The sequence below is a fragment of the Mirounga angustirostris genome, unplaced genomic scaffold (genome assembly GCF_029215605.1).
Source record: "Mirounga angustirostris isolate CCGP_5_RB_7025 unplaced genomic scaffold, mMirAng1.0.hap1 SCAF_10, whole genome shotgun sequence".
Taxonomy (NCBI): domain Eukaryota; kingdom Metazoa; phylum Chordata; class Mammalia; order Carnivora; family Phocidae; genus Mirounga; species Mirounga angustirostris.
In genome coordinates, this window is record NW_026991718.1 from 120,091,769 (window position 1) to 120,380,126 (window position 288,358).

The 288,358-nt window shown below is 44.2% G+C and overlaps 1 protein-coding gene and 1 long non-coding RNA gene across 8 annotated transcripts; both read right to left on the reverse strand.

Moving 5' to 3' along the window:
* Positions 1-27,141: 27,141 nt before the first annotated feature.
* CHD6 (chromodomain helicase DNA binding protein 6) lies at positions 27,142-223,687 on the reverse strand. Of its 5 annotated transcripts, none has more exons than XM_064573191.1 (37): positions 223,564-223,687; positions 171,295-171,350; positions 158,460-158,980; positions 142,986-143,133; positions 141,011-141,160; positions 128,716-128,778; positions 127,804-127,862; positions 127,058-127,175; positions 122,716-122,802; positions 122,388-122,522; positions 118,433-118,554; positions 116,794-117,037; positions 114,981-115,157; positions 114,255-114,398; positions 110,613-110,868; positions 109,616-109,826; positions 99,484-99,679; positions 84,669-84,833; positions 83,175-83,354; positions 82,044-82,154; positions 79,822-80,024; positions 78,949-79,148; positions 78,084-78,243; positions 73,221-73,310; positions 70,784-70,887; positions 65,421-65,550; positions 63,432-63,492; positions 50,072-50,132; positions 49,141-49,357; positions 47,553-47,761; positions 44,907-46,460; positions 41,732-41,895; positions 41,158-41,364; positions 39,538-39,990; positions 37,508-37,699; positions 36,159-36,278; positions 27,142-29,557 (listed from the first exon to the last, which is right to left on the reverse strand). In XM_064573191.1, the coding sequence occupies exons 2-37, from the start codon at positions 171,325-171,327 to the stop codon at positions 28,661-28,663; spliced, it is 8,142 nt and encodes a 2,713-aa protein (XP_064429261.1). In that variant the 5' UTR covers positions 171,328-171,350; positions 223,564-223,687; the 3' UTR covers positions 27,142-28,660. The 5 variants fall into 5 exon arrangements, with proteins under 5 accessions (XP_064429261.1, XP_064429263.1, XP_064429260.1 ...); XM_064573193.1 differs by lacking the exon at positions 223,564-223,687 and adding an exon at positions 183,796-184,014; XM_064573190.1 differs by lacking the exons at positions 171,295-171,350; positions 223,564-223,687 and adding exons at positions 165,418-165,597; positions 166,380-171,251.
* A 31,065-nt stretch (positions 223,688-254,752) lies between these two features.
* On the reverse strand, positions 254,753-284,461 carry LOC123850623 (uncharacterized). Of its 3 annotated transcripts, XR_010405853.1 has the most exons (5): positions 284,381-284,461; positions 283,127-283,691; positions 282,095-282,322; positions 281,183-281,328; positions 276,777-280,097 (listed from the first exon to the last, which is right to left on the reverse strand). It is a non-coding gene; the product is annotated as an uncharacterized LOC123850623 (long non-coding RNA). The 3 variants fall into 3 exon arrangements; XR_006792384.2 differs by lacking the exons at positions 276,777-280,097; positions 283,127-283,691; positions 284,381-284,461 and adding exons at positions 254,753-257,495; positions 258,862-259,127 and having other exon boundaries at positions 282,095-282,481; XR_006792383.3 differs by lacking the exons at positions 283,127-283,691; positions 284,381-284,461 and having other exon boundaries at positions 282,095-282,481.
* Positions 284,462-288,358: the final 3,897 nt, after the last annotated feature.

The window sequence follows — 288,358 nt, forward strand, 5'->3', positions numbered from 1 at the left end:
GCATTTAGGGTCCCCCAGGGAATGGCCCAGTGGGTGAACAGGAGTGGGGACCTCTGCCAGACACTATAGCCTCCCTCCTGCCTCTGTGGGCTTTCTGGGACAGAGGGGGAGAACTGGTGTCTGGGGGTAGAGAAGATGGGAGAGTGGGTCGCTGGCAGCCGCAGAGATGCGGGCTTTCCTGGTGGTAAGGCCCCACGGGACTCTGGTGCTTGGCATCCCGCCCACCTGGAACAACCCTTCCCTACCTCCGTGCATTTCTCTGAGGCCACGGAGTTTCCTCTCCCCTCTCCAGGCTCCTTCTACCCCACCCAGGATGTTCTCCCTACTTTATCCAGGCCCACCACATGAGATCACTGAGAGCCTCACCACGCTTTATGGAATGTAGTTCCCCTGAAAGAGACAGGAATAGAAAGCACTGGAACGACCCATTTTCTGGCACAAGCCCTTCTCACCACAGATGAGCCTCCTGCGACTGGGAGAGGCACGCCCCACCCCCCAGGCAACTGGTGGGGGCACCAGCCCTAGGATACGGGCTCCTGACTCCATCAGTCCTTTGTCTCTGCCCACCACCACACCCCATCTCCTTTCTTCTGAGTGTGCACAGCCTCCCTATAAGGGGCCACCTTTGGAAGTTCTGTGTAGCAAGGATCTTTCCCTGGGGCTCACTCTCTCCCCAACATAAACATCAGCATGCTCAAAGCCCAGTTGGTGTTTTGATTACACCCACACCATCAAAAACAGTTACTGTCAAGCCCATACGTGTTTCTGGGGCAGGGGTTTGGAGTGACCCCTTCCAGCAAGGCAGAAGCAGGGCTTCTCCAGGCCCCCGGGGGGTGGGTAGATGTGAGTCCTCCAGGTGAGGGCCTGGGAGAGACACCAGAGATCATGGAAATTGGACTCTACAAAGCCCGGATGGACTTCTTCTGAGTGAGAGTTGTTTAGAAGCAACTTAAAAATTGTACTAATGGGGCCTCAATGTGGACACATGCAAACCAGATGCAATCGTTATGCAAATTATATGCAAAATACATGCATGGGCCTCCCAACTATTGCAAAGACCAGATGCAGCCCCCCGGGGACCGTGACTTTAGCTGAGCCCTGTTGTGGGGCACATAGATGGCCCTGGATGTGCCAGTCTCTTATGGTGGGCAGGAAGGGCTTAGCTCCAAGGCGGTTCACACACGGGGAAGGAACCAGGCAGGGAGTCGCTCAGATCTGGGTTTCAATCCCAGCTCCTCCGCTCACGAGTTGCTTGACCTTCGTGGAGTCACTTTACCCCTTTGAGCCTCTGTCTTCCCACCTGTAAAATGGTAACTCTGAGGACTAAATGGGAATATTGGTTAAAGCTCCCATCTGTAAGGTCAGGCATCTATGGGACCCTTAGTGAGGGGGTAGGACTCAGAGTCCCTCCCTGGGTAGAGGGTGGGTGTCTGGACTTCTTTCCACTCACTGAAATTGAGACTGCCATGGGCAGGACCGCCTCCAAGGGCAGCAGGGCAGCTGTGGGCTTAGGGTAGGTCAGTGCAGGATGGGCCAAGAACCACATAGTTTACATCTGTCAGAGGTCCCACTTGACTAGGGGGTATGGCAGATGCTGTTGGTACCCTGCCAGACCTCCTTTACCCAGCCTGTGCATCCATCATCTTCCCACTGTGGGAGTGACAACTGCGAATGCTCATGGCCACCCCTCCTGCAAATTGCCCCTGGCTGAGGACAGCCATCTCCCTGGAAAGTTACACACCCTACCCCCTCAGAGCCAATGATGGGCTGTTATAAGGATACAAAAGGCTCATCTCCTCAGGGGGGACAGCTCAGCAGTGCAGTCAGGTTCCAGAGCCCCCTGGATCAGGCCACATCCAGATGCCCCCTGAGATCCCATTCTTGCTTTGCTCCTCCCCTCCCCTTCCCCCCCAGCCCCCCTGCCCCGCCCCACATATGTCTCCTGAGAACCCTCCCTGGTAAATTGCATGGTCCTGAATCCGTCTCCAGTTCTGCTGCTGTGGAACCTGACTCAAGACAGGAGACAGACCTGCAAACAGAGAAGGATGATGCATGTGATACTGTTATGGTCCAGGAGCCTCAGGAGGCATGGGGTCTTGAGGCCCAGGGAGATGTGTCTGGGGTGGGGAGAAAGGGTCAGAGATGTCTCCCCAGTCAAGCAACACTGCAGCTCACCTGTGGGGAGAAAGCATCCCAAGCGGTAGGCATGGCCTGCATGGGGCATCGAGGCAGGGGACAGCCTGGCGTGCTTGGGGAATACCACGAGCTCTGGGCCGGGGGTGGGGTGCAGGCCCCACGAAAGGTTAGCAGGGGCCAGACAAGAGGAGCCTTGGATACTCCAGTGAAGGCTCTGGACTTCACACCAAGGTAACAGCGCACAACGAATGGTCTTGAAAAATGTCCCCTAGCTGCTGCCGCACAGAGCGGGCCCCGGAGGCCGGGTGCCAGGGAGGCCGCGGCTGCGTCAGCCACAAGGCTGACAAGGATCCGAGGCGGGTGGCAGGGGTGGATTCCAGAAGCTTTCAGGACAGAAGCTGACAGGCCCTGATGGCTGATCTGGGGGCTATGTGTATGGGAAGGGTTTAGAAGGTGCCAGGCAGAGGGGAGACCGGACATCAGGCCTGGGGCAGGGGTGACCGTGTGTGGGCAAGTGTGGGGAGAGGGGGCTTAGCGAGCTGTCCAGGACAGGGGTCTGCATCCCCTGTGCCTGCTCCAAGGCAGCCAGTCAGGCGGAGCCTTGACGGGGAGGCCTCCGTGATGGCGGGTGCTAACATGCGTGGCGGCACAGCCGGGGGATTCCAGGGGAGGCTGGGAGCTGCTCCCTGCAAGGGTTGGGGGCCCACAGGGCTGGGAAGGGCTCACCCTGCTGTCCTCTGGCTCTTCTATTCATAAGCACAGGAGTAAAAACCACACAGGATTACCAGCTGGTAACGGAGGAGGCAGGCATGCGATGGGCCCGGGGAAGGGGGTTACCCTGCATCCGGGCGGGGGCCAGGGGTGGGGAGGCAGGTCGTTGCCATGGCAAACTCATGCTTGGATGGGCAGAACCTGACCTCCACCCAGACAATGCCCTTATCTCAGACCTGCTCTGCCTTCATTCCTTAATTCTCTGGGACATTTGCAGGTTACCACTTGGCGCTAGAAGGTGGGTCCCAGGCTGTGCTCAAGGCACCCGAGACCGGGGTGGGGGGTGGGGGTGGGGACACAGAAGTGGCTGCAAGTTGGTAGAAGTCCCGGGAGGGGGTCAGGACAGGGGCCTGGGGAGGGGAGGGGGGCAAGGAGACTGAGGCGTGTTTGTGGGGTGGGGAGGGCCAGGGTGTAGGCTGACTGGGGAGGTGTGCACAGAGATGCTTGGACTTCAGCCCCCGTGAGTCTGCTCATCCGCCAGTTCCTACACGGCCCTGTCACTGTCTCTGAGTAGAGCCCCCCTTCCGACTGACAGTCGCTGATGTAGGGGACGCCTCCTGTCTGTGTTTGCTGAATGGTGAACTGTAGGTTTTAGTCACTCTAGAGCCATGAGGAGGATACACTGGGGAGGCTGGTGCAGGAAGCAAGGCAAGAGATGCTGGTGAGGAGAGAGGGCATGCATTTTGGAAGAAGGGCTGCCAGGCTTTCATGGGCTGGCTGGAAAGATGGGTCAGGGCCAAGGTTACAGTGTGGACTCACATCCCGGCAGGGTCCCACGCCTGTCTCCCTGCCCATCTCACACTTGGTGCAAGGCCATATATTTGGCATCTATTCAGAGGGCTCCCTGCCATAGCCTGACTACTCTGATTCCCCAGAGCAGCCCACCCACTTGCTCTTGCCACCCACCAGGGGACCCAGGGGGGGTCTTCCCCAGCTGAGCCTCTGCAGCCAGGGACTCCCACATTCCTGGCTACACTGGCGTTGGCCTCAGTTCCTTTGGCAAAGGGCAGGCAGGAAGCTCCCATGGTGGGACTTTATCCCTCTTTCCCTCCCCACCAACCCCCCGGGGCTGTGCTGGGAGGAGGGCAACCTCCACCCCCACTGTGCCATCCCAGCGCCTATCACCGTCCACTGAATGCATCTGCAATCCCAGCTCCTCTTCCCCTCACACCTCCTCCTCCTGTGTCTCTGTCTGGTCAAGAGCCCCATTGTTCCTTCAGCTACCTCGTGGAGTGCCTGGGTGGATGATGGGGAGCGTGGGGGCCAAGGAAAGGGGCCTTAGTTCCGGTTAGGAGGCTGAGCTGGTGCCTGGGGTGCAGGTGGGGACTGATGCCATGGAGGTGAAGACGGAAGGGAGTGGAAAGCGTCCAGAAACATTAGGAGAACGGGGAAACCCTGCTGGCTTTCGAGGGGCTACAGGATGCCTCTAGGTTTCCAGTGTGGGGGAGTCCTTTTTGCAGAGACAAGGAAAGAGGGGAGGCATAAGTTTGGAGGGAAGCCACGCTGAATTGGAGGTGCCTGCAGATACCCTGGAGGAGATGGATTGTCCATGATATGCATGTATTTGGGGTGTCCCATTTGTCCGCAGCCCCTTCTAGCTTGGGGAGCTGGGACGTGCTCGGTGGGCCCTCGAGTGCAAGGTCAGGAGGTCTGCCCCACACATACCACTCCACTGGGGTCTAAGGGTTCCTACCAGAGCCACGGGGAAGGGGCCAACTCTTTCCTCCCAGAGGCCCAGGTTCTGTCTGGGTAGTTGGTGGAGGCCCTGAGTGCCCCTGCTGCCCCTTGTCCCCCCACCTGGCACCTCCCAGGCAGCCGCTCCACCACCAACCGCCCTTTCAGCTGTGGGTCCCTGGTGCGTCCTCATCCTTCCTCCTCTTTCCCTGGTCTCTCCAGGCTTCCTGCCCAGGTGCCCCCCTCCTCTCCTCCCCCAAACCTCCTCCTTCTCCTTTTCCTATAATTAGGAAGAGCCTCAATAGGGCCTACTGTATCTGGGACTCAAGTTGGCAGCAAAAGTCATTTTCCCCACCTTGAGAGCTCGACTTTAGACATTCCAGGGCCAGGCACATGGCACTCCCAGGAAGAGGTGGGAGATGTCTACCTTCTGCCCTGGGGGGCGGGTCACCCTCCCCAGAATGGACTGAATGACTCTTAATCTAGGGGGGCAATAAAGACCAAAAAAGAAGTTTTTGTGCCAAAAACAAATGGGAGTTTCAAAACCTGCCCTGTCTGGTTTATCTGAATTTAGAGAGAAGTTAATTCATTGGCCAAAGCTAAGGCCATGGGAACGAAGAGGTATCCCAAGGAGTTTGTGTGGTGTAAAAAGGAAGCTGGGGACATTTAAGGTGAGAACCAAGGAAGAAGAGGCAGTGAAGGAGAGCAGAAAGATGTGCTCAGAAGAGCAGCAGGGCTGGGTGGAGGGGGGCAGGGGGTGGGGGAGGGGAAGAGAGAGACACCAGCCAAGACAAGGGAGAGGAAGTCTCCAGGAGACTCAGGGAAGCCATAGGGGAGGCCTTGTCTTTCCTGACCCAGAGAGAAGGCAGGACACCCTTTACTGGAGCCAACCAAGCTGGGCTGAAACAGGGGGAGCAGGGAGCAGGGGGCGGTGATGGTGGTGGGGAGGGCGGGGAGGAAACAAAGGCAGATGAAGGAGTGAGTTCCAAGGAGGGCTAGGGGTCTGGAACCTAGGCCCAAGGGAGGAGGGGTGGGAGGAGGGGGATGGCCCGGAAGGCCCCGGAAGCTGAGCACCTGCAGGTGTGGCAGGGGGCAGGGTGGTGGCAGGAAGCAGAAAGGGCTCCCACCTGCTGGTCTGGGCCTCTGGTGCCACATGGCAGGTGAGGCGGAGAGGTGGGGTGGGGATGGAAGGATACTTAGAGGAGGCCAAGGAGAAATGCTGAGGCTCGACCACGGTGTCTGTGGGAGAGACACCGTAGTCTGAAGGTGGGGGAAAAACCATGGCTCACGGGGCTTATCCAGGGCTTGTAAGGGCAGATCGCGGGAGGGAGGAGAGGGCCGCGCGGAGTAGGGATGGGGTGCTCCTGGACCCAGGTTCCTGCACGAAAAGAAATTTAGGATCAGCAGAAGCATGACAGTGCCTTCCAAAATTACCTCACCTGGTTATGTATATTATAAAGCATGGCTCTCCTGTCTTGCGGCAATGTAAAAAAAAAAAAAAAAAAAAATCACCCATTTTCAATGAGAAAGAAAAGAAACAACGGAGGAAAACATAAATGTTTGGGAACAACCCGACTGGCGTTTCCCTGTGCCCTTCCCACCTAGCCCCTGTCACCAGCCGGCCCACCTGCCCGGTTTGCTTCTCAACATATTGGCAAACATCTCCTACTCTTCGGTTTCCAACGTCTTGACCCAAGTTGGCTGTGGGTTCTTTCTTAGTAGTTGTGATTATTTAAATACAGCCTGTTGTCATTCCCCCCCCACCCCCCCAGGAATCTCGAGGCTGCCCAGCTGATTAAGTGATGGTATGTGCTTTTCCAGAATCACTAACACCTGGCACCCAAGTCCGAGTGCGGGAGGGCGTGCTACCATTCTGAGCCAGGGGCTGCTTCCTGAGTGAATGCTGGCTGATGTAACCCATCAAAAAACACAAGTTCTGTGCAAATGATAGGATTTTTCAGAGTCTTGGTAATGAGAGAGATTTCGCATTTTGTGACTTTTGCCAGTTTGTTGACCATAAAAAAAAACGAGTGGTGGGAAAGCTGAAAAGTTTACCAGGAAGAGAGCATGCCTCGTCAGTCTTTTTGTGAAGGCATCATTCAGGGGTTGCCGGAGATCGGAAGAGCTCAGGGAGAAGAAGCCTTTTCATGAGTAAGGACGAGTGCTGAGATCTACAAAAGTGTGCCAATTCTAAGTAAATTGCTAGGAAAAATAAAAACTTAAAGGTCACAGAGTTTTGAGACAATCAAGGTTTTCCTGGCTTTTTTGGGGGAAAAAAATGAGTAACGAACATTAGCTTTGGGTCCACAGAGATTCCTTGCGTTGTTCCCTCTTTTGTAGTGTGTGTTTAGAAGTTTCTGTAATAAAAGTTTTTTTTAATTAAAAAAAAGGAAAGAAATGATTGGAACAAGTGACAATAGATGCTGGTCATTCTTCTTTTCCCTTCCCATTTTGGAAGCTCCACTCTAGGTCGACCTCCACTTGTGCTGACCTTCCCTTTTTCTGGCTTTTCTGGGATTTCAGAAAGTTCTATTTAGCACTTTTAGCTGCAAGCTACCAGTCGGTATTATTACATCTCTCTTCTTTTTTTTTTTTTTTTTAATTTTTTAAAGCTTATTTGATGCTTATACTGCAAACTCCATCTCATCTCCCCTTACCCATTTGGAGCTAACTACACATGAATTGGTAGGCTCTTGGCTCACTATTGAGTGACGGCCTCCTCTTCTTCATCTCCCTTGTCTGCAGTCGGATTCGATTATTGCCCGATTAGGTTCCTTTCTCTGGTGTTTCCCCCTGTCCAGGGAGCCTCCCTGGAGCCGGGCATCTTTTGTGTCCCCATGAGGCGAAGGGCACCTTGGCCAGCATAGGTTGCTTTTCTCTTTTCTCGCTTTGCTGAGGAGATGTGTGGTTTCCGTTTGATTCTCTTTTCCTCCCATGTAATGCGTTCCCTCCCTCGAGAAGCTTGTAAGAGTTTTCCCTTTAATCATGGAATTCAGGACTCTTCCCAGGCCATGCCTAGATGTCTGCTTTTTTTCCATCACTCCTGCCTGGAACACAACGAGCCCTTGCAAACCAGAGTCTTTCTTTGAACCACGGAAAATTTTCTTTCTTGTTTTAAAGTTATTGCTTCTCCTCGGTTTCCTGGGTTTTCTCTCCCCTTGTAGGCTTTTTAGGCTTCACATATCATGTCTCCTGGGTCTCTGTCCTCCTAGGCTCTGGTTTTCCTCCACACGAGTTCTGTCTTCTTCCATTTTTGCCTCGGGTTTTGCATGATCTCTTTCACCTGCTCCCAGCTCCCCATCGTCTCCTCTAGTTCATGTTAAATTTAAAATCGTGCTTCCCTGTTCAGGAAAGCATTTTCTTTTGCATCTGATTTTTTTTTTTTTTAAATGCCCTTATTGTTTTCTTCGTGCCATTGTGTGAGGCTGTGATCTGTCTCCTCCCGAGGCTCTGACGGGATTGCGGGCTTTCTCCTGACTGCTGGTTCCCTCCGGTGCTCCCTCTCTTCTCTTTGCCCTTTTTCCCTCCAGAATGTCCATATACATCTTATTAAGTTCCATGTTCCCCAGCCTTATTGAGGTATAATTGACAGATAAGAATGGTACAAATTTAAGTGCACGAGGTGACATTCTGGTCATGACGGGGTGATCGCTGCAATCAGGCTGATGAACACGTCCCTCTCTTCACAGTTGTTTGTGGGTTTTTTGTGTGAGAACACTCAGGATCGACCTTCTCAGCCAATGTCAAGTATACAATACGGTACTGTTAACAAGGGCCACCGCGCTGGACATCAGGTCTGCAGGGCTTATCCGTGCTGTATAACGGAAACTTTGTACCCTGTGACCAGCCTCACACCCTGCCCCCCAGCCCCTGGCAAGTGCCGCTCTACTCTGGGCTTTGAGGAGTTCAACTTTTTTTAGATTCCACGTATACACGAAGTCGTATTGTATTACGGCTTATTTCCCTTAGCACGATGCTCTCCGAGCTCATCCATGTTGTTGCAAATAGCAGGATTTCCTCCTTTCTCGTGGCTGAGTGATACTCCATTGTATATACATATACCGCGTTTTCTTTATCCATTCATCTGAAAACATTCCAAGTATCTTTTCCAAGCACAGTGGAATGGAGCTAGAAATCAGTAACAGTAAGGAAATGAGAAAACTCACAAATATGTGGAGACTAGCTAGTACGCTCATGAACAACCACTGGGTCAAACAGGAAATCAGAAGGGAATTTGAAGAACATCCTGAGACAAACGAAAACAAAAACACAATGTACCGAAACTTAGGGGTCGCAGCCAAAGCTGTGCTGAGAGGGAAGTCTGTCCCTATGCATTCTTGCAGCTCCAACCGCCCCGAGCCTCAGGTCCAACGGACAGGCTGGCTGTGCCTGCAGGTGCCTCAGAAGGGACAGGGAAGGATTCTGCAGGTCCTCCCAGGCCACCCACGGCTGCTGGCCCCAGCTCTGTGGCTGCTCCCTGCACCAAGCTCTCCCCTGGAACTGGGCAGATCCGAGTCTCACCCAAGACGATCTCTGCTGCCGGCCCCTCCCGTCTGGCTGGAGGGACCAGCGCCCTCAGTCTAGGGCCCTGCCCACCCTGCATGGAGCCTTGCCGTAGGAGCGTACCTGGAGTTGGGAAGCAGGGAGGGCAGCTCTCCTCCAGGAGGTTTAATTAAAAAGAGGTTCTTGGGCCTCATGGATTTTGATGAGCTGACTGGGATTGATGGTCTTGTGCAGGGTTGTAAAAATACACCTGCAAAAAAAAAAAAAAAAAAAAAAAAGACAGCAAAGTGGGATTGAGTTGAATGTGCAAATGTCTTTATCCACGTCTATGACAATGCATCTGGAAGGTACGGCGCACTGAGCGGGGAGGACTGAGAGTTGGGCACATCTTTTGGTTCTGGTAATAATGAAGTTGCGTAAGGAAAGGAAAGACCTCAAATGGCCTCTATTATGTTCTTGGCATGACACAGTATACCTCCTGAAGGAATTTCCCAGGGCTTTGGAAGTGGGGTGCAGATGAAGTGTGCAGGAGGTGAGGTGACTTCTCTAGAATACCCGTGGCTGGGAGGAACAACGTTCCGAGGCTGGGAGGCCACGGCCCCATTGTAAATGGCCCTCCTTGTCCTGCGGTTCTCAGTGGGTCCAAAGGATGGCCCTGTTCCCGAATTTGAACTTATCTTGTGTTTTAAATTTCTTTACCACATGGTAAGTGTCCTAGGAATTTTTTTCTGAAGAGCTTCAAAGTGAAACTATAGATGCTTTCTTTGTCTTTAAAATCCAAAAAAGACCATCATCTGAGAGAAATTAGGAACATTTCAAAGCCGCTTGGGACAGAGAGGATAAATTATGCCAAAAAACAATTCCTAAGGACTTCAAAGTTGAAAAGTACTTCTTTCAGAAGGAAGGAACTCTGAAAGAAAGTGAGTGGTGGTGATTCGGATTGGGCATTTCTTCAGCTTCCTTAGAGGAAAAGTATTAAATTAGTAACTATTATAAAGGAGGGGTTCCTAGATTATGAGATTGAAATGTAGCCTTTCCTAGAAGTGATCGCGACAAAGTGCACTTCCCCATTCAGATGGAACAAAATAACAAACAGAAATGGTCAAACATGCAGGACTTGTGTAGCCTGGTAGCCCTTTGGATCCCTCAATTCAGAGCGTGTTTTATGAACCCCCCAACACCCCTTCTGTTGGGATCGCATTGTACTAACTGATCTCGGCTGCCCCGCTCCTTGGTCTCTGCTATCATGCCAGGCAGGGCAGAAAGCTCATTTTCTACTCTCTGTGGCCTAGAAGTCCACTTTTGCTGTCCTATCACGAGAGAGGCTCTGGCGTTTGTTGGCTGCTGAGTGGGACAAATCATAGCAGCGAATGCTTCCTGAGTCCTCACTTTTTCCAGCTGCTGGGAACACGCTGAGCTCAGGAGTTCATTCAGTCTTCAAGCAACCCTTAGGGAAGGGATTGTTAGTCTCACTTCCTGGGTGAAGAAAATGAGGCTCAGAGAGTCTTAGTGACTTGCCCAAGATCACACAGGAAGTGAGACTCAGATCCAGAGCCCCTGACACCAAAGCCAGGGTAATCACTATGTTATTTGTAACCAAAGCCGCGGATGAGATCCCTCTGACATCATGGATTTGCCTGCATCCGCCGAGATAAAAATAATGTGCTACTACTTTAATCTGATGTTTAAGAACTCATTTCAGGAAGTATAATGTATCTTATATACATTTTAGGATGATTAGACATTCGAGTATAGTTCTGAACCTGCCTGCTGAGTAGCGCTGGCTGTCTGCTCTGTCACTGGGGTGACACAAAAGACATACATTAGAGGGAAATGTGCTGAAACAATTCTCCCGTTAAAAAATAAATTGCGGGAGCGCCTGGGTGGCTCACTCGTTAAGCGTCTGCCTTCGGCTCAGGTCATGATCCCAGGGTCCTGGGATCGAGCCCCGCATCGGGCTCCCTGCTCAGCGGGAGGCCTGCTTCTCCCTCTCCCACTCCCCCTGCTTGTGTTCCCTCTGTGGCTGTGTCTCTCTCTGTCAAATAAATAAAATCTTTAAAAAAATAAATAAACTGCATTGGCTAAACTGTGGGATATTTATATCACCGAATAGTACTCGGCTATGAAAAAGGAGCACAGAACTGATGCACATAGCAACACAGATGAATCCCAAAGGCCTCATGCTGGGCAAATTCAGCCAGACACAAAAGAATACCTAGTGTACGATTTTATTTATCTGACATTCTGGAAAAGGTAAACCTGGCCTATTAGTTTGCTACAGCGACCACAGACACGAAGCAGCTTGAACAACAGAAACTTACTTTCTCACAGCTCTGGAGGCCAGAAGTCTGGGCTTGAGGGGTCAGCAGACTTGTAGAAGGCTGTCTTCTCCCTGTGTTTTCACATGGTCTTTCCTCCCATGTGTGTGCATATCTGTGTCCCAATCTCTTCTTTTTTTTTTTTTTTAAGATTTTATTTATTTATTTGAGAGAGAAAATGAGAGACAGAGAGCATGAGAGGGGGGAGGGTCAGAGGGAGAAGCAGACTCCCTGCCGAGCAGGGAGCCCAATGCGGGACTCGATCCCGGGACTCCAGGATCATGACCTGAGCCGAAGGCAGTCGCTTAACCAACTGAGCCACCCAGGCGCCCCGTCCCAATCTCTTCTTATGAGGACACCAGTCATACTAGATTAGGGCCCACCCATATGACCTCATTTTAACTTACTTACCTCTTTAAGGAAAACTGTCTTCAAATACAGTCACATTCTGTGGCCCTGGGAACGTATGAATTTTGGGAGAACACTATTCATCCCATACCACCTAGTGTATGGTGAAAATAGCCAGAATTTGTGGTTGGCTCTGGGAGGAGTTGGGAGGGGTGGGGGGGCTGACTAGGAAGGAGCATGGTGAACTTTCTGGGGTTGATAGTAAATTGTACCCGGTGATGGAGGTAGGGGTCATGGAGGTATCAGACTTCCTGGAATAATACACTTAAAACTTATAAGTTTCATTGTATGTCAATTTCACCTGAAAGAAAATCAGAAACAAATATTGAACTCTAGTTAATGCTTTGCATGCACAGTGTTTAGGGGCGAAATATAGTGATGTCTGCAAATTGCTTTTGAACTGATTGATGGGTGAATAGATGGATAGATACAACAGCATGTTGACAACTGCAGAATCTAGGTGGTGGGTTTATATGGGTGTTCACTGTACAGTTCTTTCAACTTTTCCGTATGCTTGAAATTTTTCATTATAAAATGTTGGGGGGAAATATATATATATGTATATATATATATATATTTTAAATTTCCATTTCAAAATGTTAGCCAGATATTTCTCATAAAGCCTCTTTGGTGCTAGATCAAGGTCCATAGAAGCACCACGACCTCATGCCAAAGTCATTGGTAGCTCAGTGACCTCTGGTGTTTTTAGCCCCCATATGCCTGTGTCTGGGAGGAAGGGTAGGGAGACAATTCAGAGAGAGGTCTGAGGATCCTAGGGAGTTCCAGAAACTGGCTAAGGTGTCAGAGGAAACTGAGGTGCAGAGTTGTTCAAGCTTTGTTGTTTAGAATCCAGGACAGACCGAGCTCTGTTTTCTCAAGCTACGATGGAGTAATTAAGCCATGATGGGTTGGGGGTGGGCATACGAATGGTAAGAAGTTGGCAGCACACAGTAGGTGCACAGGTACTAAATAAATATTTGAATGACCTTGGAAAGGGGCCTTCTAAGCACGTGACCCTCAGGAGACAGTGAGGTCTCCAGTCCGCTTAGGGAGTCTGTCCCTGCCTCTGCCCTGGCCCACCTCGCCCTGGCCCGAGTCACCTCGACAAATGGGCCCAGGAGAGCTGGCCTGGTCTCTGGGTTCCTGGACAGCCAGAGTGAGGGCGCTTTGCCACATTCTTAGGAGAGAGCACATCCAAAACAATTTCTTTTTCTAAAAACTCAGTGCTAACGGGTTCCAGATGTCCATTTGTTATATAATGGGGTTTGTTTTAATAGCGTCAACTTCCAGATGTGCAGCCTGGAATCAAGAAGCCCATTGGCCCCCTGAGGACACCACGAGCCAAGCCGAGAGCTGCCCGGGGGGGAGAGGCAGACGTACGTGCAGAACCAGGCATGGATGAGGAGCTGGCCGTGCCTTCCCGCCACCTACTGGGCCCTTCACCTACCTAGTGGCTGCGCCCTCACCAAAGAGTGGAGAGAGTGGCCCATCCAGCTGCTGGTGGGCCAGCCCCATCCCTGAACAGGGGCTCCCAGGGGACAATCACAGAAACGCAGCCTGAGGGGTGTGGTGCCTTGGAATCTGAGGTGCACTGGAGCTTCTGTGTGACCCTGGTTGGGTCCCTTGGCTTCGCTGAGCTTCACCGTCCTCCGAGGTAAAGCGGGTCAACACCATTCCACCCTCAGGGTCACGGGGGAGGGCGAGGGGAGGGGAAAGGGCACAGAGGAGATACCGGGAAGACTTGGGCCTTTTCCCTTGGTCACAGGGCAAGGACCAGGCCCTTGGAACCCAGCACTCCCCCACTTTCCCACTAAGCCAGGGAACTCCTGGCCAGCACCAGCGACACGTTCCCCCGGGGAACACTGGAAAAGTACCACGAGTAGGGCTCTCTCACCACCTCCGCTGGAGGCTTGGTTCGTGGCCTGCAGCTATTCTTCCCGAGGTGTGAGTTCGGCTCTCTGGCGCCTTGCTGAGCACCTCACTCCCTCGTGTACCTGATGGCCCTTGGGTGCCGGAAGACAGGGCCTCAGACCCCCAACCCCTCTCCTCTCGGGTGGCTGCAGCTATAACAAGAGACGGACTCCGGTTTAGATGTCCTGAGGAGGGGTGGCCAAGATCCCGGACAAGAAAACTCACACAACCTGGAGGACACACTCGCACACATCTTTATCCACAAGAGAAAAACTCACTACCGTGTAGAAGATAATCATCCCCAAGTTAACCCATAAAAATAATGTGAGTCCAACAAAATTCCAATCAAACTGGGGGGGGTACAATATAAGTGGAAATTATTGAAAATGAAACAAAAAATTGAATTATTGAAATTGCAAATTATTGAAAATGAAAAACTGAGATGGAAAATAAGTACAGTTAATAAGTGCTATGGACTGAATGTGTGCCCCCAAATTCATATGCTGCAATCCTAACCCCCAAAGGGATGGTTATTAAGAGGTGAGCCCTTTGGGAGGTGATGAGGTCAGAGGGCAGAGCCTGCAGGCACGGGACTCAAGCCCTCGTGGAAGGGACCCAGAGCGCTCTGGCCCCTCTTCTGTCCCGTGAGGACACAGCGGGCAGCCCGCAGTCCGCCACCTGGAGGAGGACCCTGTCCAGAGCCCAACCGTGCTGGCACCCTGATCTCAGACTTCCAGCCTCCAGAGCCGTGAGAAACACACTTCTTGTGTTTTTGCACCACCCCGTCTGCGGTACTTTGTCCCAGGGGCCTGAACAGAGACAGACCATCATGGCCTCTCGGCAAATGAAGCACAGTGATGTAGGACTGCCCCCAGCAAGCGGCTACGACACAGGGTCAAACTCTAACACTTCCCGCAGGACCGGCTCCCGTACTGACCGGACCAGCCCCAGCACAGCAGACAGAGAAAGGGCACAGCAAACTGGAAATCCAGAAACCGGCCCATCTACAGCCCTGGATATGGAATGTGGTAAAGAAATGCATTTCAGATCGAAGTCGGTGGGAAGTGACAACCAGTTCCCTTTGGGGACAAGGACTTGCCAGTGAGGGAGGAGGGCTTGGTTTTCATGTTTTCTCTTTCAGGACTGCTCACTTTTCCGACACTGGATATGTATTACTTTTTTTTTTTTTTCATTGTCAACATATTTTTATGTCAATGATGTGTTCTCTAGAGATCTTGATTCCTTTTAGGTTTTCCCCCTTTGTACATCTCTGTATTTAAGAGAAACCTAATAAATGTCATAACACTAACAATACAAGGTTATAGAACAAGCTGCTGGTGGCTGTTATCTCAGGGAAGTGGGCCTGGGACAATTGGATTACCACCTCTCTTCCTCCTTGTCCTGATCCTGCTTCTGCTTCTCTTTCTTCTTCTTCCTCTCCTTCTCTCTCTCTCTTTTGTTTAGGTTGCAGGTATGACTTTAAAAATCAAAAAGATGAGGAATGAGTTTTGAACAAAATAAACAAACCAGTGCAGAGATGATGGATTACTCACTGAACGGGGACTGGACAGCTGGCTAACAATTTGGAAAAAATAAAGTTAGATTCCTGCCTCACACCAAAATAAACCTAAGATGGCTTAAAGATTTACATGTTAGAAGTTAAACCGTAAAGAATCCTAATGCCTGTACAATTTTACGATGAGCAACAATTTTCTAAGGAAACATCAAATGCACAGATGGATAGAATCGGACAACAAAAATGTATAAGGCTCCTTTCCATCAAAACAAAATAAAACTAAGGTCAAACTGCAGAGAGAGAGAGAGGAGAAAGACAAGATAGCTTGTAACAAAGAATCAAGAATTTCTATATATAAAGAGCTCTTACAAAAATTACTGCCCACAATTTTGTTTTTCGAAGCCAAGGATAGAGGGGAATGTGAGCACAATGAAAGCCGAGTTTCCTAGGGCAGGCTGCAGGTGGGGCGGGCAGGGCTGAGCCAGAGGGTTCAGAATGGGAGCGGACAGCCCAGTGGGGCAGCCCCAGGGCTGGGTGCCCTCCATGTGGCAGGGGTTCCCCAGTCTCCCTGGCACCCACAGTCCCATCCGGTGCCAGTTTCTCCAGCCCAGCCTGACACACACCCCGCCCTGACACATCTAACATTTCCCATTCCTTCACACACATCAGACACTTCCCATTCCCATGACTTTTCTAAATGCCAGTCCCTCTGCCTGGCTCACCCTCTCTCATCTCCACCAGAAAAAAAAAAAAATCAGTTGCTCTTTGAAAGCTCAGCTCAAATGTCCCTTGTTGCGCAAAACCTTCTTTGAGCCGCCTCTGCCCCAAGGAACTCCTCTCAGGCTCCCACAGTGCCTGCCCAGTCTTCTAGCCACCGAACCACACTTTTCTGCTTACCTGTTGTGGTCCCCTGCTGGACTCTTCTTCTGGATCTCTCCAGACAGGGCTCTCCGCCCCCCCCCCCGCCACCGCTCCAGGTCTGGCAGGGACCAGGCGTGCAAGCAATACGACAGGCACAAATGAACCCTACGGTGAATGACAGAGCCGAGCACTTGAACTGACACCCCCCACCCTTGCTTGGTGGAGCCTCAGGGTCAAAGTATTTCCTAAAATAGTACAGTTTTATTAACAGTAAGGATACGAATTATTGGACTGTTTTGCAATTATGAGAAATACATGAAAAGAGAAGCGCCAAATTGCAGTAAGAGCAAAAGAAAGAAACCCACCGAGGGGCAGCAATGGCTGAATGCACTTGAATTTCTGAGAGCAACTGCTGGGTCTGGCAGTCATGGCCTCATACCAGGAGCTGTACCAGACATGCCCTGCCCTTGAGAGATACCCAAGGGGGAGGGGAGAAAGAGCAACAAGAGCTGCTTTGTGGTGACCCCATAAGGGAAGTGATGCCCGTGCTTGCAGGATGCGGATGCCGAGAACCACGTCTAAGGATGTGTGAGACCCCCCAACAGCGTGTGGTGTGGCAACGCGGACTGGAGCCCACACGGGCAGAGGTTCTGGTCTACTGGTTCCCTGCTGAATGTCCAGCAACTGGAATCGTGTCTAATGCACAGCAGGCCTTCGGTAAATGTGTTGACTGAATGACTGGAAACGGTCCTGGAGCTGTCTGGGGATGGTGCAGAAGTCACCTCGGGAGGGTCTCCCTGGACTGAATCCTCTTGAGCTAGAAAACGGAACTGTTCTCGGCGGTTTGGCCAGCAGAAGTCGGGGCTCTGAAGGAGCCAAGGGTGGGCCAGGCCTGGTGCGGGGGAGGGGCTGGGGGGGGCCCCCGGCACCAGGCACCAGGGCAAGGACCTCGAGGGAGGAAAGGGACCAAAGGGAGGAGGGGAGTTGCAGAGGTGGCAGATGGATGGGGTCTCGGCTCCCCCCTCCTCCCTGTGGCCCAGCAAGAGATAGTGGGGCGTGCGACCAGCGCGACCAGGCCTGGGGACAGCCCGGCTCAGAGAGGAGGCCACTGTGGGCTCAGTAGAGTGTGCCTCCATCCAGGCTTTCAGCGCTGTCACGGGGGCTCGAATGAACACAGGGCTCAGAAAGGCCAGGTGTGGTCTCAAAGTCACCCAGCTAGCGACAGAGCCAGATTCAGTGTCACGTCTTTCTAATTCCAGAGACTGACCTTTTTTCACTCGCTAAAAAAAGCGAGGCTGCTGGCCAAAGGCATGCGTGGAGCCCCGGGTCACCCTGGGGACAGGGCCAGGCCACAGGGCCGGGCACAACTGTGCAGTCCGCAGAAGACAGTGTCCGGGGGTCACAGCAGGGCCTGCCGGAGCCCCCGGCGCCCTCACCCCCCAGCCCCGGCCCCACCTGACCTTCCTATCCAGAAGCCAGGAACCGGCCTGGCCCCCGTCCTGGAGGGGGCTGCAGCCCCGGGCCCAGCAGATAAAGGTGCTTTCTTTCCCAGCACGAGTTCTGGATTGTGCGCTGCCCGGGATCCAGAAGTTCCTATGAAGTAAGTGGTTCCCTCCCAGGGTGTGTGTGTGTGTATGTGTGCGTGTGTGTGTGTGCGCGCGTCCATGCGCACGGGTGGACGGGTGTGTGGGTCCGAGGGAGCTGGGTTGTGAGGGTGGTCAAGCCCCCTCTCGGCCTCCCGGCTCTGGCTTGGTTTTCTCTCCCCGGGTCCTTTGTGTGCATCTTCAGCTGTGCGTTCCCCGTGCAGACGTGCCGGGGGGGTCTGTGCGTGTGAGCGTGTCTCCACAGCTCTGCGTGGGCCTGTCTGGGATACGGACCTGCGTGGATCTCTGTATACACCAGCAGGCTTCTGTACACGTCTCCAGGCCTACGTGTCTGTGTAACCGAGTCCGTACCCAAGTGCTTTCGGGGGGTGTGTAGGTCTCGTGTGTGAGTCTCCAGGAGACACCTGGTCCCGGACCCCCCACCCCTGCTGCCTCTGGCTGTGGATCTGCAGTGTGCAAGGCCTCCTAAAGTAGCCCCCTTCCTTCTCCCCTCCCCTCCACCCCCACCTCTGAATTTGTCTGGGAACAACCTGGCCCCTTTCAACTCTGGGAGGAAGACAGGTTTGTACAGCTTGGGTTGGCCCATGCACTTTCCCAAAGTTCCCTGGCTCCCAGCCGACTCTTTATAAAAAGGCTTGTGGGGAACAGCCCAACAGGAAGGTGGGGACCTCACGAGGGGGCTCAGGACCCCCGTTCCTACCCCACGATGAAATGGGAGCATCAGTCTGCTGAGCTTCAACTAGAGAGGGGGCCCTAGGTCCTGACATTGAGCTTGGTCTGAAGACACCCCACTCTCAAGGAAGGGACATAGCAACTCAGGGTCTCATGCCCAGGCTGGCAGAGGGGGCTGAGCACAGGGAAGGTAAGGCCCAGAGACGTGCCCCAGACTGTTCAGGGAGCGGAGCCCCTTCCAGGCATCCTGTTGCCAGGTCCGTGGCAAGCCTTCTGTGGGTAACCCTGGGTTCGTCCACCTTCAGCGAGGTGGGTGCTGCCGTCAGTCTCTCATAGCCTGAGAGGGAAGCTCCGAGGCCTGGCTGCCCCTAGCTCGTGGCCTGCCGGGCTTCCAGACCCCAAATCAGAAAGTCAGCGTCTGCACCGTGCTGATATCTTGGGGTGGGTTTTACCCAGCACCCATTTGGCTTGGGCTGGTTTCTCCCAGCCCCACCGAAGCACAGGGATGGGAGCTTCTGCCCCACTCTCCCCACACTGATATGGGGGGCACCACCCTCTAATGGCACAGGGGTCCCAGGGGCCCTGGGACGTTGGAAGGAGGGTTGTCTAATGGGGTAAGATCTGATCCCGAGTGAAGTTCAGAGCACTGAGGGCAGCCACTCTCCATGGCTGCCCATGGGGGACACATGAGCTCATGCTGAAGGAGGTACCACAGCCTAGGGGAAGGGCAGGCCGGCGCCACCCAGAAGAGGGGCCCAGAAGCGTTCCCAGATGTCAGTGGTGTGAATTCGGCTCCAGGAGGCTCCTGAGTCCTAGAATCGGACAGAACATGCTTGAGGATGCTGGTTCCTTTGTCCAGTCCCCACTGCCCCTCAGTCCCAGCGCCCACTCTCCTCTTGCTTTCAGGAATCTTCCTCTAGAATGGGGGGAGGCGGGGGCAGTACTGGGAAGCTTTGCTCTTACCTGTCATGTGTCCAGGCCAGGGACTACGTTTGGAACTCAGAAGCCAGGCAGAGTCTTTATTCTCGTTGCCCGTTGCCACATCTCATCTCTGAGAAATGAGCACAGACGGGCCAGCTTAGCGCCGGGGGTGGGGTGGGGCGGTGGGTGGTGACACTAAGGAGACAGGGGTAACTGAAAACTAAAAACAACAAGGTCATTGTGCATCCCCAGTTGACTGCAGAGAAAGTACCACTTCGGATGGATGTTTTATGTCTTTCCAGTCCCACTGCGGGGACAGGGGGCTGGGTCAGTGGGGTCCAGGCAGTAGAACATGGCCCCTGTGCCCTGGGCTTGTTTTGGGGTGCTGGGTTGTGCACTGAGAGTACCCTCTCTGTCCCCTTCCTCCATGGGATGCTAATTATCTCCAACTTGTCTGGGGGAGGGGAGGAAGTGGCTGCAGGGACTTAGTCAGCAAGACTACCTGCTGCTAGGCCACTGTCCTCCACCCCTCTCTCCGGCTGTCCCTGTCTCAGATGCACACCAACACTCGGACTCCAGAGTCGAGGCCCTCTTCCTTATACACATATATCCTGCTTCCTGATGGGGACATTTGACAAGGGACTGAGTCAGAGGAGGAGGATCCTCCAACCTGGGGGCCCCAGGGGCCCCAGGAGCTGGGGTTGGGGCCTTCCTCAGGGCCCTGTGATCCACCCAATAGGGCTGCACGTGTGCCTCCCCAAAGGCATTCACCCGGGCCTTGGCAGTCCCTCTGGCTCTTTGCTGGCCTGGAAAGCTTGGGATCTGTGAATGGAAAAGCCTGGATCAGAGCTGGAGTGGGGATGGGGGTGAGGGGGGTTGGGTGGGAGCGGTGTCTAGAGTTTTCCTGGTCTGGCCTCCTCCTGGTCAGAGCCAGGAACGAGGCTTAACACCTCAGCAGTCCTGAGTCACTGCCTGCCCTACTCAGCCCGGACCACCCTCACCCCCTGCCTCCCTCTACTCACACCCGCAGGGTGGCCCTAGGTGCTGTCACCCACTCTTCGGAAGTCCCTGAGGACCCTTGGTGAGCCCAAATGCACTGGGGATAGAGAAGGGGGAGGCCCAAGCGTCATCCTGAGGGGGGCGGGGCTACAACAGGCACACATACCCAGTAAAACCATAGAGTCAAGGGGCCTGATGATGAGCCTGAAGAGGTTTTACAAGGCTGCTTCAGTCGGGCCTCCTACCTGCTGTTGGCAAGGGCCCAGCGTCTCCCCCGTGGGGACGTCCCCGGGTGGAGAGCTCTCCCCTCTGGGGGCCGCTGGCCGCGGGCACTGCCCTGACCTCGACTCCAGAGCCTTCGCTGGCGTCCTGCTCTGAGTGCTGGCCGGACGTCACCTCCTCAGACGCCTCCCCATCTGTATCCCGCAGGTCAGCGCTGGTCGTACGGGGAGCCCCCCGGTGCCCGTGAGGAGCCTGCAAGTCCTCACATAGCGAACGTGTGCTCTGGGCACTGGATCCAACCTGCACACAGGTCTTCGTCTGTCTGGGGGCTTCTGTTTTCTGAAAATCGAACTGACTGCATACATTTAAAAATCAGGGGTTTTTAAATATCTGAATTTCCGTCCTCTGTTGAAAAAAACAAACAAACCAGTCAGGGTATCGGGGAACACACAGCCACCTTCCCGCATGACATCGTTGGGCTATTGCCCAACTAGAGGTTTCTAGTTTCCAGAATCCCCACCCCTTCCTATTGCCTGCATTCTGGCCCATGTCCCTTACGTATGTCATCTGCCTCGCCCGGTAGGTGTGGGAGCCTACAAACACGGCCATATTTTCAGAAATGGGCCCACAAGCCAGGGACGCCTCCTCAGATGGACACAGTTCTCTTTGGGCACGGCCCTGTTCAGGCAGGGACAAAGAGGCCCACAGCTCTGCATTTTGCCCATCACTGTGAAAACCACCTAAAGGGGATGGAGAGGAGTGTGGCCTGACTTGTTCTTGATGAACCCCTGGCACATCTTTAAAAACCCCTTCTACAATGGTGCCCCCTCGGGTTGATGTCAAACATACTAGGCTGGAGGGGCGCCTGGGTGGCTCAGTCGTTAAGCGTCTGCCTTCGGCTCAGGTCATGATCCCAGGGTCCTGGGATCGAGCCCCACATCGGGCTCCCTGCTCCACGGGAAGCCTGCTTCTCCCTCTCCCACTCCCCCTGCTTGTGTTCCCTCTCTCTCGCTGTGCCTCTCTGTCAAATAAATAAAATCTTAAAAACAAAAAACAAAAAACAAAAAAAAACATACTAGGCTGGAGTTAGTCGGATTGCCCACCTTCCTTTCCTGAAAATGTCGGCCCTTCCTCCCTCTTGTCTCCCACACCTCTGCCACCACCCACGACTGCTGGGACACAGCAACGGCCGGCCCATCCCAGCTCCTTCCGGCTCCCTGTGCGTGAGCCCACTGGCTGCCGGGAGACTGCGATGTCTAGCAGATGTGGTGGTTCCTTGGGTCAGTGCTGTCCTCCCAACCAGACTCTGAGGTCCCCAACCGCCCAACGCTGTCTGATCTGTCTCCCCAAGCCCCGCTTCCCTTGGTGCACGGCGGAAGAGGCTGGGGGTCCCCGGGCAGTGTTCAGGACCCATCAGCTGTCGATCAAATGAAGGTCGAGCCGGCCAAGGGCTGGGGCCCGACGAGGTGTGTCTGCTGCCCTGTTAGTCACAGGTGTGGGAGGGGGAGAGATGGGAACTCCCTCGTCCCTGCACAGACTTGGTCCCAGCGCTCTTACTCCCGTGTTCCTCTCACCTCTGCTTCCAAGACGTTGCTGCAAGTCAGCCTGGGCTAGAGGAGCCCCTGCCCCTTGCACTCCGCGCTCCCACGCCCGGCCTTCCTGTTGCCTGTCCTCCCCAGGCCTGTCTACCCGGGAGGCCTCCCCTCTGAACACTCTGCAGGTAGACGGCTCACAGCCACCGGCTGAGGCCTGTGTTACTGGCCCCTTCCCAAGGCACGGGCGGTGTTGCCTCGTGGTCCTGAGACCCATGTCACGCGTCTCAGTCGGGCCGTGTCCTCCTGACTCTGCCCCTCCCGCCCTTTCTGGGTCCTCTCTCTAAAACCCGCCTAACATCTAATCTGTCCTCTGGTGCTCTCGAGGGGGAGGCGGCCCCTCAGGAGGCATGCCCTCAGTCCAGGGCTACTTTGAAGTCTGTTTTATCTTGAAAGCAGATGTCACAAAAATAAATACATACATACATCCATAAATAAATAATAAAAAAAGAAGTAGATGTCACTGGAATGCCTGGGTGGCTCAGTTGTTAAGCGTCTGCCTTCAGCTCAGGTCATGATCCCGGGGTCCTGGGATCGAGCCCCGCATCGGGCTCCCTGCTCTGTGGGAAGCCTGCTTCTCCCTCTCCCACTCCCCCTGCTTGTGTTCCCTCTCTTGCTGTGTCTCTCTCCGTCAAGTAAATAAATAAAAATCTTAAAAAAAAAAGGTAGATGTCACTCTTACAAACTACTGTATGAGTCATATTTATGCAAAACCATGTTCAAATAAACATAATATTCTGAACGACTCTGTTTTCGCACTGAATCTACGAATAAAACTGACCCTCTAGGACACGGGTCCGCCAACGATTTCTGTGCAGGGCCAGACAGTACATACTTTGGCTTTGCAGGCCAGGTGGTTCCGTGACGACTCTCAACAAGCCGCCACAGATGGGACAGAAAGGAGTGGGTGTGGCTGTGCTCCCAGCTCTGAAATTGGAATTTGGTATGATTTTCACGTGTCATGAAATAGCCTTCATCTTTTGATTTCTCCATTATTGAACAGCGTCAAGTGCACTCTCGGCCCGTGGGCTACGCAGAAACAGACGACAGCTGAGCTCTGTGGACTCCACGCTGGGCCAGCGTCGGGTCTGTGCTCCTGCCGTCAGACCCACCTCTGAATTCCAGCTGAAGGCAGGTGACAGCCTGCCTGAGCCTTGTCCTCATGTGGAGGACACGCTGTGGGATGAGCTCCCGCAGGTCAAGGCCAAGCACAGTGGGCAGAACTGATTGGGCAGCCAGGAGGCAGGCTGCCCTGGGCGGAGGGTCACAGCCGGGGCCCGGCAGGCAGGGCGCTGTGTCACCTCCCCCTTCCCAGGCGGGTCCTGCTGCACCCAGGGCAGTGGTGGTGGGCAATCCATGGACACCCTGAGGCGAGGGGTGAGCAGACTACACACCAACAAGCTGGATCAAAGCTCTCCCAGCGGGGATTTCTGGTCCTGCTTACGCAAACCTTGCAGCAGACATTCGGCCCCAGCCTTTAGAGATGGGTTGCTGTCATTGGCGAGTTGCCCCTCCTCTCAGCCCCGGACTACCCTCTGGCCCTTCCAGTTGAGAAGTTACACACCCCCTGCCCCTTCTTTCTAAGACTGGATGCTGCTTCTCATGTGGCCCCTCTCACCTGGGCAGGTGAGTCGGAGCCAAGAATGAGACTCCAAGAACACCCCTAGGTTAGCGCAGCCGGATGGGAAGGAGACCCCTTCCCCCGGGGTAACTGGCTCAGCGTGGCTGGCACCAGAATGGCCCCTTCCCCTGCTCATCATTCCTTTCATCCTATTTCCCAAAACTGCCTTAGAGGGGTGGCTTGCTCCAAGCCTCAGACTAGATCCCGATCCCCTGCTCAGCTAATGGCTCTGAAATCTTCCTGGGTCCCCAAATCTCAGCTCTGCCAGGTACCGGCTGGGTGACTGGAATATTTCACCTCTCTGGGCCTCAGTGCTCTCATATGTAAATTGGGGATTTTTGAATTATTGAAGGGGTTGAGAATATGGCCACAAAGCTCTTAGAATAAGCCCCAAGTCAAGGAAGTGCCTAGTAAATGTGCACTATTACATTGAGGGAGGTTATCGGAGAAAATACAGGATGGCTGGTTAAATTCAAACTCCAGATAAAAGTTTTTAGTAAGTACATACCAAATACTGCATGGGATATACTTATACCAAGAAAATCAGTGTATCAAATTAAAATTAACTGGGCGTCTTTTTTTCCCCCTCCATCTGGCAACTCTATACTCAAGGAGGCTCCACAGATCCAGGAGGATCTGGGGGCTTGGAGCAAGACCTTCCTTATCCTTGATTTCCCCCACTACATCCTTGATTTGATTACCCTTTTTCCAGGGGACTGGTGCTCCTCCCCTCACCAGCTACTCAAAATCAGCAAAGACACACGACTCAGGTACAAGCCTAGTTTTCAGCACTGGATGTTGGTCATTGTCATCAACCCCATCAACAACCCTTTAGGTGCGAGTTAGACTTCTTCCTGCTCTACAGATGAGGAAACAGGCTTGGAGAAGGTAGGGACGTGGTCTCTGTCCACATCTCTCTCCCCTTTGCCTCCTCTCTCCATTTTGGGGGTCCCTTCATCTTCCGGCAAGGGCTGAGCCAGAACTGACAACAGGACAGTCTCCAGAGGGCCCACCTTCAGTCACGTCCAAACCGATCGCCCAGAACACCTCCCTCGCGGGGGCTGTACTTAGTTCACCCCTTTCCCTTTACTTCCCAGCTCACCCCACAGACCCCGCCGAATCTGCACTAGGAGCAGCATAAGCCCGAGTTCTGAGCAGCCATGGTCTGGAACCAAGCTGCTCGTCACTGGGCTCAGTGAACCCCACTCTGACCCAAGAAAGAGATCCTCCTCTGGTTTCCAGACCAGGCGAATGAACAGTAATTCTTGCAAGAAACCATTTTAAGGAATTTTCTATAAATGAATCAAGCATAAAGTTTTCCAGAGGGTGTGGCAAAACTGTTCCGTTTTCCCCGGTGCCCATTTTTCCGAGTGTCACTCAGTCACATCTGGTCTCCGAGGTTGAGGGGGTCCCAGATGGGCATCACAAAGGCTGGCCTGTTCAACCTCAGGCTGGTGGGACCAAGGGCTCTAGCCCCAGCTCTGTCCTCTGTGATTGATGAGACAGCCTTGAGCCTTCTGTTGGCTTTCATTTGGCAGCCTGGATGCCAGCGTCCCTCTACTCAGCAACCAAGACGCTCTGAAGACGAATGAGGTCACTTACGGCAAATACACACAAAACACCGCAACACCAGCCCGACGTACTAAACTAACTGCATTCCTCTGCCCTCGCAGAGGCAGAATCTACTGGGGCAGGCTCCGGGGTCAAGAGTGAAACCAAGCCTCTTTACTGCTCATTCTGCATAAATTATTACTCTGCCCGGAATGAGGGCTCCGCACATCTGGACTGGAGGTCTAGAAAGGCTGTAGTACATCCTTACTTGAAACACCGCAGCAGAGGACTCTGAGGTCTTAGCGAACAACGCCTCAGGGATCCTCTGCGCCATTCAGCTGCCATCTAGGGACCCGACAAGGGCGAAACTGGTGGGTCTCCTGCCAGCCTCACTGATAACTTCACAGTCCTTCTGGGGCTCCAGAAGTCACGCTTCCCAAAGCTAAGGACCACCAAATCCTTAACAAGCCTTAAGGACTCCAGTTACCGAGGCATTCCTGTTTTTTCGAGGCTGTTCCGATCCCACGGAGGTCCCCGCCCCCCCCCCCCCCCCCGCCACTGCGAAGTCCCAGGTGTGATTTGAGGCAGGGGGGGCTTCTAGAAAAGGGTTTAATAAAGTGGCGCAGTTGAGGCATCAGCTGTGAGCATTCAGGCCCCAAGGCTGGGAAGCAGGTACTTGGCTGTGCTCCCTTCTGTGGCATGTGTCTTAACCGGGTGTTCTGGTAGGTCAAGAGATCAGGTCAATCCATCCCCATGAATGAGTATTTAACAAGCCCCCAACAGTGTGTCCAGAACAAACTGGGCACCTCGGAAAGATCGTGGACTGCTGTGTGCATAGGATATATTCATACAAGGCCCAGGCAGCAAGAGACATCCAAGTGCCACTGAATTTGACTTTTAAAATTGTTTTTTTTTTTTAAATCCAGGATCAAGACCACAGACAATTTATTATGTGAGACACGGGGTGAAGAATGACCAAGGAAAGTTATGGCTGTGAGTGACATGGAATTTAGATGAAAAGGCTCAAGTTTGCTGAAGAGAGTTTAAATTTGGCTTTTGCTCTTGGAAACGTCAAAATAATCATAAGAAGCACTTATGCCTTACAGAGCAAATAATCCACAGAGTGTCATTTTCATTTTGCAAACAGGGACACAATAGCAGTCAAATATAAGCCTAAACACCCAGAGAGTTAACATACAGGTTCGGTAAGATATAACAAGGGATTTAGCATGCTGGTGGGTTTTTAAATCAAATCCATATTGAACCCTGTGACCTACTGGAGGTTCTAAGTGGAACCTGGGGAAAGCAGCTTTTCCATACAAAACAACAACGACGACAACAAAGGGAAACCCAGACTCTGCTGGATGTCTATAATACTCATTTGCAGTAAGGCTTTCAAGATACATGAATTTTTATAGCATTTGTATTTTAAGGATTTAGGGCAAATACATTTTTTTTCTACTTGATAAAAAGAAAATTAGTACTTAAAAGGTTCAAAAATATATCGATTGAGTGATTTTTTTTTACATAAATAAATTATATTGATTTTTAGGATTTAACAGCTGAAAAAACCCTTTCTGCTTCCACTGGAGGCAAAACTGAACAAAATGTTAGTTAAATAGAGAGCAGCATTTCTAAGAAATCTGTTGTCAGCATTATAGACCATCTATGCTACAAAGATGTCATTAAATAGGATTTGCTCAATCACTGGATTCTTTCTTCATACTAATGCGATCAGTTACAGAATTTCTGATTTTTATCTCTGATTCATAACGCCAGGACTCCACTGTTTGAAAATACATCTGGACTGATTTTTTTTTTTTTTTTTCTGGTCACAATTTAACAGACTTCCTTGAGATGCTCATTTTAACATTTACATAATTTATAATCCCAAATGTATAAAAGACAATGACAAAAGCATCATAAATAAATAATGCAAACTGAAACAGTTATGTCAAACTTTTGGACCTTCTGATAAATTAGCAAAACGGTAACAGAAAAAGTAAAAAATACAGTAAATTGTGACAATACAAAGTGAAACTGGTACTAGTAACACTTCCAACATTTCCAACGGTCCTGCACAGCCCTGTGCCCCCAGAGTCCTGAACCATGAGCTTAATTCAAGTCTCAGAGTGTGAACTGTCGATAAAGAGTAAGACCCTCCGGAGGGATGGAACACAAGTGGGAAGGGACAGAAAGTGGGATGAGGGCCCCTCAGGCAGGGGCTTCCCGAGTGAGGAAGAAGGGAAAATGATGTTAACTTGCAACCGTCTCGGCTAACGTGATTTGGAATCTGGGTCCAACTGCAAAATGGAAACCGAAGAGAGAAAAAAACAGAGAGGAGAAACAAACGTTCACAGTCGTTTTATAAAAGGTGGCGCACACATGTTCTGACAACCTCAAATAATTCTGACGAAGGGACTAGCAAGGTGTAAAAGTGTTGAGTGACGAGACTCTCCCAGGCTCCAGAAAGAGCCTTATTCTTGGTGAAGGGAAGCACAAGGTAAAAACCCGCTAGGGCCCTGGTAGCGGCCGGAGAGATTCTTGAGAACGAGGTGAGCAGATGGCAGCCGTGTGCTTATGAGCAGCGTGCGGCCCCACGGAGGGCGAGCCCCTCGCCCGCCCCCACTGCCGGCAGGAAATCCGGGTGTGTAAAGCTTTTTCAAACTGAGAGTGATCCTTTAACTTGGGGGAGAGAGCACACACATGTATAAAATAATGCCTAGTCAGTATTTCTTCTTGCTGCACGTGTCTGAAAAACCATGAGGGGGGATGTCCTGTTACTACCAGTAAGGTTTTGTTTTATAAAGAAATGAATATATATGCATTTTCAACCATTAGTTATATACTTCTGTCTATACTATTCATTTAGTCATCATGATAAAATAGGGAAATATTTGAACTAAAAAATATGCACCAGCACTTCCTTTTTCTGTGCTTTTTGGTTTCCCCATTACATGCTTCCCATTCAACACAGCTCATGGAAAGAAAGAGCTCCTCACGGTCTCTGTTCTTCGGCCCTTTAATGGTAAATCCCTAGACAGCTTTCTTTTGCCATTGTCCCTCCTCAAATAAGGGGGAAACTTGGAGAAGTGGGGGCGGGGCATGTCACCAAGTGCTGTATCAGCTACGGCTGCTGGAATGAACCACTGGGTAACAGAATGAGCATTTGGTGCCTCCTACACTGGGTCGACGACACTCAGCTAACGAAGTGGCAAGACCCTGCGACTATTAACATCTGTGACCACAGTTCTCAGAAAATTAGGTAGGTAATATTACTTATGGAAACACAGGTTCTTATGAAGGTGAAGTGAGGAAGTAACAAACCTTTATGGGATAAGAAACTTACAAGTCACAATCATTTCTTAAATGAAAAAGTTCTAATTGGTGTCACTGTTAGAGTCTTTGAGGCCCCCTTCCCTGGCCTGGGCTGCATGTTCTCTGTCTGGGGGCCCGGGGGTCCTGGATTCGGGGCAGTTCTGATCGCTGCCTGGCTCCTTTTCGGACCTGGGAGTGGGCTCGGGGTTGGGGTTCAGGCTGTCCCCTTTTGTTTTCTTCTTCTTCCTCTTCTGGCTCTCCAGACCTGTAACTTCCGAGTGTCTGGCCTGCTGCACTGCGGGCAGAGCCATGCCCATGCCAGGGGAGAGAAACATGGATGGGTAAATCAGTCCAGGAGACACTCCTGGGATGAGAAATGGGTTAAAAGCCACAGGACTACTGGTGGTTATTGCATGTTCGGACTGATCAGAAAATGGACCAGGACCAGGCTTGTCTTCAGCCAATGTGTCCGACTTTACATCATGGCTACTTGGCTTGTCCTCTACAGTCTTTTCGGGCACCGGTGGACCACTTTTTGTTGTGCTTGACAGAGGCGCTGGAGCGGTGGAGGTGCAGGCGGTCGCCATGGGCGCGTTGAGGAGGCCCCCGAGGCCAAACATCTGGGGCACCGCAGCCATTCCTGGCAGCACCATGGGCAGCATGCTCAGGGTGCTTCTGGACTCTTCCCCTGCGGGCATGGCAGCAAAGCCCGCCGGCAGCCCCACCAGGCCCGTGAGGGGGATGCCTGGCATGTTTCTCATGTTCTGGAGCCCTACCAGGTCCATCCCAGCGATCAGTCCGTTCATGAACAATGGCCCCATCCCCGAGGGAGAGTCCGCCGTGAGGGCAGGAGCCTTCAGGAGCTCGCTCCGAGGCCGCCGCCCCCTTCTGCGGGGGCCCGCATCTCGAAGAACAGGCTCAGCCAGGGTGTGATTGAACTTGTTTTCTGGGAGAAAGCCCTGAAAAAGGACAAAGAAACAGAAAAGGCTGAAGGTTACTGGATGGCGGGTGATGGGCTGGGGAGGAAGACCAGGCTTCTGCACTGGCCTATCCTGTCCCAGCCACATGAAGGTCCCGAGTGGGGACCCCCTGCCTACCTGCCTTGCCGGCTCTCACCTGACCGTCTGAAGTCACTCTCTCAGAGGCCGAGAGCCACCAACCACCACATGCAGGCGGCATCGTTCTGGAGAAACTTGTCAGAGCGCTGGGAGCTAGAGCCCCGCTAAGGACACCCACGTCTTAGTTGACACTTGTGGCTGTGCACCCTTGACCAAACCTCAAGGCACGGGAAGGTTTTCAACAGAAGCTGGGAGACAGGGCTTTGCAGCAGTGGGACCTGAATCTTGGTCCTGACCCCATAACTAGCTATGGGACTTGGGCCCCATCAGTTGGCCTCTCAGAGCTCTGGTTGGAAAGGACAGGACACCTATCTGGCAGTTACCGAAAACGAAGTGTGCAAGACCTTACCCGGTCCACGGGAAGAAGTGCTCGCCAAAGGGAGGTTGGTAACTGTGCGCACCCCACTCCCTCTGGGTCCTAAGCTCCTGGAGGACAACCACTCAGACACCGAACAGGGTGTCTACTGCGCGCCGAGGGCACAAGGGCACTCCTGAATGGTGCCGGGGAAATGCATCACAGTAAGTGACGTGCTGGGTTCCCTTAAGGGAGATCACCTAGTTTTGCTCTCATCAGAGGGCTGTGTTGGGCCCGTTTTCCCGCCCGTCCCTTTCCCAGGGACGGGCCCCTGCACAGAAGCAGGAGGTGGGAGGGCCCAACAGGGCTAAGACCTCCAGGGCTAAGCGCCACGCGGCCTGAACTGTGACCGCGCCTGGGGCGCACGGCCGGGCTGGCACGCGGGTCACCGGCACTGCGCATGCGCACACTGCACCCCCGCCTCCTTGGACGGCTCGCTAGAGTCCGGGAGCCTGCCGCTTCCCCGGCATCAGTGAGCCGCAGGCCGCGGGGCGGAGGGAGTGCGCCAGCCTGGCAGTGGGCTTGCTGCAGCCTACTCGCTCCTTCCCTGGTGCCTGTGGCTCAGGAGCCCTGCGGGGCCACGAGGATGCACCAGCACAAGCTGGAGAGCCTGCTCCGCCAGAGCTTACCGCCTGCTTGCGGGGAGAGAACGAAACCACCGCTGCAATCACAATGTCTCTAACTCTGAATCTGCTTCCAAAATGGCATGAATAATCTATCAAATGTTTTCCCCAGAGAAAGGGCGTGACTTCTCTCGGGACCGTGCCCGAAAGCCCCGCCCCCTCTCCTTTCCGCGGCCTCCACTCCGCCCTGCTGTCATTCGGCTCATCAAGGAGGTGTGTGTCCACGGCGTCCGAGGCGCGCTATCCTAACACTGCTGTTGTGCACTCTCGGTCTTCTTTGTACAGAGGACCATAAAGAAAAAGCCCTTCCCTGTGGACCCCTGAAGTCCTCTCTCCTCCTCCTCCTCCCTGTTCCTGTTACAAAGCTGCTGTTAATTCTACCACCTTCCCTTTGATCACAGCAATGGTGAGGCCCAAGATGTTCAGAGTGGCCATGGGGGATCCATAACCCTGGGTTTGCACTGGGGATGCACATCCCCATTGGGCTGGAATGTGGAAACGGGGACGGGCCCCTGCACAGAAGCAGGAGCTGGGAGGGCCCAGCAGTGAGGCTGCCGGCGCTGCTGACGCTGGAGCCCATGCTTCCCTACAGCTGCGTCTGCTGCCTTTTCAGGATTCTCCGCCGTTTGTATCAACGCCTTCCCTCCCTGCAAGTCTGGAGCAGGGAGCGGGGATGTGGCAAGACACAGCTGAGACTCCACCAGCTTACTCGGAGGCTCAGACGCAGGGACCCAGCTGCAGTCCTTAACGGAGCATACTTGGAGCCAGAAGGCAGGTGCAGGTCACACCAAGAGACTGCCGAAGGGCCAGAAAAACACTTTTATTAGGGCCGGAGTGCTAAAGGAGACAGGAAGTCAGGGAGTCCACAGATACTTAAGGGCTGAGACTGGCAGCCAAGCCTGAGAACAGGTAAGAGTTGGCTCTTCACACCCTTCCTAAGTACTCCCACTTTGGACTTTAATCCAGGAGCTCTGGCATCTCCATTCAGCTCACGGCCTCTCTTCTTCCTGTTAAAGAAGTCTAATCCCTAGAATCCAACACATCTCTGCTCAAAGGGGCAGCGGTAGGATGGGGCTGGTGGGTAACATGGGTTCAGGCTCTCTGTGAGCACACGTGGGGTGGCAGCTGGGAAGGGAAGCATGGGGCCCACGCTCGTGGCAGCCTGGGCAGTATGGGAAACTGGCGACCGGTGGCCATCACAGAGCGGGGGTGGGGAAAGGAACAGCAGCGGCAGCAACGACAGCACCACTCAATGTGCTTTTACCCTGGGTCAGGCAGATGCCAAGGGCTCCATCTGCATTATCTCAATTAGCGATCCCACCAACCCCATGGAGTCAGTACAACCATCACAGCCATTTTATAAAGAATTTAAAGATTTGTAGACACGTGAAAAACGAGTATCTGAATGTTCCCAAGTCCCCAAGAATTATGTCATTTTTGAAGCTCTCTGTCCTTCAATGTTCTAAAGAATATTCAAGAAAAACCAGATCAGGGGCGTCTGGGTGGCTCAGTCGTTAAGCGTCTGCCTTCGGCTCAGGTCATGATCCCAGGGTCCTGGGATCGAGCCCCGCATCAGGCTCTCTGCTCCGCGGGAAGCCTGCTTCTCCCTCTCCCACTCCCCCTGCTTGTTTCCTCTCTCGCTGTGTCTCTCTGTCAAATAAATAAATAAAATCTTAAAAAAAAAAAAAAGAAAAGAAAAACCAGATCATGGGCAAAAAGCTTTATGATGGTCGACTCTAAGAAAACTCTTCTCAAAAAGCCTTGGTTTAGAATAGCAGACTGGGGAGACATGTGATTCTGTCATGTTTTGTGCCCATTCTTTCTCACAAAGTGAGAGGAGGAGGGATCTGCCCCGGGGCACAGCTGCGCAGGGAAGAGCAGACACTGTCGCACCACACCACATGGGATGGCGCCTGCTCTTCGCGGGACAGCCGCTCACTCTGGCTCTGGGGATGATCACTTCGGGAGAACTTCCTGCCTGGTTCCTATTTCTGAAGAGAGAGTAGGGCTTGACGGACTGGGGCCAGATTAAAAGCAGAACTTCTGATGTGCACCACCTCAGCCCAGGGCCCCAGCCAGGGGAGCCCCAACAGGACCACTGGGCTTTTCCAACACCTCTTCCCTGTAGCCCACCCACAGCCAAGAGCCAGGGAAAGGTGCCGAGGTGTGTCTTTTTCCTTTATACCCACAAAGTTCCTTCATAACTCTCTAGTGGGGAGGGTGTGTTTAGAAGTCTTTCTGTTGGGAAGCAAACCCAGGGCTTGATGAACAATGCCTCTATCTTCTTTTCAAACATCTTGCTATAAATCAGATGTTCTTTAAAATACTTTGAGTTCATCAGGGCATCTAGGGCTAAATTGCTCATCAAGACCAGCCTGCATCCCGCAGGAATCTTTGACATATTCCTCAGGTATCAGGACGTCCAGAAGCATCCCTTTCCTGCCCTTATTGTGAGCCTCTGATGTAGAGTGCTGAGCCCTCTCAGAACCGGGAACCTGCCAAGGAGGCATTCAGATTGGAAGAGCAGCAGCAGAAAGGTCTCGGGGGTAAAGGGAACAGCTCCTCATCTACAGCAACACCAAGAGGGGTGCTGGCAGAGGAAGTTGGATCTTACCACTTCCTGTGGGAGCAAGAGTCCCTCTAGCCGCTCAGCTGCTGCCCACCCCATCAGGTGCCCCTCCCAGCAGCTCAGCGACCACACACAGTGGCCAAGTTGGGATTTGGCAGCTCTCCCTCCTGGTAATTATACCCTGAGAGCAAACCTGCTTCCTCTTCCAGGGGAAGCCTGGGGAGAGGGCAAGGAGAGCAAGGAAAAGGAGAGTCAGATGTTAAGCAACACTGGAGGCAAATCTGCTTTTCCAGATGATTACATGGGCATTCCAACTCAAGAAGACATCTTCACCAACACAGGGTAGCATTTATTCCAAAGCCTATGGATTCCAGCTCTCAAACTTAACTCCTGGACAGAGGTAGAGAAGAAGGTGCTGACCAAAACTTCCCTACTCCTCCCAGGAAGGCTAGGAGATTTAGCCAACAAACATTCACTGAGTGAAGAGAGACCTAACAACCAAAGGAGGAGGTGTGTGTGGTAATGAAGTCAAAATTCCTAAACACAAAATAAAACAAAAACTAGCTTTTCTAAAAGACATTTTTTCGGGGGTGCCTGAGTGGCTCAGTCCGTTGAGCATCTGCCTTTGGCTTGGGTCATGATCCTGGAGTCCCAGGATTGAGCCCCATGTCAGGCTTGGAGCTGCTTCTCCCTCTGCTCCTCCCCTCTTCTCAAGCTCTCTCTGTCACTCGCTCACTCTCTCAAATAAATGAATAAAATCTTAAAAAAAAAAGACATTTTTGGGACAACTGGGGAAATCTGAATGTGGACTAAATATTAAATATTGTTAATATTCCCATGTGTGATAATGGTAATAGTTACGTAGGAAAATATTCTTAGGAGGCACACACTGAAGTATTTAGGGGTGACGGGTCATCTCTGCAAGTTACTGTCCAATGGCTCAACAAGAAACAAACAAAAAACCTACACACACATCTATGAAACAAATGTAACTTCCATCCACATGTGCACGTGCCCACACACATCTCACGAGCGACCACTATGTACTGGCCGTCCTGGAAGCTGAGTCCCACAGCCTCACTCTAGCCCGTGGAGCTCACCCAGCTGAGCCACAGCACATGCAGCAGAAGGGGCTGAGGGAAGGAAGAGGTTTCTTGATCTGAATCTGTTTCCAGAAGCGGGGTGGGGGGGTGGGGGGGGTGTCTCCGTGGGAGAACGAGCGGAGCATACCCGAGAGGGCTCCTGTCCCAGCAGGAGCTGTGGGAGACGGGTCCTCCTGGAATCAAGCAGAGTGTTGCGGTCTGGGCCGTGCTGGCTCTTCCCCACTGGGGAGGCCGGGCAGCCCTGAGGACCAGGTGGACAAGGGCTTCCTCATCTTGCCTTACTGCAGGACGAGGGCCTCCGAGGCAGGGACTGTGTTTATTTAACAAAGGAGGGAAAGTGCATCTCTGGTAAAAGGCTGGCTTGCAAGAACAGCTTAGAAATGGGTTTTCTGGCAAGGGATCAGCGTCTATAGGAAAGTGAACATTAATTTCCAGAGAACATGAGGGAAATTGTTAGACATGTAGAAAGGAGGAGGAAACCATGTGGTTTTTCTGACATGTCTCTACAGCAAGAGCTCAGAGGCTACAACAAAGCAAGGACCGGAGTCTCTCCTGGATGACTTTTACGTGACAGCGTGTGCGGAAACGCGGGGAGAAGGTGGGGAGGCGGCCTGAGGGCTGGAGAAAGTGAGTCGGGCTAAGGATGACAGCTGCATCAGTGTGCACAACATAAGCAGGTCTAGGAAAAGGGGTGGCAGAGACACTCTCTGACAACAAAGCCAGAGAGGGGCAAAAGGGCAGCTTTTCCAGTGTGATGAGCTTCCTAACAAGCAGCCAACCTTGGGACGGGGTCCCAGCCCCATTCCTGGAGTGGCCGTGGTGGGGGGTGGGGATGAGGGAGAGCAGTTTTGTCTGCAGAGCCGCTAGAACAATCCACTAGGCGACAACATCAGTCACAGACTCCTTGAAAACATTAACTTTCTTCTGCAAAAGGAGCAAATGACTAGGGTGGGTGGTCTTCTGGAGCTGAAAAAGAAATCACATCCAGGCAGTCCCACCAAGAGGGGGATTCACACCCAAGGAAATCTGCAGCTGGCAGAGCCTCGAAGAGAAGGCATTCAGGAAAGCCTGTGCATTTAGGGGGGCAACCCGAGAAGAACAGATGCCCACGAGGCTCTTCAGAGGCTCCCTGTTTGGGGAGGACGCACTTTTAGGAGGTTAAAAGCACATTTACGTATAATTTGCCCAAGCCTGACACATTTTCAGGTTGAAATGTTATTACTGCCCCCTAGAGGTTATGACTTTTCTATTCCAAATCTGTCCTCCTCTGTGAACTATAATTAACTCAGATGCGTTGGACTACAACTATTTCACAGATGTCTTTTGAAGTCTCTTCCAGGCTCAGGATTCTATATGAGGAGAAGGGCGGTGCTTGGTGTCAGCTGTTTTTCATTGCCAGTGAGGATGGGACTAGGAGGAAATGTCTTAAATGGAAATTTCCAATAATGACATTTGTTAACTCTAGAAACAGACTCCTGATAGGGGTTCAGGTATATTTCCCTGAACTCTCTACACTGCAATGGGATGGGGGGTGGGCGGCGGATATCAGGTTTTGGAAATGGTTTAAGTACAAATTTAAACCAAAAGTTTTGGTGGTAAAGGTTGAAAACAAATGACTACGGGAAGTCCTACTGCTGCTCAAGAGGCCCCAGTACCAGTTAATGCTCCTTATCAACTTCCCGTGCTGGCCTCTGTCATCTGAGAAGACATAGTCTGGCTCCCCACTTCCCAGCTGGAGCTTTCCCTGAGTCTGCAAGGCTTGGCTTCACTGGGACACGTCCCTCTTCCTTACCCTTAGTCCTGGCTCCTTGGGGACAGCGGGAACCCTCTCTTCCCCACTCAGGGAGTTGACGTCTAATTTTCCAGGTTCCTTACAGCGTGGCCTCCTCTGCTTTGGTTTGTCTGAAAAATTCTAGGAGGCAAATGGAAACCAACATTACAAAACATCCTGTCACAGATTCTTCTGATGAGGGTGGTGCTTTTCAGCTAGTTTTGCTCTTCTCTCATTTTTTTTTTTTTAAGATTTTATTTATTTATTTATTTATTTATTTGAGAGAGAGAGAATGAGAGAGAGCAAGTACATGAGAGGGGGGAGGGTCAGAGGGAGAAGCAGACTCCCTGCCGAGCAGGGAGCCCGATGCGGGACTCGATCCAAGGACTCCAGGATCATGACCTGAGCCGAAGGCAGTCGCTTAACCAACTGAGCCACCCAGGCACCCTTGCTCTTCTCTCATTAATGGCCCTCCGTACAGGACCCCGTCAGGTTAGGTTGACGAAGGACAGTGCTACTGGGCCCTGACCTAGGTTTTCTTTAAACAATGGCATTCCTGCAGCAAGCTAGAGAACAGGTTGTGTGGGCCCCTTGGGTCAGACTGGAGCTGGCCCAGCGGTCTCTCAGTGTACTGCTTACTCCCTGGCCTTCTTCTCCTCCTCATTCCCCAGATTCTCTCTCTGCTGCTACCTATCTGGCGGGCTTTGTCTCTCTTTGGAGGGTATGCATCTGTGAATGCGTTCTCCTCCTCCTCTTCTGAGCTCTCTACCTCCACATCTTATTAGTTAGATGTACCCAGGACAAAGATGGTGGTGGGGTAGGTGAGCACATGAGAAAAGAAACACCAAGAAGAGACATCAGTGCTGAGAGCCCTCTTCTACAGATTTCTAATCTGAAGGATCTCGGGCAAAGGCAGTAAGAGGACTTGAAGGAAGAGTTGCAAAGGTGTAACTCAAACTAAGAACAGACACCCTTCCCTACAAAGTGGTAATGTATTAACTTGGAAAGAATACACAGAACACATGCCCGAAGTGGTAGTGTTTATGCAAACTAAAGATTTCTCTGTGCACTTAGGACCTTGTGTGGTAATTCGGGGGGGGGGGGTAAGGGGGCTGAGCTTAGGAAAGTCCTGCCCTCATAAGATTTTACACAACTTGGCACTGCATTCTGACATGGCTGTGATTTCTGTTACTAGAAAACTTCATCACAATTTAAACTTAAAGACAAAAACCCAAACTTGAAAATGATGTTCTCCATTGATGCAGATCTCTGTCAAATTTCCTGGCCTCCCCGAGCACGCTCCTTAGCAAACACAGCGGCAAGTCAGCAGGAAGGAAATGGCAGTGGCAGGCAGCACGGACAATACTTACTGCTCCCAAACCGGGAACCTCTAAGGAGTAGTCGGCCTGCTGCCTCAGCCAGTCAAGCAGACTCTTGCTGGGAATGGCTTTCTCCGCCTGGCTGCCGGCTGCTGGGGCTGGCTCGGGGGCCGAAGTGGCAGCCACTGGCCCTTCAGGGTGTGAGGTGTTCGGGGGGGCCTGCCCTGGGTCTTCATGGACTTCCTGGACGAAAGAGAAACAAGTATGTGCAGTTAAGCATGACAGAATGAAAACCAGTTTCTGAAAGGAAAACATATTCTCTGTATCTTCCCATCCGTTTCCACCTGAGTATTACTATGCTGGGGTACTTGAGTAAGAATCCTTCACACTAGGGGCGCCTGGGTATCTCAGTCGTTGGGTGTCTGCCTTCGGCTCAGGTCGTGATCCCAGGGTCCTGGGATCGAGCCCCGCATCGGGCTCCCTGCTCCGCGGGAAGCCTGCTTCTCCCTCTCCCACTCCCCCTGCTTGTGTTCCCTCTCTCGCTTTGTTTCTGTCAAATAAATAAATAAAATCTTTAAAAAATAAAGAATCCTTCACACTACTGACCCACACATGGGCTCCTGCATGTGTTGGCGTTCCCTCTACCTGATGCTCCTCTCCCCTTCTTGTCTACTTGGTGACCTTTAATTCCATCTTGTCTGCTCAAGTTGTGTTACCTCCTTTGTCACCATCACGGACAGTTCCAGGCCACTCCACTCCCTGCACACCGCACCCCCCCCGCCCCGTTCACAGATTTTCCAACACCAGGAAATGCCACACTGCAATATACTTACCTGTTGCTCCCTCTATAGGTGGAATGCCTGTCTTACTCATCTCTGTATTCCCAATGCCTATGACAGGGTCTACAAAGTACAATGTGGTGCTAAATAAATGTCTGCATAATACATTTTTAAAAATACTCTATGATCACTATGGAGAAACTATGGCTTTGCACTTCTAAAAAACGAGACAACTGTCTTAAAAGCTTGCAGGATTGGGAAGGGAAAGAACCTGTCACTTCAGCCTCCCAAATTATATAGGAAGTCTAAGAGGAAGACAAAACTTTTAAAATATACCAAACAACAGAGCTTAATAATAAAGCTCTTAGGTGCCAGCGAACAAAGTCTTTGGTTTGGTTCCCTGACCTGCCACTTTACTGGATAATCTTGGGCAAATTATTCAATGCTTATTAGCCTCAGTTTCCTCATCTATAAAATTGGAGTCATAACAACACCTTCACAGAGTTGTGAAGATCAAATAGGACAGTCACACTAAAACCTGAACACAGTGCCTGGCACATGTCAAGCACTCAATGAATACTGGTTATTATTATTCCTTTTAAAATAAGAAAACATGAAATGTGATTCCTGTTTTGGAGCTTGAAATTCAATAAATGAGAAAAAACAAAACACAAAGGGAAGTCAGCTGTCTTTGACACATGAAGCAAAGTCTAAGGGGATCTCTCTTGGCCAGGCATACAGCTTCTAACCTTGTCTGTTGTTTACAATGATCTCCTCTGGGTTGAGGGCGTCTTGGCGTGATGCTGGTGAAGCCCTCTGGGGGAGATGCTACAGGCCCACTTCATAGGGGAGCACAGTGAGGCACGGTGGCATGCCCCATGTAGCCCAGAAGGTCAAGTCGTAGAGCCAGGATCAACATTCAGGATCCTGACCCCTGTTCCTTCTCCTGAACCCCAGCTCCCGGAAAACCCACTAACCCCGAGTACCATTGCCACAAACCCAACCTGCTGCTTTGCTTTACTCAATCACCAGCAGCTCTTCCGAAACACTGGAGGGTCTGGGCTGTTTGTATTTGGCAAGACCCCTGGCTCATATCTTCAGGTTGCATGCAGGTGAAGGGCCTGTAATGGATTAAACTTGTTTCTAGAAAAGACTGAGGGCAACTTATAACAAGAGAAACTAAGTAGGACATTTGAAATAGGGATAAAAGAGCCACAGATTAAAATTTCGTGTGTCTGAGGAAAGGTTTATTACTCAGAGTGGAAAGGGCAGGGTTTTTACCTAATGGTCTCATATACCCACCAAGATTCCTGCCTGAAGTGTCTGCTCCTTCAAAAAGATGAGGTCCATTCCTCCTTCAACATGTTTCCGTCTCCCCCTCCGCCTCCTTGTGGCAGCGTCATCTCTTCTGAGGCTTCCATTGACAATCTGTCCCGTCACTGGATGGATCAGGCCAGCTTGCAGAATCCCAGACAAGTCCATGCCAAGAGCTCCTTGAAGTGAACCGATAGCCCCGATCTTAGGGGTGCTGGCGCTCACTGGGAAAGGAGACGTGACTCCCGGGGACCCCTCTGATGTGCAGGAGAGATCTATTGCGGATTCCCCGTGCCAGCCATTGAGGACGATGGGGGGGTGCCCGTGGGTAGCAGAGAACTGTTCCAGGCTCCGGGCCTTTGCATCCCTCTCCACCTCAAACTCGTAGGGACGTCTGTGCTTCTGGTCATCCTTTGTGAATACTGGAGCCAGGAAGGTCTCCTGCAAACACACACATGGAGGTTTGAATGCCACTTTTGTGGCTGAACGGCAGCTCCTTCTCCAGCCCGGACTTCCTCGGGCCTGGCAGGATTCCTAATCAATTCTTAGACGTTTTTCCACTCAAGCCTTCTCAAACTTTAGCACCAAATAACCTGGATAGTTTGTTTTTTAAAAGATTTTATTTATTTGAGAGAGGGGAAGAGCATGAGTGATGGGCAGGCAGAGGTAGAGGGAGAAGCAGGCTCCTCGCTGAGTGGGGAGCCCGATATGGGGCTCCATCCCGGGACCCTGGGATCATGACCTGAGCCGAAGGCAGATGCTTAACCGACTGAGCCACCCAGGTGCCCTCACCTGGATAGCTTCTTAAAATGTCAATCCCACTTCAGTGGGCCTGAGACTCTGTGTGCCTAACAGGTTTCCAGGTGCTGCTAATGCTGCTGGTCCAGGAAGTACCCCTGGAGTTGCAAGACCGTAATCCAGGGAATCAACCTCAGATGTACATCAGAATCCACTGGAAAAATTAAAAAAAGGCAGTGTGCTAACAATGTACCTCAAATTAAACTTGAGTTATAAGCCTGAGTTTATAAAACCCATTCCCTGATTTCCCTAATTTCTATCAGCTGCCATCATTCTCACGGTCTTCCAAGTACGGAACACACTGATCCATTCACGCCTCCCTCTCCTAGTATGTTTATTAGTCATCAGGTCATGCCTGCCAACATCTGCCCCTTTCCCTTTGTTTGTACCCACTCTGGCACTAACCTGGTCTAGGACCTCATCTCTTCATCAGATCCCCACTTGGCCTCCCAGCCTCTGGCCCTCTTCTTTCTCGACCCTCCTCTCCCAAGAACCTGCCCACCAGCCCAGCCGAGCTGTAAAACCCTGCTTTCATCATGCACTTCCCTGCTCCAAAATTTTAGTAGCTCCCTGCTGCCTACGGGATAAAATCTAAGTTCTTCAATTAATACCAGTGACTTTACAGAAAGAAAAGAAAAGAAAAGAAAAGAAAAGAAAAAAACCAAAGAGAAAAACCAAAAGCCCAAAGAGAGAAAAAAGGAAAAAACCCTATCCATTCAATAAGTATTTGCTGAATGAAATGACTCAACTGCGAAGTGCAAAGCATCGTTCATTGCTCGTGTCACAGTGACGCAGCGCTCGGGGCCTCACCTTCTGGATCGGGGCCACCAATGCTGCACCCCCGCTGAAGCCGAGTTCGGTCGCTTCTGGCTCCGAGAGGCTCCCCCGAGAACAAGTACTGCTGCTTAACGCCGGCGGGGGCAGGGTGCCCGAGGGCTCGTACCGCGGGCCGGACGGCCACTTCCCCTTTAACACCACGTGGCAGATATTATCCAGGCGGTTGATTATCACGCGATCCTACAAAAAAGACCAAACGCTCAGAGGAGTAAGCACCGAGCTACCCAAATTCTCAAAGTCCCTAGAGACCAAATGTCACGTTTTCTAACCAGAAGGAGTTGATTAGAAAAAAAAGCACTCAGATGTACTCACTTTACAAGTCTTAAAATAAGTTCTGTGCTCTGGACAATGAAAACTAAAATTAAAGCCACGGTGCTTTAAATACGAAGACAGTTTTATCTTATGGTCGAGTGTGTATTTCTTTAATGTTCATATGTGACATTACTAACACCTTTTCAAGATATTAGACATTTCTCTGAGCTTATACTCAGAAATACTCTACAAGCTGAGAATGCTTTGGGTAGAGAATGCATGCTCTGGGGAGTACCTTTGGCCACTCGGAGAAGGAAAAGAGGGTCTTCTCCTGGAGCAGCTGAGCAATGGTGGGAGCCCGAGCCTCCTGCAGGTCATCCCCAAGGTCTCCTGCAATGCCTGATGTCGAGCTTTTGGTCTCCTCTTCAGAATATTTCCCTGGGTAATCTGTAAAGAAGGCTTTAAAAAATTAATCCGGTACTTGGGAGACAGTAATGATCTGAATGATTAAGACACCTGATCTGTCTTTTCAAAAAATTAGCCCATTCTGTGCTAACTTATTTGAAATTGAACATTAATTAGCATGCTATTTCCAGAAGAACCCTATCAGTTAAGCCATAAATGCAGATCCTTTCTCTAGGGCTATCCATGCAAGTCATGTGATAATTCAGCATCCACACACCAACAAAAACAACAAAAGAAAAGAGGAGATTGTCCTGTGTATCCAAGATTGAGAGCAGAATGAGCACCGAGAGGCTTGTAAATGTGGCGTAGCTGACAAGAGGAAATTGAACATTATAATACTAATACATCTGAAGGCAGTCTTTGAAACGTAACACAGCAAGATGCTGATGTTAATGACGATGGATGAGAAGTCCTGAAACTTACAACAAAGGTAAAATAGACCTGCTTCATGTCAAAAATGATGCAAAGAAACCTAGAACATTTAGATTACTTCATTAATGGAAAGAAATGGAAATGCAACTCATTCTTTTATGTTTCACTGGTGAAAGTTTATTATCAATGTGAAACGGATCTTTAAAGACCCACTTACCGGTAAGGGAGGGAATGACAGGGAATGAACACAGGGTAGCAAAACGTCCAGTGCAGGAAAAGTGGTGAGCCTCTTTTCTTGTGAAATGACAAGGAATGTCGATCCTTTGAAATGTGGAGATTTCACTTGTGAGTGTGCACCAAGTCTAGGAGCTGCAGGGACCTCTCACCATGAACAGGACCTTGCTAGGTCAGTGGATTCAAGGATATACAAGACAGATGTGGCCCTGACCCTCAGACTCTTAACGGTTTCATGGGGGAAAGACAGTCAAGAAAACAGTAATAATAAATGAATATAACTAGAGGGGCGCCTGGGTGGCTCAGTCATTAAGCGTCTGCCTTCGGCTCAGGTCATGATCCCAGGGTCCTGGGATCGAGCCCCGCATCGGGCTCCCTGCTCTGCGGGAAGCCAGCTTCTCCCTCTCCCACTCCCCCTGCTTGTGTTCCCTCTCTCACTGTCTCTCTCTGTCAAAAAATAAATAAAATCTTAAAAAAAATAAATAAATTACAACTATAAACAGTGGCAAGTGCTATAAAAAGAAACAAGCTGCCATGATAGGGAGTAAGAGCTGGTGGAAGGGAGGGCTTCTCGAAGGAGAGAACACCAAGAAGAGGAGGACGATGGTTACTCTGGACGTGCTGAGGAACTAAAGAGACACTTCCAGGGGGAAAGTACAAAGATGAGGGTATAGGGTAGAATCATTTAGGTAATGCTGAATTCTGTAGGTCATGATAGAAAATTCGAATTTTACTCTATATCCGGTGGGGAGCATCACTGAAAGGTTTCAAGCAGAGAGGCTGGATTTGAGTTTTAAGAAAAAGTAATGATGTGTGAGAGAAAACCCCGGACAAAGAGCCAGGAGATCTGGGGGCCTGCCCTGACAGCTGTACCAATTACTGCTCCTTGACGGCAGACTTCCAGGTGCAGAAACAGACCAACCCCTCTGCCCCACCTGTTCCATGTCTCCTGTGTGTGGAGGACCCCCTCTGAGGTCTGCAAAAGCATTCTGAAAAGCGCTGGCACAAGGGGCCCGCCCATGAGTGCGTGCGCCACTCACCGAAGCTCAGCAAGCTGACACTGCGCAGGGCATTGATGGACAGATGTTCCTCCTCTAAGCCATATTCTTCTACACTCTGCACTCATTTCACTGCCTGGACTTCCACAGACTATTTGGTGATTTTCCCCACAACAAGGCTCAAAAAACAACGTGGGTTTCATAATCTAACACACGGCAATGATCCTTTGTGGCCTAGGCTGAGGATGGACAAGGTCAGAGATGGGCTCGCCCTGGGTCAGCTGGGGCTACAAGTCGATTAAACTACTTTCAGTAGCCTCTCTGTCACTATCCTAGCTAGTGTGTAAATTTTAACTTGAGTTTGGAACCCGTCTCAAGGGAGTCACTAATCACAATGACTGAAAACAAAGGTGAGGGAGCTTACAATAAAAGGGAAGCTAGATCATGCAGGGAAGCTTAGCTAAGCTCCCCTCCCTCTTTCCCTCTGTGATATAAAAGTCACTGTTGCAGAAGGAGAAGGCTGTGTCTGTCTACATCCCTGAGTACCTCACCCAGCATTAGGCCAGACACAAACAGGGATTTTGTCTTTTGTGGGGTTTTTGAGACAATAACAAGGATAAATAGAATGATTTTTGTTCATTCTAAAATGCCCTCTTGGGTCTGAAGAAGTAAACACAACAGTAAAAAAGTTAAAAACCATTTCTTGTTGCTCAGAATCTCCAATCAAGGTATTTATATCCCTTCAAGGGGATATATGAGTCATTTAGACTCTTAACATTTAAAAAGTCCTCCTAACTTAAAGTCTTATCTAAGACTTCCCTTTTTAAAAAGCTCAAATGTATTTGTATTTTTGAGTTACCTGTAATTTTGTTATTTTTATTCCTGTTATTAAAATGAATCTAAACCAAATGCACCAACATTGAATCACAAGGTTTGGACAATGACAAGAATAAATAGCACTATCTTTTCTCACCTTAATAAAGATCACATTTATTTGTATTTTTGTGGAGTTCCTGAAAAATTAACTCCCCCCCTATAGAAAACTGCAGGTTCTTGACATTCCCAGGCTTTTCTACTTTAACCGGTTTGAAGGGCTTCGCCTAGCGGAAGAACAAGTTCCTTCCCCTCGACACCACATCTAGCATCTACCGTAGAGAAAGCAGCACAGAAGCCCTGCCCAAATCACACGGCTAATGCAGCAACAGTGCTACAATTGTTTATAACATCCTCGATGTTCTAGAATGATCAGAGTTAAGCTCTTATCTCACTTTCAGACAAGGCCTGTGACCTCTGGTCTTAAACCACAGGGAATGTGGGCAGGTGTGACTCAGAAGCCGCGCGCCCCTCCCCACTCTGTGAGGACTGGCTCATCCAAAATACCACAGACCCCACAGACTGTACCTTGAGCATGGCCGTTCCCGTCTCGGTCATAATCATCTTTACTCTCAAAATCCATGTCTTCGGACTTGAGCTCACTGGCCTCCGGATACACAGCGAAAGCTTTTTTCCCCTCAGCACTGTCCTTCCAAGGCTCTTTTAACAGCTCGTGCTTCCCCTGACACGGCTCTGCCGGAGGAGCAGGGGGCTCAGGCTCCACTGTGACACTATTGGTCTTGTTTCTGTACATGTCTGGGTTATAACCCTTGGGTTTCTCCACTTCCAGCTCCTCGCTCTCGAGGCCACGCGTCCACCCCTCTGGGTGCTTGCAGTGACACAGACAGGCTGCTGGAGGAAATGCCCCCTGCAGTCCAGGGCTCTGGCTCATGGCCTCCTCCACATGGAAGCCTCGGCTCTTTTCCCTCAGGATATCAGCAGTGGGCTCGGCTAGATGCACAACCTCGGGCCTTTGCCTCAGGCCTGCGGCCACGCCTACATTCTCCTCTTCATTCTCCTCTTCCTCCTCCTCATCGCTGTGGTTCTGACTCAAAACCAATTTACTTTCTAAACTTTTGTTTTCTAATAAATCAATTAATTGCTGATCTGATGACAGGCTTCTTCTGGAGTCACAGACACTAAGATTGCACATATCTACAAACCCACTTTCATTTCCTTGATCCAAGGAAGGGGAAGCTAAGCATTTGGCTTCTAGCTGCCCAATGCTTTCAGGTCTCTGCCCCGTGTCACTGCAGAGCTCCCCTTCCCTCGAAAGAGACAGCAACAGATGTTTTCCATTTTTGATGTTCATCTGAGCTACTCCTGCTTCTAAGCTGTCCATAAAAGAGGGGCCTGCAGATGTTTCTGCCTCGCGGCCACCAGGCTGCCAATTCCCATCCTCGCTGGCCGAGACGGCCAGAGCATCCCTTCTGGGTTCTGTCCTGGTAGTGCGGCTCTCCTGAAAAGAGCCCGGCTTCCGACTCAGGGCCTTCTTACCATACATCATGCCCTCCAAGGACTCAGGCAGCAGACGTTCATCGTGGGGGATGGAAATGACATCCTGAACTTTAGAAATAAAGTTTTCACAAGTCATGTCGGATAAACTGCCCGCAGGTGCAGCCAGATGATCATCTCTACCTTCTATTTTCACTAGATTCTCAGGCTCATTTTCAAGGGGCTCTGAAGTCCTGCTCATCTGAGTGTATGTGAGAGATTCGTATAGTTTGGAGTTGGTCTGGTAAAGGCAACAGAGACTTTCTGGTGCCTGGGTGTCCGTTCTCTTATGTTGGGCATAGTTTCTGTAGGCGTCCAGGAAGGACAGCTGGGGGTCGGTCATGATGTAATAGTCAGTGCGGTTCAGCCCATGTTTGGCGGTGCCGACGAGCAGGTCTCGATCGTGCTTCCCACACTCCCACCAGACCGGGAGGTAGAGGCTGGGCCTGCAGAGCTGGAGGCGCTCGTGCAGCTGCGGACACCTCAGCACTTGCTCTCGGACCTTCCGCAGCAGTTCGATGCGGTACAGAGTTCTCGCGGCCCGTTCCTCAGTGATGGGTTCCACGTAGATGCTGGGATCTGGGGGACCTGGAAAGGCCAACACAGAGCCTATCACTGAAGGCAGCCCCAGGACACCTGCCACCCACCTGAGCCCCTGTGTCTCTGGTCTAACAGCTTAGCTCCCTGGTTCCCCAGCACACAGTCTGAGGCGCGCGGGCCCGACACCACGAAAAGCTACGAGAATGCAAGGTTTCTGTGAAACAAGGCCAGACCCAGTGAGGGTGAAAGAGGAGCACGAAAACTTCGGTTCTACAAGGTAAGCGTTCATTCAGTAAGCATGTACTGTGCCCTCTACCTGAAGTACCGTACACATGTCACTGAGTTCTCACAATGCTAGGCTGTAGCATCATTATCCCTGTTTAAAGGATGAAGAAGGAGGCTCAGATATGCTAACTTGCTCAAGGTGGCAGAACCAGGATTGGAGGCCAGGTCTCATCAGTGGGACTGCAAGGCCCAGCTCCTTACAATCTATCCAGCTCCCTGGTTTTAATGAAAACACCCTAACCATGTCACACGGGGGCATGCTGCTGTCAGCCCAGGACCCACACTGGGTGGACTCCATGTTTGTTTTAGCTTTTGTACAATATAGTCAGATGAGCCACATCTAGTTTATCTACAAAGTGTGAGGCGGGAGAGGGACGAGGAGGAAGCTGCAGCATCTCAACCAGGAAGCAATTTCTCAGAAGGGGTCTCTACTGGATCAGGGCATGTTTAAAAGACAGCCACTTACTTTCTATAGTTACAAGTCAATACACAGGGAAATAGTTAAAAGTTCCTAAGATATAATCTAAGGAGGGAGCAAAGTTCACCACAGAATAAATCTCTGAGACTTAACAATACGTTGGAGAAGGTAATTAACAGTAGCCTCTCCTCTGTGAGGTGTTAATCTGAATTTCAATTTTTGTTGACATTGCATCGTTTTGGGAGAGACATTTCATTTTATGAGGGTGGACCCAATGAGCAGTTCATGAATTTGTAAAAACCCACTTGTCTTTACCTGAATTCTTCAGGTAGACTCTACTCTTATAATCAAGATTACCTGAAGTGATTCTGTACCTTGAAAATAAACATGCCCCTTCCCTGTGTCACTGGGGACATACGGACAAAGAGCTTTCTCACCGCCATCCTTCCATGTGGGCAGACGACAGACGTTCCGGCACATGGCCACAAAACTATAGAAGTAGTGCTCCAGGCTCTCATCCGACTTCTTGTCCAAACGGGAAATGATGCGGAACTGTGTCCAGTCAAAAGTTTTCTTTTCTTGATCATAAACAACCCCAAAGGAGGACACTGCTCTGTAGAAGTCGGCTTGCTCTCTCCTAGTCCACCTTGGGATTTAATCAGAAAGGGAGAGTGAGCTGTTTTCCCTTAAGAGAAAAAAAAAAAGCCAACAACTACTTACTGAGCACCTACTAGGAGAGTCCATGGAGTCAAGAAAGCAGGTGGGCCTGGTTTGCCTATTTAATTACTTTTATTTAAGTTAAATTGGGCTGAGAGGCTTATAATGAGAACAGCCTATTATCCTACCACCACTTTCAAATCTCTCAACTTTTTCTTCCGGTATTTATCTATTTCTAAGTCATGTGTGCAGACCTGCTGTCTCCTGATTCATTAATTTTAGAGATTACCTCGTTTGTTTCCGCTGATGGGAGATGAGGATCTTAAAATACTCTGTGTGCTTAAATATTTTTCCTGATTTTGCCCCCTGTATGACAACCAGAATCAGAATCCTGGAGGGACCTGAAATTCACCCCCTTTCTTTTCCTGATGAGGAGATTGGTCCAGAGAAGGGAAGTGACTCCCCCAGCCACACAACTCCCCTGACCCCTATTTCACATTGACTTTCTTCCAGGTTTTATTTAGGCAGGTAGCCCATATCTAGGACACTAAGGTTCTCCAGCCTCTACATCCTGTAGGGTTAAGATAATGATGGAAGGTGGTTGGATTATTATACCCTGCCCATAGTCTTTATGGCCTCAATATGAGGACAGCCTCATAAAGGAGTTAGGCCAGGAGTAGGGTGAAGGGCTCAGTGGAGGAGTGAGAAGCAGGGAAAAAGGGCTCGAGTTCTTCTCTTTGGAGTTGTGAAAGATGGGAGACCTATTTTCCCAAATTTCATAAAGTCAGAAGGTGTACACAGAAGTGGATTTGCTATTTTTTCTATTTGGTATTCTTTTACTTCACTGGCTGTTACATCAGAAGGGTGAATAGAAAGATTCAAAGAACTACAGCTTTGTTGATTTTTTCTGGTGGCATCATTCCTAGCCTGTGCTGGCCTTCTGTAGCCATTTTTGGTGTAACTCTCAGATGGGCAAGTAACTCCTGATAATTTATCCCCCTCCCTCTGGGCTGGCATTTTATAGTACTTCCTGTTCTCAAAGGCTTGATAAGGACTGGTAGAAGAACATGGTCTGATATATGCTAATTTTAAATCACATTTCCAGGGATTGGGGTCCAACTTAAGGAAGAGGGTCAAGTTGGAAAATCACAGAAGTCTGGGAATTGTGAACAAAAGGGTTTCCTAGATCTCGTCAACTCCCCAGCCAGCACGACAATACCATCCCTGGAGGCTGGACTGAATTAATTCTGGAGACCACCTAACTTCACAATGAGAACATTAAATGCACTTGGTCTCTAGCTATCAGCATTCCCTTGTCACCTTTACTCGTCGGCAGCTCCATATGCCCTTTGGGTCACTGACTTTTACCTCTTTTGAGCTTCCTTGTTGATGAGATCCATTTCTGAGGTTCTCCTGAACATCTCTTCCTGGACCCAGTATCCTTGGTTACCTGGTCCCAGGATTTCTGGTCGGCAGAGTTCTTTGCGGTTACAGCGCTGGTACACAGTGACCAGACGTCTGAGGCGAGCCGTGAGTGCAGATGAAACTGGCCAGGGTGATTTGTCTGGGTCGGAGCCATCCTGGGCTTCAAACATCAGTGAGGATATTAGTATTTACAAACAGAATCAAAACAAAGGTGGCTATTTTTGTTGTTTTGTTTAAATAAGAACACAGCTGACTCAAGGACCTGATCAGTCGGCTCAGGAGCTAGGCAGAGCCGGAAGGGTTGCAATTCTGCTTTAGAAACAGCTTTCGGTTGTGGTTGGCTCTGTCATCTCTCACATACAAATATGTCTGTCCACGGTGGCAGAACAGATTCAGGGACCTTGCTCTAAGGCATGGGAATGAGCAGGCCCTCTGTGGCCTTCTCCATATACAACTATGGGCTTCTGTGTAGCTGGGTCTTCCAACTGCCAAAGACTTTGTTAAGTTCAAATTCAGAAAAAACTAAGCAAAAAAAAAAAACAAACCACATCAAACCAACCCTCCCTAACGTTTCTCCCACCAAATGAATTAAATAAATAATAAATCAATGAAACCACAATTCCTTTTCCTCTCCCTGACTCCATCCTGACCTCAGATATCACTAATCTCACTTCTGAATTCCAACGACAGGTGGCGGAAGCTTGCCAGAGCCCCATTCAAGCTCCATGTGTGACTCCAAGAGAGCCTGATGAAGGTCAACCGAGCTTTCTAAAAGAGCCTCCTTAAAAAAGTGCATTTTTATTACATGTGAACTCCAGGATAGCTACAAACTGGGACCTTACTTTTCTTTGCCTTCAGAAGGACACAGTCTCACCTGCCTGGCTGTCATCCTTCTTTTCGCCAAAAATGCCATCACCTCCATCACGGGAACTCTCCTAGGGAGAAAGGAAGCCACGCCATCAGTAAAGCTGCAGCCCAAGACAAACCAGCTCAGACGGCCCCCATACAGCAGGAGATCTCTCCTGCCCATGGACACCTCAAAGACCTAATCGTCCCCGGTCAATAAAGCTTACTTGTGCAGTTTTAAAAGAACCAGAAAGCAGTTTATTTAAAATAAGCATTTTTAACTAGGACTGTACGAATGATTCTGTCTGCAGAGAATTAGCTGAAAGAACGATGAGCTGGCATGCTCTCCCTGGCAATTACATTTTACAAGCACTATTTTAGTTGTGAATTTAAATATTTGCGTTACCATCATCTCTTGCAATTTAATACTGTCATTTCACAAAGGTTGTGCCTGCATTTTGGTTTCTTTCTTTTTTGCTGTGGAATAAGTATGATGTTCATGTTCATTACAGTTAGCTTACTTCACAGCAACAGATGCTCTTGTCCTAAAATGTGACTGCTCCAGACATGAGACCTGATGGCGCAAAACCCCCAGGAATTTAAAATTAAAATCACAACTGAGTCTCCAAGTGAATCTGGAGTAATTTCACAGGCACAGAGCTTATCCAAGTTGGAGCGTTTGTCAAACTGGCTCTAATGGATTCCTTTACAAACCCTTTCTTGGTCTCAGAAGGGAACTCTGGAAGTTCTTTATATATGGTGTGTGGGAGAGTTTGGGGGTGGGAGAAGAGAGAGTGCTATTTTTCAACTGGACCCCATTTTTAACATGAAAACTTACTGTCTTTTTGATTAGCATCTTTTGACCTCAATGACAGAAGAGAATAACCCCAGGACTGGAGACTTTGGCCATGTTAGGGAGGGTCAGCAATCTGTGGTCTGCAGACTGTTTTTGTGTGGCCCTCAAGCTAAGAAGAGTTTTTACACCTTTGAAGGGAAGAAGAAAAAGAAGAGGAAGGGGAAGAAGAAAAGGGGAAATGGGAGAGGGAGAAGAATATGCAACAGATTCACTATCTGGTCCTTTACAGGAAACGTTTGCTGCCTCCTGGAAGAGTGCACACAGCACAGACCAGCAGACCAGGGATCTAGATTCAGTAGGAACGGAGTGACACCTATGATTGGCAATAGTCAAAATTCTAACCATTCTCTTAGGTCCCTAATACAATGGAAGAGGCTGAAAAAGAAAACCGTGAAAAGGCAGAGAGCAGGGGCACATTTTCTCTCTTAAAAATAGTGATAATAGCTAACATCACAGAGGACCCTGTGAAACCCTTTACGTGGCTAATCTCCTTTAGTTCTCAGAACTGCTTCATGAGGTAAAACGATCACTCTCCTCATTTTACAGATGCAGAAAACAAGCCCTGGAGAGGTTCTGTAACTTGCTCAAGGTCACACAGCTGGGTTTCAAACACCGTAGTCTGATGACAGCCTACACTTTCAACCACGCCAACCATCCAAAAAAGGGCAAAACGGGAGTCTGGGTTGAAGCTTTGTTTTGGAGAGTGAAACATATTTAGAATTGGAGAACACCAGTTCAATCTCTCTTCCTTGGCCCAAACGGTTTCTTGCCATCTAAGTGAAGAGACGGCAACCTCAGGCTCATCTACTGTGCCATTTTGGAGTGGGACTTAAATATGCCACCTCATCCTCCCCCACTACTTGGGTGGTTACAAAATAAGCAAAAAACTACCAACCATGCCCTGTATCCTTTCCTGTCCCCAAGAATATTTTTGAGTATCCTCACAGTATCCACAAAGATCCTTTGAATGCAGAAACTTGTAATTACAGACACTTCCAGGCTGAGAAACATCCTAGAGCCTACAAAACGTAGGAGTCAGGTGCCAGAGCTACCATGCTCATTACGCTGATGGGTGGCTAACTCGGGCGTCCGTCCCACACCCCAGATCCACACGGTGACTCCCAGCTTCGTGGGAGGCAGACATGCATGACCTGCAGGTTTCCCTTCTGGGGAAGTTTCTGTTGCTGCATAGTTAGTAACAACACGAGTACGGCAAGATTCTGGTATCGGCAAGTGCCTTTCTGTATATCCTGCCCTCTCTCGGAGGCACCTCCTCTCTCTGGAAATGACAGAATGGAGAGGACTCGGCTCATCAACAGCCCAAGTGGAAAAGATGTCATAACCTTAGCTAATAACTGATGCAAAGTGCACGTGTTATGTGCGGCTGCCGCGGCAGGCTGGGGTCACAGGAAGCACACGGAAAGCCCTGCGGCTGAAGTACACAGTTTAGCGTTTAGTATTTCAACATCTGCTCTCTCAGACTGTGAATCGGTATGAAAGAAGTATTCATCTTAGAGGAGGTGTGAATCTGTCATTTCAGCGTGAAGGGTCCAGAGAGTGCTGACCACAAGAACCGCAAAACAAAGGAAACTGAAAACACAACAACAACAACAAACAACACAAAGGAAACTGGTTATACTGTGCGATTTCCCCATCTGGAGCGTGCAGTGGTTTGCAGTCTGACGGGTCCGCGGCTCTTTGGCCGTGGGCAAGTTGTTTCATCTCTCAAGCTCATTTCTTCATTTGCAAAACGGAGGTAATAATACTTTATAGGGTGACTGTGGGGCACAAATGAGTCAATTATGTCGAGTGCTTAACCAAATGCTGGCCTGAAGCAAACACCTCATAAATGGTGGCGGGGACTACGGGAATGCTAATGAAACAGTCCCAACTACCACGTAGCCCCTCCCTGGTCCCATCTTCCACCTGCGTGGCGTAGGTGGAAGGCAGGCTTTAGGACGCAGGGGACAGCAACAGCAACCACAAAGGTCTCCTGGGAGCTGGGTCAGCGAGCCACCAGATACTACACCAAGTGCTTTCGATGCTGTTTCCACTTACTCATCATTTATTCATTATTCCGTTTTGACAGGAGGAAACTGGAATGGGGAGGATGATCACCTCACCTAAGATCATACATAGTTATTAAGTGGTGAAGGTGGAATTAACACCTAGAAGATCTGAGGGTTCTAGAGGGGAGGGGGGTGAGGGGATGGGTTAGCCCGGTGACGGGTATTAAGGAGGGCACGTCCTGCATGGAGCCCTGGGTGTTATACGCAAACAATGAATCATGGAACACTACATCAAAATAAATAAATTAAAAAAACAAAACAAAACACAAACCCAGAAGATCTGACTTCAGAGGAGGAGCTCTCACCACTGGGCAGCACTGCCTCCGGCAGGTGGAAGACACAGGACGCCGAATCCAGAGCAGTGTTCACTAACTAAGTCCAAACACGTCACTTCTCCACTGGGGTAGTGGCATGCACAGACTCCTAGGTACTGAAAACAGAAGGTGCAGGCTCCCTTGTTTGTGGCCGGCCCCCTCGGACCTGGCTGCCTGCCCGATTTGGTCTTGATGAAGTGGTGGAAGCCGCGGCACAGACCCAGCGGGACCTGCAGACCCAAGGAATTTCTTCTGTGCTCCAACGAAACCCTAGGATCAACCCAACAGGCAAGGAGCTGTCCTCTTATATTGAGCAAACAAGTACGCCCTGAGTGCCAGGAAAAAATGGAACCTTGTCTTTCCAGAGCCCAGTCTGGTGGTCATGAGAGACAGGCTGAAAAGTACTGGCCGTGCTGTGTGATTACTGCTCCTAAACACAGTGGGAAAATAAGACAGAGTCACCAACTCTGCCAGACCCAAATCAAAGAGGGGGAAAGACATCCACGAGGTGACTTTTGAGCTTCCTACTGAAGGACACAAAGAGGAGTTGGCCAGGAGAAGTTAAGAGCTCTCTGTGAGAGGTAACAGGATGTACAGAGGCAGATTTAAAAAGATCCCACTGTGGCTTTCATTTTGCAGGAAAAAACCCAAGCATTCTACTCTCGCATAAACTTCATGTAGAAAGTAGGTACACATCAAATGTCATTAACGTAACTCAAGGATTTTATTAGGGAAAGACAGCAGGGTGTAGAAAAAGATTGAGTAGGGGAGACACAGCTCTTGTGTCCTCTAGCCAGTAGGACTTTTTTTTGAAGCTGATGAAAACTAATTCAGCTTCCCCTCTCTAGAATGGGGTAAGAGTAACACCTAACTGGAGGGGAAACATGCTTTGTTAGCTTGGAAGTACTCCACATTCAAATATTACTATTGGAGTTTAGAGAACCCTCAAACTCTGAACTTGTAAATAGAGTAATTGTTCACTTCCTAACTGAATTTTTCTTACAACGGGATTTGGACCATTTTAGGCATTAAGTTTCTCGCGAGAGCTTTCCCAAGCTCACTCTGGCTATGACTTCATCCTCCGTGTACAGACCTTCTGTTTCAGAGAGCACCTGTAGCAGGCCCAGCTGCAGAGCAAGGACAGGACACGCTGATTAGAAGACGTGACTGTATTAGTGGGCCACCACTTACCACTATCTCAGTTACAAGAGCTGTTACTCTCCCTATATCATATGAGGTGTGATGCAGAGAGATTCTGTTTACAATTCGAGGTTCCAGACCATTCCAAACACAAGTAAACTATCTGACTAACTGCTGTAGGAAGTCTCTGCATATTCACTGACTCCAGCTGCATGTGAAATCTGTAACTGTTCACCAATCAAAGTTCTATTGGTATTAAAACAGAGAGAGTGTGGGGGAAGGGAGTAAACTAGATCATCTAAAATGTCCCCTCTAACTCTGACATTCTGATTCTCCGACCCACACATTTTAAGAGGACAATAGCTACAGTGTGCTCTGGAAGGCACCAGAACAGCGAGGGTCTGGAGACGATGCAATATAAAGAAAGGCAGAGGAACTAGGGGCCCTTCACCTGAAGAGACATTTAAAGACATGAAGGTAGCTAGCTGGCCTCAAGAATTTAAAATCCTATCAGGGAAGAGAGAAAGAACAGTTTTGTTCTTTGCAGCACCAGAAGAAAACTAAACAGAATCCAGGGAACCAACCAGGAGTCAGATTTCTGGGACAGTATAAGGAGTTTCCTTGGAAGCCAGCACATTTTTTTTTTTCTTCTTCCCACGGACTCCCGGAATTACCTAAACCTACCTGGAATGACCCCTGATGGCAAGACTGCAGAGGGGATAGAACATTCAGAGACCACTCAGACATGTGTCAGGGCTCCTTGCAATACTGGGATTGTGCCAATCTAACAGACTAACCGTCCCCTGTCTGTGCCCAAGTGTGTTTAATTCAGAGGAAGTCCTAGTTACAGACGATACAGGCTGTCTGGGCATCTTTAGCCCTGCTGTTGATCTGCCTGTGAACAGAACTGGGAGAAGGAAATACCCAACCAGTGTCTTTGGGGTTGGGGCAGGAGGTATGGGATGGGAGGGAAGCAGGGGTGGGACAGCAGACTGGGTTCAGATGTTGGCTGTTCCTCTACATCTGTTATTTTAGCACATGGACCAGATGTCAAGCTTAATCTATTTATAATTTGTCCACCTCAAAATCTGGGAGAAGCCACGCCCCATTCTATCTGCTTTTGATTATATTCTACAGCCCAGGTTTTAGGGATTTCAAAAGCAAAATAAATAATACAGGCATTAATTTCATAAGTGAATAAAATGTAGTTCCAGAGGAGTTTAACCCTACTGTATGGAAACTTCAGTTATTTTACAATTCTGCCACAACCCCTTCGGTGCCCAGATCTCTCCAAGATCAAAGACGGATCAGCTAAGTGTATAAACCTGACGGCGAACAGCTTTCAGAGCCGGGCCGGCTGTGGCCGCCTTTCCATAGAAGCAGCACACGTGTACAGCTAAAATCCTTTCTACTTTACAGGCTGTGAAAACAACACTTGATTAGAGAACATAATACAAGAATATCTAGAAAATATCTAGTCTGAACTCTATCCTGGTAGCAGTGCGAATGGGGCCAAGTCCTTTAAAGCTCCCGGGCCTAAGGGTCCGCAGCCCTCCAATGAGGGCAGGAACATCAGAAGTGCTTACTGTACTCAGCGGAGGTGAGGATTGATGGCAACAAATGGAAAAAGTGCTTTGGAAAAAGTAAAGTTCCATTAAGTATAAGGTATGACTTGCATTTCTCTGGTACTTGAACTGCTTCTATGGAATGACACATCTCAAATTCCAGACAAAAGGAGTAACAGGATAAGCTAGGGACCAGAATGGCAGAACCTAGACTTCAACTGTTGACATCAGAACCCAACTTCCTTTAGGTCAGGGTCAGAGGTTTCATGCTGATCTGCTTCAATCCACTGCTTCTCAAACCGTGGGGAGATATGGAAACATATCTTTGATTATTATTTCCTACTTTGGGGAAGTGATGTCATTGTTGCTGTTATAGGAATCAGAGCTGATGGGAGCCAAAGTAAATACCACACATTCTCCCAACTAGAACCAAAAGAAAAGAACTGATAACTTTTGGGTGGTGATGAAGAGAAGATGAGAGAATATTCTGACAATGGATTCAGTTGGGGACAACTGTACAGTAACCTCTGGGATTCAGAATCCATGAAATCCTACCAGATTCATTTGCTCTATAACTCAAAGCCAGAGAACATGTGTGGTCAAATGGTGCTGGGGCCCTGGTAAGGTTTCGGTCTGCTTATGCAAAGCCCCAGAAACTCATCTGTAAAATGCAATGCAGACTTCTGCTTCTGGGAAAATGCATGTTTCCCTATTCCTCACTCTAAGCACTATTAAAACCCCTGGACATTATATATGAAACAAACATAAGAAAACTCTGAAAGGTGAGAGAAGGCAAACCAACTAGGGACTTTGGGACCCAAGGAATGTCAGTGGTGAGTTCCACGGTTTTCTTTTTGACCTTGTATATTTGGAGGGAAAGAAGCTGGCTACCTGGATATGCCAAAGGGTACAGACAAAAAAAAAAAAAAAAAAAAAGGCCCCAAGAAAAGCCTGCTCTCTTCAGCAAAGGACCAGGAAAAAAGCAGGTTAGGAATATACAAAATGTTAAGACAATACCCACTATCCTCCAGCCCAAGAACACAAAAAACTGGCTCAACACATCCATGCCAGCAAAGGCCAGGAGGAGAATCTTGGCTTCCACCTTCACCAGGTGGTAATAGGGCACCTCCTGCCCGTCCTGGGGTGATGTCAAAAAGCCAAGTAGGGAGCTGGGATTTTCATCTGTGAGAAGGAATAATGAGGTCCCCATCCCCACCCACCCATGGTATTAGCAAAGACCATGGGCAGAGCTGGACTTCCACTCCTGTCCAGCAATAGTAAGAAACATCCCCCTCAGGTTTCATTGGGGGTTGGCTGGGAACGCGAACTTCTATTCCATCCTGGTAGCAACAAGGTCGTATCCGTCCCCTATGCCGCTCCCCTCAAGAGAGGAGTCAGAGGTAGTCAGCTACAACAGAACTTTTAAATAAGATCCCGAGTCTTACAATACAATACCAAAATGTCCAGATTACAGTGAAAAATCTTATCATATCATACCAAGAAACAGGAAGATCTCAAACTGAATGAGAAAGAATAAATGCTACCACCGAGATGACAGAAATCTTAGAATTTGACATAAGAATTTAAAGCAGTCATCAAATGAGCGATTCTGAACATGCTCGCCACAAATGAAAAAACAAAATCCCTGCAAAGAAACAAAGATCCAAAGAAGAACCAAAAAGAAATTTTAGATTTGAAAAATACACAAAAAAGAACCCTAAAAAGCAAAACAAAACAAACAACAACTCAATCTCAATGGACAGTCTCAATAGCAGAATGCAGGAGAAAAAGAAAAAAAGCAGGGAACTCAAAGACACAAAAATATAAAGTACCCGATGTGAAAAACAGAAAAATAGATTAAAAAAAAAAAAGGGGGCATTAGGGACCTGTGGGACTGTATCAAAAGTTCTTCTTCTTCTTTTTTTAAAAAGATTTATTTATTTATTTATTAGAGAGAGAGAGAGAGAGAGAGAGAAAGTGAGCACACAGAGGGAGAGGGAGAAGCAGGCTTCCTGCTGAGCAGGGAGCCTGATGTAGGGCTCGATCCCAGGACCCCAGGAGCATGACCTGAGCTGAAGGCAGATGTTTAACTGACCGAGCCATCCAGGTGTCCCTGTAACAGAAGTCCTAATGTTCATATCATCAGAGGAAGGGAGAACAGAAATGGCTTGAAGAAACGATAGCTGAAAACTCTCCAAATTTGGCAAAAGACGTTTTAAACCTACAGATTCAAGAAGTGGAGAAAATCCCAAAAAGGATGAAGTCAAAGAAATCCATACACAAAAAATCATGGCTATACTTCTGAAAACTAAAGACAAAGAAAAAAATCCTGAAAGCAGCAAGAGAGAAATGATGCCTTACCTATAGGGGAAAAACAACTTGAATGACAGCAACTTTCTCATCAGAAACCACAGAGGCCAGAAGAAAGTGGCACATTTTTCAAGAGCTGAAAGAAAAGAACTGTCATCCCAGAGTCCTATATCCAGTGCAAATATTCTTCAGGAATGAAGGGGATATTAAGACATTCTCAAAGAAAAGCTAAGAGAAATGTCAACTGGACCTACCCTAGAAGAATGGCTAAAGGAATTCTCATTCGCAAAGAAAAGCTAAGAGAAATGTCAACTGGACCTACCCTAAAAGAATGGCTAAAGGAATTTCTCTAAACGGAAAGAAGAAACCTTGGAACACCATAAAGAAGAAGGAATCCAGTAAACAAAATACAACTAAATACCACAGACTCTTCTCCTCTTCAATTTTCTAAATCATACTGACAGTTGCAGCACAAGTTGTAACATTGTCTGATATGGTTCTAAATGTATGTGGAAGAAATACTTAAGGTCACTGTATTGAAAATGGGGGGAGGGTAAAGAAACAAAACTAGTAGTAAGGTTGAACTGGTGAATGATCATACCAGCAGCTGTGATACTTTGTGTATATATAATAAAATCTCTAAAAGGGCTATCAAAAAGCTGTTAAAAAAACAATATAGATAACAGATAACAGAGATAAATAAAAAAGCAATCATAAAAGTGTTCAAGTAACCCAGAGAAAGGCAGAAAAAAGAAAACAGAGAATCAAAAATAGGAGAAAATAATAAAATAAAATATTGGACTGAAGTCTTACTGTCTGAATAATTACATTAAGTATTAAGGGCTGAATATACCAACACAATGACAGAGATTGGAATAATGCATTAAAAAGTATGACCCAACTCTATGTTGTCTATAGGAAACTCACTTCAAGTATAACAATAAAAGTAGGCTGAAAGTAAAAGAATGGAAAAAGTTGTAAGATGCAAACATTAATCAAAGGAAATCAGGAGTAGCTATATTAATGTCAGATAAAATACACTTCAGAGCAGAGCCAACTATCAGAGGTAGAGATGGACGTTACATAATAATAGCAGAGTCAATCTACCTAAGAAGACAAGCCAAAATATGTACGCACCAAACAAGAGGGCTGCAAAATATGTGAAGCAAAAACTGATACAAATGAAAGGAGAAACAGACAAATTGATAATTATATTGGAGACTTCAATACTCCTCTCTCAGCAACTAATGAAACAACCAGACAGAAAATCAGCAAGGATACAGAAGAACTCAACACTATCAATCAACATGATCTAACTGACATTTACGCAATTATGTCAACATAAGTGCACCCAACAACAGCATAATACACATTGTTTTCCAAGTGCCCATGGAACATACACCAAGACAGACCATGTCCTGGGCCATAAAACAAACCTTAACAAATTTAAAACAACTGAAATAATAGTTTGTTCTCTGAACACAATAGAATCAAACTAGAAGTAGAAAAGAGAAAATAGGAAAATCTCCAAACACTTGGAAACTAAATAATACAGGTCTAATGATCCATTGATCAAAGAGGAAGTCTCAAGAGTAATTTTTTAAAAATACATTAAATTGAATGAAAACGAAAATACAACATAGCAAAATTTGTGGGACATAGTTAAAGTAATGCTGAGAGGGAAATTTATAGCACTGAATGCATACATTAAACAAGCAGGAAAGTCTCAAAATGGTAATTTAAGCTCCACTCCAAAAATCTAGAAAAAGAAAAGGAACATAAAACCAGGGCAAGCAGAAGGAAGGGAGTAATAAAGAAGACAAATCAATGAAATTTATTTATTTTTTTAAGATTTTATTTATTTGAGAGAGAGAGCACGAGAAGAGCATGAGCATGGGGGAGGGGCAGAGGGAGAGGGAGAAGCAGGCTCCCTGCTGAGCAGGGAGCCTGACATGGGGCTCTATCCCAGGACTCTGGGGTCATGACCCAAGCTGAAGGCAGATGATCAACCAACTGTCACCAGGTGCCCCAAAATCAATGAAATTTAAAAGAGAAGACAAAGAGCTGAAACAAAAAGCTGATTATTTAAGAAGATAAAATAGACAAATCTCTAGTAAGACAGATAAAGAAAAAGAGAAAACACAAATTACCAGTATCAGGAATGAAAGAGGGAACAGCACTACAATTCAAAAGGATAAGGAAATACAATGAACAACACACAAATTTGACAACCTAGATGAAATAGACCAAATTCCTTAAAAAACACTAACTGTTACAAGTTATTCAATATAAAATAGACAGTTGGATTCATAATTTTAAAACTCCCTCAAAAAGGAATCTCCAGGATGGTTTCATGGGAGAATTCTACAAAACATTAAAAAAAATTAATACCAATTATAGATAACCTCTATTAGAAAACAGTTGGAGATAACATCCAATTCACTTATAAAGCTAACATTACCCTGATATCAAAAGCAGATAAAGATAGTACTGAAAGACAACCATAGACCAGTATCTCTCATGAATATAGATGCAAAAATCCTTAACAAAATATTAGCAAGTAGAATTTAACAATAAGAATCATATGCACCATGACTGAGCGGCATTTATCCCAGTTTATCCAGGGATGCAAGGCTGATTCAATATTTGAAAATCAATCAATGTAATCTACCATATTAAGAGCTAAATAAGAAAAATCACATGATCATATTAATCAGTGCAAAAAATGCATTTCACAAAATTCAACATCTATTCATGATAAAAATTCTCAGAAAACTAGGGATACAGGGGAATGCCTCATATTCAATAAAGATCACCTCCAAAAAACCTAGACCTAGCATTATACTTAACAATGAAAGACTAAATGTCTTCCTCCTAGTATCAGGAACAAGGCAAGAATGTCTGCTCTCAGCATTCATTCAACACAGTCCCAGAAGTTTCAGACAGTGTAATATGGCAAGAAAGAGAAATACAAGGCATACAGATCAGAAAAGAAAAAATAACACTACCCCCATTCGCAGATGACAGGATTGTTGACATAGAAAATCACAAAACACCTTAAATTGAAACTGTGTTGACCAAGTTTGCAGGATACAAGATAAACATAAATATCCCATTTACAATCACACCAAAGGAAATGAAGTATCTCGATGTAAATCTACAAACATGTACAGAAACTGTTCTCTGAAAAACTGTAAGATAGTGATGAAAGAAATCAGAGATCGAAATCAATGGAGAGATATATAGTAAGATTCAATATAGTAAAAGGTCATTTCTCCTCAAAGTGATACATGGGTTTAATGCAATTCCTAGCAAGATCCCAGCAAGAACTTTTGTAGATATAGATAAGAGTATTCTAAAATTTATACGGAAAGGCAAAGGAACGAGAAAAGCTGAAACAATTTTGAAAAAGAAGTGGGAGAAATCAGTCTATCCAATTTTAAGATTTATGATATAGCTACAATAATTGATACTACATGCTATTGGCAGAGAAGTAGACAAATAGAACAATGGAACAGAATCGAGAACCCAGAAATAGATCCACACAAATACGCTCAACTGATATTTTGACAAAGATGCAAAAGCAATGCAATGTAGAAAAGATAGCTCTTTAAAACAAATGGTTCTAGAGCAATTGGACAGCAACAGGTTAAAAAAAGAACCTGAATCTAATTCTGTTTATACGAAAACTAACTTAACATGGACCACAGATTTACTTGTTAAACTAAGAAACTTTTAGTAGAAAATATAGAAGAAAACCTTTGAGATCCACAGATAGGCAGAATTCTTACACTTAAAACCAAAAGCACGACCCATAAAAAGAAAAATTGGTAAGCGAACTTCCTCAAAATTAAAAACTGTTATTCTGTGAAAGACAATGTGAATAGGATAAAAAGACCAACTATGGGTGGGAGAAAATACCTGCCAACCACATATCTGACAAAAGACTGGTATCTGGAATATATAAAGAACTCTCAAATACCAATAGGAAAACAAAGAAACAAACAATGCAATTAGAAAATGGGCAAAAGACATGAAACGTTTCACTGAAAAGGCTTACATACGGCAATTAAACCTACAAAAAGATGTTAAACATCATTAGCTATTAGGGAAATGTAAATTAAAACTACAACTAGATATCACTATACACCTATCAGAATGGTTCAATTACAGTGGTGACAACACCAAAAGCTAACAAAAGATGAGGAGAAAGTGGACCGCTCCTACGGGGCTGGCGGCAATGTGAAGGGGTATGGCCACACTGCAAACAGCTTGGCAGTTTAAAAAAAAAAAAAACTAAACATGTAGTAACCTTATCACCCAGCAACTGTACTTATGGACATTTATGCCACAGAAACAGGAATGTATAGTCACGCAAAATCTGTACGCAAATGTTTATAGAGGTATTTGTAATAGTCAAAAACTGGAGACAACGCACGTATCCTGCACGTGGATGAATGGTAAAACAAACCCGGACATCCACACCAAGGACTGCTACACAGCAACGAAAAGGACGGCATTACTTTTACAAAAAACAACCTGCAGCAGTCTATAGGGAATTACACTGAGCAACAAAAGCTAATCCCCAAGGGCCCCTTATTGTTATGATTCCATTTAATAATATATATATTCTTAAATTCTTAGTTCGTATCTTAAGAGATAATCTTAAAATAACAAATTACAGACATGGAGAATAGGTTAGTGGCTGCCACCAATTACAAAGGAGGTAAACGCAGGAGGGAAAGGGCTATGGCTATAAAGGGCAACACGATGGATCTCTGTGGTCACAGAAACGTCCTGTATCTTGACTAACAATGTCAGCATCCTGGTTGTGATACTGTACTACAGTTTTGCAAGATGTTCCCATGGGGGGAAACTGGATAAAAGGTACACGGGATCACTCTGTATTGTATCTTATAATGCATCTAAAATCTACAGTTATATTAAAATTAAAACTTTCATTAGAATAAAAGTGCAATGCAGTCTGTATGTTGATAAACTTTACACTAAAATGCTGGGCAAAATGCAATGCAATTGCAGGACTGCAATCAAGCGCCCCGAGCTCACTGCCAAGATGGGGAGTTTCTCAACACTGAAGATCGTGTGGATTACCAACATAGCACCTGTGACTCACCATTTGCTTCTGCAGGCCATCTAACTTGTCTTCAGTGTTGTCTTCTTTATCCATGTTGCCTCTGAATAAAAGTAAAATAAAAAGCATCACGCACCACCTAGGAGCTATTTTGCAACTGGAATGCTTGCAAGAAAACCCCCTAAATCACTGACCGAAAGGAAAATTAGCGGATCCCTTGCCCACAGGCCTCAAAATCCTGGTTTCTACCAGTGTCATAACTTCTATGGGCAAGGACCTGCACTCAACTGAGACTTCAGCAGGAGGTGATCTACTCAGACAAGTTCAGAGGCCAGCTATTCGACAGTGATACTTCACAAGCAAGGTCATTACTGCCCACCGAGAGTTACCTGAACATGGGCCTTTAATAAAAGAACAGACTCGAGACTTGAGGCCGTGCAAATCTAGGGAGTCCCGAAGTGCCCCAGGCCCCCTTTCCCCCACAGTGGGGTGAAGCTTCAGGCAGAATCCTTTATTTGGTGGCAGTCACTTCCTCAGGAGGGAGCGGGGCTGCTACTGCTAGGAAGGAAGGACACTGTGCCCTCTTCATCAATAGACACCTACCTCGAGCTCAGCTGCCTAAAGTCTTCTGTCTTGTCAGCTTAACTATTGCTGATGCCGATCTTTTTTTTTTTTTTTTTTTTTTTTATAGATTTTATTTATTTATTTGAGAGAGAGAGAATGAGAGACAGAGAGCATGAGAGGGAGGAGGGTCAGAGGGAGAAGCAGACCCCCTGCCGAGCAGGGAGCCCGATGCGGGACTCGATCCAGGGACTCCAGGATCATGACCTGAGCCGAAGGCAGTCGCTTAACCAACTGAGCCACCCAGGCGCCCGATGCCGATCTTTTTCATGATTTGTCTTACATTGACTTTGGAATGTTCCTGTCTCAAATATTCTCATCGATGCTGCTCAGGTTCTGGAGGCAGTGGACTCTCTCCTACCTTAACTACCTCTCACTGCTTAACCACAGAAAGAACAGACGCCCGACAAAAATGTAAGCTTTCCACCACATTTGGGTACCTTACCCACGCAGCATGTCCCCCCACATCTACCATTAGCATCCCCACTCACTTGGGCTTCTGTTAACATCTCTCCAAATGAGTCTCCACAGAGGAAATTTCTCTCTGGAGCACAGAGTGTTATGGTAGCTAAAGTGTTCATCACGGGTTAAGGACAGATGGAAAATGCATTTCAACCTTTTCTTGGCCTTAGCAGGTGGTTAGGAGCTCCTGGCAGTGCAGGCCCTCCTGGCGAGGTCTGGCCACAGCCCTAGGCAATGCAAAGCAGTATCTGCTACTTTTGGGAAGAAGATCAGTTCAAAGCTTACCAAACCCAAGCTAAGAGATACATACAATGTTTCCCAAGTGTGTGTGTGTGTGTGTGTGTGTGTGTGTGTGTTGGAGCACCAGAGTTCACAGTTCCTGGATGTTTATTTAGCTTTCTAATTAATTTACACATTTGGGGGTTATGCCAACAGTAAGTAAAACTCAGCCAGAGGAGATGCTTCTATACTTTTTTGTACACAACCCATAAACAAGGCCTCGATGCCACAGCCATCATGCAGTGGCTCCTAAATTCACCTTATGCATGGATAATGCATTCTTAAATAATGCCAGAATTTCATCTGAGGCATTTCAGGTCACGAAGCCCGTAGTTGCAGTGCCTCTTAGCTTTCCACCAGGTATGAGAGGTCTGAATTCTTCCTCAAGAATCCTCTGACCAGACAAGAGATGAGGAGGGTAGGATGGTGGGCAGCTCGAGGAACCCATGAAGTACAGGAACTGGTGTTTGGTTCAAAGTGCTTAGAAGTCAAGGAAAAGGCCTGAGGCGTAACAGGATGTAACTAATGCAGCGACTTTGGAGAACGGTTCCAGCATGTCAAGACTGAAGGGAGATGCTGGGCTGTGAGGGAGAGACTGTGAGAATGCTGGGTATCCACAGAGGGGGTCAGAGATTCATGGCGTAACATGTCATATCACAGATGGCTCACCTGTCAGGAATGTCTGGGGTCCCATCCGTAACACCCTGTTCTGCAGAAAGGGACTTCTCATCTGGCATCCCGACTTTCTCCAGGAAGCAAAGTGCCGGGTCTGCTCGCATGGCATTGTACCTCTCATACCCTGCTCAGGGATAATGAGAAATGTCAGAGGCATGTTAGAACTCACAAAATCTACCCTGGGCCCTGCACAGTCATTTTGTTTTCCTTGTTAAGTGAAAAATAAAGCAATCAAAAACACTATTTAAGATTAATCGAATCCTGTAAGATTTCCTATCCGAGGAAGATCCTTGAGCTAAAGTAGATGCCCAATGAGTAAGTGTTTGACCAAAAATAAAAGCTGACGTAAATATTCTGTGTCTGTGAAGAGACACGAGGTATAGACGCAATAATGCTCACTTGTTTACTTCTCTTGGACAGCAAAGGGAATCATGCAAGTTGCTTTTGCAACTTCTTCCTCTCAACCCCCAACTCTGGACATCTTGTTACCTCCGGGATGGGCTTTGTTTTCTGATAGTCTGATTCTATCCCTTGTCTTAGAAACAGAAATTGAACCAAGTGATGGATGCAGGGGATAAAATACAAGGAGGACTACTGTGCTTGTTAATCAGATTAAAAATGATTTATTGCGCCCATATTCACCAACTCAGTATGAAATACTAATCCACTGGCCAGGGCTTTGGAATTACCCCTCACCACATCCCCAAAGCCAAACAGAGAATGAGCATATTCGACTCAGAGGAGACCCTTGAAAGGGAGCCAAAACAATGAAATAATATCACTTTCACTTTGATAATCCCAGGCATGAGAATTTATTATTTTTTTTTATTGAGTCGAATGTAATTTGATAATGAGACAGGATTTGGTCACAGAAAAGATCCAAATCTATCGTTATAGCAAACTTTCTTGGGGTAAATGCTTTCAAGATGGTCAAAACCCTTCCCACGTTGCTCCCAGGAACAAGGTCCATTCCCAGCTCTGTTGTAGGCACAGAGAGGGCCTGTCATAGGATGGGGGACCAGCATGGGTGCTAACAACAAACTGGATTTTACTTTGTTGGATATTTTGCTTCCTTGGTTTTTGTTCCATCAGCGCTGTGGGTGTAGTTCTGTCCTCCACCCTGTAGGCAGCAGCTGGTACTCTGTCTCTGAGGAGCTGCAGGTACTTTCACCTTTTAATCCAAAGGAACTCTTCTGCTATCTCATTGACAGGCGCTGCCCACCTGAGGCATACGGCAGGAGACTGTGATGCCTTATGCTCTTTATTCACTATTCCTTAGGGCGATTATTTGATTATGGTCAGTCTCTCTCATGAGATGGTGGGCTCCTTAGGAAAAGTTTTTTCTCATCATTACACATTCAGTATCTAGTGTGGGGCCTAACACCATACACGCACAACAAAAGATTGGATGAGTCAGTTTTGTCCAGATTCTCTTCCAATAATCATTGTAGAAATAGAAAGAGCCATTCGCACCTTCTCCCCGTGTTCTACCCCAGTTCTCTGCAAAACAGAAACATCCTCAATGTTCCTGCTGCCTTGAGGAAATTCCTGCTATCTCCACGTTCTGCTCCCCATGAAAAGAGGGGTGCTTCACCTAATAGGTGAGAGGCTGAAAGCTTTCCCCACCAGCCCTTTCCTCCTGAGGGAGGCTCACTGTCCATGTGTCCTGCCCTCATGTGCTCTGTGCTTGACAAGGTTCTTCTGGCAGCCTACTACCTGGCTACGCTTCTACTCTGCAGACTTTCTCTTGTCTTGTGGAGGTCTGAAGTCTAGAGAGATTCTGCATTCCTATTTCTCACTGAGCTATGAAGCTGGAGGCAAGGAAGAGTGACTGATTCAGTCCCCTAGAAAACCCCAACAACTGCCCTTTGAGTTGTAGGCACTCTAAGAGCAATGCCAATAAACACATAGTAGATGACAGCCTTTGAGGGGCGGGGGCTGCTTGCCTCTTCAGTCTAGAAGCCCCTTTCTAAGAAGGTCAACAAAAATACGATACTTCCTATCTTAATAAAAACTGCATAAATCCAGGCTGCCTTAGGGGGCCATAGTCAGTTAATGCAACAGAGAGCTATCGAGAGCATCATTCGGAATGCGTTTGCTATGGGCCCTTCTTGCTGCAAACCACCAAAGGTGCAGGCAATTCTCCCACGGGGTCAGCTCAGAGATGGAACCATGGCTCTACCCTTCTGATCTAAGTAGGGCTGTGGCAGGGTATGTCTGGGGTGGCCTGCAGGAGCCACAGAACTTCAGACAATGGGTGGCTGTGTTTCTTCACAAAGAAAATGGTGGAAGCAGCACAGCTCATACTTAGGCCTCCACAGGATGGAGGCAAGGCAGAGGGCTTCCTGACACGACTTCCTGAAACGTGAACACCAGATAGCCTGGCTTTCTGAAAACGTCATATCTCTACCAGCTGCTGGGTATCTGGGAGCCTGACTATCACCTGGTAAGACCTGTTGTGTGGGCTAAGTTACACAGGTGTGGTCAGGTGTGTTACCTAGATGAGGACGGGTCTAAGCCTATGCTCATGGGATGTCTGATGGGCAGCATCCAGTCAGGGGGAGGATCTGATCTGTATTCTGGAAGACTCCAAGGAGGATGAGTCCATGAAGCCAGCCACAGGCGTCTGTCCAATGCAGTCTGGGTAGATCCAATGTTAACATCCAACTAAACAGGGCTGGTTCTGTGCAAGAGTGAGCTGGGTGTGCATGTGTGGTTTAGGTCCAGTCCCCTAGCACTGGGTATACTTTACAGTGTGTCTGAAGTCATCATATGCCACAGTCAGCCACTTCAGGCATCAGGCACATGCCCTCAGCCCTGACTCTGACTATTGAGTTCACCTCAACTGGCAATCTGGGGAAATCTGAATGGAATGGGTGATGCATCATCTTAAGACCTCATGGGTGTACTCAGGAAAACTTAGGAAAGATCAACTCATACCCTCCCAAAATGCTTTGTAGAGTAGAGGAGTTTTAGATATGGAAGTGACCTTAGACACCATCTGGTTGACCCTTGAACATTCCTAATATAAGACTAAGAGAGATCAATTGCTTAATCCTACTACCCTAAACCTTGCTCAGGGATGAAAAAGCTAATAGGTTTGGTGCCAGTGTTAACTTGCCTTTCTTAGGAGAGAAGGGGTCTTGAGCTCCCTGAGAGTTCTGTCCTCTGACGTATTCTGAGGCCACACTGTTAGCCACATTTTCCTGATGAATTACACCCATCATCACCGTGTAAAGACCCTCTTTATCCCAAACTATCCTTCTTTCCTTAAAGACCTTTTGTAGGATACGGACTTTGCCATATGGTCTTATGGGTCATATGTGTTTTGCTTCTGGTTTGTTGTTAGTACTTGCCTGGCACATCCTGCTTTACATGGCAACCGCCTTCTCTCTTCCACCTCATCTCTTTCATGTCTCCATCTATCTCTCAGGAGTATGTTCTTCTATCTCCGCTTCCCTGGGCCAAAGAGCCTTCTCTTGCCCTCCTTTCCTGGAGGGGCTTGTTTCCATTTTCTGTGTGGGCATTAAAAACCCAGTCTCTTTGGCTTGCTGTCCTATCAGTGAGCTTTCAGCTCTGGCTTTAAGTGACCTCTTCATTCGGGGATTTTCCTTTATTTGTTTCATATGCAGCTAGGTAGTTTCACATTATCGTCCTAACCCACCCAGGCTTTCTGTATGTCTGTGGTGTGTGTGTGCTGGGTCGGAAGAGGGTCAGAGGGGAAGCATGTAGATTCTGTCTGCCATACTGCCGGGACTTCATGTTGTATTCCCTTTCCACATCACGTTCTCTCCACCAAGGTATGGCTATGTGCCCTAAAACTACCACTGAAATGAGACACAGGGCCAATGGACTTTCTTCCACAACAAGTTCAGATGCTCTGAATTTGGCTGCTTCTAGCAACTTGTCTCTGGGTTCTTTCCCAAATTAGATTAAACCAAGTTTTGGTTGCACTGTGGTTCCTTGTGCTTAACAAAGAGGTCATGTGTTTCTTCTTACCACTTCAGAGCTGAGTTCCAGCCCTGCACTGTCCAAAAGAGGAACCACATGTGATTATTTAAATTTCAGTTCCTTAAAATTACATATAATTAGAAATATAGTTGCTTGGATGTACCAATCATATCTCGGAAGTATTCAACAGTCACATGTGGCTGGTGGATTCCATAGTGGACAGTGCAGAGATAGATAGGACATTTCCTCCGTCATCACAGGTAGCTCTAATGGATAGCACTGCTCATCCTAACCCCAGCAGTTTGACAAAGGGCTCTGGGGAGCACTGGATCTCCCACTGTAACACCAGAATCCAAGCGTTGAGGGGATTCCTTGTTAAAGTAAGTATAGGCATAGTTGTTAAGTAAACGTGATTGGTTGGCCTCCAAATGTTGAATTCTACTGATTAGGCATATCTGAGAAAGTTAACTTTCCAAAGGGAGAGCAGTAAGTAACAGCAAAACAGCACTAAACATCTCCTCCGCTTCTATCTACTGCCTAGCCCTGCCCTAGGCAGTCTACATACATGGTCTCATTGAATCTTCAAACAACACTCCAGGTAGGCTGTTTCGATACTCTCCCCATGGTACAGGCGAGGAAACTGGTCAGAGAATTTATGATTTGCTCAAGGTCTTAAATTTACTAAGTGGCAGAGCTGACAGTGAAAGTCTGGTATGACCAACTCTTTCCACTTTGAATCCTGCTCTCCAGTTTAAGATTTCAGTTAATTTACCAGGTAGGGAAGGTATCCACCAGGTACATGACAATGACTATCATGTGGCGCTTCCATCATTCACCTTGACTGCTGGCTGAGGGCAAGGGCAGGTGCTCAGGACAGTGCCAGAAGTGAAGAAAGGCGGTACTTATTTCAGTTTTCCCAAGCTATTCAAAACCTCTCTCAGTCCCCTGGACTCTTAGTTACCACATTTTAAAAAAAATGTTCATACCATTTTGTATTCTTAAATTTTTATACCAATGGGGCAAAAAGATACACACTAGGAATGTGTAGATTGTCTAGAATGATCTTAGAATTCTACATACACACGAAATGCTAAAACCTAACATTTTCCCTATTTATTCCTTCACTCAAGAAATGCTACGTGTCTACTGTGGCCAGGAACTAGGCCAGGCACTGGGACTCTAAGAGTGAAGAAGAGTGAGGCAGTCCAAGGCCCGACAGCGTGGACAGGCTCTTTGTAACCATAGCAGCCCTTGTGAAGCTCCTCACCGATATTATGAACACTCACCATATTTTCATGACTCACACATTCATCTGAGAGGACAGAGGTGAGGCTACTTTCTACCAGAGATGTGCAGCAGGTTATGGAGTTTCTCAGGAAAGACAGAGCATTCACTGAAATACACACCATGTTTGAACACGCCTATCAGAAGGGACTTATCGGCCTCAGCGTCCCACCAATCCACTGGGATCTCCACGTAGTCAATGTCAGGCAGAGGCACTTCTAGTTCCCTGTGGAAGGAAGGGCGTAGACTCAGAGTTCCTTCAACACAGACACAAAACAATGCAAGAACTACTGGCTGAGCCCTGGTATTAAGCCACATCCCTAGTGGCATGCTAAGAGGCTGAAGTTACAAGGACTTAGGAGGCTGTGGGCCACGGTTTCCTAACCAGGACTTTCCATCACCCTCCTCCAGTGAATTATTTCCACATATGTACTTGATTTCCAGGCTTTACCTCAGACTGACTGAAACAGAACCCGGAAGCACCTCTTGGAGAACCCATCAGTAAGTCTGGGTGGGGCTTTGGGGTCCACATGTAAAATGTAGATATCCATCTTCAGTTGAGAACCACAGCAAAAGCCATCAATCTATTGGTCAACTGAAGGTAGAACATCTTCCACATGGTCAAATTCATACAGAATCAAATGCTGTAAAGTCCCCAAATCATCTTGGTTCAACATGTAGAGATCTCAAGCAGTGTTTGAGAATAAGACAGTCAGCACCGGTACATGCTGGGGTATGAAGACAGCCTTTCAGAGGAGAGGTCCCACAGTAGGTGGCAGCGGTCTACTGGGTCAAAACTCATCACCAACTGCACTGCTCCTGGCCAAAGGGACGGACATAACTTGCCCTAAGGGGGAGGCCTATAGGACTAGCAGGCCTGTACCATCAGCCCCTCACTGAACTCTGTCCATGTTCTGAAAGCTCACACGGACCCTTAGCTCACTGTCTTCATTTGTCTGAGCGCAGTCCTTACTCTTTAAGGCTTTGGGTCTGGGGAGAAAAATCCACCTGATGGCTCCTCTCTCCCACCTCCCAGCTGTCTGGGATGGCTCCTCTGTAGCATCTGAAGTTTCTTCTTCCATCAGGCTATTCTTCTTGTGACACACGGCTAACTGCCCCTCCCCAGGCCCAGCTCCCTCTGTGGGAATAGTGGTCCATGGCCCTACCATTCCAGCCAGTGCTCCCTTTCTGGCTCCACTATTGGGCCCACTGCTCTGCCAGGGTGCTGCCAGGAGCTAAATGACTTTTCTGGGATGAAATGCTATTCATTCCTCATGCACTGACAGCCAAGATTGAGGAGGGCAGAGGAAAGGAAGGAAGGGCGTGGGTAATGGACTCTCCGTGTTCTATCTAGCTCCTTCCATCTACATGTTCTAAGAAAGCAGAGCGGGATGAGAAAGTTCAGATAGATTATTTCTGCCAGATCAGGTTGAATTCTGCTGCATTTTTATGATTCATAAATTGAATCTCCTTACCAAAAGACTCAACCTCCCTATACCCATTAGAAATTGACTATAGCAACTACAGAAAATATTATCAAGTTTGTAATGGTTGCTCCTGATTACAAATTTTCCTTTACCTCTCTCCTTCTTTAATGCCCCGCCCCGCCCCCATCACCGCTAAAGCCATTGGCACTGTCCAATGGAAAGAAAGAGGAAAGGGGCGCCTGGGTGGCTCAGTCATTAAGTGTCTACCTTAGGCTCAGGTCATGATCTCAGAGTCCTGGGATCGAGCCCTGCGTCGGCTCCCTGCTCAGCAGGGAGTTTGCTCCTCCCTCTCCCTCTCCCCCTGCTTTGTTCCCTCTCTCACTATGTCTCTGTCATATAAATAAAATCTTTAAAAAAAAAGAAAGAAAGAGGAAGAAGAAACCATGGCCACAGGTAATCTCAAAGCAAAGCTGAAATACCATTCCTTCTGGTTTTCTCCGGGAATGATAGGCATTGTACAGGACTAGAGCAAATAGCATGTCTAGGGGTGAAGGAGGCTGTCCGGCTTCATCAAGTGGTTGGTAGCTGGGAGCACGGTGGCCTCATTCTCTGAAATCTTGGGAGATTCCCACAGGATTCTACTTTGGAATCCTTTGGAAACACTAATTTACAAAACTAAGGTGCAAACAATCAAACAGGGCACCAGGTATTACTAGTATGATTAGCAAATACAGAGAACTGCTCAAATGTGGAAGGGCACTATGGCCAAGAGTGGGATTCTGAGCAAAATGCCCAGGGCACACCCGTCGGACCAAACATATCAGAGTATGAATACTCATCCCACAACGACTAGTTAGGGCAGGGAAATAACTGTTCAAACCAATGTTACAACACCATCTGGAAAAGCAAACTAACTCAAAACCTCACCAAAAGCTGTGCCGTAGAGAAATGAATTTCTCCTTCATTTCATATGTAGGGGACCTGCCCACTCTACCATGTAGGTAACTGACCCCGGGCTGGGTGTGAACACGGGCCTCCAGAAGCACAGGCAGCTTTGTCCATCTGCACGAACAGGCACCATGTGGCAGCTCTTTAGCACTGAGCTCTGAGAGCTCCAGTTGGTTTGGTTTACCTGGCAGGGGTTCCTTCAAACGCTTTCTCAGCTGCCTCTCCCAGTATTTCAGCTTTTAGGTAGTACAGCATCCGGACTCGCAAAAGTACCCTGTGAAAGGTGAACACATTAATGCAAAGGTATCAGAACCACGAGCTGCCTTTAAGTTGCGACCCCCAAGTGGACACAGGGAAATTCTGGGTGTTCCCATGTTATTAGTGACGTGAAGTAATATATGAGAAAGCACTAGAAAAACAAAACCCAAGGTACTGATGACAGATGCTACTGTGATTATCCCCCTTTACACAGAAAAACGTATCTCACCATCATCTGCTAGGTCACCCTGTTAGCCATGGGCGGCAGCAGAAACACTGTTCCTCCTGGTCTATAAAAGAGTACTCAACCCTCCCACAATGACCTCTGGGGCAGCGCTGCCCTCCAAGAGGCTGGTTAAAGTTTACTAATCTACTGAAGAGTAGGTCATGTTGAATGGTGCTGTTTTAAGTTTCACTTGCACACAGTTAAAATGGATATTCACGGCAATACTGCCAGAATAGAATCACGTCTTCTCTCCCGAGGTGCTCAGTTCCCTGGATTCTGCACGGAGCACGCTCAAGCTCCAAGGGCAGGCACCAAACATGCTCAAGACAAGGCGATTAAGCAAGTATTTGTTGGGCAACTCCTGTGTGCTCTGCACCACGCTGGGTCCTGTGAGGCACATGACGGAAGTAAGCGATTTAGCTCTGTCCTTGAGGGGCCTACAGCATCTGAGTGTGAAGTGAGCCCAACCAGGAAAGACTTACTGTGCAGAAGAGGACCAGGGGGTCGAGGGTTGGGGAAGGCACGGAGAAGTCTACCAGGGTCAAGGAGATGCTTCCTATGTGCAGCAGAGCTGCCAAGAGGTTTCGAAGAGGACTTGTAACTTGTTCAAAACCAGGAAAGAGTAAAGGCCAGCTATTAAAAATGAAGGCCCATTTACATACATAGGAACTGACCTCCATTTAAGTTATTTTAAAAAGAGAGAGAAAGAGAGCACAGAGCACAAATAGCATGTAAAATGTGTGTTATTTTAGGGAAGATAAAAGGAGGCTATACATTCACCTAAGCTGGTCCATGCCCAGAATATCTCTGGAAGAACCAGGTTAGCAGTGGTTGCCTCTGGAGGGGGAAACAGGAACTGGACGTGGGAGGAAAGGTTTTTTTTGACAATTTTTTAAAAACACATAAAGTGCCACCATGGGCTCAAGTAGTAGGTGGCAACACACAAGTTAGAATTTTCAGAATGGAAAAAACGCCAAAAAGATAAGTCTTTCTGGTATGTCATTCCTTACCTCAGCTGTCAATCAACTCAAATAATTTTGAGATTTGTTTTTTTAAAGCTCAGACAATAACAACTCTAAGAATTTACAACAGTCACTGATCCTTCTACCTTGCTGACAGTAGCCGCTGGCCTCCTCAGTAAGAAATGGAATGAGGAGGCCTTAGGTATGGAATTCCTGCCTGGTTAGATTTAGCCCAATTGGAAGAAGGCTTTCCTGAAAATGAAAGACAGAGCTGTCTCTATTTCTCTAAACAGAGATGTGCTGGTACTTGGAAATATCTACAGCATGAGGGAAAAGAATTTAAACCGAGTAGTATTCACTTTTCTCCAAATGAGAAGCAAATCAACTCAGAGGACAGATGGGGCAACCCTCTCTGAATGAGAGGATAATCGCAGTTGACATCTAAACTCAAAGTGAAGGGGAACTGGAGTAGATCTGTAATACCCTTACTTTAGTCAAACAAAACCCATTAATATTTGGGTGGCATTATTCCTCTTTCCTTTATCTCTTTCTTGAAAAAAACAGAAACTCCCCAACATTTTGTTGATATGAACTATATTTCCAGGAGATAAACGTACAGTTTGATGAACTTCCACAAACTGAACACACCTGTGAATCCAGGACCCCAATCAGGAAGCAGAACATGTCAGCAGAAGGCTCCCTGGGTCCCCTTCCAGTCACTACTCCCACCCCCAAACGGATGACCACTCTCCTGACTTATAGCTTGGATCTGAAGCAGTTATTTTTAAAAATTTTTAAAGTTCTTTTGATGACAATTTCCTATCCCTAAATACTATACTACTGCTACTACTGAACAATGCTTTGAGCACTTACTACTGGCAGCGTGTTAGCTCCCTTAATCCAAATAGCAGAGCTAAGAGATGGGACTATTATCATCTTCATTTTCTAGATGAAAGAAAGAAGGCACAAAGAGGTTAAGTAATGCACCTGCTGACAGGTAAGAGGGCTGGGATTTAAATCCACGCAGTCCTGACCGAACAGCCTGTCTTAACCTTTATCTGATATTGGAATGGCAATACCTTTGCTAACAGAGCCTACAATTCTAAAAGCTCACAGTCCAGTTTTGCTGAAAAGTCTGCCTGTTCTCCAACGCGCCTCAGGGCAGAACCAGGACTCAAGATCAGTGGGTGGAAATTTCAAGGAAGCAGATTTTAGATTCAATATACAGAAGGACGATTAATTAGAATCATCTGGTAATTAAATGAGCCCTGCTGAGAAATGGTAAGCTCCCATCAGCGGGAAGGCTCAAGCACAGGCTGAAGATTCCCTGTCAGGGGACTGCCCACAGAACTCCCATGCTGAGTGGAAGAGCTGCAAGTCCCTGCTGGCTCGGAGTCTCTGACTCTTCCTGAGCCAGAACTAAAGAGGACAGCAGTCTCCATAAGATTCAAGATAATAAACAATAGTCAGCATCTCTGAACTCAGAGAAATGCTTTACTGCAATCTTTTTTTTTTTTTTTTAAGTAATCTATACCCAATATGGGGCTCAAACTCACAACCCCGAGATCAAGGTCGCACGCCAGGCGCCCCTACTGCATTCCTCAATTCCCAGCATCAGGCATGCACTCAGGAAAAGTCTTGGGGGTGGTGGTTAGAAATGTTCAGGCCTTCCTCAAAGGTCCGAAATGGTTCTGGTCATCATCTGTGATCATCTCTGCAGGTATCAAGGGAAGTTCTATGTCAACCTCTGCAGCTCAGCCTATTTTCAGCACTCCACGCCCACATGTGCAGTTGTGAACGGAATAGCCAAATACTACTGCTGTAACTCAGCAGGGCAAAACCCGAGTCCTTCGTTTTGCTCTGCATCTTTCAGTGAATAGAAGGATTTTGATTCTGTCCTGGCCCAAGCACCGTTAGCCTCCCAGCTGGTGAGGCTCACGATTGTGGAGTTAGCTGCGTATGGATTCCTCATCACCCGTCGTTACACATTATTCCTTGGTCACGTCTCACAGTTGACCCTTTCTCCCCAACTCTCTAGTCAGCACCCTTCTCTAGGTCCTCATGATCAATACTTGAATTATGACAGAACTCTCCTAGATGGCCATTCAGCTCTAGGTTGACCTATTCCATCTTGCTGTTGCCAGATTAATTCTTCTCCTCAAACATTATTATTATTTTTTTTTACCACATGTCTCACTTGTTCAAGAAAGATGGCTGCTTAAAGTACAAGAGAATCTTCATCTAGTTTGCAGTGCGAGGTCTCCTACGAGCTCTCTTACTGAGGCTGCCTCCTCTGCATGTCCCCTCTGTGGTGACTCTGAGTCAGTCACATGGAGCATGCTACCAGGTCCTGCCCCAGGGAGGTTCTACCATCTCCGAGATGGCCATTCAGCTCTGAGGCTGCCTCCTCTGCATGTCCCCTCTGTGGTGACTCTGAGTCAGTCGCATGGAGCATGCTACCAGGTCCTGCCCCAGGCAGGTTCTACCGTCTCCGAGATGGCCATTCAGCTCTGAGGCTGCCTCCTCTGCATGTCCCCTCTGTGGTGACTCTGAGTCAGTCGCATGGAGCATGCTACCAGGTCCTGCCCCAGGCAGGTTCTACCACCAAGCACGTGCCCTTGGATTCTCTTTCCCAAAGAGCCTGTACTTCTGTGCAGGTTTTATTACAGTTTTGGACATGAGGCCTCTCTTTAAAGCTTTGGAGAGATGAAGGGCAAGGACCACACTTCATCCATAAAAGATACAACCCAACAACCACCACAGGACCATTAGATGATGTCACAGGGAGGAAACAAAAACCTATCAAAACATACTAATTTAGAAATTAACGAACTCTTACTTATCACTTAAATTCTATGGTTATAACCAGAGGTGTGGCAGCAGAGGCCTGCTCACTGCTGAGCAGGAGTGCTGGGGAGATCACCCTAGGCCTAGGAAGCTGGATTGGGGGGAGGGGTCTCCAAGGGCCCTTTAAGTTCTAACAGATCCCCCATACTGTGACGCAAGTATCCAGGGACAGCTCATCACTGCTTGGTGGTTGGGTGCCCCACCTCCCCAAGCTCAAACAAGAGCAGTTTCATCTTCTGTCACTGTGTCCCTTGCATCCCTCCCTCTGCACGGTGCTAGCCTAGGGCCTAGGGATATAAGAGATACGTCTCAAATGCATGTCTGTCAAACACCTGGAGGCCATGAGCAGCAACAGTGCATTAGGAGAGGAAGCAACTTGGCATGGGGGAGGGGGGAGGCTGAGAGCAGTGGCCATTGTCTTCTGCTTTCCCTAATGTGACCTCAGGGACAGAAGGAGAGAGAACAATGAAATCACCAGTGTCCTAACTGGATTTAGAGAGTCAAGTCAGAAAAACCCTCAGGGGCACAGGCTGCATTAGTAGAGAATCCAGGCTCTGCAGGAAGAGATGTTGCTAAAGGAGTGAAACAGGCTTTAGGTGAAGGGATCCCGACCCAGCTTAGACCACACATCCTGCCTTTCCAAACCCTGCATGGTCGTCAGGAGCATCAGGGAGTCTCCCACAGCCCCGTGGGGATCCCAGGAGTCTGGACAGTGAGTAGAGCTGCCACCAGGGATGGGGAGGGGCCCACTCACTTATTGCAGTGCTGTTTGAGGTGTTTCTTATAGCCGTCATCATGGAGGACTACCTCGGGGTTGCAGGTGGCCAGCCAGTCTGCATTCTTTAACTCTGGGAGCAGCAGCTGGTTCTTTGTCTTCTTCCCCTTCCTCCCTCTGGGGACTGGAGCAGACAACCCTGTAGCAGAAAGGCAGGTAGATGAGCCTAGGCAGCTTAAACATGGGGGACAGAACAGAGCTGGGCTGGGGTTGCAAAGAGGCAGCCAGGCTGTGCGTGGTGGCCTGGATGACAGACCCCACTCCTTGGTCCACCAAGCAGTGCCAATAGTGAGGAGAAACGCCTGGCCCCCAGCTCAGTCAACTCCAGCAGCGTTCAGTCAGGCAGTAGGCATTTACCCAGGCAGATCAAGAACATCACGTGTGCCCCTTGGAGAACTTATAAGCTGGCCAGGAAAAAAGGCACACTTAACCTGAAACGTGAAGGTGGGCTACGGCCAAGCACAGGGAAGGAAAAGCACAGCACAAGAAAAGGCACAGACAGGTAGGACTGGGACAGAACAGTGAAATGCAAAAGAAAAACCACAGTGCACATGGTGTGACCCCGGTTCAAAGAAGGAACCCTGTGACGCTCAGGTCAGTGCATAGGACGGGCACGTGGGAAACCTCAAGAGGGCCCACTGTACTTCCACAAGATGGTATACGTAACACTGGATGATGCTGAGGGAGAACTGAAGCAATCACCTTCCTCTCCCACAGCTAACATTCTCCAATGTATCTGAGAAAGAGAAGTCTCCCAAAGCACAGCAACCTGGGGCAACACAGGCGGAAGGATGGAAGCATACAGGAGCTCCCGCTTCTCAGGCATGACCCTGCCACCGCTCACCTGAGTGGTTCTGGAGGGTCTGGGCCTGCCCATCTTTGGTAGGTGTGATCAATTCCCAAATGAAACTCTTGATCTTCTCGTCCCCCTTGTAATGCTTGACACAGTATACCAGCAGGGCCCGGCAAATCATCTCCATGTCCTTCTCATTCAGATGCCACTTGAATCGCCCATGAGTCAGGATGTCCTTCCACCGGCCCCAGCTGAGAGTGGAAATACAGAAGGGCATTGGAGGGAGGAAGGGCCACGTGTGCCCTCAACACTGCAGGACAAACAGGAGCCAAGAGTGCTTCTCATCCTCTGTCGGGTCTACTCATCACCCTCAGGGCTTAGCCCTGAAAGGCCTCCAAGGACCACATGCTGTAGCACACCAAATGTCACTAAGGTGACCTGGACAGTGAGAGCTTCCTATAGCCACCAGAATGTTAACAAGGGAGGGATGAAACTATTTGGAGCAGGGAATAAATTTGGAATTAAGAGAGTCCAGCTGCAGTATTCAAAAGCAATGGTGAGCTCTCAGAAGCTAAATCTTCTACTTCTACCAGAACCAGAGCCCTGCACAAATCATGCCCTAACTGTAACATCTGTTGCACGGACTCCTCGTACATCCCTGGGGGCGGGGAGCAGGAAATCAGTACCAGGCAGCAAATTAGTAACAGAGATTTGCTGGAACAAGCACATGAGAAAACCATGGCACGTCTACAATATGGCAGCAGAGTGAACAATGACTGAGGGGGCCATGGGCAAAACGCACAGTTCTCTCCTGCTCTAACAGACCCTTCATCAGCCCGGAGCTCTTAGAGGTGACTGGAGAGACAAACTGGACAAATCTCAGGGACTGGAAAACAGTAACACATAGGCAAAGCCGATACCCACCCAAAGATGAGCAGGTTCTTCTCCACCCGGAAGCACTCAGCTCGGAGGTAGCGCCTGGTTTTGTCATTGAGGCGTCTGGACCTCGTGGGCCTTTCATCGGAGTCACTGTCTAGCTCGGAGAACTCCATGAGCTCATCCTCCTCAAAGGAATTGTAGTGTTTGGTCTGCTTTCTCACTCGAGGCCGGTCGATCACTAAGCTCTCCTAGAAACAGAGAGGTCGGTTGGGGAGAGAGCCCTCTTTGCTCTACTCCCATCACAATGCACACGCATATCCTGTGGCTGGTCCTGGGTCCTGAGGACACATCCGGTAGAAAACCACACGCGGCCTCATCCTCCAGCAGGAAAGGCCCTTCCCAGTACACCTCCCATGACCACGACAAGCAGAGCGGATTCTCGGAGACTCACTAGAGATGGCACGCTCCCCCAAGACCCCAGCGCTGTCCACCACCATCTGCTCTTTCTGCAGTCCTGCCAGCAGAGCAGGTATGGGGAACAAGGCCCCCCAGTGCCCAGAGTGGCAGTCTGCTCTTGCCAAGAAAGGCTGGAGTGGCACACCCCAGCTGTTGCCCAGCATGCAGGGGCAGCCTGCGCTCTAGACAGGAGGAGCTGGACAAATCCATCTGCTCAGCAACTTTCTGAAGACATACACATTCCTTGCTTCTTTACTCTCTGTCTTCCATGAGCACTAACTGCTAACCTTTTGTCTTTCACTGAAGACATGATCCCCAGCCCAGGATCCTCTGCTCATTCTGGCAGCTCCTCTGAGAGGAGAACCATCCATGCCAGAACCATTGCCTCTTTAAGAGTCCCCATAAGCTCCTGCTCCTTTTCCTTCCCCCCTCCCCCATACCTCTTCCCAAAGCTCAGCTCAGCTCCTAAATACTTGTCTGTGTGGCCCCAATACACAGTGGCGTTACCCCTGCTTCAGTCCCCTTGCTCCCTGCCTTGTATGCTCCAGCTGCTTCTAAAGGTCTCTAAGGACAAGAGCTTTTTCTCCCCACCCTCGCCCACTGTCCAGCACATAGAGTAACTTCTTGATTGTGACCTTGTAAAACAGGTTTTACTAAACAGGTTACTCAAGGGACTTCAGACTCTTCCTACAGAAGAGAAGAGGGTGGACTGAGCAAGCTCTGGTGATCCCACGGAAGTGTTAAGGCTGGGTGCTGGTCACTGAATCAGCTAGCTATGTGCAGGGACTGTCTCCTGGGTTCGTGGATCCACAGGGGTTCAACAGCCACCAGAGAAGACAAGTAGAAAGTGATGTGTGTGCATCCTGGAGTGAGGTGACAGGACCAGGGATGGAGGGAAGGGATGAGATGAACACTTAAGGGGTGCCTCCCCACAGGCTAGGCAGGTGTATTCACAAATATCGCCAACTCTGCGAGAGGGTGTCACCACCTCCTTTTGTCCCATGTCTTGCTCACTTATCTCAGTGGGGTCAACTGCCTTGCCCAGAGGCACACAGTCGGAGGCGGACTGACACCAGACTCTGGTTTCATTCCAGGGCTATTCTCTTTCTCATGTTCAGAAGTAGAAGAACTCAAGATACTGAAAGAATGGAGGGGAGACCAACGAAGCCCCTCATGCTGCTTTGTCTCCTCTGGAGTATTTGTCACAGGTGAAGTTTCTTTCATAGGAAGTATTGAAGCAGAGGTAAAACACTCACATGCCAAGGATGGGATGCTGGCTTGGGTCAGAGGGCTGAACTTGACCTGTGTGTGGTCAGTCCCAGTTCTTTTTAAAATTTTTTTATTTATTTTTATTTTTTTAAAAAAAGATTTTATTTATTTGACAGAGACACAGCGAGAGAGGGAATACAAGCAGGGGGGTGGGAGAGGGAGAAGCAGGCTTCCCGCTGAGCAGGGAGCCCGATGTGGGGCTCGATCCCAGGACCCTGGGATCATGACCTGAACCGAAGGCAGATGCTTAACTGACTGAGCCACCCAGGTGCCCCTGGCCAGTCCCAGTTCTAACTGCCTCTGTCAAATTTCCCGGGTGCCCAGCAAACTGCATGTCCCATTAGGTCATTTTGAAATTACAACAGCGAACATTTATCAAGCTCTGTCTATGTGTCAGGCATATTTTAAGTATGTTACCTATAGCAGCTCACTTACGAACTAAGGCTCAGGAGTGAATAATGACTTGATGAGCTGTGTGGGAATTTATGGTCCTATGAGACACAGAGAAATTGCGATGGAATAGAACATTCTCAGTACCGTACCTTTTCATTCTTTGCTTCAGTGTCCAGTTCAGCTATTTTAGCCCATTTCTGCCAAAAGTTTGGGTCATCTAAGGAAATATCTGTCCTGTTTCCTGAAGCCACAAAGCTAGCCTGTGGAGATGATGAAAGTCAATAAACTGCATTTGAACACAGTACAAACTGGTAATACCACCTATGTTATTTCAAATGTACCAGAATCTCAAGTATGTTCTCTAACTGCATTTGAAACCGAAACCCCTAACAGAGCCTCCCAAATGAATGTAAAAATCTCAAGACTGTTCTTTTCTAAAGATTGGGTAAGGAAATTAACAATTTCAATGTATAGGTCATTTTTTGGAACTGAAACTTGGAAGCAGGAAGAAAGCCCCTGGAACACAATGGCAATGTGTCACTTGATGTCTAGTTCCCTGCGAAAGGGTTCCTTCTTCCAACTTCCCTAGATGGAATTTTTCTTTCAGCTCACCACTTTCCAAACGTCTACTATAGGAAAGGCACTGAGTTAGGCAGTACGAGGTGTAATGAGATGAGCGGCACCCATAAAGCACAGGATGTTCTACTGAAGAAGTCCTACATAAGTCAACCAAACAGGCCACAAAGCTCCCAGAGCCTGTGGTCAGGGACACCTGAAAGTGATCTGGTAAGTGGTCTCATTAGTTGAATCCAAAACCCAGTGAGCTGAATGGCAGAGGAAAGGGGTACCTAGACTAGCAGCTAGGAATCTAGACTAACATCTCTTTTCTCATGAAATGAGCAAAAACACTTGCTTCAGTTTGAGGAATGCAATGTTCATTGGAATTTCAGGGCTTGGACAGTGGTCAAGGAGTGCTCTAGAAGGAAATCCAGATGACCACTCAAAGATGTCAGAGCAGTCTTTGTGAACAGTGAACAGTGCAAGCTGTAAACCAAAGTGTCTGTCCTGTCTGCTGAAGATCAGGTCCCAAACGTCAGGAGTGGTGTTTTCTTTCTATAGAGCTTCTGGCTCATTACTCAGAATTTAGTCTCACACAAAACAGAGGTGTACACAATCTCAGAGGTTTGCATATAGAGAAAACAGCCTGGCCAGTGAAGATCGAAGAATAGTTTTCTTTCTGCTCCCACTCCAACACGGACTCTGGAGGAAAGGTGCCATACCTTGGCGAAAGTAGACCCTTTCCCTTCGGACTGGATGGTGATGGTGTGGGTTCTTCTCTGCAGAATCTGGTCTATGTCTTCTTCACAGAACTTGGAGCCTTCATCTTCCTCATCCATTAAGGCTCCATAAGCACCTTTCCGGAGCAGGTCCTCTACCTCCATTTTTGAGAGCTGTTGTACCTGGACAGGTCACCAAAGGCTACTCACAAAGTGGAAAATGCACAGGAGAAAAACAGCCTCAAATCTGGCCCTCATGATTCAGTACACACTTCCTCCACTAACTGCACATGTCAGAAGAATAAAGATATGGGCTACAAGTTCTAGAAAACTAAAGCCCAGATAAAGACATTCAAGAAAACTATGGGGAGGGCAGGCAGATAATCCCCTATAGGGAGCTCTGGAAGAAAAGCCAGCACATGACCTAATGGCCCTAACATTCCTCAGGACATTGGTTACTATCAAATGTTACAAGGTATTTAAACTATGCACCACTAAAGTGGATATATTTAATGTTTTAGCTTGAGTCTGTATCTTTAAAAACCTCCAGATGTATTAAATGAGCTAAAGAATGATGATTTATTCGTTATTAAATAAATACATGAGTACTGGAAATGATGTCATTTCTCAACTAAAGAAAGGATCCTGTGCCAAGTGTGATCTTCTCAACTGCTTGTTGAAAATAGGAAATGGGAGTTCAAAACACCCTTTCCTGGTTGTAATTAAGAATCTGGTTCTCTATCAATCACAAGAGGGAATTCCATGAGTCCCAGCACTGGAACTTGAAGTATTATACTTAGCAACATACGCATAGCTAAGAGGATATAGAACATCTGGACTGAAGACAACTCATTTAGAAGGTTTTAATTCCCAACCTTTGATGCCCTGAGTCCAGAGATTAAGGAGATAACTCTGCTTTGTTGGCCTATAATTTAATACGATTTAGGAATCTTAGCTGCAATTTTTCATCCCTGTGGAGGGGGAAAAAGATTTTATTAACTGCCATATTGCAAGCTGCTAATTTTTTCATTCATTTTTTTCACTGACCATCATGCAATGAACATCTTTAATATGCCAAGTACTGTTAAGGTCCATGGGTGATACAGGTAAAATAGGTTCCCTTATACCCCAAGGAAGCTCGAAGTCTGGAGTACAAGATAAGGCATGGTGACAATAGATATGTAGAGTGCTAACTGTTAAGACCTACTGACTTCTAATGGGCACTGTTAAAAACTCTGCTTACTAAAAACGTTACTGCATGCTGGGCAATCCTACCCCTTAACTGTGCCTACAGACTTCCTTTATGCATCTGTAAAATGCAGAGATCTGACCCTGAATGATCCTCTGCTGTGGGGAATGACTCAACAAAGACGTGCAACCTGACTCGATTTAGTGAAAGTGAATCTTAAAACAGCTGTAGGAAGGAAGACTCCAGAGGGGCCCAGGCTGTGTGAGGAGTGCTTCTTGGGGACCCCGGGCAGGTACTGTCATACTCACTCCATTGGTGCTGCCCTTTCGGTTTATGTCCTGAAGAACAGCTTTGTCCAGGCCCAGCTTTAGGCTGGCCTTGTCAAACATTTCCCGCTCGTAGGAGTTCCGAGTAATGAGGCGATACACCTTCACGGCCTTGCTCTGGCCTATCCGGTGACATCGGGCCTGAGCCTGCGAAGGAAGGAAGGTCATATATATCATGTCACCAGATATAATGGCAGCAGCCCAAGGAACAGGGAAATGCTTAAATACCATGTGGTGTGAGTGGCCAGCTCTCACAGTTATGAGTCATGGGACCAATTTTGGAACAAAATTCACCCAGATGTTGGCTGTCCCTTCAAACTCACTCATTTCTTTTTTTTTTTTTTTTCAAAGTCACTCATTTACTGAGTGACTACCATATGCTGGGATAAAGTGATGAGAAGGACATGGCTTCCTACCCTCCCCAGCTTGCAGTCTGAGCACAGGCACTCATTCCCAGGATGCTGTCCTGCTCTCTGGGCAAATGCCTCAGAGCTGGCAACACCACTTTTTCATTTCACTAGAAAGAAATTTTCACACATAGACAACAGTAAAGTACTTATGGACAATCGTTTTTCATCTCTACTATGCCCCCACCCTCTAAGACTATTATGAAGCAAATCCTAGGCATCCTAAGGTTTCATCTTTACGTATTTAATGTATAATTCGAAAGACAAGGACTCTTGTCTTTGCCATTGCCACACTTCAAAACATGAACACTTGGAATGAACCATCTCGTCAGTGTCCCAATTTCCTTGCTTATCTCATACGCATATTAAGTTTGCTTGTTCGATCAGGATGTAAATAGGGCCCATATGTTGTAGCGGGTTAATATGTCTCAAGTCTCTTTCAATCTATAGATACTCCTTGCTTTTTGACCTCTCCCTTTTTCAAATGCAACTTTTTAAAAAAAGATTTTATTTATTTGACACAGAGAGAGTGCAAGAGCGGGGAGGAGCAGAGGGAGAGGGACAAGCAGACTCTGCACTGAGTAGGGAGCCCGATTCGGGGCTTGATCTCATGACCCTGAGATCATGACCTGAGCCGAAATCAAGAGTCAGATGCTCAACTGACTAGGCCACCCAGGAGCCCCTGAAATGCAACTTTTTTGTTGGAGAGACCAGGTTTCTGTCCTCTAGTTTCTAACAGTCCACATTTTGCCACCTGCATTCTGGCTGTGTCACTGAACAAGTTCCTCTGTTCCCTATATTTCCTCTAAACTGGGAGCTGTATCTTGAGACTTGATCAGGTTAAGATTTGATTTCTGGCAAGTGTGTTTCTTGGTGGTGTTTGAATTTCCCTCAGGAGGCATATGAGGTCTGGTTGTCTTTCTTTGAGTGATAATCATTGACTAGATCCACTATTTCATTAGAGGTTACAATCCCTCATCAATTTTTTGGTTACCCTGATGTTCAGTTTCTGTAGAAAAGACAAGCTAAATGCCTGATTCTTTCTATTTATTTTTTAAAGATTTATTTATTTATTTTAGAGACAGAGAGTGAGAGAGTGCACGAGTGGGGAAAGGGGCAGAGGGAAAGAATATCCATCCAGACTCCCGCTGAGTGCAGAGCCCACAGCAGGGCTCCATCTCATGAGCCATGAGATCAGGACCTGAGCTGAAACCAAGAGTCGGACATGTAACTGGCTAAGCCACCCAGGTGCCCCTTCTTTCTCTTCACTTAAATCAGTTTCCAAAATAACATCCTCCAAAAGTGACCAATGAAGACTTTTCTATTTATTTATTTATTTTATTTTATTTTTTTAAAGATTTTATTTATTTATTTGAGAGAGAGAGAATGAGAGAGAGCACATGAGAGTGGGGAGGGTCAGAGGGAGAAGCAGACTCCCTGCCGAGCAGGGAGCCCGATGCGGGACTCGATCCCGGGACTCCAGGATCATGACCTGAGCCGAAGGCAGTCGCTTAACCAACTGAGCCACCCAGGCGCCCCTTCTATTTATTTTTTAAAGAACACAATGAGGTTATGCATTTAAATATATGTCCTATGTTTTATCCCATTGTTGTTATTCTTTTTCCTGTGGGAAATTTCAAGTTGCCTCCTGAATTCTTTTAACATGATCCAGTCGAATATAGAAAGGAGCAAGATGAGAATAAACTCTGGTGTTAAAAATGGATTTGGAGGTATCCATATGAGCTCATGCTTATGGGGGGGGGGTAAGTACACATATACATACATAGAAAGAAATAGATATGGATAGGTCTATTCATGTTTGCTTTCTGGTATGACACGTTCCATGTTCCTACTGTAGATCTCCTGCCCAGACCTAGATTCAGCCATTTTTTTCCTGGGAGTCCTGGTTTCTTTCAGTGGGAGTCTGGATGCTCTAGAGGTGCTCATTGCTATTAGGTAGGTCATTGTTTCTAGGCCTATTCAGAAGTGTTTGTGTTTGTGTGTGTGTGTGTGTGTGTGTAGTGTATCCAACCATGTGCATATATAAGACAAAATACATCATGAGATCATACCATTATTTATAATTTAAACTTAAAAGTATGGGATTTTAATGTTACCAACCACATACCTGTATCTCTTTTTAACCATGTCAAAAAGCTCAATTCTCAATCACACCAATATCATTATTCATTTGATTTATCTCACAATTTATGTAATAGTCTCAGAAAAACTGTATCATTATGATCCCCCCAAAACATAACTAAAAACAATGCAAGATTTCTGTTTTCCTCCTCTCATAGGGTTATATCCCACTAAGTATGTACACTCATATTACAGTGTTTTAAATACACAGTGGCAGGTAGGTTTCTTTTTCTTTCCCATGGTAGGGTTAGAAAATCTGAAACTATTTTCTACGTAATATAGGATTGAGGAAATGCATAAATATACTGAGAGAAACAGAAGTTAGGGTTTTCATGAGAGACTATGGACTCTGAGAAACAAACTGAGGATTCTAGAGGGGAGGGGGTGGGAGGATGGGTTAGCCTGGTGATGGGTATTAAAGAGGGCACGTTCTGCATGGAGCACTGGGTGTTATGCACAGACAATGAATCATGGAACGCTACATCTAAAACTAATGATGTAATGTATGGTGATTAACATAATATAATAAAATAAAATAAAATTAAAAAAAGAAGTTAGGGTTTTCACTGTTGAAGAAGGAAGTTACAAATCTATAAAGAAAAAACTAGAATAACCGTGGTATTAATGGATTTAGAGGTTTCAGTATTAACTCGTGGTTAGGTGTGTGCCTGTGTGAATATACAAACATACACATACATACAGGTATAGAAACAGATATGGATATATGTGTATTTATAGGTTTATTATACATGTGTACATATACACATACAAATGAATGCATGTTATGTATCTATGTGCATTTATATTCTGTGTATGTATTCCAGCTATGTCCACCGAACGGGCCTAGAAACAACAGCAAAGGCCATAACTCACTCTCAGATCTTGGTTTCTAAATATATTCTCCATTAGGATAAAAGCAAGGTATGTTAGAGAAATAGTTGATCCCAGGGCTGGGGGGGGGGGGCAGGAAAAGTACAGGATGAGCCCCAAACATATTATTGTGCCAGAATGTAAGGAAGTACGCAAGGAAGGATAGAGACATACCCAAATAACACCACCAACTTGAAGAGGTTTACCACTGGCTGGCTATGTCCAGGATGATCTGAATATCAAAATAAATATAGTAGTGGAATATAACCCACTGAATGAAAAAAGAACCCACGAGTACATAATGACATCAATACAGGGGAGAAAAAAGGAAAACTCTTTCTTATAGTAGGATATGACTAAAATTTAGAGTTCAAGTAACAAAGCTTAGAAAATCACTCCTTTGCAACCATCACAGTGCTGACTGATTCAGGCAAAAACAATCAATGGAAACTAAAACCAGTGGGTAAAACTTTGATGAGGAATATTTACTTACACAGTCTCAAAGTACCTCTCAAAATTGCTTATTAATTTCAAAGGGAAAAACAGCAACTTTATAGTGGAGACATCTGGCAGCTCGCCCTTAACTAAGATACCCAAGTACCTATTACCACACAAACAGACATCATGCCTCTTGTAATGCTGATATATTGAGAAGGATATATCACTTCACTGGTATTACTAAGCCTGAATCCAATCCTGAGGAAATACAAACACAGACTGAGGGATGATCTGTACGACTGGCCTGTACCCCTTAAAAACAAAGGTCGTAAAAGAAAGACTGAGGAACTCTTCTGACTCAAGAAGACTAAAGAGATATGGGAAGTAAGGTGATGGGTGCTCCTGGACTGGATGGATTTCAGACTGCAGGGGAAGAGGGGCTATGAAGGACACTGAAATAAATGATAAATCTGAATATGGACTGTGGACTGAAGACTGTCGTCTTATTTCCTGATTCTGAGAACTAAACTGTGGATTATAGAAGAGAATGTCCTTGCACTTACACACTAAAGGACTTGGGGACAACTTACTCGCAAATGGTTCAGATAAAAAATGGTGTGTGTACACATGTGTTTAAGTCTAAGTATGTACTCAGAGAGGTAGGGGAGATAGAAGGCAAAATGATAAAGTAAATGGGGCAAAATGTAAAGAGTTGGTAAATCTGGATAAAGGCTATATTGGAATCGCAAACTGAAATGATATCAAAATGAAAATGTCAAAAATATTAAATACCAACATTTGAAATAATCTCTGCCTTGGGATTACACTGTCCACTTGATATACAGCTAGATTCAACGGTTTCATTTTGCTTCTGCATTTTAGGGATTGATTTTTTTCCCCCACATTAATTTAACCATAATGAAGGGAGTGGGAAAGAAGAAAACCAAACCAAGTAACTTGGGAAAATGGTATTTTGATTATATATGGCAAGACTAATGACACACAAACAAAAAACCAACCCACTACTATAGTCCACTATCATACGCTGGTAAATTTATTTATGTGTCACAGAATATGGGTTAGAAATTCTGCGACGACTTTATGTACATACTAGGATTGAACAAATGAGTAAATATACTGTGTTACCATGAGACTGAAACTTCCCACAGCCAGAGAAATGACTTAAAAAGAAGGAAGAGGGGAAGGCTGGAGTGAATCCTGTGTTGTTGGACTGGAATCAGCAACTCACTGTGGGTGGACAGATATGGGAAAGTAGAGACGCATGGCATGCATGCTTGTGTCAAGCATACACACATACATACATTTCCTAGCTCTGTCTGCTCAGAGAGTCTAGAAGCCATAGTACTCTACTCCAGCAGCAACGGGCACTGCTAGGAGCCAGATCTTGGTGGCTAAATGCCATTCGTTTTTTTTTTTAAGATTTATTTAGTTGAGAGAGAGAGAGATAATGAGCAGGGGGAAGGAGACACGCAGACTCCCTGCTGAGCAGGACACCCACCCCGACGTGGGGCTCGATCCTAGGACCCTGAGATCATGACCTGAGTCAGATGCTTAATGAACTGAGCCCCAGTGCCCCTATATGCCATTCCTGAATAAAAGGAACCAGGGATCCTTGGAAGAACTGTCAATTCTATGGCTGTGGCAGGAAAAATGCAACATGAACCTGAACATCTTGTGGTGCCAGAAAGGAAGTGCTCAAAAACTGATGGGAGCATGTCAAAAGGACACAGGCGCCAACCCGAAGGACCTCCTAATGACCAAGTGTGAACAACAAAATAAGTAATGAGAGTAAGAGACTGTAACCCATAAATAAAACGAGTCAATACTGGTATAAAGAAATAAACGGGGGGAAAGAAGCTGTTCTCTACAGTAGAATTCCAATTAATAAGTGTATAGGAAATGACTGAAATAGAAAATTATGAGGAGCCAAACCCCATGGTAGTAATTGTTGAAGGCAAGAACCATTAATGGATGCTAAAATTAACAGGCCAGAGTATGGTGAGAAACAGGGTATTTATAGAGTCTCAAGATATCTCCCCCCAAGATACTGATTGAGTTTAAAGGTAAAAATAAAATAGTTACTTGACAGTGAAGAAACCTGGCAGACACCACCTCGACCAAGTAATCAAGGTTAACATCACAAGCAGTAAGATGTATTAATCCATGTACCCCCTGAAATGATGCACTGAGGAGCACATAACATCACTTCTATGATATTCTTGCTGAAAATGCATAACCTCAAATCTGATCATGAGAAAACATCAGGTAGACACAAACTGAAAGATAGCTGGTCAGTACCCTTCAAAAGTGTTAAGGTCATGAAAGATAAGGAAAGACAAGCTCTGCTGCAAACCAAAGGAGGCTAAGGAGTCAGGATTTCTAAAGGAAATATGAGAACACGCATTGGATCCCCGACTAGAAAAAGAAAAATTTAAACTAAAGGAATATGAAAAAGGTCTATAGATTATTGTGTCAATGTTAATGTCCTGGTTTCTATAATTAGACTATAGTTATATGAAATGTTAACATTAAGGAAAGTTAAGTGAAGAGTCCTAGAACATTGCAATATTCTGCAACTTTTTTTAAGTTTAAAATTATCCGGGAATAAAAAGTTTTTAACATTATTATTATTTTTTTTAAAGTAGGCTCCACACCCAGCGTGGAGCCCAACATGAGGTCTGAACTCACGACCCTAAGATCAAGACCTGAGCTGAGATCAAGAGTCGGATGCTTAACTGACTGAACACCTAGACACCCCAGAGAAGAAAAAGGTTTTAAAAATTAATTTTGTTTTATAATGTTATAAAATACTTAGGGTGGTTCCACAGTCAAATATACAAAAAGGCATGTATGAAAAAAGTAGCTTTTATCCCTGCCACTTCCATCCTGTTCCCTCACTCCCCCTATAGGTAACAATTTAAAAATAAAGTATTTTTTGTTTGTTTTATCTTTCATTTGGGGGGCAGGGCAGGAAGAGACAAGAGACACACACAGCTGCTTTTAGATAAATGCCAGCATACTATACATAGTTTTTCCACCTTATCTTCCCCCCCACCCAACAATATACTCAAGAGATGACTCGCAGCAGCATGTAGAGACATTCCTTATTCTCTTATCAAAGTTGAAAATACCATGGCTTAGTCAATCAGTCTTCTACTGCTAGACAACTAAGTTGTTGAGCCTTTGGCTATTACAATTAGTTGCCACATCTCCTTTCAGTATCTTCAGTGGCAGTAGATTAGAAGAAGAGGGTTTGGTGGATAATTGGTAAACAAAGGAAGTGATCAAGGTAACTAATACGGTTTAGGGAACCTAGAAAACACTGTTAATATGTGGCCGCAAGTACTGACACTGATTTTCTTTCTCTGGCTCATCTGATGTTGAAGGTAAATTACGAGAGGGAGTTTAAGAAATGTTCTGAGCAAAGGTCCAATACAGGAGCACGGCAGACACTGTTAATTACCTTCTGGTATCTACATCCCCCTTATTCCTCACTCCCAGAACCCTGAGACTTGTAGAGGGCAGTAATGTGTCCATCTGAAACCATCTCCAGCCTCCCAGGGATGATGAGGGAATACAGTCTGGACAATGAGATGCAGCAGAAGTCTATTGGGGATATCTGGAAAAGTTTTGCTCTCCTGAGAAATGCACCACACCTTCCTTCCTTATCTTCCCTGCCTAGGGTCTGAAGTATCCATCTTGGAACAAAGAGGATATAAATCACATTCCCTGAGAATGGTGGAGCAGGAAGACAGAAGGAATCTGGGACTCTGATGACACCGTAAAGCCACCTCACCTTGGACTACCCATCTCCAGACTTCTCGTTAATGGAGAAAAACAAACCTGTTTCAGGGGGTGAGGGCGGGGACACTGTCGCAAGCAGCTAAATGACACCAGAAGATAGATATGTGCCCTCCCAAGATGACTTACCTGAAAGATAACAGGATGAATCCTGTCACATTTAAGATACTCATCCTTTTACAGTTAAATCTCAATGACAGTCCTTATTTCCCTAATCAGAACTCACACACAAAACAACGTGTTAAACGGAGAACACTCAGAACTAGGGCAGCGACTGAGATGAAGTCCAAACAAGATCCTCAGCAAAGGCGTAAATATAGAACCTCTAGAGTAGGCCCCAAGGAGGGGGCGGGGAGCACCATGGGAAAATTTTAGAGCTCTCGTGCCCTCCCACATGATGTGCAGGCTCAGGGTTTGTTCTTTACTTTTCAATACATTTGAGGTGAACAAAGACAGGCCTAAAAGAAACAAGGACTGACGTTCAGAAAATTAAAAACAAACAACCAACCAGGCACAGATCCCAGTGACTGCAATGGGAAGAAGTCCCGGGGAGAAGCTTAATTGAAAGATAGTGACAGATTTCAAACTGATATCAACCCTTGACTTAACTATTGTCAGTTTCAAATCCAGAATTTGGCACAGACTTGTACAATCACATAAAAACTAACCAGCGGTACAAAGAACCAAGCATAATGTTGACTCTTCTCTTGACCCTTATCTACTTTTTCGAATCATTACCTACATTTTAAAAATACGTTTTCTTTAATAGTTTACAATGCTCTTTGGTCCTAAGTGAAAATCCACATCTCAAAGAAGACAAAAACAACCGCCTCGAGTCGCACTTGAGCCCAACCCCATCCAGCGTGCTGGTATAGCTTCCCAGCCCACCTTCTTTGCCTGAATATTTTATTTCAGGCCCGGCAATTTTACATCTCTCCCGGCACTCTAAAAGTCTGCATCCACCGACCAACTGCTTGCCCAAAAGAGGACTCAGGGGCTCACCCTGCAGTAGGAATCAGGATGTGCTGGATGCTGCCCTCCCTTAACTATCTCCTTTGCAGGCCTGTTTTGCAAAAGGAAGTTTCTGGCTCCAAATTTGTTCCTTTGGGAAAGGTATCATCCCGTCTCAAAATGCAAACATTTTTGGGAAATAGCACAGATACCTGCCCACTCTATTTCTACTATGTGACTCAGTTTATCACCCAAACCAAAGTCCTGAGCACTGCTGTCTCCCCAGGGCTTGGCCTGCTGTCTAGAGCTCAATAAATGTGTCAGTAAGTCAGTCAAGAGCTGGCTGAGTACAGGAAGGAGAGAAGAGTTAGTAGCATGGGAAAACGGTGCTTTGGGGCAGCCAAAAAAGAAGCAGAGAGTGAAAAGGAGAGGACATTGGAAGGAGAGGCAGGACTTGCTTTCTTTGCGGCCAATGCACAGTAAGTGCCCATCCCAGCTGCCTCAGGAGCGCCACCTATGCTCATTCCCACCTTGTGTTCCCTTGGTCTGGAACATTTTTTCCTTCCGAAATCAGATTTGAGATCCTGCCCCTCACTTAGGTCTCTGCTGAGACATCACCTTCTTAAAGAAGCCTTCCTAGACCACACTCTAGGACAGGGCACCAACCGCCACCATTCTTATCCTCTGAGTCTGTTTAACTTCTTTGTAACTAGGATGTGATCTGCAACTACCTCATTCAGTTTTCCTTGCCAGCCCCCTAAAATGAAAGCTCCATGAGAGCACTAACCACTGGTCTCGCTCACTGCTATGTCTCCAGCCCTTTGAACAGTGCCCGGCACATCCCAGTGTTCAGCAAACACTGAGTGAATGGACCACGTAACGGAACATTCACAAATTCCCAACTTTCTTCCAACAGAGACAAGTGAAGCTGGCAGAGCCCAGCCCTCCGAGGTCGGGGCCTACACACTGTTGAGAGTTGGTACCAGCAGCGCGTGGCAGTGGGGGAAGAGGCTGAGGAGACCACTACCTCTCCTTTCCTGCAGCAGTGCCTCACGCCCCTGGGAACAGACCCTGGAAGGGGCTCTGGCTCCTCAGGCTGGATGCCCTCTCCCTTCCCAGTGCTGTCGCACTCCCCTATGGCTGTGCCCTCTGCCCGCAGCCCTGCTCCCATGCTGTCTAAGCCCTCCCTCCAGGGACCTTACCAACAGGAGGGACAAGGAACCGTGCGGCCCAACCAGGGTGACCCCGAGCCCTGTCCGACCCTCAGGAACTCTGGCCTGAAAGAGCAAAACCTCCGAGGAGCATGTGAGGTGTCACAGGGCAACGAGAAAGCCAGGTGCTGGCGGCCTCTGTGAGGGGATGCGTGGTACCCCGCTGCTCCCACCAGGCCTCTCTCTGCCCTCAAAGCTAGCGGCACCGCTGGCTTCCTGCAAACCAGAAGCAAAGAAACCCGCTTTTCACTGCTCGTTTTCATTCTCAGGCTACTGCCAATACCCTCTGCCATTTCTTAACCTCAGTGCTCCGGAAACCTGATGTACCAGGACTGGCTCACAGCTGGGTCTCCCCAGTGAAGGTGAGAAAGGGTGAACTTACACTCTCGATTTCCTTACATGCCCTAAAGCTAACACAGGCACACTCAAGGCCCGAGAGAGGATGTGGCATTTACCTGATACCTCTAGGTGAGATGTGCCTGTTAAAGGGACCTTGAGTTGGTTCACCTCCGAGACGGGTGCAGTCCTTCGGTGCCACTTTATTCTCTCTTTATCCCTAAGTAGTGCTTGGCTCCTATCCTGGATCCTAATGAACTTCACTGTTCTGGAAGAGGGAAGTGCTGCCAGGCTCAAAGAGTAGAGACTACAGCAAGAGTCCTGGCTCCCCATCCTCGTGCTTCCACAGGGAGGGTCTGCTCTCCACCCTCCCTCTCCTCGTCTGTATTCCAAATGGACGAGACTGACCAATCAGTGAAATCTGACCTCAGCTCCTGTGGACTCGCCCCGTCCCCTCCTCTCTTGAGGGGCGCAGATGCTCTTCTATCACTGGCAGCCCTGCTGGGGCGGGCCTCTGCTCCGAGGACGACCGCCAGCAGGTCTCTGTGGGTCAGGTCAACCTTGGAGGGAGGGTGTGTGAGTACAGGAGTCTGAGGGGGCCTCATTCTGGCTACAGGTCAAGCTGGGTCATCTAATCCACCTTCACAGTTGATTAAAGCTCATCTTTTTTTGTTTGTTTGTTTTACGGATTTTATTTATTTATTTATTTATTTATTTATTTTAGGGAGAGAATCCCAAGCAGACTCTGTGCTGAGCGTGGAGCCTTACTGAAGGCTTGATTGATCTCACTACCCTGAGATCGCCACAACCTGAGCCGAAGTCAAGAGTCAGACGCTTAACCGACTGAGCCACCCAGGCACCCCTAAAGCTCATCTTTTGATCCTCCATTATACTTCTGTGTCTACTTCTTAAATGGTTCAGATCTAGGCATGGGAGAGAGACAGAATTTACTGGAGTCCTCAGACTCTAACAAGACCAAAGGAAACAGCATATGACACCTGAGGTCATTTGTTTTACGAAGACCTAGATTTAAAAAGACATCTCTAGCGATTCCTAAGCCTAATTCTATCCCCAAAGCATAGAAAACCCAAGCCACATGATCAAAAGAAAATGATGAGTGTTTAATAATAATAATAATAATAATAATAAACACCAGAAAAGGTAACAGTGCTCTCTGACTTTCAGCTGACTTCTCAGAGAAAGGAGCTATGTTCTCCAGCCATGGAAGCTGGTTTCTCTGCAGACCTGCCTCAGGGACTCAGGCCTACTTAGCTGAGCCCAGCCTCCCCTAATCAGGCTGGCTTCACTTTCAAGGCTCTGAGAGGGTCTGCCTTCAATCAGTCAAGAAACAGCTCCTCAGCACTGGCACTGCTTCCCCATGCCGGCCTGCCTGGAGATAACCATGGACTGCACCAGATCTTTCCAAGCTGTTTGAGGCCAGAATGAACACATTTTCTATCATCTGAACTCAGACCTCTGGAGCCATGCTGAAATCCTACTAGGGTAGGGCATAAGACCCTGTTCATAATGAGATTCTTTTTTCTGTGGTCCTGATATTTATGTCAGGCAGAACACATCTCAATCCACACACAGATCAATGTTCTGTGCCAAGGCCATCTTCCAAAAGAAATACAACCATCCTCTATCAGAGCAGGAATTGTGGTTCTTCAATAACCATAAAGGACTACAGATGACTGAAAGCTTTCACTTTTTACAAAAAATTTTCATATTTTACAAAAAATATTAGATTACATACATATGTGTGAATGACTATGTGTAAGTTAACATGATGTAACTAGCAAGGACAGTACCAGAGAACAGTCTGGTTAAGTTTTCTACTATTAGGGTTAGGAATGCATCTGACTGATGTTCACAGCTGAACTTAGCTGTAGTCCTGGGAACCACATGATGGTCTTGGGGTCCCAGTGTCCAGACTCTCTCCCCACATTGTATTTATAGCACACAGCACGAGGTCATGTGGCAGGGGGAGCATGCGTACTGAGTGTGCACTGTTCTGTGGGCAGCCTCCAGCCCTCATGCTTCTCCCCACACCAAGCAAGTACACAACTCTGATCCATCTCTGTGGGTGACTCAGAACTACACTTTCCTTTCTCTGTCACGTCGTCTTCACAGCCCACCAATCCCACTCCCCATGAACACTGCACTGATCTGATTTCCTTGCCCTAACATTATTCTTCCCAATTCTTTCATTTCTACCCAGTCTGGCACATATTTCAAAAAATAAAGGACAGTTCCCTCTAAGCTACCAAACTTTTACATAAAAATAACAACAACAACAACAACAACAAAGCAGAGTAGTAGATCTAGATCTAGATCTAGGAGACCCAGTGGCCAGTCTGGGGGTCCACGAGTTGAGGGATTTTCACTCTAACTTGGACCCGGGACTACCACTGACGCCCTCACTCATTTACCTTCTGCCACATCCTTGCTTCAAGTTCCCATCCTGGATGGCCCGGAGTGCTGGTGGTCTTTGTTTCCCCACTGAGGTGGAGCATTACAGCAAGTTCAGAAACTGACTCAGCGGACTAAAAGCCTCACGTGGTCCAATTTCCATCTGACTTTGCTGCTATTCCTTTTATTCATCTCTTGCCAGCTCCCCAGCGGTGGACATTTAAAACAGCTTTTCCAAAGCTTCTCCCTTCTCCCCAGACCCCAATTCCGGATAGCCCCGTCCACCCTCTCTGGCTGCTCTGCATACAAATCAATCCCCTCAGATGACTTCACCTTCCCCCCCAGGCCCCACCACTCTCATTCTTACTAGTTCCATCTCTTGGCATGGGCACCTATTCACAATTGGTCATGTCCAGGATTTCACCTAGGTGAAGCATGGTGATCCCCAAATCCTTGTCTTGACCTTGACCTGCCTCCAAATGCTGGCCACATGCTTCCAATTTCCCTCCTAGAAATTCCTCCAGGCGTGCCTTGCCGTCATGGGCTCAAATTGGCCAGCCAATTTCAGCTTCTCACATCATCATTCTCCTGGGTACCAAGGCTCACAGTCAGGTGAGCACTGCAAAGGAGCACAGAACTTCACAGTTGGCAAGGACTTAAGGGCTCATTTGTATCAGGGTCAGCAAACTTCTGCTATAATAGTAGATATTTTAGATGTTGTGGGCTATGGTCTCTGTTGTGATACTCAACCCTGCCCCTCTAACATGACAGCACCAGAGATACTATGTATTATGGATGGGTGTGGCTGTAGTCCAGTAAAAGCACTTCAAGCCAGCTAGCCAACAGGCGCTAGCTTCCCACCACATGGTCTATATCACTATCCTAGTTAGGTTTTTGCCAGTTCCCTAATCAAATATTAGTTTTTGCTTATTTTTATGCCAGCGTCAAGCACATTATTCATTATATCTAGCAACTCACCTTTGACCCAAATATCCCTTCACCATAGAGAGGCCTGATGGGGAACTAGTCATGCCCACTGATTATCTCTGAAGCTGGACGTTGAACACAGGGCCACACAGTTTGCTTCACAAATGATTTCTCCCCCTGAATTTTAGCCAATGATCACCAATTTAATAATTTAAAGTGCCATTTCTTCAACTAGTGGGCTGCTTTCTTCAAAAGAAATCTTGCTTGGAAACTCATTAAATGAAAAAGGCAAAGCAGAACGAGTGTGGGAAGTGGTGTAAGCTCCTCGGCTGACTTGCTGTCCCTCGCAGGGGGCCCTCCTTCAGGTTTGTGACACAGAAGCCTCTACACTGCTTTTATCAATCACTGTATCATGAAAAAGGTTTTGAGCTACCCACCACCCTCCCCACTACATACTTGCAATCCTAGTATTGGCAAATATCCCATGATACAATATATACTTAGGGCGAAGTTTATCATTCATGAAAATGGATGTACATCTAGAAATGGTATTCTTGACAAGTCATAATCTTTTTGGCCGACGTACTGTCCAATGTGGCCAGAATGCCATTGTTTTTACTTTGAAGCAGGGTTGATGAAGGACTCTGACCCAGAGAACTGTTAGCTCTGTCATTTTCTTGCTTGTTTATGCTTATTTTAAAACTGTATTAACTCCAATCTTTATAGTAATCTTTTAAAGCCACCCATTATTTAATTTGGTTAAAACTAAAAAATATGTCCACAAATTCATTCGACTGGGCACATATACACTCTAACATGTAGCATTAAGTCAAGAGCAAATGAACTAGGGAGGGCGCCTGTCACCCTGGCCACCAATGGAATTTTGTGTTATCTCCTTTACTATACATGACATATGACCATCTAAGAAACCAACCAGTGAAAATGCCTAAATCACTCTGTATTGTCAAAAATTAGAGAGCTAGTTAAGCTTAATATTTTTCTTTATGTTGGATAATAAAAATAAACAGTAGTTCTAGTCTCTGTCTGGAGGCCACCACTGTGAAAAACCATCTGGTTTAAAGCAAAAAGAAAGAACCACTCCCTGATTAGTGGGAAAACATGACTTTTCATTCAGTTGACCCCTGCCCGAGGCCCTAAGCCTGCCGTCCAGCTGACAGCACAGCACGAGCAAGGCAGACACCCTACAGCAAGCCGGGCCCCATCGTGATGTTCTCAGATGCAGGGGCAGCTAAGGCAAACAGCAATCATCCTAGTGGTTACCTGCAAGTCATTTTGTGGGTTCCAGTCTGAATCAAATATGATGCAGGTATCGGCGGCTGTGAGATTGATGCCCAGGCCTCCCGCTCTGGTGCACAGAAGAAAGACAAAGCGGTCTGAGTCTGGCTTACAGAACCGGTCGATGGCTGCCTGGCGCAGGTTTCCCCGTACTCGCCCATCAATTCGCTCATAGGTGTATCTGAGGGGACCCAAACGAACGAAAGCCCAGGTGTTAATCATACTTCAATGGAGAGCAGCAAACAATGCAGGAAGCTGTTGACCCGCAGCCTTATATCCCTCACTTCTAAGTTTGGACCAACTGAGAGCAGTCTGTGAGGAATCCCTCCCGTCCATATAGGCAGCAGGGCAGACACCTAAGACTGCACTGCAAAACGTACCCCCCCAAAACAAGCAAACAAAAACCAAACCAAAACAAAAATATCAGCCACAAACTAAGGACCAGAAGAATTGTAAACATAAAATATCAATCCCCACAGCCTGAGCAACTTATTCTCCAGTATTTCCCGGTTTTCACTTGCACCAAATCTAATCATAAGACCAGGAAAAGCAAATAAGAGCCTCAAACATCTACTTTAAGTAGTGGTCTTCACAAGGAATCAAAGTTCAAATCCGTGTGTAGCTGCTCTGGGGTACCCTGAAAATGGTAAGCAGACTGTACTGACAGGCAGGCCTTGTGCACCTGGGCTGGTCATTTCCGGCCCATCAGTTCTCCCGGGCTGCACACTGCCATGCACAGAAACCACAGGAAGGTTTCTGAGCTGTGTTGGGGGCAGGGGGACAACAACTGAGGACTTTTTAGAGGGAAATAAAATGGGGAAGTGAAGCTGACTATCATTAAGAAGGCACATACCTGTGTGGAAACAAGGGTGAAAAGCACGGTAGGGGATAGGATAAAAGGAAGGAGAGCATATTACTAGCTGTCCATTCAATTAAAGTACACAGAGGGTATCTTCATGATGGAATCACGTGATTAACACACAATTAAAACAGAGTAGCAATGTGGACAGCTGCTGACATCTTACTCTCTTCTTACTTACCCTACCAATGAATAAATTCACAAGGGGATATTACCCTGGGCCCAATTCTGACCGCCAAGCAGGAACTGGTTGGTAAAGTAGAACTAAAAGGAACCTTGTGACAAAAGGACCAAGTCGCCCTGGACCCAACAGCAGCCAGGAACATGGATCCTGACACAAACCTTATCAGTAGCCCACAGTTTGGGAAATCAGATCTTTAAAACCTCAGATAAATAACTGGTAAGAGAATAAGGATAGACACTCTAGGGGTAGATGACTCTGTTTGGCTCTAGAAAATGGAGTGTGGCAATAGGATTTCCTCCAGGATTCTGACTTCTTTGAGGAAAAGGAAAATCCATGTAAAGAAACCATCCAAGGAAATAACATGTAGAGAAACCAGACCAACTCAGGCTCAAAAGGGACACGTACAAAGCCAAAAAAACCAAGTCTGAAAACACTGTCTTCCTTTGACAAAGCCACAGTGCATCATCACTTGGAATTACAGGTGTAGATTTTCCCTTTTTCTTCTTTTTTAATGTAATAAACTTAAGCCTAATATGTGGGACTACAGTAGTAAATAAAACAGGAGGTGGTGACTTAGAAAGGCAGACTAGGAAGAGACTGTGTCATAAGATAAAAGCAAAGGGGCGCCTGGGTGGCTCAGTTGGTTAAGCGACTGCCTTCGGCTCAGGTCATGATCCTGGAGTCCCTGGATCGAGTCCCGCATCGGGCTCCCTCCTCGGCAGGGAGCCTGCTTCTGCCTCTGACCCTCCCCCCTCTCATGTGCTCTCTGTCTCTCATTCTCTCTGTCTCAAATAAATAAATAAAATCTTTAAAAATAAATAAATAAATAAAAGCAAAGGGCTGTATGTCTGGATTCTATAAAACCAAAAGGCAGTTAGATATAATGGTCATTATCATTAATAATAGCCACAGCAGTAATATAAGCAGTAAGCTCTGACGAGTCAAGCTCTGTGCCAGGCACTGTGATACATCCTTGATATGCACCATCCCATTTACGTCTCATGATAATCCTAAGGACTGGTTTTATTGTCATCCCCATTATACATTCGAGGAAACTTCAAAAACAAAAACAAAACCCCCACAAGCAAACTAATTTGCTCAGTCACTGAGCAGGTGAGTGAGTTGACCCATTTGACTCCAAGTCCACATTCTTAACCAGTTTGCTGTATAGCCTTTGTATTGTACCCTACACTTCAATGCAGGAGGGTGGAAAGACTGCCCTGAACACCTAACAGAGAAAATTAAAGATAAATAAGAGACACCAGTAAATTTAGGAAGCTGATAACTCTAGTGGAAACTGGAAGAAACTATAGGCACCAACATGGTTTTGATAAACCAGCGCACTGAGGTCTGTACTGGGTACTCAGAAGTTTGGGCGTGTGGGTGATGGGATGTAAGAAGCACAGGATTTGGAGTCAGGGGACAAGGTTGAGATTCAATTAAACAGGAGTTGTCACCACCCCCACTGTCACACATGTGAACAATTAATGCTGAAGGCACAGAGGACACCCCAGCCATCAGAAGAGAGCGAGATGCCCATGGATCGAGGGAGGCAGGGAATTAGCACAACTCTAAGGAGGAGGAGAAATCAATAAATAGCGAAGCTAGAGCTCAACTGTCCCCCAGGGAGAAAATTCCCATACAATTATAGTGTTTTGCCAGCTATGATCTAAAAACAGTTTGAGAAATTGTGCAGGATGATTGGAACATTAATTCTCATTTCTATTACTTGTTCAGTTTTGAGGGAGTGCTCTCAAAGAACACAAAACTAAAAATCCATCCCATTATGTGAGTTCTTTTAAGCTGTTCCTCACCCCCTCCTTTCTGAGCCAAATCCTTTGGCTATGCCCTCACCCCTGTATGAGAATATGGCATGAAATTAAGCGGGAACAAAACCAAACCGACAGCTGGAGAGACAACGAGGCTCAGAGAACAAAGAAAATCTTGAGGCCTAGTAAGTCTGAATGAAGAAATCAGACATCAAAAAATTTTCCACACCACACATCAGTGCAGTAATTAACCCTCTGCATCAACTATATTTTGAACAAAGTCCCTGGGAGTTTATGTGGCTCATCAAACTGTAATTCTCAGTCACTGTCAAATTTCAACAAGAAGCAGGTGGCAGCCTGGAAAACCTGAGTGCTTTGTTTTGGGGAGGGGGGCGGTGACGCGTTTTGGGCACAACAGGAAATGCTGACCTCAGAAGGCCTGAAGGGAAATGAAAAGCTTTCTCATCTCTCAGCAATAACTAGCTGGAAAACATAAAGAATGAAACAAATAAGGGCACCTGGGTGGCTCAGTTATTAAGCATCTGCCTTCGGCTCAGGTCATGATCCTAGGGTCCTGGGATCGAGCCCCGAATCGGGCTCCCTGCTCCGCAGGAAGCCTGCTTCTCCCTCTCCCACTCCCCCTGCTTCTGTTCTTTCTCTTGCTTTGTCTCTCTCTGTCAAATAAATAAATAAAATCTTAAAAAAAAAAAAAAAGAATTAAAAAAATCCCATTCACAATAGCCATACACATACAGAATACTTAGGATTATGCTCAGAGTAAGAAATATGCAGGACTCGGCGACATGACTCTAGGTGCCATGTTGGTTGGTTCACCATGTCCCTTAACACCTACAAGGTTCTAGCACAAGGCAGGTACTTCATAAATATTTACTGAATCAACAGTGTATATGAAAGACCTGAATAACTGCAGTGAATATCAGGTTCTTCAGTTTTACAAAGATATCAATCCTGTCCTACTAAATGTGAAAAAGCCAATCAAAATCCCAACAAATGGATATGTATGTATAAATACAAATACACATATTTGTGTATATACACATACACTTATATATTATTTTTTTCTGTAGTCAGGGACTGTAGTCAGGGATAGATTAAAAAAGAGTAATTCTGAAGTTTATCTGCAATAATACATGAACAAAGGAATAAATACTGATCAAAAGAATATAAAGGTTAAACACACACCAGCATAGATAATAGGTATATTTTATGGGCAGTGTTTTATATGAATGGAGGAAAAGATGTACTATTTAATAAATAAAAAATCAGACACATTTGGAAATAAATTAGATCCCCATTGTATACCATTTGCCAAAATTACAGGAAGACTAAAGATTCAAATGTAAAATTAAAAAAAAAATCAAAGAAATCCAGTTAAAGACTCTCAGGTGAGAAAAAACTTAATTCAAGGGGTGCTTGGGTGGCTCAGTTGGTTAAGCATCCGACTCTTGATCTCAGGGTCATGAGTTCAAGCCCTGTGCTGTGCTCCACGCTGGGCGTGAAGCCTACTTTAAAAAAAGAAAAGAGGGGCGCCTGGGTGGCTCAGTTGTTAAGCGTCTGCCTTCGGCTCGGGTCATGGTCCCAGGGTCCTGGGATCGAGCCCTGCATCGGGCTCCCTGCTCAGCGGGGAGTCTGCTTCTCCCTCTCCCTCTGCCTGCCATGTGCTCTCTGTCAAATAAATAAAATTAAAAAAAAAAAAAAAAAGAAGCAAGGAAGGAAGAAAGAAAGAAAGAACTCAATACTGCAGGATATCCAAAGGGATCAGGCTTTGGTGGCACCAGGTAACCCTGAAAATGGGGATGCAGAGTCTAAAGCAGAGGAACTGGCTGAATATCTGTGAAAGTATCAGCCTACAGATCACCGACCCCGGCCTCGAAGAGGGTAAAACAGAAGACCTGCGCTGCGCTCTACCCCAGGGATACCAACCACAGTTACTTCTCTCTAGCCCTTCCCCCCAGTCGGCTCCCAGTACAATCAAATTCCCACCCTCTAGGCAGAAGAGAGGAAGAGAGACACCCTGAAATACAGACACTGGACGTTCCCCAATGAGACGGTGTAGCTAAACAGACAGTGTTCACACACAGGATGAGTCACCGAGGCTCTGCTTCCAGTACAGACCGGAAGACCAACCCTCCAGCAAGTAACCACCAGAAAATGGACAAAATACAAAACACAAAATAAAAAACCCACGAATGAAGAGAAAAACCGATCTAGGGCACTGGAGAGTTGAGGCAAGAAGGCAGATTTTGGAGAGGAACAGAAACTTGCAGTTTTGGCCCGAGGGGAAGCCACCGTTACGGCGGCAGAGGTACAGGCAGCCAGGACGCGGATAAAAAGCCCCTGTCTTTCAGACCGGAGGCACCAGAGGCACCAGAGGCACCAGAGGCAGGAGTGTGGGGCAACCAGGACTGCCAGAGGGTGAGGGGGGATCTTAGAAAGCAGAGACACGAGGCTCTGGCGCAAGACTCTGCGGAAGCCTGGCGGACCTCTCCACTCACACACGCCGCTGACCGGACACGGACAGGAAGTGCATTCGGACTCTCGGCCAGTTACCTGCCTCCAAATAAAACTCGCCATCTTCACAGCAACCGAACAGAAGCCTGAATCTCCACAACAAAATATTGACAGTGTTCAGGGGAAACCCCTAAATTATGCAACAAAATTGTGTGAAGAAACAGGAGAAATGTGACCCATTATTAAGGGAAAAGGCAATCAACAGGTGTCACATCTAAAATGTTATAATTAAAGCAGCTATTATAATTATGCTCAGAGAAGGAATGTATGTAATAAAGAAAAGACAGGCAATCACAGCAAAGGAACACAAAAGTAAGAATCACGTGGAAAGCTTAGAACTCGAACACAATCTCTAAAATATGGAAAGCACTGAATGGGCATAGTTATAAGCTCGGCGGAAATGACTGAGAAAAGAGTCAGAGTGCCAGAAGACAGATAAAACAAAAGACGAAAGAAAAAAACACGCTGAGACAAATAAAAGAATAGAGCCCATGGAAAGTGGAACAATACGCGAAGGTCAAACATACAGGTGACTGGAGTCTCACAAAGAAATAGAAGAATGGGGCAAAAGGAAAAAAGAAACTGAAGGAATATTGACCCAGCACTTCAAAGCTGGATGAAAGATAAACATGTACAAATTTAAGAAGCTCAATGAAATCTGCACAGGATGAATGCCACACATCACAGTCAAACTGCTGAAAATAAAAAATTAAAATCTTAGTAAAACAATACATTACATACAGGGGAAAGAGGGACATAAATGACTGCAGATCTTGTCAGAAACCATGGGGCCAGAACACAGTGGGGTAACATTTAAAGTGTTGAAAGGAGAAAAAAGGCCAACCTAGACTTCTAACATGAAAGGGATATAAACGAACAAAAAGAAAAAAATCTGACTTGGAGAAAACAAAAACCACCTCTATAATGATTCATCTTAGAAAGGCAGACAATGCACCTATGAAACAACCAGTTGAGTGCTACAAAAATTGAAAAATTAGAGAAGAAAATGTTCTAGGAAATTGAAAATATAATTACATAATGAAAACCTAGGGGCTAAAGTGGGAGGACAGAGTACGAGAAAGAATTCCACCATAGGTGTAGCAAAACATAGTAAGATGGAAAGGAAAGAAAATCAGGTGACCGGTCCAGAAGGTCTGACATATAAATAACACGAGTTCCACAAAGAGAAAACAAAACAAGAAGTTTTAAAACAGAACATAAAATACAAATTCCCCAGAACTGAAGGAACACAGATTTCAGATGAGAAAGTATGCTCAGTATCCGGTTCAATGGACCCCATACAAAGGACAGTGCGGTGTGTAATTCCACAGCACTGGGACAAAGAGGATAAATCAAAGCTTCTGAACAGAAAAACATGTCACATACACAGACCAGGAAGCACAAGGCCTTTGAGCTTCTAAGCAGCAACCATGGAAACTAGAAGACAGGGGACCAAACCCTCAAAATTCTGTGGGGAAATTATTTCTAACCTAGAATCCCAAACTCAGCCAAACGGTTACTCAAGAATGAGAGCAGACTGAAAACATTCCAGGGAGGGTCCACATTCACTTATCATCCACCCTTCCTCAGAAGCCCCCTGAAGCTGTCCATGGGATCCACCAAGGAGATTTCATTCAAGAAGAAAGGGAAGACACTTGTGTGATGAAGGCAGGGAGAGCACAGGTGGTGGCGTGTACCAGGAGGGAAGAGCACCTGGCCGGAGAGGGGCCGCCCATGCGGCCCCGAGCAGATGCAGCGAACGCGCCTGACTGTAACAAGAGGAGATTTAGCCAACCAGGGTACGTTTTGGAGCTGAAATTATACTAAGGAAATAGAAAAATAGGCAATCAAATAAAAAGATAATTTTTAGTTTCAGGGAAACTAAAAACTGTGGGAGGAAAAAACTGTCAACAGCATACTAGATGGCTGGGCTGTCACTTAGCATTTGCGTAAGTCATGTGGTGGTGATGAGGGGCAATGAGAGAAGACAAATGCTCATCGTCCATAGTGGGAACAGGTAATACCTAAAATTAAAAATCATCAAGAAATTACAACTACTAACATTTTTTAGGTATAGCTATAAATACTCAAAATAACAGCATAAGAACAGTTTAAAGTAATAGTTGTTGAGGCTAGGGAAATTGGGGCTGGGTGGGAAGGGTGCTATCAGGAAAGGCATTTTTTGAAAGTCTAACAAAATAGTTTGGCTCTTTAAAATGTGTGTGTGGGGGCGCGTGAGTGGCTCAGTTGTTAAGTGTCTGCCTTCGGCTCAGGTCATGATCCCAGGGTCCTGGGATCGAGCCCCTCATCAGGCTCCCTGCTCGGCAGGAAGCGTGCTTCCTCTCTCTCCCACTCCCCCTGCTTGTGTTCCCTCTCTCACTGTCTCTCTCTGTCAAATAAAATCTTAAAAAAAAAAAAAAAAATGTGCGTGTATAACTTTGCTGGAAATAAAAACTAAATTAAAAAGAGAAAAGTAACAATGATATTAAGGCCAGAAGAACCCTGTTGGATGCAGCTGGGTTTGGGTTTACAAAAAAAGTGTAAAGAAAATACTTAAGAATATTTATATGTGTGTGGTTGAAAGATAGGGGAAGCCTTTCTAAGCCTATTAGTTTAAGCATTTAACTTTAAATTTAAGCATATATAAGCATTTAAGTTTATTGAAAGCTGTTTTAAGAGTTTTAAGAATGCGAGTTTTGACTATTACAAAACTTGAAACTTCTAAAAATAAGATAAACAAACAAAACCCATACCCATAAACAAAAAGTCAAAAACAACACACTGGGAAAGTATTTATGCTATATTCTTAAGTAAACAAATCATTCTCATAATAAAAAGGCAAAGAGCAACAGAAAATGGAGGAAGAACATGAATAAGCAGTTCATGCACACAAAACTATAAACAGCTAAAATATATGGAAAATACTCTCATTATTACTCAGAAATACAACTTAAAACAAAAGACCATAATTTTGGCTCATTGGATTAGCTAAGATTAAGTGGCAAAAACATTACTGATCAGAGTATGGGCGGGGAAGCACTGCTGAAAGGCATAAAAGTAACATCTTTCTAGAGGGTGTTTTGGAAATAAGTATCAAGTGCTTTTAAAATTGTACATAAAAATTTATCCTAAGGAAATAACTGGAAACATTCACAATGATCCTAAAGAGATAACTACAGAGTTCCTTAAAATCCTGAAAAACTGAGAACAACCTATGAGGCAGAGTATCATCAAAATTATGGTTTAGAAAATAAGTTTAAAAAAAAATCATGATATATTAAATAAAAAGGTGAACTACAAAGTAGAATGTAGAAATATAAACAAATGGACAACAAAACTAAATGTTTGTATGCACAAAATGAAAAAGACAACCCCCTGAGTATGAGTGGGAGCCTGGAGCCAGTGGTGGGGTTATTTATGTCTATATTTTCAAGAGAAATTTAACATTTAAATAATTTGAAAACAAAATAAGCAATAGATGAGAAGGACAAATAGGATAAAAAGGAGCTAAATAGAGACATCTGTACTTAGTAAAAGTCTGTTAATTACACTGTTACTCATTTTGGGGGGTTCTTTAAAAAACAAAAACTGCGAACTAGTAGTTGTATATATTTTGAAGAGTCAGATAACGTATTTATAAGAAGCAAGTGTTCTGGCAATGGGTTCCTAATCTAGAGTGAATTTATAAGATATGAAACTGCTTTAACTAGTTTTGATTTACTCATTATACCTTCCTCAAAGAAAAAAATAATATAAGTCAAGAATTCTCTACCTAAAGACTTCGACTATAGGACTCCGAGAAATTTTTTTATTGTCAAATTTGATTTTGGAGAATTATTTATGTAACATTAAATGTCAGCATATCCCATAGTTGAATCTGTCACTTCTTTTAATACTCCTTCTATAAATTATGTTACAACAGCAAACAGAATTTTCAAGGATCAGAATATTTAAGACAACTGTGATTTGCTATGATTACTTTATGAAACCAAAGCTTTCCTTTAAAGTTTTCAATGCTTAAACGAATAGCTTCTATGACCTTGAAAATTTTTTTACCATTGCATAAAGTCTTAAAAATCCATTTATCATCTTTGGATCATTGATGTAGCCCAGTGACTGGAAACATAAGGTCCGCTGTATAAAGTAACAAATGTAGTGCCCACACAGAATACAAACAACCCATATAACATAACACCACAGACTTTTCACCTGTGTGAGTGATGGAACTTAGGCTCAAGGAATTATAGGAGTATGAACAAGAAAACAGACTGGAATGCCATAGCTCGTTATCATAAAACCTTAGAGGGTTTGCTGAGAAAGGACATAAAGTATCCCCAATTCTTTTTTTATGAGCTGTCAGCTTATATTCTTTTAGCAACTTGATATAGTGATGCTTTCCAGGATGTATTTCTCCATCATTATTAAGGGGGAAAAAAAAAAAAAAGGCAAATGCATTGTTTTCTTAACCTTCTCTAATGCTTTTGAATTCTGTTTCTTACAACTAAAGAGAATATAAACATGTAGCATTTCCTTTTTAAGCAAAGCAAGGGCTCTACATCATGGCCTGTGAAATTAACTTTAGGCAGTTAAAATTGGGCCTACTTGGTCACAGGATTTAACTCTGAATTTCAATCAACCTTTAGGAGAAGATTACTTTTCTCCATGTTTGAATGCTTTGTTGTTGTTAAAGCATAATTTTTAGATGAATGAAAAAGGTACCCAAAAAAGAACTGCCTGCAGCATCTGATGCACAGCTCTGAGACAAGTTCTCACCTTCTCTGGATGAGATAATCTTCCAGGATATCGAGACAGCGCACCATCTGGGAGAAGATGAGTACTTTGTGACCACCTGCAATCAGCTTAGGGAGCAGTTTATCAATCAGCACCAGCTTCCCTGCTGCTTGAATCATGGCCTGCAGCTGAAAGTCGGGGGCATCAGGGCTGTGGGTTTTCCGGAAATCTTCCAGAATTTTCTCCTCTGCCCCTGGAAAGGAATGGAACAAAACTATTCCTTGAACAAACTCTGAGGGTAAAAGCTGCTCCCTGCTTTACAGCTCCTAAAAAAAATGAAGTGAGCTCCCAGATCCGGACCAGCAGTCCAGTGAGGCGACACTGTGTGTGCACAGCCGGTCTGTGCCCTCAGCAGAGGACTCTGCAGCAGCAGCACGGCCACTGTGCAGAGAACGGAGGGCTCTGCTTTGCTGGGAGACCTCACCAAGTAGAGAAAGGGCTTTAGATACCAAGCTGACGCATCAAGTAAAGAAACCTCCAGAGAAATGTGACAAAAAGACACACCTCTTGACATCATAAAAACTAGCTATTAGCAAATTCAAGCCACATTTTGATTTAAAATTTTATCAGAAAATTTTATTGTAAAAAAGCTTCTGATGTGTTCTCCGGTTAGTACAGTTAACTGTTAATTTACCTGCGGATTGCATCACGATCATTTATTCAGCTAAGTAATACAATTCCCTGTCCCGAAGGGCACAGTATGGGCCAGCCTACAGTAAATAAAGGGTAGCAGACTGAAGAGTGCTGCCCATCTTCTGATGGCAGAGAGGTGGTAGAGAACTTAGCTCTGTGCACTCACTACTGGATGGCTTACCCAGATCCACCAACCTCTCTGAGCCTCAGTTTCATACATCATAAAAAGGTGAGCATACATACATCCTCCCATTTAATGTAACTCAATACACAGGACTGTTGGTCATCATTAGCTTCTGGCAGAGGCCACGGCAGGCTCGAGTTGCTCCCTGCTTCCCAAACTCACCATTGATCAGGTAGGGATGGTTACAGCACTTTCTCAGCTCCATCATGGTGTTGATGAGATTGGGCATGTTGTGCTGATTTGCCCCCTTGGTCAGGAAGGAAAAGTTCTTCTCCAGGATAGCACGGTAGTACTTTTTCTGGATATTGGTCAGCTCTACTTCAATGATCGTCTCTTGTTTGGGAGCAAGGTTCTTTTCCACATCATCTTTCAGCCGCCGAAGCATCATGGGTTTTAGGATAGATTGCAGTTTCTTCACCTGTCCGGGGAAATGAGACCTGTTCATCTACCCATATCTGATTTTAATGATTGATTACTGGGGTAGTCCAACCTTCACTACACTCTCCTGAGCACCTAATCACAGTACTGTGGGAGTAGACTGAATGAAAGATCATGACTAATCCCTGAACATGGGGAGTTTATAATTGGACCTCAAGGAAAAAAGGGATCTGGTTTTAATTCCCAAGCAGTCACTGAGAACCTAGGTGGCAACCTTACAAGAGATAAAGGGAGAAAGATATAAAAGACAGTACCTACTCTCTAGGACGGCAAAAACAAATCCCTCTCCCTCTATCATGCACGCATGGTGCAGCAATGACCTGAGGACAACTTCAGCTATGTGAGGAGGGACAAGTGACACATTACAAAGGGGAGACTTAGATGCTGAGAGAACAAAGTAAAAAGCAATTTGGGGGTAGGCGAAATGTGTGAAGGGGGCTCAAAAGGGGTGAAAACTTTCAGTTATAAAATAAGTCCCGGGAATATAATTTAGGACATACTGACTACAGTTAAAAATACTGTATATTTGAGGGGCGCCTGGGTGGCTCAGATGGTTAAGCGTCTGCCTTCGGCTCAGGTCATGATCTCAGGGTCCTGGGATCGAGTCCCGCATCGGGCTCCCTGCTCCTTGGGAGCCTGCTTCTCCCTCTGCCTCTCTCTCTCTCTCTCTCTCTCTCTGTCTCTCATGAATAAATAAATAAAATCTTAAAAAAAAAAATACTGTATATTTGAAAAAAAAAATACTGTATATTTGAAAGCTGCTAAGAGAGGAGATCTTACAAGTTCTCATCACTAGAAAAAAAACTATAGCTCTGTGTGTAACAGATGTTAACTAGACTTAGTACGGTGATCGTTTTATAATATGTACTTACATTGAATCATTACCACACACACCTGAAACTAAAGTTCTATGTCAATCATATCTCAGGTTTAAAAAAAAAAAAGAAGTAGAGGCAAGAAGCAGACCCCTCCTACAGCTTCTAAGTAATGCCAGCAAACATGTTTGAAGTAGCAGCATGTAGAGAGTTAATGTTGTAAGATGATGTCTCCCATGCCTTCATGCAGGCTGTCACATCAGGGGCACTTTGAACTGACAGTAGTCTTTGCTATGATTTGTCTGTTCTTCTCCTAACAGCCCGGACCTGGACAGCAGATCTCTACTCACCTGACTGCACTGGCAAGGTGACTTGCTCCCTCTCCCAAGAAGACAACGACAGAAAAGGGATTCAAAATCAAGGCACCTGACCTAACCCTGAGCTATAATAGGATACCAATAAGATTAATCCTGCTGGGAACATAAAATAAGGAAAGGTAAGTGCAAAAGATCGAGTTTCAAGTCATAAAGGGCTGTTCAAAAATGTTTCAGGGCGCCTGGGTGCCTCAATCAGTGAAATGTCTGCCTTCGGCTCAGGTCATGGTCCAGATGTCCTGGGATTGAGCCCCATGTTGAGCTCCTTGCTCAGCAGGGAGTCTGCTTCTCCCTCTCCCACTGCCCCGCCCCCCTGCTCATGCTTTCTCTCTGATAAAATCTTAAAAAAAAAAAAAAGTTTTAAAAGGGGGTACATTCTGCATAAATAAGCAGTGTCAATGCTTCCTGAAAAAAATATAAAGTGACTTACAGACAGTGATTTAGTAGAGTTATCAGAGCAGATTTTAAACAATGATGAATACGCTTCACTTTGGAAGCTGATGCGTTCTGGAACTTTTATTTCCTGTGATTCAAAATATACACATTTGATGCCATTTTTGTGGTTTTCTCCTAACTAACCCCAATCCTAAATCTAACCCATTCATGGGACCTTGATTTTACCAACCATGATACTTGGGAATCCATCTCCCAAGTGGACTAGGAATGACTATATAAGATCCCAAAGAGAAAAGACACAACTAGATAATTATTAAAGATATGGACAAATGCCAATCTGCCACATGCTGGGTTCAGCTTTGCCCTTCACTTGGTTCATACCTTGAATCATTTAGTATACTATATGCCAGACACTGTGCTGGTCAATACAACAAACACAACTTTGGAGAAGAGGTGGGCCTTGTCCTCAGGGAGGTCATTGTCTAGGAAGAAGAAAAAATGCATACCACAAAATAAGTGCAACGGGAGAAGAGGACACCTTGCTAATGGTCCAAAAATGAAGAGAGGTTTGGGAGCTGGCTTTTGAAAGATCAATAGATACTGCAAACGTAGAGAAGTGGAATGAAGCTTGATTCTTCACTGCCCTGAAAGTCTGACTTGCCACAGAAGTAGAAACAAACAGACTTGAACCACAGAGTATACTCCTGACACGTTAGTGAAATTCCCAAACCTTGTTAGTCCCCCAATTCTCTGCCCCAACCCATTCTCACACCATTGCTAGGTTAATTTAGCAGAACTAATTATGTCATTCCTGCAATCAAAGCCTTGCATTGCTTCCCTAATACCTCCCAAATTCTTCAAGCCATCTTCCAAGACCTTCCCACAATATAACCCTTACCCCTCTGGCCTCATACTCCACAATTCATCAACCCGGTTCCCAGCTCAACCAGATGATTCCCTACACCTGAATAAATTCCATGGCTGATTATGCCAGGTATTTTTTCTCCTGTGCAAAGGAGTCACCATCTTTTCTCTCTCCACGACTAAAAATGTACCCACCTTGCAAAGTCCGTTTCCAAATTGTTCTCTCTCCATGAAGGCTTTCCTGATTCCCAAACAGAGGTGACCTTCTCTCTTCTAAAATCCCCAATTTGTTCCTGTTATGGCATTTAAACTTGCCTGGCTTATTTCTGTAATTTCTAGTCAAGATTTCTACCCACCATACATACTTATTACTGTTGGCTGTTCTGAATTAGCTTTTAGTCCAATAAGCTAGACTCAGGACTGGATCTTTGAAAACTGGGAAATCTGGTTGATTTGGACAAAACTAGACTTACCAACTATTCTAGTATATGACTGTCTTCTTCTCCTCACTACCTGTGTAGTTTGTTGTACTCAAGAAGATGAGCCTGGGAACGTGTTGCAGATTATGTAGGAGGAAGGATGAAGGATGAAGAAAGCAGAGGAAGGTACCACACTCCGGAGTTCAGGACAGAACAAAATCACTGACCTCACATGTGAGATCAACGAAGGCAAGAGGCCTGATATGCTAACACAGGATTATTGTGGATACTGATTCATTTATACCTCCGGAGTAATAGGAACTCCTAATAATTAATTTACCCTCCTCAACATAGACAAACAAGTTAAATAAAGGAGGTAATGCTCATTTTAGCAAGAATATGAGAACTTGCTAATGCCTGTCCCCACAACGACTTGTTCTGTCCCTGATGGTAAAGGTAATCATCACATCGTCTCCTCAGTCCTTCAGGCCCGTTTACCTGTTCCTCTGTTTTCAGATCTCCAAATTCCTCCAAGAAAGCAGTCTCTGAAGGAAACTGTGATGGCTCCAGAAAATTCAGCAAGCTGAAGAGCTCCTCCACAGAGTTCTGCAAGGGTGTCCCAGTGAGCAGCACTTTGTGTTCCTGCACAATAGTACATGATAAGCAGTGTTGAGCCACCAAAACAGTATGCTTTTGAAGCCAGGGCATTCTGTGCTCGCTTTGGGGCAACTCGGTTTTGCTTTTATGAAAAGACAGGATGCTGCTGTTTCAGGGCGGGTACGGTCGATTAATAGATCAACGTTCCTTTCACATCACTGACTCCAGCGGCAATTTCACGTTAGTGCAAGCAACATCCATCCATTCATTCATTATTACTACCCTCTACGTACTGGGCACTGTGCCATGGCTGTCATCCCTGGTACCAGATCATTCAGGGTCTTGGAAACAAGCCGAAACACCTTACATTTCCAGGTCACAAATTGCATGGTATTTAAGACTACCCTGGGTCCCCTTGGGAATCTATCTGTGGCAAAGGTCAAATTGTTGACTCAGTTTGTAACAAAAACCCTTTTGATTCCTGCACTGTCACAGATATAGATGGCAAAAAGAAAACTCAGAATAAACAGACCATGCACAAGTAAGCTACATGCAGAATGGCTACAGAATGCTTCCATAGGGGGTAGATGGAACCGGTGTCTATGTAAAGAGCTTGCTAGCTCTCACCAGGGCCATGAGCTTTAGACCCTCCAGAAGTTTGCAGTTCCTGTTCTTCAATCTGTGGGCTTCGTCAATTATCACACAGCTCCAGTGAATCTTTTTCAGCTCTGGGCAGTCTGCCAGTATCATCTCAAACGTTGTGATGACAACATGGAACTTGAAGACTCCTGAAAGGGGGTTTCCCTGAGGGTGACACAACGGAAGGTGAAGCTTTATGTCATGACTACAGAATACAGCTGATGCGTTCCCAGCAGGAGCAGAGGAGGCAGCACCGTAAGACGGTAGGGCCTAGGTAAGGGAAGCCGGTAAGCATGGTACTTCCTCGTTTGGGAAGAGAGAGAATATAAGGATGAACCAGCTATTTAGACAAGAGAGAGACCTCATTACATCGATAAACAGAAGTAAGAGACACGGGCCCTCACAATGGTGAGACATATGAGCAAATACGGAAGACACAGCAAGGAAGCTTGTTATTTATTAATTGCCATGGTAAGGAAAGCAGATGGGTACGGATTCACACGTTCCCAGCCAGGACCGGTCTCGACCACGCAGAGCCTGAACACCCAAGGAGACCTTCTTTGCTCCTTTTCAGATATGGTTGATTTCACCTTGGACCTGGGGTTCTAGCACAGAGGTTCAAAGCCCTGCTCCCGATTCACGCGGGACAAGAGCTACCGGGCAGGACACATCTTTGTCTTCTACCTATCTTAGTGGTGCCATGAAAGAGCAGAGCTGCATCATGTTGGAGCACATCCTAAAGTTCTCCCAAGTGTCTCCTTTTGCTGTTAATGAAATGCCTGGGGGAGGAGCACTGGCTTTCCTCGGATTGGAGTCATTTAATGTTCACCTTGCTTGATTATAAAAACCAGTGGCCAGGACAAGCTTACAAGCATACTCAGTAAAGTGATTGTAAGTAACAAAGCCCCCCAAGCCCCCACAGTCTATTGTGCTTTTAACAATTTAAATCCTGTCTTCCCTTTATCCTTCCCTATCAAATGTGTCAACCTCCTCTCCAAACTCCCCAAGAACCCATCCTCTGTACACTAATTCTGCCACTCACTTTTTTTACTGAGCCATGTGACAAGTCAGATAAAGTCTTCTGCATGTCAAAGCAACTTCATGGGCGCCTGGGTGGCTCAGTTGGTTGAGCGACTGCCTTCGGCTCAGGTCATGATCCTGGAGTCCCGGGATCGAGTCCCGCATCGGGCTCCCTGCTCAGCGGGGGGTCTGCTTCTCCCTCTGACCCTCTTCCCTCTCGTGCTCTCTGTCTCTCATTCTCTCTCTCTCAAATAAATAAATAAAATCTTAAAAAAAAAAAAAAAGCAACTTCATAAGCCAACCAAGAAGCCAAGCTTTCAGTATCCTACAAAGGATAGAGCCTCTGGCATATTGCAGAGAGTGGAAAACATGCCCTACAAATCCTATGTTTTTGTTTTTGTTTTTAAAGATTTTATTTATTTATTAGAGAGAGAGAGAGAGAGCACAAGAGGGGAGAGCGGGAGAGGGAGAAGCAGACTCCCTGCCGAGCAGGGAGCCCGATGCGGGACTCAATCCAGGGACTCCAGGATCATGACCTGAGCTGAAGGCAGTCGCTTAACCAACTGAGCCACCCAGGTGCCCCAAATCCTATGTTTTATCACAAACTAAACTACCAAGAAGAAGCAAGAAGTCTGCCTCAAGAAACAGAAGACTCTACAAAAGCAGTCAACGGTAACCCAAGGTGCAGGGCCTTCAAACTCCTGAGGGCAAGTGACAGAAAGGCTGTTCTGAGCGATGACATCAGGCCGTCACCAGATCTCTGAGACTGTGCAAGGCCCACCTGTGCGTCTCTGTACACCATCTCATACTGCTGGATCATCTGCCTGCTGATCTGGCTGCCATGGTACACAATGGCATTCATCTCTGTCCACGTCCGGAACTCCCGCTCCCAGTTCGTGATGGTGGAGAGTGGGGCGATGATGAGGAATGGGCCGTGGATTCCCCGGAGGAATATCTCAGAGAGAAATGTGATGGACTGGATGGTTTTCCCGAGGCCCATCTCATCAGCCAAAATACAGTTTTTTCTGCAGAGAGTAAGAAATACAGATAATTCATCATCTATACAGGAAAGTGGGAGAGGTTGGGTATAACTCAAAAGATACTTCGGAAGCACACCTTGACCTGTAAGGTCATCAGTGAAGGGCCTTATTGGCATTTTCCAGAGATGCAACTGAGGCACGTTTTGATTCTTATGATTCACACCCTGCCTACTTCTGAAAAGGAATTACGGCAACTTGAGAGAAAATACAGGAAAGAGGTCCATACGCTATAAACTGAAAATACTAAAAATTAAAATAACAGTGAGACACAAGGAGAAAAAAAAATATGCCTCAAACCTAAGCCAATTTCTGTACCTGACAAACTTTATGGAAGCCAAGGCAAAAATAAAAAGATAAGTTACATGGTTTTCACTGTCCATTATTTGTGTCATCGAGGGTGAACTTTTAACCCACACAATTAATTTCTTATCAGAGTAAAAATGTTAGTCTGTCCTGGTGATCCAGAATCCCAGACTGCACAGAGCAGTCTCGCTCCTCGCTGCACTGGTGGGCACTGGAAAGCTTAGGGGAGCTTTCTGGCCCAAGCGGCTCTGTAAGTGGCACAGACTATGCCAGGACATAGGTCACCAGGGCCCCATCTTGTGCGTTCTCCACTACAGCCTGCTGTCTCTAGAATCCATACTAGGGGTATACTCTAGAATGTTAGAAAAATCTCAAATTTCACCTGTTTCATCTAGATTCTGGTGGCAACTGAAGCACGAAGAGTCCAAAACTGAGTGGTACAGCCCCAGCCTAGAATATCCAGGGCTCACAAATAAGTAGTGGAGTTGGGGCTACAATCCAGATGTTTCCTTTTAGAGCCAATTTTTGCTAAAGACTTAGAACGATCTTTTGGATTTTGTTTCATCTAGGTTGGGCCTAACCTTTTGGCTAGAATGGCAAAGAAAAAAGAAGCATAAAGTCAACAATGTCTAAAATCATTCCTTGTGGGGGCGCCTGGGTGGCTCAGTCATTAAGCGTCTGCCTTCGGCTTGGGTCATGATCCCAGGGTCCTGGGATCGAACCCCACATCGGGCTCCCTGCTCGGCAGGAAGCCTGCTTCTCCCTCTCCTACTCCCCCTGCTTGTGCTCCCTCTCTCGCTGTCTCTCTCTGTGTCAAATAAATAAATTTAAAAAAAAATTAAAAAAAAAAATTTTTTTCTTTTAAATCATTCCTTGTGGTTGGAGAATCACCTGACGTGGAGTCTTGGCATGCCTCATATACAAAGATTACTACCCTAAACCTATGGCTAGGTTCCACTCTCTCACCACCTTGCTAGCTACTGCTGTTCTAAGCAGGCTCGGGCGACAGTTTCACTCCAGTACAAACACATGGGGGGATAACTGTCCGTGAAGACAACCCTGGTTCCGGTTCCTCACCTGTTATACCAGTTAAAAAGAAGCCAGTTCATCCCCTCTAGCTGGTACTCCCGGAGCTGGTTACTGTTCTTATACTCTCGAGACTTCTCCAGTTTCTGCCAGGAGTCTGAAGCAGGCCTCTCCTGGTGGAGGAAGGCAGACAGAACAAAATACAGAGAATGGTGTTTGAGGAGCGTAACACAAATAGGGATACAGGATAAGAATGGGGAAGGTGGCAAATCTCAAAACACTGTCCTAAAGCTGGCTGGCTTCAAGCTGCAGTTACTATGATCTGAGTAAGGTGTACACACACACACACACACACACACACACACACACACACACCCCTCTGATATAAGGCAAGCCCCTATATTTTCTAGCTCTCACCAAACTAAACTAAGAACATCTCTATAAAATTTGCAAGTAATTAATGAAGAAGAGAAACAGACCCACCTACAATCTTGGTACTGTTTTACCCAGACTCCTGGATGCCACTCTCACTTACACTTCCATCTCCCTGCAAACCAATAGTAGTCAGGTGTTTTGGCTTCTACAGATAATTTTTGTTATTTCTTTGTGCATGTAGCATCAGCTCAGGAAAGTACAGTGGGTCAAATATTTTGCTGATTAGTTCCTAGAGTCAGTATAAGGCAAAAAGCCTGTAAAATCAAAACTGCAAATTTCTTCAATATCCCATAAACATATTTTCCCATATAAAATACTGATTTCCAAATATAATTGATCTTTTCTCTACTGATAGAAAACGCCATATTTATCACATACTAAATTTCAATATATCCATGGAGCTCTATTTAGATTCTTCATTCTGTTCCACTGGACTGTCTAGCACTGCAATAAAATCCGATTTTTAAATTATGATATCCTTTTATCAGATTAGGGAATTATTTTTCAAAAATGTCTCATCTACTCTACCTTATTCACTATTCTGTATAACTTCAGAGTCAATTTGTCAAGTTCTCTTAAAATCCCATTGAGATTTCAATTAATCAGGGGAAGATTTAAATCTTTAGGTGTGGAAACTTCCCATCCAAAAATTCTATTTATTTAGGCTTTATATTATTTGGACACAGACTTGGTTATTTTGCTTATAGCAAATTGAGCCCCTAAATTAACAGTTTACAGTCTTAAAACATTCCTAGCGATAGCTACAGTTACAAATGAGAATTTTGAGACTGTAACGTTTCTGAACAGTTTTAGTCTTTGGTAATTCTACTTTGGAGTACTACAACATAGTTTATACTTGAAATACGTTATTAACTAAAACTAAACCACTTGCATGTGAAATTAACAACATATCCCCAATTACATCATTGATATTTGGAGGTAAGTAAGTGAAATCTGTCCATGATCTTTCAGAAAAATACACATCACAGCTTACCTACAAAATTACTACAGCTGCAATTAGGCTAAACCCTTTAAAATAGGACTCTGTTGAAAATTATTACTAGTGTATTATTTTGTTGTTGTTGTTTTGACTGTTTATTTTATTTTTATTTTTTTATTCTTATGTTAATCCCCATACATTACATCATTAGTTTTAGATGTAGTGTTCCATGATTCATTGTTTGTGTACTAGTGTATTATTACTAATGTACAGATACAGGTGCTTTTAAAATAAGGGAGAAAATAATTTAGTATGTAAGAAAACAATGACTTTAAAGAAAAAGGCTTTAAGCAAAGATATTCCTATATAAACCCTCTTGCTCTGTTCCCTTAAAGAAATCACATTCTTCTTAACCTACAGGAACCAGTCAGCGTGGATCCCCCAAAGTCCACATACTCCTTTAATCGGGGATGCTCCCCTACTTTACTAGATCCTGTGGGGAGACTTTCTGGAATGTTCCTCTAATGACTTATATGGCTTACTCTCAGCACTGTTAAGTACCGGAGGATGGAATTTCACTGCAGATTTCTACTTTGCTGCCTTGGTAGCACTCCAAAAGCAGAGGCATCATGCTCCAATCCAGTCAATCCAGCCTTCCCTCCTTCCCCAGTGCTAAAGGGTTTAGTTGAACATCACCTACTGGCCAGAATTTCAGCCATCTGAGCACAAGACCTGAAATCAACTGGAAGTTTCTGGTTGACTCCTAAGTGGTATAGACTGCAGGAAACAACATACCCCAGGGCTCCACAGCCTTCAATGGCTACTTAGTTAACTTGAAGGAGGAGAAGTGATTCTCGGAGTCTCCATGGTGGCTCCGGCCTATTAAAAGACTGCTCCTGCTTTGCACAATCATCACGGACAATGTCACTTCTTGCTTTCTCTGTACTTGACCTATATGTAACTAATTTTTACCAAAAAGCTTTCAGGTATAGAATGTCCTATTCATCAACTTCAAAGCCCAGAGTAAGATCCCTTTAAAAAATTATTCAGGTAAACTTTCATTTGGAGCTGGTCCTTTTCTTAACACATAAAAAGACAGCTTTAGTTATGTTGTGAGCTACCATTCCAATTCAGAATTTTTGAGATAAAATTTCAAAATGTGCATTTTAAATGCGAGAACAAATAAATCAGAAACAAAGAGACAAGTGTGAAATAATACCATGGTTCACTGAGCAATGAAAACAGCAGCATCCCAATAGCAAAGAAGTAAAGGAAAAGGGAAATTGCCTGAAAACACTTGAGAATTCATATTCTTGCCAAATGCATGTAGTCAGTCTGAGGAATTAAGTGGGATTCAGGCTGAGTAAGAATCCTGATTACTCGGAGATACTAACTTACAATTAGCTTCAGAATGGAAATGCTCTCTACTCTGCCCCACACCAGTTTGTCCCTGCCTTGTGCCACACGTCCATGTGTGTCCACGCATACACATGCCTACCCTGTTAACCTGTGAGCTCCTAGGGGCTGGGTGTGCACCTTCTTTCTTATTGTATGTCACTCAAGAGTCAGCCAACAGCAGATGTTTAACAATGACTGATGAATTAACAACAGACAACAGTTGTAGGAGAGGGTTGAAAGAGAAATTTATTAACCAGTCATGCAGACAAAACACTATTAAAAACTATGTAGATTTCTAATCACAGTTCTGCACCTCAAGCTTCCTCCATATACTTCATATGCCAAAAAAAAAAAAAAAAAAAAAACCACCACCAACAAACCCACTGCTTTTGAGTAGACTCTGACAGAGATCTAAGTTCAATGTCAAGCTCTTGTCTCCTAAGTCCTGACCTTCCCGGGATATAAAAACAACAACAAATAAATAATAAGGAATTGGGTAAGAGTTTTTCATATAAATGTGGTGACTTTTTAAAAACAGAAACTTATTCCAGTCTATAGCCATATTCAACAACTCTGATTCTCTTCCCAAGTGAGTCACATCTTAATCAGGCTCTTCTAATTCTACATCCTTTTAATTATTGTCCCTCTATGTACAACTACTTGTCAAGTACCCTGGGACATTTATGCAGCTCGGGGGGAATAATCCAGAATCAGAAAAACAAACTGATTAAATAAATATATTTTGAAAACTTATGTTCTCTCTGTGAAGTCCAGGGATCTATAGGTAGAAGATAGTTCTTCCCCTTAAGAATATTCCAGTTGAGTAAAGGCAGAGGATAAAAACAAAGAAAAAAGATCACTGATGGAGCAAGAGGTAGAAAGAAACAAGAAAGATACTAACCATTTACTGAGCTTCTTTCCCATGCCAGGCACTTCGTACACGTTCTATCTTACTGACTCCTGTATACAGCACCACATATGAAGAAATATAAGCTCCTATTCAAGGTTCTTAAATGTCACACACATCAAAATAGAGCCTAGACCTAATGTTGACCAGAATGCTAGCGAAGTCAGATTTGGGGAGAAAAACATACCGAACTGCAAGTTCAGTGGAGAGCGGCCAAAGGTAAGTCACCAACAAAGACCCTTCTGAGCACGGCCCCACAGACATCCAGGATTGCCACGGTCATAAAGTTAACATGATACAACAGGTGCCCAACAGGGATACATTACCACATGCTTAATTTCAGGGAGAATCTGAAGAGACTCAAATTCTTTAACTTTTGCAGGATCTACGTCTTCCTCTAGCTCCCACGTGCTTTCTTCATAAGGCAGCGAGCACCACTTCACCAGGTAATGCGTCACTTCCTGGTGGGAAACAGGAGAGGAGTTTATGTTCTACTAGATTAAAGGAGTCAATCATACCCCGGCCAATCTCTGAAAAACCCACCCTATCACACATAAGTGCCATTAAAACAAAGACCACATGTTAACAAAACAAACAAAATATGTAGTAAGAAGGGAAGGCTCTTTAGGGGAGTCAAAATGACAAAACACCTACCTCTCCTGTTTCTGCATCTTTGGTGTGGGCCACCTCCAGGACTCGATCAACTTCTACATAGTCCGGGTTGAACAAGTCTTCATCAGGCTAGTGCAATCAAAGAAGAGTTAGAAAGTTTCCCCCTCCCCTCAAAACCAACATATAGGGGTTCATCTGTAAGTGATCCCCTACTCTGGGCTTATCAGGAAACACAGAATGGAAGGGGTAGCTTGAGAATAAAAGTCACAGCACAGACATTTCTTCACTGTCCCCAAATCCTGCTCTCCATGACTGAATTTATAGGTTACACCACGACCAGAGTAAGACTCTCCTAATGGTCATTATAGTACTGCACAAAACTCAGCACAAGGATTCCCTTTTTCTTGCTTTTTGTTCCAAAGATAACCCTTGGAAAATCAGAATTAGTTTCTTTTTCTTCTATATACCAACAATAGTAGCAAACATTGGAAGGAGGCATGAGGGGAGCTTCTGGGGGACTGATAATGTTCTATGTCCTGATCTAAGTGGTGGCTACACAGGTGTGTTTATTTTGTAAAAATTCACTGAGCTGCACCCTTAAGATTTGTTTACCTTCATGTACATTATGCTTCCCAAAAGTGTACTTACGAAATAATAAGCATCACTTGGAAATATTTAACCTGTGTCTGGAGTAATGCTAAGTGCTTAAATCTCAAAATTACTTTATGGACTAGATACAGTAATTACTTTACAGATGAGGAAACTGACTCAGAGAGGTTAAATAAGTAATGTGACCAAAGCCACAGAGAGTTGTGTGAACTGGAACGTTACCCAGGCCTTTCTTACCCAGAAGCCCTCCTCCCAGACGGCTAGAATGTACTTATTGCCCCTTTGGTTGGAAGGCACTTTAGGGACTATCCAGTTTCATCTTCAACACAGGAATGCTTTTTGTAACACCCCTGGCAACTCTCCCTCAGATTCCATTATTCCCTGTTTGGGAATTTACTGCCCTCTAAGACCTGATCCACTGTCAAGACAGCTTTACCTCTGTCTGCTCAGTGGTAGCATCATGATCTTTACCTTTATTATATTAAATTATAGCTTAGTTTCCTTCCTGTAACTGGGGCTCACTGGTATGACTGCTTCCTTCAGAGTAGCAGTAACTAAGTTCATTCTCCTTCTATGCTGGCTCTTCAACAAATTTCAACCGATCTGGGTGAAACTATTCAAGGTGTTCGACTGTTCTTGGGGCCCCAAGTTTCCAGATCCTTTCGTGATGCAGAGAACTAGCACTTATGAATAGTGGCCATGGGCCACCGTGATAAACACTTCTGTAAACCCTGTGTCATTTACTCCTCACAGGTGTTCTGTGAGGCTGATACTATTAGGAGTTCCGCTTTAGACAGAGGAGGATACTGTGTGTGTGTGTGTGTGTGTGTGGCGGGGCGGGGCAGGGGGGAGGGGTGGGGGGGTGGGGGCAGGGGGGCAGGAGCAGAACCTGCAGCCTGGCAGCCTGCAACCTGCAAGCCTAGGCTCCTAGCACCATGCAGGCCAGTTTCCATGTTTGCTGACAAGCACTCGGCTGTGCTTCCTTTACCTAAGTTAGAGTCCTCCTGCAGCTGCACTCAGGTCCAAGTCCCCCCGAACCTGATACTCAAATGAACAGAACAAAGATTACTGTTACTTCTTAAACAGCTGCACACCGTCCTCCTGACCAATAGGAAACTTGTCATTTAACGGGCACTATCTTTTCTCCCTAGAACTGCTAGTCAGTCATTTTTCCCCACTCTGAAGTTATAAAGATTTAAAAACTACAAATGTGTGACATTACATACATTTAATTGCCATTCTATTTCATTCATCCTAGCCTGTCCAGTAAACCTGAACTTTGACTTTGTCATCTATTCTCCCAGCATCAGGTGTGGTTTCCAGGAGTCCAAGTGTAGTGAGAAGGCCTCTACCCCTGCAGAGGGAGGGAAGCCTCTGCCTCGCGAGCCTGTGTCTTTTCCACAGGTGCCCCTGGCTACCTCATCAAGCAGCCGGAAATAATGGATACGAAGAAGCTCTATCCAAAACTAAGTTATTATCGATCTCATAAGAACATTATTTATCTACGTCATTAATAAAAATGTTGAACAGGTCAAGACTGAAGACAGTATTATAGGAACTACTCCCCACTCTTCCTCCTCCTCAATCTCAGGATGTCCTCCAATCTTTTCAAAAGCCTTTCCTTCCCACAAGTTACACGCTCCTGGTACATTTTTTCTACACACTGCAACATAGCTTCAGCTCTCTATTCCCAGCCCAGTAAAAATCACTCCCTTGGGAATAAAGCAGAAAACAGACACATGGGGCTTTGTACGCTATATGAAGGGCTGTGGACTTTATTTCAAGAAAATGTGAGTCGCTGAAGGGTCTGGAGCAGGCGAACAGCATAAGGCAAACCCCATCCCTCACCAGGGGGCAGCTAAATAATTACTGAGCACTGACCCTGTTCCTGGTATCAGGGACAGAAATACAAGAAGACATGTCCCTGTCTGTCTCATAGGGCTTAAAATGGAAGAAAGAGACATGTAAACAAGTTCCTACACTGCAAATACTTGCTAAAATAGAGGTGCAAATAAAATGTTCCAGGAACAGAGAGAGAGTATCCAGTGTGGCCCCAAGACGGTCTTCCAATTCTATGTCTTCTCTTTCCCAGTTCTCTATGACAATAACAATGCCATGAGAAATGGTTTTCACATTCTTTAAAACAATCCTGGAGGGCTGGGGCTGAACGCTAAGACTAAAGATGAAGGACCCCAACCTGGGATGAGAAGAATGCTTACTGACATTATCCTAAAGTAATTTTCTGTCACTTGAGGAAAAGGCACACAACATGAAGAATGAGTTGGTTAAGTACTGCAGCAATGTACTATAGTTTGATGGCACCTGAGTGCGCTCTTGAGGACTAGTGCTTGCAACTACGTTTTAAGAATAATTTTTATGACTTCTTTTCTTTAAAGTTATCTGTATAAAATTTTAAAACTACAGGCTATACAGAAAAGAAAAAGTAGAAGTCACCATGATCCCATCAACCGGAAAAAATGACATCAGCGTTTTCATGTATATTCAAGACATTTTCTGCACATTATTATGGTGCCTCTTTTCTCCTGCACTCCCCAAAATGGAACTGCCCCCGACACTGTAAGAGGCCGACATATAGCACTGTAGCTTCTTTCTACGTCATTAACAACTGTTCTCCAACATCACTTTTACTAGAGCACAGTGTTCTGTTCTATGGGATGTACACATAATTTAACAAATGTCTATCATCTAACAGTGTGTTTGTTTATAATTTTTCACCAATATTAATGACTGAATATCATAGCTAATTCTGTACAAAGACTCAACAGTTTCCTTAAAATACATGGCAGAATTAGAACTGCCGGACAAAGGATGTGAACATTTTGAGACATTTCACGTCTGCTGCCATCTGTTCTTCTGACAGGTCGTACTAGGTTATGTTCCCACCTGCTAGATACAAGACTGTCTCTGCCCTATACTCTCACCAGCAATGAGTAATAATTATTTTTAAAACCTTCAAATATTTGGTAAATAAAAACCAGAAAATTCCTATTTTAGTTTGCATTTTTAAACTACTAGTGAAAGTGACTGCATTTTTATATGATTAATAAGCATTCCTTATCATTAAAATTATTTGTCATGTGCGTGTATGTATATATGAATATAAACAGGAAGGTTCCTATACTGGATAAGAAGAATGTATGCCACATATATATGTATGTGTGTAAGTTACATATTTTTTACGAAATACGTATACATATGTAATGCACATATTTCCTAATTATTTACTTTTAAGATTTGTTTAGTAGTATTTTCTAATATATAGACACTATAGATTTGTTTAATGTCCAAATCCATCAATTCTTCCTCTCGCCATAGGTACCATACTTAGAAATACCCAAGCTTATATAAATTTCCTTATTTACTCCCTAATATTTTACTCTCTAATATATTTAATAATAGTTTTTATTTTTTACATTCGAAGTTTATGTCTTTTTGGATTTGTTTTTTTTTGGGGGGGAGGAGGGAATGAAAGAGTTTTGTGCACGTTTCTTTTGCCCTAGCTATTTATAGATATTCTGACCAGGATGCACATTCTTATGAGTTGTCAGTTTGTAAGGCTCAATCCTTCTAACTTGGTGGATTATTTTTTCTCTTTGGCTTAAATCTGGACTGGTTTTGCTGCAAATCAGTGCACATTTAGCAATGTGACTTGAGCAATGGATCTGCACAGGACTTTGATTTTAAGAAACTTAAACTCAGCATTTAATACTGTAAGAAAAGCAGCGGTCAAGTTAGTTGGTAAATATTGCTTCACCTCAGTAAAAATGTGCTTCATCTGGGCTTGTTTATTCCTAAATCGCTTGATCTTCTGTGCGATGCGAGGATCCTTTTCCAGCTCTTCCATTGTGGCCCATTTACAATGTAAGTAGGAACTATCCAAAGACACACAAACTGTGAGACAAGTGCAAACTACCAAATCATTGAGCTTTAAGTGTTTCAGTGAACAGGGTGACCATCTAACCCAGAGGTAGCGGTCTGTAGTGAAACTGCTAGAGACTGGGCTGAGGAGGGCCTTGTGCTAAGGGCACAAACAGACAACGAAACGGTGCTGCGATTCCAAATGACCGGTCCCCCTGCAGCTTCTACAGGACCTGCCTGAGAGCAGGGGGGAGGGCAGGCGTAGGCGGGTTATCATTCATACACATCAGGGCAAGTGGGCACATAGCACAGGAAGAAAGAAAACTTCAAGAGCTATAGGACTGTGCTTCTCCACCCTGAGTGCAAATGAGAATGGCACAGGGAGTTTTTAATAAAGCACCAATCCTTGGGATCGACTCCCAGGGTCTGAGTCAGCTGGTCCTGAGTGGAGCAAGGGCTTCCCTGGTGACTGTCTGTGCAGCCAAAAGTGAGCACCACTGTCTAAGGTGAACTTGAGTCAACTGAGATCTGTGGGTCAGGCTTCAGGGGCCATTCTTGGAAAATACAGAAGATGATGTGATGAGGGAAAGTGAATTTTATTCATATAAATCCAAACACAAATAATACAAGAAAAAGACGTACAAATTTCTATACTTAACGTAGAATAGCTCCAAGTCGAATGGGGGTTCTCCTGGGTGAACCTGTAACCAATAGCAAGCAGTTAACAGGCCAGACCCCTCAGATCACCCTATGCAGCACAAGAAAACAGGTAAATCAACACCCCTGCTGGTTTTAGTACAGATTTCTTGAGGAGGTTTAGTACAGATTTCTTGAGGATGTTCCCAGTTCTTTTCCTGACAGCTACTGAGCAGCCTTCCCAAAGGATGAATCCACAGCTAGCTAGAAGGTAAAAAAGAAAATGATCCTCCTGGTGTCCTTCCAGGGTCCAGGCTAGGACAGCACTCAGCTGAGAAACGCAAACTGGCCCAGGGCTCTGAGAGCTGTCAGGGCCAGAGCCTGCCGTGGAAGTGAAAACCTGGGTCTCTGGCATGCCCCCAAACCACCACCCTGAAATGTCAGTGCTGTTCACTCTCGAAGTAAGGAAGTTTGCTCTCATAAATACTTGAAGGTAAAACTGTGTTCTCACCAGCACACATACCCTCACCCCAGGCATGCTCTCTAGAGAATCCCTACAATGGCCCTGACATGTCTAAAGAAACCCCCCCAGAGGTTTTCAATAGGACTCTTTCCATGTCTTCTTTTTGGCCCTCTGAGGACTTTCCATGGGCTACAGCAACTAAAGGACAAATACCTTTTGCTGGGATCACTATGGAGGAAAAAAATTATTTGGGGTTCTACTCTCAAGTATTTAAGAATTTTATGATCTAAAATCTTCCATGGGGGTAAAAGTAAGTACTGACTAGCCTGACAATGTTGTTGCCTAGCTCTCACTCTGGCCAGTCACGACCATTCCAGGTTCTCTAAGTCAAGTACCTCTTCACAGAGGGTATAACCTGTGCTAGTGATAGAAAAGCTGGTACATGAGCTACCAACCTCCTGGACGGTCTTAGACGCCAGGATCTTCTCAATGATGTTTGCATCATCTTCTGGAGGCTCCTGGAGACAGAAAAGTTAAAAAGACAGAAAATTACTGGCACCACAGAATCCAAGAGAATTCTGTAAGAGTCACCCGTGAGCGCTGAGGCCTCCCTCCTATCAGTCCACAGAGTGATCAAAAGATTGCACACATTCTGGGCACAACCCTAACACCTTCCCCTTCCACTCTGCTTTTCAGACTCTTAATTTCAGATCTGTCTTTAGTATCACTAAAATTGGTCCTAGGACTTCCCTTTTCTGCCAAACCTGCCTACATGCTGTAGCATAAAATTTGCAGAAAGGTGTAACATACAGGAGTCTGGGGGCCTTGGAATCAGAGAGTCCTAATTCTAACACCTACCTGCTACTGACTTTGGATAAGTCAATTAACACCTCTTAGTTCCCGTATCTATTAAAATAGGAGTTAAAAATACTTACCTCACTGGGTTACTGGGAGGATAAAATGGTATGTGAAAATATTTTTGGAACAGTAAGCACTATGCAAATGCAAGGTATAATTATTCTCTACTAAATGATACCATCTTTCTCCTCTGTGGCTGGAAATGGTTGTTTCACTGATCATCCTTTGACTATAGATCCTAACTGAAAACAAATTCATTTCTTCCTTTCTATCCCAGATACACATCAACATTTCTAGGCTCCTGAGCTCCATGAAATCTCTTTCTACAGAGTATTTGATTAAACAATGACAAACTTAAAAAGGGTATGTTGAGTCAGAACATTCTTGTGTTTGACATTCTTTCTAGGACTTTATTTGAGCCATTCTATTTCAGAAGTATCCTATGCACTACATGACCTTGTCAGATCTAGTAGAACAGTATACGAGAAGAACACTCATCACGATAGCCCTAACTCCCAAAATAACTTGGGTTCCTGATCAGAACTTTCCAAAAGGATGACTTATGTTACATCTCACTGTCTTTGTCCTACCCAATCTAGGGCTCAGCTGTCCCAGAGCCGTATCATTACAGAAAACATATATTCTAAGATCCTAAATCAACTTTCCCCTAGAAAAGTAATAGAGGAAAGGAAAAAAAAAAAAAAGGTTAGGAGGACAGGTGGCAGAAAAGAAGTATAGAGATCAGCAGGCATTGACAGGTGCTCCCAAAGGTTACAAATATTTATTCATTCCCCTAGACACATGGCATTGTGCTAGGTGCCATGCCAAAGTTAATCCAAAGTGACAAGAGTCTCTTCCCACTGCTCAACAAGTAGACAAATGAACTGTGCCTACCATATAGTAGGAAGAAGGGATGGGAAGACAGACTAAGCTTTTGTTTTTCTGCTCAAGTTTTGTTCTGCCTGGTTTTGTTTTTTTTTTTTTTTTTAAGAGAGAGAGTGCATACTGGGTATTTATCCCAAAGATACAAAAGTAGGGATCCGAAAGGGTACGTGCACCCCAATGTTTATAGCAGCAATGTCCACAATAGCCAAACTGTGGAAAGAGCCAAGATGTCCATCGACAGATGAATGGATAAAGGAGATGTGGTATATATATACAATGGAATATTATGCAGCCATCAAAAGGAATGAGATCTTGCCATTTGCAACGACGTGGATGGAACTGGAGGGTATTATGTTGAGTGAAATAAGTCAAACAGAGAAAGACATGTATCATATGACCTCACTGATATGAGGAATTCTTAATCTCAGGAAGCAAACTGAGGGTTGCTGGAGTGGGGGGTGGGGTGGGAGGGATGGGGTGACTGGGTGATAGACACTGGGGAGGGTATGTGCTCTGGTAAGCGCTGTGAACTGTGCAAGACTGTTGAATCTCAGATCTCTACCTCTGAAACAAATAATGCAATATATGTTAAGAAAAAAAAAAAAAAGAAGAAGAAGAAGGTAGCAGGAGGGGAAGAATGAAGTGGGGGAAATCGGAGGGGTAGACGAACCATGAGAGACCATGGACTCTGAAAAACAAACTGAGGGTTCTAGAGGGGAGGGGGGTGGGAGGATGGGTTAGCCTGGTGGTGGGTATTGAGGAGGGCACATTCTGCATGGAGCACTGGGTGTTATGCACAAACAATGAATCATGGAACACTACATCTAAAACTAATGATGTAATGTATGGGGATTAACATAAGAATAAAAAAAAAAGAGAGAGAGAGAGTGCATACACCTGTGCATGAGTAGGGGTGGGGGGATAGGAAGGAGGTGGGAGTGGGCGTGGGGGGAGGGGCAGAGAGAGAGAATCCGAAGCAGGCTTCAGCTCAGCACAGAGCCCAACATGGGGCTCAATATCATGACCATGAGATCATGACCTGAGCCAAAATCAAGAGTTGGATGCTTAACCAACTGAGCCACCCAGGCGCCCCATTCTGCTTGATTCTTAAGCACAAGTAAGGAAAGGGGAAGAAGGCAGTTGACTGTTGCCTGTCTTCCCCCATTACAGTATAAACCTTCTGAGGGCAGGGATTCCTATTTGTTTTATCCACTGCTATAGCTAATACCTTGAAGAGGCCCAGCAGCAGTGGGTGACAAGAAATGCTTGTCACTCTGAATGCTAAATACAAGCAACAGGGAAAGAGAGGAGACACATGAGGGAATAAAGCATCAAACTCACTAGCGTCACAGACTGGAAATGGTTATTATTCTTAATCTACATCACTTAATCAAAAATTCTCCCCCTTCTCCAGACACGTGGATCTATCTAATACTGTCAGGATGGCTAACAGCAAAAGGCCAGAACTGGGTGTACTTTCTTAAGCCGGAAGATCACTACCCCAACCTTGCAGCCAACAGAGCTCTGACTGTGGCAAGTGGGCCGTGAGCAAAGAACAAGTGTTAGGTTAAGAGAAAGTAGATTAATGAACCAACTTCCTTCCTAACTTCCTATTTCATTTCCTTCCTAAATTTCTTTCATATTATTTATTGAGTGTCTTTTATGTTTCTTCACTGGTCTTACAGAAATAGATGAGCTGTAGTCTTCATCAGCAAGGAACTACCAGATATGCTAACATAACACTTTAAAAGTTATTAAGCTAAGGCATACTTACAGTATATAGAGATCTCAAGTGTACAATCGAGATTGTACAATTTTTACATATACACATATACACTTGTATAAATACCACCCAGATCAAGTTACATAACATTTCTGACATTCTGGAAGACTCGTGCCCCCATCGGAAGTAACCACTATTCAGACTTCTACTGCCATTGATTGGTTTTGCCTATTACTAAACTTCATGTAAATGAAATAATATAGTATGTGGTTCATTCTTCTGTATTTATGCATAGTATTTTGTTGCATAAATATACTACCATTTATTTATCCATTCTACTGTTGAGGAATATTTGGTTTGTTTCCAACGTTCATATAAATTGTATGTCTTTTGGGGGACAAATGTACTCATTTATCTTGGTTATATACATAAAAGTGGAATTACTAGGTTATGAGGTAGGTTGTACATTTAGTTTTAATGAATATTGTCAAAATTTTTTCCAAAGTGATTGTAACAATTTTTACACCCATCAGCAATGTATGGGAGGAGTTCCAGCTGACTTGATATTGTCTTTAAAATTTTAGCCATTCTCATGAACATGTAGTATTATCTCTCTAATTCACATCTCCCTGATAACTAAGGATGCTGAGCATCTTTTCATATGCTTATTGGCAATGAAGGCAACCTCTCTGTGAAGGTCCTGCTCAAGTCATTTGCCTATTTTAAGAAGTGTCCTTTTTTTTTAATTTGCAAGAGTTCTTTACACACTTCTGAATAAAACTCCTGCCAGTTATATAGATTACAAGTATTATTTATCAATCTATGATCTGCCTTTTGATTCTGTAAATTTGTCTTTTGATGAACAGAAGTTCTACATAATCTACCTTACCAATCTTTTCTCTTACGTATTCTTGTGTCCTGTTTAAAGAATCTTTTGCTGCTACCAAGGTCATTCATTAAGCCACATAAAGTAATTTAAAATTTTCTTGTAGCCACATTAAGAAAGTAAAAACAAACAGATGAAATTAATTTTAATAAATATATTTTACTTAAGCCAATATACCTAAAAACTTATCATTTCACTATGAAATCAATGTAAAATTATTAACGAAATACTTTATATCCTTTTTACATACTAAGTCTTTAAAATCCAATGTGTACTTCACACTTAAAACACATCTGAATTCAGACTAGCCGTATTTCAAGTGCTTCATAGCCACATGTGGCTAGTAGGAGCCCTACTGAGCAGTGTTCCTGTTTTGTTCCACTGGTCTACTTGTTCTTCTGGCAACACTACCATGTCTTCATTACTGTAGCTTGATTATAAGTCTGCATTATAACTTAGTTTTTTTTAAAGACTGCCTTGGCTATTCTAGGTCTTTTGTGTTTCTAATTATTAACTTGTATCAAAAAACACCCTGCTTAGACTTTGATTGGGACTGAATTACCAACTTCTTAACAATACTGAATACCTGAACGTTATGTATCGCTCCATTTATTTAGGTCTCCTTTCATTTCTTTCAGCAATGTTTTTCATATAGAGAGGGCCTGTGTATCTTTTGAGAGTTATTCTAGGATATCTAATATGTTTGATGATGTTACAAATGACATTTTACAGTTTTCCTTTCCTGATTTCATGTTGCTAGTTTATAGAAATAAAAGATGGTTTTGTATATTGCCTTTGTATCCAAAAATTTAGATAAATCCACATTTCTTAAGGCTAATGGTTTGCCAATTCTGTTGAATTTTCTATATACAGTCATGTCGTCTACAAATAATGAATCTTACTTCTTCCTTTCCAATCTTTAAACTTTTTATTTCTTCATTTTCCTTACTGCAGTAGCCAGGACCTGCAGTGCATTTCTGAATATAATGATAATAGTGCAATTTTTTTCTTATTCCCAAATTCAGGAGGAAAGTATTCAATATCATACCATTTAATAAATGTTAGTGCTCAGTTTTTATTTAGTGGTTTTTCAGTTTTTGGTTTTCTACAGTTTCAGATATGCCTGAGTATGGTTTTCACTTTTGTATTTTTCCTGCATGGAAGTTATACCTGATGTTGAATCTACTGGTTGATACCCCCCATCAGTTTGGGGGGGGCTGGGTCTTGGCCATTAATTTTATCTTCAAATACTCCTCTGCCCCCATCTCCCCTCCATGCCTAGGATCTAATCAGATATACATTACACCTTTTCACTGCACCCCAATTGTTTCTTATGCCTTGTTCTGTTCTTTGCATTCTCTTTTCTCTCTATGTCTCAGGTTAGACATTTTCTATTGACTGTCTTCAAAGTCACCAATCTTATCTTCTGCTGTACCTAATCTGCTTTTAAAGTCATCCACTGTGTTCTAAGTTTTTAAATTGGAATTTTCAATTCCAGACTGTTGATTTGATTCTCTTTACAGATACATTTCTCTGGAATTCGTCACTTTAAAACTTTGTTGCCCAACTTCTTTTATTTTCTTTCACATAGCAATCACAGTTATTCTAAAGTTCTTTTCTGCTAACTCCAATATCTGGATCATTTAGGGTCTGCTTGTATTATATATATTCTCTTGCTTTTTAGTCACATTTTTTCCTGCCTTTTCAAATGTCCAGTAATTTTTTACTTATGGTAGATCTTATGAATAAAGGAACCATAGCAGCTCCAAACAATATTTTCCACAACTGTTTCCTATTTTCTCTTAGACAAACTATGAGAGGGGGTGGTCCCTTAAGTCCAATCAGAGACTGAATTGGGTCAGGGCTGTGTTACTGTTAAAATTCAGTCCATCTCTTGTATTACCCTGTTTCTTGAGCATCAATCTACTCGAGTCTGGCAGATCTTTTTACTCCTGAGCCCTGGAGTCTTCAATCCCAAGCAGGTTAAAATCTCTCTTAAGGGAGAGTCCGTTTTTCTATAGTAGGCCCATCCCTTTAGTGAGATTTTCCCTCTAAGTACAGTCTCACGGTACACAGATTGAAATCTGCCTTCTGGACGAGCCACTAACTTCTTGGGCTACCCCAGAATTCAACAAGTCTCCTGGGGAAAGCCCGTTGCTTCGGGGATTCCTCTAGTTTCCAATCATCTCACCAGCTCTGTATACTCCATTACCAACAGGGTCAGATGGTTTCTCTTCTACCCAGAATAGTCTGTTTGCACCAAACCTGATCCTCAACCCATGCCCAGAATTGAGGAATGCTTCCAGAGAAGAAACAGTCTATAATTGTCGGCTCATCTAGGAATAGTTCTCTGCTGTCTGGAATTTTAGTTCATCTAATTCTTGTTGCTTCCACAGATATCAGATGTCTTTAAAAATATATTCTTTGCAATTTATAGTTTTTCTTTTCCTTGTAGTGAGTGTTACCCTGCTATGACCTACTGTATCTTCCCTGGAAGTAGGAATCCTCCCGTATCAACTCTAATTTCTGGAGCTCCCTAGAGCCTACTTTTACTCTTTTCTATCTATACTCATTTCCTGCTGATCTTGTCCAGTCAAGTGGTTTTAAATATGGGCTACATCATGACAACAGCCAAGTTTACGTATCCAGCTCAGAACCTCCCCTCAATTCACACACTCATGTATCTACTTGTTACTTGCCATCTCCACTTGATTACCTCCGAAGTATTTCACACTTAAGATGTCTACAAGAAAAGTCCTGCTAGCCTAGCCAACCTCCCACCCCTACTTATTCCACCTGCAGTTTTCTCCCATCTGAGTGACAGGGAACTCCATCCTTTTTGGTGTTCAAACCAAAAATCTTGGTGTAATCCTTTTTTTTTTTTTTTAAGATTTTATTTATTTGAGAGAGAGAGAGAGAGAGAGCACAAGCAGGGGGAGGGAGAGGGAGAAGCAGACTCCCAGCTGAGCAGGGATCCTGACACAGGGCTCAATTCCAGGATCCTGGGATCATGACCTGAGCCTAAGGCAGCCGCCCAACCAACTGAGCCACCCAGGTGCCCCTCTTGGTGTAATCCTTGATTCCTCTTTTCTTTCCACATACCATGTCTGATTAGCCAAGAAATCATGTTGGCTCCATCTTCAAAATATGTCCAGAATCCAGCAATTTGTCACCACCAACACTGCTTCTACCCTGGTCTAAACCACCTTAATTTCTCACCCAGATTATTCCCAAAAACCTTCTAACTAGTCTCCCTGCTACCACTCCTGCTCAACTAGTCTATTTGCAATACAACATTCAGAATGGCCCTTTTTATTATGTCCCTCTTTTGCTTTAACTGCTTAAAAGGTTTCTCTCTTAACTCAGAGTAAAACCAAGGATCTTTCAAAGGCCTACAAACTCTGCTGGATCTCACCTCCCACCTCCTGTTACCTCTTAGGTCTCCCTGTGTTTTCCTCACATACACTGGCAGCCTGTGTCTACCCCAGACACTTTGCATAGGCTACTCCCTCTGCCTGAAATGCTCTTCTCTCCCTCATCACTCCCTCGCTCCTTTACTTCCTTCAATTCTTTGCTCAAATGTTACCTTTGTGAGGCCAAAAAGGACCACCCTATTTAAAACTGCAACTCTCATTCGTCAATTCCACATCACTCCTCTTCTGATTTTTTTCCATAGGACTTACCACCATGAAAAACTACACAATTTTATTATATTTTTGGTTTATTCCCAGCCTCTACCTCATTACTGCCACCCTTTGGAAGCTCTGAGCTTCACCGTTTGGCCTTCTATCCCACGAGTTTCAAAATGCAGCAAACGTGAGGGAGAGAGCACGTGCATGGTTCATGGTTTTGCAGGCTTCCTGCTCCATTTGCTTGGTTCCCTCTGTGAGAGCAGGGATTCTTGTCTCTTTTGTTCCATGAGATTATCTCCAGCACAAAACAGTCCATGGCATGTAGCAGGTGCTCAGTAAGTATTTTTGAATAAATAGAGATTTTGTAATACAACATGGTTGTAATAGCATAAAGCAAGTGCTATGGGAACACAGAAGACAGGGCACTGAGTTAGATCGCTGTTAACCGGCATTAAACTCTCATAATTGCTGACTACCTTTCCTACCTACTCTCAAGTCTGTATAACCCAGACTAGCCAGGGAGCATTCATACATGTACACACACACAATGAAAGGAACAAAGACCTCTTCCTCACTACCAGATTGCTTCGAACATTCTTATTCCTGTCTACCATGAAGAATAGAAGAAGATGGTTTTTAGTGGTAGGATTCTGATGGCTATTTGGAGTTTTTAAGCAGGACCAGCCAAATCCAAGGAAAGACTAACACGTGGACAACAAAGGACAGAACTTTACTCTGAGTAATAAAAAGACAGAGGGCTTCAAACATTCTTCACCATAGAAAATTTTCTAGTAAAAAATCAAGGAATTTGAGATAAAATTTCAATTTATCTTTTGGCACTGGTTAAAGAAAGGGGGATGAACACTAGCACTAAAAAAAAATCAGTGGTTATCATGAAAATACTGAGAGCAGGTTTTGCCCTATCCTAATAAAAGGAAAAGGGAATAGCATTTCCAAAATACACATCAAAGTAGGAAGGAAACTAGAAAATTAGGACTTTTCTAAACAGAGATTGTGCATAAGCATGATCATATGTGTATAAACACTCAGTGTATACAGATACACACAGATATAAACTAAATCTGCTTGCCAAAAACAACTTCCATAACAACCATCTGTTCTCAGCTACTTGGAATTTTCTCAAATTATCCTTCAAAGAAGGCCATTTTAATTCATTCTCTTTCATGTCAGAGACTCATATAATTTAAACTTTTTTTCCTTAGGGAAAATTTCAAAAATTTCCAACCCAAGTTGCCCCCAACCTCAACCAACCACCTGATTTATTTCTACTTAGGTAGGCACATGGGAGAGGCTCTAGCAAGAAGCAAATCACTTTTCAAATCACCAAGTATTTACTGAGTGTCATGGAGGGTGCAAAAGTAGCATCGAGTGAGATGGCCAGTCTCAGGGGCTTACATTCATGCAGGGAAAGCAAAATAAAACATTCTTCTTAGAAACGTCCCAGGGTAAATTCTAAGTGGTGTGACAGTAACTCGAAGTCCAACAAGAGTGCAGAAAGCAAGAATAGCTTGGATTTCACAGAATAGGTGAGGTTTTAATTGGGCCCTAAGGAATGATGGCTCATAAGAAGACAAGAAGCAGGAAGGAAAGCTGAAGTGAACCCAAAGGATGAAAGAATGAGTCCACAGGAAAACAGGATGCATATACGGAATACTAAGTAAACAGTCTTAGCAGAGCAAAAGCATTTCACAGAATGAAGAGGGGAAATAAATGGGGGTAAACAGATAGTGTGTGGCCACGTTTTTAAAAAAATCAGGCAGGGAGGGGGGCCCTGTGTGGTTCAGTCGGTTAAGCGTCCAACTCTTGATTTCAGCTCAGGTCTTAATATCAGGGTTGTGAGTTCAAGCCCTGTGTTGGGCTCCATGCTGGGTGTGGAGCCTACTTAAAAAAAAAAAAAAAATCAGGCAGGAATTTTGATTTAATATAGGAGTTAAGAAGCAACCACCTTAGAGCACAGAGCAGGGGCACTCCCCCCACAGCTCGGGGGAGCTGGGGGGTTCCTGAGGAAGGAAACAACTGGGCTCAGCCTGCCAGGCACAGCAAAAGGCCAGGCAACAGAGGGCTGGCTGCAGAGACACCGAGTGAGGCACAGGGACGGCACAGGGAATTGAAGCCTCATCCAAATTAAAGTCCTCTGTTCTAAAAGGCAAAGTCACATAAGCTGCACAAATTGTAGAAGGCAGAAACTGAGATAGCCTTGTAAAAATCTATACACTGGGGCGCCTGGGTGGCTCAGCTGGTTAAGCGACTGCCTTCGGCTCAGGTCATGATCCTGGAGTCCCGGGATTGAGTCCCGCGTCGGGCTTCCTGCTCGGCAGGGAGTCTGCTTCTCCCTCTCCCGCTCCCCCCTCTTGTGCTCTTTCTCTCACTCTCTCTCTCAAATAAATAAATAAAATCTTTAAAAAAAAAAAAAATTCTATACACTGTAAATGTGCAACAACTGCAAAAGTTTGTCTCTGTTCCAGGCACCAACATACGTCTGACAAAGAATAAGAAAGCAAAGAGTCACAGTCAGGATGGAAACTTATTTCCTGCCGCAGAATCCCATATCCCAGTCTGGGGACTGTCCTCTAGACTCCAAAGCAGGGCTGTGCTACCGTGTCAGTCCTGGGCTCCAGTGAATCATGTGTAAAGATGTTTTTAGCAACTCACCACCAGATAACAATGCTGAGGTTGCAATTTGGGGCTGGGCCAGGGGCCAGGGCCACAGAACCGGGCAGAGCATGCTGATAAGACACTGCACAGAAATGCAATGAGGGAGCAGCAGGGCCTTTCTGGTGGTGACTCCACACCCTTCTCTGCCTAAGCCAAAGGCAGCAAGCAGGCGGACACCCATCCAAAAGGCCTCGGGAGAAGGACACAAGAAAAAGCCTCATCTTCTTCAACTGCTTTTCTGTGCCACTGGGCACTGAGGATTGTCTGGAATCCTAGATGAGATTCATGGCTTTCAGACTTTGCATCAGCCTGGGAAATCTGTTCAAACCTCACCAGGAAGCCCCAAACGTAAACCAGATGCAAGTGGAGCAGGAGGTGCAGCAGCTAGGGGCTCTGCGGAGCACGGAGTGAGGCCCGCTCAATGCCCTGCAGGCTGTCTATCCGCCCTGCCTGCTGGGCCAGGCCTGGGCCACAGGGGCCAGATCCCCGTGCTCGCCAAACCACGTATCAGGCCTCTTTCTGCCTAAGTTTAGTGCCAATTTTTGAGGCATAATTAATACAAATTCAAATTCTATCTATGTTTCACCATAGATTAGCTCTCTTTGTTGTACCCTGAAGAGGATAAAAAGAGCCTTGTTAAGATACATAAAATTTCCTGAATTATTTCTGTCAGATCAGCTAATGCTGCCGTTCAGGTACCAGGAAAGAAGTTATAACAACAGCTGAAATATAGTTGATGGCAGGCTAAATGACTACCAGGAGAAAATAAATTCCCTTGTAGTGTTTTAATGACCAAACCAACCATAACATCTCCAAGGAAGGAAAACCCATTCCGGAGCAATACAATCCTAGCGCCTCACAGCAGTCTTGCAAGGACTACTCTTAACTATCCGTGCGAAGAGTACTGCACTGACGGTACATAAAATTACTAGTCCTATTAAGTGTTGTGTTCACTGCTTGGATAACTCTTGGCAGAGAGCCCTGAAATCAACTCTGACATGCTAGCCACTGGCCACCCATGACCTGGATGGTTCTGTGCCTGTTTCTTGATTGCTAGAACAGGGACAAGGACCCCTGCTCCTAGCTCCTTTCCATGCAAACACAGAGTGAAAGGGTATGTGAAATTACATGAAAATGCTTTAAGCTGGAGGCAAGGTAGCTTAAAAAGATAAAGTATTATCGGCTTCAGTAAGCCACCCTCGTGCCCAGGAGGAAGGACAGGTATTTGTGCTCTGCCGCGCATGCAGAGCGTGAATTCTGCCAAGTCAGCGACACTGATTCCGTAACAACAGCCAGGCTGTGTCCCAGAATGTGCTGCTGGCAAGGATGCCCCTCCGATATGCACAGCCTGTTTCTTCTTTTGCTTCTAATGTCTTCTCTGTCAGCTCCTTGGCACAGACCTTTTCAACATTTACCTCTCTTCCTTCTAGCGTCTGGATATCAGGTCCCTCTTCCTCCTTGAAACTGCTGCCAATGGAAATCCCTAAAGTGCAAATAGGGCCATCCTGTTTCTTCTCTGCTTGAACCCTGACCTCAGTGCCCCCTCCCCCCCTACCATTTGATCTGCAGTATAAAAGCCAAATACTTTAGCTAATATCTAGGCCCTGCATAATATGACTCTTCCTACCACTCAGGGCTCATCTCCCACCACTCCTCAGATCAGACCCCAGCATCCAGCTGAGCTTGTCTGTCTATCATACCACAACCCGCAGTACCATTCAGGCTGTGGGCTTTAGTTCACGTTGGAAATGCCTCTCCTAAAATCCTGACCTCCCCCCTTTCCTGTCCATTTCCCATTCTGTGTAGTCACTGTATCTAGCACGTTCTTCTTCTCTTTTTTTTGGAGAGAGAGCGGTAGAAAGGGGCAGAGGGAGAAGGAGAGAGAGAATCTTAAGCAAGCTCCACACCCAGTGCCACACTTCACTACCCTGAGATCATGACCTGAGCCAAAATCAAGAGTCAGACGCTTAACTGACTGGGCCACTCAGGTGCCCCTCCCTTTTAAAGATTTTTTTAACTAACCTCTACACCCAAAATGGGGCCAAAATGACCGTCCAGCCAAGGCCAGCACCCCAATCCAAAGGCCGTACCTCTGCCTGCCAAGCCAGTGTAGAAGCCGAGAGGGCGGATGTCCGGCCAGCCCCGAGAACAGCGATTGTTTCCCCATCATCATCTACCACTTTGAAGTCCAGGTCCTCGTTGTATTTTCTGCGCTTCACCTGCCGTCCTGAGCGTCGTTTCTGCAGGGCAAACATACCCATCAGAGAGACGCTCTGTGAGTCAAAGGCAAAAGCTTGCACGGGAAAGAATACACTCATCTACACTCACTAACATGCATGGGAGGCCTTTCCTACTTTACACAAGAAATCTTCCTTAAACACAACTCTTTTAAGAATTAAATTCACTCAAAATGAAATCTAGCTGAGGCAGAGGTTCCAAATTGCCAAGGTCCCCTGAGAAGAAGGTACATCTAGTCTCAGAATCCAGTGAGATGTGTTTTGTTCATCAATGACAGTGACTTTTTTCTTCTTTCTGGAATCAATTTCTATTCCAGTAAAACAGGGATGGGAAGTAAACTCCGTCATCTTTCAGATCCCTTCCAGCATAGCTGGAAGCTCTGACTTTAGGGAGATAGAATTGTTTTGGTTTTAGTCGAATTCACCATACTTACCATATATTTCTTTAAAAACTAAGTAATACCAATTTTATTAAGACTTACTTTGAGAATCTCATACCACTCCTTGAAATGCAAGGAGACATCTTAACTGTGACAAAACAAGATTCATGAGTCACCATCTGAGGACTCATCTATAATTAAGTAACTTGTGACCTTGTAGAGAGAAAACATCCTACAACAAAGCAGCCCAGTGGCTTTCCTCAAACAGAAGAGCACATGGTTCGTCTCATGTACACATCACATCCAAGCAGCAGAAACACTTCTGGGAACCATTCCCCAGCTGGTTCTCTCTCCAATACTTCAACCTTAAAGGGCAAAAACCAAAACCAAACACTACCTCCCTTATTTTTTAAAGCATACATCCTGGGCCTCTCTCTGTGTTCCCACTGTGTTTCTACACCAGGTCACCTCTGCGACATTTAATTTTGCCTGAGGTATTCCACATGAAAACCTGCCCCCCAGTCCCATGTACAGATCACCATCCTGGAAACACTCAAACCCCTGCGAACTCCCATCAACCCACCATGCCCGCTGCTCAGCCCATCAGGACACCTGACAGCCACTAGCCTGAGCTCACAGGCAGCGAGGGGGGTCTCTGCTCTGACACCCCAGACACTACTACTTATTACCACCGAGACATCAGATGCTGACACTTTCCTACAATGAAGACCATCTAGGAATCCGTGAGGGTTCAGAGGATACTTGAAGGTGCGGTAGCTGGATGATGTTACAGGGCCCCATTGCAGCAGCATAACCCAGATAAACTGTTGTGGATATCCGAGGAACAGCACTTTCAAATATCAGAACCCCTATCCAAGACAGGATGCCTCAACAGAGGGAGGAAATTCCTACCAGTCAGTCATGGGCTTACTTAGGCATAGTTTTAGAAATCTCATTCAGGTGGGCAACTCCTTGTTTCCATGTTTAGCCAAACTTCCTTGACTATTCTGGCAAAATTAATACAGACATCTCTGACTTTTCCAGTATCTGGGATTATGAAAATGTCCTTATGCACACTGGCCTAGCACTCTGAGCCCTAAAAGCATTACCTACATGGCAAGTCAGGCCCCCCAAGCCTTACCCAGAGTGCCCCACAATTCTGTTTTCCATATTCATTCTTTCTGCAGCCTAATACCATGCTACTTCCCAAGGAGGAAGCAAACACCACTAAAACAAAACCTTGGGAGATCATTAGTATAAGGATCAGGATGTTATGGGAAAAAGTCTGTGGTCTTCGGTGCTCAACCCCCGCAACAGTGAAAGCCCAGCCCGCGTCTGTGCACAAGGGGTGTGGCCTGGAGATGGAGAGAGAAGGGCAACAGAACCCACGTCAGCGAGATCTGTGTGGCAGCCATAACCTCCAGCAGGGCTCCCGGTCACAGCTGTACCTGGCTGTCTGCAGATTCAGTGGACTCCTCAGGACTCCGCAGGGATGAGTTCGGCAGGCCCTGATCCAGCTCTAAACTTTCCACTGTGGTTTCACTTTTCCTCTTTCCTTTCTTCTTTCTCTCCACTGGGGTTGGTCCTTGCTCCTTGCTACAAGGAGAAATTCAGAATTAAAACTCTTGGGCAGTTTTTAAAACTAAGTTCTCACGTGATAAAACTTACGGTATCGCATCCTGGAACTCTTGTCCTAGGGTAGGCTTTAATGGGGAATCTACAAGAGTTTCTTCCCAGAACTACACAGAAATATGGGAGGAAATACCTAAATGGCTTGATGCAGAGTTCACTTTTTTATACCCTATCATGACTATTTTGGCTATGATTAATGTGGTAAGAAATAAAATAATATGAACATCTCCAAAAACCTCACTTTCAGTTTATATGTCTTCTTTAGTAACTTTAATTGCTAGATATTAAGATACTGAGAATCAATAAATTTTAATCTCCCTTTAAGTTACATGAGAAGGGACATTTCCCTAATCTGTCACCATCCTCTACTGAAAATGGTCTACATAAGACTCAGAGTTAAGTTCTAGGAACTCAGAAATGAAAACAATACTGTCCCTGCCCTCGAGGAGGTTACAATTCTGAAAACCCTTCAGGCCACCTAGAGCCATAGCCCAGGGCAGTAGTTGAATGCCTCCTGAGAGAGGAGAAGACAGGCAAAGTCTATCCATCCTGCATGGTCCTGCTAAGATGGCAACACCTCTAAAAAGCTTTCCTTTTTCTTTCTTTCTTTTTTTAAGATTTTATTTATTTATTTGACACACACAGAGAGCGCAAGCAAGCACACAAGCAGGGGGAGCAGCAGAGGGAGAGAGAGAAGCAGGCTCTCTGCTGGGTGGGGAGCCTGATGTGGGGCTTGATCCCAGGACCCTGGGATAGTGACCTGAGCCGAAGGCAGACGCTTAACCGACTGAGCCACCCAGGCGCCCCTAAAAAGCTTTTCCTGACCCTCCTAGCTGATAAAATCTCTTTTCCATATTCCCAAAGCACCTCAGCTGTGCTTTGCTTAAGGTACTCAAACTCTGATCTTTCACCAAAGTTAGTCATTAACTATGACATCAGTCTCAGAACCACACGGAGGGAGGATCCTGTGTAGTTGCTCCACAAACAAGTGGATAAATATTTTATATGTCTCTGATCTCTCCTACTAGACTCTAAGTTCCTAGAGGACAGTATGTACTTGATTAAGGTTTGTACCCCTCACAGTGAGCAGTTTTATGCTTTATACATAGTAAGCATCCAATAAATGCTTATTGAATAGATGGATGCATCAAGATCACTCATCATTGGGGAAATGTGGGAAAATGCAACTGAGCAGGGATGTACATGGAACAGCAATTACAACAGTAGTAGTAATACTAATTATGGCTACTAGTTATACAGCACTTACTACATACAGGCACAGCTCTCTACGTCCCTCACATGGATTACCTCATTTAGTCTTCACATCAATCTTATACGGCAGATACTATTCCTCTCCTCATCTTATCAGGAAGCACAGTGAGGTTCAGTTAGATTTCCAGGGTAATATGGCTAGTAAATGGTGAAGAAAGGATTTGAACCCAGGCATGCTCTTAGCCACCCTGGCATTCTTGGGGAATGGAAGAGTGTGTTAAGCACACATCTGTTAAAGGACAGTCTGCATGGCTGGATGACAGGGCAAGTGAACAGAAGCACTAAGGAATGGAGCTGCAAAGAAATTCGTATATACCAAGCCAGAGAGTTCTGACTTCATTCTGTGTGACAAAGGCCAGATGGCAAGCCCAGGCAAGAGGAAATGAAGTTATAATCAATGAAAACTCAAAGGTGAAAATCATTTAAAAGGTCCAGCAGAAATACAACCAGTAAGTGTGAGCGAGGGACAGAATATGGAAGATGAGGAAGGAGCCAAAATCCCTAGCATTTTCTATCAGGTGTGGGGGAAGAGAGAGAAACAGATGGCCTTGTTAGAGGTGGGAAACCCAGCATGATGAACTTCTGTCAGGAATACCAATCCGTGCTGACTGCTGAAATCAGCCTGCCTCTCTCTTGAACACCCTTCACTACTCATGGACCCTCAATCAGGTCAGCACAAATAGTACATCCTCGATTTTCCGGGCTGAAGACCGGCTTGCCTACCTACCAAGAAAATTCTTTATGAAAATTATTTTGGTTCAACCTGAGGAAATGAAATTCAAGGGGTCTTGCCATTTTGGAGGATTATAAATTTCAATAAGGGACTTGTATTCTCAAACACGGAGGAAAAAACAAAGATTTTACTTATCAGTTCAGAAGAGGAGACACAGGTGAAACAGTTTATAAAGATTCTAAATTTTCATGGGAATATTTATGTCATGTTATATAGCTTCTCACTAAGAAAATTGTATAGCAATTTATGTTCTATAAAGCACTTGTGTGTTCCATGTCTCATTTCACTGTTAACAACAACAGTCTCATGAGGGAGTCAGGGCAGGTAAATGAACCTCATATTCCAGATGAAGAGACAGGTTTAAAAGCAGTAAAGGTCCCAAAGTCAGCAGCAGAGGCCCACACTCAGCTTGCGTGACCCACAGCCTGTTGCTTTTAACACCATATTGTGTTTTCTGGCTTTTTTTAAAACCCTAGTCTCCCTTTTAATGAATGTAAAAACTTTAAATCTCCTTTAATGTTATTTGAATCTCAAAATAATGACCAAAAGAATTAGCAACAAAATATTCCAATGACCCAAATACAGAAAAATAAATCTACAAACCCATAGTTGTTGACAGTTTTTTAAATGGATCTCTCAACAAAAGAAGGTTTGTGCTTAATTTTTTGGACACAAATTTAATGATAGCTGATTAATATACTAAGAGTCACCATAATAATCACATGCTCAGGGCCCTGTTTAATCTTCTGTAAAATCTGAAATCCTTTCTCCCAACAACTGAAATCAATTTATCTATCTACTAAATATAACTTCATTATATTAGAACACTTTGTCTATATGTTTAATCTTCATTATATGTATATATTTATATATATACTCAGAACTACTCAACTCACACTCAAAATCAAACTCAAAACTAAACCAAGCTCAAGCCATAATTAAGGAACCGAACCTCCTCAAAATACAAATCTTTACTACAAGACTTTACATATTTTATATTTGCCTTCCATTTTTCAGAGTCACATTAAGTAATGAGTGTAAGGAAGAGTTACTGAGGCACTTCCAAAGTCAAGCTGGGACACTACTAGATTTTCCTAGCCAGAAGCTGGGGCCAGTGTAGAGTAGAGGGAACACCTTCTCAAATGTGTTGGTAAAACAGGAAAATGACTGGTGAAACCTGCTTGCTTATCTGTGGGTAAGTAAGAAGATACTCTAGCTGGGAAATCTTCAAAGTGATTTTCTGTAGGTTACCTTTGGCAACAGAATCAATTTTGAGTTCCAAAAATTCTTCTTGGAACTTTTCTGATGAAGACAAGTATCAGGAAGAAAAGATTCTTTATAAGCTTATAAATGGGATTTTCAAATAGGACACAAGAAAATATCACCAAATTTATTGTCCAGGAAGATTAGATGAAATGTGTTTTCTCCCTCTTTGGAATAACTTTTGAAAACTTTATGCTTGAGTTTTATCAAATGAAGACATTTAACCTCCAAACTGCTCTACCTACAGATGGATTTGGTCCATGGATGCTTGTTTGCTCTCTGAAACCCAGGTTCTTCAAAAATAGTGGTCAAATAATATGTAACAAAACTACACATGTATATACCCTTTGAACTAGCAATTCCATTTATAGGAATATACTCTAAAGATACACCTCCAACGATATGAAAATATACACGAGTGAGGTTACTCACTGCAGCATTGTTTAGTAATTGCAAATTAATAGAAACTACCTACATAAAGAATAAAAGTGAACAAATTCAGATACCTACAGTAGAGTACTATGCAGCCGTAAAAACAATTAAGAATCCTACACACTGATGTGGAATGATTTCTGAGATACACAGCTAAGTGTGAAAAGCTAAGTGCAAAATGGTGTATTATGCTACCTTTTGTGGAAGGATAAAGGGAAAATAAGAAAATATATCTATTTATATTTTAAAAAGAGGGGCACCTGGGTGGCTCAGTCAGTTAAGTGTCCAACTTGATTTCAGCTCAGGTCATGATCTCAGGGTTGTGAGATCGAGCCCCACATTGAGCTTCATTACAGTACTGTACTGTATTTATTGGAAAAAATCTGCATATAAGTGGACCCATGCAGTTCAAACCTGTGTTGCTCAAGGGTCAACTGTATTTGACTGTATACTTTCAGCTTTTGGAGCAGTGAAAAAATCCTGAACTTTTTGGTAGGCATGTGGGTGAAGCAATTTTGAAGCCATTTTAGATGTGATATGGGATTAAGCAAACGAGTACATGTGTTGATGTGTTGATGTGAGGAGCCGGGGTTCTCACTGAGGAAGAGGGAAGATGTAAATATGAAATGCTGTAAGGCAAGGAAGATAAAAGGGGATGATAATAGGGTATCTAAATTGGAGGTATCGGCATGGACTCAGATTTTCTAAAATAAGCATATATATGAACACATGCATATAAATGTGCATACATGTATTATGGATATATTATGCATGTGTGCATATAGGTGTGTGTACATATGTGTGCACATGTATGTGTGTTTCCCCCTTGCTTTGACAACTCAAAGAGCCAAAAAGTGAAGATGCCCCATTAGCAATGTGCACACTCAGCACTCACAACTTGGTTTCTAATACCAAAGTTCCTTACAGAAATAGCCGATTCCAAGGCTGAGGTAGGGAAGATATGAGATGAGCCTGAAACATTCTTGCTATGTCAGAAAGTAAGGGAGTGCTAAAAAAAAATGAAGGCAGCATGGCGAAAAGACATAGGAATTAACCTGAAGAGCTATTGTGGGTCAAAACTGGGACCATCTGAGCACCAAAGTAACTAAGGACAGTAATGAATTATAGAAGCTGAGAATAATAGGAATCCATACCAGTACTGGATAAATAATGAATAAATAAGGGAGAAGGGAGGGCTCTTGCTTACTAAAGAGCCCAAACGGTAAATACAGAGGAAAGGTGGAGTTGGAAAATCATTTTGTAACCACTATAGGAAAAATGAGTACAGTCCAGAACCACCAAGGAATGCTAAATCTAGGGAGAACAATGTGAAGATGAGCAGGATTTTTGCATGATCTTAAAGTGTCTCCCCACAGATTGCTAATAAGTTGCAAGTAAAAAAGCAGTAACTAGACAATGGTTAGATAAGAAAATGGCCTCACTCTTAAGAAAGACTCATGGGAGTACTTAGGGATAAAAAGTCATGATATATACACCTTATTCTCAAATGGTTCAAGAAAAAACATAAATATTTATTTTGATATATACCTATCCCATGACTGAAGTGGGCAGTGTGTTTGTTCAGCATTTTTTTGCTGATAACCACTATGGACCTTCCAGACTACAAGAGTGGGCAGAAGGTCAGGCTGTGCTACGGCATCCTATTCCTTATACCACAGTGACTGATCCAGGGATGGACACATGACCCAGCCAGGCCAACTTAGGAGACCCTCCTTAAAAAAAAATTAATTTTTGGCAGGATTGGGTAGGAAAACGAATCTCTTTCCTCCTACAACATAAGGTTGTTAAGCTGTGAGCCCATAATTGCAGGCAGCCACAGTTCAACCTCCAGAAGAAAAGCAGTTGCAAAGGATGGAGCTGACACCCAGAAAGATACAGGAGAGGACTGGAGGCAAAGAGCACTGGCGGAATCCTCAACTGTACTTCCCGGTCTGATTCTTCAAGTCAGTGAACGCTTTGTTACTTTTTTTTTTTTTTTTAACTGAATTCAAGTTGGGTTTATGTCACTTGTAACCAAGGGAGTTCTGTATAATACAAAGACCCAATACTCTCACCACTTAATGGCACTTGGGGCTAGATCAAAGCAATTTCATTTTTATAATCTTTTCTAGGTTTCAGAGTTAGAACAAACTAACTTGCAAGGACAGAAAGAAAAATGGCAAACAAGACTTTTGAGGCTCAAAGCACTTATTTTTAGTCGAACTTGATTTTATAATAAAACATATATCTACTAAATTTAGAGAAAGCATCTATCACATATTTATGACACGCAAGACACTTGCAATATATAAATGGTACCACGCACACAGGACGACTATCTGATGTAACTAACAAGAGTTGATGAGGAGGCCTCACCCCAAAGCTCTCCGGCTGTCTTCTATACAGCTTCATCAGCCAAGAAGATTTTCTACATCTTTACTTTCTGCAACTTGTATTAGGAAAAGAAGCAATTTGGGGGCCTTCTGAATAGGAAATTACATTACAGTAGCTACTTACAGAAAATTACATGAAAGCACTAGATAGACAAGACTTTCTCAAACTTTCCTCCGAGCCTCATCTCCAGTCCCCAACCTCCAGGTTTCTTTGGTAGAACTGAGAGTTAGAAACTGAGCACTGGATCTGATTATGAGGAGAAAGATCTGGTATGTGTCACAATGCTGTTCTACTAGGAGTTATTTATTACTCTGCCCCCATAGATTCCAGGTATTAAAAATTTTTATCCATCAAACCCCATTATTTCAAAATAACTCATCATCCCATTTCTAAATTAAACCTTATAAAAAATCCATCAAAGTCAGCAGGAAAAATCAGTTATTGCCACAGGGAGTTGCTGTAATTCCCAAATTCAGAACTGAAAACAGCACATGATACCAGTTACCGCCTTCACAGACATGCACGTGGCTGGGGGTACAGCCCAGGAACTACTTCTACTCCAGGAACATGATCTTTAGTGGATTGCTCTTGTTTAAAATGAATGAGGTTGAGGGGCACCTGGGTGGCTCAGTCGTTAAGCGTCTGCCTTCGGCTCAGGTCATGATCCCAAGGTCCTGGGATCAAGTCCCACATGGGGCTCCCTGCTTAACGGGGAGCCTGATTCTCCCTCTCCCTCTGCCCCTCCCCCTGCTTGTGCTCTCTCTCTGTCAAATAAATAAATAAAATCTTTAAATAAAGTAAAATTAAATTAAATTAAATTAAATTAAATGAGGTTGATAATATAGGTGGCTGGTGAGACCAAGCCTCAGCCCTGAATGAGAAGCTTGGCCTAGAACTCTGCACACACAGGGAGCTGCCCCTCTTGCCCCTTTTAGGGTACTGGCAGGGAAAGGCAGAGCAACTAGCCCTAAGTCCCCTTCCTGTCAATGGGAGTCTCCACGTGGGAGCCCCAGACCATCCCCCAGGGCAAACTGCTCAATTTCTTTAGAGTAACTACCTGATTTCGGCCTGGAGCTGACAAGCCGTATGACCACTCATCCTATAGACAGTCCCTTCATCAGTCACCTCCACTTCTGGCCTGCCTCCCATCCCTTCTCCAGGGCTGCCAGGTCTATTGTGAGGAAGAAGCATTTCTATCTCTGCTACAAAGAGCTCCTGCATGTTGGGATCCCCCCACAGCATTTATCCACCAGCATGATACAGTGATGTTCCTTGCCCAGAAATTCACAACATCTCTCATCTTTAAAGATTTATTCCCCTCCGTCCTTCCTGTCATTTCGCTATCATTTGGTTAGGAAGTGAAAATAAAAGTATACTTGTGGCCATCTTAAAACTAGTAGCAACCCCCAGCCCCACCATCTCTGAAAGTGATTTGCTATTCACCTGACCCAGAAAACCCTACAAAATCATGCAAATCAAGAGGTTCAAATCTTCGTGTTCCCTTTAAGAACACATGTGAAACTGCCCAGGCCATCAAGGGTACGCAGATCCGAAAAGCCCCAAGTATCTGACGGCCGCGCCGTACAGAAGCAGTTGGGAGCTGATCCGGTGCTACAATGGCAGAACTGGTAGGCGTGCCCAGGCCAAAGAGCGGGGCTGCACACAGGGGGTCGGCGGCCCACAAAGAGCGCTGAATCTTTACCCCACAGGCTTAAAAATGTGCAGGGTTTAGATGCAGACTCTGGCCATGGTGCACACCCAGGTGAACAAAGGCCCCAAGATGCGGCACAGAATTTACACAGTTCATGGTCGGATTAACTCATACATGAGCTCTCCCTGGACACTGAGATGATCCTTACTGAAAAAAAGCAGACTGCTCCTAAACCAGGAGAGGAGGTTGCACAGAAGAAAAAGATATCCCAGAAGAAACAAAAACTTATGGCCATAAAATAATAAATAAAATAAATGCAAATAAAAGTAAATACAGGGAGAAAAAAAAACAGAACTGGAAGCCCTCTGGCCCCCAGGACATTTATTTAAATGTCTTTTGGTCTTTTTGCTTTAAGTCTTTTCTTATCTACTAATTCCTTTAATACCTGGCTCAGTTCTCACCACTTCCAAGGGACTGACTCTCTGGACCACAACTGAAACACTCTTAATCCGCAAATCCTTTCAGTTACTCTGTATATAGTTATACTAGGTTCTTTCGCTTGTTTATATTTTTGCCTGTTTTTGGAACACTCGCAAGACTGTTTCTCTAACGCGTAAAGCTCCTCTGAGATAGGGAGGAATACAGATGACACTTCTATGACACCTTCCTTCCTCCACTATCCCACTCCCACCAAAAGTACTCATAAATAAAGCAAGGCACACAAGAGGCACTAAAAATATACTGAAAAAAGAAAGAAGCAGGTATTCATCAAGCATTATTATTTAGTAAGTGTTTCCTTTCAGAATCAGTAAAAGCCCACTATGTACCCAAGCCTAACTTAAAAAGCCCTGGGGAGGGCGCCTGGGTGGCTCAGTTGGTTAAGCGACTGCCTTCGGCTCAGGTCATGATCCTGGGGTCCCTGGATCGAGTCCCGTGTCGGGCTCCCTGCTCGGCGGGGAGTCTGCTTCTCCCTCTGACCCTCCCCACCTCATGCTTTCTCTCTCTCAAATAAATAAATAAAATCTTAAAAAAAAAAAAAAAAAAGCCCTGGGGATTACAGAGTAATAAGCACTCCAGGTTCTCCTAGAAAAATAGGAATGGAGACTTAGTCCAAAGCTTCAGAAGTGGGTCTCTGCCCTTGTCATTCACATTTCCTCCCTACTTCACATAAAACCCAGTGGGTTTCAAGCACATGTCTCTACTCAGAACTTGTATGTCTTCACATTTGTCTTCTTCCTTCTAATAATTGGTCAGAATATAAAAACAAATCCCCCAACAGAAAGAATGCCAACACACTCTGGAGCCTAAGCCCAGCTCCAGACGGTTTCAGGAGTACTGTGTCAAGGATGGGTCAAAGACCAAATATCAGAATAAGAGATGAGACTGGTATTCTTATCACTCAGGAACGTACAAGGGTTTCAGGAGCTCTGTGCCAGGAACCAGGGCAGAAACCAATACATATTTATTACTTCATAGGGCTCACCACACCATTCATCTCTTTTCCTCTGTTTGGATGTTAAATATAAAAATGTAAATATGCTCCATTTTCCCAGTGATCTTTTATCTGTTTCTCAAAGGATGGTCTAAGAACCAAGTATACTTTAATTACCTGGCAAGCTTTTGAATTTGCAGATTCCTGGGTCTACCTCAGACCTAATAAATCACCCTCTCTGGGGATGTAGTCTGGAATCTACTTTTCTAACAAGCTGTCCAGGTGATTCCTTAGGCACAGCAAAGTCTGAGCATCAGAGATCCAAGCAGATGTTCCTCCACTTAGGCTAGGTTCACTGATCAGTTTCTTTCTTTCTTTCTTTTTTCTTTTTTTTTTAAGATTTTATTTGTTTATTTGAGAGAGAGCAAGAGAGAGCATGAGCTCTCTCTTGGAGAGGCAGATGGAGGAGAACCAGACTCCCCAGACTCCCCACCGAGCAGGGAGCCCAACAAGGGGCTCAATCCCAGGACCCTGGGACCATGACCTGAGCCGAAGGTAGATGCTTAACTGACTGAGCCACCCAGGTGCCCCCAACCAATCAGTTTCTTGACTTTCAAGAGAGAGAATATAAACCACTCTGACATGTGTGGAAATGCCAAAGCTTATGCTCTGCCTTCAACAAAATGAACACCAACACTCAAGACCCTGGCTTACAAAAAACAACCTCCAGCTCAATCAAAATGCTCAGGTCCTGATTTAAGAGAGCGCAGCCTAAAAGGCCATCAACCCACTCCTCAGGCACTCCTCCCTAGATGTGGAGTAAGAACACCAGATGGCCTCACACACACTGGAATGGGTCATCTTTCCTGATCACCAAACCATGCTTTAATGCCATGAAGCTAACACTTACTAAATGCTATTTCAAGAAATAAAAATATGAAATTCATAGGCACATAGAAGCATTTGATCCTAAAACTGTTGTTGAGGACAGAATCCATTACATCTTTTAAGGTTCCTTAATGAAAAACTCCTTTGGCCTCCCTAATGAAGTGCCAAGGTGCTTTCCTAATACCAAAGCATTTTCCCAAAGCCTTATCAACATTATATGGCCCCCCAGGATGGGACTTGACACCTGCCTACCTTCCTGATCCCCTTGCTGCAGCCATACAGGCCCTGTGTATCTACATATGGATAGGTCTGTGTATATGTTTGGATATACATGTGCATGTGTATCTTTGTCTGTATGTCTTCTTATGCCAGGGGCCCCTTCCTCTTTGGGAAAAGGTACTATAATTAAAAAACTGCAAAAGCGATTAATCTATACTAAGTGAAATTTACATATCAGAGTCAGGGAGATGACAGCCTAACTTGGCTTCCTGGAAGAGCTTTCTTGCTAAGTTTTAGACAATAAGGAAGTGAATTAAGCTCCAAGATAATTTGAAGGGAAAGGAAGAGATGATAGTTTAAAAAAAAAAAATCTTCTCGCCTTTCTTACGTGGGCATTTTGGACTTTCATCCCTTATGCAGTAAATGAATATTCATCATTACTGATGTCATCCTTGAAAAGGAAAATCTGTTAGGCTCAGTCGCCTGTTTAGAAGAAGAGATGTGTTCGCTTATCTGCTTAGAGAAGCAGCACAGGAAAAAGCTGGAGCCACCTTACAGTCTTTAGAGGATTGGAGGACACTGTGGAGTGTGCAAACTGAAATTCTACAGAAGAAGGGCCACTTCCTACAAGTAAAAAAACAATTTCTCCAACACTGGAATCTCCCCACCACTTTCCATTCCCAACATTCCCTAGTGAGGCACAAACAAGTGCAAAGCTGTGGGAGAAGAAAGTGGGAGCCCGGAGTCCAATCCCAACAGCGCTGCCCATTAGTTCTGTGCCTTAGACAAGTTATTTTTATTTTTATTTTATTTTATTTTTTTAAAGATTTTATTTATTTGAGAGAGAGAATGAGAGAGAGAGAGAGAGAGAGAGAGCATGAGATGGGGGAGTGTCAGAGGGAGAAGTAGACCCCCTGCTGAGCAGGGAGCCCGATGTGGGACTCGATCACGGGACTCCAGGATCATGACCTGAGCCGAAGGCAGTCGCTTAACCAACTGAGCCACCCAGGCGCCTGACAAGTTATTTTTAAAATGTTCATTTCTTTAGGGGCGCCTGGGTGGCTCAGTCATTAAGCGTCTGCCTTTGGCTCAGGTCATGATCCTAGGGTCCTGGGATTGAGCCCCGCATCAGGCTCCCTGCTCCGCGGGAAGCCTGCTTCTCCCTCTCCCACTCCCCCTGCTTGTGTTCCCGCTCTCACTGTCTCTCTCCGTCAAATAAATAAATAAAATCTTAAAAAAAAATGTTCATTTCTGGGCGCTTAGGTGGCTCAGTTGGTTAAGCGACTGCCTTCGGCTCAGGTCATGATCCTGGAGTCCCAGGATCGAGTCCCACATCGGGCTCCCTGCTCAGCAGGGGGTCTACTTCTCCCTCTGCCCTCTTCCCTCTCATGCTCTCTGTCTCTCATTCTCTCTCTCTCTCAAATAAATAAATAAATAAATAAAAATCTTTAAAAAACAATGTTCATTTCTTTAGTTAAAACTGAGACACCACCTATTATTATTTAACAATGGAAAAAAATAATGGGAGTTATTATATCTTATATGGGTTTTATTTTCAGGGAGACAAGCTCTACCCATTTGTTCTAGGAAAACAAATTACATACATATGATATAATATACAAATACATAGTATATAAATACATAAATTATATATTATAATGTATAAATACAGAAACACTCTTAATGTGTCAAACGACCTGACAAACCTCTCTGGTGACTGATCCCCAACAGCATTAAAGACACAAAGCATAGTGGTCCCGACCTCAGGCACTTAACTGATGTTGACGAGACAAGTCATACACACATGACAATGACAGTTTATGACTAAAGGCACCTTCTGCAGAGGGAAATGTACAAGACTGGGGATCAGGAGGTCTGAGTTTACGACACACCCCTGTACACAAGTCACTTCTCAGTGGGTCTCCCTCTTCCTGGCTACAGTACAAGTCAGACTAGCTCTGCTTCAGTCTTTCCAGGGAAAAAATCTCTGATTTACAATGCAGAGCAAGGCTCCAAGTGCTATGGAAGAGGGGACACACCAGCACACTGGTTTGGAGAAGCTCTATGGAGAACTGGGACTTGCACTCAGATCTGGAAATGGAAAGGACTTGGGATCCTAGGAAAAGGACAAGGGCATCATGTTGGGAGGAAGAGCAAGAGCAATCCAGGAGAAACAAGTCAAGTGTCTTTAAGGGCCAGTGACATCAGTCTAGCTGGTGAGGTCTATTGTCAGACTGGAAGTAGGGGAAGGGTCAGACCCCAAAGTGTATAAATAACAGAAAGGAGTCTGGACTTTGTCTTGGAAGCAGAAGGAACAATCATAAGTTTCACAACAGGCATAAACTGTTAGAAGAAATCTCATTTCCCGATCCCCGCTGTTTTACTCCCAAGGAGGGAATAATACTGGCGACAGATTTTCAGCCCTTCTTCAAACTCCTCCCACATCTAATCAGGGACCTATCAGACTGGAGAGACTGGGAAAAGGAACAGAGCAGACATGGCCCCACGTGTGCTCCAGGCTTCAGTGCCTGCAGTTCTGGGGGGGTAAACTCAACTGAGGGAGTAACAAGCAGCCCAATTCCAGCCACAAGCTGGTGGAGGTTCTTCAAGCCCAGTTTATAATAAAGCTGATCACTGCACCTCCATCTCTGTTGACTATTTCCAAACTGATCTGGGAGGAGGAGAGGATGAAGGCATTTGATTCACCACCTTTTCCAACTACAAATAGAAATAAGATAATAACGGTGCTTCCGAAAGATTCACCAGTGGAAGCTGACAAGATGGACCGAAGGTGGAAAAGACTGGAAGCCTTAAATCAATTATGGAGCTCTCACGATAATCCAAGTGCTCAGTGAATGATCTGCAACTACCAATATCCAGGTCTGATCAGTAACTACTCTCATCAAAACATGTACTTGAGCCAATCTGCAAGACAGTAAATCAAGGAGCACACACCTCAATTGCCAACATTTTTTTTTCAATTAATGTCCTTTCATAACTAAAACTGCTTCTGTTGACCAGTGGGATCTTTAATTAAAGGAACCAAAGCAATTTACTAAATATATAAAGGACAAGAAATGAAAAGCTCACCAGTGCAAAACCCTACCAAGCTACACAGAATTCTATCATGTTACAAGTCCATTTTACATAGCCCCAAAATCAAGAGAGAAAGCTCGCGGAACTTGCCCACCATCCTGAAGAGATAACCAGCTCTGCCAGTATCCTCTCAAAGGGTGTCTTCTGCTGCCAGAAGTTAGCAGCACTTGAAAACACTACCAAGCACTTCTCCGGCTCACTTACATTGTATACAGCCTACTCAGATCACAGACAGGTTCCCTTAGTATTGCTACACATATACAGGACACCTAAAGTTGTTTTGTGAAATGCCTCCTCGTGGCCCCCATATGGAACTTAGGGCAACGTCTGTATGCTCATCTCCTTGTTTCATAGCTCACACAAAGTAAATGTGAAATGCTTTAAGCAGGTAAGCGCCAGAGCCTAATCCTAGTGAGCTCAGATACCTATGGCTTTCTAATACCTTCTACAAACAAACCAAAAGCCTTAGTAGAGCTGTGAAAACTCTCCTCCAATCACCCTAATTCTAAAACACTATCCTCGGAGATTCCTCTTTGTTTTCTGAAAGTCACCCCACTAGCTCACATCTGGTTCTCCCTCACATGTGTTATTACCCTGAAGAACCACTTAAGCTTCTCCAAAGTAACTTGGAGATGAAAGTTATAGCAGAAGGCAGACACTCACTCTGCTACGTCACCTAGTATGCTCACTAGGTTCACTAAGAAACAGAGCCCCTAAGTTTCTTTTTAGTGAGAATCCTGATTTTTATCTACCACTCTTGACCTTCTATAGGATACTTTAGGTACACTGTCTGTAAACTACATTCCTAGGATCACCCCACACCCAAGCCTCTATGATAGACAAAAGATGAAATACCCTGCCAGGCAGAAGGGAATGAATATTTTAAGGCAGTTTTAACTTGGATTATGAAATTATCCATCTGGTCCCAACAAAATCCTTTTGAAAATGAACGAACTATATAGTAAATTCTGAGTCATAGCATAAACCATCCAAAATGCTTTCTTCTCTTTAAAACTTACTTCCTCCATGCCTGGTCTGACAATCTCATTACTTTATGTGAGCACTCACATCAATCTCTGCGTTTTATGGGTGCTCCTGCTCTACATTCTGCACTGAGGTTTTAGAAACTTAAATTCCTTGAGTTCCTTTTAACTATATAGAGGTTATGTATTTTTTTCTTTGCATTTCCTCAGAAAGTTTAAATGTTCTGTACAAAGAATTTAGGAAGAGACAAAATGAGAAACATTCCATTTGTACACGATGACAAATACGGAGTTTCCTGAATGAAGAGTACATGTGGATGCTGATAGGATCTCTAGCCAGGACCCTTAATGCCACCCACTCTGTGGTGAATCTGTACCCATGCCCTCCAAGCTCTCTACTGTGGTCTCTACTGGTCTCATTTACGTATCCCTTCCTGAGCACTACTGATGTGTCCGGCACTGTGTCAGAGGCTGGATGAGAGAAACAGACAAGGAGTGACCCCACACTAGAGAGCTCGTGGCCGAGGGAAGCTGGGCAGTCCTCTTCGGTGTGCGCAGACCCACGGCTCTCCCAGACTGCCCGCGCACTGACTCCCGGGACCGGGCATCATCCTGACAGCTGCCCCTCTGCCACTCCACACTGCTGCTGTCCCCCAAACCTCCCTGGGTCACCCTCTGACGTCCCTTCCCTTACACCCTGTGCGTGCGAATGTATTTTAATTCTTCTTAATCCAAAAGGAATGGTAAGAAGTGGGAGGGCCAGTATTGAGGTTATCTTTCCCTCATCAGGAGGTGAGAAAGTGGTTCATTTTGGATGAAAGAAGTAGAGTTATGTCCAGGGGCTGGAGTAAGGCCAAAGGCAAACCATTCTGTGTAGGTAGAGCCAAGTGTGCGGGGGGCGGGGGGCGGGGCGGGGAAGAGACGCACCTGGCCTTCTTGGACTTCGTCCTGGCTACAGAGTCGGCGCTGCTCCTCTTCTCTTTGGCCTCTTTGGTGCCCGAGGCCTCCCGGGGCTTCCGCGCTTTCTTGGCTCCATCCTTCTGCTTAGGCTCCTTGGGCTCCTTGGCCCTCTTGGGCTCCTTGGCCTTCCTGGGTTCCTTTGGCTCTCTAGGTTCTCGCTTCCTCTTTGGCTTGGGCTCCCTGTCCTTGCTTCCCTTTGCTGTACCCTCTTGCTCCCCTGGATCCTTTTTCTTCCTTTTCTTCTTTACTCCAGTGCCTCCCCCTCCACTGTCCTCCATTCCATTATGGGATGTCATTTTCCTAGGAAAAAGGGTCTCAGCTTCCTCCTCAGCAGCATACAGGGCCTCCTGAGGCAGACAGTGACTGGCAACATCTTCAATTTTCTCTTCCTGATCAGTGCTGTGGTCAAACGGGGAGGGGGATTTGTAGTCAAAATTGACAGAGGCATCAGACATTGGGGAGTGATTCAGAACTTTTAAATTTGACAACTGTAAAAGAGAGAGAAACAAGCATATTACTTTTCCATTGCATGCTTCATTCTAGAGAGTGCTATGACGTCTGAATGCACGGATGTGTTCAACATTTACTGATTTCCTACCGTGTGTTAGTTCTTCATGGGCTAGGTCTTAGGGAGACAGTGGCAACCGGGACACACTTTATTTGTTTGCCTTTGCGGACCCGCACCAAGCCACTGTTAGCATATAAAAAATTCATATGTTTAAAAAAAAACAAACAAACCCTACCACTCTAAAGGATTTCCATGTTATGTGCCAAAATCTGAAACACCTTAGAAGTCCCACGTCTAGAACAGGCAACAACAATGATGTCCCACAAGATACTTTTAGATCCTAGGCACACTGTTCTGACCCAGAATGGCATATCTCATGCAAGGACACGAAAGTTCTGCTCAAGTGTGCTCATAAATAAAAGTGGTATCCCTGGATGGCAAGGACGCGGGGGCAAACTCAGCATGGTGTTGATTTCCCCAAATCTTTGCTCTCACATATCCTCAAGCTGCATCAACATTCAGCTGGTTTGGTTTTCAACAAGAAAACTTGGATCATTCAAAACTACATCTTTTATTTTTAACTAAAAGTGGTGGTCCTCTGTATGATCATCTAAGCCCCCAGACACAGCACCAAATAACCTTTGGCCACTTGCAAAAACAAAACAAAACAACAACAACAAAAAACCCTGCCCATATAAGAGAAAGCTTTATTGTGACAGATGCCATTAGAAGAAAATGTGTCACAGAAGCTAAAGACATCTTCCTAAAAAGGAAGTTCTGAAGCTGTTTTTGAGCACCATTAAATAAAGGTGCTGCTTCCCAAGGTGACCACTTTCAGGAAACATCCCTTTGGAAGCAGAAGTCACATCTCAGACTTTCAGGTCTGGTATCACAGAATACATCTGTCATTTCATAACCAAGCTAAGGTTGGCAATAATCCAATAACGTGGGTGCTGGTTTCAGGCAACAGCATACTCTCCTGGGTTGGGAACAAAGAAATAATTTAAGGAGAGCCTGGGAGGGACAAGCAGGCTTTCCAGGAAGTCGGCTACAATCATCTTTGCATGATGGCTTAGGAACAGCACCATTTGTGACTAGTCTGCTCCCCTAACAAGAGGCTTGGTGTGTGCTAAAGGGCACAGACACTTGCCTAGGTGGCGTGGCTTCCTTCCAGTGTTCTGGTTACCCAATCTGTGCTCAGACTTCCTGGCCCACCCTGGGAGTGATGGAGTGCAAAATTCAGCTGCATGCTTCCCCTTCTGTGTTTCCCAGCTCCCTTCCCTAGTCCAATACTCCCAAATGTAACACTGAGAATCCCAGGAGAAAAAGATGAAAGAAAAGAAGGATTTTTTTTGATCTTTATCATAAATAAAGTCCAGTGTCATAAACAAGCCTAAGTCCAGAAAGAATTGGTCATTCTGGCAGCACTCACTATTAGAAAGAAAAGAAAAGAAAAGAAAAGGAGGAAGGAAGGAAAGAAGGAAGAAAAAGAAAGAAAAGAAAGGGAAAGAGAAAGAAAGAAAGAAAAAGGGAAAGAAAGGAAAACAATTCAGTTTGACTACCTCACTGCTGATTTAGTACTTAAGGATGGCTTAGGAAAAGGAGAAGCTAAGCAAACTAAAAAGGAATTTAAAATCAAATACAAGAAAGTGGTTGAGAGAGTCAATTTTATGCTACACCTTTTACCACAATAAAAAGAAAAAAAGAAGAGAGAAAGAAAAAACAAGGCAACAAGAAACCCAAGAGAGCAGTAATAGGTACCCCGGTGAAGCTCAGAACCCGAGAGTACACAGCCATCCCTGGGATATTAATGAATTCTGTGCAAGGGACACTTGACCCTCAGGAGACAAGTTTTTGCTTAGCATGCAAGGGTGGACACACTAAAAAAGCAAGAGATACAAGTTAGTTTATTAAAGAGGCTTTCAAAGACAACATATTCAAGACCTAATTCCACCAAGGCAGCTCTCTGTAGATAAAAGTGGGACCCTCTTTTTAACTCATACCTCATTTCAAGGTCTATCTTTTGAAGGCTAGGGCCCTCCAAAGTGGAGGCAGATGAAGGCAGGTGGTAGAAACTGGATATGCAATCACTAGGCAGTAACAATAGCAACAGCTAACATTTATTGGACATATATCATATGGATATACTCAAAATTATGCAAAGCATGCTTCTTGTTATCTCTAATCTTTACAACAATCCTGAAAGGTTAGTGTAAAGACACCTATTTTGTATATGAAGAAACAGAAGATTACTGATGTTAGGTGATGTACCCACAGACATACCCCTAGTGAGTGGAGGAACTTGGATCTGGACCTTCTGGCCAAAAGCTAGTGCTTGCTTCACTGAGCACTTTATGACATACATCCCAGGAAACCATAACAATTGCTTGGCCACCAGACCAGCATGATTGGACTTGGTTAGAAATGTTAAATGGACTTGGCCTATACAACCATTTTGGGAAAAAGTTAGGTAGTTCTTTATAAATGTAAACATGTAACTACCTGACATCCCAGCAATTCTACTCTGAGGAATCACAAACAGTTATCTGCTCTACCCCCCATTTTACAGATAAGATAGCCAGGTCACAGTGATGAAGCAACTTATCAAAAGGTTTTATTCTGGGGTGCCTGGGTGGCTCAGTTAAGGTCTGCCTTTGGCTCAGGTCATGATCTCAGGGTCCTGGGATCAAGCCCTGCATTGAGCCCCAAGTCAAGCTCCCTGCTCAGTGGGGAGTCTAATTCTCCTTCTGCCTCTGCCCCTCTTCCCCTCCCTGCTTGTGATTTCTCCAATAATTAAATAAAATCTTTAAAAAAAAAAAAAAAAGGTTGGGATGCCTGGGTGGCTCAGTCAGTTAGGCATCTGCCTTTGGCTCAGGTCATATCTCAGGGTCCTGGGATGGAGTCCCCCATCAGGATCCCACATCAGGCTTCTCCCTCTGCCTGCCGCTCCCCCTGCCTGTGCTCTCGCTCTCTCTCTGGCATATTAATAAAATATTTTTTAAAAAAGATTATATTCCTAAGGAGTGGCAGAGCGGGGACATCCTACAGGAAGAAGGGAACCTCAAGAAATGCAGCACAATTAGTCAATGTTAAAAAGGGAGAAGTACGGGGCGCCTGGGTGGCTCAGTTGGTTAAGCGACTGCCTTCGGCTCAGGTCATGATCCTGGAGTCCCGGGATCAAGTCCCGCATCGGGCTCCCTGCTCAGCAGGGGGTCTGCTGCTCCCTCTGCCCTCTTCCCTCTCGTGCTCTCTGTCTCTCATTCTCTCTCTCTCAAATAAATAAATAAAATCTTTAAAAAAAAATAAAAAGGGAGAAGTATCCCAAGAGGAAGATACTAGTATTGAAAAAATAAAATTAAATCCCCAAAGTCAATAACCCACCAGAAATGTTTTTATTTTTAAGGCATCTTGTTGGGGGGCTTGGAAAAGATATCTGATGATTAAAAAATTTGACAAAAAATATTTCTTCCATGTGTCTCAAGGTCAGTGGAGAAGAGGCAAAGAGCCTCAATAGACTGTTTGCAGCCTCTACCAAGGACAGTAAATCACCACTTTGAAAATGGCCCTGAAGGGAACAGAATGGCGATGATGGACCACAATACCAGCAATATTTTACATTATATTGACAATTTACTAAAAAGAGACGAGCACCTAGAACACAGGATGAACTAGAGAGGCCAACTGATAAAAAAAACAACAACACTAGCTCATAAACCTCACTGTTAGCAATAAAACCCACTTCTTTGACTCAAAATTAGCAACCTATGATATTCCCAGAAAAGACACTTGAAGATATGAATCCAGATAAACTGGATCTGGGTCAGTTGTAGAGGATTTGAGAACTAATGGAGAGATGATGGCCTAGGTCAATGGTTCCCAAAGGTCCAAGGAAAGTATTTGAAAGTCAAAACAGACTCTAATTAAGAAAATCACCCATGGTACAACATGGATAGACCTTGAAAACATTATGCTAAGTGAAAGAAGCCAAATACTAAAGACTACACATTGTATAATTCCATTTATAGGAAATGCCCGGAATTGGCATATCCATAGAGACAAGAAGTAAATTAGTGTTGCCAGGGCCTGAGGGAAGAGGAAAGGAAGAGTGCCTGCTAATGGGCATATAGTTTCTTTTGGGGGTGGTGAAAATGTTCTGGAATCAAATAGTGGTGATCTTTATACAATCTTGTGACTACACTAAAAACCACTGAATTGCACAACTTAAAAATATAAGAGAATTTACAGAATGTGAATTATATCTCAATTTTTAAAAATCCAATATAAGGATAGATCGAAAATGGTCCTCTCAGACACTGCTGACAGCTCCATCAACTATTAAAAAGCCTTTTGCAGGGGAGTATAGCAACATACCAAAATTTTAATTATGGATATGCTTTTAAACTGAGCGATTTCTCTTTTACAACAGAAATTAAGGAAACATTCAGGTTCTCCAAAGGCTTAGAATATCTGATACATAATTTCTAATAGAGGAGAAAAAACCTATAAATAACCTATTTGTCAACCTTTAGTAAAATGTTTAAATAAACAGCACATCCATTATATGGAACAGTATTATGCAGCCATTGTTATTGTATTGTATTACATTATATTATTATTAATTACAAAGCTTTAGTTAACATAAAAAAAAAGTCCACAACATGTTGGAAAGTGGAAAAAAAAATCTATGATCTAATCTTATTTTTGTTTTTTAAAAATCTGTTTTTCAACACTAGCTTTTAAAAATAAATTTAGGACACACACCAGATGTTAACCATCATTATGTCTGGGTGATAGGACTGTGGGTAACATTCACTTCTTTCTTTATAACTTTCTGAAAGTTATTATTTGTTTCCATCTGTCTCCCATGACTAGAATGTAAGCTTCACAAGGCAGTGACTGAGGTATTCCCCAATCTTTGTGGCTTATGGTAAAACTCAAATCATACGGTTATTGAATGAAATGAGTATTTTTAACTTGAAAAACAGAAAAAAGTCTATAAAAGTGTACATGTAAACAAAAATGACAACAAATTCCTGTGTATAGAAGAAAGAATGGAAGAAAATCGACAAGAAGTTAGCAGTCATCATCTGAGGCTGTGCAAATTTGGTTGTTTTTCTACATAGACATCTACATTTTCAGTATCAAGGATATTACTTTTGCAATACTTGTAATAAAAATATTTTCACATATATGTAATAGAAAAATCTTAAAGACTTTAATAATGAACCGGAAAAGCTTTTTTATTTATTTTTTTTTTTTTTAAAAGATTTTATTTATTTATTTGACAGAGAGAGACACAGTGAGAGAGGGAATACAAGCAGGGGGAATGGGAGAGGGAGAAGCAGGCTTCCCGTGGAGCAGGGAGCCCGATGCGGGGCTCGATCCCAGGACCCTGGGATCATGATCTGAGCCGAAGGCAGACACTTAACGACTGAGCCATCCAGGTGCCCCCGGAAAAGCTTTTTTGCCAGACAATTCATATTCCTCCAAATTACCATGATTCAGGAATCAAAGGCAGAATATGAGAGGCACCACCACCGTGATCACATCTGACTGAGTGCTGGGCAAAGAGAGTGCTTGTTGCCCTCAGGTCGGAAAGGCCCCCCTGCATGCCCTCCATCCCAAAGCGCTTCAGCAGTGCATCTTTGACCCAGTGGTAAGCAAGGCCCAGCTACTCCTGCTGTCTGCCTCACAGTCTTCCATTTTCTCCAGCAGGAAGATGAAAATGTTCTACGTTTAGACTTACTTAATGTCAAGAAATTACCTCAACATAAAAATGAGTAGAATCGCTTATCTAAATTTGAGACCTTCTGACTTTTTTTTAAAGTCCACAGGATAAAAATGAAAGATCCGCTACTATTAATGAAATAATATGAATAATATGAACTATAAATGAAAATGTCTATTTGCAGACATTTTCAGGTGAAGCAGAAGTTTTCTTTTTTTTTAAGACTTTATTTGACAGAGAGACACAGCGAGAGCAGGAACACAAGCAGGGGGAGTGGGAGAGGGAGAAGCAGGCTTCCCACTGAGCAGGGAGCCTGATGTGGGGCTCGATCCCAGGACCCCGGGATCATGACCTTAGCCGAAGGCAGACGCTTAACGACTGAGCCACTCAGGTGCCCCCGAAGCAGACGTTTTCAGATGGTAAAAGTTATTTTCCAATTAAAATTAGGATTGTCTTATTTTTTCACCTTCACTTTCTTCTGAAAAGAATATTTCCTACAGTTATCTGACCATGGGACAGACTAAAGGTGAAAACCCACATTTCCTCGCCTTCCTTACTGCCATTGTACTGGGCTCAGTCATTTGGTAAGCAAGCTGTGCTGGGTGAGCAAGACCCAGGAACAATGGCCAACTGTGTGTGTGTCCCTTCAGTTTTCCCTCCTCCATTTAGAATATTCAATCCCTCTTTACCCAGGAGTCCTGTGCTCTGGATGACAAAGCAAGCATTCTGACCCTGATGTGGCTCCTCATGTAGTCACAGGCGGTTGGCACCAGGAGGAGGAGAGGTCAGTTTCAAGGCATCTAAGGATAATGCAGGTAGAGGTGTCCAAGAGGCTCTTGGGTATACTTTCCAAAAGACATTTCTTTCCCCTTTTTAAAAAAAAAATTATTTGTTTGCTTGTTTATTTATTTATGAGAGATAGAGGGAGAGAGACAGAGAGAGCATGAGCAGGGACAGAGGGAGAGGGAGAAGCAGACTCCCTGCCTAGCAGCGAGCCTGATGCGGGGGCTCAATCCCAGAACCCTGGGATTATGACCTGAGCCCAAGGCAGACACTTAACTGTCTGAGCCACCCAGGCACCCCCACCAAAAGACATTTCTACAAGAATGAATCAGACTGCCCATGAAGAATGGACAAAGAGGGAAGAACAGGACCAAAACCTGACAAGCACTAATATTAAGGGTCCCCAGAGGAAAAACCTACAGAAGAGGGTGAGAAAGGGCACTCAGGTCAGTGATGTAGTGGGGAAAAAAGTACGAAAGTGTGGTATCACAGAAGCCAGAAGATGAGAGCACTTCAAGACAGAATGATTACAGGCATCAAATGCTGCTTAGAACCTGGTAAATTAAGACTGAAGAGTGGTGGACAGATTTGCAAACTTCAAACTCCTTCTTGCCAAAGTCCTAGAATCTGTCATTCTTAGTCCCCACCTCTATTATCACATTTTTGCATTTAAAACCAGGGAGTGGGGGGCACTTTTCTCTTACGATATTTTAAGAGTCTCAGAGATTTAACTTCTCCAGATCTGCAAAGTCAATCTAAACCTTGTTAATTCCAGGCAGTAACAAAAACCAGGGGCAGGGAGATTATTAAATTTAGATGCAGACAGGGAAGAGTAAGAAGGAGAGAGAAAACAATACTTTATAAGTACCTTGCCTGCCCTCCAGTAATGCTCCCCATGTGACCATTCACATCCACAGGTCCAGCAACAGATACATTTAATTTCTTTTCTTCACAGGATGCTTTTAAACCTTCCCTTCTTTAGGCTACATAATCCTAGTTTCATCCATCATACTTCACATAAAATGAGTCAGCGTCCTTTTACCATCCTCATCATTGTGCTCAGGTTTCTCAAGTATGTTTCAGAACACAGAACGAATTAGGACAACAACAAAAAAAATCTGTCAGGGTATGTCAAAAGATAGAGAAAAGTATTCAATGCTCAGATTTCTTTTCTTTCTTTGGAGGAGGGAGAATTTGGGTAAGGTCCACTTTAAGTCCTTTTGAAACATGACTCCAGGGTGAGGCTGTTTAAAATCTTGGTTCTACTAAGCAATTTACTAACACTCCCTCTTTAGGCATGTTGAAAAGGCCTTCCAATGACTGCCAAATGGAAGGTCTGACTGGTATTAACTCTTAAGACCCTCTGCAGTGTGATGCTGAAAAGTCTAAAAAATGAATTATTTTATTCATCCATATGATCAACTTTGCTATTCTTCTTTCACTATTCTGAATTGTGGGTCATTATTTGGTGATCTATATTGGTGGTACACACCATCTTAGAGATGGGAGTTCTCACCTTCCCCCAGTGCAGCACAGCTGGAACCAATTCATTTGGGAATCTGATGGCCAGCTAAATCCACCATGCTTCATTTTTTTTTTTTTTAAGATTTTATTTATTTAGAGAGAGAGTGCGAGCAGGGGTTGGGGGGGGTCAGAAGAAAAGGGAGAGAGAATCTCAAGCAGACTCTGCACTGAGCGCAGAGCCCAATTCAGGGCTCGATCTCACGACCTGGAGACCATGGCCTGAGCCAAAGTCAAGAATTAGATGCTTACCCAACTGAGCCACCCAGGCACCCCAATCCACCATGCCTCTTATCTTAGTTTATCTTTGGTCACCACTCAAAATTTAGCACTCCACACTCTAGGCCTTTCCACTCTCCTTTACTATCATATACTTCACCTTCCCAAACCCAACCATATACTGCTACTCTTTTCCCTCCCAAGCTTTCCTCCTGGATCCTCAGAAACGACCTAACTAAACCTGGCTCTACCCAGAAGACACCATCTCTTTAAAACACTCTCAGGGGGCGCCTGGATGGCTCAGTCAGTTAAGCCTCTGCCTTCAGCTCGGGTCATGATCTCAGGGTCCTGGGATCGAGTAATGCATCAGGCTCTCTGCTCAGCAGGGATCCTGCTTCTCCCTCGCCCTCTCTCTCTGCCTGCCTTTCCCCCTGCTTGTGCTTGCTCTCTCTCTCCCTCTCTGTCAAATAAACAAATAAATAAAATAAACAAAACATTCTCAGATTCTTTGGTGGGGCTGACATGCCCCAAACCTCCATACTCTCCAGTTCCAAAGCATCACTCCTCCACCCTCAGTGCAGAGCCCTGACTCTTGAGGCCTATGCCACCCCCTACAGTAACCGCCTGTTTGTGACCAGACTGAACTTTCTTAAGAAAAGAAAACCTAACTTCAGTCAATTTTGTAGCTGGCCCCAAGCAGACCCTCAAATATTTTTTGATGAGTAACTGGAAAATAGCTGGGAAAACTCAACAAATATTTAGTAAATAAATTATATCCATATTCACTCTAGAAAAGCAAACAGGGTCTAATAATCCGAAGGTCTTTGAGATTCCCACCATGTATCTGAAGAAAACGCTTCCCGCCGCACCTTTTCATTTTCTAGAGGTCTCAGAATGATGGGCCTCTACTGATCTGACTTTTGGTCATGGGGTTTGGAGAGAAGGTTCTCTCCTAATTACTGCAAGTCTGGGTTAACCTCCTGGTCACGGCTCCTGGTTTTAATCCTCCTCACGGTATTACCTACTCCTGTTGTACTCGTGCTCATGAACTCTCCTCTGCATTGGATATGTGCACCAAAAACCCTCTTATCTGTATCATATATCACATAATATTAACCATATTTTGTACTTCTCTCAGCATCATGCAAGGAGCTGGGATGAATAAAAATCAGTACTTCCTTACCACGGGTTTGTTGCCACTAACATGAACTACACATCTTCACCGTGCGAAGTAGTTCTAGCCGTACTACACATCAGTGGTGCTACAACGGTTTTCAGTGACGAAAGCTCACATTTTATTTCTCTAGCAAAATGTTTTTCTGCCTAATACTGCTTAGTCTTCTTAGGGATTGCAATGTATATATTTCTTAGTAGAGTAAGTTTATTTTTTTACATAGATAAAAGCGCCCGAGTGACTCATTTCTTTTTTTTTTTTTCAAAGATTTTATTTATTTATTTGAGAGAGAGAATGAGATAGAGAGAGAGAGCATGAGAGGGGGGAGGGTCAGAGGACGAAGCAGACTCCCTGCCGAGCAGGGAGCCCGATGCGGGACTCGATCCCGGGACTCCAGGATCATGACCTGAGCCGAGGGCAGTCGCTTAACCAACTGAGCTACCCAGGCGCCCCGAGTGACTCATTTCTAAATGTTTTATTAAAGTCTATTTGTCTTGCAACACTTCTTTGGGCAACACAGTCAATCTCTAAATCCTTTGTCCTCGGCACACTATTCCTGGTATGCCCTTTCTAGTTAATAAGAAGTATGATTATTTATTACTAAGTTCTGACTAACTTGTAAATCTTTCATCTCAGTTTAATTTACCTTGATAAAATTTTAGACAAGGAAATGAGGATTTTTCAATATCAGAACACATTTTACATGTTTTCCTCCTCCTGAGAAGAGGAAAAATGAATTCATAGGAATGAGGGTTTTTAAAGAGTGGGCATTTTATTTGCTGTTACTTCTAACACCTTAGAAACACGGTAAGGGAAAGGACAAAGTCTGGTGGTTAATTTTGTCATTCTACTGGATGATTTCCTTGCCACTGACACACTGAATGCCAAGTACTCGATGAGCTACCCCATTTAATCCAGTACCTCGTGAAAAATGTATGATTGTTCCCATCCAAGTGATAGAAAAACAGGCTGAACTTGTCCAAAGTTACACAGTGATGTGGTAGTTTCAATCCTATTCTACCAAAATCTCTGTCAGGCAATGAACTCTACACACACGCTCAATCCTGGTACCTACGGATTGCTGTGGCATGAATATAAGTTTCTATTTTCATGTCCTGCAGTTCAGTCATCAGTATGGTCTATGACCTGTACCTGGAAGAGAAGCAGGATCAACTCCTCCTGAAAGTGACTCCACTTAATTAACTTGCTCCCCTACCATAGCTAATACTAACTTTTAAGGAGAAACCCCACCCTGCTGGTCAATATTACAGTCTCAACGAAAACTCATCTCACTGAGGCTGTGTGATAGCTGGCTGACAGACTAAGGTCTTAATATGAACCAGTAAAATCTCAGGAGAAAGAAATGTAAATTCACGGTGGTGTAACTCTGGTAAAGAGTTTTCTTCGTGAGAGGGGCACCTGACTGGCTTAGCTGGTCAAGCATGAGACTCTTGATCTAGGAGTCGTGAGTTTTCAAGCCCCACGTTGGGTGTAGAGATTACTTAAAAAAAAAAAAAAGTGTTTTTACTAAAATAAAAGCTTACCTTAAAGAATGTTTAAAACATTAAATATGCAGAATGTTTTAAGAAATATAAACCTGCCCAGGTATCATAAATGATGATAGTTTTGAAGGCTTGTGGTTCTCTTCAGTAATGTGTTCTTTTTAACAGAGATTTTAATATTCCACTAGGTGGATATGCTATGATATAAACAGTCCCTTTTTGATGGACACATAGGTTCCTTTCCATATTTGCTGCTATAAACAAAGCAGCAGTGAAAACCTTTGTTCACCCAGTTGACACTTGTCTGAGTATCTCCACAGGATAAATTCCTGGCAGATGGAACTGCATTCGCTGTAGTGTTTGTCTACCAGCTGATGACGCTAGAGAGCCAGGATAGAAAGAAATCAGTGTGGGGAGAGTGTTTAGTCATGGCTCTTCCTGTTAAGAATTGGCAGCAGATGAGTCAATTATTTCCCAAAACAATCTGTTTTGGTTTCACAAGGACCTATCCACTAGGACAGAACAGAGAATAATCCTTGTAACCATATCCCTAGGTCACCCTGTATCTGACTAGGTGCTGCTCCCTAGAAGCAGAGAGCAAAGTGGCTGATCCCACCCAACATCTTTGCATAGGGTCTCAGTGAAGGGCAGTGGCTCAGATATCCCCAGTTTCCAGACTCATTCAATTCTGTAAAAGGAAAACCAGCCCATCAGAGATAGCCTGTTTCCAAGAGACGGAAGCAGGTCCCCCTTCTCTCCTCCCTGAGCCACACTGGTCGGGGTCTCTGGGTTCCTTGGAATATGGAGCCACCTGGAACACAGAAGTATCAACCAAGGAAAAGATTCTGGCAGGATGGGTCACGCAGGCCAAATGTTTTTATCAATTCTCCTCCCCTTCAAGAAATCAAATGCCAAATAGTTGGTGTTCACATCCTTCCAATTAGTTCACTATTTTGTCTAGAAGGAAACTTCCCCAGGTCATTATGAGTATGAACTTTCTAAATGAGAATGCTTTTAAAGTAACCAAACATCCAAAATGATAAATACATAAACTATAAAGAGTTGACCACATCTCGGAAAGCTGTTCCAGGGGAAGAAAGATTTCCCTTCCACACAGCTAATTTGGAGTAATATTTTGACTTACAGTTTTCATTACACTTATTCCTATATGGAGCTGAGCTGATCATAAGTACAAGTTAGGTCATTCAGAACAGAACTGTCAGTGACCGTGTGGAGAACGGGGAAAACCAGCAGCAGGGCAATGACAGAGGCTGAGAGACACGCCCTAAGTGCCAGCAACTGTTCGTGGTGAAGGAGCAGCAGGGAGCGTCCGCCAGGCGCAGTCGCTTAGATACGTGGTCACTTACCTGCTTCTCTTTCTTTTGTATTTTCATTATCATCTATTGAAGGAAGATACTTATACCTGTAAAACATAAAAAAAGGGGGGGGGCAAAGATTATGGTAAAATCCAAAATAAAACATTGAAGGTCACCTCAGGATTAACTGTGACACATGAGGAAAACACAGAATAGAGGTTGCTTCGACAGAACATTTACAATCATGTAACAACAGTCAACAGCCAGCCCCCAGAGTATGGTCTTTTTTTTTTTTTTTTAAGATTTTATTTATTTATTTGACAGAGAGAGAGAGAGAGAACACAAGTAGGGGAAGTGGCAGGCAGATGGAGAAGCAGGCTCCCCGCTGAGCAAGGAGCCTGATGCGGGACTCGATCCCAGGACCCTGAGATCATGACCTGAGCCAAAGGCAGATGCTTAACCAACTGAGCCACCCAGGCATCCTTCCCAGAGTATGGTCTTAACCCTACCTAACCCTATCCTGAACCCTAATTTATTGACTCCACAGATGGGTGGAGTCAAAAAGACACTATCTTTGTAGATAAAATAAGTTATAAAAGATGCTGGCATATTAAATTACAAAGTAAACTAAAAGAGGAACCTAAAATAATGATGTGTCTATACTAAGAGGAGTGGAAGAGAGGGGATAAAAATAAGTCTTCATTTTTTCTGGAAGGAAGTCAATAAATCAAGAAATAGAAATATAAAAAAAAAAGAGAGAGAGAGAGAGCTCAGAAAGTTAAAAGTAGTTCTCTTGAAGGCCAGAGAGGGAAGCTGGTGTGAGATAGGACAGGTCAGTCCTGCATTTCATCACATGCCCCCTTATATTATTATTTGATGTTTTAAACCATGTGCATATGTTATTTGACAAAGTAAGTTCTATTCCAATATTTGGAATGACTGATTTTACTGTACCCAGATTTAAGCCCCCATCTCCACACCAACCATAACGCCCATGATGACACTGAACTTTTTCTCGTAAATGACTTTTGAGCACCACAGCAATAAAAGCCTGGCTCTAGAGGTCCAGAAGTGGTTTGGGGCATCCCAGGAACCAGGAAGAACCCTAATCTAAGAAATCTGGAATGTGGGGCTGCCTGAATCACTAACTAGTAGTACCTCAGGTCTAAAGCTCTCACCACGGGGTGCCTGGGTGGCTCAGCCGGTTAAGCGTCTGCCTTCAGCTCAGGTCATGATCCTGGGGTCCTGGGATTGAGCCCCACATCCGGCTCCCTGCCCAGCGGAGAGCCTGCTTCTCCCTCTCCCTCTGCCTGCCACTCTGCCTACTTGTGCTCTCTATCTCTCTGTCAAATAAATAAATAAAATCTTTAAAAATAAATAAATAAATAAAGCTCTCACCTTCCTCATATAAAAACAAGGGAGGGATCCCAGAATTTCAGCTTCCAGTTCTAGCCCGATGTGGACACTGCCTCGTGTTTATTATGTACTCTGATTTCCTGGACATCCCACAGAGCTACAGAACAACACTCCCTCAGGAAACCATCCCGGAGGCACATAATTATCCTTATGTTCATAATTTTTTCTTATATCCCAATGAACATGATGTGTAGGCAGTAAGCAGAACTTTAAGATTCAAGTGTGATGGATTGTTTTTTAAGTGAGTTCATGATGTTTGATGCAAACTGAGAAAAATGAAAGATTTGTGATTCCAAGCATTCTGGGGGCCACAATTACAGTTTATCAGTTTAATGTCTGTCCACTTAGGCTTTTTCCTCCAAGAGTCAAAGGGATTTCCTGTAAGAAGAACCATAAAATGCTACGAGGATATTGCTGTTCACAAACAAAATAGCATCCAAGGAGCTAACAAGCTGCAAAGTGGGCAGAGTCAGGGAGAAAGGGAAGAGGGCAGAGAAGAATCAGCCAAATCAGGGAAAGGGAAAGTTAGGAAATGATGATTCTTATTTTATTTTATTTGTTTTGTTTTGTTATGCTATGTTATGTTAGTCACCATACAGTACATCATTAGTTTGTGATTAATGTTCCATGATTCATTGTTTTCGTATAACACCCAGTGCTCCATGCAGTACGTGCCCTCCTTAATACCCATCACCGGGCTAACCCATTCCCCCACCCCCCTCCCCTCTAAAACCTTCAGTTTGTTTCTCAGAGTCCACAGTCTTTCATGGTTCGTCTCTCCCTCTGATCTTCCCCCCTTCATTTTTCCCTTCCTTCTCCTAATGTCCTCCATGCTGTTCCTATGTTCCACAAATAAGTGAAACCATGTGATAATTGGCTTTCTCTGCTTGACTTATTTCACTTAGTATAATCTCCTCCAGTCCCATCCATGTTGATGTAAAAGTTGGGTATTCATCCTTTCTGATGGCTGAGTAATATCCCATTTTATTTATGGCCCACATCTTCTTTATCCATTCATCTGCTGAAGGGCATCTCGGCTCTTTCCAGTTTGGCTATTGCGGACATTGCTGCTATGAACATTGGGGTGCATATGGCCCTTCTTTTCACTACATCTGTATCTTTGGGGTAAATACCGAGTAGTGCAATTGCTGGGTCATAGGGTAGCTCTATTTTTAATTTTTTGAGGAACCTCCACACTGTTTTCCCAAAATGGCTGTACCAATTCGCATTCCCGCTAACAGTGTAAGAGAGTTACCCTTTCTCCACAACCTCTCCAACATTTGTTTCTTGCCTTGTCCATTTTTGCCATTCTAACTGGTGTAAGGTGGTATTTCAATATGGTTTTGATTTGATTTTCCCTGATGGCTAATGATGATGAGCATTCTTTCATGTGTCTGTTAGCCATTTGTATGTCTTCTTTGGAGAAATGTCTGTTTGTGTCTTCTGCCCATTTTTTTGACTTGATTATTTGTTTTTTGGGTGTTGAGTTTGAGAAGTTCTTTAGAGATCTTGGATACCAGCCCTTTGCTGTGTCATTTGCAAATATCTTCTTCCATTCTGTGGGTTGCCTCTGTTTTGCTGTTTCCTTTGCTGTGCAGAAACTTTGTATCTTGACGAAGTCCCAAAAGTTCATTTTTGCTTTTGTTTCACTTGCCTTTGGAGATGTATCTTGAAAGAAGCTGCTGTGGCTGATGTCAAAGAGGTTACTGCCTATGTTCTCCTCTAGGATTTTGATGGATTCCTGTCTCACATTGAGGTCTTTCATCCATTTTGAGTTTATCTTTGTGTAGGGTGTTAGAGAATGGTCGAGTTTCATTCTTCTGTAGACAGCTGTCCTATTTTCCCAGCACCATTTACTGAAGAGACTGTCTTTGGAAATGATTCTAAGAATTGTTGTGAGGATCAGCATTTGATGGAACAAGTATTCACTTCAAGAAAACCATGAATTCCAGAGAAATGGTAAGCGCTCTTAATCAGGGCAGTTAAAAGAATTTTACCCCTAATATGATAAATACCAGTTCTAGGTAAATTATGTTAGTACAAGTTTATCTCCCTTAACTGTCAACTTCAAATTATCAGACCCTAGAAAACCAACATTCTCAGCTATCACAAATGGCCACACATTCTGAAATGAAGAAAGAAGCTGGAAAAATAAATTCCAGCTAATAAAAAAGGAATATTATCAATAATTGAACACAAGTACTCAAAATTCTGCCCAACAAAATGAAAATCAATCATTTAAAAAAATATAGAAAACCCCACCAATGCCAATAAAAATTATTTTTTAATATCTAAAGAATAAGTATAGTGCAGCAGAGCCGTCAAATAACAGTTTCTGATTAAATACGATAAACTAACATGCACATAAGCAGGGCCACCGCACTGCCAGGAACGTGCGGAAAACAGGTCCAATTTTTCATTGCTAATGGCACTTCCCTAATTGTTTCAAGCTTTCTGAAGAGCACTCAGGCAAGGTGCCACTAGATCTATAAACTGTTGAGTCCTTTTATCTGCCGATTCCACTTTAAGGAATACATCGCAAGAAATCAGCCAGTAGGAAATAAAGCTGGGCCATGGAGGAAGCCCAAAGAGGAGGTGGGCAGTGTGAACATGCCTATCACAGCAGAGCCCGGGCAATGGAGGGGGCCACAAGGATCACAGGCCCACCAGCTGTAGGGCCTGTGTCATCACAGGACCTGAGCACATCAGAGAGGCAAGAAGAGCCAAGCTGGAAAGACTAGGGAAGAGGTGGGCTCACCCAAATATGGGTTGAACTGGATTACCCAGCAAAGAGAAAGCTTGGAGAAAAAGAGGTGGTGAGGGACTCTAAACCAAATCTCCCCACCGCCAGTTTGTTCACAGGCAAGATACCACTACCTGCACCTTGACGGATATTCATGCTGCACAGGTGACCCCAACCCATCCTCTGAAAGACAGAGATAACGTGGGTGTGAAATCTGAGTGGGAATGATGTTACTCTGTAAGAAAATTGCTCTCGGGGCGCCTGGTGGCTCAGTCGTTAAGCATCTGCCTTCGGCTCAGGTCATGATCCCAGGGTCCTGGAATCCCGCCCCGCATCGGGCTCCCGGCTCAGCGGGAAGCCTGCTTCTCCTTCTCCCACTCCCCCACTTGTGTTCCCTCTCTCGCTCTCTCTTTGTCAAGTAAATAAATGAAATCTTTACAAAAAAAAAAATAATAATAATTGCTCTCGTTCACTAGAAGCGAGTTTTGACAAACCTCACGTTATTATTGTGAAATCACTTACAGCCCCGTGATGGATCACCACACACCAGCATGTCGCCACCCTACAAAATGGCAGACACCATCAACAACATCAGTAGGTGTTCAATAAGCATTTACTGACTTTTAGTTCTCCAAATAATATCTAATAATTTACAAAGCACTCCCTCAAGTCACCTCTACTTTTTTACCTCCCTTTTATGGCACACATTTAAAAAAAATAAAATTAAAACTACGTAATCTTTTTGCAAGGCTAAGTTTTATGTAGCAGGAATGGATGGACAAATATAACCCAAAGCATGTACTTCTGCACAATACCAGACATGGTCTTACAGCTTCTGTTGTGCAGCCATCACTCAAAAGCTGCGATTAGAGCCTTTGGGCTCAATAAAGAACAAAGTAACTTCAGGGTCCCACAACTTAATTAGAGAATACAGACATATTCCAAAACACCTGTGTGTGCAAACCAGGAAATTCGTCAACGGGGGGGAAAGAATGCGTATGACTTCTGAATTATAAGAAAACTGGTGGGACTCCTGCTTTCCTCACTGTGTTTCAGTGCTTATGCATGAACGTAGCATTTAATTACCTTCACGAGATAAGCTGCTAATAATGTAAAAAGCAAATATAAAAATTCCCATTCCTTCTTACACTCACCCAACTAACAATGCTTCTGTTAAGAAAAATGGGTGCCAGGGGGCACCTGGGTGGCTCAGTCGTTAAGCGTCTGCCTTCAGCTCAGGTCATGATCCCAGGATCCTGGGATCGAGACCCGCATTGGGCTCCCTGCTCAGCCCGCTTCTCCCTCTCCCACTCTCCCTGCTTATGTTCCCTCTCTCGCTGTATCTCTCTCTCTGTCAAAATAAATAAATAAATAAATAAAATCTTAAAAAAATAAAGAAAGAAAAATGGGTGCCAGGTTTCAGCAGTAACATTTTGAAAGTTACTTTGTTTTATTACCCTCTCCAGTTCAAAAACTCTGCAAGAGGGACTGTGCCATTTCCAAGTTCCTCTGTGCTGTGTTACGGACACTTGAAAAAAAAAAGTAATAAAACATCAGGTATACACTATTCTACCATTCATTCAAATTATTTATATTTACTATACCTTGAGAATTCTGCCATCCCAACAATCCTTGCTCAGTCCCAGGGGTCTATTTCACTTCAAGAACATGTGTTTTGACGCACAGACAAGTGCACATACAGCACACTGCTACCACAGTCCTTACATTCGCAAGGACAGCACAAGACACATCTGATGGCAAGAAGAACAAGGACCTTTGCTGTAACAGGCTCCCAGCCCTTGAACTTTATCAGGCCCTTTGGAGCAAAGAGTACAAGGGAAGCAACTTTAAAAATCAGATACACCTCAAAGTTTCCACAGTGAATATGTATTTTTACAATCTAATTATGCCCACCCTCAGCCCTCAGACTGGTTCCTAAGAACCACTTTGACAACCGCAGGCGCAAATAAGGCAATCCCACACTATTAAAGGGTGGGGATTTTAGAAGGGAAAGGAATGGAACATGGGCAACGACTCACCTGGGAAGAGTTTATGAAAAAGGCAGACAGGTCTTGGGTGATGCCAACTTCCTTACAGCCCTGTCCAAGCACCCCTTACCAAGGGAGCTCAAAGAGGGTCCAACGGGTGAGACACCCCTCAATTTCTCACGTCACAACTCTGCCACCCTCCACAAACTGCACACATTTGTCTGTCACTAGGCTTGGAGCAATCGACAGCAAGAGTGTGAAGTGCCAAAAAGCAGTGTAAATCCGGCTCTACTCATGATGAGCCAGGTAAAACCTCTTCCAGTTTTATTTTGTCACCTGTAAAATGGTGACAATCCTTACCTCATAGGGACTCAGGAGAATTACAAGGGATGAGAATCTCTAGTGTCTGTCACACAGTGAACACGAGCCACACAGCAGCCACTGGTGTTGCCTGCCCTTATGAGCTTCCCTCCAACGTCAGAGCAAGGTGACTCTCTCTTGAGGACAACTAACGCTTCCCTCAGTACGTGCGACCCATCCTCTCCCACTTCTCAGCCTGAGCTCAGACTCTGGATTCCTGCGCAGTGAGTTCTTCCTCATTTCATTCAGGTCTCTCTCCTCAAATGTCACCTTGTCAGTGACGTCCTCCCTAACCACTCCACAGGAAACACACCACTGCCCCCACCCCCTGACTCTCTATCTTCGTACCCTACTTTAGTTTTCTTTCTGGCACTTGTTAGTTGCTACCTGACATTATGTCTAGTTGATTACAAATGTATTACCCGTGAGACAGGTGCGAATATGCACACAAATGTGAGCCTTGTTTTGTTCATGCTGTACTCGGAGTCTGGAACAGCAAGCACCTGGCTTGTAACAGGTGCTCAATAAACGTTTGCTGAACGGAAAAATCATTTCTGCTCCTTATCACTAATCCTCTCTTTCTACAGTTCTCTCCTTGACAAAGAGACAGGATAAACTTGATCCTAGAGTAGTAACTATACTAACAAATCCCCCCCACACCTGTATTTTCTCTTCCCATATGACTTCCCTAAGCTGCTCTTAGCCATGACTCCCTAGGAGCCAAATCCAATGGGCATTTTTAGACTCTGTCTTGCAGCATTTTAAACCATGGACCACTTCCTCCTCTTAAAATTCTCATCTCACTGGTTTCTTGGAGGGCATGCTCTGCTGATTTCCCTCTGATTGTAGGCTTCCAAAGCTCAGCTTCCTCCCTAGGCTTCTCCTATTATAAGGCCTATTAAATGTCAGTGTCCCCAGGGTTCAACACTGTTACTAGCTAGTAACTGGCTTGCTGAGTTCTCTATTCAGTTCCTAAACTTCATCTCTCTACACCATGACCACTGTACATTCCCAAATCCAAGCCCTCTTCCTGACTTCCACATGGACACAGCCAACCATATCCTGGCCAGTTCCAAGTAGGTGTTCCACAGATCGCACAAAAAACTCGCAACTCTTTCCAAATCAAACTCCGTACTACCTTCACACACATATACACCTGCTCCTATGCACCCCCATCAGAAGCTAATGTCCCTACAATCTGCCTCCCAGCCCAAAATTCAGTCATCCTTAACTCCTTCCCTTTCCCCTAACTCCTTCAAAATTCCTGAATCCCTTGGTTCTTCCCCAGTCCACTTTAATTTATTCCCACTCTTTCGGCTTTTTTTTTTTTTACCTTGAAATAACCCCCTAAGTGCCTTTATTCTTCATGCCTCCTACCTTCATCCCATCCCTCATTGCACCAAGAGTATGTTTTCCTAAAGTGTAAAGAAAATTAGATCGTATCTCTGTAGTGTCTTCAGAAAAAAATACAAATTCCTCACAACAAAGGGCCCTGCATGAGCAATCTGGCCCCTGGTGCTCGTCTCCTGCTCTGATACTATCTTCCCGCGTCCATCCAACTATTCTGAACGCTTGCACGTTCTGAAACCAGCCCTATTCGCCCAGCTCCTCTTTGTTCAGCCTATGCCTCCATCTCCATCTGGAAAATCCTTCCATTGCCCTTCCTCTCCAGTCTCATCCTTCAAAACTCCACTCTGGTGTCATGTTCTTGGGGACATCTAACCTAACTTCCCTAAACCCTGAAAACATCTTGTGAAAAGCACTAAATTATAGTAACTCTATCACCATGATATCATCTCTTCCCGTTTTCCCTGTCTGCAGGTGCCATCAGCTATTAAGTGCCTAAGCATCCTCTGGGAAGGAACTCTGTTCTGTCATATCAAGCTTGATATTTAGACTTCTGAATGATTATCTGTGGAATGAGTGAGTGAGTCACAATCTCAAGGTTATCAGAGCAAGCCTTGTGCTGGGCTCCACGCTGAATAGGGGTCTGCTTGAGATTCTCTCTCTCTCCCCTTCCACCATTTGGGCAGGCGCACTCTCTCCCTCTAAAATAAATAAATAAGATCTTTTTTTTTTTTTAAGATTTTTTTATTTATTTGCAAGAGAGAGAATGAGAGACAGAGAGCATGAGAGGGGGAGGGTCAGAGGGAGAAGCAGACTCCCTGCCGAGCAGGGAGCCCGATGCGGGACTCGATCCCGGGACTCCAGGATCATGACCTGAGCCGAAGGCAGTCGCTTAACCGACTGAGCCACCCAGGCACCCATAAATAAAATCTTTTTAAAAAAAGAATTCAATAACCTAAAGCTTAACACAAAAAAGTAGTATTCCTGGAGAATTGGCTGGCTCAGTCCGTAGAGCATGTGACTCTTGATCTCAGGGTTGTAAGTTCAAGTCCCACTTTGGGTGTACAGATTACTTGAAAATAAAACATCTGGGTGCCTGGGTGGCTCAGTCAGTTAAGCGTCTGCCTTCAGCTCAGGTCATGATCCCAGGGTCCTGGGATCGAGCCCCGCGTCAGGTTCCCTGCTCAGTGGGGAGCCTGATTCTCCCTCTCCCTCTGCCACTCCCCCAGCTTGTGCTCTCTCTCTCACTCGCTCACTCTCTCTCAAATAAATAAGTAAAATCTTAAAAAAAAAAAAAAAGTAGTATTCCCCTGACTCCACTCATCCCCATTCCTGATTCACTCTTCCCAGAGGAAATCATTTGATCTTTAGCCATTCCTTCTACTCCTTTCCATAATATTGCCGCAAAATATGCTGATACCACTATTAGATTTTTTCCAATTTTATTTATTTATTTATTTTTATTTTATTTTTTAATTTTTTATTTTTTAAAAGATTTTATTTATTTATTTGACAGAGAGATAGAGAGCACAAGTGGGCAGAGTGGCAAGCAGAGGGAGAGGGAGAAGCAGGCCCTCTGATGAGCAGGGAGCCCGATGCGGGGCTTGATCCCAGGACCCCGGGATCATGACCTGAGCCGAAGGCAGCTGCTTAACCAACTGAGCCACCCAGGCACCCCTATTTATTTATTTTTAAAAGATTTATCAGACAGAGAGAGAGCACAAGCAGGGGGAGCGGGAGAGGGAGAAGCAGGCTCCCCACTGAGCAGGAAGGCTGATGTGGGACCCAAGCCCAGAACCCTGGGATCATGACCCGAGCTGAAAGCAGGTGCTTAACTGACTGAGCCACCCAAGCGCCCCGATTTTTCCAATTTTAAACATTATTCTAGGAGCACCTGGGTGGCTCAGTCGGTTAAGCGTCCGACTCTTGATTTCAGCTCAGGTCATGATCTCAGGGTCATGAGATCGAGCCCTGTCAGGCTCAGCGCTCAGCGCAGTCTGCTTGAGATTCTCTCTCCCTCCTGTTCATGTTCTCTTTCTCAAATAAATAAATAAATAAATCTTAAAAATATATAGTTTAAACATTATTCTATTGGCTTCGTCCTATGGAATACGAGGTGGCAAATATTTTTAAAGGCCAGATAATAAATATTTTACACTCTGCAGGCCATATAATCTCTGTTGCAACAATTCAATTCTGCCATTGCAGCACAAAAATAGCCACAGACAATATGCAAATGAATGGGTCTGGCTGTGTTCCAATAAAACTTTACTTACAAAAACAGATAACCTCTTGTTATGGAAGATGGAAGTCTTAGCTTCCCAATATACTTATTATCACCATTATTTATTAAATCAGTATCTAATTCACAGCTAAGACATGAAGTATATTGTGCTAAGAAAATCTTTTGTGTAAGTTTTCTTCCTACAAATAATAAGTACCTCATAAACTTTTTTTTTTTTTTAAGATTTTATTTATTTGAGAAAGAGAGAGAGAGAACCCATGCATGCAGAGGGGCAGGGGCAGTGGGGAGAAAGAGAGGAGGTGCAGAGGGGGAGGGAGAGAGACTCTCCAGCAGACTCTGCCCTGACAGGGTAGCCTGATACAGGGCTCCATCCTATGAGCATGACCTGAGCTGAAACCAAGACTCAGACACTTAACCAACTAAGGCACCCAGGTGCCCCAGTAAGCACCTCATTTTAAAACCTGCACTGTTTTCTACGAATCACTGACTTATCTCAATCAGAGAAAATCATTTTAATTCCTAATCTGGTGATAAAAATCAACTTACTTAATAAGAATCACTATTAAGGTCAGTAGTAGAAGAAAGCCAGGCATTACCAGAGCTGTATCAAATATCACACTGCAAAGTCAAACCTGACTGTACTTTTTTATCATTAGACCATACGCCATCATGTCAACTGACCCAGATCAGGAATGATCCCACCAGTGAACACAGGATTGAAGAAACCAATCTCCTGACAGTAGAGCTCAGGGTTCAGAACCCTGAAAATTCAAGCTATAACCTTATGGGGGAAGACAAAGGGCTTAACAAATAATACTCCACATTCACTCTCAACAGGCCTTACCGAGTAACATAAGATCTTTTGACTTGTCACACTTTAATGCCTTTTTGTGGGGGGACAGTAATACCCGTAGACCAGGGAGTGAAGATATCTAAGTTCTGAACACAAGGATTGTATGATTTGTGCAATTTATTCAATCTCCCTGGGTCTCAGTTTCTTCATTTGCAGAATAGTGACAAAAACCACCTTTTGGGAGAAGAAACGGATGAGTTCTATTTTGGACAGGCTAAGTTTGAAGGAACAGGGAGGGAACTTAAAGCTCAGGCAATGCAGTCCTTTTATCTTAAGATAAGGAAACTAAGGGTCAGAGTAGTGTGATTGCCCAAAGGCTCACAATTATTCCAAAGCACAAGAATTGGATTTCCGGGGTTCCAACTCAGCTCTCAGCACTACATCGAGCTACCTTGAGCAAATGAAAGGCAAATGAAAATAGCGTAAGTGAGAGGTCGGGATTTGGAGATGTTCTATTTGGGGTACTCAGTGGGCCGAGGTTAGATGGATATTTCATAGATAAAGTACAACAGTCCAGAAAAGGAAAAAAAGAAAGCCCGTATAGCAAAAGAAAAAAAAAAAAGCAGGCTACAGCAGAGGATGGTTTTGATCCATCCACGGGTGAAGAGGAAGCAATTAAAACAGCTTGATAAAACTATCTGTCAAGAAAACCTGCTAAGCACATTTTTAGAGAAGATGGATGGACCCTTCAGATAACGTTACAAACAAGGGAACAAAATATTTCATGAAGTAATTCTTATGATAAACATAGATAAAATCTTCAGGGATATATAACTGTAAGTAATTCTGTTTAAATTCTTTATTTTCACAATGCCTTCCATCTGAATCCTGAATTGTTACAAAAAATTGTTTTGGAATAATTTATAGTAAGGCATAAAGTCTATCTGGTAGCTATCCAAGACAGCAGGAAAACAAAGTAAACACGTTAACAGAATTATAATACAGACAATCCTCAGCAGAGTTTTTACTTTGGGAAAAATAATAAAAGAAAATCACATATTTATGATCATCCAGGCTCAGCATTCTTTATTCTACAGGAAACAGAAGAGCCAGCCCAAGTGCAAACCAATCTACAATTTGTAAATATCTATCACCTACATTTTTGGAATTCCTAACACTAAAAAGATGGGCTTTCCCACTACTTCTACAACTCTGCTGTGTTCAAGTAAAATAAAGTGCCAAGATATTTCCAAAGAGCTTTTTTCTGTCATATAAAGACAAGACAAATAATGGATTCCGAATCCGACATAAACTTCCTTACGTTCCAGTTTTAAGGTAAAAATCCTGACACCTAACTTGCACATCCTACATGAAATCGCCGGCTGCAAAACCAGGAGGAGGCTGCACCCTGATGGAGTCCACAGCAACTTCAGTCCCTAAAAGCTTTTCAACTGTGGCATCTCCTGCCCTTCCCTTAGGTTCTAAGAATTTAATAGAAATTGAAAAGGATTTTATGAATTTTTAAAAGATGAAACAGTTCTCCAATTCTCTACCACCCTCAATTCCCCCTTCCCCAAAATCTAAAAAGGAAGAGAGTGCTGTGATAAACACAGAACCACTCTGCGGGGGGATATGGAAAGCAAGATGCTGTGTTACTGACACATGTAAAAAGTTCTGGCAAAAGCAAGCACGGACAACACTGGCTGAATGGCGAGGTGGGTGGCTGGCAACAGGAATCTCTTGCCTGGTTCTCCGAATCTGGCAGTAGGGCACGAAGAGCAGAAACTGCGGGCAATAAGCAGAATGTCAATTTAGGCAAATTTAAGCAAATAGACTAAAATCTGTTAACACCATCTACATTAGGTGTGGTTCACCTAACTACAAATTGGTATAGATGTAGTCACCTATTTTAAATTAACATATTAGCAAACATCACACTGTTAAAACTACTGACTTCTAGCACCTAACACCTAAGTACTTACTTACCTGTACGTAAAAAAGTGGCACTGCTTTAGGAAGACTGGTCTGAGATGTCAGAATCATGACAGAATGAATAAGAAAACAGCAGAGAAGAGCCTGTTAGTTTACTTGGCAAACAGTATCAATCCTCAGATCAAAGGACAACCGTTTTGAAATACAAACTTCTTAATACCCATCATCTCGTGCTTATATTGCATCATATTTTATTACCATTCTGATGCTCGCTTCCATCATCAGCACTGAGTACCAGCTGCAGTGATGTCATTTCAGACTGTTCTACATACAGATGACCAGTTTGGAGGACAGAAAATTTCCAAACTGCCAGTCTGGAGTACATGTGCACAGTGAGATTCATGGGTACCCTTTCCTTAAGATGCTAAATTTGCAAATGAAGCCCTTTATTAGTGGCATAGTATAAGCCCAGACTAGTAATAAAATGAGGTAAATAAAAGTCAGGAAACTCATTTGCCTGGATATGAAATACAAGTATCAGATCTTAAAGGCTCAATAGACTCCTAAAGGAATTGGTGACAAAGCTGTATGTCACAGACAAGTATAATAAAGGCAGTCCTCAAAGAGAAGAATACAAAATAATAATCCTCCAGAGGGCCTAGGGACTGCATCAGATTCACCTTTGAGTTGCCAACGCCTAGGACAGGGCCTATGATACAGTAAATACCTATATATAGGTTGGGTAAATACATGTACTGAATTTATAAATGAAAGGCCCACTGGCTAGTTTCACCATTCACGCTATTTTATTCTTTTACCCTCAAATGCCTTAAAATCAAGAAATATAAGGTAACAATTTTTGCAAGGGAATCACTCTAGGTTCTCAGCCTTCTGTGTTACATGTTTGTGGTGACTCTTACCCTGGTCAAAGCCTCACTAGATAAGAGTATAACCAGCCATTCAAAGCATGAAAACAACCTCCTATCCTATTAATGCGGAGATACCAAGCTCTGTACAGAAAAGTTGGTAATACCAATTCTATTACCATTATTCACTTTAATTTGATTTAATAACAATTGGGCTTTAAACAGCTAGCTCTACTTTAAAACTCACCCTAAGTTCTATCCACTGCCAGAGTTTCTTAGTAACCTTTGCTTTCTGGGAATATGACTCCTATCTAGATTCCATATCCACCTCCTGGATCCAGGTCTGACTCCCAACTTGTGGATTCCTTCCATTCTGCACCCAGTTACTACTCCTGAACAAACCACAGTACTAAGCTGCTTCTGTTTAGAGCTTTTAAAAGCCACACACTGAGTCTGTCCTATCACCACCAATTCCTGAACCAACCAATGGGTTGGTTCCCATTGTCATTAACCCCTACACGGAAGTTACCATTGTGGGCTTCCAAATCTCTCAGCCAGGAAAAAAGGGATCTGGTGATTTGTCAGTGGCTACAAGAAGAAGGGCATATCATGACAAAGATAAAAGCAAAGATAATGCTTACAGAGAACAACAGTGATATTTTATTTACACTGTATCTGAAATGCCATTAAAAAAATACGTAGCTGCTGTTCAAAGACTTGGTAAGAAGAATGGCAACAAAAGGAAGTAGAAGCTGCTCTATGAGGTGGCCTCAGTTATTAACAATTTGATCCCAAATGAAAAGAAAGGTAGTCTGGCAATGAATATTTTTGCTGAATGATTAGACACCTGTTTTTCGACTTTAAGATGTACAACTCTTGGGGCTCCTGGGTGGCTCAGTTGGTTGGTTGTGTCTGCCTTAGGCTCAGGTCATGATCCCAGAATCCTGGGATCAAGCCCCGAGTGGGGCTCCCTGCTCAGCAGGGAGTCTGCTTCTCCCTCTGCCCTTCCCCTGCTCTCTCTCTCTCAGATAAATAAGTATCTCAGATAAATAAATAAAATCTTAAAAAAAAAATATGTACAACCCTCAAACCAGTTTTTAAAAATAAGAAAAGGGTGAGATACCCAGGATTATTTTGTATTTCCCCTATTCTAGACTGGATCTTCCTTTTAAGCTTTTACTTTTAGAATCAAACTATACCACATTTTAACTTCTGTTGAAGTAGAATATGCACTTAAAAAAAAAAACTACCCCGCACAAACTGAACACACCCACATAACCAGCATCCACATCCAGGAAAAGAACATTACTAGTACCAGGAAAGGCCCACCCGTGCTCTTTTCTGGTCACTACTACTTTTCACCAAGGTTAACCTCTAGCCTGACTTCTAACAGTATAGTTTCCTTGTTTCTGTACCTTATAAAAGTGGAATTATCGTGGAATTATATAGTAATTGTATCTGGCTTCGGTACTAGTTATCAATATATTGCCTCTCAACTCCAAATGCACCCTTCAGTACCTGCTCTGGGATAGAGACAGAGCACTTGAAGCATTTCTCCTTGACAGAGCATGATGCTGAGCTTGGTCAGTAGAGGGCACTGGAGGGTAAAGTAAGATCCTGCAGGAGGAAGGGAGCTCGTCTTTTCAGGTTCAAGAGTACAGTGCTTTTGTTTGCTCTTGCTCCTACACGTGGTCGCTGGTGAGAGTATATAGGAACATCTGGTGGTGTGTTCTGCCCCAGTCACATGCCCAGAGCATCACATTATTTTTTCATTCTCAAAGATGATCTGGAAGCTTTAATTTGCCAGCACAGGTCCTACCTGTACTTGAGGATAATGAAATCATCCTATTGCTTTCTACTTGGAAATATAAATATGGAAAGTGAATCCTGCAAAAACATTACTGTGTTCTCTATTTTACTGAATTTTCCATTCTCTAGGGAATAAGAAAGCTGGGTAATAAATTCTCCCCCCTCCCCCCAAGAAAAACTTATTAAAAGGAAGGGCTGCATTGAAGTCAAGATGATGATTCAGGAAATGTTTCTGTTTTAGAAGGCATGAACATCCTTGGGGCGCCTGGGTGGCTCAGTCGTTAAGCGTCTGCCTTCGGCTCAGGTCATGGTCCCAGGGTCCTGGGACCGAGCCCCGCATCGGGCTCCCTGCTCAGCGGGAAGCCTGCTTCTCCTTCTCCCACTCCCCCTGCTTGTGTTCCCTCTCTCGCTGTATCTCTGTCAAATAAATAAAATCTTTAAAAAAAAAAAAAAGGCGGCATGAACATCCTTACTAAAATATGCTAAGTACTTTAAGAAATTCTCTGTATTTGGGAAAAATTACTGATGCAACGATTACCAAAATTATATACAATGTCAACATTTGAATCTGTAAACAGAATAAATAACATTAAGAAACATGTTGTCTTTTTTTTTTTAAAGATTTTATTTATTTGACAGAGAGAGACACAGCGAGAGAGGGAACACAAGCAGGGGGAGTGGGAGAGGGAGAAGCAGGCTTCCCGCAGCGCAGGGAGCCCGACGTGGGGCTCGATCCCAGAACCCTGGGATCATGACCTGAGCCGAAGGCAGACGCTTAACAACTGAGCCACCCAGGCGCCCCAAGAAACATGTTGTCTTTAAGGCCATCCTTCTCGTATACCTAGAGAATCAGTCCCTTGAGGCCTTTCCTATTAAGTACACTGGCACATAACTGCTTGAAGCTTCAAACACAGACTGAAAGACACTAGATAAATCCATCTTTCGGCTCCTGACCTGAGGAAGCTTCCTCATTAGTTCTGTGTAACACATCCCTATCAATGATATCCAACTGTTCAAACCATCAGATTTTTACAACATTCAGATTCTTGAGGATCTAGACATTTTCTTATCCAGATTAACCTCTTATCAGACTAATACAAAAAAAAGCACAGTTCAAACATAAAAACCTAAAGAAAGGTAGAGATTTTCTTGTAAAAGAACGTGACACTCCAATTATTTATTGTTCCCATCTGAAATGACATGGGGCAGAAATAAATTCATTTGCTAAAGTAAAAACAGAATGATGGACAGAAAAAGAGGTGAAGAAAATCACTGAAATTTGTTAAAATATGAGGCACATTACCTCAATTTAAGAAAAAAATCACTTAGCAGAGACCAAAGATAAACTTGGGACAAGACAGTCTACATAGTGCCTCCTGACTCTTGGTTCTATAATCAATACCTATGACTGCTATTTAATTATGATTTGGAGAATTTGAAAAACTACTTCTATGGTATTGAATACTAGCTATATGGCTTCCTGCTCCAAAAATAACCTGAAATGTGTAGGTAAGATCTGGATGGATGGTTAGAGAGCAAGCAACTTGAACTTCAAGGCAAAAAGGGTTCAAAGGCCTGAGTAGCATCCTGTGTGAATCTGACTGTGACCTGAAGCTGTCTGCTAGGTTTCTCTTGTGACCTTGCCATCTATTCTGACCTCCTAAGTCCCTCTACCCAAGATGATAATATTAGAGTCAGGGGGCTGTTTCCACCTCCATCTGAAGTTAAGAGATTCAAAAAAGGCCTTAGAGTCAGAAAGACCTTCCTAAAACAAACTGAGGGTTTTTAGAGGGGAGGGAGGTGGGGGGGATGGGTTAGCCCAATGAGGGGTATTAAGGAGGGAAAGTATTGCATGGAACACTGAGTGTTATACGCAAACAATGAATCATGGAACACTACGTCAAAAACTAATGATGTACTGTATGGTGACTAACATAACATTAAAAAAAAAAAAAAAAGACCTTCCTAAAGGGAAAACACTACATATTTGTGCCTCCATGTGGACATTAAGTGTTATCTCTCTCTATATATATATATACACAAACAAGCAAACAAAATACACATATATGTAGATTATTTACATATGGATACAAACAGATTATCCTCCAGCACTAGCAGAGAACCATACACTTGAGATATGTTTCTAGTAACAGAGACACTACCTAATCCATTCTGTCCTTCTGCTGTAGCAGAGCATAAATTCTACAACCAAACTATCTAGGTCCAAATCCAGGCCCTTGCCATTCATTAGTTGTATGACCAGGGCAAACCACTTAATTTCTCTGCCTCATCTTCCTCATATGTAAAACAGGGATGATAATCATGTGAGGATTAAATAAATTAGTATACACAAACTACAAAGTACAGTGTCTGACACACAGGAAGTACTTTATAATGTCAACTATTTCTACTGATATTATAGAACAGCCTTCTAGGTAGGCTTACCAAAAAAAATGTGACCACAACAGTGAGAAGAAATGACCTACGTGGATTCAAATGACCTATATGGATTCATGACCCATAATCCCCAAACAAAGTAATCTCAGAATTTTATTATCCTTGGAGCAAAGCCCAATGTAGATAAAAATATTTCACAAATGCATAATAATCCAAAAGCAGGAATCTAACTTAAAATCTGTTCCCATAAAACCTTTTAAGGACAACTTATTCAAAAACAAATTTACTTAGTAGTAAATTTAGCTAAACACACAACTTTTTTTTTTTTTTAAAGATTTTATTTATTTATTTGACAGAGAGAGACACAGCGAGAGAGGGAACACAAGCAGGGGGAGTGGGAGAGGGAGAAGCAGGCTTCCCGCAGAGCAGGGAGCCCGATGCGGGACTCGATCCCAGGACCGTGGGATCATGACCTGAGCTGAAGGCAGTCGCTTAACCAACTGAGCCACCCAGGCGCCCCTAAACACACAACTTTCAAACATTCTTTTCTACACGACATGTCCTTTACTAGCCATAATCAGAGAATAAATACTTAGCATAAATTAATTTTCCAGACACCTCAGAGTTTACTTCGCAGTTTTTTTCTAAAGTTCTTAATCAACAATTTTCCTTTCCTTTTCTACAAGTTTTTCAAGTCTTCTTAAAATGTTAACAATAGTGAAATAAACGATGCAGGCCATAATCACCAATGAATGTTAAATTAAAACCATTAGCTAGAAGGTGAACAGACCTGGAAATCTGTAGGCTGTCACAATGTCAGCCCATGGATTTTGTTGGTCAAATGGGGGAAAAACACTGGACAACAAAGGGCTAGGCCAACATGAGCCCACCAATCAATCTCAGTATACAAAGTAGGACAATCAAACATGGTCTTCAAATGTGAAAGGAAGTTTAATACACCACGTATGAATAATAAAAAATACGAATGATTATAAAAATAGTTAAGCCTCCAAATCTAACTACCTAACTGTTTACAGGTAATATGGAAAAACAATAACATGTTATACAACACAAGGACACAGCAAAATCCATAATGTGGGGGAGGGGAACAACCCAGTTTCTTCGATAAATAAATGGCATAAGCAAAAAAAAAAAGTGTATTATAGATTTAAAAAGTTTAAAGAGATCTATCAATGAAATGCATTAGGTAGACCTTATTTGGACCTGATTCAAAGAGTCAACTGTAGAAAGACATTTTTGAGAAAAATCAAGGGAAGAGATTCAGTATTAGATAATATTAAGGAATTAGGTTTTAAGAAATTTGTTGAGTACGATAATGTGCTTTTCTATAAAGTCCATATCCAATAGATATAAACACTAAAATAGTTATAGATGAAATAACAGGTCTGAGATTTTCTTTAAAACAAGTCAAAAAGAAAGTGAGAAGGGACACACAAAATAAGAATGGTATGAGAATTTGTTGTATTATTCTACTTGTGTGTACATTTGAAATTTTCCATAATAAAACACTTTTCAAAGGTTAAAGGAAAGGGGCGCCTGGGTGGCTCAGTTGGTTAAGCGACTGCCTTCGGCTCAGGTCATGATCCTGGAGTCCCGGGATCGAGTCCCGCATCGGGCTCCCTGCTCGGCGGAGAGTCTGCTTCTCCCTCTGCCCTCTTCCCTCTCATGCTCTCTGTCTCTCATTCTCTCTCTCTCAAATAAATAAATAAAATCTTAAAAAAAAAAAAAAAAGAAACCTTTAAAAAAAAAAAAAAAGGTTAAAGGAAAGAAAAAACAGGAATTCATAACCAAATCTAAGTTTGGCCACCATCATGAGGCATGAAGACTTGCAGAAAGCCTGTATGTAAAACAAACACAAAAAAGCTGACAGGAGTGGCCTCTAAAGACAGTATGCGAGATACTTTGGGCAGATTTCTTTTGTCAGCAGAAATTCTACAACATTCCCGTGGGGGTGTGCTTTCCATTAGGCAGTGTTCCGTTACCAAGGTGTGGAGATGTCTTGAAACCAAAATGAACTCTTCAGCCTCTTCACTCAGAAAAATTGTCCAAGGAAACTACCAAAACATACATACAGTCGACCTTTGAACAACACGGGTTTGAACCGTGTAGGTCCACATGTACGCATATCTTTTTGAATAAATACAGTTCAGTACTGTAAACATATTTTCTCTTCTTTGTGATTTTCTTAGTTACATTTTCTTTTCTCTCACTTCATTGTAAGAATACAGTATGTAACAAATATGACATACAAAACATGTTAATCGACTTATCGGTAAGGCTTCCAGTCAACTGTAGGCTATTACTGGTTAAGTTTTTGTGGAGTCAAAAGTTATATATGGATTTTTGACTGTTCAGGAGTCAGGACCCCTAACTAGCACTGTTCAGGGTCAAACATATTTTTTAATGGCAGTTAGTCTCTATACTTTTCAGTTTCTCCAACATTCATATAAATAAATACCATTTTCCAAATTCAAGAAATAGTATTTGGTATTATAAAAAAAAATCACTGTGGTTAAAAAGAAAGTTATTTTGGGGCGCCTGGGTGGCTCAGTCGTTAAGCATCTGCCTTCGGCTCAGGTCATGATCCCGGGGTCCTGGGATCGAGCCCCACATCGGGCTCCCTGCTCGGCGGGAAGCCTGCTTCTCCCTCTCCCACTCCCCCTGCTTGTGTTCCCTCTTTCGCTGTGTCTCTCTGTGTCAAATAAATAAATTAAAAAAAAAGAAAGTTATTTCAATCACCCTTCCTCCAATCCCTTCCCCACCCCCATTCCTTGTAACACCGTTTACATTGTGCTGGCATCACCTCACACTTGCTATCAGAGTAGTTAAAACATTACCTAATTATACCGTATCTGTGGATCAAATATACCACCTATTTCCTTCCAAAACTTGAAAAATATATGATAATCATCCTTGTCCCACATACAGTAGTGTACTGCATTTACAGAAGAGGATACTGTCTAACTGTGGAAACTACTAACCTAATAAAAGGGTTCAGTGATATAGGCACCAAGGGTACCCAAAGAATAATCCTCTTTGATCCACAACTGTGTTTTATACCCCTTCTTGTTAGGCAAGGAAAACTGTGAGTCCAGAATATTGTACCATACCAGCCTTAACAATATTTTCCCAATAGCTGTCTGCCAAATATTTTTAATAACTCTCACCAGGCTATCATCACCTTTCTATGATTACCCCTGGGCTTTATATATCTATTTGAACATAATTTGATCAACAATGGTGGTAAAGAAGAAGACACTGTAAAAACAAACAATAAATAATACCTAAAGATGAATATAGTTTTAATATATAACTGAAAATGAGCTATAAGATAAAGTGCCTTTGGTCCCAGGGAAGGCTGATCTGGGAAATCTATTTCTGTATTCATCTTATTCCCCTAGGAATAGGGCACACTGTCCCTAGGATAAAAGAGAAGGTACAAGAATATATTATTGCTAGTAAGGTAGAAACTACTCAGTTCTGTTCCCTTTCTACTGTAAATACTCATGCCAAAGGTTATTTCCTTAATTAATACAGAAGTGGTTATATTTATCCATACTGAGACAGATGGTTTTACAATATTAAAAGTCCTCCTACTGAAAGAACTTAGCTTCTAAGAACTTAAAATTGGATTTGCCTTTCTCACATGCACTGTTAATAATAATTAAACTGGAATGCACCAACTAGCATTTATTGCATTTTTTTTTTACATTTTATTTATTTTATTTGAGAGAGAGAGTGCATGTGCATGTGCGTGAGTAAAGGAGAGGGAGAGGTAGAGGATTTCAAGCAGTCTCCACACTGAGCATGGAGCCAATGTGGGGTTTGATCTCCTGATCCTCAGATCATGACCTGAGCCAAAACCAAGAGTTGGACCCTTAACCAGCTGAGCCACCCAGGCGCCCCTCAATAATTTCAATTCTAACCAGAAAAAGATTTACATATAAAATGTAGTTAAAAGGCCACAGAGATCCAAATATAAATAAGACACTCTGCCTACTTTTAAGAACTTACAGTCTAGTGACAAAAGACAAACTTGCTAACAAATACCATTTTGTATGGAAGACAACAGAACTAAGGAAGAGTTTCAAATACAGTGCAAGTCAAAATAAAGGAGAAAGCAATTACAAGGAGGAAGTCCTGACAAGATAACTCCTATGGATGTTATAAAAGGAAAAAGATATAAAAATGCAAAATTCTATAATAAGTGAAAAAAATAAAGTTCCTAGTCCTGGAACAGGCCCTGAATATTCTATACATACAAATGTGGCAATTTCTCTCCCCTAAATCCTACCCCTAATGTAAAAGAAGTCTCAACAACAATATTTAATGCCCACCTCAGTCTCCTAACACTAATGTCCAGCAGTTGATCAAAAATCACAAGATACACAAAAAGCAAGGAAGATGGGAGGGAGAAGACAAAGCAATCAAGAGAACCAGGCTGAGAGATGACGAATTTAAAACAACAATGGGGGCACCTGGGTGGCTCAGTCATTAAACGTCTGCCTTCCGCTCAGGTCATGATCCCAGGGTCCTGAGATCAAGCCCCACTTTGGGCTCTCTGCTCGGCGGGAGGCCTGCTTCTCCCTCTCCCACTCCCCCTGCTTGTGTTCCCTCTCTCACTGTCTGTCTCTGTCAAATAAATAAATAAAATCTTTTAAAAAAATAAAATAACAATGATTAATAAGTTAAAGAATTTCGTAGACAATATGCATGAACAGACTGTAAATTTAAACAGAAAGATAGATTATGTACAAAAGAGTCAAAAAGAGATGCTATTTTTCTTAAGTTATCAGAGATGAAAAATTTGTTGGGCTCACCCTAACACTCAACATAATCAAGGAAGGATTCAATGAACTTGGAGATAAATCACTAGAAATCACCCAAACTGTAACACAGAGAGAAAAGAAGCATGTAGGGGGCATGTGCACAACAGAAAGAACACTGAAGAGCTTTGAGATATGACCAAATGAGATCATATACATGTAACTGGAATCCCAGAAAGGGGAGGAAGAAAACAAGGCAGAAAGGCAGAAGGGACATTTGAAGAAAAAGTGGCTGAGAACTTTCCAAAATTAAAGTCATCAAACCACTGATCCAAGAAGCTTAGAGAACCCTACCAAACAAATATAAACAAATAAGCAACTAAATAAATATAAAAAAAAAAACAAACATAGCTGGATACTTCATAGTTAAACTGCTAAAAGTCAAAGTGAAAATCTTAATTACAGCCAGAGGGAAAGGACATTACCTTCTGAGGAAGAAAATTACATTTTCAGCAGACCAGTCATCAGAATTTATACAATCCAGAAGATAATGGAGTGAAATCTCTTAAGCTATTTTTTTAAGTTTATTTTTTTTTAATAATCTCTACACCCAATGTGGGGCTTGAACTCATAACCCCAGGATCAAGAGAGAGTCACATGCTCTTCTGACTGAGCCAGCCAGGTGCCCTTAGAATGAAATCTTTTAAGTATTAAAGGGGAGGGGGGGCCTTCATGACCCAGAATTCTATAGTCAGCAAAAATATCTGTCAAAAATGAAGGGAAAACAATGGCTTTTCAGACAAACAAAAGCTGAGATAATCCAATATCTGCACACCTGCCCTACAAGAAATGGTGAAGGAAGTTCTTCAAGTAGAAGGCATATGATACCAGACAAAAATAAGGATCTACAAAAAGAAGTTAACAGTTCCAGAAATGATAAAAAGGGAAGTAAATATAAAACGCCCTTTTTCCAGGGGCGCCTGGTTGGCTCAGTAGGTTGAGTGTCCGACTCTTGATTTGTCTCAGGTCATGATCTCGAGTCTTGGGATGGAGACCCACATCAGCTCCCTGTTCAGCAGGGAGTTTGCTTAAGATTCTCTCCCTCTCCCTCTGCCTGCCCCTCAAATAAATAAATATATCTTTTTTTAATGGCCTTTTTTCCACATTTTTAATCATTCTAAAAAATAAATGTCAAAGCAAAAATAGTAACAGTGTATTGTGGATTTATAAAATACGTCAAAGTAAAATGTATGACAACAATATCACACTGGATGTAGGGGAAAACCAGAAGTATACTGTGTTGTGAGGATCTTATGCTGTGAATGAAATGTGAATTAGTATATTATGTGAAGGTAGACCGTGATGAATATTGTAAACCCTAGAGTTACCACTAAATCTTTTTAAAGAGGTATAACGAATACACCGATAGTAAAGATAAAATGAAATTTTAAAAACCCTCAATCTGAGGGGAGGGGAATAAATAAATAAATAAATATAAATAAAAACCCTCAATCTGAAAGGAGGAATAAAGAAAGGGGGTACAGGTCAGATGGGACAAACAGAAATCAACTAGCAAGATGACAGATTTAATTCTAAACATATCAATAATGATGTTAAATGTAAATGGCTTAGGGGCACCTGGGTGTCTCAGTCGTTAAGCATCTGCCTTTGGCTCAGGTCATGATCCCAGGGTCCTGGGATCAAGCCCCACATTGGGCTCCCCACGAAGCCTGCTTCTCCCTCTCCCACTCCCCCTGCTTGTGTTCCCTTTCTCGCTGTGTCTCTCTCTGTCAAATAAATAAATAAAATCTTAAAAAAAAAAATGTAAATGGCTTAAACACCCCAATTAAAAGGCACATATTAACACAAGACCCAGTTACATGCTTTCCATAAACCCCACTTTATTTTAAGATTTATGTATTAATTTGAGAGAGAGAGAGAGACAGGGGGCAGGGGCGGGGGGGGGGGGTGAGAGAATCTCAAGCAGACTCCCCGCTGAGTGCAGAGCCCAACATGGGGCTCAATCTCACAACCCTGAGATCATGACCTGAGCCCAAATCAAGAGTCGGATGCTTTACTGACTGAAGTCACCCAGGTGCCCCAGAAACCCACTTTAAAGACATAGATAGATTAAAAGTAAACTGATGGAAAAAGACATTCTGTGCAAATATTAATCAAAAGAAAGCCAGAGACACTGCATTAATATCAAAGTAGACTTCAGAAGGGATATTAAAAGAGACAAAGAAAGCCATTCACATAATGATAAAGGGGTTAATTCATGAAGAAAACATAACAATCCTTCATTTATATGCCCCTGACAACAGAACTTCAAAACACATGAAGCAAAAACTGAAAACTCAAAGGAAATATATATATAACATATAATAAATAAAATACCTAACATACAATTATATATATATATGAAAGTTAACACTCCTCTTTCAATAATCCATAAAACAAGTAGACAAAAAACTTGTAAGCATATAGAAGATACAGATAACACTATCAACCAACTTGACCTAATTAACATTTAGAGAATACTCCACCCTGTAAGAACAGAATATACAATATATTTTTTTAATATACAATCTTTTCAAGTGCACATGGGACATTCACCAATATACTCTATGTTCTTGGCCATAAAACAAATCTCAACAACTTTAAAAGAACTGAAATTACACCAAAGTATATTCTCTGACCACAAAGTAATTAAATTTGAAATCATTAACAAGAAGATATCTGGAAAGTCCACAAATATTTGGAAATAAAACACACTTCTAAACCACCCTGGGTAAAAAAGGAAGTAACAAGGGAAATTAGAAAATATTCTGGGGCGCCTGGGTGGCTCAGTTGGTTAAGCAACTGCCTTTGGCTCAGGTCATGATCCTGGAGTCCCAGGATCGAGTGCCGCATCGGACTCCCTGCTCAGCGGGGAGTCTGCTTCTCCCTCTGATCCTCCCCCTCTCATGCTCTCTGTCTCCCATTCTCTCTCTCAGATAAATAAATAAAAAATCTTTAAAAAAAAAAAAAAGAAAGAAAATATTCTGAATTGAATGAACATCAAAATATAATATGTGAAAATTTATGGAATGCAGCTGAAGCAGTGCCTAGAGGAATGTTTATAGCATTAAAAAATTATTATAAAAGAAGAAAAAGCCCTCTGATAAACTTCTACCTTAAGAAACTAAAAAGTTTAAGGTAAAACTTCAAGGTAAATCCAAAGCAAGTAAAAGGAAAGAAATAATAGAGAATAAAAACCAATGAAACTGAGAACAAAAAAATAAGAGAAAAATTAGTGAAACCAAAAGCCAGGTCTTTAAAAAGATCAATAAAATTGATAAACCTCTAACCAGAATGATCAAGAAAAAAGACAAAAGACACAAATTACCAATATCAAGACTCAAAAAGGAGACATCTCTAGGAAGCCTACATACATTAAAAGGATAATAGTATTTGGGGCATCTGGGGGGCTCAGTTGGTTAAGTGTACAACTCTTGATTTTGTCTCAGGTCATGATCTCAGGGTTGTGAGACCGAGCCTGGTGTTGGGCTCCATGCTGGGCGTGGAGCCTGCTTCAGATTCTCTCTCCCTCTCTCTCTAATAAAAAAAAAAAAGAAAAGAAAAAAGGATATTAACTTTATGCCTGTACATGTGCATAACTTAGATCAATCAGATAAGTTCCTCAAAAGACACAAACTATCAAAACTCACTTAAGAAGAAACAGAGAATCTAAATAGCCCTTCATCTATTAAAGATATTGAATTTACAGTTAAAAACCATCCAACAGGGGCACCTGGGTGGCTCAGTCGGTTAAGCATCTGCCTTTGGCCCAGGTCATGATCTCAGGGTCCCTGCACTGGGTTCCCTGCTCAGGGGAGAGTCTGCTTTTCCCTCTCCCTTTGCCCCTCCACCCCACTTGTGCTCGCTCGCTCTCTGAAATAAAATTAAATCTTAAAAAAAAAAAAGCAAAAACAAAAAGCCTCCCAACAAAGAAAACTCCAGGCCCAGAAAGCTTCAGTGGTGAACTTTATCAAATATTTAAGAAGAAATTATACCGATTTTTCATATACTCTTCCAGAAAACACAAGAGGAGGGTACCCTTCCTATCTCATTTTATGAGGCCACATTACACTGACACTAAATCTAGTAATACAAGAAACAAGGCAAACATAAAAATCAAAACAAAGATATTAAAATTCTTAACAAAATACTAGCAGGAATTGAATACAGCAATAGATGAAAAGGATAATACACCAAGACCAAGTGGGATTTATCATGTTCTGCAAGGATTCAACATTCAAAAATCAATTAATGTAATTCACTGTATCAATAGGCTAAAGAAAAAAACCTACAGGATCATCTCAATAGATACACAAAAAGTATCTGACAAAATCTGACATCCACTTATGATAAAAACTCTCAGCAAACTCAGAATAAAAGAGAACTTCCTCACCCGCATAAAAGGCACTGATGAAAAAACCTACAGTTAATGGAACTATATCATTTCCCCTAAACTCAGGAACAAAGCAAGGATGTCTATCTCATCACATCCATTCAACATCATACCAGTGTCCTAGCCAATGCAGTAAGATAAGAAAAAGAAGGTATACAGATTAAACAGGGAAGAAATAAAAATGTCTTTATTTGCACTTGACATAACTATCAATGGAGAAAATCCCAAAGAATCTACAAAAAAGCTTCAAGAACCAGCAAATTCAGAACTTCAGAATAAGTGGACTTATTTGCTTCTCAACTCTGGAAGGTTTCGCATGAGTCAGCTTTTCTTCCAGGAGATGATCTCTTTTCTCACATTTCCCTTAAATTCATCCTAAGAATTCATGCTATAAGGTTGATAACTTAGAACTAGGAAACTGAAAAATGGAATGCAGCCCCAGAAAATTAAAAGCTTTCAAGAGCCAAGTTAAAAGCTTCCCCTCGGGTGAACTGATGAGCCCAGGAACTGACAAGCTTTAACACTCACTAAAATCCCCAGATGACATATAACACTGTGTAAAAGACTTATCTTATCACTAAGTCTTCCACACATTCACAGCCTCTGTTAGTAAGACAAGTACTGGGTGCCTACATATTTCAGACACATTCCTCCTCCCAACATACCCCCAGACACATCTAATTGGACCAGAGGCAGACCCCTAACCCAAGGGCAGCCAATTCCTAAAGAGGCCAACAAGTGAGGACATGACATTTCTGGGGTAGGGGGAAAACCCTACAAGGCAAAACTGATTTCCTCTCAAATCTGAAATCTAAAGAATAAGGTATGAAGCAATAGGAGTCGAAGTTGAGACATCATGAGACTGAGACCCTGGAGGAGCCAGAGGGACCTTGGTCATGGAAAAATTAAGAGAGAACATAACATATATGTAAACAGAAACTATAAAGTAAAGAAGAGCAGTAAGGTAGAATGAGGAAGCCAGTGGGTGGGAAGAGAAGAGTGGGGCAGATTCACTGGGAGTCCTGTAAATGGTAAAGTACTAAGAGAGACCACCCAAGAGAGACGGTCACTAAAGACCCTGGAGCTGTTCTGGATCCAGCAGGATGACTGTATTAGTCATCTATTGCCAAAATAATGCTGCACAACAACAGACCATAAAATCCTGGTAGCATACAACAATAAGCATTTAACTTTACCTCAGGCATGTGAGTTGGGTTGACTCTGCTTTAAACTATGGGTCTATTGGGGTGGCCCTGTTCTACTGTCTCACTCTGAGGTCTACACTGAAGAGGCTATAGCTACTCAGGGTTCTTTTCTTGGTGATGGCAAAGGCATGAGAGGACAAGCCTGCTGCAAACCTGGTGCTTTTCATGTCTACTAACATGCCACTGGGCAAAAGCAAGTCATACAGCCAACCCTAAAATCAAGGGATAGGGATAGAATTCCATCCATGAATTATGGCAAGGTTATGAATGTAAAATACTACTACAGAAGAGTGAATAAGTGGGGCCAATGACTCAATCTACTACACCATTTCACACCACTTTTCTAACTTGGCCTAAATCTCTGTTCCTTGCAATTAAAAGAATCTAACTAAAACACAAGGATTAAGAAAATTCTCTAGGAGCACTGACAGGCTACACTGGGAGCTCCTAATTCCCAGTGCAATGCAACCTATGGATTCCATCTCTCCCTTCTCCCTTTAAGACGTCAGAAAACATCTGAATTGTTTTGTTGAAATATTTCTAATTAAAGGGGGGGTAAAAAAAAAAAACCTCTTAAGAAAGTTGAGACATGACTAGAAAATATGGCAGCAAATGCTCAAGGATTTCCACAGATGGAAGATGCCAACAGAACATGCACACCACTCTACCAAGGTACACAGAATTTCTATAACCAGCGGCCCCAGATTTTCTATAACCTGAGCTTTTGAGTACCATCAGCACTTTTATGGTTAAAAAACACTTTTCTAGAATAGTTTTATGGACCTAATTTGTAAAAAAGAAAAATGTCACAAACCACAAAAAGAAAAAAGAGTGGACAGAGTCAAATCTAAGATTAGGGTAGAATGAAATGGTAGAAGAGAGAAAGAAAACAAAATATAAAAATTTGGAAAGTTAAAACATTTAATTTGCTGGGGGTATAAAAAATACTGTTTACTGGCTTAAAGAGAGAAAGTTTTAAGAAGAACAGTCCTGTTTCTTCAAAAGTAACTAAAATGCTAGGTACACTTTTGAACTATGACCCATTTCAAACAATGAACTTACTCCTTGTTAAATGAATCAATGACTCCATAATATCTGTTAAAAGAACCTCGTTCCTCAGTAAACAGCTAAGTCAGTCAAAGACAACACAAATATTCTATTAATATAAACAAATTCGAGCCACAACGCACACGACCTTTGACCGCTGTTCAAAGATTTTTAAATGCTTACTTCTGACCCAGACCATCCTGGCAAAATGGGATTCATGCTCAAGCAGCCCACCACTAAAGGATGGAACAAAAAGGCAATGGAACTGCACTGGCATTAACAGGGATGCAGGATGAAAACATCTGGGGTATGCCAGGACTTCCCAAGATCCCTGCCTCACATCAGACTAGGTCTAATATGAGTGGGTGTGAGCAAACACATCTCATTCAACTCTGCATGAGTTTTAAAGATCTAATTCTGCAGAAGGGTCTTCAAACAGTGACTCTAGGACATAGACCATTATAATACCATTATAATAAACACCATTACCTTGAAAACCAAAAACTTCCAGTTATCAGGTACGTATAACAAGCCTCATCTGCTACCACAGAATTCCAATGCAGATTACAACAAAAGCAGTCCTAGTAAGAGTTCTGTCTCCAAATTGACAAATTTAAGGTGTGACTCTCTAAAAGCACTTTCTTTCTTTTCTTTTTTTTTTTAAAGATTTTATTTATTTATTTGTCAGAGAGAGAGGGAGAGAAAGACAAAGTAAGCACAAGCACGGGGAGCAGCAGGCAGAGGGAGAAGCAGGCTCCCCGCAAAACAAGAACAAGAGTGGGACTCGGTCCCAGGACCCTGGGATCATGACCTGAGCAGAAGGCAGCCGCTTAACCAAATGAACCACCCAGGTGTCCCTCTAAAAGCACTTTCAAGAGACTTCATCAACAGAAAGAAAAATCGCCACCCACCACCCTCTCAGTGGCCACCACAAGAGAAAATTCAAAATAAAATCCTTCTACAGATAATTTCCTGCCCCCAGGAGGAGGAAGATTGAGGTGATCTGATTTAGAAACAACTCTTTGGTGTTCAAACGTTTTGACAAGGAGAATGCCAAGGCTGTTTAATGCCAGCCTAATCAAAGAAAATGGTTAGGTGGCAGATCAGAAGGATATGATTTGTTCAGCACAGCAACAGGTTATTACGAGTTATGAAAGTAATTGGGTGCCTGGGTGGCTGAGTCAGTTAAGCGTCTGCCTTTGGCTCAGGTCATGGCTGCAGGGTCCTCGGATGGAGTCCCAGGACAGGCTCTGTGCTCAGTGGGGAGTCTTGCTTTTCCCTCTCCCTTTGCCACTCCCCGCTGCTCATGCTCACATGCATGCTATCTCTCTTTTTTTTAAAAAAAAGATTTTATGTATTTATTTGACAGAGAGAGCAAGAGAGCACAAGCAGGGGGAGCAGCAGAAGGAGACGGAGAAGCAGGCTCCCTGTCGAGCAAGGAGCCCAAAGTGGGGCTCGATCCCAGGACCCTGGGATCACGACCTGAGCCAAAGGCAGACGCTTAACCATCTGAGCCACCCAGGCGCCCCAAATACATAAAATCTTAAAAAACAAAAACAAAAAAGAGTTATGAAAGCTATGAAACTATCTTCTTTGTGATGTCCACCTGGTCTTCACAGTTTAGGTTCTTTTCTTCCTAGTCCTCATTTTCACCCTTTATTAACTGACAACATACTACAGTCTTATGGTGCTAGACATAACAGCCAAGGCTCACAGGTCTGTGTGTGCAGATGAGCCCCTATGAACTCGAGAGATGGCCACTGAAGAGCAAGCCCAGCCCTCAGAGGGGTTACACCAGGCTGGTCTACAACCTGCTTTTCTTGGTGTTATCCTTGCCCACCTCCCACACCACTCTTCTCAGGTAACAACCCTTGCACAGCCCAACAACATTATGGCAACTTCTGAAACATCGGTGTTATGAAATGAATTGTGTAACCCCCTCCACTGAAGCCCTAACTCCCAGTATGTCAGAATGTGACTATATTTGAAGACAGGGCCATTAAATAAGTAATTAAGCTAAAATGGGGTCACTGGAGTGGGCCCTAAACCAATATGGCTGGTCTCCTTTTTAAGAAGAGATTAGGACATAGCACAGAGAAAAGCCCATGTGGGGTCATGGTGAGAAGGAGGACTGCAAGCCAAGGAGGGCCTTCAGAAGAAACGAAACCTGCCACCTTGATCTTGGACTTCTAGCCTCCAGAATCGTGAGAAAATTAACTTCTGTGAAAGCCATCCAGTCAGGGTATTTTGTTATGGTAGCCCCAGCAAACCGATACAACAGGGAACACATCTGGGACACATTTTGCTGCAAAATCCCATGACGGAGGACAGACGCTGCATCTAAATCCACCCTCAGGGATTTTTTTAAAAAGATTTATTTATTTATTGGAGCAGGCGCAAGTGGGGGGAGGTGCAGAGGGAGAGAATCTTCAAGCAGACTCCACTGAGCACAGGGCTCAATCAGGCTGTGTGCGATCCCTGCCCTCGTTTTCATGACACATGAGATCATGACCTGAGCCAAAACCGAGAGTCAGATGTTTAACTGACTAAGCCACCCAGCCATCCACCTCAGGAAATTTTTGATGGCTTTATGGGACATCTCAAGTCATCTCAATTATTGAAAAGATACCACATTCATTATAAGCATCTCTGTAGTTTCAGCTAACCTTATTAAAGTCTTCCTCAACATCAACAGTAAAGCACTGCTGGAAGTTTCTCCTTAGCTACAGCAATCACCAAATTTCACTTCCATTCCCTGCCTTCTCCACAATGACACATTTACAACCATTCCCTAGAGTGGTCATCTCCCATGGCCCCAGCCTAAGATGGAGGTCAAACTTATACACCAATGATTTCCTCAAAATGTCTACCCAAAGTGATATTTTTGGCATTCTTACACCTCTGGATCAATCTAAAATCAAAAGACTCTGAAGACACCATGCTGCTTCATACATCTACACCTGTGTTATCACCTTTTGACCACCTGGAAAACTTCTAGTAATCCTTTGACTTCCAGAAATTTCACCTCCTCTATAAAGTCTTTCAAAAACCACTTTCACCCCTAAAAGGCGACCAATTCTTCATTTTCATAATTACGTAAGTACCCATCCCGTTCACTAGACTGAAAGCCCCTTGATGGCAAGCACTTACTTATCTTTGGTTGCCAGGCCCTTGCAAAGCACCGGCTATGTGGCACTTGGAAATGTCCACTAAATCAATGAATGCCAGCACTCAATGGCATCAATCACATGTGATTATTCTAGGCCTCTTCCTGGCAGGGTGACTGCTAAATAATCAATGCTCCCCAACAGGGTGGGTGAATTTCACAATCATAAGGTTGAGTGAAAGAAGCCAGATACAAAACAGTACATCCTCTATGATTCCACTTAAAGTTCAAGAAGAGGCAAAAGTAATTTTTGGCAAAAGACATCAGAATAATGCTGGGGAGGGTTGGGGAGGGCACAAGTATTATCAGAAAAGGGCCATAAGAAAAACTTCTGGGGTGCTAGAAATGTTCTCTATCTTGACCTGAATGTTGTAGTTACAGATATGTTCACATGTAAAAATCCACCAAGCAGTACACTTGAGATCTGTACACTTTACTGAATAATGTTATAGTTCAAAGACCCAAATTCTACATATGGTCTTCATCTACCCTCCATCCCCAAAAACTCAGCGCTCAGAAAAAAACACTTGTGGCTGAATGACTAAATTCCTTCTGAGTAACAACAATTAATCAACTATTTTCACATAAAAAAAGAAAAATCTCGGGGCACCTGGGTGGCACAGCTGGTTAAGCATCCAACTCTTGGTTTTGGCTCAGGTTGTGATCTCTTGGTTGTGGAATCAAGCCCCACATCGGGCTCCACACTCAGCAAGGAGTCTGCTTGAGTCTCTCCCTCTCCCTCTCCCCACCATGCTCTCGTATTCTCTCACACACACTCTCACCCTCTCTCTAAAATAAATAAATCTTTTAAAAAAGAGAGAGAGAGAAGAAAAGGTTCACCAAGCAACTGCCATCAAAGCCTTGGTTAGAGCTAGGGTACAGGGAACACCATCACCCCCTCAAACAAGGACACTTGCTTCTGCCCAAAGTTGCAGCATGCCTGCATGTGCTACTTGGGTCGCATCCTTCCTTCTCACAAGGGGCCCAAAGCATCATCCCTAGACGTATAGCACTACCGCTGAAGGCTGGGATCCCAGTGGCATTTCAAGACACTAGGGGGAAAAAGGGAACTTTACAATTGGAAGTTCCTTCTACTGCATTAAAAATCTAGAACATTGGCAATAATATCAGAAGGGAGCTTCTATCCATCTTTCCAGCAATTTTCACTTAATTATTCTGCAATCGTCTACTTACCTGACAAACTCCTATTTATCCTTCAAAACCCAACTCGCATGTTAACTCCTCTGTGAAGTTCTTCCTAATCTCCTTACCCTCCTCTATGTTCCTCTCTCTGTTCTACTTATTTAGTTTCACTGCAATTCAAATATTGGTCTTGTCTATTTCCCCTACTACACTGTGACCACATTTATTACCCCCAGCACCAAGTGTATGGCAGGGCACTTAGGAAGCATGTAAATGCCTGCTGAACTGACTTGAAATATGACTACCAAATTGGACAAGCCTTACCATTTAAATGTCCAACTCTAAAGTCCTAAAATAAGTGGTATTTCCCAGATAAGGCACAGTCTGTACTCAAGAGGGAGTGAAAAAACTATAAATATTGTCTAGGACAATGTTATTTTTAGTATTGTGGTCACCAGCCTCTAAGAATGAACTTCAGGGTGGCAACCTGGAGATTAAATGACTTAAATGAAGATCATGGGATCCGCCATGCTCCTGAAAAGAGGTGTGACACAGCAGACATGGCCCGAGAAGCAGTGGGGTCACTCACTTCAAGGCAGGGTCTCCAGTGCCCTGCGTTATTTCTATTACATGTAAGAACAAGTAACCATGTGACCCTGAACTAGTTTCTTTACCTCCCTGTGCCTCAGTTTCCTCGTTAGTAAAATGAAGGAATAACAGTTTATCTATAACCTCATACTGTTTTAAAGGATTAAATGAGAGAATAAATAGAAAAATGGTTAGTATCTTAGCATATAGTAAGCACTCAATAAAAGTTTGCTCTAATTATTCTGCTCTCTGGGATGGGATGCCTCAGCTTTATTTGGTCCTATCATATTCCTGCCTTGCCTGGCACTGGGGCCAAAATTAGACGGGCAAAATCTACTTTCTTGGCCTTTCTGGCACTGGCTTCCATGTTTGCACAGCTGATACCCTGTAGCTATATGCAGGGCTTCCCTCTGACCATGAATACACCCCAACAGAGCAAAGCTGCACCTCATTCTTTACACCCTCTCCTCTTCCGTTCTCCTAATAAAAGCAGAGAAAGTCAATTATCATATGGTTTCACTTATTTGCGGAACATACGGAATAGCATGGAGGACATTAGGAGAAAGAAGGGAAAAATGAAGGGGGGAAAATCGGAGGGAGAGACGAACCATGAGAGACTATGGACTCTGAGAAACAAACTGAAGATTTTAGAGGGGAGGGGGTGGGGGTGGGGGGATGGGTTAGCTCGGTGATGGGTATTAAGGAGGGCACTTACTGCATGGAGCACTGGGTGTTATACACAAACAAAGAATCATGGAACACTACATCAAAAACTAATGATGTACTGTATGGTGACTAACGTAATAAAATTAAATTAAAAAAAAAAACCTGATAGTTTCCTATTTCATTTCCTCAGTGCTCTATACTCTCTTAGCATATTAATGACAGCAAATTAATCAAATACACAGATCCTTACAGTCACTCTCTCATATATTCTTATGCATAAACCCACTAAATAATGAGGATTACAAGAATTTCAGGCTCTACTATCTAATGTTAAATCAACCTTCCCCCCTACCATCCCAACCTTTCTTCCTTCCTTTCTTTCTTTTAAGCGGGGCAGGGGGTGCTGGCACCACAAATCAAAGAATGAAGTTGCCCATCTCACCTTCCTGAGAAGCAAGCCATGGTTGCCACCAGAGGAGTTTTACCTGTGGGCTTAAAAAACTCACCGCAGCCCTTCCCTGCCATGAGCTCCCCAGCCTTCATCCCATACCAAGGAGTAAAAGTGCCAGCCTGGTCAAGTTCAAGGGCATTTACTGAAACAAAGTCCAACGACTACAGTGAGCACAGTGTTTCAGGACTCTGACCACCCCTTTCTTCTTGCCTGTTTGGTAGATGTACACGGTCTCTAGACCAGCTACACCTTGGCATTGCTCTTCCTGCTGGCTGTCAGGCTTTTGCGAGTCAGTGGATCACAACCAGCATTTCTTTTTTTTTTTTTTTTTAGCATTTCTTTTTAAATTAAAAAATTTTACAGAATAGGCACGCCTGGGTGGCTTAGTTGGTTAAGCACCTGACTCTTGATTTCAGCTCAGGTCGTGATCTCAGCGTCGTATTATCAAGCCCTGCACTCAACGTGAATCTACTTGTCCCTCTCCCTTTGTTCCTCCCCCCGCCCCCTGCTTGCTCTCTAAAATAAATAAGTAAATAAAATCTTTTAAAAATTTTTACAGAATAGGGCGCCTGGGTGGCTCAGTTGGTTAAGCGACTGCCTTCGGCTCAGGTCATGATCCTGGAGTCCCTGGATCGAGTCCTGCATCCGGCTCCCTGCTCGGCGAGGAGCCTGCTTCTCCCTCTAACCCTCCCCCCTCTCATGTACTCTCTCTCTCTCTCTCATTCTCGCTCTCTCAAATAAATAAATAAATCTTTAAAAAAAATAAAATAAAATAAAAAAAAATAAAAAAAAATTTTTACAGAATAAAAACAGGTGACTTTATGGTATGTAAATTATCTTAAAAAACTATCTTTAAAAGAATACAGTGGATACAGTGCATCACAAGTAGTAAGAATAAATACTGAGTATTAAAACCTTTGAATTACATATATGTATACACTGGGCACAATATATTGTGTTGTTATTACTGTGAGTCGTGGTCACAACAGGATTACAAAACTCTAATTTCAGCAGCCAGATGCGAGCCTAAGGTAAATTCTCTGTGGACAGTAAAGTTGGCAAGCAGACTCTTTGGGCTGCTTTGTTTCTAGGCATTAGATTGCCTCTAGTCTAGGTTAAAACATGCATTTTCAGTGGGGCATTATTACTCCAAGTGGACGAAAAGTGGTTCTTGAGGGTTAAAATATCTTACCTGTTCATGTGTGATACAGACATACACAGATACACTACATATTCGTGGTATTAAAATTTCATCGGTAGGAGGGCTAGGTAAAAGGGAGATGGGTGTTAATGGTACCATTCCCATAACTTTCTGTAGGTTTGATGTTTGCCAAGATACCAAATGCCAGAGGGGAGGTATAAATGGCGTCAAGTATAAAAAAAAAAGTTTTTAGTTTCTGTATGTTCCAATTACCCTGTCTTAGAATAGAGAATGAAGAGTTGACATAAAAATGATTCACAGCATTTTTAAAATACTATCCCTATTCAGAAACAAATATATTTGGCAAAGAAAAATTACTTCAAGTGCACAAGGCAAGTCAGATTCTATACCACATGGATAAATTCCTGAGTTACACACATTAACAGAATCTAGTGTTAAGGCTCACTTTCCACATGTTGTTGTGGGAAATAAACCTTAACAATAGTTTAAGAATTTTGGGGTGCCTGGCTGGCTCAATCAGTGGAGCATGCAACTCTTGATCTCAGGGTCATGAGTTCAAGCCCCATGCTGGGTGTAGAGAATACTTAAATAAATAAAACTCTACAAAAAAATACTTTAAGAATCTAGATACTTTCTGGGGATTCTTTAAGTAAATGGTGTATCACCATTGATGGGTTTTACACAAATGACAAGAGTTAAAGGCAAACTTACTTATTTGCACTACTAAGGAAAGATCACATGGATAAACCAAACCCATATGCAGACTTATTGTTGAATTATTGAATTTTAACTTCCTAAGTCTTTAATTGGAATTATGAGGAAGTAAAACTGACCAAAAAGTTTCATTTCCATCTACTTGCATCCCTAAAGGAATTTCTATTTAGTAACAAAAAGGAAAGAAGCAAATGAAATAAAAATGCCCTAAGTACTCAACTCTGAGTACTTGAACAAAAGAAAATGAACTTTAATCAAGGCAAATATTTATTGAGAACCTACTATATACAAATCTCTGAGGAATTCAAAGCACAAAGACTGGACTCTGCACCCCTGGGGGCCTTAATTTTGTTGAAAACAAACACAGAGAAAATTGAAGAAAAATAACATGGTTGGCTCAGTCTTCCCTTGTCCCCATTCCTCAATTCAAAGACTTCTTTCCTAGGCAGGCCACTGCAACAGCCTCCTCATTTACTGACCTGTCATCAGGCCTCTCAAACCACAGGTTCTCAAACTTGGGTGGCACATTGGAATCACCTGGGAAGTTATCAAAAACCCAGTAACTGGGTCCCTCCTCCAGACAAGGATTTTACTGTGTGTGGCCTAGGCACTGGTCTTTTCTAAAGCTCTCCAGTAATTCTCATGTGCAGAAAATTTGAGCACCACTGATCGAAACCAACCTCTCTCTGCTGCCCAAGTACAGAATACAAACTACTCTCTGGCCATAAAACCTCTGATGATTCTTCACTGCCCACACAAATCTCAACTCCTTACATTATTTTCAAAGCCTTTCAACGTCTCCAATCTACTCCTCCAGGCTTATCACCCACCACAAATCCTCAACCCTGCGCTACACTCCAGCTACAGTGAACTCATCATTCCCCTCCATCCCCTCGCAGGATACGTCCCATGCATAAAGGCTCTCCAAACTCACAGACACCAATCCCAATCTCTGACTATTAAATTCCAAATCAACTTCCAAGAACCAATTTAAAAGTTTCTTCCTTTTAAAATTCTTAAACAACTCCCCTGGGTAGATGGTTGCTCCCTCTTCTTGCATTCCAACAAAACTCTGGACACAGCTCTAATTTGACATTTATCATGATGTTTGTAGTAGCAGTTTACATTTCTCTCCTTCTAACAGACTGTACATTCCTCAAGGGCACAGACCATGTGCATTTATCTTCAAGTTCCCAGTGCCCAGTCATGGCTGAAACAAAATGAAAGTCCAACAAATTGTTTACTAAATAAATGGGCATCACATACTTGTGGAATAAACGATGAACAACATGAGAAAAGACAAAGGCAGTTCAATAGGAAATGCCAGGGGTGCCTGGGTGGCTCAGTTGGTTAAGTATCTGCCTTCGGCTCAGGTCGTGATCCCAGGATCCTGGGATTGAGCAAGGCATCAGGCTCCCTGCTCAGCAGGAAGCCTGCTTCTCCTTCTCCCGCTCCTCCTGCTCGTGCTCTCTCTCTGTCAAATAAATAAACAAAATCTTAAAAAAAAAAAAAATAGGAAATGCCAAGTTAGTTATCTAGACCAAAACTGACACCAGAAGTACAGAAAGGAAAGAGGGTGCTTCTGGCAGATACAGAGGGGGATAGCCCCATGAAGACACTGGGACTTGAACTAAGTCTCAAAGGAAGGTAAATACCTAGATAGGCCAAGAACAAAGAACAGAGAACTATGAGCATGGAAAACAGCACAGATATGGCCTGGTGCAACGAAAAAGCCATTTAGCTCGGCTTTGGGTTTCCTCAAAAGATACCCTAAGGAAAACGTTAGAAATGAATTGTACTGTTCTTAGTTATAGAAATCTCTTCTGTCGTTACACTCTTCTTAGTCCCTCCCACCGCTTGATACATTATGGCTCTGTATATTCAAATACCGTAACACAGCTCCATAAGAGCAGGAACTTTGCTTTGTTTACTGCGGCATCCCCAGGGCTTACATCAATACCTAGCACACAGTAAATGTTCACTACATATTTGCTGAATGGATGAACGAACATGTTTATTATAGGCCTCTGATCTAATGCTTCCTTTCACCTGGCGATTTCCTCCCTACCACACCCAGTCTCCACATCCAAATCCTGCTTACCCTTCCAAACCGGATAAAAGCCCCAACTCAAAGCCTTCTCTGATTTCCTACCTCCCCCTTTTCTGAACTCCCCAAGAACTCTTTTTATAGATTTATAGACTACCTGGCAATAGCACAATTATCTGTATACAGGTATTTATGTATATCTTATCTCCCCTTTACTATAAATTCTTTGAGGGCAAGCTCTAGGTCATTTCCCCCCCAGAGCAGAGTGCCCTGTAGAGTTGCTCAGCAATCCCTGTTAAATAAAAGGAAAAATTAAATTAAGTGTGGTATTAAACCTTTAATATCTTAACATCAGAAAGAGTAAGATCAGTAATGACTTATCTCCACTCATCTTGGCCCTATGATGCCTGATTCTTTAAAATCGTAATATCCAACACATATCATGCTTACAATGTGCCAGGCATTATTCCAAGGCTTTACATAAATTAACTCACTTAATCCTCAAAAGGACTATATGAGATAGGTGTTATTATACACATGAGGAAACTGAGGAATAGGGAGGGTCACACAGCCAGTAAATGGCAGAGCTAGGATTCAAACAGGTGGTCTGGCTGCAAAGCCATGTCCTTAACCACTACACTGCAAAGCCCTTCTGACTGCTGGGCAGCCTCCTACTCATACAGCCAAATGTGGCCTTCTGGGAAATTTACTCTGAAAACTTTAGAGATGCAAGAATATCTAAGGCAAGGAATTAACCCCGTCACAGGAAAGATGGAATTCCAGAAGGCAGTGAAAGTAGGTAATAGACGACAGAAAAGGGATGGAGGCTTCTGCAGTACAACACTGGGAAAGATAAATGCTGGTAAGAGACCCTTGGACCTGGAACTTCAGGAGCATCGGTAAGAAGGGGTGGAACAGAGAAGCAAGCATAAGCTCTGGTATGAAGTTATGGGCACTGAGTTGGTACAGCATACAGAATGGCAGCAAACTTAAGTAGTGCTTAAGAATGTAGAGCTCGGGGTGCTTGGGTGGCTCAGGCGGTTAAGCATCTGACTCTTGATTTCAGCTCAGGTTATGATCTCAGTCAGGGTCCTGGGATAGAGCCCCACATCGGGCTCCATGCTTAGAGGGGAGTCTGCTTGAGGATTCTCTCCCTCTCCCTCTGACTCCCTCCCCGCTCACATGCTCTCCCTCCCTCTCTCAAATAATAAGTAAATCTTTGGGGAAAAAAAGAAGAAAAGGAAAGAAAAAAAGAATGTAGGGCTCATTCTTGGCAATGGTGCCTGGGCTACCATTCTGCTAGAGAAGTAAATATAATTTACTTTGTCTCCATTTCCTCAACTGTAAAGTGGGCTAATATCAGCACTTAGCCATGAGGATCAATGATGAGAATCCACGTATATTTATATTCATCAGGATGGGTTCGTTTATGTTACAGTTAAAACTCCATTTAAAAAAACTCACGGGTTTAAAGCATAGGCTTACTGCTTACATTATGTAACCACTTCAGATTCCTTTCAGAAAAAAAGGGATATTTGCCTAGCAGTGTCTCACATCACTTGCACTCAAATTTCAATATCCAAAGCGAGTCACACAGCCATGCTCAACTTCAAGGTGACGGAGAAGTGCTATCCTACCATGCACCCAGAAGAAAAGAAAAAAAAAAAAAAGAGTATCAGTGAGCAGCTCTAACAACCAGCACACTATGAAAGAGCCTAGCACCATACCTGGCACACAGTAAGCGCTCAATGATTGGCAGCTGCTATATGATCACAATAATTGAGGGGTTTGGGAAAAACCTATTCTAATAACCCTAAGTTATTGAAAAGCGGAATGAGTATGCAGATGTGGAAAAAAAAAAAAAACCATCATCCACGTTATTTGCAATAACCCAAAGGTAAATTTACAAAGGATTTCACAATGATATAATGGAGAGATATACCAAAAAGTCTCTAGTAAGCAAAAAATAGTAAACAAGAGTTACCAAAATAGTACCACAAGCCTTTTACCACGATATAAAAGGGACATGCCAAAATGTTTCCAGTAAATAAGACATAGTAAATAAGAGTTACCAAAATAGTACCACTCATCCTTATTCATTTAAGACATGTGAAATTTCATTGATATCTTTATTTTGAGAACATTAAAAAAATTAGTCAGCCTTTCACAAATTCACTTCTAATCTCAGAACACAACTTCCCCATATTATCCCTGTAAGTTTTTTTTTTTTTTAAAGATTTTATTTATTTATTTGACAGAGAGAGACACAGTGAAAGGGAATACAAGCAAGGGGAGTGGGAGAGGGAGAAGCAGGTTTCCCGCGGAGCAGGGAGCCTGATGCAGGGCTCGATCCCAGGATCCTGAGATCATGACCTGAGACGAAGGCAGACGCTTAACAACTGAGCCACCCAGGCGCCCCATCCCTGTAAGTTCTTAAGGGAATTCTCCCACGAGGGTTTTTAGGACCTTAACCATCAGTCAGGGAAAGAGACCTATTTAGTAAAATGAGAACTGAATTCTAAGCCTAACTTGGCCATAGGCCAGCTCTATGGTCTCACAAAATATTTAAATGACTAGATATCCTTTCTATCATCCGTAAGATGATGAAATTGGACTAGAGGGCCTCCAAAGTCCCTTCCAACACTACTCTTCTTCAATCCTGAGAAGCCAGAAAGAGGCTTTGGTTTCGAAGAATCTAGCTGAGATGCTGAATTATGTAAGCCCTGATAACGCTTAAAGCTTAAACTAGAAATAACCACAGCTCTAACGGTAGCAACAAAGCTCAGTTCAAGAGTGAACACAGGGAAAGTCAGTGCCCAGGGAGAGCCCTGCTAGCATGAAATGCTGCATTAGAGTGGATAAGGGTGGACAGAGGAGGACTATTATGTGTAAATAAGGAGACTGGTACTTGGCCATGGCTTATGAAATCAGTCTTTTAGTAACATTTCATACAAAATTCCAGTCCCAGCTCTGGGAACTAGGGACAGTGATGGGAACAAACTTGAAGCAAGGAACTGACAAACATTTTAAACTTGGGATCTGTTAACTATCAGATCTCAGTACCAACAAGACTAGGTTTTTCAATTCCTTAAGACTCCAAAGCTGGGGCACCTGGGTGGATCAGTCGGTTAAGTGTCCAACTCTTGATTTCGACTCAGGTCATGATCTCAGGGTCGTGAGACTGAGTCCCATGTCCGGCTTTGCACTGGGGTGGAGCCTGCTTGAGATCTTGAGATTCTCTCTCACCCCCTGCCTGGGCTCCTCTTCCCCACACTCTCCCCGCCCCCACTCATGTGCACTATCTCTCTAAAAAGATAAATAAAGAAGACTCCAAAGCAGTAATCCAAATGTATACCTAGAGATCAAGAACTTGAAACTCTTTGAACAAAGTCAAACAAAAGAGCCCAAAGCACCATGTTGCAAAATGTTAGGCCCCCAGATCAGTGATACTTGTGTCATTTTCAGCTAAACAGAGGCCTGCCTCTGTCCTGCCAGGACATCTTCACTCACTCTGAGAACATAAGACCGTCCCTACAGCAAAATGGGAAATGGTGCTGGTTTTTAATGAAAACCAATGGAAGACAATACATTAATTCATGCCATAAACAAAGCCAACAGACTGCTACATTAAAAATTGTGCTATTCCTGCAGCCCTATCCATGATCTTTAAGGAACCTACTATGAGTGTATAAACAACATGGGACACCCCTACTGTCTCTCATGCTTCAAGAGTCACTGCCTATATGACTAACAATCTCCTGCCTGAAAACCTAAAACCTGGCAAATATATTTAATAAAATTACGGTACAATTAGAAAAGACTCTGTGTCTGGACAGCACTTTAAAAAGCCACGATTCTACATATGCATCTTTATTTATTTTTTGCCCATTTTTTATTGTTATGTTAATCCCCATACATTACATCATTAGTTTTTGATGTAGTGTTCCATGATTCATTGTTTGTGCGTAACACCCAGTGCTCCATGCAGAACGTGCCCTCTTTAATACCCATCACCAGGCTAACCCATCCTCCCACCCCCCTCCCCTCTAGAACCCTCAGTTTGTTTTTAGCTATGTTTCTTTCTACTTGTCAATCACAAAATAATCTCCAGTCCTGCAGTGGATACTGATCAATATATTAGAGTCAATGCTATCCTTGATTTTTAGGGGTTTAAATATGAAGTACAAGTAGATGGGATGGAGGCAGGGAAGCATATACAACCCTGAATGAATAAAAGAAATCCTTTTAACAAATCAATTTTTAAATATTGGAAGGGGACAGGAGACAAGGCTCAATTTTTCAAGGGAGTCTTCGTGAATATTATTGAAAACAAAGATTACCTTTATAGAATGAAAAACCGTCCTCTAAGTAAGGTGATAAACCAACAATATGTTACCTAGGAAAAATCTCCATTAACCAGTCTAAAGTAATGAGAACTCCCAATGATCAGTGCTTTCTATTGAGAACTGGAAAACTGCAGTATTGCACTTAAAAGCTTAAATCTTTATAGGAAAAGACAAAAGCTTCAGAAGTCATACTGCAAGACATCATGCACGTTAGTCACAGCCACGAAGGGTCACAAGGCCTCCCTAAAACAGCTACCTTGCTGCTTGCAAAACCTTTTGTGACACAGATCTAAATTTATTTTCTGACCCCACTATTTTCTTAACATCAAATCAACTTTTAGATAAAAAGAGGTAAATATAAATGGGCAAGTAAGTGCCAACTTTTATTCTATGATTTGCTCAGTCTCATTTAAAGCTACAGGATAGTCTTGTCCTATCCTGTATTTTCTAAATGAGGGAGGGAAAAAAGCCACTCTTGTTGCCCCCACCCTAAAAGGGGGACCCTAAAGGATCTAGACTTGTGGTGTCAAATGCCAGTGCCACTATGTGACTAAATTTAAATTAACTAATATTAAATAAAATTTAAAATTCTGTTCCTCAGTCATACCAGCTACCTTTTAAGGGCTCAAAAGCCACATGTTATGACTAGTAGGTCCTGCACATATATAAGATATTTTTCATCATAGCACAAACTTCTACTGGACAGTGCTGACAATGTTTCTTAAATTTAAATGTGCACAAAAATCATCATTATAGCTTGCTAAACAAAAATTACCGGGTCCCCACCCCAGGTCATTTATTTCAGTCGGTCTGGAATGGGGCCCCAAAACATTCATTTCTAAACAAGCTGCAAGATAATGGTGATGTTACCTATCACCTTAAGTAGTGCTGCCTACAGGTGAGAACTACTTTTTGGGGGTTCCTGGCTGGCTCAGTCAGCAAAGCATGTGACTCTTTTTTTTTTTTTTTAGATTTTATTTATTTATTTATTTGAGAGAGAGTGTGAGTGAGCAAGAGAGAGAACATGAATGGGGGTGGTGGGGGGAGGCAGAGGGAGAGGGAGAAGCAGACTCCCCACTGAGCAGGGAGGCCGATGAGGGACTCGATCTTGGGACTCCAGGACCATGAACAGAGCAGAACGCAGAGGCTTAACCAACTGAGCCACCCAGGAGCCCCAAGTGTGCGACTCTTGATCTCGGGGTTGTAGGTTTGAGCCCCACGTTGGGTGCAGAGATTACTTAAAAATAAAATCTTAAAAAAACAAAACAAAAACACTACTTTTTGTTATTTCTCAATCCATCATGGACTAATACTTTTATAAAATAACTGAAAAATGAATTACCAGGAAAAATGAATTACCAGAAAAAAAACAAACACTATACTATAAACTCATATTTTTTATTATTAGACTCAACAGGCAAATCAATTTTTTTAAAAATGCTGTAAAAACATCTACATGTTTCAAGTTCTATACTTACCTCATCACAGACAGGTAACATACAGTCCACAGACCTGCACAGATCTGGATACTGAGTAGCCTTGATCTAGGAGAGCTTATTTCACATTTTAACAATTATCTCTCACTCTGCCACATGGTCAACAAAGATGGTGCCTTGAATTCTTCAGGCTAACCTACAGTTGAATTTAGACCGCTAACTTCCTAAGAGTTGTCATGCCAGAATATACAAATGAACATGAATAACGTCTTTGTGTTAAATTATATAAAATTTCTTTCAGTAAATAAAATCTATGATTTGCGCTAGCTACTGGACATAATCTTTCAAAGAATTTCTTAGAATACTGATGGCTTCCTTGAACCCAAAGTGAACAGTCCAAGCACACTTCTTTGCTCACATACACTTACGGGAAGGAACAACCAAACAGATCCCTTCATAGGAGTCAATGCCCTTCACCAAACTGCCTCAAGCTTAAGGTGTTTTCCTCCAGCTACATATCAAACCAAAGAAATGGATTTTTCTTCTATTCAACTTCTGGTCTGGCTCAACAAATGAACTTTTATGAGAAAATTTCCAGGATTTCTCAAGTTGGGCCACTTCCTAGAGACTACTTTTAGAATTTTCTTGTCACTCTAGAATTTTGTTTTACCAATTTGCTTGACTTTTACTTAAGCAAATTATAAAACAAGGCTCTGAGAATTTTAACATTTGATTCTCTTTTTCCTATGGTAACATCTGGTTTAACAGAACTTGACATATACGCATGTTATCTGTAAAATAAGCTCACATGCTCAACCAGACATTAAGAAAAAATTCAACCTGAAATTAACATTAACAGAAAAGTTGCAAGGTATCACATACAAAGTCTGGGGAATATAAAAATGGAGGGATTTTTTAATTGTTCCTCTTACAATGTTAGGAAAAAAACCTTTTTCCTCCTAACATATTGAATGAAGCTGTAACAGAATGAGTAAGTATTCAAAGCAAGAAAATGTCAGGAGCTTTTGCCATGGCCACCCCTCCAGTCCCATCTGCAGAGGCAGATGGTTGAGGCAGAGAGGCCCAGGACCCTCTAAGACTGTTTTGCAATTGCCCTCATGATTCCTGCTCCAACCCTTACTCTTTTATCAGTGCGCATGAGCAAGGGTATGGAACAGCTTCCCAAGTATAAACATAAGGCAGGGAAGAATTCTGGGGATAACCCTTTGCCTGGATGCTGCCCCGAGGGATGCAGAAGTACTTCACCATGCCCAGGCCAACTAACTGATCCAGACTGAGACCACAGTACCTCCTAAAGGGCAAAAAAAGCCCAACAAAGCCTCCAGGAAAAGATTTTGCTCATACAAAACAAATGTTTTTGAAATGACCTAAATCAATGATCTTTAATACTGTTTTTGCGTGTGGGTGGGAAGAGATGGTGGGGAGGAGAAGGGGGGATGGGAAAACATGGGGGGTAGAGGAAAGGAGGGTGGGAGTCACAGATCCCTTTGAGAATCATAAAAAGAATGGATTCACTTTCCATAAACGTGCACAAACAAAATTTTGTATACTATTTTGGGGAGTTCACAGACCAGAGCACACCTAGGGGTCCATGAATCCCAGGACAAAAAGCCTCAACCTAAACAGGTAGGAACTAAAGGCCAAGGTTACCACAGCAGTTAGACCTTCTTTTAACCTGAAGCCTGACCTTCTATATAAAGACAATCTTACAATTAAAAAGTATAGAGGGGCGCCTAGGTGGCTCAGTCGGTTAAGCATCTGCCTTAGGCTCAGGTCATGATCCCAGGATCCCGGGATCAAGCCCTTGTCGGGATCCCTGCTCAGCGGAAAGCCTGCGTCTCCCTCTCCCGCTCACCCAGCTTGGGTATCAAATAAACAAATAAAACCTTTTTTAAACAAATAATTAAATTTAAAAAAATTAAAAGTATAGAGATTCCAGGGGTGCCTGAGTGGCTCAGCTGACTGAGTGACTGACTCTTGATTTTGGTTCAGGGTATGATTTCAGGGTTGTGAGATGGAGCTGCGTGGGAGTCTGCTTGGGATTCTCTCCCTCTTGTGCCCAAACCCCTCACCCCACGTGCATGCGCGCTCTCTAATAAATCTTTTAAAAAAAAAAGTACAGAGATTCCAAAAATAAAATACTTTGGTCACATAATGTAGAAGAGATTTCAAAATATATTTAAAATTTACTGATAAAATAATATATTTGATCCATAAAATTAGATCAGTGATAGTCCCTACAAGAATCTTTAATAAAGGAGTAGAAAAATAGAAATCTCCCTTTACTTTTTTTAGAAAATTCAAACCCAACTTACATTTTGATTTGTGTCCTGAAGTTATCTTAAAATTCTACTTCCCAGTTTTCCCAAAATTTTCAAATACTTAGTAGGTTAAGTCTTCTGAAACAGCTAGTGGATAAAAGCACCACAGAATCTATTGAAATATCAGGTTTTCTCCCTTGCTAAAAATTTTAAGTCCTCCATTATGACTATAAAGAAAAAAGGTTCATCAACTTGGGGCACCTGGGTGGCTCAGTTGTTAAGCGTCTGCCTTCGGCTCAGGTCATGATCCCAGGATCCTGGGATGGAACCCTGCATCGGGCTCCCTGCTCGACAGGAGGCCTGCTTCTCCCTCTCCCACTCCCCCTGCTTGTGTTCCCTCTCTCACTGTGTCTCTCTCTGTCAAATAAATAAATAAAAATCTTTAAAAAAAAAAAATTCTACTTCCCAGTTTTCCCAAAATTTTCAAATACTGTCTTAGTAGGTTAAGTCTTCTGAAACAGCTAGTGGATAAAAGCACCACAGAATCTATTGAAATATCAGGTTTTCTCCCTTGCTAAAAATTTTAAGTCCTCCATTATGACTATAAAGAAAAAAGGTTCATCGACTTAAAAAAATGATTTCTCAGAATAGGAACTATTAATGTCATATACATTATGAAAGATTCTAAAGGTCTCAATGATGGCAAACAACAAAAAGAGTAAGTATGGGAGGATGTAAAGAATCACTATTACACACTATAAAAACCAAAGAATACAGGTACTACAAGCAAAAAGAAAACATTTTTCTCTGGATTTTATGCAAATAATTTAGTTCAGAAATGGGAACAGGGATGGATATTTTAAAATAACTCCATTTTACTACCTTCAGGACTTTTATGGAAGTAACAGAATTTCTCAAGAGGGTATCAACGCCTCCACAAAATGAACTAAAGAAAAGAACATTTTGGCAAGGAAAAAGTGACTGCATTCTCCCGCTGCACTTCATGGCTGTTAGTACCAGGCTAGGCTGAACTCTTAAGTGCCCTACAAGGACCTCTCTCTCCTACACTGTGGAGACAAGGGCGGGGAGGGGTTAAGGGTACCCTCACTGTATTCTAATTTGCCTCTTCAGTGACAAATTCTTGAAATGAAGAAGGAAAAATAGATGAGTGTGTAGAACAACTTAGGTCAGTTAACTTAGCCCCATACCACTAAAACATGACAGCACACTCCAGCTTTTAAAGAAATCTTTAGAGGGTAGTCGGTGAAAAGAGTATGTGCTTTGAATCCAGATGATCTGGGTTCAAATTCTGACTCCAACATTTACTAGCTTTATGGACTTAAATAAGCTACCTCACCTCTCTCAGCTTCAGTCCAGCCTCATGGAGTGACCATGAAAATGGGAGACATTTTTTCATCTCTGCAGCCCCAATGCCTGCCTGAGTGCTGGACACACACCAGGTATTTCAATGCTAGTTCTTTTTGCTTGTCTCACAAGTATGTCACATTCTATGGGGGGAAAAAAAACCCAAACCTGTTCTCTAGGAAACAGATATCTAAGCCCGAGCTATTATTTTATGTATTTCAAAGAGTTTTCAATATAATAACCTGGTACAGGAGAATGCAGGCAGTCCCACGGAATTCACTGCAGCTTTTCACCTGAATTAAACTAAAGCTTTGATTGAGGAATGGAAGTATAAAGTAAACCACCAAATATTTATTAAAAATAATACTATTTCAGGGCACCTGCATGGCTTAGTCAGTTAAGCGTCTGCCTTCGGCTCAGGTCATGATCTCAGGGTCCTGGGATGGAGCCCCGCATCGGGCTTCCTGATCAGTGGGGAGTCTGCTTCTTCCTCTCACTCTCCCTCTGTGCTCTCTCCCTCTCTCTCAAATAAATAAATAAAATCTTAAAAAAACCCACAAAACTATTTCTAACCTTGCTATACTGGGGGGGCGGGGAGACAAAGGGGATGGAAGGGAGTGAAAACATAGTCTCCTCAGTTGATTTACATGCAGTCATTGTTACATACCGAAAATATTTTTGCAGGCAGAATCCTTGAATCCTCTAACCTGTTCAGAAGGATTCAGAACAAGTTTGACTCCATTTGGCCATTACCAATACAAAGTCTTTCCATGAAAACTAAAAAACGTAGGCCTCTACAGTGAGAACCAAGCCTGAGAGCGTGGAACCCTTTTTCCTCATGGTTTAACACAGGAAGACATAACCACAATCTCCGCTTGGGGCAAAGCCATGCTTCCAAGAAAACCGAAAAACTTGTTTGAAACTTCTATAAATCAGAGAGATCTCTATGACACAGTGGCCCAAACGTCTGCTGTTTCTGGTAAGTTTTCTGTAACATAATGGCAAAAATCACAAATGAGATTTGGTCCCTAAAGAGAGATGATTCTGCTTGAGATCTTCTTCGGTATTTGAAATAGTTATAAGAAGAGTAAAACAGTAAATATAAAAAACTAACTGCCACAGGGTCACCCAGAAATACAGCAGTGTAATTTGTGGCTCTCCCATTTCACTCCAAACTGGTCTTTCAACTTCTTGTGTGGTTGGCATGAATACACTGATTAGTTCAGAGAACTTCCAACTATATCAATAAATTATAAAAATAATTATAAGGATAGAGAATATTAAAAAGTTGTGGTAAAAGTGATCACATTGAACGACTGCATGCTGTAACAACAGAAAAGCTAAATGTCAAAAAAAAAAAAAAGCAAAGACGGGTGCCTGGGTGGCTCAGTAGTTAAGCGACTGCCTTCTGCTCAGGTCCTGCTCCCAGGGTCCTGGGATCGAGCCCCACATCAGGCTTCCTGCTCAGCGGGAAGCCTGCTTCTCCCTCTCCCACTCCTCCTGCTTGTGTTCCCTCTCTCGTTTTGTCTCTCTCTGCCAAATAAATAAATAAAATCTTAAATAAATAAATAAATAGCAAAGAAATAACCGCAGTATAAAAGATGTGACTCCAGGCCTACTGTAATAGCACTAGGAGACACAAATAATTTCACAACAGATCTAGATTTATTTTGCCCATGGCCAGACTACAGCAAAAACAGTATCATATTCTGGTTACTATAAAGGAGATTCCAAAGTTAGCAAAAAGGAAAAAAAAAGTGGTAAAGGTTAGCTCTTAATAGTAGTCTATGAATGAAGAAAAAAGTTTAAATAATCCGTCACAATTCATCTAAGAGATCTGCCCTGGGACAGAAAGAAGTTCAAAATTAATCGTTTACCACTCCCCATTTTCCCAGGCCTTCCGTTACAGTCACGCATTGCTTATATGAAACCACCTGTTCTGGCTGGCATAAAGCATGGTACTTGAAGATTCGTGCCTAATCAGTTTTTCATACACAGATCTCAAACCTTCTTTGTCCTGCCAGAGTGCCACAAAGTTCACAAAAACTCTCTCCCTGAGGTTGCCAACATGATCTACCAATTTAGTTGATCAATAAACTACTGTATAGTGAGTGCACAGTCAGTGACTACGGATCCCCAGTAAGAAAGGCTGCTCACAATTAGCCTTGGGAGCATAGTACTGTGGTCTCTACCAGGGCTTTTCGAAGTACCACAAGCATATCCCCATAAAGTATGTCAAAACGGAGGGCCTAACGGGATTGTATTCCAATATGCCATTTGAGAAACAATAACTGAATCTCAGGCAATACTGCAGACATTCTGAAAATTATAAAAAATTTTAAAATGTGTATCTTCTCTGTTCGTCGATCTGTTACACCAGAAATGAGCAGTTTCGAAGGGGTGGGGAGTAAGGCACATACAACAGTTCAGAGATGCCTGGAGATGTCAAGGATTCACTAGAAACCTTGGCCAGATTACTAATGGTCCATAAACCCTAATTTGGAGAACACGGGCCTACAAGTTGAAAATTGAATTATATTGCCTTATTAGATCCCACACTACCGAAACCACAGTCACATCAGTCATAACTGGAACTAGGAATACTTTATGTACACAAATATAAGTGCCTGCTTATGTATTTTTAATGGGATCAAATAAAACTGAAGCTGCAAACTCAAATTTCAATTATCTCACTAGTGAGGGGATTTCCTAATAGCGTCTTTTTAAAAACCAAGTAGCTGCCAACCCTCTGCACATCTGACAAGCATGTCCCTGGAAATTTGGGAGCAGAAGACTCCCGTTACTTCTCAACAGTGAAGAAAATAAATACCCTAAAGGGGACAGATTACTTTTTTTTTTTTAAGCTCAAGCATGCAATCTAATAATGCACAAAACTTGGCTGCGGGGCTGCTGGACACCTCCAGGGTTCCAATTTTCGGGGCGAGTGCGCGCTAGTGCGTAAGAAGGGGGCGGAGGGGGAGCGCGCTCCGAGGACGCGCCGGGGCCCCCGCCCCCTCCCGGAGCAGCAGCCTGGCACCAGCCCACCCTCCTCCACCCCTGCAAACAGACGCAGGACGCCAATAGAGCAACTTCTCCGCGGGGGCGGCGGCGGAATAGCGGTCACCCCCGCCGCGCGCGGTGCGCGGCCCGGCCCGCCCGGGGGTCCCTCTACGGCCCGCCCCGGGGAGGGGGGGCCTCCGCACGCCCCGCCCCTGCCCGCCGGGCCAGGGGCCGGGGGCTGCCCGGACCCCCGCCCCTCCGCGCGGCCCGCAGCGGCGCACTCCCAAGGACGGCCGCCCGGCCCGAGCGCGGCCTGAGCGGGAGCGGGGGGCGGCGGAGGCCGGCTCTTCTCCTCAGGCCTCAGGCCGCCGCCTGCCCTCCGCCAGGCCGCCCGCCGCCTGCCCCGCTCGGACCCCGGCCGGGCCTCGGCGCCGCCGCAGCCCCTCATCCCGGCTCCATTCATAGGGGCACCCCAGCCCGGCCGGCGGGGCGGGGCCAGGGACCCGCGGACAAGGCCGGCCAGCGGAGGCCGGGGAGGAAAATAAAAAGTTAAGAGAAGAACTTACCTAAAATGGCTCCTGCAGCAGCCAAAATACAAACAGCTATTATTTGGTGAAGTTTAGCTCAGACACCCTGCAAGGACACCCTAACCCAGCTCGGGCCCACCTTCCCTGCAACGCCATTGGGCTTCGCCAGCCCAAAACACAGAGTCATTGGTCATCCCGGCTGCCGCTCAGGCGGAAGCCCATTTCAAGCTTGCTTGCAGGGGCGAGTGATGGGCTCGCTCCATTGTGCTCGTATTTGCATGGATGTGATCGCGGCGCTGATTGGCCGGTGCCGGTGCCGCCCCGCCCCCTGCCTCGCGCCCCCCGCCTTGGAGACGCCGATGCGCGCGGCCCCGCCCCCCGGGACAGAGCGGCGGGGCCAGGGGGGCGGGGCGGGGCCGGGGTCCTGGGGGCCGAGGGGGCGGGGCGGGGTCCTGCACGCCGCAGACCGCAGGCAGGGGGCGGGGACCTGGAGTGCGCGCGGGCGTGGAGGGGGGTTCAGCCCGCAGGTGGAGGTCTCGCAGGTAGCAGGCTAACGAGCTGGAAGACCCGGGGCTGGCGTCTCCCGGGGTGCGAGAGGATGTGGCTGGGGTCCCGCGACAGAGAGATGCTGCTTGGGCCAAGGTCCCGCAGACAGAAGCGAGGAGAGGCAAGGGTCCCGCAGGTCAGGAAAAGATGCCGAGAAGCCAAGCAAAGAGCCGAGGAGCTTCATTCTGTGTCTCCAGCCGCATCTCCTGCCGCTCCGCCGGGCTCCCTGGCACTCTTGACACACGACGGGCTTCTTCCCAATGCCCCCGTATTCCCCAGGAGTTTTCAGCCCCGGGGATCCTGCGGCGCCTTGATATACCTTGGAAAAATCAGGTGTCGAGCTATGGTGTATTTATGTTCAGGCCTATCTCCCCCACCATCCTTGTAGCATCCTCAAGGACAGGGCCCAGCATATGGTGAGATTCAACTAATTGTTTAACATTCTTTAATTCGTTCGTTAGCCGCTAATTTTTAAATATCCACTAAATGTCAGGCACTGATGTAAGAGAGGGGATACAGCAGTCAATAGGACAAAGGCCTGGCTCTCGTGGAATAGGCATGCTAAGGGGAAAGAAAGACAATAAATAAATACAAGGGGCAGGTAGTGAAAAATGCTATAAAGAAAATATATGGAGGGCGCCTGGGTGGCTCAGTTGGTTAAGCGACTGCCTTCGGCTCAGGTCATGATCCTGGAGTCCTGGGATCAAGTCCCGCATCGGGCTCCCTGCTCGGCAGGGAGTCTGCTTCTCCCTCTGACCCTCCTCCCTCTCATGCTCTCTGTCTCTCATTCTCTCTGTCTCAAATAAATAAATAAAATCTTTAAAAAAAAAAAAAGAAAAGAAAATATATGGAGCAAGAGAGGGAGAGTTATCCACCTGCCTGGCCCAGTAAGCTATGCCATCCCCGTTACTGGCCTCCTCCCCAGGTGGTGATAGTCACCTGTCCCCCTCCCTCCCTGCTTGCCCCTATTGTGGGTGTTTCTTTAGCACCCACTAAAAAAAAAAAATGGCAGATTCTGACTGTAGAGGCTCATTTTACCTCAAAGTAGGAATGATCTGAGTCCTGCTGATTCCAAGAGCAGTTTGTTGGATACATTTAAGATGAACATGGCTTGACTTTGTCAGGAATAGCTGTAATAATGTAGCCAAGCCTTACTGTACCCCCAGAGAGAGGATATTTTTACTTTCTTTGAAGCCCCAGTGTTCCTGTGGTTTTCATCCTGCGACCCTATCTCCTTTCTGAGGACCACTTCTTGACTTCTTGGCAGAAACCAGAGACACCAGAGATTTCTCCAGTTTGAAAATACAGAGAAAGGCCCCGTCTACCTTACTTGTGTACACTTCTCTCATTTGCCTCAAGGCTGGCCAAGATGCCTCATGGTCAGAAGAGCTTCCTCTTCTTTCTTGAAAATATATTTATTAAGCACCAACTGTGTTCCAGATATTGTTCTAGACAGAAAGGCAGACAATATCCCTGTCCTCAGGAAGCTCATAATCTAGTTGGGATCAAGATGGAAATTTACACATTGGTCCTGAGGATCTCCAATCCTGCCAAGCTGTTGGTGCGTGAGTATGGAGAGAGATGCTTGTTCCCTTTGTCTCAAACGGACAGCATGCTTGCCCTCCTTAGCCAGCTGCTACAGAGGCTGAGGCAGGACCAGGCAATTGGTGGCCACAACCCCTTCAGTCCAACACAGGATCAAGGGTCTAAAACTCTCAAGAGGGCTGATGAGGCTCAGGTCTCTGCACTTTAGTTTCTGAAAAGGGGCTGGGCACAGATTTATATCAGAGACGGACTTGGTGAGTCCTACATGGGAGTCAAGTGGCCCTCCCTTTACAAAATCATGTCCCTCACTCACAACATTTGAAAAACATAAATGAGGTGGGGAAGAATGGAGCTCCAGACAGAGGGAGCAACATACATATGCCAAGGCACCGAAGCAAAAGACAGCAATGAGAGGTGCGGGAGGGGGAAGGAGACAAACTCTTCAGACAGTAATTCCTGTTCTTAAACTTGAGAAAAGTCTGTAGCACATAAGAAGTCAAACAGAGATACAGATGTTATGTTACCAAACAAGAAATCAATAGGAGTACACAACTGATCCACAAATGAATGGTACAGGTAGAAGCAAAGGAAAGGTCTGGAGGCTACCCTCAGGAGAGGCAGTGGGCTTGACCTTCATAGAGTCAGGTCTGCAGAACTGAACAGGGCTAGTGGAATCTGACCCTTAAAACACTTGTGCAGTGGGGTACCTGGCTGGTTCAGTCAGTAGAGCATGCGACTTTTGATCTCAGGGGCATGAGTTTGAGCCTCATGTTGGGTATAGAGATTACTTAAATAAATAAATAAATCTTTAGAAAGGGGAAGAAAACTTCTCCAGCATCCAGGGAGCTGCAGATAGGCACTGGAGGGGAAACAGACCGCTAAGTGGCTTTTAGCTGTAATCATCCATGGGGATGTCTTAGCCTCTAGGACACAGAGCTTGACTCTATAGGGCAGAAGCAGGAGGCAAAAGATACAGATGGTATCTGGCCTCTACTTCTTCATCTGGCCTCTACTATGTGCTGATGGCTTCAGCTCAAGGGATTATCCTCTGAGAAGCCACATGACATGAGGCATAGCATAGCCTATGGGAGAGGAAAAGGAAGGAAATTTATCCACCAGCTTACCTCCCATTGGATAAAGATCCACTTCAGTTGTTCATGCACGGGTGCCAAGTGGGGCTTTGTGGTGTCCCCAAACTCAATGTCAAGAGGCTTACAGCAGGGTCATGAGGCAAAGATTTATCAGGATACAGCTCGTGAAGTCAAATGGAGCCCCTCCAGAGCCGGACACCATAGCAGCTGCTGGGACAAGAGATGGTTGGCACTAAGAGGCCCTGAAGGTCTGTTTCAGAGGTGACAGCAATGATGCACAACTTTCTGGACAGTATAGTATGTCCATATTTACAGAGGGCCCTAGAAGAGCAATTCTTAGGAGCTCTAAACGGGAGCCACAGAAGGGCTCCCAGCAGTTCTAGAACTTTCTGATAGTAACTCCATAAATACAGGTTACATCCTGCCTGACCATGTTCTTTCTTGCCTTCCTGCCTCTGTTGACTTGTCTGTTTCCTCCATTAGACCATGAGCTTCTTTATTGTTCTTGTTTATATATCTGTGTCACAGAAAAGGCTATTTGCACCAGCCCATTTCATTTTCGTCCTAGGCTCATAGCAAAACCACATTTATCAGTAATCAGGCCCATGTGACTAAATTCTGGATAATTTCCATCTGGACAGAAGTGATAGATATATCTCATTTCTAGGCATCCCCCAAAACCTCCTATGTGAGCCTCCAAACTCTTCTCCTTTCCTCATCTGCTGGCCAGATGCAAAACTATCCAGTGGAGGACTTAGAGGCCCCCAAAAGTGGCAATGGAACGAGCCAGGGTCCCTGACTGACTGCATGGAGCAGAACCCCTGTGCTTACCCGCAATGGACCATGCCGAGAGTGAGAAATGAACTATCTTAATGCCAAGTCACTGAAATGGGAGGATTGTTTGTTATGGCCATTAGCAGACTCTGACTAATACAGAACTTGTCTAACTTCATTTGATCTGATATCCCTCCAGGGCAGGGATTATGTTTATTTGGCTTTGGAACCCAAGTGCTAGTGTGTTGCCTGATACATAGTAGGAATTGCTCAAAGCATGAATGGAGTTCATACGTCAGCCTGGTCTTAAAGGATCAGAGGTGGAATACCAGTCAAGGTGGCGGGTAGAAAGTGTTCCACTCACAGTGGTGTAGCATATGCAGAGTCAAAGAGACCAGGGAGAACATGCACAGTTCTCAACAGTGCAAATTGTTTGTGATGTGAAAAGGAGATTGCTAGGATGAGGCTAGAGAGAAGGCAAGGGCCAAATCACAAAAGGTCTTATTCATTACATAAAGGAGTTTGAACTTTATCCTATAGGAATTGTTCAAGGATTTTATTTTTTTTTTTTTAAGATTTTATTTATTTATTTGAGAGAGAGAATGAGACAGAGAGAGAGAGCGTGAGAAGGGGGAGGATCAGAGGGAGAAGCAGACTCCCTGCTCAGCAGGGAGCCGGATGTGGGACTCGATCCTGGGACTCCAGGATCATGACCTGAGCCGAAGGCAGTTGCTTAACCAACTGAGCCACCCAGGCACCCTGTACAAGGATTTTAAACAGGTATGTTATATCATCAACTTTATGTTTAAAATAGGTCAGCCTAGAAGTATGAATTAGAAAGGAAGAAGCAAAAATGTAAATTTTTTAAAGCAACATTTCCCATTGCCCCTAAATCATTCATCCCATGAGATGATCCAATAAAAATAAGTTTCAGGGGACACCTGGCTGGCTCAGCTGGCTGGTAAAGCATGCAACTCTTGATCTTGGGGTTTTGAGTTCGAGTCCCATGTTGGGCATGGAGCCTATTTAAAAAAAATAAAAGATTAAAAAAAAAAAGAGGTTTTGGGGTCAAGTTGGTTTAGGAAGTTGTGCATACTCTAGCCCATCTTAGAGGTTGCCATTGCTCATTAGCATATTAAAAACTGAGAGGTCTTGCATTAATGAAATTGGTTAAACTTTAATAATTCTCAAAATTATTTGACCACAGAACCCTCTTTTCATTTAATACCTATTAAAACTGGTATTGGGATTCGATTTGGCTACATATAACAGAAAAAAAGGTATAATAAAATTGAAATTTATTTTTGTTCTGCATAAAAGAAATATGGGAAGCAGGCAGTTCAAGAATGGCATAGCAGTTGTATGGGATTGTCAGGAATCCAAGCTTTAATATTTTTGCTCCACCATCTTTGCTTTCATTTCCAAGGTCCAAGATGTCTGCTTGAGTACCAGTCCACATTTCCTTGGAAGGAAAATTGAGGTTCTGGGGAACCTGGGTGGCTCAGTCAGTTAAGCGTCTGCCTTCGGCTCAGGTCATGATCCCATGGTCCTGGGATGGAGTGGGGAGCCTGCTTCTCCCTCTCTCTCTGCCCCTCCCCACCACTTGTGCTCTCTCTATCATAGATAAATAAAATCTTTTAGAAAAAATTGAGGTTCTCTTACTAAAGAGTCAAGAGACTCAACTAGTAGTCTCTGGCACAATGCCCCACAGAGATAATATTCCATAGAACATAAGTTGGGATAAAATGACTAAGGAGATTGGATTTTTTTAAAACATTAACAGCTTTATTGAGACACAATTCACATGCCATACAGTTCACCACTGCAAATGTATAGTTTGATGATTTTTAGTAAATTTATACAGTTGTGCAACTATTATCACAATCCAATTTTAGAACATTTCCATCACCTCTAAAAGTTCCTTTCTTCCCATATACAGACAATCCCTACTCCCACCCTCCAGGCCCAGGCAACCATGGAACTGCTTTCTTCTTTGTAATTTTTCCTTTTCTAGAAATTTCACACATATGGAATAGTATAATATGTAGTCTTTTGTGTCTGGCTTATTTCACTTAACATAGTATCTTTGTGGTTTATCCAGGTTGTAGAATGCATTGTTCTTTTTTTATTGCTGAATGGTATTCCATTGTATGGATATGCCACCTTTTGTTTATCCACTCACCGGCTTATGGACCTTTGGATTGGTGCCGCTTTGGGGCCATGATGAATATCACTACTAGGAACATTCACATACAAGTCTTTGTGTGGACGTATGTTTTCATTTCTCTTGGGAAGATACTTAAGGAGATTGATGTTTAAAATGGAAGACATTCACTGAAAGAAAATTTACTGAATGCCTAGCTCTGACTTTCATAGCATTGTATTAGGTGCCAGGGATAAAATGATGAATAAAATGCAGCACAAATTCAGCCCTTGTGGAGCATGTACAGTCTATGGAAGTGACAGGCATTAGTCAAATAATCGTGCCAACAAATGTAACATCACAGCAGTGGTAAGTGTCATAAAGGAGTGGTACATGGTGCCATGAGAGCCTATGCTGGAACGATCTGCCTCAGTCAAGGTCAGGAAAGCAGAAGTGTGCCAAGACTTCTCACCCCAATGAATTTTGTCTTTCAGAGTAATATCCTATGAGGCCATGTGCTTATTTCCAATAATGCTGCCCTTGCATACAATTCCAAGGCAGTTTATAGGTGTGCTAGTCCTGGGCCTGTTTGTCCTCAAATAAAGTCCTTATGTTTTAACCTCTCAGAGTTTTTTGTTTTCTGATTAGACCATGAATAACATAACAAGTCACATAAGAAAATCAACTGCATTCCTTTAGAATCACATCTCACTGCCAAAAATGGAATTCCCCTTCTGGGTCAAGGACCTTATTCCCCAGAGCTGGGGGAGAGGTGTTCGTGGCAGTTTGCAGAAATAAAGTTCCAGATTTCATCTGTAAAAGGAGAGTGGACAATGTCAAGTCTCTTCTCCCTTATAGCTCAAAAATCATGTGTCTGTGGCTTGCCACTGAGGAGATCCCCAACAGTGACCCATGGTGTGTGGAGGTAACTTCCAAAGAAGAAATAAAAGAATGTGTGTAGCCAATGGCAGTGCCCTGGCCTGCCAAAAGCACCTTTTCCCAGGACAAAACTGGGTAAGACTAGTTAAGCCCACGGGCTTTGGAGGCCAACACAGGCTTTGGAGGCCAACAGATCTCGTTCAAATCCCAGATTTACCACCAGTGAAGTTTTTTTGATCCCGATAACAGGGTTGTTGTATGGATTAAATGATTCATTCAAACTACTTAGCACATGAAAACTGCTCGACAAATTGTTAATTACTCCATTATTACATCCTTTCCTCTGGCCCTCATTTCCCCCTGTCCTGTGTAGACCTTCCCCCTTCTGTTGACTCACTCTTTTTTTTTTTTTTAAGACTTTATTTATTTGACAGAGACACAGTGAGAGAGAGGGAACACAAGCAAGGGGAGTGGGAGAGGGAGAAGCAGGCCTCCCGCGGAGCAGAGAGCCCGATGCGGGGCTCGATCCCAGGACCCTGGGATCATGACCGGAGCCGAAGGCAGATGCTCAACGACTGAGCCACCCGGGCGCCCCTCACTCTTTTTTGAAACATACTAATTCTTCCACTGATTCGACTGAAGTCAATCTCCGTTCTTCTTGCCTTTGGCCTGAGGGAACTTTTGTCTTTTTTTTTTTAATCATTTGGTTTTTTTTTTAAGATTTTATTTATTTATTTGACACAGAGAGAGAGAGAGCACAAGCGGGGGTGGGGGGGTTGGCAGAGGGAGAAGCAGGCTCCCCATTGAGCAGGGAGCCTAATGCGGGGCTCCCAGGGTCCTGAAATCATGACCTGAGCCACCTTTTGTCTTTTAAAGTGAGTTCTGGTAATATATGGCTTCCATCCCTTATGATTTAATCTGACTGATTTAACTCTTAAAGTGCTGCAGAGCTCTCTCACGCATGTCTAAACACTACTACTGTTTTTATTTTTTTTTTAATCTGAGTTTATACATATGACTGCTCACTTTTAGTAACTATGATTTATAAAAAGTCATACCTCACATGTTCTTGGGCAGGATTTTTTTTTTTTAAAACACCAGTCACCCTACCCTGAAACAGTTCCATAAATCCTTCATTCTCACTCAGCAGTGTACTTTCCTGCACCGACAGTTAGATAATTTTAGCCGTAAAAACGTGCTTAAGCCGAGGTTCTTCACCAAGCCTCAAGGTGTGGTGGAATCCTTGTCCTTGTGAACACAATTCTACCATCAGCGTAACTGACCAACTCAGAGACGACCACCTGCAAATTAACAATAAAAGAAGCAGCACTGTTTTACCCTCTAGGAAGAAAGCACTACAGTTTTTAAATTTAATCAGTTTCCGTGTTTTTGCTGAGGAAAAGCATGGTAGGCATTCTTATATTGTCCCCTCCTGTCCTCAACAGCTCCAACTGGGAATGGCTCGCAGCGTGAAAACTGTTTGCCATCTCTGGACATCGACTTTCTAGATTATCTGTAAAATGGGGATATACCCTGTCTAGGCAATTTCTCAGAGTTGTTGTAAGGATCAAATGAGATGTAGCATGTGAAAGAGCTTTGGCATAAACCTAAGAATTATTGTTGAGGATTTCAAGTAGTGTTTTATACAAGATGTTAAAGTATAAACACTTTATGTATAATTTGCTCATGTCTTGGTGATGGCCAGAGCTCCTATTCATAAACCAGTGACCTCCCAGTGTTGGAATGTCAGTGCCTTCAAAATCTTTTGATTCAGGGCCCTAGAATCTCCCAACTGCTAAGAAGTGATATCTTCCCAGACCAGACTGCCAGTCAGTCTTAGAGAATTGCTAGAGCACTGCCCCTCTTCATTCATTTCTGAAATATTCTTTTGGCCAAGGCTCTGATAGCAGCACAATTTCCATTAAGTCTTCCTTGAATGGTTTTGAAAAAGTGTAGACTGTGCCCCCAAAGGGCCAGTTTTGAGCTCCATGAAGACGTACCAGCGCTTCTGCTCGCTCAACGAATTCAGGGTATCTGCGGGACAGGAGCTGGCACAAATCTACCAAGATTTGCTCAAACAGTTTCATTCCAGTTTAAACTTGTGCCCATGATGGATTTTTTACCTTAAAACTCTATAGGAATCTGGCAGTCATTCAGTCGTTGTCTTCAGTGGTTGTGTCTTGACAGGGCCGATGATGAGGTACATGGCAAGTGTCTTGCCTCTAATGAAATACCTTTTAGAAAACAAATAAATGGGAGTGGGTATTCTTATAATAGTGTCACTCCTATTTATTTGTATTCTGAAGTGCTCTCCTGAGCCACACAGCAGGGGGTGGTATTTTAGCTGAGTGCTGGGAATGTCACAGAGCCAACAGTCTACCTTATCTGTGGCTCAGCCAGTGGTGAGAGACCATCACCAGCCTGACAACTGTAAACTATGGTGGCATTTGTGGATGAGTGGTGACATGGCAGTTACTGCCACTATGCTTCAGTAATACGTGCCTTCTCACCTTATTAGTAGTATCTTCGGGGGAAACAAAACTTGTTAAAAATAAAGTGCACCATATTTATTTAGTTTGTCCTTATCTAATGGCAATTTCTGAGATTTTTAAATGACTTTTTCTCATATTTTCAAAATTTTTTTTAAGATTTATTTATTTATTTTAGAGAGAAAGAGAGCACGAGCAGGGGGAGGGCAGAGAGGGAGAAAAGCAGACTGCCCATTGAGCATGGAGCCTGACACGGGGCTCAACCCAACAACCCCAAGATCATGACCTAAGCCGAAATCAAGAGTTGGACACTCAATCAACTGAGCCACCCAGGCGCCCCTCAAAATGCTTTTTTGACCATCATATTACAAGTGTTTTCAGTATTATTTGTCCTACTTCCCTGTGGGGAAAAAAATCAACCTAGATTGTGAAGAGTATAACTTTCATTCAAACCTCCTTATTGGGAGCAGGGATAGTAGAGCAGAAAAAACATTGAGATATGCAGCTCTAATCCAGAACCTTCCCAATGCACACACTCACATACTGCAGGTTTGTTTATTCTCTTCACTCCTGGGCATAACCAGGAGAAGGGCAGATCAGGGTCAATACAGAGTCAACACAGGCAGGGTTCCATAAACTAAGATTACAGGAAGACCCATTGGCATACAGCCAGTACAAATTACTACAGGCAAAACTGAGAGAGTCTTAGGATCCAGGAACTCCAAGTCATTTGGAGTTGGGATCAGAAAAAGAGGTGGTTGAGAATAAATTACCAGGTAGGATGACCTGTTTTGGTCATTAGGTCCAAATTTTGATGTGTGTGTGTATGTGCGCACGTGTGTTTGGGGTCTTGAAAGGGTACTATGTTAATTAAAAGGTCAGAGGCAAGGTAGAAAAGGGTAGCTCATGAATGATTAGATGGATGGTTAGATAGGTGGATAAATTGATGCATGAATTATTGGTAGATGAATGGATGTTGAATGGATAAATGGAAATAATGAAATTAGAATGGATTGCTGATATGACAGATGAATGGGTGGTGAGCAAGTGAATGATTGGTTGGATGAATGGATAAATAAATGGACAATTTGATGGTTGGATGGATGGATGGGGAACTTGATAGATGATAGACAGATATATAGATACGTAGGTACATAAATAGATGAGTGAGTGGATGACCAAATTAATGGATTGGTAGATGAACACAAAGATGAACTAATGTATGAACTGGATGGATTAAAACATAAAAGGATGAATGGTATGGTAAGCAGAATAATGGCCCCCAAAATGTCTATGTCTTAATTCCTAAAAATTTGTGAATATCTTAGATTACATGGCAAAGGGGAATTAAATTAGCTAATCAACTGACTTTGAGATAGGAAGATTATCCTGGATTATCTGGATGGACCCAATGTAATCACAAGTATCTTTATAAGAGGAAGGCAGAAGGGACACAGAGAGAGCTTTGAAGATGCACATAGATAGTGATTTTAAACTCTGAAGATTTGAAAATTTGAAGGTGCATGTACATGCTGGTTTTAAACTTGGAGGAAGGAGACAATAGATCAGGAATGCAGGTGGGCTCTAGCAGCTGGAAAAGGTAAGAAAACCAACTCTCCCAAAAGGACTACAACTCTACCAACATTTTAAGTTTAACCCTTAAGACCCATTTTGGACTTCTGAATTCTAGAACTACAGATCTTCCTTAACTTAGAACGGGGTTACATCTTGATAAACCCATCGTTAAGTTGAAAATACCCTAGGTCAAAAATGCATTTAATACACCTAACCTACTGAACATCCTAGCTTAGCCTCTCCTACCTTAAACATGCTCAGAACACTTACATTAGCCTATAGTTGGGCAAAACCATCTAACACAAAGCCTATTTTATAATAAATGTTGAATATCTCATGGAATTTATGAATTTGTACTGAAAGTGAAAAACAGAATGGTTGTATGGGTGCAGAGTGGTTGTAAGTGTATTGGTTGTTGTACCCAGCTGACTGGGAGCTGTGCTCACTGCTGCTACCCAGCATCATGAGAGAGGGTAGTATAACATATGGCTAGCCAGGAAAAGATCAAAATTCACAATTCAAAGTATGGTTTCTACTGAATGCATATTGCTTTTGCACCATTGTAAAATTGGAAAATCTTAAGTTGAACCATCATAAGTTGGAGACAATCTGTATAAGATGGTCTGTGTTGTTTTAAGCCACTAAGATTGTGGTAACTGGTCACAGCAGCAATAGAAATGGATGAATACATCAGTGGGTAAATAAATGGATGGAAGATGGATGAATACTTGGATGATTAAATGAATGGATGATAAATGGATGAATACACGGTTGGATGGATGGATGAATGAGTGGAAGAATGGGTGAATGGATACATAAATAAATGGTTGGTTGGTTGGAAGGAGGGTAAAAGAAGACTTGTTTCTCCACTCATTACACTTCGGACACCAAATGTCTGCAGTTTTTCCTCACATTAAACAATTCTGACACTACCTGAAGTTAGCCCAGATCCCATAAGTTAAGGGCTTATCCCCACAAGACTGCCCCCCAATTCAGATACCAATCACAAGTAGTGGGTTCCCAGGCTACCCACACTCCTGTCCAACTTAGCTATAAATTGGAGCTTCCCACAAGCCCCTGCTCAGGTTGGAGAATTTGCTATAATGGCTTATAAAACTCAGGGAAATGCTTTACCCACATTTACCAGTTTGTAAAGGATACAAATGAATAGCCAGATGAAGAGGAACATAGGGCAAGTTCTGGAAGGTTCTCAAGCACAGAAACTCTGTCCCTGTGGTGGTTGGGGTGTCTACCCTTCCAGTACATCGATGGATTCACCAACCCAGAGCCTGTCTAAACCCTGGGGCGCCTGGGTGGCTCAGTCGTTAAGCGTGTGCCTTCGGCTCAGGTCATGATCTCAGGGTCCTGGGATGGAGCCCCACATTGGGCTCCCAGCTCAAGGGGAAGCCTGCTTCTCCCTCTCCCACTCCCCTGCTTGTGTTCCCTCTCTTGTTGCGTCTCTCTCTGTCAAATAAATAAACAAAATCTTTAAAAAAATAAATAAATAAATAAACCTCATGCTTTAGGGATTTTTATGGAAGTTTCATCATATAGGCATGATTAATTATTAACTCAATCTCCAGCCCCTCTCCTCTCCTCAGAAAATGGGGAGAGGTGAGGCCAGAAGTTTCGAGCATCCAATTATGGCTTGATCTATCTGGTGACACGTCCCCATCCTGAAGCTATTCAGGAGCCCACCAAGAGTCACATCATTAGAACAAATGGTAATCTTATCACCCAGCAAATTCCAAGGGATTTGGGACCTCTGTGAAAGACAATTCTATCACCCCCATCACTCAGGAAATTATAAGGGTTTTCAGAGCTCTGTGTCAGGAACTGGGGTTAGAGATGAAACATATTTCTTATTATGTTGCAGAGGGATAAATGAATAAATGGATACATGAATGGATAAATAAATAGATGGATATGTGGATAAATGGCTGGATGAATAGTAGGTGGATGATAGGTAAATGGATATATAAACACATGGAGAGATAAAATGTGTCTAGATGTATAGATACATGGACTGATGGATGGTAGTCTGGTGGATGGGTAGACAGACACATGGATTGATAATTGGTATGATGGATGATTAAATGGATATATAAATAGGTAATGAACGAACAGATAAATAGATACTTGGTTGGAGATCTGATTGGATAGATGGATCCTTGCATGTATGCATGAATAAATGAAACGTATATTATGTTTAAAAACAGAAGCATGAAGTTCACCCTGAAATGTGGACTTGTTGACCATTAGGGAAGTTTCCAGTAAGGAAAGGAGACGTCCAGATAGAATGTAAAATGTGTGCAAAGCCCTGATCGTGCACTAAGCCTCCCTCCTCCAGGATGAACCATTTAAAACAAGGGAACTTTGCACTTAATGATTCCTTTATCTGGAATATAATACTCTTCCTTCAAGTAATTAACTCTACTTATTCCCTGCGTCACTGCACAGGCATTCTTTCTCAGGGAAGCCGTACCTTATAGTATTGTGTACCTTTCATAATAAGTACTTGTTAAAGTTTCAATTTTACACTAATCTGATATACGATCATGTGATTAGTATCTGTCTCCCCCCACCAGACTCTAGCTCTAAAGAGCAGGAATCAAAGTATTTTGGCATACCATTTGGTCCCCATCATTTAAGTCATGTCTGGCAACAGACAGTGTGCTTTTTGTAAGTGTTTTTTTGAATGCATTGAAACCTTCCTGTGGCTTTCTCACTCAAATCATCAGGAAAGATCTTGATGGGTTGCTGGGGCATTACTGGTACCATGGTGATTAAGTCTCGATTTACTGATGTAAGACTGACAAGGAGAGTGCTCCTCCAAAAGGGGGAGCCATCCCCTTGAACCCAGTGTCCCCACCATCCTAGAGAGACCAGGGTCCCTGTCTCAGGCCCCGCCCAACCATCTCTTTGCCTTAACTCAGACTCTCAGCTGTGCTGGAACCAGCAGCCCCTCTGACTGGGTGAGGCCCTCCAGCCATCCTCACCCCCATCGGGACCCACTCCAGCCACCTGCTCCTGCCCTGCTCCAAGTGGGCAGGACTCAGACTCAGAGACCACAGCACTTACTAACAGCTAGCACAAACTCCTCTGTCACTGTGATCATCCTTTTCTCCCGTCCCCTGTCAGTTTCACTTTGATCTCCTCAGTTCTCTGCTAGGCTTCAGTTTGAGTTTTGTGATCTATTCTTCCTTTCCGTACCCAGCACACCAAGGGTGATGAGAGAACTGCACTCAAATCCCAGCTCTGCGTGAACTAGCTGTGTGCCCTTGAGCAAGTTACTTAACCTTTCTGAGCCTGTTTGCTAATCCACGAAATGGATGCAATAAATCTATGTTCCAGGGTGGCTGTAGAGATTAAACAAGAGGATATAAAGGGTGGATCTAGCACGGTGACTGTCAATAGTAAGTGATAATCAATTATTAATTTCCCTTCTTTCTTTCCAGGTTTCTCTCTCTTGTTTCTTCCTGTGGCACAATGCTGTCTCCCTTTCTGTTTTCCACTGTTCTGTCTACAGAACGTTTTCTAACTCTCATAAAAATAGCACTACATAAAACAAAATTGCACAGTATTTTTATATCTTCCGAATAACTCAATTCATTTATAGGCTGGTCCATTTTAGTTATCTGAACATTACTAAGCCACCTGGAACTGGTAAAGGTCTATATTCAGTCAGAAAATGAAGAGCTAAATCAATACTTTAAAAAAAACACACCAAGAGAAAGACATTTTCCTGGAGGCCCACGGCCTCATATGGAATGTGTCAGCCTATGGCTGCTTCTTCTGGCTGGAAGACAATGCACAAGAAATCCTTTATATTTTAAATTCGACACAGCAGCCATGACGATAGTGGAAGAATGGATGCCCATACTTCCCGGGAAGAAGGATTTGGCAGGAGTTCCCTATGTGTTACCCACAGGGTGCTCAGATGTGTCTGTAAGTGCTGGAGATTTGACAATTCAGAAAGAAATGAAGAACTTAGTGGGGAAAAATGTTATCAATTTATTTTTGGTATAGTTAGTGGAATAATTAGGTAACAGTGAAGATCTCTAAGCTAAAGGGAGATTTCAAGACAGGATCATAATCAACTATGACAAACACAAGCACAGAGGAAAACAGACAGTCCAGGGTTCAAATACTGGCAGCACTACTTTCTGACTTAGTAACTTCGATCAAGTTACTCTGTCTCTCTGGGCCCCTTTTTCTTCACCTGTAAGTCAGAAATTAATGTTGTTTATGTTATGTTGGAATGCTGTACCTGTTAAATAGTCCATTACACCTACCAAGAATAGTGCCAGGCACCTAAAAAATACTTAATTAGGGGGAAGGTATGATTATTAATTATTATTAGTTACAGGGTTTCTGGCACCTTCACCTCTACCACTTATTATTGAGGAAGATACTTGCATAGCCATGGAAATGTTGGGGATTATCTCCAAGAAAAAGTGGTGAGACTGACAGTTCTCAGAAAGTTCTGGATGAATTAACACAACCTAGAGTCCAACTCTTGGACTTACATATAGCTTAGGGACCTGATTTTGTCAGCACTGAGATTAGGGTAGACTCACACTAACGAAACTCATTAGACCAATGTATAAACCAGATTGCAGTCAATTAATTTTCTTTTTTTTTTTTAAGTGACTCCACACTGGGCTTGAACTCAAGACCCTGAGATCAAGACCTGAGCTGAGATCAAATGTCAGACGGTTAACTGACTGAGCCACCCAGGTGCCCTGATCATAGTCAATTAATTTTCAGTGAGATAGGCAACTTTGAGAAGACTAGAATACTCAAGTCTGTGTGATCAGTGTATTTTCTCCCTGGGCTCACATCTATGTTGGAAGACAAGTCTACATAGGAACACTACATAATGAGAAAATTTCAATCAGAGCAGTGAGACATAAAAGATCTAAATGTAAAGTGGTTGCAGTCCATGCTACTTAAGCCAACAATCGCATATTAGGGATAGCCTTTCCCATGCTGTGTATTGTGAAACTTTATCCTCTTTGCCGAGCTAACAAGGAAACATTCATTGATGATTTTGACCATTTAAAGATTTTTAAACTTCTACACAGCCAAAATACCATAAACAAGTCAAAAGACAAATGACAAACTAGAAAAGTATGTGTAACACATATGGTAATCAAAAGGTTAAAATCTAATATATAAAGAGCTTTTATGAACCAATAAGGAAAAGAGCAATGCTACATTAGAAAAATGGGCAAAAGGTATGACTAGGTAGTTCACATAAAAAGAATACAAGTAGTTTATAAATTGTGAATGGAAGCACACTGTGTTTATTTATTTATTTTTTAAGATTTTATTTATTTATTTATTTGACAGAGAGAGAGACACAGCAAGAGAGGGAACACAAGCAGGGGGAGTGGGAGAGGGAGAAGCAGGCTTCCCGCCGAGCAGAGAGCCTGACGTAGGGCTCGATCCCAGGACCCTGAGATCATGACCTGAGCCGAAGGCACACGCTTAACAACTGAGGAACCCAGGCGCCCCAGCACACTGTGTTTATGAGTAAATAGTTGCTAAACATTGTCAAGCTAAGTGGAAACGATATTTTCTTATTGTTATTATTTGCCTTTTTTGGTTAATGAAGTGTGTATATATGGCTGTATATTTGTTTGTACATGGTATTATATTTTATACATTTTATACATTAAAATGTATTATTTTATTAGTTGCTTCTATCTTTTGCTTATTTTTTTTTTATTGGAGTATCCATTCTCTTATTGATTTAAAAGAGCTCTCTAGGCTTCTTGAGACAGGGTCATGAGGAGAAGCAGAATATCCTCTGTGTGCCAGATTCTTTCATATAAATTATCTCATTTACCCTCACAACAATCCTAGGAAATAGGTGCTATAATCCCTATTTCACAGCTGAGGACCCAGTGGTTCAGAGAGACTGGGTAACTTGCTCAAAAACACATAGCTAGGAAGGACTATTTGAACTCGAACCTAAAGCCATGCTCTTTCCTCTCGTCCTGCAAGTGCCTTTTCAGAAGTCTTCAGGCTCTTCTGACCATCACCTAATCTCTGACTTGCTACAACATCTGGGGACCCAGCTGCAGGGCTAGATAGCCCCAGTTCATGCTTGAAGCAACAAAAATAGGTCAGAAGTAATAGGTAGGCTAACATTAGTCATAGTGTCCTTTTTCTAGCATGTTCCGTGTTTTTAGGAACGAGTCCTGGACACCTGATTGCCCACAGAATTGCAATTTCCTTTCCCTTCTTGCCTCAGTTTCCCTGTTCCCCTGAAGCCAGGCCAAGTCAGACTCCTATGCTTAAAAGAAGAAAGGAACTCATACTAAACAGGAGCAAGCTATCACCTATCTCCCCTCCTTTAAGAGGAAGATTTGGAACTTGATTGAGTCAGATAGTAGAGCTGTGGGGTGAGAATCCATATGACTAGTAGGTGGGATCACCAGAATCATAACCAGGAGGGCAGCCCTTTCTTCAGCCTCTCGTCAACATCTACAACATCTGCTGTCACATCCTCATATGCACCTGGTGTACCAGTCCCATCTAATGACCAGGCTTGGCTGTGACATACCTCATGCCAATACACAGGCATCTCTTTTCCACCTAGTAAATCCTTTTACATCCTTCAAGTACGAACCCACCTCTACTGTGAGGGACCTCCAGACCCTCCCTTCCAATGTGAAGGATCTTCCAGTTTCTCCCCTCTACTAGGAAGGACCCTCAGACCCTCCCCTCCATTTTTTTTTTAAAGATTTTATTTATTTATTTATTTGAGACAGAGAGAATGAGAGAGAGAGAGCACATGAGAGGGGTGAGGGTCAGAGGGAGAAGCAGGCTCCCTGCTGAGCAGGGAGCCCGATGCGGGACTCGATCCCGGGACTCCAGGATCATGACCCGAGCCGAAAGCAGTCGCTCAACTAACTGAGCCACCCAGGCGCCCCCCTCCCCTCCATGTTGAAGGACCTCAGATACTCCCTCTGCTATGAAGGATCTCTAGACCCTCTTTCCGAAAAGGCAGTTAGTCCTCCTTCTCCGTGCTCCACAGCCCCTGTGCTGACCTCTGCCATAGCTTTGACCGAGTGTTACTGTAGTTTGTTATATGTCTGGGCTCTCCACCAAATTCAAACCGGGATTTGCTCTAGGACAGGAACCCTGCTCAGTCATCTCTGCATCTCCAGGGTTCAGCACAGGGTGGAGAATGAATGATAAGGGCTTCCGATCCCGATGTCTCTCCTCCCCACCCAACCTGTGCCCAGACTCACAGGGCTGGTTCCTGCCTTAGATCTCACTCTGATTTGCTGCTTTTGAGTAATGTGCTTCCTTCCTTCCCCAACATTCTATGAAGATTAGTTCCTATCTCCATCTTACTGTGAGGGCCTGATAGACCTCTTACGTGGTACTACCTGTCAGCTGCCCTTGCACCACGAATTCTGCCTCCTTGATGGGACAGTCTCAGAGCCTGGGCTTTAGTGAGAATATGCAACCTCTTAAGTCCTTCCTGAGCTGGCTGAGTTACCGCAGCCCTGGCCGTACTCCCAGGTTAAGTTCAGGACCAGGCTCTAACCCTCCTGGCCCTCTCCATGGTCTTGTGGGCATGAGGCCAGGCCTCCTCATGACTATAACGTTCAAAATTTGCTTCCAGCTTGACCGCCAACTATTCTGCTCCTCCCCTATACCACTTCAAGTATGTCAAGAGGCAAATAAGCTGAGTCACTCCTGGACTAGGAGTCCTGCAGCATCACGAGCAAAAGCAACAGCGAGAAGAAATGAGCTCATCCCACAGAGAGGCACTTAAAGCAGCCAGGCAGCCTCCAGCCCCTGGCAGGCCAGGCAAAGGACCACCTAGATCACAGCTGTGTCCTCTCTGCTCTTGCCATTCTTTGGAGGGAAGTGCTCTCAGGACCAAAGCCTAGAGATCCATTCACACCATAGCAGTCTTGGCACAAGGGAAGGACTGTGGGATCCCACCAGGCTGTTGCCAGGACCCTCATTTTTGCACACCTCCTCAAGATGAGCTGCTGAACCAGGGGATGGGGGACTGTGTGTCCTGATCTCTAGGGGAAGGATGTTTGAGAGTCATTGCTGAGTTGGTCTTTAATCTCACAGACATCCACTCCGGGCAAGCCCCAAAGATCACTAGATCATCATTTCTGCCCAGAAGGGTTCATGGTCCAGTAGATGAGGATGTTAAAGCATTCCAGATTGGGCTCCTGTAGAGAAAAGAAGATACAAGTAGAGACAGAGAAGTCCAAACAAAGCCCCCTTGTAGGGAGTATGGTTGAAAGGAAAGAGCATTGGCCGAAGGGTAGGAAGAGCTGATTTCATCTCAAGAATTACATAGTGAGACGTTCAGACAGTTGTGGTACAGAAGGAGTGGAGAGAAATGAATCTGGGGGACTAGGATATAGGGAGGACTTCATTTTGAAGGCCAGATTGCTACAGCAAAAACAGTAGAACATTCACTCAGTTCGGGCACACAGAAGAAACAATGAAGGGGGAGTAAAGTTGACATGCTTAGGTTTGAACAAGTTGAGTCTGAAATGTTGGGTTGGAATGGAACCCATTAGCTCTGTCTCCCTGAGCCAGGTGACCAGAGACTTGTGGCCTTGGGCAGGGGCCTCTCAATGAGGAGTGACCAACAGATCTAATCACACCATCTTTGGGATGCTTGGATCTAAGAGATAAACCCAGACAGCAGAGCGGCCTGCAGGTTGAGAGAAACACAGAGAAGAGGCAGGGAGCAGAAGCAATGAGGTGCAGAGACACCAGGCAGAAGAGGCCATGGGGCAGGCAGACAGGGGTGCCTGGTGTAAAGCTGTGACCCAGTGAGAGTAAATGCTTGGAAGGGGTAAGAGAAATCAATACACTCACCAGAGGGAGAAGCCATGAGATAGAAATGGAGATAGAAAAGCATTAAATCACAAGCATGGTGAAGTGACAAAGGCGGGAAACAACGGTGCCCATTTCTTAGGAAACCATGGGATACCTGGAAAGACAGCAAGCATTTTCTGTTCATCCACAGCTGCTGGACTCCAGGGAGAGGTGCAGGCTTCTCTCTCCCTGGCTCTGCCTCCAAGCAGGAGGCATGCCAGTATGCATGGGCCAAGGGCCAGGATGCTAACTGAGCCACAGGGCGAAGGATGAATCTCCCTCCTTTATGATTAGCAATTTTCCAATATTCTCCTTCTTCTCCTCCCAAGTGCTTGAGAAGGGAAATGGCTTAGGTTTGTTCTCACTTAGGATCTGTGTTTCCAGCCCATCAAGGAAAACCTGGAGTGGGTGGATAAGTCAAGATGAGCTGTGGAACTTAGAATCCCTATCCTGCTCAGTATATTCGTCTTGGGCTTTGCCATTTTGCACCAGTGGAGTGGGGAGTGAGGATGCGCCCCATGGTGAGGATAGGATAAAAAAAGATACTAAAACATTCGAGGTTTCTGGTCTCTAACAATAGAGACCATACCTAGGGGCCTTAAAGAAAAAGGGATTTGTTGGAAGGATATCAAGTAGCTTGAAGAACTGATAGGAAGGCTGGAAAACCGGCCTCAGAAAAGCCAGGTAAGAGCCTACTACAGGGACCATCCAATTAGGTCATTGCTGCTGCCCCTGGACAAATGCCTCCAATGTGCCAGGCTCTGGATTCCTCCAAATAGAATGAGCACTGAGATGCAGAGCAGCCCAAACCAGCACATGTTGTCCTTTGAGGTCAGTTAAGTCTCCCTCCAGCCCAGGTCAAAGCAATCTTCCACATTGTTCAATCGAGCACAACGAGAGGCCAGAACCTCAGAGAAAGAAAGTGTGCATTTGTCTGGCTTTGTTCCCTGGGCACATGTTTCTTTCAAAGTCTCCGGAAGAAGGAATGAGCAGTAGCGATTGTGGAAGGATGGGTTTCAGGTCTCAGGGAATCCTGGGCATCCTCCAAATTCCATCATCCCCAACATGACTTAACTCATTCCAGTTGGCAACCCTGGCCAAGAGAGTGCCAAGCTGGGACCTGAAGGGTGAGTAGTTGTTAGCCAGGCAAAGAGAGCGGGGAGGAAAGGAGGTCCCGGAATATGCAAAGGCTTGGTGCATTTAAGTAACTGAAATTGACTCCGCATGTCTAGGAAGACAGGCAAAGCAGACCGTGGGCTGAGATTTGCTGGAGAGGAAGGAGTAATAGAGAGTTTGGATTTTATACTGAGGGCAGTGGGATGCCATTGATATATTTTAAGTTGAAGACAGACATGATGACATTCGTGCTTTAGGAAGGACAACTGACTTCTGTAAGGATGGTAGCTCCATGGATAAGGACTTTGTTGTGCTTACCATTGTATCATGGGCACCAAAACACAGGTGGTGCTGGGTAAACACTTGGGAAGTGAGCGAAGTAATGACCATTCTGTGCAAGACCATCAGTCAGGAGGTGGCCATTAAATAATATTAAATATTAAATAACCTGTGGTGGTCTGAACCGTAGTGATGGGCTGTGGGGGTGGACAGAAGTGACCAGATTCATGGGATGTTTGGGAGATAGAATAAATTAGATGCTGGTAGGGGAGCAAGGTATCAAGGATGATGGCCTGGTTCCTTATACAGACAGATGAATGGCTGGGGGTGGGGGAGTTCCATCACCCGAGATAGGAAAGGTGGGAGGTCTGGCACAAAGATGAACAAATTCATGTGTTGACACATTGTTTTAGGCATCTCTGGAAGGTCCAGGTGGAGAATTCCACCGGGAAGTTCATTACAAGAGGTTTCCAGGGAAGCACATCTACCCCCCCAGAGAGACTACAGGTGGAGACTGAGCAATCCCTCCAGAGAGCAGCTGCAACACCTGAGCCCAGGATGCTGGGGCCCTGGGAAGTCCCATGGCCCAGACCCTGGCCCAGTCTCTGCCCTTGACTCTGCCATTAAACATTTATGTGATAAACACCGAGGGCTCACTCTGTGGCCATCCTGATGTCTTCCCTTCCCTCTCCAGTTCCCAGCCTCGCCACTTCCTTATGACTGCAGGGAGGACGGCCAGCTCTGCTTTTAGGGAGACTGAGCCTGATCGCTGCCCCAGACCTCTTTCCCAGAATTACGTAAGCTAGTCCAGAATGCCGGAACCTCAACGTAAAGACAGCACAGGCTGATAAAACTGCGGGCTCACGCCACATGCTGATATTGCTTTTATAGTTAAAATCATAAAACTAAAACAAATCACCTAACAAGATGTTGATACACGTTCTAATGGCTCCTTATGTAAGGAAAAGAATCCTGCTTTGTCACTGTGCTGCCATCATGTCATTGTGCCACTCCTGTTTCTCGGGGTTCAGATGTGAGGCCAGCCTGTCTTACAGCAGCTGGGAAATAAGCACGGAGGAGCCTGGGGGGGGGATGAGGGGGGAGACTGAGTGATTTGTGTTACTCAGTCTCTAGTAGAAACTGCCCTGTTCTCTGACTTTTCCATGAAAGAGGACTTCAACCACCTCTTTATTTTTTTTTAAGACTTTAAAAAAATTTTTTTTAAGTAATCTCTACGCCCAACATGGGGCTCAAACTCACTACCCAGAGATCAAGATCTTCATGCTCCACCGACTGAGCCAGCCAGGCGTCCCTCTACCACATCCATTTTGACCTCGAACTTTATAATTGATGAAGTGTCTTCTTTCCAGCTTATCAATTAACTCAGGCAAAAGACCCTACGGGGAAAGCGTCCCCTGATGGGAACTGAAACTACCCCCTCAAGGAAGAAGGACTGCCCAGAGCCAGCAAGACCCTGCAGGACTGACCCCAAGACAATGATGGGCTTGACCTTCACTGCCCACCTGCTCTTACTCACCAACCTTTGCCCCACATTTTCCTTATATAAACCTGGAAGTATTTTTGGCACTTTGCAGTCTTTGAGACATTAGTCCTCTGTCTTCCTGGTGCTGGCCTCACTGAAGCAAATTCCTTTCTTGTTTCACTACCACTCATTTCTCTGCCTTTGCATTTTTTCAGCAGCAAGTGGCTGAACGTGCTCTGTTTGGGAATCCCAAAGACATGTGCTTTTCCACCCCTGCGTCCTGGCTATGTCTAGGGCCTGAAGGTGTAGGGATGCTGGGCCACTGCTATTGGTGGGGGGTACTGTATCCCTTCACCCTATAAACTTATGAGTCAAAGAAAGTGCCATCAACATGAACAGGAAAGAAAAGGAATAAGTTCGTGGATTTTGTTGAGAACATGGTTGAGACATACAGATTTTTCTAGAAGAGAAGGCTTTCCTATTTTGTGTGATAACTCAATAAGAAATCAAATAGTGCATACATTCTGAACTTAAGTGCTATTTAAATGCTAAATTCATTTAGTCTGAAAAGTTAAATAATACTCTAACAAATGTAAGTAATAAAGCCTGTGCTGCCCAAGGTCTGTTTGCTCTCAAATGCATCCTGCCCTTCCCCTGCTTTGCTCTGTGTCACAGTGGGCTGACCCCACAGACTCCCCTGTCAGCTGGGTCACAGCTAGGTTGAGCATGGGAGGCACTGGCAGAAACCTGGAGAACAGGAGGAAAGGACATCCAGGCCACAGTGGGGGATGGAGAAAGGGCCATCCCTGTGGAATCCGGTAGGGTTGTCTGGTAGCAAGCAACAGATACAGACTTGGGCTGATTTAAGTATAAATGGGATTTATCGGGAGACTATAGGAAAAGTCAGAGAATTGTTTAAAAAAAACAAAAAAGCTGAATAGTCAGCTTTTAGAAAGACCTACAGCTCCGAGATCTAGGGACTAGGAATTAGCAGTCTCTTTAGGAAGCTTGGTTGCAGTAGCTGCAGTACAGAGCAATCACTTTTGTTCTTGGATCATTCTGCGCAAAATTCAAAATCCAGGAGGGGAGGGGAAGGGTCCAATTGGCTCAGCATGAGTTAAGTGCTCATCATTGACCCTGGGGGGTGGTGGGGGGGGGGAAGCAAGATCCCAAGGCCAATGCAATGCAGGCAGAGAAGTTTTCCCCCCAAAAGTGAGAGCAGGTGGAGAGCTGTGTTATTTGCACCCTGGGCCCACAGTAAAAATAAGGAGGAGGGCATGAAAAAGTGGCCCTAAAAGGAAGCAAGAGAATCTTCCTCTCTAGCCAAGAAACCAAGAACCAACATGGAGGTCAACCTGAGGATAAAGTGGTCAGGAACAGACGATGGATTTGGACTTGCTTCTTCCTTTGAGCCAAAGACAGGTGCCTGCTTCCACATAACTTGGGGCCGGTCAGGGGAATCCTCAAGCCAACCAATTCTGGGATGGATGAGATGGGGGTGGGGTGGGGCAGGTTCCCAGACAGGAGGCCAAAGCATAGGGCGAGGGTAGGCCTACCTACTGTGTTAACAGCTAGGGTGTGTGGGAGCAGCTGTGTTTGTACTCAGAACTCATTACCACAGGGCCGTTTAGTATACAACAGCATTGTGCCTAGAAGCCAAGCTCTGAAGAAGCATCCAAGGGCCCTGGTTAATGGAAGAATCATAACTTCACTCTTCAAGTGGAATCAGTGGGTGAAGGCACAGGTTTGTGAAAGGGCCTGTGAAGGATTTTCTGGGATTAAGAGCGTAGCAAGGACGCCAGCTTGGTCTAAGCTGTGTCCTCGAATGGAGTGAAGATACATCTGGTTATGTCTCTACAGACCTGCTGGGCTTGCCAGCCAGACATCTATTGGCAAGAGGCTATGAGGGGCTTCCCGGGAGAAAACTCACCCTAAACAACGAGGGAACCAGAGATGACCTAGTGAACCAGGCCCTCATCCTAGGCAATTCTGAGTTAAGACAGGAGATTGGTGTCCAACGAATACATATCTGAATTTTCAGATAGGGTGAGGAGAGAGAGAAAAAGAGAGAAAGAAGTTCTGAACCCTGAAAAGTGAAAACATCAGTGGGAAACCTAGAAGGATTGCTGTGCTAGAGAGCTTGCAAAGCCCTTTCCTCCTGCATAGTGCAGCTGCTGGGCTTCCATCGGTTCCCTAGTTCCCACCGCTCCCACCGCTCCCACGGCACAATGCTCCTGGGACTCCAGGGCATCTCAGCATCAGTGGCCGTGTCGGGAGGATGCCATATAACTGTACCCATCGGAGGGTAGCTAGAGCCAAAGAAGAATCTATCTGTAGATGTCTCTGGGTCACCTCCCCGGCTTGGAAACAATGTGAGACACCCCTGGGCCTCTGAATGATCTGCTGTGAAATTCTTGCCTGGGGATGGGAGTTCTGTGTTTGAAGTTAGGGGCAAGAGCCATCAAAATACAGGTTATTGGATGAAGAACATTCAAAGCAGAGGGGGTGGTAAAGCATTTAGATAAAAATAGCCTGAATAACTGCATCTTCCAGTACTGGCCCAATTGCTATCACTTAAAAAACATCAAGCCATCTTCAGCTCGATGGTGAATGTGCAGTGGCTGGTCCATGCATTCGTGGTAAAGAAGCCTATTTCTCCAAGGAGGAGCCCTCGTTCAGCCTGGGGGCTGGCTGGCCTACCATCTCCCTCATTCCTTCCCTTCCTCCCTCCTCCCCTTCCTCGCTCTTCTTCCCCAGTTCTCTGTCTTTCTTTCCCTCTTCAGTCTTTTCCTTCAGATTTCCAGACCTTGTAGCAGCTACTTTCACAAAAGCTGATGGTTCAAACCTCCCAGGAGGGAAAGTTGAGGAACTGCTACAGAGTTGGGTGTGTTTGGTTGGTTTTTTTTTTTTTTCCTTGCTTTTGTTTTTTGTTTTAAGGCTGAGCAGCAAGATCACAGAACCTGCAGGTTTGCTGCCTGCTCTGTGGGACAGAGAGCAGAGAGAGGAGATGAAAGCCTAGCCGACCAGAAGAAAGGAAACTCAAAGGAAGCTCATTGAAAGTGGGGGAGGAGATTTTGCTTAAGCCATTGGGGTGGGAGGCGGACACTGCCCCAAGCATGTGTTGCTGTTTCCATTGTCCAGATGGTGTCATTTGCCCTACAAAACAAGCAACAGACATGATTTGGATGCTCAGAAATAAATGTGTGAGTGAGTCGTGTGGGAAATGATGCCCGCGGCCACTATACTTAAACAGAAGCAATGGAACCATACTTGAAAGCAACTGCCCAGCCACTGCTGGCCTCCAGTTCATTTGAATACTCTATTTACATTGTTACCGGCTATATTTGCACAACTAGAACTTCCACCTGCTTGTAATTTACTTAGGACACATACTGTATTTACATGGTATAGACCAGAGTAGGAAAACTGGTCATACCAGTTTTGGGGCTGGAAAGAGTGGAAGCTCAAATGGAATGTTCATCTTAGTTTCCCCAGACCCACTGCCCTTGCCACAGGGGCTGGCATATAGTAAATACAATGTAATAATAATAACAACAACAACAACAACAACAACAATTTCTGATAGAATGGTTTACTATGTCTTAGGCACTATTCTAGAGCTCACAATAGTCAAGTGAAGTATGTACCGTTATTATTTTTTTAAGATTTATTTATTTGAGAGAGAGAAAGAGAAAGTGCACGGGTGGGAGGGGCAGAGAGAGGGAGGAGAGAGAATCGCAAGCAGACTTCACATTGAGCCCAGAGCCCGACAAGGGGCTTGATCCCAGGACCCTGAGATCATGACCTGACCGGAACCGAGAATCAGACAGTTAACCGACTACACCACCCAGGTGTCACAAGTATGTACCATTATTATCCCTATTTTACAAATTTGGAAACTGAGACAGAGCGTTTCTATAACTTACCCATGGTTAGGCAGCTAGTACAGGCAAGAATCAGGAGGTTAAAGCCTGCATTCAAACCCAGCCAGTCTGGATGTACAGGTTTTCATACCAGTTATTAATCAACATCAAGACTTCTGGTTCAAGATGGCATTTTGGACAAGGGCAGTGGATTACTAACCTTCTTTCCCAAAAAACAACTAAAATAATAAGTGCAGGAATTTTGAAAAGGTTTAGATCTACAAAGACAAAGACGGTGAGAGAGGAGACAATATTCCCAAGTAGTAATAAAATTTTAGAAGCTGGAAATCAGATGAATGTATGCTGGCTAGCTTAGGAGACCCAGAAAGCTGAATCCTAAACTGGTTGTGGGAAAAGACAAGAAACAGCAACCTGTTTTCATGGCAGAAACCCCCAAAGCTCAGGGACTGGAGACACCACTGGATGGGGCTAAACAGGAAGGTTGATTTAAAGTCTAAGATGAAGACCCCTGGTTCTCTATAACCCCAGCAGAAGGTTTATTTTCTGGATAAAGTAAAAGAGGGCTTCTGGATTTGGGGATGCCAGGTACAATCGAGGGTAGGGGTCTTCCCTGCTGAAAGCAGGGGAATTAGATGTAAATTTGCATACTGAATGTTGAAACTCCCACCATTTTCTTCCCTCACAGCAGCTAGAGTGCTGGTTGCCAGGATCATACCCTCCAAGCAAAAGTGGGCAATCCATCTCTCTGGGGAATCCTATCAGCTTAAGAAGAAGGATCTAACAAAGAGACCCTAGGGGATCTCCTTACAGCGATGTTCACAAACCACATGCCCAAGCCAAGTACAAAGAGCTTCTGACTGGTACTTTTTAGTATTCTACTCCCTGCTCCCCCTTTTTTTTTTTAAGTAGTCTCCATGCCCATCATGGAGCCCAATGTGGGACTTGAAATCCTGACCCTGAGATCGACACCTGAGTTGAGATCAAGAGTCAGATGCTTAACCAACTGAGCCACCCAGGCTCCCCTTAGTACTTTACTCTTAAATATGATCAGACAACCTAAACTTCTACACCTAAAACTAATCAAACCATCCAAACAACCACTAAATGTCCCCAGACATTTGAGGAAAGCCTCCAATGTGAAAGAGAGAAACACAAACTATCTACCTAACGGGTATAATTTGAAGGAATTTGAGACAATAAATAGAGAAGACAAGATTGGATGCTGCCCCCATGGAAAAAGGACAGGGTGTGTTATAAAAGGCGGATCAATTAGATCAAAAAGAGGTCTTGGAAATGAAAACAGCCATAATAGAAAGGATAGAATAATTTCCCTTGGATATTTAGAGGACATTGCTGCATGGTCTTCTACCTTTTTTTTCTTTAGAAGTCTGAGGCCATTATGATTTTTGATATTTTCTGTGAAAATTGGTTTTACTGTCTGGAAACTTTTAGGATCTTCTTTTTGTCACCAGTAAAAAGAAGATCCTAAAAGATCTGATACTTCCCAAAGATGTGACTTAGGGTAGAAATATTTTCAGTGTTTGGTTTGGACCCTTCTTTGGAATCTTTGAACTGGAAACTTATGCCTATCTTTTCCAGGATATTTCAATTATTTTCAATATATCCCTATTATTTTATTTTTATTTTTATTTTTTATTTATTTATTTTTTAAAGATTTTATTTATTTATTTGACAGAGAGAGACACAGTGAGAGAGGGAACACAAGCAGGGGGAGTGGGAGAGGGAGAAGCAGACTTCCCGCAGAGCAGGGAGCCTGATGTGGGGCTCGATCCCAGGACCCTGGGATCATGACCTGAGCTGAAGGCAGACGCTTAACGACTGAGCCACCCAGGTGCCCCTATCCCTATTATTTCTTGATAATTTTCTTCCATCTGTTCTCTCTGTTCTTTATTTTTGGAATTCCTATTATTCAATTGTTGCACCTTTTATTTTTTTAAGATTTTATTTATTTATTTGTCAGAGAGAGAGAGAGCACAAGAAGCAGGGGGAGCTGCAGGTAGAGTGAGAGGGAGAAGCAAACTCCCCGCTGAGCAAGGCGCCCATTGCTGGACTCCATCCCAGGACCCCAGGATCCTGACCTGAGCTGAAGGTAGACACTTAACTGACTGAGCCACCCAGATGTCCCTTGTTGCACCTGCTTACTGGTGCTCAAATTCTCTCATATTTTGTCTCTTATCATCCATCTCTCTGTCTTTTTGTCCTTCAGAAAGATTTCCTCATTTTCACCTCATTTCTGGGCCACTCCTGGGGAGGGCGCTCCAAGAAGTCTGGACTGGAGAATCCAGGGAAGCAAGCCCTCCAGGAAGACTGTGACATCCCATGATGTGGCATCCATTGTCCTGCGGTGTTTAAGCTGCAGGTGTGGGGAGGTGACACTGGGGAAAACCCTCTCTGGTTCTCTTGTTGCTATGGTACTGGGATCCCACTGTGACCCTCTTGTCCGCTGCCCCTCCTCACCTTTCCCATCCTCCAATTCAAACCGAAATTCTGCCTTTACAGTGGAATCTATGGACAGAAGTGGGAGAATTGGTGATATAAGATCATCTTCTGAACCCTGGTGTATTAATATATTTCTTTAAAAGCCTCTCTTAATACTGGCCACCCCTAAGAACTGGATTCCATGGATGCCCAGTGAGTGACCAAGACTTCAGTTTGGACACTCCCTTCTAAGAGCCAGTGCCTGGGTAAAAGGCAAGGATCAACCTGGTAGTCCCCTATAGCAGTTAGGGACTCAGAACTTGTCAGGAACACGGGACAGGAAGATTTTTGTTAGGCCTCAGGTAACACACCACCGCCTAGGCCTTGCTGCGTCCTGGGATGCCAGAGGACTTGTTTCCTTAGCAACGATAATCATGTGACAGGAACACACAGAGATGTGGAGACGTTGCTTAGCAACTCTGCTGCACCTGCTGGGGCTCTGGGCCGGCAGCTTGGGCCGGGGAGCCTGGCTGTGAACTTGGCAGCTCCTATCAGAGCTGGCAAAACGAGGAAGACCTAACTGGGCAGGTCCAGTTTGGGTCCTGGACTTTTGCAGGGATGACAGAAGCACAGATGGAGAAGCTAAGGCAGATTGGACTGGCTTTCCCATAGAAATGGGATGTGGGAAGTAATGGCAAATGTAGAAAGAGCAGGGCTGGACAGGAGAAATGACTGTTGGGCTGATGTGGGGAGCAGTTCTCTGACTGGCCCCCCATGGAGAAAACTCTTACACCTTAGAAGATGGGTCTCCAGAACCGTGAGGAGGGATATTCCTGGCTCAGAACCCAACTTCACAGGGTTTGTCAGGGACTTGAATCAAGCCAGAGCACCTGGTCCCTAAGGGTCAGCCCAAGGAGAATTCCCCTCTGCAAGAAAGCAGAGCTCTTCACAAAGGGTAGACACTGGTAGTAGTCACAAGGTACCACGAACCAGTCCCAGGAACGTGGCTCTGCAACCATGGGGCCATGGGGAGCTGTCCATGGTTTGGGGTGGCCTCCCTGCCAGCTCTCTCTGACCCTCTGCCAGGGCCTGGTTGACTGGCAGGGGAATGATGGGGACAAACTGCTCAGATTTTAACTCAGCTTCCTCACCCAAGAGCAAGGAACTGAACTTGGTATTTCAGTTTATCTATCTGTACAATGGGAATGATAAGAATGACCACTTCATGGATCATCATAAGGATTAAATGAGTCTACCAACCCACTAAAAGTGATTATTACAGTTCTTGGCTTATAGTAAGTGCTCAGTAAAATTATCATCATCCTCATCCTCACCCCAACTCTGACCCCCCAGCAACTGACCTCGGAGGCAGACTCTCTGGCCAGGTCTTCTCCATTCTCTCTTGATGCCCTCCCCCCGAGCACATGGTGGCACATAGTGGCAAGAATTCTAGACCTGCTGCTTTTGCAACTGGAATGTCCCTTCCCTTGAGGAGCTTGCTGAAGGTTTGAACATCCTTGACCAGCTGACTTAGTTTAGTGAACCAAGTGCTCCTCCAACCCTTGCTGTCCCAAATACTCCAGTTCTTCACCATGGTGCTGCTCAGTAAATTGCACATATGGCATGTCACTTTAAGAGAAGGTGAGGGCATGGATTTGGGAGTTGAGCTCAAATCCCAGCTTCTGCCATATGCTAACCATGAGATCCTGAACAAACTGCTGAGCCTCTGTTTTCTCATCTGTAGTACAGGAAAGTCATTGTACCTAACCACCCTGGTATGAGCTATGCCTGGCTCCTGATCAATGTTAGCAATGTTAATATGAGTTGATAGCCGGAGACGGGAACTAAGATTTCTCTCTCTCTGTGGCTTAACATCTTTATAAGCTGGATCCAAGTGAGAATGTGAGGACTGAGGGGGTGACAGATCCCATGGGTCCCTCAAAGGGAGAGAGGACCCAGAGCATCTGGGGGTTGGAAGAAGTGCCCCCGTTTCTCCCATGAGGTGATGTTGGCAGCTGCGTAGCTGCTTTGCCCTCCTGGGCCCATGCCCCTGATTCTGCTGCTCTTTGGTGCTGAGGGAATCCCAGCCAGCCTGCCTTAGGCACACTTCCCCATGCCCTCCACTCCAGCCAGCTTGAGGCCCCTCTCCCTGTCTCCCTCTGAGCCACAGCGGAGAGAGCCTCTTGCCTGTGCTTCCTCCTTTCTCAGCTGAGTGTGTCCCCCAGATGACCCTACAGCTGCGTCTTTCTAAAATTAGTTGGATCCTGCACTTGACTCTGATAATTAATTACCCAAATGGAGAAAATTGAATAGTTAACTGGTTCACAGGAAGATAATTAGCTTTTCTGAGCCCCTGTTACAGGCAAATAAAGAGGAGGATTGTTTCTCGATTGCCTTCATTAAAGGGAGTCCCTCTCACCCCGGGGGGCCCTGCCCCAGAGGCCCTCGGGGCCCTGTAGGGTTCCTTCAGGCTCCTGGTGCTTCAGCCGCAAATAAAGAGGCAGCTGGCACAGTGTGGCAACACAGGCTTCTGACTCTAACAGGCTGGGGTTCAGGCCTTGTTACCCATGTAACTCTGGACAGCGATACCACCTTTCTGAGCCTCACTTGCCTTATCTGAAAATGGGGATGGCAATGTGTACCCCATAAAGGTACTATAAGCATTAAATGATGTAATGTAAGTAAAATGTTTGGTTCTTTGCTGATTGATGGGTTTTTTTGCTGATAAAAGTCTTCATGAAGTTCATTGTTCACTGATGAAGCATGCATTGATTGGGAGCTGTTTTACCACATCATCATTATTGCTCCCACCACAGCACCATGCCCATCGTGGAAACACAACAGATCTGTCAGCCAGTGCAACACACAGAAACCAAGGGACATTACATCAAGATGAAATCAACGTTCTATGCTGACTGATGCATGCCTATTTACCTTGTCCTTGTACTTCTTTTTTTTTTTTTAAAGATTTTATTTATGTATTTGACAGAGAGAGACACAGTGAGAGAGAGAACACAAGCAGGGGGAGTGGGAGAGGGAGAAGCAGGCTTCCCGCAGAGGGGAGAGCCCGATGCGGGGCTCGATCCCAGGACCCTGGGATCACGACCCGAGCCGAAGGCAGACGCTTAACGACTGAGCCACCCAGGCGCCCCTTGTCCTTGTACTTCTGATATTGGGTCCCAGGCTCCCTGGGTCACCATGTGGCCACCTGTTTCCCAGCAGCAAGTCCCTACCAATCCTCTCCTAAGCACAGCATCTCATCCCCACCTACCTGGCTGCAACCCCTTGCCCTTTCAAAATTCTATTTCCTTCTCTCAAGCCCAGCCGCCTCTAGTGATTATCTCCGACATATCTAATATGTATAGAGAATTAGGAATCAAGAGCCTGGAGCCAGACTGCCTGAGTTGAATTCAGCTCAGGCATCTACTGTATTACTTACCTTGTGCATGGGTTTTCTTATTATGAAAGGGAGTTGATAACAGTAGTACTTACTATTGGGGCGACTGGGTGGCACAGTCGTTTTGAGTGTCTGACTCTTGGTTTCAGATCAGGAAGTGATCTCGGGGTCGTGAGATTGAGCCCCATGTGGGGCTCTGTGCTGAGCGCAGAGTCTGCTGGGGTTTCTCTCTCCCTTTCCCTCTGCCTCACGCTCTCTCTCTCTCGGATAAATAAATAAATCTTAAAAAAAAAATAGTACGTACTGCATAGCATTACTATGCCTAAATACATGTGAAATGTTTAGAGCAGGGCTTGGACCTGGTAAGTGCTCTCTCTCTATATATACTTATTATCCAATTCTGATGCTGGATTAGGACAAGGAGAGGTCTACAGACAGAGTGGAGAAAGGCAGGGCCAGAGGCTTTCACTTGTCCCAGAGAAAACTGGACCATCTCCATTGGCAAGATTAACTTCCGGGTATCATTTCTCACATCATCTTAGGTAACTACGTCGTACTGTCTCATTTCTGTTTAACCCCCAAAATTCCTCCTCTAGACTCACTCTCAGCTAACTTTCCCTCTTGATACACTGAAAAAATCCAAATGATTAGAAAGGAACTTCAATAAGCTCCCCACCACATTTCCTCCCTACCAGGATTCTGTCCATACATTCTGCTTTCTTCACTGTTCCTATAGATGAACTGCCTGGGTTCTTTTCCAAGGCCAACCTTTAGCTTATGGCTAGATCTCATCTTTTCTTGCTTCCTCAAGGACATCACTCCAGCAATTTGCCCTCTTTCCTGCATCATCAATTTTTTCTCTCTCCTGGAACATTCCCATCAGCATAAAACATGCTTTTATTTCTTCACTGTGAAAAACAAAGCAAACCCCTTTGATCTCACAACCCTCCAGCTATTACCTTTTTGCTTTGATTCCCTTTTCAGCAAAACTGACTGAAAGAAGTTGTTAGCAATTGCCAGTCTCCGATTCTTCTCCCATTCTGTCTTGCATCCACTCCCATTAGGCTTTCACACTCACAACTCTAACCAAGACTGGATTATCATGATCACCAATTGCCTCCATATTGCTGAATCCAGTGGTCAATTCTCAGTTGTCATCTTGCTTGGCCATGAGGTGGAGAGGGGTATGCTATTCACCAAATCTTTTCCTTCCTCCTCTTGGGCACTTGATTTCTTAATTTGTAGTTAGAGGTGGCCATAGGATGGGGTTCTGGCCAATGGAATGTGGGTGGAAGGGATATAGTGCCTTCCAAGCCTGAGAGCCCATGCTGGATATCTGCTCCTCCAAATCGCCTCTTCACCTTTCTCCATCCTGCTCTGGGCCTCAGGATCCTAGCCTTAGGGATTTTATTAATGAGCCTTCTTGTTTCTGGTTGGGTTGAGTCACGTCGAGGTACCTGTAGGAGATTGGAGGCAGAGAGGAAGGAAGTCAGGGAATTTGTTCCCCTGGATCACTAATCATTACTTTCTCTCGTCTGTTCCCCTGGATCACTAATCATTACTTTCTCTCGTCTCTTCAAGTCTAAGGTAGTAACAGCTACGACTATCAACCATTTCAAGGTTATGGAAATCCTTTCACAGTTTTCCTGCCCCTGCTCCTACCTTTATAAATAATCCCTTTATTAAACCTTTCTAGGGGCACCTGGTGGCTCAATCATTAAGTGTCTGCCTTCGGCTTAGGTCCTGATCCCAGGGTCCTGGGATCGACCCCCACATCGGGCTCCCTGCTTGGCAGGAAGCCTGCTTCTCCCTCTCCCACTCCCCCGCTTGTGTTCCTGCTCTCACTATCTCTCTCTCTGTCAAATAAATAAATAAAATCTTTAAAAAAAAAACAAACAAAACCTTTCTAAAATTACCCAACTTGAGTGTGCCCTTTATTTCTTGCTAGACGCTTACCATTACACTTTCTGTGTACTATTCTCATCTCTCACCCCCATTTACTGGCTGGACATTGACACCCTGAGTACCTTTGAAACCATAAGTTGAATAATTCAACCTCTGTCAACATGGACCCTGAATATTTTCATGGAGCAAAGAGCTGCTTCTCCCCTCCTTTTATCCTTCTCCTCTGCTGCTGAATATATTGTACGTGGGTGAGAAATAAACTTATATTGCCCATGCCACTGAGATATGGGGATGTCTCCAATGTCTCTATTACAGCAGTCTGTTCTACTGGGACTAATACAACTTATCTGCAGCATTTGGCAGTTGATGATTCTGTGCTCCTAGAAATATTTTCCGTGCTTAGCTTCCATGACACTGCATTTTTTAAGTTTTCCTTCTACTTTAATGACTGTTTTTTCTTAGTTTCCTTTATTGGTTCTTCCTCATCTCCCTATCTAAATGTTGGATTTCCCCAGGCTCTGTCCTTGCTCCCCCTCTTTATCTCCATTTACTTCCTGGTGACCTCATCCAGTCTGATGGCTTTAAACACTCCCAAATTTATATCTCCAATCCAGGCTTCTCCCTGGAGAAGAACCCTTGGCTTTTATGCCCAACTACCTGCTTGATGTCCTTCTTTGATATCTAATAGCATCTCAAATATAACATGTCCAAAATTAAATTCTAGACCTCTTCAAAACTTGCTCATCCTATAGCTTCCTCTATGTCAATAAATAGCAACTCCTTGCTTCCAATTGCTCAGACCAAACATTTGGAATCATCCTGATCCATCTCTTTTTCTTTCACCCTACGTTCAATTTGTCAGCAAATCCCATCAGCCCTATTTCCAAACATATTCAGAATCTGAACAAGTCTCACTACCTCTACTATCTTGGTCTCAGGAGGTGCCAGGCTTTGAGGAGGAAGGGAGGAAGATATGGAAGGAAAACAATCCTGCTGCAATGCTGTCACCATAATTATTACTGAATCCTAGTCTTGAATTGCTTTGATTGTGAAGTCTTCTAAGAAGAATTCTTCCCCAAGCCCCATCCAAATCTTCCTGATTCCTTTTTCAGAAATAGATCTACAGACCAGAAGATTTCCAGAGAACTCATTCATTCCAGCAGACATGAAGACATCAGGAGCTCCTATAGGGAACATTCAGCAGAGGAATGGGATAAGCACCATTACCAGCTTTTAGCACCATTTGAACTGGTTCTAGGGTGGGAGAATAAACAATTCTGAGGAAATCTGCACCCAAAACCTCAAAGGATGTTCACTGGATCTTCATCAAATTCTGTTTTCCTAGAGCAGAAACTGGCTTTCTCTTACCAGAGTATGGTCTTTTTTTTTTTTTTTTTTAAGATTTTATTTATTTATTTGACAGAGAGAGACACAGTGAGAGAGGGAACACAAGCAGGGGGAGTGGGAGAGGGAGAAACAGGCTTCCCGCTGAACAGAGAGCCCAATGTGGGGCTTGATCCCAGGACCCTGGGATCATGACCTGAGCCGAAGGCAGACCCTTAATGACTGAGCCACCCAGGTGCCCCAATAGTACTCTATTTCTTTAGAAAGTATGATCTTTCTAAAAAGCAATTCTAATGGTGTGACTCTTTAGTTTAAATTCTTCCATAGCTACCCATGGGCCCCAAGTTGAAGCACAAAGTCCTTAGCATGGCTTTTGCTCAGCTCCCAGCTCTCCATATGCACCATGAGCTCCACTATCCTGAAATGTTTTCAGTGTCCCATAAGCACTAGGAGAGCTCCGCCCCCCAAATGTTTGCACAAAATGTTCTCAGAGGCTGTCCAAAATTTCTGTTCTGTGGTTTCCGCTCTTTCCACTAAAATACCAACACTAAGTTCATCAATGAACTTGTTGTTAAATCTAAAATGCACTTTTGAATTCCTATTTTATTTGATCTTAACAGAACTCAACATTTGGCCAATTTCTCCTTCTTGAAATACATATATGTTTTTCATTTTTATAGTATGTTCTCGGCCTATTTTGGGTGATAGAGATGGAGTGTCAGGCAAATCAAGTATTATTCTTGCCCTTCAGTGAGATGTGAAGTGGTCCAACCAAGGGTAGACGTACAGGAGCACTAACAATTAAAGGAGAGGAATAAAAACCCATGAAACTTGGCCTGTTATTATTTATCCTGTTACTGGAGGTCCTAGAAAATGCCAAAAAAGAAAACGAAATAACTTACATAAGAACTGGAAATAAGAACTAAAATTATCTTTTTTAAATGCTATTATTTAATATGAAAATATAAGAGGTTCCAGTAAAATAAATATAATTAGGGCGCCTGGGTGGCTCACTTGGTTAAGTGACTGCCTTCGGCTCAGGTCATGATCCTGGAGTCCCGGGATCGAGTCCCGCATCGGGCTCCCTGCTCGGCAGGGAGCCTGCTTCTGCCTCTGACCCTCCCCCCTCTCATGTGCTCTCTCTCTCTCATTCTCTCTGTCTCAAATAAATAAATAAAATCTTTAAAAATATATATATATATAATTATATGAATAAGTTAATTTGATAAGGTGTCTTGTTATAAGATAAATATACAAAAAAATCATAGCATTTTTCTATTTTACCAATAAATACCTAAAAATGTAAATGAGAAAATGTTTTATTTATAATAGCTCCAAAAACTACAGAATATTTAAGAATAAATTTAACAAGAAAGGCATAGGGAAAGCTAAATAAAAAAACTATGAAGTTTATTGAAAGACATAAAAGAACTAACCCAATAAAAAGCTTTACCATGTTCTTGGATGGGAAAGTTTAACACAAAAAATTTTAATTTTCTCAAAATTTATAAATCAATTTATTATAATTCCACTTTTAATCCCATAGGGTTTTGTTTAAACTGGATAAAGTGATCTTGTGTGAAAACTATGAAAAGAAGAAAGAGGAGCCTTACATTACCAGGTATTGATTAGAGTCAAAGAAAAGCAAATTGAGGTAACAACATTGTACATCCACCAGACTACTAAAAAATAAAAAAGAACTATTGCTTTTGGTGATGTCGAGAAATGCTGCTCTCATACATTGTTGATGGAAACGTAAGTGTTTCAGTCTTTCTAGAAAGTAATCTAGTGACATCTATTAAAATTTAAAATGCATACCCCTTCATCTAGTTGGCTTACTCCTAGGAGACAAGAACCTATGTTTATTAAGTACTTCATTGTGAACTGTGAGAGAAAAATCAGAAACAAAGCAAATGCCCAATAATGAGAGGATGAGGGGATAAATTTTGATATTTTTGAAGTATTAGAGGGGCACCTGGGTGGTGCAATTGGTTGGGTGTCCCTTTGTTTCTGCTCGGGTGGTTATCTCGGGGTTGTGGGCTCTGCGCTGGGCATGGAGTCTGCTTGAGATTCTCTTTTCCTCTCCCTCTGCCCCTCCCATTTGTGCTCTCTCTCTCTCTCAAAATAAATAAATAAATCAATCTTAAAAAAAAATACGTATTAGAGCTATGCTAATTGGAGTGGAGAAAATTTCACAAGGTTGTATAGACTCAGGAAAACAAGATGAAGAAACTTGTGTTCTCCCACAAAACAATTATAGAAATCAACATAAAACTTGCATGTATGTCTTTATATAGGCCTGAATATAATTATATAAGCATGGGGAAAATATGAAAGGTTATTATAATATTATAATAGGGTTAGATTCACCTATGAATGAAGAAAACCCCGAATAACAGTGGCTTAAATAAGATAGTCTGTTCTCGTTCATGTTAAGGTCCAGATATAGGCAATCTGGAACTGATGTGGTTTTTCTTTCATGAAAACCTCTAGAAACCAGGTTCCTTCCAGCATTCTGCTATGTTGTTATTAGACTGACCTTCATTCTCAAGATTCAGCCTATACATCCTCATCCTCACATCATCATGTTCCGAGCAGCAGGGTAGAGAAAGGGGTTAGAGAAGGGAAATGACGCATGTAAGCCATTTATAAAGAAAGGTTTCTGGATGCAGCAACAAAACACTTTCATTGGTCAAAACTTAGTCACATGAACACATTGAGTTGCAAGGGAGAATGGGAAATGTAGTCTTTATTCTGTGTGGCTAAGAGCCCACCCAAAATTTCTTGGCTTCAAGCATACCTTCTTCCAGACAACTTTAGAATTAATCTTTTCAGTTCCAAAAACAATCCCATAGGGATTTGAATTGAAACTGCAATATCTTCATAAAATAAATCATTTTAATTAATGCATTTTTATTAATTAAAAACATAAAATAAAAACTAACATTTTTATACCTTGAAATGTGGTCTCCCTCTCCAACTTTTTTAGGTTTTTGTTTTTGCTTTAGGGATATTTTATTCATATGTCATATATTTTCTTCATATGTCATATTTTTTTAATCATAGTCATACAGAAGTATTCTACAGTTATTGTTGCAATTATGACTGGAATCTCCTTTTTCCCCCCATTATACTTACTAATTGGTTATGGTGAGTATATAAGAAAGTTGTAGATTTGTCTATTTATTTCTTATATTAAACCACTTTTAGCCTGGGTGGCTCAGTTGGTTAAGTGTCTGACTCTTGGTTTCGGCTTAGGTCATGATCTCAGGGTTGTGAGATTGAGACCTGCATCAGGCTCCAAGCTGAGTGTGGAACCTACTTAAGGCTCTCTCTCTCTCTGCCCCTCCCCCCTCTACTTGCTTGTGTGTGTGCATTCTCTCTCTTTCTCTCTCTCTCAAAAACAAACAAAACAAAACAAAACACCCCACTTTATTGACATCTCTTATTAGTTTCCACAATATTTTCAATTGGTTTCATGGAATTTCTAGGAAGAAAAGAATATAATCTGGGAGTAAAGATAATTCGCTGTTTTTTTAAAATCTATTCCTTTTTTTCCTTTTCTTCACTAATGGCATTGTTCTGAGACTTCAGAAACATTTTGATTAATAGCAATTACAGTGAGCATCTCATTTAATTGAAACACTCCCAATGTTTAATGTTTTACCATTAAGTTTGCTGCTTGTGGCTTCTGACTAAAAAAGAAAGTATCCTTGGCCCTTCTCTTCTTTGCTTACTAATGTATTTATCATCATCATTGTCATCACCATTGTCATTGTTATCATTATTGGAAATAGATGCCGTACTTTAATTAATGCATTTTTGGCATATATTGAGATGATCATATGCTTTTTTCCTTTCACCATCTGATGTATTACAGAATGCTTGATTCAACACAGATTTCTTAATCATTCTTCCTGGAATCAACACTACTTGATCAAGATGCACAATTCTTTTAATACACTGCTGAATTTAACTTACGAATATTTTGTTTAAGACTTTCATATCTGTAAGTGCCTAGTTAGTCTTCGGTATTATAAAATGCATTGCATTTTTGTATTACAAATTACATCTTTTCCTATGCTAGTTTAAATGTCTAGTTTAAATAACATAGAAATGGTATTTAAAATAAGATTTCCTAGAAGTCATTCATAAAACCATCTGGGGCTCTGTTGCTTGGAGACATTTTTCCATTTTATCAATGGGTTTTGATAATTTCTAGTATATAGTTTCTTTAGAATCAATTTTAGGACCTTATATTTTCAAGGAAAACCATTCATTTCTGATAAATTGTCGGGCATTAACGTAAACTTTAATATAGAATTTTCTAATAAATTTTAGTTCTTTATATGTAGAAGTAAAGACCCTATTCCTTATATCTGGCACTGTGTTTTGCATGTTTTATCTCTTATTTTCTGCTTGTACTTGATAGTAATTTTTTTCTTTCCTTCTTCTTTTCCCCATCTCTTGTTCAAAGAATCAGTTTCTAGTTTTATTTATCGAGTCTACTTATTTTTTACTTTCTAATTTATTAATTTCTGTTTCTAACTTAATAATTCCTCTCTCCTAAAATATCTGTGTCTTCCCCTCACATATGCTGTTAGCTCGGCTGGGAGAGTTCTAATTTAAAAACACATTTTTTTCACAAAGAAATAAAAAAGTCATTGTTCCATTATAATAACAGTGAAATAAAATTGTTCATATTAGCAACGTATAAAATATCCAGCAACGTCAAGTGTGTGAAGTAGGACTGCATGTTGATACAACCATCCTGACACGCAATTTAATGACATGTATGAAAAGATTAAGTGGGTATGCATTTGAACAAACTATTCTATGTCTAGCAATTTAAGCTTAGACAACTAACTAGACTGGGGGCAAAGATGTATTTGAAAGGGTATCTTCAGAGTATTATTTCGCCTGGGTGGCTCAGTTGGTTGGGCGGCTGCCTTCGGGTCAGGTCATGATCCTGGAGTCCCGGGATCGAGTCCTGCATCGGGCTCCCTGCTCAGCGGGGAGTCTGCTTCTCCCTCTGACCCTCCTCCCTCTCATGGTCTCTGTCTCTCATTCTCTCTCTCGCAGATAAATAAAATCTTAAAAAAAAATTAAAAAAAAAAGTATCATTTCTAGAGGTGAAAGTTAAGAGATTGAATAAATGGCATAGCCATACAACAAAACACAATGCAGACATTAAGAAGGATGTGATAGTTTTATGTTTCGAGTTGTTATGTTTTGAGTTGATATAAAAAAGCTGGTTAAATATAACAATGTATGCTCCTAGTTATGTAATTACATTGTATAGAATCTGGAAGGCTATCATTAAGGTGTGAAGGTGGTTATTTCTGCCGACAGGCAGTGCATCTTACAGAGTCACCATTTTGTGACATTCTTTCCATAAGTATGCCTTATCAGAAAAAAATAATTTTGAGAAAAGAATTCCCAGTCATTTACACTTCTGGGGGTATATCCAATAAACATTTACTAGATGCTATGCAGGGCATGGGAGCTGATGAGAAAAAGGAGAATTAATGCAGTTCCTCACTTGGATAGTGAAGTGAAGGTAATTTTGGTTCCGTAGAGAGCCAGAGGGGTGATGGAAGGGGCTTTTCCTGCCAGGAAGTAGAGACTTCAAGAGCCAAGGCAAGAGTCCCCTGAAAATCCAACAGGGAGGACAGACCTCTTACCTTGCTCAAATCTATCCAGATCTTTTGGGTTTCCTCCCATCCTGAGATACTGGCTCCTGTCTTTCTTTCCAGACTCAGCTTTTTACACACACTCAACATCTCTCACTAGTGTCCTGGGCTTCTGTCCTTCAAACCACCTGCAATTCCCTACATGTGCCACACATCCTTGTGTCTCTCTGCCCTTCCTGATGTTGTTCCTCTCTATGGAACATTCATTCCTGCCACTTCTCCCTAGAACAACATCCCTTGGTTGTCCAAGATCCAACTTGTGGTAGGTTAGATGATTATTCAGCAAATAATTAGTTCTTCACTACAGCTCCATGCAAGGAATGTACTTTATTGCACCTTGACTTTGGGCTTCTGTGATATGACCTACTTTGGCCAATGGGATATTAGTACATAGGATGTGAGCAGAGGCTTAAAATGTGCTTGCATTTTGGGTTTTGTCTCTTGTATGCCTGTTTTTTACCATGATAATGAGGTAGCCAATGGTCCAAGGAGGTCCAAAATGCATGGAATAGGGGCACTTGGGTGGCTCAGTTGGTTAAGCATCTGACTCTTGATTTCAGCTTGGGTTGTGATCTTGGGATCGTGGGATGGAGACCCATGTTTGACTGTGCTCAGTGGGGAGTCTGCTTCTCTCCCTCTTTCTCCCTCTGCCCCTCCCCCTGCTCACACGCACGCTCTCTCTCTCAAATAAATAAATAAATAATTTTTTTAAAATGCATGGAATAGACTTGAACCAAATTCATGGCCTGGAGCCAAGCCCACCTAAGCCCAGACAAGATCAAGGTCAACACCCAGCAAACATTTAGTCACCTGAGTGAGAAATTTACAAGTATGTATTATTGTTTGACACTGAGATGACTGCAGTGTTTGTTATGCAGTAGTTCACTAATACACAGTTAATAAGGTCTCTTGCTCTTGTTTGTTGAATTATGGACTTCTCCTCTGGGGTCACCCTCAAATCCTACATCCCCTATTGCATATCAGATAAACCTTTATCACACTGTATTATGATTATTTGATTAACATGTACTGTGAACTTCTAAGTGCAGCTAAATATTCTGTGAGACCTTTGGTCAAATTCATCTTTGGGGACTTAAAAACACCCCTTGACACTCACCTAATAGCTAAAAATTGTGATTAGTGAGCAAGTTACACCAAGATTTTTTCATGTACCCACTGGGTGCCAGAGAGACCAGCCCATTGAACCTATCTCAAATGAGGGAAAGAATATGGGCAGGTACCATGTATTCTGCCCCAGGGGAGGAAATAAAAGATCAAAACACCTCTCTCCTTTGAAGCAGGGTCTTAGTCTGTTTGGGCTGCCATAACAAATTACAATAGACTAGTTAGGTGGTTATAAACAACATAAATTTCTTTTTTAAAAAAAGATTTTATGTATTTATGTATTTATTTAGAGAGCATGCAAATGGGGGGAGGGACAGAAGGAGAGGGAGAGAGAGAATCTCAAGCAGACTCCATGCTGAGTGTGGAGCCAGACGTGGGGCTCCATCTCACGACCCCAAGATCATGACCTCTTGAGTTGAAATCAAGAGTTGGACGTGTAACCAACTGAGCCACCCAGGCACTCCAAAACAATATAAATTTATTTCTCACAGTTCTGGAGCCTGAGCAGTCCAAGGGCAATGTGCTGGCAGATTTGGTGTCCAGAGAGGGCCCACTTCCTGGTTCTAGATGACCTTGTTTTCGCTGTGTCCTCACATGGTGAAAGGGGTGAGGGAAGTCTCTGTGGTCTCTTTTATAAGGGGCACTAATGCCATTCATGAGGGCTCCACCCTCATGATCTAATCACCCCAAGGCCCTACCTCCTAATACCATCACATTCGGGATTGAGTTTCAACACATGAATTTTGGGGATGACACAAACATTCGGTTTATAGCGAGTGGTGATTAAAAACTTTGGGGCATCCTGGGGTGCCTGGGTGGCTCAGTCGTTAAGCGTCTGCCTTCGGCTCAGGTCATGATCCTAGGGTCCTGGGATCGAGCCTCCCATCGGGCTCCCTGCTCAGTGGGAAGCCTGCTTCTCTCTCTCCCACTCCCTCTGCTTGTGTTCCCTCTTTCGCTGTGTCTCTGTCTGTCAAATAAATAAAATCTTTAAAAAAAAAACCAACCAAAAAAAATAAAATAAAAATAAAAACTTTGGGGCATCCAATGCTGTCTAGGTGTTTAAAAAAAGAGGAAGTGTTGACCAGCAGAGACTGAAGGCAGTGTGGGTGAATGTTGTTTACTGTTGTCTGGGCCGGGAATTAACGGGTGGCAGAATGACCTATGACCACATTTTGTGAGAAAATTCTCATCTTACTTTTGATTTGTAAAATATCAAATGCCAAAATTGAGCCTAGTGTGAAGGAAGGAGTCACCTGTGATTCTGGCAGGGCTCTAAATCACCAGAATCGAGTCCAGGGTCATTACCAGCACTTGGCACAGGTTTGACATAGGTGTGTTGGGCCAATCAACAAACAAATATTTAAATTCGCAGAGAGAGGATTAGGCATGCCCTCTACAAACCAGTCAATCTACAGAGATGTTCCAGAATGTGGGTGTCTTCAGGGACCCTGGAAAAACATGTGTGACCCCATCTTAAATCTGAGATTGAATTTAAAGAAGTCCAGTTATGGGGCACCTGGGCGGTTCAGTCATTGAAGCGTCCGACTCACGATTTCGGCTCAGGTCATAATCTCAGGGTCGGGAGATTGAGCCCCACATTGGGTTTCATGCTCAGCATGGAGTCTGCTTCAGATTCTCCCTATCCCTCTGCCTCTCCCCCATTTCTCTCTCTCTTTCTCTCAGTAAATCAATCAATCAATCAATCAATCAAATCTAAAAAAAAAAGTCCAGTTATATGGGCAGTATTGTTGAAAAATTTTTTTCCAAATATATCATAAGCCTTAAAAATGTCAGTGCCCTTTGACCTAAAAATACTATACCTAGGGAGCTCTCCTGAAGGAATTAATCAGAGATGTAGATAAAGCTCTAAAATCATGTTCATTACACGGTTGTTCGTAATAGCGAGAAAATGGACTTGTGAGCACGAACTGTTTTGTGACGTGTCATCTACTGTGGGTGCTGTCCACTGTGTCCCGTCATCTGTCTCCGGAGATGCAGGACAATTTAATTCAAAGAGACCAGGACTGGGAGAAGGGACAGGGAGAGGGAGAGAGAGTCAGGTCGAGATAGAAAGAGGGGAAGGAGGAGGAGAGAGGCAGGGATGGCGTCAGGGAGAGAGACAAACAAACAGAAAGAGGACGGGGCTAGAACAAAGGTATCAGTTCCTGGGGAGTAGCATGTGGTGAATAAACGTTTGTGGAATAGAGACTTGGAAGGAGAAAAAGAGTCCGAGATAGGAATGGATTCGGAGGCAGGTCCCCAGCTCCCTGATTGCATTAGACCTCACTGACCTCAGGGTGCCCACGGTGAAGACCCTGGACATGCAGGAAGGAGGCTGGCAGCAGGGCCAGCGGAGGGGGGCAGGGCTACCTGCACAAGCTGCTGAGTCCCTGGGTGAGCAGGGCAGGGGGAGGACGTCGCAGGGCTGCCCTGGCTCTGTCATGGACTGGAAGCATCAGGGACTGGGCTCAGGTCATAGGAGGGAGGAGAATGTCATGTTCCAAGACACCCCCACTGCCTTTGCTTGTGCTGATCGTATCCCCCACCTTCTGTGAATTCCTGTTTGCCCTGGGGGTCAACTTACAAATTTACACTGAGAATTGCTGTCCCGATGTTGAAGATGCCTTTGTATATTCTTGGGATGATTTTAGAACTTATCCTTAGTTACTTCAAGTTTGTGATTTCATGCATTATTCAGATCTCAGAGGAGGGGGTATCTTATGCTTTTCCACCTCTTGGGGGACTGGCGTGTGTGCATGTATATGTGCACACGTTGGGGGGGATGCAGTGCACATTTAGTGGGTTATGTTTTCCTTAGTCTTCTCTGGCTCAGGGTTTGAGTGACTTCAGCTTCGGGAGCACTTTGCCTTCCCATCCTGCTCTTCTGGTCTGCACTGCAGGCTTTTCACTGGATTCCCCCTGCTCCAGACATCACACCCATGGCGGAGGTGGGGGGATGGGGGGGTGGGGGGGTTGGGGGTGAGGAGCCTTTATAGAAGGTGTGGTGCAATAGGGAGGTTTCATATTGCCCGGCTGCTCAGCCTCTGCTCCGCTTCAAGCTCCCAGCTTCCTGTCCTCCTTACCATGCCAGGCACCCTTCAGAAGCCCAGTTCTCTCCCTTCAATGTGAAGAAACAATTCTGCACCCTTTCCTCATCTAGGGTTTACATTTTCACACCTGCGGCATCGTCACTGTGCTTTGTAAACAAAGGGCTTCCCCGTGTTTCCATTTTTAGTAGCAAAGAACCAGCGAGGACTCTGAATGAGACTGTCTTAGCTTGAGTTTCCAGAAGCAGACTTGGAGAAGAGGATTCATATGAAAATTATTTATTTGAGCTTTCCCAGAAAAAACTGGGTGGGGGGGTGGGGGGTGTCGGACGAGGAAAGGAGGCCAAGCAAAGATGTGACAGCAAGCAACATCTAAGGAGGGTACCTCTGGCTCAGTCCCTCATGGGAACTCTGGGGACACCTTAAAATTGTCCCCACCAGGGAGCCAGAGAGTGGGAGGACTATTGCCCTATGTTTGTCAGTCACTGGCTGATGGCTGGCCCTAGGGGCACATACATTCTCTGGCTCTCCAAGAGCGGCAGGTGCAGGCGTGGGGAGAGAAAGCGCGGGTGAGCCAGCCCGCATAAAACACAATAGCCAAACTGTGGAAAGAGCCAAGATGTCCATCGGCAGATGAATGGATAAAGAAGATGTGGTATATATATACAATGGAATATTATACAGCCATCAAAAGGAATGAGATCTTGCCATTTGCAACGACGTGGATGGAACTGGAGGGTATTATGTTGAGTGAAATAAGTCAAACAGAGAAAGACATGTATCATATGATCTCACTGATATGATGAGGAATTCTTAATTGCAGGAAACAAACTGAGGGTTGCTGGAGTGGGGGGTGGGGTAGGAGGGATGGGGTGACTGGGTGATAGACACTGGGGAGGGTATGTGCTCTGGTAAGTGCTGTGAATTGTGCAAGACTGCTGAATCTCAGATCTGTACCTCTGAAACAAATAATGCAATATATGTTAAGAAAAAAAAAAAGAAGAACAAGAAGGTAGCGGGAGGGGAAGAATGAAGCGGGGGAAATCGGAGGGGTAGACGAACCATGAGAGACGATGGACTCTGAAAAACAAACTGAGGGTTCTAGAGGGGAGGGGGGTGGGAGGATGGGTTAGCCTGGTGGTGGGTATTGAGGAGGGCACGTTCTGCATGGAGCACTGGGTGTTATGCACAAACAATGAATCATGGAACACTTCATCTAAAACTAATGATGTAATGTATGGGGATTAACAGAAGAATAAAAAAAAAGGTCCTAGTGGCATAAAATAACTTATTGGGAAAGATTATATCTATGTGGTAGAGGGAACATTTCAATAAAAACACATTCTTTTTATTGGAAAAAAAAAAAAAAAAACACAGCCCAGGGGGCCGAAGCGCACCAGGCAAAGCACCAACAGTGTCTGCTGCCCAGCCTTTCCTGTCCCTCCCTTACCCACCTGCGTGAAGGACAGGGAGTTGTGTGGAGAATAATTCCCTCACTGATGTGAGTCACGGCACCCCGTGGAAGGCAGAAGCAGCTATCACTGCGGATGAGGGGTTGGCCTCTGTGCTAAAATAAGAAATATATTTGGTCTCCATCCGCAGTTCCTTGCACAGAACTCCTAAAACTCTTGTAATTTCCTAAGTGAGAGGAGTACCTTTTGTTATTTATAACAAGACCCTTTTTAAAAAAGGTTTTATTTATTTAATTATTTGAGAGAGAGAGAGAGAGAGAGACAGCGTGAGAATGAGCATGAGTAGGGTGGGGGGAAGGGCAGAGGGAGAGGGAGAAGCAGACTCCTTGCTGAGCAGGGAGCCCCACGCAGTGCTGGATCCCAGGACTCCAGGATCATGGCCTGACCCGAAGGCAGATGATTAACTGACTGAGCCACCCACGCGCCCCTATAACAAGGCTTTTTAATCACAGCTGAGTTTATGCTAATAAGGTGACTTAGGGTGGGGCCCCTACTTAGTCAACTCCTCACCAGAAAGACCATTGATTATGGGACTGGAACTTTCAGCTCTGCCCACCAATTTAAGGAAAGGCGGCGCGCGGGGGGGGGGGGGGGGGGAATTGCAGATTAAGTTTCATAAAAACTCTTCCACAAGATTTGATGAGCTTCTGGGTTGGTGAACACATCCATGTGCCAAGAGGGTGTTGAACCCTAGCTCCATGGGGACAGGAGTTCCTGAGCTCGGGACGTTTCCTGACTTGGCCCTGTGTACGAATGAACTCTCCTAACAGGGAACATGAAGTGGGGGAGATTCATCCAGATCTTGGCCGTCCATACTTTTCCAGTGGACTTTTGCTCCAGCTGAGTCTGATTCCCTTTCTTCAGTTCAGCAGCCCCTTTCTCTGCTGCTCTTTGCAAAAGTGCCCCTGGTCTGAACACACACATGGAGAATTCCTCTCTGTTCACCACATAACTGAATACCGTGTCCAACAGTCGGCCAGCCATAGGGAGGCCTCTGAAAACCAGAGTCTGCCGCAGACCCAAGTGAGGCCCTGCAGACTCTCTGTGGTTTTCCGTGCTCCTCCCCTCAGGTACTACATCCACACGGGGGGTGGGAGGGTTGGGCAGGGAGTGACATTGAAAACACATTTATTTCCACATCCTCCCCAAAGCCTCAAAATGCTAGCAGAGAACTTACAACTGAAAAAGCATATATCCACAAGGACAAAAAACTGGAGAGGATACAGGGACAGATGACAGAGGTCAAGAAAATTCTGGAAGCTGGAAAGTCAGTGGTAACTGATTTCAAAGAGCAGAGAAGGCTGAAATTTAAAACTGAAAGGGGAGGTGGTGTGCAATAAGAAGCAAGTGGGTTCCTTGCTGCAGGATTCCAATTGGAGTACCCCTGAAGATGGGGACAGGAGGTGGGGCTGAAAATAGGAGGTACATCTTGGCTGTCCTTCTGATGGGGCAGTGAGATACCCAGAGGTCCACTCCTGCCCTGCACAACCAGGAGACTAACTTCTCCCACCAGTGGAAGAAGATGTGGAGTTCACACCAAGGGGCTCTGGGTTCAGAGTTACCAGACACAGTTGGGAACAGGGAACTGTACTGAAAATGGGCACAAAGTGGAAGTCTGTGAGTGGTAAACCCCCCACTCACTCAACACAACTTCCCACCCAACAGCCAGAATGATGGCAGACAAGCTTACATCCTCTGGAAGGAAGAATGGAAGTTTCCTCTCTGGGGAAAAGGACTAGGCCAAGAGAGAGAAAAGCCCTTCTGACATTTAGTATTGCCCCAATGAAACAGCAGGGCACCTGATCACCCTACTGTGAAGACCAGTGGCAGATGAGCCCCACCCAGACACTCAGGACTCGAAATCAGCATTTTGGTGCCTTTACTCTTAAATCTGAACAAACAGCTAAGCATCACTTGACATCAGAGGGGAGCTTCTAATATGAAAGATGGAGACATACATCACCAACCACCGAACCAACCACAGTAGGGGGAAACTGAGAATGCAGAAAGCAAAAGACAACTGTAAGAAAATCCTAAACCTCATAAGTCTAGTATCTAAGAAAACAGAAGAGTAAGCCATAAAAAGAAGCATCCAGAGAATAAGAGCTCTTAAAAATTCAAAATATGATAGCAGAAATTTAAAAAGTTCAATAGATGAATTAGGATACAATTTGAGGAATTCTCTGAGACTATAAAAGAAAATTACAAAGAAACAGAAAACAGTAAAGAAGAGGTAAAAATATTTAAGGCTCAACCGAGAGGATCCCACAACTAATGTAAATTTCAGAGAGAAAATAAGGGAAAGGAATGATCACACCAGAAGACATTATAGAAAATAAAAACAAACACAAACAAACTAACAAAAGGAAATAACCTAATGCCTATCACTGGGAGAAGAGATAAATGGTGGTATCTTTTTTTTATTATGTTATGTTAATCACCATACATTCCATCATTAGTTTTTGATGTAGTGTTCCATGATTCATTGTTTGCATATAACATCCAGTGCTCCATGCAGAACATGCCCTCTTTAATACCCATCACCAGGCTAACCCATCCTCCCACCCTCTCCCCTCTAGAAACTCAGTTTGTTTCTCAGAGTCCATCGTCTCTCATGGTTCGTCTCCCCCTCCGATTTCCCCCCCTTCATTCTTCCTCTCCTGCTATCTTCTTCTTCTTCTTCTTCTTCTTTTTTTTTTAACATATAATGTATTATTTGTTTCAGAGGTACAGATCTGAGATTCAACAGTCTTGCACAATTCACAGCGCTCACCACAGCACATACCCTCCCCGGTGTCTATCACCCAGCCACCCCATCCCTCCCACCCCACCCCCCACTCCAGCAACCCTCAGTTTGTTTCCTGAAATTAAGAATTTCTCATATCAGCGAGGTCATATGATACATGTCTTTCTCTGATTGACTTTAAATTGTGGTATCTTCACACAACAGAATGCTAGACTACAATGTCAAGTTAATGAACAATAGCCATGTGCATAAATGACTCTTAGGAACAACGCTGAATAAGATGCAAGCCACGGCAAATGTCATTTCTGTGTGTGATGCCATGTCTATGGTATTCAAAAGCCAGCAAAAGTAAACAAGGCATAGTTTAGCAGCACATACATATACAGTAGACAATAAAGAAAAGTGAATTAGAAAAACAAAACAAAAAATGAGATTGGTTCTGTGGCTGGTGAGGGGTGAGGGCATGGGGGCAGCAGAGGAAGGTAGGGACTGGCATCAAAAAAGAACATAGAGGGGGATTCAAAGAATTGGGAATACTCTATTTCCTGAGCTGGATGGTGGATTCACAGGTATTTGTTTTACTACTATGTGTCATGACTTATATTACTCATATTCTTTTATATACGCTCTCTCCTCATACAGACACACACACACACACACACACACACGATAGAAGAAAATTTCCCTGAATTGAGGATGTGAGTTTCCCAATTAAATTGCCCCAACAGTCCAGGGGCACCTGGAGGCTAAGTGTCGGGCTGTTGGTTTCAGCTCAAGTCATGATCTTGGGGTCATGAGACTGAGCCCTGTGTCAGGCTCCCCGCTCAGCGGGGAGTCTGCTTCTCTCCCTCTCACTCTGCCTCTCCCCAACTTGTGCTCTCTCTCACTAAAATAAATAAATAAGTCTTAAAAAAAAAAAAGGCCCTAAGAGTCCCATGCAACAAGGGGAATAATCTATACCAAAGCATATTTTTATGAAACATCAGAGCATCAGAAGTGAAGAGACTATCATAAAAGCAGTAAGACAGGGAAAAACACCTCACATACAAAAAACAGAATCAGAACCATCTTGGTCTTCTCACTGACGAGACTGAAAGTAGAAGACCACATACCTTCTAGATTCTGAAGGAAGATGATTCCTATTTAGAATTCTACACCAATCAATGCAGCAAATGAGAGAGCAGAATTAAGATAAACTCAGACAAGTTAGGCCTCGAAAGTTTTATCTCCCATGTACCCCATCTCTAAATGAAAGAATGTGTTCCACCAAAATGAGCCAGTAACTCAAGAAAGAGGAAACCCTGGAAACTGGGACACAAGGATTCTATTTTATTTTATTTACTTTTTTAAAAGTAGGCTTCAAGGGTGTCTGGGTGGCTCAGTTGGTTAAGCGACTGCCTTCGGCTCAGGTCATGATCCTGGAGTCCCTGGATCGAGTCCCGCATCAGGCTCCCTGCTCGGCAGGGAGTCTGCTTCTCCCTCTGACCCTCCCCCCTCTCATGTGCTCTCTCTCTCAAATAAATAAATAAAATCTTAAAAAATAAATAAATAAATAAAAGTAGGCTTCATGCCCAGCATGAAGCCCAATGTGGGGGTGAACTCACAACCCTGAGATTAAGACCTGAGCCAAGATCAAGAGTTGGACACTTAACCAACTGAGCCACCTGGCACCCCCAGGATACAAGGATTACTAATACAGAAATAAGACAAAAAGACTATAAAGGGGGTTAGTCCCCCAAACAGCTGGAAGCAGGCACAGAGGACAGAACAGTTTGGAGCAAGAGAACAAGAGAACTCCAGGAGAAATTTCTCCACAAAAACCATGCAATTGTTCAATTACCTAATATTTAAGTGAATTGAGAGATTTGCAGTACTGTGCAATAGTTTCAGGAAGAATTACTGATTGGCACATGGAAAACTAAGCCAAAACAAACAAACAAAAAATAGAGGCCATTTATTTACTCTAGGGAAAGCCAAAAGTTATATAGGAAAGGATAAGTAAATATAATCTATACAGCTCATTAGTTTGTAATATTTTCATAATCCTAATAATGCTGAATATTGACTGAACCAAAAATTATGATATAATTATATAGGGAGGATGAGGGCAGTAGAAGTGTATTTGTGGTAAGAGTGTGTGTAATTTAAGAAAACTGCATCTCTATCTTCTGTAGTTGTAAATAAATGCTTAATTTCTAAAATGAAAAGAATCAACCAAAATAACAGGATAGGGAACACTCCTAACTCAATCTGTGAGCCTATCGAACCCTGAACCCAAACTAGACAAGGGTAGCAGAAGGTAGAAATTTACAGCAGTTTCACTCATAAGCATAGATGCAAAAGTTTTAGTTAAAATGCTGGCAAGCTGAATGCAGCGGAACCAAGCTGGTTCTATCTCAGTAATGCAAAGTTGGTCCAACTTTAAAAAAAAAGTATTAATCTGAATCATCACAATAATAGGTTAAAGGAGAAAATCTACATGATTACCTTGATAGGCACAGAAAAAGCATTTGATAACATAAATACTCATTTATGTTAAAGATAATCTTAGCCAAGTGTCCCTGGGTGGTTCAGTTAAGTGTCCATCTCCTGATTTCAGCTAAGGTCTTGATCTCAGGATCGTGAGTTCAAGCCCCATGTTGGGTTCCACACTGGGTGTGGAGCCTACTTAAAAAATAATAATCTTAGCCAATGGGGAGAAGGACATTTCTTTAATTTGATGACACTCTCTACCAATATTTTACAGCAATACTTTTTTTTTCCCCAAATAGAATACTTAAATGGTGAAGTATTAGAAACATTCTCTTTAAAATCAGCACGATGAGGGGCACCTGGCTGGCATGGTCAGTGGAGCATGTGATTCTTGATCTCAGGGTGGTGAGTTTGAGCCCCACGTAGGGTGTAGAGATTACTTTAAAAAATATATTATTTACGGGCGCCTGGGTGGCTCAGTCGGTTAAGCGTCTGCCTTCAGCTCAGGTCATGATCCCAGGATCCTGGGATCGAGCCCCACATGGGCTTCCCCACTCAGTGGGGAGTCTGCTTGTCCCTCTCCCTCTGTCCCTCGCCCTACTTGTGCTCTCTCTCTTTCTCAAATAAATAAATCTTTAAAAAATATATTATTTAAAATTAGGAAAATGACAAGGGGGTACTCTAACGCCTTTCTGTTCAACATTGTATCTGGGGAATCTGACCAGGCAGAAAAGGGGGAAAAAAAGACAAAGAAATAAATGATATAAAGATTGTAAACGGAGAAAATAGCTCCAATCTTGTTCTGAAGAACCAAGATTCCAATTTACAGGTCTAAAACCACCAAACTCGCAAATGAGAGAACAGAATTAGAATGAGTTCAAACCAGGTAGGTCTCATAAAGTTAATCGTCCACACACCTGTATTAGTTTCTCTGTTGCTGCCATAACAAATCGCCACAAACATAGAGGCTTAAAAACAACACAAATTTATTCTCCTGCAGTCTGGAAGTCTGAAATTAGTCTTAGGGGGTTAAAATCAAGGTGTCAGCAGGGCAGTGTTCCCCCTGAAGGCTCTAGAGAATCTGTTTCCTTGTTTTCTTCAGCTTCTAGGCACTGTCCACATTTTTTGGCCAGGGGCCTCTTCCTCCATCCTCAAAGTGCGTCACTGCAAAATTTGTTTCCGCCATGACATGGTCTCTCTCCAGTATTGTCATCACATAGCCTTCACTTTCCTTCTGCCAAGCAACTCTCCCATCTCAAGACCCTTAATTTAGTCACATTTACAAAGGCCATTTTGTCATGTAAGGTAGTATGTTCACAGGTTTTGGGGGTTGGGATGTGGACAGCTTTGGGGGCTCACTATTCAGTCTATTGCATATCACTTCCATATAACCATTCACAGGTTATATGATTGTTTACATAGAAAAAGCCAAGATAATTTACAGATTATTAGAATAAATATGAGAGTCTAGCAAGGCAGTTTTATTGTTTTACTATGGTTTAGATGTAAAGAGTTGGAAAATATAATTTTAAAAAGATGTCATTTACAACATTAAAAAAGAAAGTATACCTCAACACATCTAGAAAAAATTGAATTCCATAGAAAATAAAATTTAAAAGGATTCTAATAAAAAATTATAAAATACTTTGCAATAAATCTACAAAAGGTATTTAAAACCTTATGAAGAAAATTATAAAAAATGATAGAAATATCTTAAAGATGAATTAAATAAACAGGAAAACATATTATGAACATGGGCAGAAAAAGTTAATATGATAAAGAGGTCAATTCTCCATAGGAACATGTGGATTTTATTGAATTCCAGTAGAAATGTTGGACATGTTTCTTTGGAAACGGGATAAGCTGATTCTAAAATGGGAATGGAAGGGTACAAATAACAGGTAAAACACACATGAAAAAGCAACAGAGGATGGCAGACTCACCATAGCACACAAGACTTATAACGTGTGGTCGTTAAGACTGTGGCATTGGAACTGGGGCAGAGATGAGACCACTGGAACAGAATAGAGCCCAGAAACACAGCCATCGATGGACAGCAGATATAAATGACAGAGTGGCTTTGCAGATCAGTGGAGAAAAGACAGTTAAAAAAATGGTGATGAGTAATTGGTTATCCATAGAGAAAAGAATAAAATTGGAACTCTTGGGGCCCCTGCGTGGCTCAGTTGGTTGGGTCTCTGCCTTTGGCTTGGGTTGTGATCCCAGGGTCCTGGGATAGAGCCCCGTATTGGGCACCCTGCTCGGCGGAGAGCCTGCTTCTCCCTTTCCCACTCCCCCTGCTTGTGTTCCCTCTCTCGCTGTCTCTCTCTGTCAAATAAATAAATAAAATCTTAAAAAAAAAAACACAACCTATATAGAAAAAAGCTGATAAAGTCAACATCATTAAAATTAAAAATGCCTGAGTATCAAAAGACATCATTAAAAAGGTGAGAAGACTGGGGGGGAGGGGGTGGGAGGACGGGTTGGCCTGGTGGTGGGTATTGAGGAGGGCACGTTCTGCATGGAGCACTGGGTGTTATGCACAAACAATGAATCATGGAACACTACATCTAAAACTAATGATGTAATGTATGGGGATTAACATAAGAAAAAAAAAAAAAGAACTATCTACAGGAGAAAGGAAAAAAAAAAGATACTGAGCTATACATTTTAAAGATTAAAATGGTAAATATTATGTTATATGTATTTTACTACAATGTAAAAAACATTTAAAATAATCAAAAAAAAAAAAGGTGAAAAGACAAACTGCAGACTGGGGGAAACATTTGCAAAAATACATAACTGAAAAAGGATTCAAATCCAGACTATATAAATAGCTAATAAGTCAATAATTTAAAAAACTCAATAGAAAAATGAGTAAAAAATAAACAGGTAAATCACAGAATAAGACACCAGAATGGCTAATATATGCATGAAAAGATGCTCAACCTCATTGTTAATCAGAAAAATGCAAACAAAATCATAACGAGGTACCATTTCAAATCCATCAGATTGGGAAATTAAAGTCTGACAGCTTCAAATGTTGGTGGTCATACGGAGAAATGGGAACTCTCCTACCCTGCTGAAGTAAGTGTGACTTGGTACAGCACTTCAGAGACCAAGCGGACAATATTTAAAGGTGAAGATGCATAAAGACGCATATGCCCTTCGACCCAGGATTTCACTCACTGGTATATGAATCACATAGGATGACATGGGTATATATCCTAGGTTCCCACACTTGTGTTTGAGGAGACATTTATAAGAACGTTCATTGCAGGGCGCCTGGGTGGCTCAGTTGGTTGGGCGGCTGCCTTCTGCTCAGGTCATGGTCCTGGAGTCCCTGGATCGAGTCCCGCATCGGGCTCCCTGCTCGGCGGGGAGTCTGCTTCCTCTGACCCTCCCCTCTCTCATGTGCTCTCTCTCATTTTCTCTCTCTCAAATAAATAAATAAATAAAATCTTAAAAAAAAAAAAGAACGTTCATTGCAACATTGTAATAATAAAAACGGGAAACAATCTAAATTTCTATCAACAAGAGAATGAGTAAATAAATTTAGGTATATTCAAATAATGAGCCAATGTACATCAGAGGAAATTAATGAAGCACAGCTATGCGTGTTATTGTGAACGATTTTCAAAAACATAATCTTAAGAAAAAAAGTTTTAGGAAGCGTTGTGCCATTTTTATAAAACTTAAAAACATGAAAAGACAATATATCTGGGAATATAGATATATCTAATAAAAGTATAAAAAGATATGTATGGGAATAATAAACACTAATAAAAACCATGCATGGTTTTGCTTTGGCAGGGGGGAATGAAATCAGGGAGGGTAACACAGAGCTTCAACTATAAATATAATGCTTTATTTCTTAAGGTGGGTGATGGCTATTCACTATCATTTATATCTTAGAATGAAATATGTCACTTAAGTAGCACTGTATGCTTATTGTTCAGAAACATGGACAGAGAGGGAACAGGAATTGGGAGAGGGAGGTGAAGGAAGGTACAGAAGACTGTTTTTTTTAAACCTTGCACTCCTGGTTGACCTTTTAAAGTATACACAATAAAAGTTCAATAAAAGTTGACATTATAGGGGTGCCTGGGTGGCTCAGTCTTTAAGCGGCTGCCTTTGGCTCGGGTCATGATCCAGGATGCTGGGATCGAGCCCCGCGTTGGGCTCCCTGCTCGGCGGGGAGCCTGCTCCTCCCTCTCCCTCTGCCTGCTTCTCCCTCTGTTTGTGCTCGCTCTCTCTGTCAAATAAATAAATAAAATCTTTTTTAAAAGTTGACATTATAAAAATAATAAAAGTTTGAGTCAGGAAGTAATATGTGATATGTTTCTGTAAAATCTTCATTTGTAGATGCTTTATCTCAGTGCTGTTCAAATATGGTCCTTAGACAAGTGTGGGTTGGTGATCTAGTCTGCCATGAACTAAATATAGAATACAGCCTAAATGTTTGGGAGCTATTACAGCAATTTTATTTTGTTTTACCTTTATTTTTTAATCTTATTTTTTAAAGTAGGCTCTATGCCCAGTGCGGAGCCCAATGTGGGGCTTGAACTCACGACACTGAGATTAAGACCTGAGCTGAGATCAGGAGTCAGATACTCAACTGACTGAGCTACCTAGGTGCCCTGCTTTTATAGCAGTTTTAGAGATTTTATGTATGTTAAATCTAATAATTAAAAATGGGATTATATGTCACTATAATTTCATTTTTTTCTAGAAATAAACTCTTATTTTACAGACGTATTGGAGGGCAATGAATTGAAAACAAACAACTGGTCCTGCACAAATAATTTAAGATCCATTGCTCTGCCTTAATGAAAATTGGTATCTACATGATTTCTTTTTCTATAAATGCGTAGCTTTTCTTGTTCATTGGGGATCTTGTGCTCTACTTGTTAAAATATTAATGTTCAGTGTGGGACTCCAGAATTGTTTTGTTTGGTTCTGGATATGTGCCTTGCATATAAAGATATGGCTATTCTCTGCATGCATTTCCCCCAGAGACCCATACAAATATAGTTGTAAATTCCTGTTAGTAAACAGTAAGTCTTTAAATTTAGAATTAGGTGAGGAGGCTGACATGCAGAAGTGTAACAAACTGGATTGCTTTCAAAGTTCTATCTTTTCTAGTTAATTGTTAACTCACCAATGTGCTGCTTTTCTTGTATCAAGTATCACACTGGGTGAAAACACTACAGATAGGGTTTAAGGCAGTTCCTGGAGTTTTTGCATGAAAATTGGACCTTATACTACAGAGGAATGAAAGATAAACATTAATAAAACATTATCATCGTAAGAGAACAACACCAAACCAAATCTCCTCACCAGTGCTTGGCAGAACACTTCCTGAGAAGTTTCGGGCTGTGTGTGGCTTCCACCTTGGCATCCAAAATCTGCGTAATGGCCTGTGTGACAGCAGGAACCCAGTCTCCACGGGATTTTGTCTGTAAGGTGCAGCACAGTGGGGGCCTCTGAAATGTCCCAAAATACCTGTTTTAGATCTCCTTTTCCCCTCAAGAAAAGACTCCTTCTCAAAAATTACTTTTTTTGAAGCCAGATTACTCATTTCCAGGGTTCTCTTACACCTGCCACTTCCCAAGGGAATTTTTTTGGTATAATCTTTTCATCTTTCTGGAAGGCTAACAAAGCATTGCATATACCTGGCTTTTGCCTCGGAAACACCCTATCCTTTTCCTTTCATAATGCTTTTTAAAGGACTTTATTATTTGCTCTCTGGGTTCATTTAACTCTATTAACATACCAGTTTAGCATCTTTGCTATGTTTTCTTGCTATTTCTCATTTCGTTCACTATATGTTACTTAGCACTTCCGTTTGAGTATAGTATCTTCCACTTCCACTTCTAGAATGGCTAGAAAGTGCCATTCTAGCATTTTCATAACTAATATTTAGCTTTGCTTTGCATTTCATTCTCATGCGCTCTAAATTTTTTTCTAAAGTTCACTTGTTTATCTCTACACCCAGGGTGGGACTTGAACTCAGGACCCCGAGCTCAAGTGTCACAAGCTCCACGGACTGCGCCAGCCAGGCACCCCTTTCTCCCTCTTTTAGAAGGAGGAACATGAGGTGGAAGGCAACAAAGATAGCCCTTCCAAAGCCTTGTACTCCTACCAGAGGTCTTGGCAGCTTTTTAAAAGCCTCCTCCCCTCAGTGCTGTCCCAACCCACTGAGTTTAGGGTTTAACTGAAGTCGGAGACCTTGATTATAGTGTCACCAACCTGAGAGGTCAGGGGATGTAGTCTCCCTACATCATGTTTCTGAAGCGACACGGTCACGGGTGAGGACAAGGTGGTAGAGTGAGAACAGGTAGTGGAAAAGGTTCCCAAAGATGAGGCGTCCCAATAACGATTAATGGCTTATTCACGAAAGATCTGAAGCAACTGGAGTGGTTCGGTTTGGCTGCTGCAGAAGCCAGGGTAGAAGATCAGGGTGACGTCCTACACAGCCTGCAAGTTGACACAAGGTCAGGGAACGCCAGGACAAGTTTAAGTATATGCAAACATGCGGGCGGCGCAGCGTCGGGCCAACAGGGACAGCTCAGGGACCGAGGAACCCAGGAGTCGAGACCAGGCGCCGGCAGGAGCCGCTGCCCACAGCTCGGAATCCCTCCTAGCCGCAGCACGGCTGACCGCAAAGGTCACGTGACAAGCCCGAGCCCGGCTCTAATTGGCTACAAAAGCTCACACGCTCTCCCAGTTTTCCCTCTTTTCGGACACTACATTTCCCAGAAGGCCCCGCGGCGCTTAGCTCCTCCTAACTTGTTAGATGAGGGCCGTGCCGGGTTTTCCCAGCCTCTACCGGGCTTTGAGAGGCCCGGAAGAAGGGGTCCGGGGGGCGAAACCTTCTGGATTAAAACAGCCCGCACACTGGAGGCAGGGAGGAGAGCTGCGGCTCGGCCCCCTCCTTTTGCGCACAGACCTCTGGGAAATGTAGTAACATGTAGGTCTCTGGGGCTTGTGGCTCTCTCCCCGCTCGCTCCCTGGGGTCGCTAATGAGGCGGGAACCAGAGGGAGGAGGAGGGTCAGGACGAGCCTGCCACAGTGGCTCTTCCCTCTCCACCAGGTGGCGCAGCGTGCGAACATCTGCCCATCTACCTCCTGGTTATCGGATGCTGGGATAACCTTCTACCCTATAGCCCTGAGAATTCTCCAAGCTTAGATTTCCATGAAGTGCTTTTTAGAGGGATCTGCTGAGAAACGGGGGAAACAAATGATGGCGGCCCTAAATTACTCCCATCCTCTGTTGCTCACCGGACGCTTTATGAGGGTACACTGAACCATGGCGCTGCGCATACGGGGGATCCATTTTATGTTTGGACTTCCTTCGGGCACTGACTTCCGCCCCCCGGGAGCGTCATCAGCTGTTCGTACCGGTGTTCTCGACTCCCGGCTGGCCTCTTTGGGGCCACCACGACCGTCGGCCCTAGCCCAAGCCTTGTTGTTTCTGCCTCGGAGGACATTCGTTCTGCCCAGCTGCGGGGGTGACGGTCTTGACTTTACTGAAGGGAAGACTGAGGGTGTGGTGGGTGAAGGGTTGTTGATGGGCCATACAGCTAGTCGTGTAGTCAGCTCAGCGCGGTTGGAACGGATTCTGTCCGCTTCGGGGGGTGGTAATCCCCTTTGCTCAGTTTTGCTGCTGCTGCCTTAGGTGAAGTCATGATCATGCCGGCCATTCTAACGGTCTCATCCCGCCCGTATTTACTGCGAGTGTGTCAGGTGCCAGACGTTGTGCCGGGTGCTGGGGACACGGCGTTGAGTGGGGCAGACGCGGCCCCACCCTCACGGAGTTTACCGTCTAACGGGGAGGGCAGACTGGCTACAGAACACAAATAAGAGTAAGATTTCAAATTGTGGTACGTAGGGAAAAGAAACAGGATGCTACGAGAGAGAATGATGGAGGGAGCCGTAAGTTAGATTGGGAGATTGGGGAAAGGAAGAACTGCCTGATGTGAGACCCGGAGGCTGAGAAAAAGGAAGCTCTGTGACAGCCAAGAACAGAGTAATCTAGGCAGAGGGAACAGCGAGTGCAAAGACCCTGGGCAAGAACTCAGTGTTTTGTTCTGGAACTGAGAGGGGCGCCTGGGTGGCTCAGTCCGTTAAGCGGCTGCCTTCAGCTCAGGTCATGATCCCAGGGGCCTGGGATCGGGCACCCCGCTCAGCAGGGAGCCTGCTTCTCCCTCTTTCTGCCCCTCCATCCTTCCCTTCCCCCTCCTCACACCCGTGCTCTCTCTCTCAAATAAGTAATAAAAATAAAATCTTAAAAAAAAAAAAGGGAGCGAGAGAAGAAGGCTTTTGTGACTGGAGCACATGGGGTGGGGAGCTGTAGAGCAAATTGAGGCTGGCCTCCCTTCCTCCAGTCTTGCCTCTTTGAAGCCATCACACACTGGCAATACAGAAACATTTTCAAAACTCAAATATGATTTTACTCCCTTTTAGAGGCTCTGTGTTCCCTGCAAGTCAGACTCCTTGGGCCCAGTGCTCAAGGACCCTCATCATTGGATTTACCTTGCTTTCCAGTCTCCTTTTGTGCCTCTGCTTGGTATGCGTTATTCCATGTGCTTGCTGAGCAGGCTGACTTCGAGTCACCCTTCCTGTCTTGGTCACAATATCGCTTCCTCTGTGCTCTTCCTCCTGTGCATGCTCCACCCTAGCTATACAATTATTAGTTTGCCTACTAATCTCTCCCACAAGATAGTAAGCTGCTGCTCTCAGGAACTTGTTTTCTTTCTCTGTATGATGCAGAACGTGAGGCCAGGCAGTTGGTATTTTCATAACAAATTTCCACTGAGAGACAGTGGAACAGGTAGCCATCACTATCCTCCACCTGATACCTGATGGGAAGGTGATGTGTGGCTCCTGTCCACAGCAGAGAGTAACCTCCAAAAGGGGGAGAAGAGATGAGTAAGAAATCTGCACTTATCATGGCCAGGCACTGTCTTATCCACTGTCTCATTTAATCCTCATAACAATTGTGGGTCTTGATTCTTTTTGCAGTCGAGAAAGCTGGTGCCCAAAGGCTTACCCAGAGATCACCCAACTGGTAATGAGGAACCTGGGATAGGAACTTAGATCTTTCTGACTTCAAAACTTGAGGCTCTTAATACTCCCTCCGCTCCTTTTGCTCCTATTCTGGCACCTTTCACCAGCACAGGAGCCTGAGAAGTTTAAGGAACTGAACTCCAAGAGTCTTCTATCTCAGGTGGGTCATTTGTACCCAAGGATATCAGATCTGGAACAGCCTTTCTATTGGGGCTCTACCCCTTCCAGAAACCAGTGACTCATATCACTCCCTGCTTGTATCAGTATTTACAGGGCCTAGAAGAACTGGTAAGACTCAGAAGTAGAAAATCCAGGATTTGCTATCCTATGGAGTTCTGCCCTATAGAACTCCAGGCTGTGTCCAAGACATCTCAGTCTGAGACTACAGACCTCTGGGCTAGATATTCAAGGGCGCTCCTGAACCAAGCTTTCTACCTTAGCTGTGGCTCACGCCGTTTCTAAGAACACACATCGGGGTACAGACAGATATAGCCACTCCAGCATCCTGCAAGAGCCTGGCCCAGAACAGATGCCAGGTTAACCCTGGACGAATGAACTTCCCTTCTCTGCCCCAGGCTAGTCTCCCTCAGCTACTGGGAGGGAGGAATCCCTCCCTATCATGTGGACGAAGGGCTTCTGCCATCCAGGGAAGGTGAATGAAACCAGCGTTTCATCACCATCTCCATCTTGACTTCTTGGGGAGTGTGCCAAGGTGCAGCTGAAAACCAGTGAGTAATAATTCCTTGGAAACATGTTGGATCCAGCATTTTTATGTGACAATCTGATTTTTATTTTGAAACTGTGCAAAATGAAAGCCCATATACGTATCTGCTATATATGCTTGGAGGCAGTGTGGTTCTGGGGGAAGAGGAGTAGTCTCAGGGTCACCCTGGACCGAACAGGCTCTATTGGACAAGGTGCTCAGTGCCTCTTGGGCCCAGTTTTCTCATGAGTAAAACAAAAACATTAGACTGTAGGCTTCTTCCTACTGTTAATGTGAATGCTTAAAAAATGGCTGGTTACACCTGCAATCAACCCACATCAAGTACCTTTCAAGTGATCATTTGCCTGAATCTGGTCTATTTTCATGGTTTAGTTTTTCTAACACCTTTCACTTAACCCTTCCACCACTGGTGCCTTTCTCATTTGCAAGGTTTTCACTAGTTTTTGGCTTATTTGGATTCCAGTAAATCTTGTGGGATTCCAGCCATCGAATCACCTGCTCCTTTGCCCTACCTGGAGCCTCTTAAATCCCCAGCAGTCTCAACTCCCTGACAAAGCACTGAGAGAAGTCCTGGTCTCCCTCCTCTTCCACCCCTCCCATTCCTGCTTCCCTGAAAAAACAAATAAGGAAAAATCCGGGAGGTTTCTCTTCTGGCAGTTAGCACTCTTACCACTAGATGGCACATGTGTGCAAGTCATCAGTCTTCAGACAAAAACTCGTATTTTTTTTTTAAATGTATTTATACTCCACCTCAATCCACTAAAGCTTTGAGAGGAATTATACAAGTACAAAATATGCAAAAGGATAAAATGAAAAGTTGAAGGAATTGGAGAAAATAGAGAACAAGTGGGAGAGGTAACTCCAGGATGGGTCCTCAGAGGGAGGACACTGAACAGTGAAACAAACAGCAGTGACTTCCCTGGACCTGTTTCCGTGGGCCCTTCCATGCAGGCTGATGGTGTGATGCTACATGAGGAAACACGGTTCTCTGGACCAGGTGAATTTACTGCTGTATGTATGCCTTTGTATTTTCAAAAAGTGAATTTGCACCTACCTCCTATCCCCCACTGAGGTTTGGGTGGAGTTTGGGACCAGGAGGCTCTCCTTGAGGCTATGGTCACCAGCCCCCAGGATGCCCCCCCCCCCCATAACCCCCCCTGACTCCTGGTTTTCACACCCTGTGGAATCCCCACCCACATACCAGGGGGTGGTCTGTGTGACCAATAGAATATAAGAGGAGTGATGGCATGTCGTTTCTGAGGTTGGGTTATAGAAGACATTAGCTGCTCGTGTCTCCTTCTGTCAGATCATTTGCTCTGGGGAAAGCAAGCTGCCATGTCATGAGGAGCCCTCTGGAGAAACCCACGTAGCAAAGAACTGAGGCCTTCTGGCAACAGCCAGCTTTAATTTGCTAGTCATGTGTGCGAGCCACCTTGGAAGCAGATCCTCCAGCCCAACAGACACCTTGACTGAAATCCTACGGGAGACCCTGAGAAAGGCCATCTGGCTACATCTGTCCTTTGCTCTGCGAGATAATCCAGTGTTCTTTTCAGCTGCTAAGTTTTGGTGGTAGTTTGTTACACAGCAATAGATAACTAACACAGAGGCCAGTGGAAACCCAAGGTTGCATCAGAGATAATTTTGCATGGGTGGGTCAACTTGGTTTTGGAGACCAAAGAAATATTTCGGAAGCAATGTATGTATGGGCTTTAAATCTGATAGACATGGGCACCAATTCAGGCTGTGTCTGTGGAAAGACAGAAGTAGAAGGTCCCACGTGAAATGTCTGCAAAGGAGGTTTCTTTGCAGGATGGTAAGGGCAAGGACCTCAACTGTCTTATTCACTGTGGCACCCTCATGGCCTAGCACAGGGCCTGGCACATGGTAGGCTTTCTACAAATCTTTCTTGAATGAATACATGAATGGTGAGCTATAACTCTGAATGAGCCATTCAATTTTCTGGAAGACCATCATTCATTAAGCTCCTACCGTGTGCCAAGTACATAATGTTGGTTAAGCTTCCATGGAACTTTTGTGTCCTCTACAAATTACATGCATCTTTTCCGCCCATCATGTCTCCCCTCACTCTGTATTTTCTCCTTGGAATTCTTTATTATTTTTGTAGAGCCTTGCATGGGCTTTAGATTGCATTCTGAAAACATTCTCATGGGAGTAGTGTTCTTAGGTCATCATGAGAAGTAATTTCTAGTTACCGTTTTTCCAATACGAGAACCAGAACTGCTCAGGATACTGGGTTTATTTTGTGTAGTTTTGTTTCAGGGCCTGCCCTAATTTTTTCTTCTTTTTCCCCCTGCCCCTTTCTTTTAAAAAATGATCTGAAATGGCTAATGCTAAGTAATAGCAGTTCATTTTCCCTGTGATAACTATCTAGAGTCTATTTTCCCCTTTCATCTGACTTTGTTGCTGATTTGAACCAGATCTTACTGTTAACAGAAACATTCTGGGGGTGAAGGAGAATCTGAGTGATTTGCCTCAGACCCTTGTCTCCCCCCTCAATGTGTAAACACTCCTTTCTTGGTAGCTAGCTCTGCAGGACTTCTCCGCCTCCCCCCCCCCCCCCCCATCACACACAGCTATTATTTATTGAGTGCCTACCACACGCCCATCCCTTGTTATGCAGGTGTTACATGCATTATTGAATCTGTGCTAGAGACTGTGAATTGCCTTGCCGATTTTGTTAGTCCAGGTCATTCGAGGAG

Excerpts from the sequence above, each read along its gene's own strand:
- CHD6 (XM_064573190.1), bottom strand. The coding sequence starts at position 165,477 with ATGAGGAGCCACATCAGGGTCAGAATGCTTGCTTTGTCATCCAGAGCA. Across the intron at positions 83,355-84,668 it reads GAAAGGGCAGCACCAATGGA|GTACAACAGCTCTCAAAAAT; the intron begins GTGAGTATGACA and ends TGACCTGTCCAG. Across the intron at positions 41,896-44,906 it reads CGGGAACGGCCATGCTCAAG|CCTTCTTTACAGATTACCCA; the intron begins GTACAGTCTGTG and ends AATTTTTTAAAG.